This window comes from Dipodomys merriami, unplaced genomic scaffold, assembly GCF_024711535.1.
Source record: "Dipodomys merriami isolate MVZ:Mamm:240054 unplaced genomic scaffold, mDipMer1.0.p SCAF_7, whole genome shotgun sequence".
Taxonomy (NCBI): Eukaryota; Metazoa; Chordata; class Mammalia; order Rodentia; family Heteromyidae; genus Dipodomys; species Dipodomys merriami.
This window is the reverse complement of record NW_027206290.1, coordinates 37,391,346-37,679,703: the sequence shown is the minus strand read 5'-3', so window position 1 is coordinate 37,679,703 and position 288,358 is coordinate 37,391,346. Positions and strand designations below refer to the sequence as shown.

Sequence of the window (288,358 nt, the reverse complement as noted above, 5' to 3'; positions counted from 1 at the left end):
AAGGCTGAGATCTGAGGATCATAGTTTGAAGCCAGACTGAGTTTGAAAGTCTGTGAGACTCTGTCTTCAAATTAACAACAGAGAGAGAAAGAAAGATAAGGAAGGAAGGAAGCAAGCAAGCAAGCAAGCAAGGAAGACAAAAGAAAGAGAGAAAAAGACAGAAAGAGAAGGAAAGAAAGAAAAAGAAACAAAAAAGAAAGAGAGGGAAAGGGGGAGGGAGAGAAAGTGAGAGAGGGAAGGAAGAGGGAAGGAAGGAAGGAAGGAAGGAAGGAAGGAAGGAAGGAAGGAAGGAAGGAAGGAAGGAAGGAAGGAAAGCACAATCATCAAAGAAATTATCCTATCCCTTGCTTTCCTTATACTTACCTATACTTCTTTTGCCTAACACCTAATTTGTTACATGCCTCTAGTAGGCATCAACTCAGTGCATTTTTCTCTCTTCTGATATGCCTGGCATTGTCCCCAGAAGCTAGCAACTAGTATCTTAGAGATCTGCTTCCACCCTCAGGATACATCCTGAACAGCTGTGGGTGAAACTGTCCCAGCCCACCAGCAACTGTTCAAACAGCTGAAGGGAGCAGGGGGCGAGGGAAGGAGTTTCTGAGAACAGTGGTCCAGAAGGGTGTTACACACCTGGCACAGGATTCCTGGCTGAAACTCGGCCTCAACATGGGGGTCACATTGGTATGGCTTGAACACTAGTAGCAGGAGGCAGAAACCACCTGCCCACTCCTCCCCCCCCCCCCAATCCATGGGGCTTGAACTCAGGGCCTGGACACTGTCCCTGAGCTTTTTTTGCTCAAGGCACAGCTCTATTTCCAGTTTTTAGGTGGTTAGGAGATAAGGGTCTCACTGGCTTTCTTCCCAGGAGCTGGCTTCAAACCTCCATCCTCAGATCTCAGCTTTCTGAATAACTAAGATTACAAATGTAAGCTGTCAGCATCTTCCATAACATCAGCTCCTCTCTCCTGCACTGTGGAACTCTTAGGCAGTATAACATTTTGGGAGCCAGATTGTATTTGTCTGTCATTTTCAGACACTTGCTCACAGAAGAGGGCTGGTAAGCCTGTCCCTTTGTTCTGAAGAGCCAGAAGGCTCTTTGACCTCAGCTTCTAAGCAAACAAAGGACTTCTTGGTTGCCAGTAAGCTCAAAGTGCTCATTAAGCAAGAAGTTTTCTGGTCAGAGGTTGAAATGACATCATGCTTCCTCCTGGAATCCAGCTAGAGAACCAGTCATTCAATTTATAAAGCTGGCTTCCCTCTATTTGCCAGCTTTCAGGGTGTGCTGGCATTTCAAGAGCTTAGGGGAAAGAAGAGCCTGTTTGAACACAGGCTTTGAGAACATCTCTTAAACTCCCTCCACTTAATTCCTGGTAATATGCAAAGGCATCCCACTCCAAATTGTTGTGTCAGAGAACAGAGGGGCTCCTTACTGTTTCTGAATTTTTAAATTGGGTGTTTAACAAAATATGGCGATGGCAGATGGGTCTCTCTGGATAATACAACACTAGCCCTTCACACTCTCTAACAAAGAAACAAAAGTGACTTCTTTTTTTTTTTTTTTTTTTACACTATTCGCTACAATTTGCCACGGGGAAGAAAAAGGTATTGTCTTAAAGGTGTCCATTTAGGTGTCTCTAAGATAAAACCAAAGAAACCATGATTATCAAAGGATGATAATCCATGCCCTGTGGCCTTCTTTTCTTTTTCTTATTTAAAGACCACCGTAAGGCTCATTAAAACAACCACATCAGTAATGCTTTAAAATTTCCAAATCAATCTGTATAATTAGTTTTCCAAAGACTCTTTTCCAATAAGGAAAATCTGTACATGATATATCTATAACAAGAATTCCCAGATAATTTCACCAGAATATTAGATACAGTTAATAAAAACAAAAACAGGGAAAGCAAAACTCTTACACGATAAAGGGGTGTTTTGTGCAGCATTCTTCATTTTTGAAAATGTCTTCAAAACATACTTCATTTCAAACTAGTGAAATGATTCTAAAACACATAGAGACACACACTTTTTACAACTTACTAAGCTACTATTAAAAATGTTGACCTTATTGGTCCATGTATTACTTACAAATCACCATGAAATGTTTCTGTTATTCAAAAAGATGATTTCAAATGTGGAAATAAGTAAAAAAAAAACAGATAATTCTATAAGATTTTTTATCACGCTAAGGCCTATTTGATAAACCATATGATATAATAGGCTCTAACATTATTTCACAGTCCCAGATCTTTTCTAAATCTACAAAACTCGTTTATTTTCATAGAAAAATATTAAGTTGGAGTGTCATTTGTTCCTTTAAGTGATAATATAATGCTCAAAAATTATGATTTTGTTTATCAACTTTCCATTAATGTTAGAAGTACCTAAGATAATCACCCTTTAAGAAACAAAGTTCTGAAGCTGGGTGTAGTAGCACTTGACTATAATACCAGCACTAAGGAGGTTGCAGCAGGAGGATCACAAGTTCAAAGCCAAGCCAGTTGCTGGTGACTCATTTCTGTAAGCTTAGTTACTCAGGAGGATAAGATATGGAAAATCTCAGTTCAAAGCCAGCCTCCACAGAAAAGAATGTGGGAATCTTCTAATTAACAAGCAAAATACTGGACTGGAAGTATGATTGAAGTGATTGAGCACCAACTCTGAGCAAGAGTTTAAGGGTCCTGAGTTTAAGCTCTGGTATCAGTACACACACACACACACACACACACACACACACACACACACACACACACACACACGCGCGCGCGCGTAAAGTTCAAGTCTGGCCTGAATTGCATGACAAGAACCTGTCTTAATAAATACATAACCATATTACTGTAAAGTTATCATTGTTTCATCTATGATCAGTTGATCTCATTGCTTTTGGGCCTATGGTAAGTCAGTGCATCCTGGAAGGAGTTCACAGCAAAGCAAAACAACTCATCTTGGGCCTAGTATGAGAAAGAGAGGAAAAGGATGTCCCACTATCCCTTTCAAGGGCATCGTTGCAAGGAACTAATGATCTTCCAGTAGATAGACATGACCAGACCCAACTCTTAAAGGTTCCATTGCCTGCCAATGACATGAGATGAGATGGACCTTGGGTGGACATTCCAAATCCAAACAAGGAAAATGATTTAATGTAGCAATTTCATTTCAGCATGCTTTTTTTTCTACTGACTATGTACATTGAGGCAGCCTTGTTATTCTGCCAGTTCTTTCCTAAATGAACCAAATAAAATCTTGACACATGCTATCTATTTATACAAGAATTATCTTTTTAACTGTTTGAACATTATGCTTAGCTGCCCTACCAGAATTGAGCAGAATTTGAAATAGCAGAATGATCCCATTTTGAACACACAGGATCATCTTCGTTTGGGTGGATTGGAAGTAGATTCTAAGGCGAGACTTTGAGTGTAGCAGCTTATTTTGGAGGTGAATGAACTCCTGGAATGGAAGCGAGGAAGTAACACAAGCAATGGAGGGCTGCCAGCACAGGGTAGATTATGGAATTTAGTCTTACAGAGAAACTGCAGTTAACTAAATAAAACAGACTTGCTAAATTATTCCACCCAAAGAATGTAGAACTAGAGTCATTATACACCAATTGCTAAGTAGTCATTTTTTGAGGACTGCTTCTGGGTAGAATTAAGTTTCCAGCACTTCCGGACAGATTACTGGCAAGAGTTTTCAGTGCTTGAGCATGAATGCTTGGACATGAAGAGACAGAGACAAGTGGAAATAGGGGTGGAGGGGGCTACTGAAATGGTGTAATCCAAGCATGGCAGAATGTTCAGGACTTTTTCTAAAAATCAAACAAAGCAAAACATTTCTTTGTTGTATAAGAAATGTCATTCTCAAGGTACTAGAATGCAACTCAAATGCACCAACATTCCCTCAAAACAGTGAAACTCTTTATTTCTTATGACAAAACATTCTGAGAATTAAATAGATTCAATTTAGAAATTGTCTACAAGATTAATCAAATGCAAAATACTCATAGCATAATTCAAATGGTCATTTAAAGGAAATATCTCATTGTAGACAGATGAGGTATTGCTTTAATTTTTGTTTTTGTGCCAATATTGGGGCTTGAACTCATGGCCTAAACGCTGTCCCTTTTTCTACTGAAGGCTGGTGGTCTACCAGTTGAGACACAGCTACACTTCCAAGTTTTTGCTGATTAATTGGGGATAATAGTCTCATACACTTTTCTGCCCAAATGGCTTTGAACTGGGATACTCAGAACTCAGCCTCCTGAGTTGCTAGTATTAAAAGTATTAGCCACTGGTATCTGGCTCAGTTAAAGATTCTTGTATAATACATTTGCCATTAGAAGAATACTTATTAATTACATAAGATTTTAAATGATCTTTTGGCAATGAGTGAAGATTTCTGGTCATTATCCATCTTCTGTAAAGTATATTTAGAACGTTCTATAATTAAACAATGTTTTCCATAAAGTATTTTTTATAAATTACTTTTTAAAAAATTATTGATTTATGTGGCTTAAAAAAAAACTAGCAAATATTTTTACCTTGAAAAAGAACTTCTAGATACTGAAAAGGAAGCAGAAAGAGAAGAAGAAGAAATAAATAAAAGAAAAAGTAAAAGGAGAAGAAAAAGAGGAGGGCAAGGAGGAAAAAGGCAACAGTAAAAAGTAGACAAACAGTAAGAAGTAGAACAAGGAGGAGAAGGAAAAGGAGGAGGAGGAATAAGATGAGGAAGAGGAAGAGAAGGTAGAGAAAGAGGAAAAGGAAGCTGCAGGCCAGAGTTATTGTATTTTAGCTTATTTTATTTTATTTTTGGGGTCCCGTCGTGGGGCCTGAGCTCTGGGCCTGGGCACTGTCTCTCAGCTCTTCAGCTCAAGGCTAGCGCTCTACCACTTGAGCTACGGCCCCACTTCCGGCTTTTTTCTTTTTACTTTATGTGGTGCTGAGGAATCAAACCCAGGGCCTCATGCATGCAAGGCAAGCGCTCTACCACTGAGCCACCTTCCCAGCCCAGTTATTGTATTTTAAATCTTCTAAATTGCCTGATTGGTGGAAAACGCTATCGGGACCTCAGACGAGCTCCTGATTGGCTGGCTCAAAGAACAGGACTTGAGTTAATAGCTAGAGTTTATACAGTGTTGCACTAATCACAAGACAGGAATCTCCATATTAACCCTCCTTGCCATACCACAGTCACATTCACACAAATGTATGTGGCAAAGCAGTTACTCAGTCATCTTTGTAACTTTGTAGCTTTTCCCTTCAGTCTTGGCTTTGTCCCTAGGCATTTCTGAATGAGGATTCCACAGGAAGTCAAGAAACTCTCCTGTCAGCTGCAGGCCCCCAGGACAGCCTATCCTCTTCTCTTCCTGCTCAAATCCCACTCTTTTTCTTATGAGGAGCTGTCAATTGGCCCTCATCCCCTTCCCAGTCCTCACAGAGAAGTTCTTTTTTGTAAATTATGTTTTTATTCGCTTGAAGGAGTTGTACAAAGGAGTTTGTAAGTGTAACTCAGCCATCATCCCTTTCATCCTTCTCTCCTATCCCTCCCAACACAGTCTCTCCCCTCAATTTTCTTTTTTCATAGGCTATTCATTGAATATTATGACTGCCTTCTTCCTGACTTCCTCTTTTCATTCCTCTACCCCAGCCTCTTGAGCTCCCCCACCCATAACTTTCCAGTGCCAGTTTCCTGGCATTCCTTTTGTTGGACTGTGAGTTCATTTTTTTCTAAGGAATTACACTATTTGAATTCTCTGCAAATGGCATATTTCGGTTAATGCATGTGTGGGAGAAACTAATTCTTTATGTTTCTTTCAATAAGAGGGGCCGGTTGAGAAGAAGATCTCTACCATCTATTCCATGCATCACTCCCCTTCTTTCCCCTTCCCTCAACCTAGTCCTCTGCTGCCATAATTCTTCTCTCCTTCCTGAGTTACAAAACCGAATTTCCCTAGCGCATCAAGAATGCAGACATTTCCAGTTGTAAAGGTCAAAATACTTTCAACACATCTTTCAGTGGTGATTGCCTGCAGCTGGAATTTGCCAATCCTACCTGTATTCTAACACCTCTGATCACCAAGGCAACAAGAATACATGATGAAGAGATACTAGGCCGCTTGCCAGTTGGTTTGACTTCTGTTCTACTATCCTCTAACAAGCATCCTGATATAAATCAGGCACTATGATAACATGCTCGTCCTGAGATTGACATAATTTTCTCCCGTGCTTCTCACTATTATTACCTCAGTTCAGATCACCATCACACCGCCTTTACTTCAACAACCTTCAGTATTGCCCATCTCCCAATAATTCTCCATATCCTTGCTAAAATAAATATTTCAGCATTAATATCTGATTATGTCCCCCACATTTCTTTAAGTATTTTTAATACTTTCCCTTAGAACTTAAAGCCCAAACAGGGAAAAAAACTGACAAGCCCTTTTATGATCTACCTTCTGACAGCTTTGAGAGGGGTCATGCTATCCCTGGCCTCTCTGACATTCTCCGGAGATAGTCATACTTCCACCTATCACAGGACTACTTCCCCCGCCCCCGTCTTTTCCATTTGCTAATTCTCATTAGCCTTCAAAATCTCAGCTATCCCTAAGAAGCTTCCTCTGACTCCAAGTTGGTTCAGAGATCTTGCCTTAGAATCGAAAGTTATTTCCTGTAGGAGTATCTAATTGGTCCATGAGCACTCTTCCTCTTTGAGACCCATTTTCCCCCTTCCTCACAACCTGCCATTACTGCTCCCCAGAAGCCATCCAAGTAGAACAGGGTTGAATGGCTCACCAAGGAGGCTAAATAAACTCCCTTTTCTGGAAGTTTGACTTGGGACTTACAGTCAGTCACCTAGCCTCTGGGACAAATAAGCTCAGTAGCAAGCTCAGGGTAGTTATACTCATCTCTAGAGACAAAGAAACAGGACAATTTGTTGTTATTGTTTTCCCTTTCCAGGGTCTTGAACTCTGGGCCTGGGTGCTGTCCTGACCTCCTTTTTTTTTTTTTTTTTTTTTGTCCTGACCTCCTTTTGCTCAAGGCTAAAACGCTACCACATGAGCTACAGTGCCACTTGTGGCTTTTTCTGTGATTAATTGGAGATAAGAGTTTCATGGACTTTCCTGCCCGGGCTGGCTTCAAACTGCGATCCTCAGATCTCAGCCTCCTGAGTAGGTAGGATTACAGGCATGAACCACTTGCACCCAGCTCAGGGATAATTTCAGAAAGGAAGAATTCAGTCAAGTAACAGAGAAGTATTTAGGAGTGGCTTTCCAGTTCTTGGTTCCATCCCACTTAAATACTTAATTTTTTCCACTTTTTTTTTGTTTGTTTAAGAGATTAGATTTTTCCCCCTCAAAACCAGTGTTAACTAGATACATTTCTCCTGTGTTTTTATATCACGTGCCTCAGTTTTCAGTTTTTTCAATAGTCTGCATCCATTAGAAGTTGTAACTTCTCCTTAAAAGCAAATACCATGTTTTATTTGCATCTTTGTCTATGTTTGTTTATATAGATTGAGCTGGCTTTATATTCGCTATGAGGCTCATAATGGCCTCAGATACATGATCTTGCCTTAGCTTCTTGAATGCTGACATTATATGTGAATAATGTCATGACTGGCTTAAGACAATGTTTTTATTCACTGCTTCCATACTCCAAACAGTATTTAGTAGATCACAGGTATTAAAAAATGATTTGCTGAGTCAAGGTAGCAGCATTTAGTGTGCCAGGCACTATTATGTTAATGATTGTACTAACTCTCCTAACAACAGGTGATTACAGGTTTTAATATCTACTTTCTACTTCAGAGAGTTCCAAGACCACAGAGCTAGTAAATGTCCAACCTGGGATTCAGGTGTATAAAGTGTGGCCTCCTGCTGTAAGGCATTGAGCCTGACTGAGGTCTCACCATGCTTAACAGAAATCAGTTACAGAGGAAGTCCTTGACTAGCTGACAGAATTGTTTTCTATCTATTCTATGGTTTGGGTGATACCATTTGGTTCTTTATCTTCTGTGGCAATGTCTGATATCTCTATATTCCTCTTCTGTATTGTTTCACTTATCCTGGCAAAATGTTTCACCCCTCTAACTTCAATGAAAGGTTTTTGAAGGTAGAGACTACAACTAGGTACTCTTCTTGCAATTACCCTCACATTAATTAACATATGCTTTGATTTGCAAATAGTAGAAACCTCAAGGAAAACTAGGTCAGAACCTCAAGGAGTTTTATTAATTCTTGCACTGAAAAGTCCAAAGGTGAATCTGGTTTCAGGAAAGACTGAATTCATTATTCAACAATGCAATAAAGTCCCTGTTTCTTTTCTTCTCCCATCTCTTCCTTTTTCCTACAGGCTGCCCTTCCCCCCCAAAAAAAATCTGCCAAAAGAAACTCATACTCTTCTTCTATATTCATTTCTAGCAGAAAAGAGAAAACATACCTCTTTTAGTAGTCTTAGAAAATTCTTATTGTTTATTGTGTTTTCCTAAAGGATGTGCCAAATAATAAGTGAACCAATCTCTCTCTTTTTCTGTGTTTGTGTGGGTGTGAGGCGGGGAGGGGGAGAGAGGAATGGCTTACCCAAGTCACCTACTGGGTCACATGGAATGAGCATGAGAAACCACATGGTGTGTCTGAACCAAAATGGAGTGTTGAGAGGAGGGCCAGAGAACTTCAGCATTGGAAGAGACTTTGAAAGTTGACCCGTACATCTTATCCTATTAGAGTTTAAACTAGACATTTCTTTGGACAAGGTAGCCTTTCTGAATGTTGGCTTTGGGGTAGATTAAACCCCTTGGTTCAAGCTCATTGTTATTTCTCTTCTCCGTAGGACCTTTTCATGTTTGAACATCAGCCTCTTGCTTTCCTTCAGATGTTCCATGTAGCAAGCTTTCATGTTCTGCAACACCTGCTTATGGCTTGGAAGCCCCCTATGCTAACAATCCTCAAGCCCCTATAGAATGATCTTCTTCAATGCCCTGTGTGTGCTCCCATTGCTCCTGGCCAGGCTCTTGGAGGAGGAGGGAGAGCTGTATCTTGGTGCTGTGACCATAATGCCCTGCCTAAGGTTACTGACAGGCCTGCCACAAGTCAGGGCTGGCAAGAGCCCGGATTTCAGATACATATTTGTGAATATTTTTCCCTCTAATGGCTTTCTGCTTTCTGGAGGAAAGAGAAGAGATGACCACAGTTCTCTCTTTTTTGTTGGTACTCTGGAACAAACAGATGTCTTGCTGTTATAGAGAATAAGTCCATTTGTGGCTTTGGGAGTCATTTGCAGAGGGCAGGAGTGTAAACACATATTACTTAGATTCAAAGGCCCAACTTGGATCTCAATTTTCCTCTCAGAACTCCCATGAGCTTTTCCTTGGCTGCAATTACAGAGCAGGGAAAAGTGGAAACACAGAGCTAAGTGCAGTGCAGGGAAAGCAAAGTGCACCGGGAAAAGGCAAGCTCTCCTTGGTACTTCCAGGCCAATGTGATTGCCTATGAGACTCCTTTTCTAAACATGGAACCTAATTTTAGTCTCAGGACAAGAAAGAAAAGTGGGGTAGTGGGAGGGGTGGTGGCGGGTGGCTCATGCCTGTAATTCTAGCTACTTAGAAAGCTAAGATCTGAGGATCACAGTTTGAAGCCAGTCTAAGCAGGAACATTATCTCCAATTAACTACAAGAAAGAAAGAAAGAAAGAAAGAAAGAAAGAAAGAAAGAAAGAAAGAAAGAAAGAAAGAAAGAAAGAAAGAAAGAAAGGAAGGAAGGAAGGAAGGAAGGAAGGAAGGAAGAAAGGAAGGAAGGAAGAAAGAAAGGGAGAGAGAAAAGAAAGAAAGAAAGAAAGGGAGAGAGAAAGAAAGAAAGAAAGAAAGAGAAAGAGAGAAAGAAAGAAAGAAAGAAAGAAAGAAAGAAAGAAAGAAAGAAAGAAAGAAAGAAAGAAAGAAAGAAAGGAAGGAAGGAAGGAAGAAAGAAAGAAAGAAAGAAAGGGAGAGAGAAAGAAAGAAAGAGAAAGGAAGGAAGGAAGGAAGGAAGGAAGGAAGGAAGGAAGGAAGGAAGAATGGAAGGAAGAATGGAAGGAAGAGGGCTGGGAAGGTGGCTCAGTGGTAGAGCGCTTGCCTTGCATGCCTGAGGCCCTGGGTTTGATTCCTCAGCACCACATAAGCAAAAAGAAAAAAAACTGGAAGTGGCGCTGTGGCTCAAGTGGTAGAGTGCTAGTCTTGAGCTGAAGAGCTGAGGGACAGTGCCCAGGCCCAGAGTTCAGGCTCCATGACCGGACCCCCCCACCCCCAAAAAGAAAGAAAGAAAGAAAAGGAGACAAGGTGAATGAAACTTATCAGACTAAAGAAAGGATAAGAAGAGATTTGTTTTGCTTTGAAGCAGCCATATTATTTTATTTTTAAAAATCCAGTGTTAACTACTGAAGAAAACAAAGACAAGGTTCCAGTTTTAAAATTGAGTGTCAGAGAGCTGGACGACTCCTCCCATTTTACAGCATGGACAGAAACAGAATGGGCCTTCCTTCTTGATTCCAAGTATGTTCCATCTATTTGGGGTTTTTTTGTTTGTTTTTAGTTTGAAGGGGGAAAGTAAAGAATGGAACCCTAGTCAGCCTGTTGCTTATGACTCATAATCATCTTTCCCCACAGAAACAAAGGACAGGGCTCTGGATCGAGTCCTACTAGTCCAAGTGGCCAAATTTAGGTCCCTCCTCTTCTCAGTAGGAAGTCACATGGATTTCTGGGTTTATTGGTGATACCATTCTCATCAGCACAGATTTATTTGTTGGATTTCTCCTCCAAGAGGGCTGCATTTGCTGTCCTAGATACACCTATTTCTTCCTCTCTATCCTTTTGTTTCAAATGATCTGTCCTCAAAAAATCCTGTCAGCCCTCTGCAAGGAGGGGCTGATGTTTCCTAAGCATCCTGTGAGCTCCAGATGTAGAGCTGGATGCTTGATGTCCACCTCCATTTGGAATCATTCTCACCCTGATTTCATGGAAGAGGAAAGTTTTAGTTGTTTCAGTTGTTAGGCATAGAGTCAGCATTTTTTTTACTGAGCATGTACGTGGTCTCTCTCTCTCTGCCTCTCTCTCTCTCTCATTCTCTCCCATAGCAGCATGCATTACCTCATGCTTTTTTCTGTTTGCATTGTTTATTAACTGCACATTTACCATGCACAGTTGAAATGTGACTTGTAGTTCACCAAAGGTATCTGTAAATAGAAGAGGATAAGGAATGATTGAATGATTTGTATAATGTTTGTCTTCATTCAGGCTGCGATAACAAAACACCATGGACTAGGGAGATTTTAACAACAAACATTTATTTATCATGGTTCTAGAGGCTGGGAAGTCCAGAATACATAGTGTCTAGGGAAGGCCCACTTCCTGATTTGCCCACAGGTGTTTACTCATTCTCCTTCCTTCCTCCCTTCCTCCCTCCCTCCCTCCCTCCCTCCCTTCCTTCCTTCCTTCCTTCCTTCCTTCCTTCCTTCTTTCCTTCCTTCCTTCCTTCCTTCTGCCCTTCCTCTTTTATATTGACAGGGTCTTGCTATATGGCCTGTTCTGGCCCTTGAACTCATGATCCTTCTTCCTCAGTCTCCTGAATGCTGGAATTATAGGTATGTACTGCTACAACTGACTCTCATGCCTTCATGTCTCTTCCTATAAAGACACTATTCCCATTCTCAGGGGCTCCACCCTCATGGTCTACTTACCTCCCAAAGCCCTCATCTCCTAATAACATCATTTGGGGGGTTGAGATTCAACATATAAATTTTGTTTTTGTTTTTTTTTGGGGGGGTCCGGTTGTGGGGCTTGAACTCTGGGCCTGGACGCCGTCCCTCAGCTCTTCAGCTCAAGGCTAGTGCTCTACCACTTGAGCCACAGCACCACTTCCGACTTTTTTCTTTTCGCTTATGTGGTGCTGAGGAATCGAACCCAGGGCCTCAAGCATGCAAGGCAAACCCTCTACCACTGAGCCACCTTCCCAGCCCTCAACATATAAATTTTGGAGGAACATAAATAGCATATAGCAATGTCTAATGATATCAGATAACTCATTTCACGTTATTTATTTGTCTCCATAAAGCTTTTCTTTAAAGCCAATTTATTCTGTTTGAGATGCCAAAAACAAAGATAACAAATCTTGATAACTTTCACCTCTAATCTTCATATTCTCAATTATCACTTAAATAATAGAAACAGTTCACAAATCATTCTGCCCTGAAAACAAAAGTAAAAACAAAACCCTTGACCCTATATCAAAAAAGATGGGAGAGGGGTATGTCCATATGTGTAGTTACAAGCTTTAAATGAGTTACAAAGGGCTTCATCTTGACCTTTACTTCGGAGGTGGTATTATTACTCCATGTAGCAGTGGTGAAACCTTGAGTTTAGGAGACTTTGACTTGTTCAAGGACAATACTAGAAGAGGCCAACAGGCCAACAGAGGCCTAGTCAGGCCTATGTCTGTCTAAATATAAAATGATGCTTTGGGTCAAACCCTGTTCATATTGGTACTTCATTTCCACAGGTGTTGCTCATCATCCCCATCAGATGAAAGATGGTAGCTATTTACCTAGTTACATGCTTTTAATCCTAACTATCTAGGAGACTAAGATCTGAGGATCAAGGTATGAAGCTAGCCAGTCTCACAGGAAAGGCTGTGAGACTCTTAGCTCCAATTAACCACCCAAAAGCCAGAGCTGGAGCTGTGGCCCAAGTAGTAGAGCACCAGCCTTGAGCAAAATATCTAAAGGAATCACCCAGGCCATGAGTTCAAGGCTCAGTACCAACACACACACACAGAGACACAAAGATGAAAGATAATGATGTTTTGAAGATAAAAGAAAATAAAACAGATTATGACAAACTGCATATTTAAGATCAGAGATCAGAAAGTATAGCAAAACGTTTCCACATGTAAAACTATAAAATGGCTTTCTGAATAGCCTTTTACAAATAGTTTTGTGACATCGGTGACTGATAGAAAACACATTTACATAGGAACAGGCAGCAAGTTAATAATATGAATTTTAAATAGGCTTTTCTTTTTATCCTGACAGCTTAGAATTGTTTTATAAATTTTTTAGAAATGTTAATAGGTGTCTGACATGAACGATTAAAGGGAAACTATTTTGTATTGCAAAATGAATTAAGCATTAAAACGTCTCTACATAATTATGAGGAGAAGTAAAACTGCTAAAATTGGAATAATGAGTTGGGAAATTGCCACTTCAGGAAAGAAAAGGAAAGAAGTGGAAGTTATTCCTCCGCAAATAAAATGCTCTTTTTTTTTTTTTTAACTGAAATGCACCTGGAAAGCATGAAGTTAAACCTCAGGGCTAAGGCATTGAGAGGCAATGAATGCAGTAGCATTTTTAGAGTTAGTGCAGAGGAATGGAAAAGCATCTTGAATAGCCGCCATGCATCCTCTTTTCTTCCTCCTGCCTTGGTCCTAGCTTTACTCTTCCTTGCAGAACTTCCCTGTTCCCACATGTTTGATGGCCCCTTCATCACATATTTGAGGCTGCTTTCCAAAATTACCACCTCTTCATTGAAGGGCTTGGGAGTTATGGTCTGCCGCTGGAAAGTACTCGTGAAGGTGCATACGTGATTAATATCTTCAGCTATCAGAGAGAGAGAGAGAATAAAGTGAGCTGGAAAAAATCATTATAACACAGTAGTCTATTTTCTGTATAGAAATATCCCTGACACCAGGAACAGCATTCCAAAATTAGAATGAAAACAAAAAGCCCAGGTATTCATGGTTCATAGAAAAACATCTGGGAGTGGGATGCACTCCATCTATGGATCTAAGATTCTAGGGTTCATCCGCAGTTCTGAAATCACAGGGAGATGCTCATAAAGCTTCATTATCACAGGCAGCAGTTAGACAGGAACCATGAGGCTATGCAAAGAGAACCTAAAGTAGAGAATCGTTGGCTCAGTGTGTATGTGTGGAGAATCCTGTTCTCTCTCTCTCCCTCACTTTCCCTCTCTCTCTTCTCCTCTTCCTCTGTCTTTCCACTCCTTCCCCTCTTCCCACTCCTCTCTCCCTGCTTGCTTACATGCTTCAAACTGAGCTTACTAAAACTAGGCTTTGGGCTTCACATTCTTATAAAACACTTGCAATCACAGAAAATACCCTGCTGTGAATAGTCAGGAGATGACCTGGAGTGAATTGATACAGAGAAGGAAGGCCTGATGCTACTGGACTTGTCCTCTGTGTTATCTTGGAATGTGAGTCATTGCTACGTCCCTTTATACTTGGTTACAAATGAAAAGCAAGCTCTTGTCTCAACAAGTTAAAGTGGGCTACTTTGGCCTATTACCATGTTATTACAAGGTCACTGCGTTTTCAATTTTTCTCTCTCCTGCATCCCAGAGGTGGGACCTCATGGGTTTTTCTTAGGTGGCCAAAAGTGATTCTTGAAACATATCCTAATTCCTTCACAACTTTCAGGTCAGTCATTTCCCATAGCTGGTCCTGGAGAGGGGCCCTTAATACATTCTATTGTTACTACATTTCATGTCTCGCCAGAAATCTCTTTCAGTATAGCTGTGCAGACCTTCAGGTCACAGTCTGCATGGAAGTGAATTTTAATCAAATATTTGATAGAAAAAGAAACTGAGGTATTGCAGGACTGACAGTCTAAAGTAGTGTGGAGATCTGGAGAACATGGAGTTTCATTCTAATGAACTATATATGCCATGGTGTCTGACTGAGTGCAACTCCTCAGACTGACACTTTTGGCTGTCCTACTCCAAGGTACCTCACTGAAGATAAACGTAGTCCAAATTTGGGTAGATGATTGAACAAATTATGAAGACACAGGTAGTCTGCATCTTTTGTTTCTTTTCTTTTTTCTTTTTTCCTTTTTGTCAGTCATGGAGGCTTTAACTCAGGGCCTGGGTGCTGTCCCTGAGCTCTTTTGTTCAAGGCCAGTGTTCTACCACGTTGAGTACAGCTCTACTTCTGGTTTTTCAGTGCCTAATTGAAGATAAGAGTCTCAAAGGGACTTTTTTGCCTGGGTTGCCTTCAAACCTCGGTCCTCAGATCCCAGCTTCCTGAGTGGCTAGGATTACAGGTGTGAGCCACTGGTGCCAGGTTCTTCACACCTCTTTACTGCAGCTGTGTTTATTCCACTAAAAACCATATTCAGACTCTAAGTCATAGCGGACATTGGGAGAGAACAGATTTGGTATAATCCAGTAGAGGTACTTAGGATGCTATATATCAATTCTTTTGGGCCCATGAAAACAAGCCATGTCATAATCAATGGTGAAATGATAGGTTGGGTTTAACTTCTGTCTTATTTTCTCTTTTTACAATTTTCACAAAAAATGTATTTTTATGAAGAGAAAAAAAGACATTCACATTTTAAGAAGACCTACATGTAAGAGAACTCAAAAACTAGAGTGAACTCGGGTTTCTGAACATTATTGGGGGAAGAGAAATTATAGGGCTTATTTTGCTCACTTTGAGGCCAGATACAGAGAATTGAAAGAAAGTGAAATTTAGTCTTTCTGTGTTTAAAGGCTCATGTTTTCATTTCCTTCACCCAGAGATGTCAGTGACAAATAGACAAAGTACATTTTAACTGCCTGGATGGCTTGCCATGGCTCCAAATAGATGCAGCTGCCAAGTAGGCTCTCCTGCTGTTTAAAATCCCAGAACTACTTTGAAAACTCTGGGGGCTCTTGTTACTTAGCCTTTTGGGCACCAAGGGTGGTCCCTCTGGTGAGAGTGATGTTAACTGCCTGTAGAATTTTCTACCTGAACTCTGTACTGACTTTTCCTTTGCTAATGCATGGTTAACTGCTCTCTGCTGGCCCTTTTGTTCAAGCAGAACTCTCTCTCCCAGTCATGTCTCCTGGTCTGTTTCTCATCCCCCAACCCCCATCTCTAAATTCCCAGCATACTACAGCCAAGCCACATCTATCAAGTTGACAAGGAGGTCAAAGAGCCAAGCGTTTGATGGGGCTTAACCTAGGAAGTGGCTAAGTACTCATTCTGCAGTATGGATGGGTCTTGAGGGTACTAAGTTAAGTGAAATAAGCCAGACCCAGAAAGACAGATATGGCACATTCTCTCTCATTTCTGGAATCTAAAAAGGTTGTTTTCATAGAAGTAGTAGGAGAGTGGCCATCAGAGGCTAGAAAGGTGAAGGGATGGAGAGAGAGAGTACAGCCAGACAGGCAAGCCAACATACAGTCAGGACACAGAAGTTCTAGGGTTCTACAGCACCGTGGGGACACTCTAATCCCTCTGATTTAGTATCTATTTTAGAAAGAACTAAAAAAGAGTTCAAAGGCTCCCAATGTAAAGAGATGATAGATGGTTTAAGGTGATGGAATGCAAATTACCCCAATTTAATCAGTTAAATACAATACTGGCATTGAAATAGGACACTGTATTCCAAATTGACTGTGACAATTAGAAACATTTGTCTGGCACTGGTGGCTCATGCCTACTATCCTAATCACTTAGGAGACTGAAATCTGAGGATTACGCCCAGGTAGACAAATCCTGGAGACTTCCTTACTATTAACCAGAAAAATATGTCAGAACTGAAGGTGTGGCTTAAATGGTAAGCTCTAGCAATTAACTCAGAGAAAGTCAATTGAGAAGAGGAGGTCCAGTGTGGAGGTCCAGAGTTCACACACACACACACACACACACACACACACACACACACACACACACACACACACACACACACACACACACACACACCAACATTCCCTGGGGCATGGTTGTGTGTGCTTGTAATTCTAGCACTCAAGAGGCTGAGGCCTAAATTACATCGTGGTTTCTTATTTTTAAAGAACAAACACATTTTAAAAACTTTTGAATGACAGATCCTGAGACAACAATCTGTTCTGCCATTTACCTTGCTACAGGACTTCAACCAGATGAATTAGTCTCTGATTAAAGTTTTCCTTGCTTTTCTTTTTTTATGACGCCCTGTTTTTCTCTTCTTTGCTTCTACTTTTTCTTTTTGTTGTTGTTGGTGTTATTTGGTTGGTTGGTCCTGGGGATTCAACTCAAGATCTCATGTTTGCTAGGCAGATGTTTGATTATTTGAGCTGCACACGCAGGCCCCTTTTACTTTGAATATTTTTGAAGGAGGGTCTTGCTTTATGCCCAGACCGGCCTAGGTTGCCGTACTCCACTGTGGGCTCCCCTGTAGCTAGGACAAGAAGCATGTGCCAACCCATTGGTTGAGACAGAGGTTCACAAACTTCTTTTTGTCTGGGATGCCCTCGAACTGTGATCCAGATCTACATTTCCAAAGTAGGGCAAGTTAGGGCACCACATCTGGCACTTGGTTTATTTATTTGTTCTTTTTTTGTTTTTTCCTGAGGCAGAGTTTTATTGTGTAGCCCCGACTGGCCAAACATCAAACTTGTGATATTCCTGCCTTTGACTCTCAAGTGTAGAGAGACATTTTTCTACCATGTGAGGGGTTTGCATTTTTAAATGGAAATAATAAGACTTTTTTTTTTTAAAGGTTTGCCTCACATATTTTCAGCAAGGATAGAGATCATGTTTCTAGAACACTTAGCACAAAACTCAACACATTAAAAACCAAAACAATAGCTGTTATTATTACATGTTTGATACTTAGATTCTAGAGAAAGGGGCTGGTGCCATGGGATGGAAGAGTCCAGGAGATCACAGTCCTACTTGTTCAACTGAAAGCACTATGTAGTCCCAGCCAGACACAGATGATATATTCAAAGGGTGAATTAAAGAGACTTTAATCATGAGATTATTTACAGAGCTGGGATGTATGTGTGTGTGTGTGTGTGTGTGTGTGTGTGTGTGTGTGAGAGAGAGAGAGAGAGAGAGAGAGAGAGAGAGAGAGAGAGAGAGAGAGAGAGAGAGAGAGAGAGAGAGAGAGAATGAATCAGGTCTCTGTCACTGTGACAAAACACCAGAGAAAATAACCTTATAAGGAAGGAAGGTTCATTTTGGTTCACAGTTTGAGAAGTTTCAGTCTGTGGTTTCTTGAGTGTGGGGTGAGACAGAACATCAGAGTATGGAGCATGTATAAAGCAAAGCCACTCACCTCATGACAACCAGGAAGCAAATAGAGAAAGGAGCCAGGTCCCAATATTCTATTCAAGGCTAAGCCTTCAATGGCCCAAATCCCTCCAAGAAAGATCCCACCACTTGAAGGCTCACTATTTCACAGTCTGACCACCAAGTCTTCAGCAAAAGGGCCTCAGGAACACTTAAAAATCCAAACCACAACCCAAGTGCAGGGCTAAGGGAACCATGAAGGGTCAGCAAAGCATCCAGGGACTCACAGCTACAGGGAGTCATTCCCATCCACCATTCCCCTGCCTAAATGGAGCCAAGGTAGAGAATGATGTTACTAGAGTCTGTAAGAGCTGGATCCTTGGAAGAGAAGCCAGCCTATAGGAACTGTTGTAACGGGGCTGGGAAGGTGGCTCAGTGGTAGAGCGCTTGCCTTGCATGCCTGAGGCCCTGGGTTTGATTCCTCAGCACCACATAAGCAAAAAGAAAAAAGCCAGAAGTGGTGCTGTGGCTCAAGTGGTAGAGTGCTAGCCTTGAGCTGAAGAGCTGAGGGACAGCGCCCAGGCCCAGAGTTCAGGCCCAATGACCGGAACCCCCCCACCAAAAAAAAGGAACTGTTGTTACAGAGGCATTCAAGCAGGGGGCAGCAGCCTGGTCCTGTTCTAGATGACTCTATGTTCTATAGAACAGCAGCTTTAACACCAACCTATATTTAAAAAAAAACAATTTTTGTTTGCTAAATGATACAGGTTCAATAAAATTAATAGCTAGATTGGAAGTACGATTTCAAAGGAATTTGATTTTTTTGGGGGGGTCTGTTCATAGGGCCTGAACTCTGGGACTGGGCGCTATCCCTCAGCTCTTCAGCTCAAAGCTAGCGCTCTACCACTTGAGCCACAGTGCCACTTCTGGCCTTTTTATTTTTGTTTATATGGTCCTGAGGAATCGAACCCAGGGCCTCATGCATGCAAGGCAAGCGCTCTACCACTGAGCCACCTTCCCAGCCCCAGGAATTTGATTTTAAAAAGGAGGTTTTTTTATTTTTTATATTTTTATTATAATGGTGATGAACAGGAGGGTTACATATGTAAGGTAAGGAGTACATTTCTTTTTAAACAGTTACCCCCTCCCTCATTTTTTCCCTCTTACTCCTCCCTACTTCCTTCCCTCCCCCCAACATTTCCAATATAGTGTCAAAGGAGTATCCTTGTTGCATTAGTTCATCCTGTGTCCTGCTGTTTCTGTGATTCCATTTACCTTCCACGGATCAGATAAATTTTCTATACAGGACAAAGGGTACAGAAAACTAACACAGAATAAAAAATAGAAATAAGTGTATGCAGGGCATGATAAGAAACTTTTCCCCCCAATTCTTGTAGTTCATGTTGCTATGCTTTATTATATATGGTCCTATGCACTTATCAGTTGGGCTATTGAAATCCCCTGCTAAGAATATCATCTGCTTAACCCCATTGTGTATATATACTGTAAGGTATATTAAATAAGTAGGTTTCATTAGGTAGCCAATGAAGAGAACACCACGCGCTATTCAGGCGGGAGAAGAAGTCCTTCCTAAGGTCAGAGAGGAAGCATGTGACCAGAGTTGGCCCAGACTGTGACCTAGCAGGAGGGGAAGGAGACTGCTTCCAGGTCTGTCAGTTACCTAGGTAACAGATACTGGGCGGAGACTTAGCTAAGAGGGAGGGAGGTGTCCCTGTGCAGACCTTACATTCCAGCCTTTGGATAATTATGAAAAGGGTGAAGATTCTCTCTGGCTACTTCCTGCTGGCAAGGGGCATTGACATTAGGGGTAAAAGGCTGAGATGTGGTCCCCTCCCAGAGAAGGCAGCAGGCAGCAGCTGTCACTTGGTAGGCATGAGTCCTTAGATGAAGTCTGGAGAAATCTCATGAGGCATTGACAGACTGAAAAAAAATATTAGAGAGCAAATAAATGGCAAGAGGAAGGACTTGAGGCTGAAAATGTTGGTAGAAATGTCTCTATCTGGTGACTAAGTAGAGGAGAAGTCAGGTAACAAAGGCAAGAATGTAAATTCCTGTCCAGTTAATAGGTAGACAGGTATGGACATTAGATGAGCAAGCTTCTTACTTCTATTGACCTCCCAGTTCTGGTTAATTTTGAAGGGGCAGGCACAAAGTGGCTGATGTGACATCATCTCCTCTTACTCCTCTCCATGTTCCCTTGTTCCCCAGACTGGCTGAGTCTAGGTGCTCATTGCTGGGATGGCTTGTCCAGTTGGTATTCAAGGAGGATTGAACTCAAGGCCTGGGCACTGTTCCTTAGCCTGAGGTAGGCTAGCGCTCTACCTCATTGAGTTACAGTACCACTTGCAGTGTTTGCTGGTTAGTTAGAGATAAGAGTCTTGAGCCAAGCTTCCAGCCTGGCTCTTTGCAGGTTAGTAGGGAGATGGAGTCTTAGGGATTTTTCAGCCCGGGCTAGCTTTGAACTGCAATCTTTGCCACAAAAACGCTTTATTATTTCCAATTAAAGCAACAAGGAGATCCAACAGAATAAGTAGAGTTTACCTGGGCCTTATCAAGAATTGACCAAATATTCTGCAACGACAAAACTCATTAGATGTGATGAGAATCTTAGCACAGATATGCCCAACATTTTAGAACCATGTAGTCAGTACTAGGATACACAACACCAAACAAAAAGGCAAAACTCAAAACCTAAAATTTTTGACAACAATGTTTAGACATCTTTGCTAACAAAGCACATCAGATGGTCGAGCCTCAGTGTCCAGGGCCTGTGAAGAGTCAGCAACTTGTTAGCAAGACACATTAGAATAAATGGGTGGAGTAATATGCTTGGTGGAAGGTTAAGGGTCAGATGAGACCAAACCCTTAACCTACCATGTGGCCAAGATGGCGAACTCAAGATGGCGAATTTCTGAAAAAGTGCAAAGAAAACCTGAACAAATGGAAACTCTGACAATTTTCAAACTGAGAGTGGCTAGCCTTTGAGAGGGAACCTAGAGGGGGTCCCCGGGACCCAGCCTATGTAGCACTCTTCAGGGCACAAGCCAAAATGTTGTAGAAAAGAGAAAGGGACAGCTAGGGAAAGTTAGACATGATTGACAGAGAGCAAAGAGAGCCTGAAAGTCTACAGACTTCTGAGCATTTACCATTGCAGTGACAAAAACTGTCTACATCTGAGAATGGCATAAAAATGAGGCGCTCTGGCTTTCCAGGGAGCACAGGAGGCATTTCAAAGGGGTTTCATGGCTCAGGCTTTACTCGCAGCACTCCATTAAATGTGTAGGAGAGTCAATCTGGTGAGTGAAGGAGAGCCAACCAGGCAGAAGCAGCATGCTGACTTCCCCCAGGGCTCTCTGGAGAGAAATGGCCAAGCCCGCAAAACCAAGTGTCCTCGGCTCCAGAGGTGACTGGCTTTTCAGCTAAAGGCTGTAGGAGCTCTCTGGTGTGGTGCCACATCTGGACAGAGACTGAGCAACAGAGAACTGTAGAGAGTAGCTTCACTCACCAGAATAGAGAAGTGGTGTGGACGTGGATGTGAAGGCCAGCAATGGTATTGGTGAAAAGTCTTGCGTGGTGTTTCAAGGCAGTTTGGCTTGCAGAAAAGGGGTGGTTAGGAAATTCTAACATTTCCAACTCAAAAACCCTATTGAAGTCACAGCACCATATGTAAGGTATATTAAATAGGTAGGTTTCATTAGGTAGCCAATGAAGAGAACACCACTTGCTATTCAGGCAGGAGAAGTTTATTTACTGAACTGCTGCCCCTGGCATGCATGGTGGAGAAGCATGGCTGAAAAAGGAAATAGGCTAAAAAGGAAGTTATATAACAAAGTAATTCCAAAGTACACGTGGAGCAAAGGTTTAAATGAGAAGGAAATTTATCTATGTATCTATCTATTTTTGTGATGGTACTACTTATGGCTTAAACTCAGAGTCTGAACTTCTATGCTTGCAGCTAGCATTGTACCACTTAAGCCACAATCCCATCTCCAGCTTTTGCTGATTAATTAAGATAAGAGTCTCATGGATTTTCTTGCCTGAGCTGGCTTCAAACTGTGATCATCAGATCTCAGGCTCCTAAATAGACAGGATTAAGCCTTGCAGGAAGGAATAATTTGTAAAACAAAATAGGTGAATTTTTGCTCCAGAACTATGTGGCTCTGATTTATATAAATTATGTAAAACTTCTGTATATTTTCAAGCAGCCACGAGTCATATTAATAAGTAGATGAAAACTAGGAAATTAGCTGGGCTCACGCCTGTAATCCTAGCTACTCAGGAGGCTGAGATCTCAGGATCTCGGTTCAAAGCCAGCCCGGGCAGGAAAGTCCTTGAAACTCTTATCTCCAATAAACCACCAGAAAACTGGAAGTGGCACTGTGGCTCAAGTAGTAGAGCACTTGCCTTGAGCTGAGCTGAAGAGCTGAGGGACAGTGCCCAGGCCCAGAGTTCAGGCCCCAAGACCGACAAAAAAAGAAAGGAAAGAAAGAAAGAAAGAAAGAAAGAAAGAAAGAAAGAAAGAAAGAAAGAAAGAAAGAAAGAAAGAAAGAAAGAAAGAAAGAAAGGGAAGGAAGAAAGGGAAGGAAGGAAGAAAGGGAAGGAAGGAAGGAAGGAAGGAAAGCAAGCAAAGAAAGAAAGAAAGAAAAGAAAAGAAAAGAAAAGAAAAGAAATTGGAGAACAACCTTGACAATTAAGTTTATGAAAGATACAGGTGGACCCATTGCAACGAGATGTACAAGTCATTATGTCGAAAAATGAACTTTACAACTTTGGCAGAGGGGGGAAGGTGAGATGTAAAGAGATGAGAAGGGGAAACAAAGGAGGAGGCAACAATGCTTGATAAGAAATGTACTCATTACCTTGCCCATGTAATTGTAACCCCTGTGTATGGTATTTTCACAATAATAGATAGATAGATAGTTTAGATAGATAGATAGATAGATAGATAGATAGATAAATAGATAGATAGATAGATAGATAGATAGATAGATAGATAGATAGATAGATAGATAGATAGATAGATAGATAGATAGATAGATAGATAGATAGATAGATAGATAGGGGAAAAAAGAATTCTTAGTGAATTTGTTCAAACAATTTTGTCATTATGGAAAGATACAAGCCTGTCCATCTATGTTTCTGACATAGTGTGCTCACAACAAAGCACCACTAAAATTCCAGCATGGCAGGAAGGAGCAAAGACATGTTATCAAGTGTTTTTACCCCTCTGTTACAAGAGGGGTGTCCTTTCAGTGTCATAAAGCCAAAAATAAGTGAGATGAGCAACAACAACACAAGTTTTCTCAGTTGCCAAAGAAGTGAGATCCCAGCTGGTAAATCAACTTCTCAACCCAGATCTTCTTGGTTGGAGGATGGTATAAAGCAGATGCATACATAAATCCTTAAATTCTTTCAGGAAAAGTTATGATCCAAATTGGTGGTCTAAGTTTGGGAAATGAAGACTTTCCTGCCACAGGTGAACCTTTGGATATGGACTGACTTTAAGAATGATCTGAAAAGATGCTTCAATAAAGCAAGACCCAGTGACAACAGGGGTTATACCATAGGGGGAAGCACATACAAAAGAAACAAAAAAAAAATCACATAGTACATTTAAAACAACAGCAGCAAGAACAACAGAGAAAAAATTCTTGTGTCCATATCTTGGGGTTTATTTTGCTTAACATCATCTTATAGGTCATATGTACATAGCTTTTGACCTTTTCTGCTTGTCTGGTAAGATTATCCTAGATGTATACTAGTTATTGCAAATAAGGGAAACCATGGGACCTATGTTTCTTTGGGTCTGGCTTACTTCACTTCATATAATTTTTTCCAAGTCTTTCCATTTCCTAACAAATGGGGTGATGTCATTCTTGCTGATGGAGGCCTATAATTTGTATACATACATATATATGTATATGTAGATATACATATATATATATATATATATCACGTTTTCTTGATCCATTCATCTACTGAGGGACATCTGGGTTGTTTCTGTACCTTAGTTATGGTGAATAATGCTGTGATAAACATAGGTGTGCTGTAACTTTAATATGGCCTTGTGTGTGGTCATTTTGGTAAATGCCTGCATCTTGTATATTCATCTTTCTAATTTGGAGAGGGGAAGGGAAATAACAAAATGCTGAAACGAGGATACAGGTTGATCTATTGTAACAATGAGACGTACAAGACACTATATTGAAAATGATCTTTACGACTTCAGTAGGGAGGAGTTAGGGAGGTGTGAGGGGAAGGGACAGTAGGGAGAAAACAAAGGAAGGGGTAACAATGCTAGAGAGGAAATGTACTTATTACCTTACTTATGTAACTGTAACCCCTCTGTACAGTATCTTTACAACTAAACAACATTAAAAAAAAAAAAAAGCAAGACCCAAGCCAGGTGCCAGTGGCTCATTCCTATAATCCTAGCTACTCAGGAGGCTGAGATCTGAGGATCACGATTCAAAGCCTGCCCTGGCAAGAAATTCGTGAGAGTCTTATCTCCAATAAACCACTCGGAAAAACAGAAGTGGCTCTGTGGATCAAGTGGTAGAGCACTTGCCTTGAGCTAAATTGATGAGGGACAGTGCCCAGGTCCAGAGTTCAAGCCCCAAGACTGACAAAAAAAGAAAAGAAAGAAAGAAAGAAAGAAAGAAAGAAAGAAAGAAAGAAAGAAAGAAAGAAAGAAAGAAAGAAAGAAAGAAAGAAAGAAAGAGAAAGAAGGGAGGGAGGGAGGAATGGAGGGAGGGAGGGAGGGAGGGAGAGAGGAAGGAAGGAAAGAAAGAAAGAAAGAAAGAAAGAAAGAAAGAAAGAAAGAAAGAAAGAAAGAAAGAAAGAAAGAAAGAAAGAAAGAAAGATTGATTTATGGGAAAAGCAAATGGAACATGCTTGATGACTGGACTGATAATGAAGTTTAGAATAGAGGTGAGCTAAACAGGTATAGGAAAGAAGAGCCGGGCACAAGTGGCTCATGCCTGTAATCCTAGCTACTCAGGAGGCTGAGATCTGAGGATCACAGTTCAAAGCTAGCATGTGCAGGAAAGTCTGTGAGACTCTTATCTCCAATAAACTACCAGAAAACCAGAAGTGGTGCTGTGGCTCAAGTGGTAGAGTGCTGGCCTTGAGCTGAAGAGCTGAAGGACAGCACCCAAGCCCAGAGTTCAAATCCACAACCTACAAAAAAAAAAAAAAAAAAAAAAAAAAAGGAAAAAAAGGCATAAGAAAGAGGTAGCTGGACACTAATGGCTCACACCTGTAATTGTAGCTACTCAGGAGGCTGAGATCTGAGAATCATGGTTCAAAGCCAGCTGGGACAGGAAAGTCCATGAGTCTCTTATCTCCAATTAACCACCACAAAACCAGAAATGCCTTTTAGGCTCAAAGTGGTACAGTGTTACCCTTGAGTGAGAAAACTTGGGGATAGCACCCAGACCCTGAGTTCAAGCCCATGGCCAACAACAACAACAACACCAACAACAAAAGGAGACAATCTTCACAGTGGCTAAAAGCTAACAGAACCACAGAGCTATATTACAGCAGTGTATCCTGCGGCTACTCAAACAGTATAAAACAAGTCTATCCCTAAACAGCTGAGAACTAACATGACCAAGAGAATACTAGCTGTGCTTTGCTTCATTAATAATGACATCTTTTTGTCATTAGTTAGCCTTGCAAATTCCCTGCTTCTTCCATGCATCTTATATCAGGACACATCCAAAAGTCTATATAGAAACAAGAAAAGAAGCAAATCCTATCCTAGGAAAACCTTTTCCTGGAAAATCCCCTGCATTTTCCCTTACTTATACTTAACTCATGAATATTCCTCCCCTCTTTAAAAAGTTTGCCTATAGATGCTATCTATAAAGGCAATGCCTTTGTTTCTGGAGAAGCCTGCCCTAACTTCTTGACTAGATATTTTAGCCCTGCAATAAAACTTTCTCCAAATTCCTTGCTTTGATCTCTCTCTGGTGACCAGAAACTGGAAACATCCCATGGAGATCTCAATCTGCTCTCTATCTTTGAGACCTCCCCAGCCTTTACTCATGTTAACAGAATGGAAGCACTAGGCTGAGACTGAGAATTTTTTGAGATAAATGAATGTGATTTCAGGGCTTTCTAGAGCCTCTGTGGTTCAAGGATAGAATGACATGTGATTAATTTACTCATTCGTTAATTCATCCATTCAACGTTTGTCCTTATCTGTGCTAGCTAGCCAGGGTGCTAAAGACAGAACAAGGAAAACACAAGTTCTGTCCAGAAGGAGTGAAACAGAGAAGTTCTCTAAGCAGGATCAACAGCCAATCATAGCACAGCAGGTATGACAAGTTGTCTTGAGCAGACAGGCCTATCCTAGCCTGGGTGGGTAGGGAGAGTTTCCCATGGAGGAGAATCTTTGGGCCTAAAGGCTGAATTAGCTGGAGAGGCATAAGTGACAAAGTGGTGGGACGGCTAGAGAAAGCTCCATGGATTTAATGAACTCCTTGCATTGTAGTTCAGCATGGCCAAGTGGCGAGTGATGACAGTTGAGCCTGGAAGAGTAGACAGACAGTTCCTAACAGGCATTGTCAGTGTGAAGATGCTGAAAATGATGGCAGTCAAAGAACATGTCAGAGGAATGACATGATCAGATCTGAAATGTAAGAAGACCATGCTGGCATCAGGGGAGGGTGGGCACAGTGGCAGGAAGACCAGTAAGGAGGGTATCTCTACTATTTAACAGAGAAATGGTGCCCAGGGAGCATCAGGATGCCAGGGGGCATCCTGACACTTTTAGGAAAGGGTCTGACAGGATTGGACACTTGTTGAGATGTTGAGGGAGAGGAAGAACTCTAGCTTGTTCACTGGATAGCAGATAATGCCAGTCAGTAATTCAAGCCACAAAATGATAATTTACGGCGTACAGCAATACAGGGAAGAATTCTACAAAATTATTCTCTTTTGTTAATTTGGCACCGTTCCTAACACTGAAATCAGATTGTTAAACAGATTTCACTTTATTTAAGTGGGCCTCAGGGGAAAGGATCTTCTTATCTTATATGATTGGGAAATGAGGAATTAAACCAATTTAAGCAGGTTTTGTTACTTCAGAATTTATCAGTGTCTTTCATAGACTAGGCTCTTTACTCAACAGTTCTACATTCCACTGTATTCATTAAATGTATTACACACACACACACACACACATACCATCATCACCACTACCACCACCGCCACCATCACCACCACCACCAGCAGAATGCAAATTTCTATTTATATTTCCTGTAAAAGTGCTTCACAGAACAGTGATAACCACTGAGCCATACATAATCATTTATTCTCAAACTTATGTCTACACAAGATAGGTACAAAAACTGAAACTAGAAAAACATTAGGTGGAGGAGGGATTCTGAGATATGAACTTCAGTCTTTTTTTTTTTTTTGGGTCCGGTTGTGGGGCCTGAACTCTGGGCCTGGACGCTGTCCCTCAGCTCTTCAGCTCAAGGCTAGCACTCTACCACTTGAGCCACAGTGCCACTTCCGGCTTTTTGCTTATGTAGTGCTGAGGAATCGAACCCAGGGCCTCATGCATGCAAGGCAAGCACTCTACCACTGGGCCACCTTCCCAGCCCCTTAGATTTTGTTTTGTTTTGTTTTTGTTTTTTTTTTTGTCGGTCATGGGGCTTGAACTCTGGGCCTGGGCGCTGTCCCTCAGCTCTTCAGCTCAAGGCGAGCGCTCTACCACTTGAGCTACAGCGCCACTTCCATGAACTTCAGTCTTGCTTAGGCTGATATTCCAATGCTCAAGCTATGCCTCCAGCCCAAGACTAAAAATGCTAATACCAGTTTTATATCTTCAAATCAAATAATGAAACTATTTGGACTTGTATTTTGCACATGTACTTTTTCATTTTTCTAGTGATTTTATTTTTAGTAATCGTATGTGCTAAGTGTGCCATCTAGCAAAGGATTAACAGCTAAAAAGAAAATAGATTAAAACTTCACTATAAGGAGTTTGAAAGGCATCATCTAAAAAAAAATGCCAGCGTATACCCCTCAGATACTGGTTCACCTATTTTTAATTTTTAATTTATTCATTTATTCATTTTTAAGATGGGGTCTCACAGTTCTAGTCTAGCCTCAAACTCCCAATCTTCATTCCTTAGCCTCTCAAACCCTGGGATTACAGCTATGTGCTGTAAATGGCCACCCATTTTAAGTCATTTGAGGAACTTTAAAAATACACACATCTGGCCATAATCCAGATTATGATATAATTCATCTGGAGCATAGCCCTGCACTGGGAAAGATCCCTCAGTGATTCTGATGAGTTCCAAAGTTGAGAACCACCATGGCTAGAGGGAAAGCTAGGGTTCCAGGTGCTCTTGAATGAGAATCCAGGGTAGACATGGTGAATCCTGGCTGCACAAAGGAATCACCTAGGCCAATTAGGGCCCAATCTTTGTTGGTGGTTCCTGAGCACTGGTATTTTAATTTAAATGGTATTATATCATTTCTAAAGTAGCAAGGACAGAGAACCATAGGGTTAGGAAGACTAGTGGCTATAGATGACACAGTTAAAGTGGGGAAAACAATCTATTGCTTTGCCCAGGGTCTGGAATCAGAAGTAGCTCTTGGGATGTCAAAGCTTTTACCGTTTCTTGAGCCATAGAACCAGGCAGCATTGGTAAGGGTGCTGAGTTAGGGGAGTGGGGCGGGCGGACACTGGGCCTAACTACAAGGACAATCATGGAGATGCGTTACAAGAGTCACCAGAAGGAAGCAAAACCCCTGTGAGTTCCTGTAGCAGGCCTCTTCCAGCCTCTGGTTGATGCTGTCACTTTGGTAAGGCTGTGGCACTTATGATTCTTTCCCACTGAACCAACGTGATCCCTGCCTGAGAGGCAGGCTTTCTGAGGGGGAGAAGCTGGAGAAGCTGGGCTCTTTGTGTTGAGCAGCCGCTTTCATCCCGAAGCAGCTGCTTTCCAGTGCGCTCTCTCACTTCTAATGCGTCCTCTCAAAGAGTCCAGCTGTCCCCTTCCATCACACGATAAAAAGATGCCTTTTATTTGAGGACAGCACACAGGCCTTAGGACCTATGTCTACCAGGAACAAGCAAGAAAGGAAAAAGACAAACAGCAAAGACTGGTGTTGGTATTTGCTGCTATAAGTTGGGAGCAAATAATGACAGCTTTAATATATATATATATAGGTTCTTCTAGGAGAGAGATGGGGCAGGCCTGGAAGCACACTGTGGTTCTGCATGGAAGCATTTATTCTCACAACATAATTCTGGAACATTCTACTCTCTTGCCCGTGTGATTGCTATGGCTTGGATGTTAGTGCTCCCTCCTCCCAAACTTCTAGGTTAATGTGTGTCTTAGGACATAATGGGATGGCTAGGAGGTGCTGAGGGCATTTCCTCAGGAAAGAGATAAGTGCTTTCTGAAAAACGCCATGTCCCTTCCCCAAGGGAGAACACAGTGAGAAGGTGTCTTCTGTGGAGTCTAGAGAAAGGTCTCAGCGGACACAGACTCCACTGGGGTACTGAACCCCAACAACAGTGAGCAAGACATGCCTGTTATTCAGTCCCTCGTGCAAAAGAAATCAATTTCTGTTGCTTATAAATTATTTCCAAGTTCCCGGTTGTAGCACTGTCTGAGAGTTCTGATTCTAAGGCAATGGTCAAGGGTCTACCAAAGTAGAAGAGATTGATGTTGAGAATTGTGTTTTAAAGTACAATTTCATATGAACACTTTTAGCTTAAAAAATATGTCTTAAGGGGCTGGGAAGATGGCTCAGTGGTAGAGCACTTGCCTTGCATGCCTGAGGCCCTGGGTTCGATTCCTCAGCACCACATAAGCAAAAAGAAAAAAGCCAGAAGTGGCGCTGTGGCTCAAGTGGTAGAGCGCTAGCCTTGAGCTGAAGATCTGAGGGACAGCGCCCAGGCCCAGAGTTCAGGCCCCACAACCGCCTCCCCCGCCAAAAATATATATCTTAAGCATAGTTTGGGAGTAAAAAAAAAGAATGTCAAATTTTGGTTGGCGCAGAAAACATTTTGGCAATTTGGACACTGTGTAGGTGTGCTGTGTTCTCAACTGTCACGGTTGTAATTCCACTACTGTTGTGTTATACACTTTCTCTATTAAAAAAAAGAATTAAAAAGGTAAATAGTTATTATGTTCTAGGCATTATATTAGGCCAAGTCCACAATGAACAAGGCAGACTTGGTTATTGCTGCCTTGAAGTTTAAATGTAAATAGGGAACATACCTGTTAAATAAATGATTCATTACAATAGTACTAAGAGAACATACATGATCTTTTAAAAAATTTTTATTGTGAAAATACTGTACAGAGGGGTTACAATTACATGGGCAAGATAATGAGTACATTTCTTATCAAGCATTGTTGCCTCCTCCTTTGTTTCCCCTTCCCATCCTTTCCCATCTCCCCTCCACACCCCCTCCCACATGATCATTTTTATTTCCTTCTTTTTCCTTCAAAAACCAATTATTTATTTCCATCTCTCCTTCCCTCCCTCCCATGTTTCCTTCCCCCTTCCTTTCTTCCTTTCTCAAAAAACCATTCCACAGGGCCTAGTAAGGCAAAACAGCCTGAGTAGAGAACTCATGTCTGAGCAGGGATTACAGCTAGCACAAAAAGGGACAGAAGTTCAGCACAGCCAAGAGATACAGCAGGGCTGAGCAATTAAGTAAATATATTGAGGGTAATTTGGAGACCATTTTATCACAGGGAGGCATAAATATAGAAAGAAGAAATCCCTGAATGTTGAGTTAGAATTGGAGATACTGTCTTGAGTTCTTGGTTTTCAGTATATACAAACAGAAAATAGAATTGTAATTATTTAAGTGTGCATATACATACTTCCTAATGCTGTCAAGTGAAAGGGACTAGGAACAGTGGCGACCAATGACAGCACACATCTACTGACTGGGTCTTACACCATTGTCTGCCCTCTTCTATCCACTTTAAGGAAGTAGGGCTTATTGGAGAAATGGCTGCTCTAGGACTGAGGAAGGAAATGACAAGGTGAGCATGGAATACTTACAAAGGTATGAAGAATGATGCCCTCATCAAAGGACACAAAAGCTTAAAGGGCGCCCCCCCCCCCCGGCCAGAAGCCTACAATCCAAGCATCAAAATGAGTGCCAATAGTAATGAGTTATGATCTATGGAACTCAATTAAAAAAAAAAAAAACCATGAGTCAACACTGGCAGAAAGAAAAAGGAATTAGTAAGGGAGAAGAAAAAGTTCCACTTTACATAAAAAAGCCAACTAATAAATATAGAAGAAATGACAGAATTAGAAAATTACCATTTGGCATATGAGGAAACAGATCTAAAATACACTGGGACATGATAAATTATACAGGGCTTTAGGCATTCACACAGTGAGTTAGACCAAAGGAAGATATTCTTAGGAGCAGAACACAAAAGCACAATGCCTATGTGCATCTCATCATAAAAAGTAATATTTATTGAAATGAACTCCAGGAAATGCAAACAAGGGTTTCTATTTCCTTGTTGTTTTTGTTTTGTTTGTCCTTGGATCTGTCTTTGGGAGGGTAAGGGGGGGCATAGAACTGGAGGGACAAAGGTGAAGAAATGCAGCAGTAGTATTCTCAAGACACTATGTTGAAAATTAACTATATGACATTGTGGGGGTGGAGGGAGGGGTGATGGGAGGAAAAAACCAGAAGAAAGCAAGAAAAGGGGTGACAGTGTCCAAAAAGAAATGTACTCAATACCTGACTTATGTAACTGTAACCCCTCTATACATCACTCTTATAATAACAATTTTTAAACATTTTTAAAAGAAAATTACCATTTGAGCTTGGGGCATGCTTAAGTGGCAGAGTGCTTGCCTGGTAACCTTGAGTTCAAATTCCATAGTACAGAAAAGAAAGGCAGAAGGAAAACTGGAAGGAAGAATGGAAGGAAGGAAAAGAAAGTCACCATTTGCACCAGAAATTATAATGATTATTATCATAATGATAATTAATTAGGCAAGAAGCATCAATAGATCATGTAACTCAAGTATGAGGGGGGTAAGTAATAGGAATTTGCATAATAGTTTCAAATTATCTCTGGAGAAAATATTTACTAAATCTTGTGCTAGGCTTCGGCCCAGATGTCCATGTTCTATTCCTTAGATCCTGTGAACACTTTATGCTAATTAGCAAAATGAACTTCATGGGATAATTAAGTCAAAGATTTTGTGGTATGGAGAATATTGAGTTGTACCTGATAGAATTATAAAGGTCCTTATGTGTGAAATAGGGTAGCAAGAGAGTCCGTGAAGGAAATGAGAAAGTGGGAGCAAGGACCAGAGTCAAAGATTTGAAGATGCTATACTGCTAGGTTTGAAGGTAGAGAAAGAAAACCAAAGCTAAAGCATGAAAGTAGATTCTGCAAGCTGAAACCAGGGCTAAGATGTGACATGCATTAGCATTTGCCTACAAGCTCAAACGGAGGCAAGGAAACAAATTGTTTCTACAGCCCCCAGAAGGCATGCCTTGCCAGCACCCTGCCTGTCGTCCAGTGAGACCCATTCAGACTTCTGATCTTCAGAACTGTGAAATTTTATAGAAACAAAAAAGTGTGCCAAGTGCGAGTGGCTCATGCCTGTAACTCTAGCCACTGAGGAGGCTGAGTTCAGAGGTCTGTGTTTTGAAGTCAGCTCAAGCAGTAACGTCCTTGAGACTCTTATCTCCAATTAACCACCAAAAAGCCGGAAGTGAAGCTATGGCTCAAGTGGTAGAGCACTTACAGACACACAAGCTGGCTAAGGTGGCTTGCATTTGTAGATACTAGGAAGAATGAGATGGAGCAGACCAAGGTCTAAGGCTAGTCCAGGCAGAAAGTTTATGAGATCTCCCGCCATCTCATTCAGTAAATGTTAAGTTCCATGTCCAGTACCTCTCATCAGCTACACAGAAGCATAAGTAGGAAGATCAGAGTCCAGACCTGCCCTGCCATGCAACAGAGATCCTATTTAGAAATAACTAAAACAAATGAGTTACAAGGATGACTCAAGTGGCACAGTTCCTGCTTGGTAAGCTCAAGGAACTGAGCTCAAACCACAGTATCATTGCAAGTAAATAAATATAAATAAATATATCATTAAATAAATGAAAAGAAAAAAGAACAGACATACATGGATAATATATAATGAAGAGAGAGAACATCTGTTTTGTTTTAACCCTAAATATATAAACTGAGTTTTTTGAGACAACATCAAACAAACCCAAGTGGAGAGACATTCTATAAAATGATCCATAATTCTTGAAAGTTGTTAAAGCTACAAAAGCCAAGAAAGAGTGAGGAACGTCCTGAATTGGAAGACATTAAAATATGCATGGCAACTGGTAGAGCACATGATCTTGGGTGGAATCTTCTGCCATAAAGGAGATGCTAATTCACTGGGAGAAAGATTTAGGGGAATTCTCTGTGCTATTTTTGTAACTTTTCCATAGGGAACTATTTCAGGAAGAAAAGTTTAAATGGATGCGTGCTATGGCAAAATGTCTCATTTGAGCTGAGAGAGTGGGGGTGGGCGTAGCTGGGGACCCTTGAAGCAGGTGGCTCCAGACAAGATAGTATGTTTGAAGGATGGGAGGAGGAATAATGACTTGAGAACTTGCTTGATTCGACCAGTGAAGGCTTTGCTCCTAAACAGAAGTCAAGGACTGTTTGACTGAATGCTTTGTCTTGAGCTTGCTGTGCCTAATGCCACCTACTGGGTCCCCTGAAGATGCCACAGGATGCTGGACTAAGGCCATTTAAGAGCCATTTAGAAACGTGAGCAGCATTAAGTGTTAATTTTTGTGTTCATTGTTTATTGCATGATGAGAAAGAACTTTAATTTGTATCAACTGCGTTACCTTGAATGCAGAAGAAAATCATAAGGTCATAAAAGTCAAAAGAAAAAAAATCCACAAGGAAAAAACTGGGTGATATTATCCCCAAAGAAATATATTCATTACCTAACTTAAGTAACGGTAACCCCCCCTTGTACAATACCTTTACAATAACAATAAAAATAAAAATTAATTCTGAGCATCAGTGGCTCACGTCTGTAATCCTAGCTCCTCAGGAAGCTGAGATCTGAAGATCACAGTTTGAAATCAGACCAGGCAAGAAATTCTGTGAGATTTTTATCTACACTGAACTACCAAAAAAATCTGAAATGTAGCTGTAGCTCAAGTGGTAGAGCACTAGCCTTGAGCACTAAAGCAGAGACAGTGACCAGGCCTGGAGTTCAAGCCCCAGGACTGGCACAACAATAAATTATTAAAGATAAAATTTAAAAAATAAAGAATTCTCTTTCTACCAAACAGAATTAGTTTTATTTCATGATACAAAATGTTTATCAGTACATTAGTTGTACAAGGGGATGTTCCATTAGAACATTTCCACACATACATATAGTGTGCATATTCTCTATCACTCTCCCCTACCCCATTCTCCCCACTACAAAAAGAGATTGCTTTGCCCTATTTTCATACATGCAAATGACTTCAACAGTTTTTATCTTCTTTCCCCCAATGTGATGGTTTTAATTTGAAATGGCCAGCAGATGGCAGCAGGCAATCCAGTGAAAGGAAGGGAAAGGCAGGGAGGAAAGGCAGAGGCCTGATTGGCTGTTCTATTGCTCCTGTCAGGTAACCCAACCTTCTACTGTCCAACCCCACTTTTGGAAAATAATGGGGCAAGGAGGAAAAGGAAGGAGGCAGAAGTCTTCATTTTGTTTTGAAGAAAAATGCTTTTATTTCTTCCAATAATATAAGAGAAGCCATCACTTAGTGGGAGCTGAATTCAATGTCTCGAGAGTCCAAATGTCAAAAAAAAAAAAATGGAAAGGCATAACGTCGGCAAGTATTTATTACAAAGATAGTAAAAATAGAGATTTGGTTTTTTGACTTGTAAAATGGGGCTGGGGTTATGAGAATCAGATTTTCAGTTTACAAAATATAGTAAGTACTCAGGAAAAATTAAGTGCTATTCTTGTTACTTACTGAGCAATTACTATAAGGCCAGTAGCTCAGACCTAACACTGAGCCGTTTCATTTACATGTGTCTCATCATTTACTTATATGTACTTTATTGCTCCATGCTGGTGGCTCACACCTGTAATCCTAACTACCCAGGAGGCTGAAATCTGAGGATCACAGTTTGAAGGTAGCTTGGGTAGGTAAGTCCATAGGATTCTTATCTCCAATTTATCACCAAAAATCCAGATGTGGAGTTGTGACTCAAGAGGTAGAGTGCTATTCTTGAGCAAAAACACTACTGGACATTGCACAGGCCCACCAAACGCGTGCCCGCACACACACACACACACACACACACACACACACACACACACACACACACATGCTCTTTCTCTCTCACACACACATATACACATGCACACACACCATATATACTTTATTATTTCAATTTAAAAATAAGTCACTATCTTAAGTGAATTCAGGCATTTACTGGATGCCTGTTAGGGATACTGCATGCACTGTAGGGATGGGGCAGATAGAGTCCTCATTGTCCTGAAACTTACTGTCTAGCTGTGAGTCATGTCACCAGTCATGAACAGGGTCAGGTCTTGAATCTGGATATGATTAATTCTAAAGCTTTGCTTCCAACTGTTTTTCATAGTTTCTGAAACTAATTTTTACTGCCAGTAATTTTATATGTTACTGGTTTTCCTTTCAATCAGTTGAGGAGGGAATTAGTATCATCACCATTATATAAATGAGGTGATATGCAGTGATTTGCCCCAAGCTAATTTTTTAAGGAGTACTGAAGCCCATGTATTTGAAGCCCATGTTCTTTCTATGGCAACTCACTTAAGTTGCTTGCTAGGATCAGAAGAAATCTATCCAAGATAACCTTCGTTCTGTCCACAACTGACAATCAATCCAACATGTGCAGATCATGAAATTAAAAGGATATCTTGATCCAGTCACTGGGTTACACCAGTAATTCTAGCTACTTAGGAGCATGAGATCTGAGGGTTGAAGTACAAAGCCAGCCTAGACATTCAATATGAGAGACTCTTACCACTAGCTAACTAGCAAAAAGCCAATAGTAGAGGTATGGCTCAAGTGGTAAAATGCCAGCCTTGGGTGAGAAAGCCAAGAAAGACCACAAGCCCCTGAATTCAAGTCCCAGTACTGATGAAAAATCTATATCTATATCTATATATTTGTCTTAGTAATAACAATCCTTTGAGATCTTTGAATTCAGCTCTTTGAGCAACATTGCTTTGCACTTTTTTGAGAAAAGCCTTGGAGCAACTTTTTTTTTAAAAGAAAAAAAAAAGCCTGGAAGTGGCTCTGTAGCTCAAGTGGTAGAGCACTTGCCTTGAGCTGAAGAGCTGAGGGACAGCGCTCAGGCCCAGAGTTCAAGGCCCACGACCGACAAAAAAAAAAAAAAAAAGACTTCAGTAAGAAAAAAAAAAGCCTTAAAACTGGCTTAGAAAAAAGTAATTTATAGGTTAATGTATTTCATTGGCTGATAGAATACTACTCAGAATATTTCAGCTTTAGGAATGTGTTGATTAGAAACGTGGGGAGGGGGGATGGGGGGAGATGGGAGGGCAGGGATGGTAAGGGGAAACTAAGGAGGCAACAATGCTTGATAAGAAATGTACTCATTACCTTGCTCATGTAATTGTAACCCCTGTATATGTATTTTCACAATAAAAAAACTTATTAATTTTAAAAAAGAAATGTGTGTGTGTGTGTGTGTGTGTGTGTGTGTTTGATACCTTTCCTGTGTCCTGAACCCCTGTTTAGTAAGGATCTCTTCTCATAGTGACAAACTTACTGTAATAGCTTCAGTATCTACATCTGTAACTTCAAACTCAATAGAAAGAGAACTTCCAGGAGAGTTGTAATTAATTCTCTACCACATTCAAACAGAAGTCCTGGTGTGATAGCTTATTGAACAGAATGCCTCTATTTTCTGACAAAGTACCATCCCATCATGCATACTTTGCTTCTTCCTCCTTGCTAGTTCCTGCTTGCCGGCGGATAAAAAGCTTCAGGAAACAGTTGGTTTCGTTCCTGTATGCATGGAAATGATAAGCTTCAGAAGAAGCCTAGTTTTAGGAAATGGCTTGGTTTGAATAGATGAACACAATGCACCTAGATCTGTTATTTCCTGCTTGTTTGCAGCTGCAGATGAGGAAAAAATGGAATTTTCAAACACGGGGTAAGAGGTCGATTAACCTGACTTGGTTGGAAGGCCAGTATCATACTTAGGTACCCAATACCTGAATGTGGTTTCCATTGGCTATCTATTTTTTGAGTAGCTACTCCTGGGAATTCCTATTTCACTGGTTCTGATTCTCATAGCTCTAGATGGGCCCTAGACGAGCCATTCTCACTCCTGCCATTGAACCAATCATTTTGGCCAGAGAATTATGTTGATTCCTCACTATGGAGCTGAAGGCTGTCACCTTCCCCCATACCTGACAGTGTTCTTTAAACATAACTTGGGGTACTGATATTCCTTCTAGAAAGAGGAATGGCTTGTGGTTATTCCATGCTACCTACACCTACATTGTGGTGGAAGTGAACTATTTGTAGCATCTAGAGGACATTCTGGACTTTGCTGCTGTAACTCTGCCTTGTGGTCAAGCTCCTCTCTTGATCTCAGATATTCATTGCCCCTTCCAAACTCTCCCCACCTTTTTGGCCCACAAAATTCAAATCCTATCTTGTTATGGTCTGGATACATTGCCTTCTTCCTCTGAGAGTGGACATCTTTCTTTGTTTTTGTCTCTTCCCAATTTTGGTTGTATTTATGTCTTAATCATTCCTAAATTTTGAGTTTGATTTTTTTTTCTTTAAGACAGAATGTTTGTATGTAGCCTGACTGACTTCAAACTAGAGGTCCTCCTGTCTCAGTTTTCTTATTTAGTTGAGTTTGCAGGCTCAAGCCACTGTAACTTTATGTTAATGAAGATTATGAGAATCTACAAAGGAATTACCATATTCTGTAGCTTTAGTCAATAGCAAAGATGAATACGTCAATGAGTTGCCTAAAAGCAGAATCTATGGAGACCAAATGAATATAAATTTACTGTATTTGGAGGCAAATTGCATTTCTTTTTGAGACAGTCTTCCTGTGTAACCTAGTTTGACCACAGATTCAAATCATTCTATCTCAGCCTGTTGTGTTCTCGATTACAGACCTATGCCACCATATGGGCTATAAGATTGCTTTTCAGCAGTAAGCTGTCAACAGTAAGCCGGGCACCACTGGCTTGTGCCTGTACCCTAGCTACTCAGGAGGCTGAGATTTCAGGATTACAGTTCAAAGCCAGCTGGGACAGGAAAGTCCTTGAGACTCTTTCTCTCCAATTAAGCACCCAAAAGCCAGGAGTGGAGCATGACTCAAAGTGGTAGAGCTCTAGCTTTGAGAAAAAAATGTTTAGGGATAGGGCTCAGGCTCTACATGCAAACCCCAGGAATCACAGAGGTGGGGGAAGGGGAGAACAAAAAAAAAACACTAGCAATAGTATTCATAGCATATATTGAAATCCATACAGATAACAAGTCATCTTAAATGCTGTAGTATACCTCAGTACCTGGAAGTAAATCATTCTGAATGGGTATTCCACCTTGATTTGATACAATAGTAAATACATTTGTTTATTAATCTTTTGTGAACTTCTTGATACTTCTGATCAGCCTATATCTCCAGGACCAATTTCAGTCTTTGTGCTCCATAATATAAGAGTGAAGGAGTCAGAGTAATAATGATTGAGAACTGTAAGTTTATCCTCTTAGATTTTGTTTTTTTAGTGCTGATACTAGGGCATGAACTCAGGGCCTCATGCTCTTCCTTGGCCCTTTCACTTGATACTTTCTCTCTACTACTTGAGTCATACCTCCACTCTTGGCTTTCTGTTGGTCAATTAGAGATAAGAGTTTCACAGACCTTTCTACCTGGACTGACCTTGACTCATGATCCTCAAATCTCAGCCTCCTGAGTATCTAGGACTATAGATGTGAGCCACCAGCACCCAGCTCTTTTTAGATGTTTTGAGAAAGAACAAACAAAAAGGACCAACTACTACAATAAGTTCTATTGCAAGTCTTTGGGTTATACACTGAAAGAATACTAACACTGAAAGACTGGCCAGTGTGAACTGTGGCTAGTATTTAGCAGACATTCAAGTGGTATGGGAATGGACATGAAAATAGGTATGCCTAAGTTTACTATGCATGGAATCATAGATCCCAAAGCCTTACTAGGTTATACAGTCAGGCCGCTGATTTGTAAATTGGAAATGTGGAAAAGGTATAACAACAATGAGACACATTTTTACTGAGATACAGTAACAACGATAGTGATGCATTCTAGCAACAACAGCCATTACCAAGCTTGGGTCCAATGTGACCAGAAAATGGAACAATTGCTCAGACTCAAAAAAGAGCTGAAGGGGAGCTTACAGGAACTCTGGTTTGAACTTAACCATAGAGCCAAAGAACACAATACACCAAACTCTCTCTCTTTCCACTTTGTGCTCTCTAAGTGGCCAAACCCAATAAGAAGCCGTGGTTCAGAGACCCTACTGATGTCCCTCACACAGGTCAGAAATATACAATGAAAGGTGGAAGAAGCTGAAGGGGGACTTTACATAGCTAAGAAACAAATAGCAATATAAATCCTCCCCTTTTCGCATACATTTTTTGCGGGGGTGCTTGAAGTCCGGGCTTGGTTATTATTGTTCCTTAGCTTTTTGGCTCAAGGATGATAATCTACCACAGCCCCACTCCTGGCTTTTTGGTAATTAATTGGAGATAAGAGTCTCTCGTGGACTTTGCTGCCTAGGCTAGATTCACATTACAATTCTCAGATCTCAGCCTCTTGAATAAGTAGGATTAGTGGTGTCTGGTTTGCACCAAGAGGAGGCCAAGAGAAAGCATTGTCTAGTGCTTACTAGACAATGCAACAGGGTTCAAACCCCACTGTCACAAGAAAAGAAACAAAATGAAATGAAACAAACAAAAAACAAACGCCAAAGGAAGGGAGATGATGTGACAGAATTAGGGAGAATGTGTGTGTGTGTGTGTGTGTGTGTGTGTGTGTGTGTGTGTGTGTGTGTGTGTGTGTGTGTATCAGGGCCTGGGTGCTGTCCCTGAGCTCCGTTTGCTCAAGGATAGTACTCTACCACTTGAGCCACAGCTCCACTTTCAGCTTTTTGCTGGTTAATTGAAGATAAGAGTCTCACAAACTTTCCTGCCTGGGCTTTGAACTGTGAACCTCAGAGCTCAGCCTCTGGAGAAGCTAGGATAACAGGACACTGGTGCCCAGCTTAGAGAGCACTCTTTATGTCCCTTTGCCCTGTGTCAGACACTACAGCAGTGCAACAAAAGTCCCTAGGTTCTACTGAACACAGTGTGACAGTCATTGGTGTTGAATCTCTTTGTTTTAAAAGTAGTCATTTGCTAAAAGTTTAGCATCAAGTTAGAGAAGCCCAGCTACTAGCCCAGCTAGTAGCTTGCTGGTCTTTGTTTGATGTTAAAGCTTCATTGAAGAATGTGCCCAGGAACTCTCAGAATGTGAGATGAGGTTCTCTTACGCTGAGGAGGAAGAGTTATTTGGAATTAGGTCCCATCTTGATTCTGAGACTTAGAACAAATTGTTCACGTTGTTTGTTTGTTGATGTTGTTATTTCTGATTACTTGTTTGTTTTTAGAGATTGAGCCTATAGCCTCATGAAGGTGAGGTAAATGCTATATTTGCTACATCAACCTGAGCCCATTAGGGCAGGTTTTTATTAACCCTCTAATCTGTAATTACCTAGTTAGTAAAATAGAAATTTAAAATGCCTGGTTTATAAGAACTGCTCAAGGGAGAAACAAGACAAGGAGTATTAAGTTCTTCCTGTTAGTGTCAGGCACCTAATCTCATCAATAAATGATCGTTGGTTTTCATAGGAACTGGCTGAAGGGTTTCAGGGATCATAAAAAATTCTCACTGGTAAGTCTTGATAAATGTGTACGGGGTGGACAGAAAAGTCTCATAATAGCCATTTGTTGTTTGGGCTTCCAAGTATCTTTCTCTCCGGGGGCCATTCCTTCTATTCCCTACCCATGTGCCTTCACTATGACTGGTCCAACCTCAGGACCAGGCAGTGGTATGATACAGGCCACCAGGTCCTCATGGTGAAACATGGGTGCAACCAATTCATTATTACGTGAACGTGCATTTTAGAGCCTCCTCTCTTGCCACCCTTCCCCTCTCTTCCCACCTCCCAAGCTTGACAGGTGTGCCCTTCTTCACTCAGTTTTTCTGTTCAGATAGAGTCTCCGCTTGGGCAGACTTTTCTGCCCAACCTGTAGTCCCTCGGATTTCACCTCTTATTTGGGATAGCAGAAATATCACCAGGCCTAGCTACCAGTTGGTAAAAAGTCTTGTGAACTTTTCTGCTGGCGCAAATCTGGAACTGTTATCTATCCCCAATCTATGCCTCCTGAGTAGCTAGGATTTGGCTCCCAGCTAAGAAAATAATCAGAAAAGAGCTGCTCTTTAAATTGAGGCTATTGGTAGAACGGAACATCAGCATGTAATTAAGCCCTAGAATAAAGTCCTATCAGAAAAAAATAATAGTCAAAAGATGGCAAGAGAATCCTGGTGACATCATCTCAGCTCTGGAGCCAGATTCTGGTGAACATTTTTTTTGGAAAGGGCCAGATTGTAAATATTTGAAGTTTTACCAGGCATAGGGTCCTTCTGGAAAGACTCACGTGCAGTTGTGGCTTTAGAGCCACTTTAAAGAATAGATAGAAGAGGCCTATGTGGCTGTACACCAGTGAAACTTTGTTTATAAAAGCAGGTAATGGATCAGAGTTCACTAATTCCTGTCTTTGGTGTTGCCTAAAATCAGTTAAGTATGTCATGAAGTTCCTTTTTGTTTTAGGCTAGGTAAGTTAGATCTGTATCATTAAGTTGGAAAGACTCCTGGTAGAAACTTCTATTTGATAAAACATCCCCTTCATTAATCTGGTATGTGATAGATTGCCTAATGGTAGAGAAAATGGTCATTTCTCTTACCAAATAGAAACTTGTGGAATAAAAAAACAAAGAACAAAACCCAATAAAGTTGCTTTAAAAATGAATGGTAATTGCTATTTGGGGACACATGTTAAAGACACAGAAGTTGGATTTCCACCAGCATTTTCCTACTTGTCACAAAAGAAAAACAAGTCCTTTCATGAGTCTGCTTTAGAGAAAGCAGTCCAACAAGAAACTAAAGTGAATTATGGCAGACAAGATGATCCCAGAAGCTGTCATCCTCAGATATTTAAGAACCCTGTAGAGAAGTTCCTATAAAAAGAGGGAGGGAGATTATATGCAAGGTAGTCTGGGATCTTTAGAAAATACAGGCCCAAATGTTCCTGTCGAGAGAATTTATCATTCTTCTCAGGGGATGACTGCTGCACAAAGGATCTCATGTTCCTTGGACCAAAGCTGCCTGTTCTGTCCTTCCTAATTTCTTGTAGTTACTCAGTATTTCCTGGAATTAAGAGGACTTATTTGAAAACTGAGAATTGCAGTCCAGATCTGGGTTCTTGCTATCAAGATGCATATATTATATCTAAATATCTAGGAGATTCAGTGTTCACTGACCAACCATATAGGCTCGGCTTGGTCTGGTAAAGAACTTAACAGTAGAGAACATTTTTTTATGTAAAGACTGAAAGAATTTCAATCAGCTGCTAAATTGTAGTGTAGACTTTTAATGCACCTATTAGAAGAGCAAGATTAATGTGAGCTAGAAAATTGAGGAAGCCTCTTAGCAGGATGAGCATAATGATGTCCCAGGTGGAGAGAACTACTAAGACAAATACTTGGCACTATGGCTGTGCCTAGTAGTACATACTTGTAATCCCTACACTTAGGAGGCTAAGGCAAGAGAATCAAGCATTAGAGGCCAGTCTGAGCTTCATTGTGAGTGAGATTTTATCGCAAAAACAAAGACCTGGCAGTTTGGATGGGCATTGAATTTAAATAAGTAGTACGTATGAAGTTTCTTTGTGATTGACACTGGACTGAGTCCCAGGAATATGTGTACCTCTCTGACAAGAACTGGGCACTAGGCCTGGGATTTGGCCCAGTGGCAAAGCACTTGCCTATCAAGTGCAATGTCGTGGGTTCAATTCCAGTAACATTGTTGTTTTTAATGTACTATGTGATGTTTTTTGTTTCCTTCCCTCCATGGTATATCCCCTGTTGTCACTGTACTTGACTTTGGTACTCTGCATCTTGTATATACATTTGTCTAATTTGGGCAGGGGAAGAGGAATAACAAAACACCAAAACAAAGACACAGGAATAACAAAACACCAAAACAAAGACCCATTGCAACAATGATGCCTACAAGACTGTATACTGGAAATGAACTTGACAACCTCAGGGGCAAGATAGTGGGAGAACAATAAAGGAGGGGGTAACGATGCTCGACAAGAAATGTACTCATTGCCTTACTGATGTAACTGGAACCCCTCTCTATAGCATCTTTACAACAATAACAACAAAACAACCAAATACAGTTAAACAAAAGGACTGGGCTCTGTCCTGTGGCACTTACAACCTAACAGGCATTTCAAAGAATGCCAGCTTACGAGGAACAAATTGGCTTAAAATGAGCAATTTGCTAAATGAGAGAAAGGCAGGTCAGTAAGGTGGAGGAAGATGAACTGGGATTGCTTCAAGAAGAAACTTGGTATTTGTATCTGTGGAATCAGAAAGGATTGAGATAAGGGGAGATGGAGAAATAGAGGTCAACATGAATACAGGATGCAAAAAAGCTGAACTCAGGTCTTATGTTTTATCCTGTGTCTGTTTTTGTCTGAAACCCCAAGAGCCAGGATTGAGCATGGGGAAGCAACTGTTTCATAGGTTTCCCTTGCAAGAGGAGGAATTATGAGCCAAATTGACCTGGCCCTGCTGGGCTGTTGAGAACAAATCATGGACGGTGGTGGTGTCTTGTTAGTCTTTGCTCCCAAAGTTACTTCTCTGGTGTCTTCATAGCAACTCCAGCAGACATGAAAACTACACTACGAGGTTGACATCATTTCAAGAAGTTTTTTCAAAATATACTGTCCTATAATTATTTTAGTTTGTATATGTTGCATGTATTTTAGCTTGTATATATTTTATTTATATATTAGGTATTTTTTGATTTGTATATACACACCAACTAAAGTTTTTTTTTTATTGTAAAGATACTATACAGAGGGTTACAGTTACATGAGTGAGGTAATGAGTACACTTCCTCTTGAACATTGTTACCCCCTCCATTGTTTTCCCCCTATCATCCCTTCCCTTCCTACCTTCCCCGAGGTTCTTTTTTTTTTTTTTTTTTTTTGGTTGTGATTAAGTGATTACATAATTTCTGGAATTTCACAGTATTGTGGAATAATGATGCTCATTTAAAGTCACAAGTTCATTCTAACTTTCCTGGAGCAAATTGTCTATCACAGTCTATAACATATAACGGTGTTCACATGTTATACACCATACATGTGATCAGCAGCATGGGGATATTTAGTAGTGGTTCGACCAGATGAGTGGGAGTTCTTTGTTCTTAAGCCCTGTTAGTTTTGTCGTATCACCTAACATTTTGGATTTAGCATCCACTTATCAGGGAGACCATGTACCGTTTGTCTCTTTGCTCTTGGCTTACCTCGCTCAACATGATTCCTTCTAGCTCCATCCATTTCCCTGCAAATGCCATTATTTTGTCATTTCTAATGGCTGCATAATATTCCATTGTGTATAGATACCACAATTTTTGGATCCATTCATCTGTGGTGGGGCATCTGGGTTGTTTCCATATCCTAGCTATTGCAAACACTGCTGCAATAAACATGGAGGTGCATGTGTCCTTGTACATTGGTTCCTGTTGTTCAGGGTAGATGCCTAGAAGTGGTATGACTGGGTCATAAGGGAGGTCAATCTTTAGCTTTCTAAGGGCCCTCCAGAGTGCTTTCCAAAGTGGTTGTATAAGTGTACATTCCCACCAGCAGTGTAATAGGGTTCTTCTTTCTCCACATCCCCTCCAGCATTTGTCGTTGGCTGATTTGTGGATACCAACTAAAATTTTGAAGCCAGGAGGTGTGGTAGTACATGAGGCTACATAGCAAGCCTCTGTCTCATAAAACCAAAAACCTACCTGGCACAGTGGTTCTGCCTATGATCCTTTTTGGGAGGCAGTCTGGAGACATTCTATCTAAAAAAATAACTAAAGCAAACTGGGTTCCAAGGCTTATAACTGTAATGCTCAGGATGCTGAGATCAGGAGGAACTAGGCTTGAAACCATCATAGTAAAGAGAAATGATGAGACGCCCTTTCCAAAATGACCATCACAATGCTGTGGCTGGAGACATGGCTCAAGTCATAAATTGCCAGGCAAGCAAGTAAACAGAATGACTATGAAGCCCTGGATTCAAACCCTAGCACAAGCAACAGAATAAAAGAATAAAATATACAATAAGCAAAAATGGCTGGGGTTGTGGTTCATAGAACGCTTGCCTACCAAGTGTCCTGAGTTCAGACCCCAGTACCAAACAAAAACTTAAATGAGAAATCTTAAGAGGCCGGGTGCCAGTGGCTTACACCTGTAATCCTAACCACTCAGGAGGCTGAGATCTGAGGATCATGGTTCAAAGCCAGCCTGGGCAGAAAAGTCTGTAAGATTCTTATTCTCCGATAAACCACTAGAAAATCAGAAATGGCGTTGTGGCTCAAGAGGTAGAGCACTCACTTTGAGCTGAAGAGCGCAGGGACAGCGCCCAAGCCCAGAGTTCAAGCTCCACAACCAAAAAAAAAAAAATCTTAAGATTGCTGGAGAAGAAAATGAAGTCTTTGCTTGTAAGTACTGTGTTCTTGAGATTTGTACACAGAGTAAGTTCAGCAGTGCCACAGATAAAGACAAGACACTTGGAAGTGTTATGGAGGTGACACTTCCATGCTAGAGAAAGAGAAAAGGGTCATTTGGAAAACTTTGAAGATACAAATCATGTCACTTAATAAGAATTTCCATGGAATTGAGAAGCAAATATATGTATGCTTCCACCCAGGCATGTTTTACAAATTGAAAGGAACTCAAGAGCCAAGGGCTGTGATTCATGCCTGTTATCCTAGCTACTCAGCAGACAAAGGTTTTAGGATTATGGCTCTAAGCTAGTCCCGGCAGGGAAGACTCTTACCTCTTATTAACCACCAAGAGGCCCAAAGTAGAAGTGGAGATACAGCTCAAGTGGTAGAGTTCCAGCTTTGAGTGGAAAAAAAAGCTAAGGGACAATGCCCAGGCTCTGAGTTCAAGCTCCAGTACTGCCTCTTGCCTCCTCCACCCCGAAGAAACTCATGCTGGGTGACTTATACAAGGTTTCTAAACTCACCATGAGAACTGACTATTGTTTTATTATGCAGGGTTCAATGATACACAAAACATCCCACAGATGCATCCTGATCTCAGAGTCCTGGACAGGAAGAGAAGGGCTCTGAGAAATGCCATCTCTAAAAATCGGTACAGCCCAGCCCATGAAGTGGTTTTGGCCAAGGCAATGCTTGCAAAGCTTTTAGCTGTGGTTTTTTATATTAGGGGAATGTGTTTTCTCTGTCAAAGTTGTCTTAATTCTATCTGAACTTTTTGTCACCTGCCTGACTCATCCTTGGGGCCATTTGGTTTTGGAAACTTGACAGACGAGGGGCAATAAACCAACCTCTAGACACTTGCCATCTTACTGCAGTAGCACAGGAGTCCACGGCGAAGAACTCTAGAAGGGCACTGGGGGAAACAGTGTTTTACAAACAAAACGTGCATCACTATTAGTTGAAATTGGTACTGAAGCTCAAGTTCAATGAGACTAAAGGATTAAAATAATTAGATTACCAGATGATAATCAGGCTAAGCAATGCCAAGAATTGAAATAGGATTATATCTAGTGAAGCCTTTACTATAAATCCATGATTCAGACTTGGAATATACCTTTTCCCCACCCCCAGGAATAGCAATCAGGTTTCCAGAATAAACAAACTTTTAGTGATGAGTTGTGGCTACATCATCATATTAACTCTGGGTCTGATAGAAAGACCTTGACTAAAGTCACTGGGGAATATGAAAGAGATACTTAGTAACAAACATGTTGGTTTCATGGCAGAGAGAAGCTTGAAGTGTTCTAGAAGCTATTGAAACATTTTACCTGATTGCTTAATTTCAGGAAATCCTGACTCACTGCCCCTGTAGGATATAAGAAGCAAAAACGGGTCTCAGTTTACAATTCTTCAAGCCAGTCTGGAGCAGAGCAGAGATTTTTCCTGGTAGCAATATCTGTCTAGCATCCATTTTCATCTGTAAGTGTATTGTTTATGTATATGGTTGATATGCTTGGAGGGAAAACAAGGCCCCATAGAAGTTCTGGAAATACTTAAGACTATGAGTAATGTAACACCTCATGGCTTCACTCTGTGTGTGTGTGTGTGTGTGTGTGTGTGTGTGTGTGTGTGTGTGTGTGTGTGTTTCACTGGTGCGTGGCGTGGCTCTGGACAGAAGTGGAGTACCATCTTCAAATCTCCACCTGTCCACTTTGCCCTGGGGGAAAAAAAAGTCCTAGGAGTAACTCAATAAAAAAAAATGAGAATGAAGTTAAAAGCAGTTTGATAAACCAGAGTGCTAGTGTTGGATAATACAAGAAGTAGCCTGTTCCTGATAATATGACTGCAAATTTAACTATGTTTTCCTACTTAGTGTCTACAATAATGTGATGTATACATAACAGTTATTGTTAATTCTGTGTCACACAGGAGAGGAACATGACATAGAATAATTGCATAACTAAAGTCATGTAGTAAGTCAGCAAAGATGGAGTTATACCTAGACAGAAGGATCAATCTACCTCCCTCCTCTGCTTTCCTCTGCACCTATTTCAGCAGAGACAGTGCTTTTCAAATAGTTCTTTTTTTGGGGGGGGGGGCGTCCGGTTGTGGGGCCTGAACTCTGGGCCTGGGTGCTGTCCCTCAGCTCTTCAGCTCAAGGCTAGTGCTCTACCACTTGAGCCACAGCACCACTTCCAGCTTTTTTCTTTTTGCTTATGTGGTGCTGAGGAATCGAACCCAGGGCCTCAAGCATGCAAAGCAAGCGCTCTACCACTGAGCCACCTTTCCCAGCCCCTTCAAATAGTTCTATTGTCCATTCCTAACGGATAGCCTTGCCTCTTCCGTCCCTGAGAAAACTAATCCTTTCAACATTCCCCTTCTCCATCCCAATATGCCCAGGCTTGCCTCTTTTCTCCGGGCTCTCCCCCTTCTGTTTGAAGCCATGTCTCCCCATTCATGCATTTGATCCATTGCCTCTCGCCAACAGCTTCTTTTTCTTCACTGGAGTCTTCCCTTTGTAAGCACGTGTGTTTCTCTCTGGCCAAAATCCTAGTCTTTCCTGGTTTATTCAAATGTCTCCAAGCAATTGTCTCTGCTTCTTACCCCCATTTTCTGTTGAACTCATTTCTCCCTGAAAACCTCCCTGCTCCCTGAAACCTGGGATCTGGCAGTGATCATGGGGTGGATTTTGCTCTCTTCTGAAGTCATACATTGAAGTCCTAATTCTCAGTCCCTCATGATGTGACTGCCTTTAGAGGTAGGGCCTTTAAAGTTAAAATGAGATCACATGACCCAGCAAGGCCAGAGTCCTTACAAGAAGAGGCGATTTGAGCATGCATATGCACCCAGAAAGGAGTGGCCATATGGTAGCACAGGGTGTACAGACAACTGTGTCAAAGCCCTGTGAAGAGCCCTCAGAAGAAACCTCTCTGCCAATATTTGTTGAGGATCACCAAACATTTCTCTCACCCATGTTTTGTCTGCACATCAAGCACATATGGGAAAATCTACCCAAACAAATACCTGGGAAATCTCAGACTTCTTAAACTCAAATCCCAAAAGGAAAGCTTTCATTTTTTTCCTTAACAGGCTCTTTGCTCTCAGCTCTGAGTTTCCACATTTGTGAGTTGGTTAAGTCTTTCTTGATGTTTCCTTTTTTTTTTTTTTTGCCAATCGTGGGGCTTGAACTCGGCCTGGGCACTGACCCTGAGCCTCTCTGTGCTCAAGGCTAGCACTCTACCACTTGAGCTACAGCGCCACGTCTGGCTTTTTCTGTTTTTGTGGTGCTGAGGAATCAAACTCAGGGGTTCATGCATGCTAGGAAAGCACTCTACCACTAAGCCACATTCCCAGCCCCTCCTGTTCTTTTTTTTTATCCAAAGAGCTGGTGCAAACTGATTTGTGGGCTTCTTTTTTTGTTTGTTTATTTTTGTTTTTTTGGGTCCAGTCATGGGGCCTGAACTCTGGGCCAGGGCGCTGTCCCTCAGCTCTTCAGCTCAAGGCTAGCACTCTACCACTTGAACCACAGCGCCACTTCTGGCTTTTTTCTTTTTGCTTATGTGGTGCTTGAGGAATTGAACCCAGGGCCTCATGCATGCAAGGCAAGCGCTCTACCATTGAGCCACCTTCCCAGCCCTGGGCTTCTTTTTATTTTAATTTTATTTTATTGTTAAAATGCCGTACAGAGGGGTTACAGTTACATGAGTAAGGCAATGAGTGCATTACATTGTTACCCACCCTTTCCCTTCCTTGTTGTTGTCCCACTATCCCTTCCCTCCCCCACCTCCCACACTCCCTCCCCCTTCATTCCCCCCTTCCCGAAGTTGTGAAGTTCGTTTCCAATATACTGTCCTGTGGGTATCTTTGTTGTAATGGGTCATCCTGTGTCCTTCTTTCAGCGTTTTGTTATTCCCCTTCCTCTCCCCAGATTAGATATATGTATATACAAGATGCAGGGCACCAAAATCAAGTACAGTGACAACAGAGGATATGCCATAGGGGAAAGAACATACAGAGGAAACAACAACAACAACAAAAAATAAAATCAAATCACATGGTACATTTAAAACAATAACAATAAAGACAGACCTCTTGTGTTCATGTCTTGGGGTTCATTTCACTTAGCATCATCTTATTCATTTGTACATGGTTTTGAGCTTTTTAGCTTATCTGATAAGATTATCCTATATGTATACTAATTATTGCAAATAAGGGAAATTATGGGACCTAAATTTCTTTGGGACTGGGTAACTTAATATGATTTTTTCCAAGTCTTTCCATTTCCTAACAAATGGGGCAATGTGGTTCTTTCTGATGGAAGCATAGAATTCCATATATATATACACATATATATACATATATCACACATATATATCACATTTGCTTGATCCATTCATCTACTGAGGGGCATCTGGATTGGTTCTATATCTTAGCTATGGTGAATAATACTGCGATTAAACATAGTTGTTCTGGTAGCTTTGGAATGGCCTTGTTTGTGATCACTTGTGTAAATGCCCAAAAGTGGGATTGCTGGGTCATAAGGGAGCTCTATGTATAGTCTTTTAAGGAACCTCCATACTGCTTTCCAGAGTGGCTGAACAAGTTTACACTCCAACCAACAATGCAGTAAGAGTTCCCTTTTGGCCACATCCCCTCCAGCATCTGTCATTATTAGATTTTTTTTATTATAGCCATTCTAATTGGGGTAAGGTTGAATCTCAATGTTGTTTTGATTTACATTTCTTTTATGGCCAGAGAAGTTGAGCATGTCTTCATGTGTCTTCTGGCCATTTTTATTTTCTCCTCAGAGAAGTCTATCTTTAAGTCTTTAGCCCACTTATTAATAGGGCAGTTGATGCTTTGAGGATTTGTTTTTGGGTGACTTAAGTTTTTGAACTCTAAGTATATTTTAGATATGAGGCCTTTGTCTGTTGTATGGTGAGTGAAGATCTTTTCCCAGTCTGTGGGCTTTCTTTCTATTGATCTTGCTAGCTCTGCCCTTTGCTGTGAAGACAAATGGTTTTGTCCAACCTTTCTTTGATTTGTTGTGTTTCTGGGTCTCTATTAAGAAAATTTCATTCTGTGCCAAGGAGCCCTAGAGTTTCTCTGATTCCTCCCTGTATTGTTTTCAGGGTGTCTGCTTTTACTTTGAGGTCTTTGTTCCATTTGGAGTTGATTCTAAGCAGGGTGATAAATAAGGATCTAAATTCAATTTTCTACAGGTGTTTAACCAATTTCGCCAGCACCATTTACTGAAAAGACTGTCTTTCTTCCATTCCATTTTTTTTGTCTCCCTTATCAAAGATTAGGTGGCTATAGGTCTATGGGTTCATTTTGGGTCTTCGGTTCTACTCCATTGCTCTTCAGGTCTATTTTTGATTATTATTGCTTTGTAGTAGAGTTTGAAGTCTGGTATTGTTATTTCTCCAGCACTGTTCTTTCTGCTAAAGATTGTTTTTGCTATTCAGGGTCTTATATTGTTCCATATGCATTTTTGGGTTGCTTCTTCTCTTTCATTGACTAATGTGGTTGGGATATTGATGGATATTGTATTGAATTTGTAGATAGCCATTGGAAGTATTGCCATTTTCATGGTTAATCCTCCCAATCCAGGACCAAGGGAGGTTATTCTACTTCCTTAGTTCTGCTCTAATTTCCCTTTTCAGGCTTTTAAAGTTTTCATCATAGAGTTCCTTCACTTCTTTAGAAGTTTATTCCTAGGTATTTTATTTTTTGTGGGGCTATTACAAAAGGAGTTGCTTTCCTGATTTCAGCTGCGCTCTTCTCATTTTTGGCATTCAGGAAAGCCATTGATTTTTGGGGGTTAATTTGAAACTTTGCCAAAGTTTCAAATACGCTCCAGTAGCTTGGGAGTGGAGTTCGATGGCTTAGTGGTAAAGTGCTTGCCTAGCATGCATGAAGCCCTGGGTTTGATTCCTCAGTACCACATATACAGAAGAAGTCAGAAGTGGCACTGAAGCACAAGCAGTAAAGTGCTAGCCTTGAGCAACAGAAGCTCAGGGACAGCGCCCAGGCCTGAGTTCTAGCTCCAGGATTGGCAAAAAAAAAAAAAAAAAAAAAAGGGTCTTGTGGGCTTCTCTAAAACATGTCTAGCTTCCATTGAGTTTAGCAACACAATTAAACAGGTTCCACTATTTGAAAAATGTTAAGTCACACACTTTGACATTCTAATTTATTTTTATGTCTTTCTATGGGGGGGGTCATTGTGACATTCTATAGTACTATCTTATATGTTGATTAAATCCACCCCCCTCTGACATAATCCCATACCTATGTTCCCCTTCTTACAACAATTTCAACAAGTTTCATATAAGAAAATAAACCACTTTGATCACATTCATTCTCATTCACCCTCTCCCCTTCTCTAATATCTACTCCACTAACAGAGCCTGTTTTACTTTCCTGCAATTCATTTTGTTGTTTGTTTTTAGGGTGTATTAATCATAACAAGGGACATCACCACGGTATTTCAGAAATACATATATTGCATTTGATCAGTATAACTCTCTTCAAACTCGTGACTCTTGAGAAGGGAGAATTTTGGAACCCTCTTCTCTAGTATAGCCACGATCGGTAGCTGTCTCCTTTAGCTAGGACCCATATATATTCAGAGACTCTCCTCAAGTCTCTGTACTCATTTACCTGATTATAATCTAAAACCTTCAATATATATCCATAGTTCAGTTTTTGCTATTATTTTACCTCAGCCCCATCATTGCTTTCTTGGACTATTGTAGTAGTCTCAAAAGTAGTATACTTATAGTTCAACTGCAGCAGAACTTAAAGTACACATCTGACCAGCAAAAATATCAAGTGCTGAGATCCTTAGTAGTTAGATTCCTACAATTCAATTTTTTAAGCATAACCTGAATTTTTCTCCACCACAATTGCCTGTGGTGATTGTTAAAAATGTAGATTATGGCATCCCAGAAGTTCTGGGGCTGAGGCTCAGCCCATTTCTCTATATTTTTGTAGGTACTCTACTGCTGAACCAGAACTCTAGTCCAGCTTCCCTACCCCCCACCCCCTTTTATAATGGGGACATTGCTTGGACTTTAGCTGGGTTCACAGGTACATGCCACAACAAGCTTTTTCCACTGAAAGAGGACCTGGGCTGTCCTAGAACCATTATCCTCCTGATCTCAGCCTTCACTGTAAATGGAATGACAGGCACCAGCTCTTGGCGAAGGTCAGTCTTGTGTATTTGCTGAATCTGGCTGTGAAATGCAATCCTTCTTGAACTCAGTGGTTAGTTGTAGTAAGACATAAGTCACCAGTGTATAGTTAACTTTTATTTTAATTTTTGTTACTGGGGTTTGATATCAGGGCTTTCAATTCACTAGACAGGTCCATTACCACTTGAACCACACCTCCAGACTTCTTTGTTTTGTTTTTGATAGGGTTCTTGCTGACTTTGCTCAGGCTGGCCTCAAGTTTTCAGTATCCTTGCATTTGCCTTCTTAGTAGCTAAGATTGTAGGCATGAACTACAATATCTGGCTTGTAGTGACTTTCATTGGATATTATGGTGTGTGTGTGTGTGTGTATGTGTGTGTGTGTGTGTGTGTGTGTGTGTGTGTGTGTGCTAGTACTAGTTAGTGCTTGAACTCAGAACCTTACACTTTTGCCAGACTTTTTTCTACCAATGGATGCTACTCTACCACCTGAGCCACAACTCCAGGCCAGCTTTTTATGCTGTTTTATGGTGATAAAATTTTGTGGACTTTTCTGCCAAGACTCATTTTGAACTCAATCCTTCAGCCTCCTGAATAGCAAGGATTCTCAATCTGAAAATTCTAAAAGTGTGGAAATTCTAAAGAACTCTACATTTTGCCAATAAATGTTTTTCAAGGAATAAAGCTCAGGCTTTGTGTTTGTATTTTATTAAATATATTAAAATTTGAGTTGTAAAGATGCAAAGGGTCACTCCAAAAAGAATCCATCAAGAATGTAATTTCATTGTTATTTGTTCAGAAAGTGCACGTGATCTTAATGAGGGACTGTCTTATGCCAACAGCTGATCATCCATGGATGTAGAAGAAAAAAAATACTGAAAAGATCAAAATCAAAAGAAATCTGTCAACTCCAATTTATGGAACACTTTGAGAGCTTCCTCTGAAAAGAGCACTGGGAAGACAAGGCTTGAGTGCACTCAGAGGTCATGAGAAAAACCAACATGATGGCAAATAGGCAAAGCAAGGGGTTGAGGGACCCACACAGATGGCCCTGAGCAGAAAGTATGAGAAGCAGAGCAAATGTGCCATCCATTGTTGAAGTTTGAGGGAAAGAACACAAGGAAAGTCAATAAGACCATCCCCAGTGACTACTGCCCTCTCCTCCCCATCCTGACTTCCCTCTGCCATGTTCTAGGATCCTAGCAAAAGCCATTTCACAATGGAAACCTTAAGATGACGTTGGCCTTATTCTGTTACTAGTGATCGACTGAAAGTTCTGCAGAACAAATCCGGCCTCAGCTTTCGCAAATGCACCACTTAAGAACTGAGGTGTATTTCACAATTTTTTCCCCTAGTTTACAAACATCTATGTAATGTTAGACAGGACAAAAATACCTTGTTACATTGCGGACACTTTTACCTGTTCTAACAGACCAATAACTGTTGAAAGATGATATGATTGGACAAAAGGGATTTCGTCCAGAGCTAGTTTATATCACTCAGAAACGTTTTCACTTCTGTTTGCAAATCAATGACAAAACCTATTTTTGTGTCCTTTTGTTTTGCTCTTCTGCAAATTCCAAACATCATTGTTTACAAACAAAAGACTTTATTTTTTACATCTGTTACGTCTTTCCTTGAAAACAGAGTTAAGTGACTCATTTAATTAGCTTTGATAGTGTATCTTATGCACAGCCAAACATAAACACAACCTCATGTGTTAACAGCTAATGAAGAAAACAACCACCTTAGAAAAGGCACCGGCTGGGAGATTCTCAGAAGTCTGTCAGAATTCTGTTCAATATCATAGAACAGTAATTTCAGAACACAATTTGCACAGGGCTTACACCATGACTTAGGTTCATTTTTTTCTTGTAAATCTTTATAACTGAGGGTTGGTTGATCATTAATGCATGGAGTTTTGTAAAAGGTGATCTAGTCATTGTTCTCTGGAGAAACAGAATCAATAGAATCTGTCTACCTATATAAAAATCTAAGGATTTTTTTCTATTTTAAGTAAATTGGCTCATGTTAATTGTAGGGGGGAAAAAAACTCTGCCCTATTTGTAGTACAATATAGCTAACAGAAAGGTGGTTGTTGTACTGTAATCTTGAGTCAGGTATCTTGCAAGGAAGATTGAAGGCTAGAAACTCAGGCAGAGTTTCTGCGATTCAAAATTAAGGAAGAATTCCTTCCATCTAGGGAAACCTCTGTCTTTCTCTTATTAAGATCATCAAGTGATTGGGTAAGGTCTATTTACATTATGAAGTAATTTGCTTTTCTTTTTCTTTTTGTCAGTCATGGGATCTGAACTCTGGGCCTAAGTGCTGTCCCTCAGCTCTTCAGCTGTAGACTAGCACTCTACCACTTGAGCCTCAGCCCTACTTCCGGCTTTTTCTGCTTATGTGGTGCTGAGGAATCAAACCCAGGGCCTCATGCATGCAAGGCAAGCATTCTACCACTGAGCCACCTTCCCAGCCCCAGTAATTTGCTTTTCTTAAAACCTACTGATTATAACTATTAATTGTATATCTAAAAAGTACCTTCACAAGAATGGCTGGTGTTTGACCGAACAGATGGGTACTATAGCTTAGCCAAGATGATTAGAAAAGGGAATGCTAAGCTATTTACAATAAATCATTGTACTCATGAATATAATGATCATTTATACCAATTACAGATAAAGTGACCAGACAGATCTACAGAGTTAGTGGCCTGTACAGGGGAGAAAAAAGATGTCCTGCACCACAAGATCTGCTCAAAGACTGAAAGAGGCTTGTGTTAATTCACTAACTGTATTTGCAGTATCAGGCTGATGAAGTTGATACTCTCAAGGTGGAAATCAGGAAGGCAATTGCTTTTTCTTGTTTTTGGTGCCAGTCCTGGGGTTTGAATTCAGTGCCTGGGTGCTGCTCCCTGACTTTTTGTGCTCAAGGTCAGTGTTCTACTAGTTCTACTACTTTAAGCAACAACAGATCTATTTCTGGCTTTTGGGTGGTTAATTGGCATGTGCCATTGGTGCCTGGTTGCAAATTCTTATTTCTAGTTATAACATTAGAATCCCTAAGTGTGGGATTCTAAGTGCGGGAAGTACATGCTGAAATTAATAATTTCTCAGAAAAAAGTCCTTAAGGCAACACACACACACACACACACACACACACACACACACACACACACACACACACACACACACACACACACACACACACACACACACGCCACTCACTCAAATGCTTTGGGCTGTAGATGAAGCTGTGGTAAGTTTCATAACATGTCCTTCAATTTTCTTTTTGACACTTGATATGTCTCTCAAAGGCATTAAAGGGTTGGTCCTCAGTCTGTGGTACTACTGGGAGGTGACAGAATCTTTAGCAGGTGGAGTTTAGTGGAAGAATGTTAGGACATTGGAAGTATGCCTAGAAGGAATATTGGGAGGCTGGTCCTTTCCTATACCTATTTTTTAAATGTTTTAAATTTTAATTCTTTTGTTATTTTAAAGGTGATGTACAGAGGAGTTAACAGTTTTTCTTTTTGGATGTCACCCCTTCTCTCACTGTCTCCCGTTTTTTTCCTCTATGCACTTATTTTTGATTTGTTCTTCTATCAGCTTTGTGACATTGTTCCCCAGTGTGATGGTCTGTCTCATTACAGGTCCAAAAGCAACAGGCCAAGGAATCATGGACGGAAGCAACTGAAACTGAGTCAAAGTAAACACTCTCTTTAAGTTGATTATCTCAGGTATCGTCACAGCAACTGAAAGCTAAAACAGACGTCACGGGGTCTATTCTATTCCTTTCCTTTTGAATTTGAGTTTTGTGATTCTTTGACAAATAGCAGATTCCTGGACATTTCTGGGCCCAGGCCTTAAGAAATTAGCAGTTCCTCAAAAAATTAAATCCCCCAACAACAAATCCTCAAAGAAACAGCTGCCCAATAAATAAGTGGGCTAAAGAATTGAAGAGAAACTTCTCTGAAGAAGAAAGAAGGATGGCCAATAGACACATGAAATGCTCAACCTCCCTAGCCATAAAAGAAATGCAAATCAAAACAACATTGAGATACCACCTCACCCCAGTTAGAATGGCTATAATCAAGAACTCTAACAACAACAGATGCTGGAGGGGATGTGGAAAGAAGGGAACCTTACTTCATTGTTGGTGGGAGTGTAAACTTGTTCAACCACTTTGGAAAGTAGTATGGAGGTTCCTCAAAAGAATCCACATAGAGCTCCCCTATGACCCAGCAATCCCACTTTTGGGCATTTACCCAAATGTTTACAAACAAGACCACACTAAAGCTACCAGCACAACTATGTTTATTGCAGCATTATTTACCATAGCTAAGATCTGGAACCAACCCAGATGCCCCTCAGTAGATGAATGGATCAAGAAAATGTGGTATATATACACAATGGAATTCTATGCCTCCATCAGAAAGAATGACATTTCCCCATTTGTTAGGAAATGGAAAGGCTTGGAAAAAATTATATTAAGTGAAGTAAGCCAAGCCCAAAGAAACATAGGTCCCATGGTTTCCCTGACTTGCAATATCTAGTAAATGTATGAGTCAAGCAGAAAAGGTCAGATAATGTGATGTTAGGAAAATGAACCCTTAGATATGTATTTTAATGTTTTTTTCTCTCATGCATTTGTTTCTAGCGCATTTATGATTATTTCTTTGTTGCTTTGTATGTCCCTCCCCCACAGTATAACCCCTGCTTTCACTATATTTGATGTCGGTATAATTTGTGGAGGAGATGGGGAAAACAAGTCGTTTAAGGATACAGGTGGACCCATTGCATCTATGAGAAGTACAAGTTGTCATGTCGAAAACGAACTTTACAACTTTGGTGCGGGGAGGGGGGGGAGGGGGGATTGAGTGGAGGGGGGGGAGGCTGGGAAGGGATGGGAAGGGTAAACAAAGGAGGAGGCTGCAATGCTTGATAAGAAATGTACTCATTATCTTGCCCATGTAATTGTAACCCCTCTGTACAGTATGTTCACAAAAAATAAAAATAAAAATTTATAGTAATAAAAAAAGAAATTAGCAGTTCCCACTCTTAGGATGCTTATTTGGGAATCCAATCACTGATAGGGGGAAGCCCCAAGTGCCAATGGAAAGTATGACAACCACTCCTTGTTTTCCAAGCTTCCTCTCAAATGGATCTTCTAGTCCCAGTTAGTCCCAGTTGAGCTACTCTAGTTGGTAATTTGTAAATGCAGAGGTGAGTAGTTGTAAAGGAGCTCTTTCTATATTACATATCCATGACCAAAAGAAACATTCACCGCTTTAAAATATTAAGTGTTGGGGTGGTAATACAATAGAAATGTGGCTAGAAAAGGCTTGGCTAGAGTTAGACACTGTTCACAGGTGGAAAAATGTAGACATTGTACTAGAGGGCAGTGTCCAGGTGTTCAAGTTAGGAGGAAAGGAACAAGAAAATAACTAAATCCAGAACAGATTTCAAAATAGTGGGAAATGGGATGTGTAAATGGGCCATATAGATATTCATGATCTAGGATTCCAGATAAGAATCAGGAATTGGGTCAAATACTAGTTGAGGAGCTATTTTTGAGATTAGTGGGTGTGGTGGCAAATCCTGTAGTGGGGTCTTAGGAGGTCAGGGTAGGAGAATCACATGGGTCTGTGCAGTTCAAAACCAATGGAGGTAATACAGCAAGACTATTATAATAGCAACAACAAAAGATGGGGAAAGGAAGAATACACAAATATAGTGTGGACTAATAGGCACTTCCTTTTAGCTCACATAGCTAGTGAATATAAGGATTCTGAGTATATACAAACCAACCTTGAATCTTAATTTAAGAATTATGCTTAGGCTTGTCTTTAATTTTGTTCTTCAAAGAGAATTGGTGAGTAGTTAAAAATAGTGAATTAGGTATAAAGCTCCTAGAGAGGATATTTTTTTGGAAGTTAAAGCACTGGATAAACATTTATTTTCTTAAGTGACTAGTTGTTGATTGCCTATAAACTTCACAGTTGATCATACTGGATTTTGTTACTCCCTTAAAGGCTTAACAAATTTTTTTCTCCTGTTTTCAACATCAAGTCTTAAGATGATATGAACAGTATTCTTTAAAATTTTTTTTTGTCGTTCATTGGGCCTGAACTCTGGGCCTGGGTGCTGTCCCTCAGCTCTTCAGCTCAAGGCTAGCGCTCTACCACTTGAGCCACAGCGCCACTTCCATCCTTATGTGGTGTTGAGGAGTCAAACCCAGGGCCTCAGGCATGCAAGGTAAGCACTCTAACACTGAGCCACCTACCCAGCCCTGAACAGTATCCTTTTTACCTACTCTCCCAGCCTCATTTCATATTATTTTTTTTTCTCTGGCCTATTGGGTCCCAGACAAGTTGGCCTTCTTTTAGGTGTATGAAGATGCTTTCTCCTAGATCAGTGTGATTCCATGTGGTCTTCCTTGACTGGAAGACATTTCACTTCACTCTTTTCTCTTGAGAGCTTCTGTTTGCCTTTCAGCTAAGCTTCAAACTGAAGCGTAGATTCCTAAAATCATTTCTGTCTCCTTTGTGATTCTGTCCTAGTAACTTCAATTTTGTTTTTTACTATAACCGTAATTGTATACTTAGGCTTTTAAGCTGATCAAAGGTTGCCTTTCTGACTAGAATAGAGAGCAGAAAGGCAGGTAAATTTGAGAATCTAAAAATATCGAAGATTTAAATACCAGTCTGAAGAATCTTTAGTGGAAGGCCAAGTGCTTAATGCACTGAAGTGGCTCCTATTGGTAGGCTTGTAAAATGACTGTGCTCTTCATTAGAACAGAAACCTACAGCACACGCTGAAATCGGGGCCCTTAAGTTGCTAATCGCAATGCCATGAGTATGACCACTTTGAATAAATTTGGCAATTACTCAGAAAGTTAAGTGGGGGCTGTGGAGATATAGTTTGCATATACAAGTCCTTGGGTTTGTCTCCCAGCATGAGAAAAAAAAGTTGTACATAAAGGCATATAGTTGCATTACTCATAATAAAACTCTCCAAAATAGAAACCCAAATCTCTATCAAAAAATGGGGGGCTGGGCAGGGAAGGTGGCTCAGTGGTAGAGCGCTTGCCTTGCATGCCTGAGGTCCTGGGTTCGATTCCTCAGCACCACATAAGCAAAAAGAAAAAAGCCGAAGTGGCGCTGTGGCTCAAGTGGTAGAGCGCTAGCCTTGAGCTGAAGAGCTGAGGGACAGTGCCCAGGCCCAGAGTTCAGGTCCCACAACCGGACCCCCTCCAAAAAAAAGGGGGGGCTGACTATAAAAGGGACATTAAATCATAAAGAGACTAAGAACATTGAATGAAACCCTAAATACACTAGGTGAATCATGCTACACACATGGCTAGTAGGGTAGGTATGGGGACTGACCACTGATGGGCACAGAATTCCTTTTTGGAGGGATAAAACTGCATGTTGGAACATATTAAATAACTACTGAATTGTATACTCCAGTAGATGAATTTTATGATTTTTTTCCCCTCAAAACTTAAAAAGTTAGTTAACTCTTGTTACTCATGGTAGTTACTATGCCCTATGTTACTGGATTAATGGATACTGAACCATTACTCCCATAAAAAACATGGAGTTTGCTTCTGGGGACCTGTGGGTCCCTTCCCCGTCAACCTGTCTATGTATAATCTTGCTTCATGTATCTGTTTAGACTGCACTCTATTCATTCTACAAGTCTAGTCATTTTAAAGTAGCATTTCCAATAAAATATGCAAAAATGTGAAAAATAGACAATTAAAAGCTATGTCAATTTTTAAGTAGAAGGAATACTATGAAGCTATATGACATCGACACTACTTCCCATGTATTTGTAAATGTTTTCACTCTAGTTACTGACAACTTAATTTATGTGTGTTGGGAGATCAAACATACAGTCTTGTGTATGCTGGATAAGTGCTCTAACATGGAGCTACATCTCTGCCTTTAACTATTAAACATTTGCAGGATCTACCTTCAAAGGCTTTTCCTGTACTTCTTTCTTTTTAATTTTTAAAAGCTCTCAAGCCTTTAAACAATATACTTTAGTTTTTATTTGTGTTTTACTCATAAGAAGCCTTTGCTAAATTTAGAAATAAATTACTGGTTAAGTTATAAGTAATATAGTTTTGGCAAGGTGAGCAAAGTTTCAGTTATTAAATAGCTGTTATTTGTGGTGACTTTGAATAAGCTGAATCAAATGTCAGACTTTGGCTATAAAACAATACTTTTTGGATCAGTATTAATACTCTTGGTAATCAGTGCTTTTGTTTCTTTAAAAAGCTGTTCTTTGCTTGCAATTGGCAAAAACCACTCTGAATTAGCTGAGTAAATTGAACCTCCCAATTAAAAAATTGGGGCTTGGTAGATATCCTATTATTCATCAGCTTGAGAACTGGAAGATCTAAAATATGGTGGGGTTCTTCAGCTTCTTTGATCTCTCACAACAGCATGAATACAATAGTTTCAAGGCCTCTCTTTGCTAACACTCCATGTTAGATACTCATTTAACTGGCACTTTCTGCCGAGAAATCAGTCTAATTATTTTGTATGCCAATCGCAAAAGTTTTGAAGTCTTGTTCATCAATACCACTATTGTTCTGTATGTGGTGGCAACTCCATGATTTTTTTTTCCAATGTCCACACTGGCTTAATATCCCTTTTGTTCTGAAATAGCAATAGCCATTAGTGATCACTTTCATGTTAACCAGTTCTAGTTTTATCAACTATTTATGCCATGATCCAAAGTAGACTATAGTCTGCTTGACAGGATTTCTTATGCTATTTTAAAAAGCCAGTTTAGGCAGACAATATTCTCTTGCTACCCTTAAAAATGGACTAATTTTAAATATTATATGACATAAACTACTGGTAAAGACTAATAACCGATCTCTATTACCAACAATAGAATTTAGGGTAACTTTTAACTGGTTCAGCAATTTTTACATTTTGTTTAAAATAGAAAACCAAAAACTAGGCTGGGTGCCTGTGGCTCCTAACTACTCAGGAGGCTGAGATCTAAGTACTGCAGTACTGCCAGTTAGGCAGAAAAGTCCATGAAATTCTTATTTCCAATTAATTAGCAAAAAGCTGAAAGTGGAGCTGTGGCTCAGGAGATAGAGTGCCAGCCCTGAAAGGGTGCCTAAGCCTCGAGTTCAAGTCCCAAGATTGGCAATAAATAAATAAATAAATAGCTGAGATGAATGCAGCAATAACATTAACATTTTTAAACATGCGAAGACAAATTAGGATAACGTCAAATTCAAGACTTTTGACTGGTTTTATTTATATTTTGGTATTACAAGTGATCATTTTTAAAATGAACATTTTTCTATAAGAATATAAAGCACAAAAATTTGCCAAATATCTGATCTGCACAAATCCTTAAGAAAGGTTTTCTGTGTAGTCTTCATTGATGCAAATCTTTGTGTATGATCCACTCTTACTGCAGATCTCCAAGCTGTTTTCACAATAATAAGCTACCAAAGTTTTCTGCAGGACACTCATTACAATCTAAATAATATTTCTACTAAAAAGAAAGTGGTGGAATACAAAACACAAGAGGTTCCGAGGAGAAGGCAATCTGTTGAGGCTCAGTTGATCTTACTTGCTCTGTAGTTTTCTGTCATTATTGTTGAAAGAGCACATAGCATAGGAGGCATAGCATTGTCTTCATTAACTCTTCCTGATTTAGAATTCTGTTGTTGATTAAACTTGACCAATTATCAAACTATCCTTTGCATTTAATGACAAGCCTGTTACAAAGCATTTCATTAGTGGTATCAACAAATGCAAATGGACAGAAATTTAGAAAAAGTGGGTTCTGTGAAGCTTGCTCACTCCTCACATATTATAGGCTGTGCTGCCACCTCAACTTCTAACTAGAATGTTTAATGCCTCACAGTGAAAGGCTGATCAATGGAAGCATGCAGAACAACTTTCTGGATATTGTAATATTTCATTTGATAAGGCAACAAAATGATAGGACAGAATTTAAGCAAGATTTATATGCGCTCCAATTTTTCACTCAGAAATTCTTCCACACTATCTGTGTTCCATTTGAGGATGCTTAGCTCTTCAGCAATGTTCCCGTTGTCATCCAAAAGCTTCAGTACAGGATCTGAACCACGAACATACTGTATAAAAGAGGGACATGATCATTATTTTCTGCTGTGAAAGGGCATTGTTATTTTAAAAAATGTAAGAGCAATTAAAAATTTTTAGATGTAACATAATAATAGATCTGAAAGTCTTTTAAGAAAGAATTAAGTGGCATCATAAATGTGAGAAAAAATACTATTTCTTCTAAACAGAAAAGTATCTGCTGGTATCAAGACAGTTTATTTGGGATTTAAAGCTTATTATGAATGTACAAACTATTTTTTGCATACATGACTCATACTGAAGAGCTTAAAATTTGATAGTGGTGGTAAATGAATTCAAATAAGATAGAAGAATGGTATAAGAGAAATTGTGAAATAAGCCGTGCATAAAAACAATTAGATATAGAATCCTATGCTGGATTATAAGTTTCCTTTGGCTTAAGAAATGTAATGATGTTGTTATAATCAGTTTAGAATTAGGTGGAGTTCTTGAAATTTCAGATCCATTAGTTGGTTGGAATCGGTATTTATAGTTCTGTGAAATTCTAAATCTGGGAAAAAATGACAATAAAACCAATGCATTTATAATGTCACAAGATTAACTCTTTGATTTTAAGTGACTAAAACCTGATAACTAAGATATAGCTGTGTTGAGAAAGAGTACTTTCTTATATCTTCTTTCAGCAATTATGCTTCATGTGGTTTTTTTTTTTTCAAAATTCTGTGGATTATGGACTTGAGAGATGGAGAGAAGTTCTGATATCATTATCAACACTCAGTATATTCCCAATTTTGTGTGTGTGTGTGTGTGTGTGTGTGTGTGTGTGTGTGTGTGTGTGTGTGTGTGTGTGTGTGTGTGTGTGTGTGTGTGTGTGTGTGTGTGTGTGTGTGTGTGTGTGTGTGTGTGTGTGTGTGTGTGTGTGTGTGTGTGTGTGTGTGTGTGTGTGTGTGTGTGTGTGTGTGTGTGTGTTGGTGGTGGTGGTGGAACCCAGAGCCTTATGCACTGCAGGCAAGTATTGTACCATTGAGTTGTACTTCCAGTCCCAAAGAATAAAGTCTGCTCCATTCAAGACAATGAGAATAAAAATACAAGCTACAAGCAGACAATGGTGGCTCATGCCTGTAATCCTAGCTACTCAGAAGGCTGAGATCTGGAAGATCCAGAGAATGGAGGTTTCAAAGCTAGCTTGGGCAGAAAAGACTTTGAGACTGGGCTGGTACAAGTAGTGGAACACCAATCAATTACACAAATTAATCAAGTGTTAGGCCCTGAGTACAAACCTTCCTCCCTTCCAAAAAAAAGATAAGCTACAGATTGGCAGGAAAATCTCTGCAAAACAAACATCCAATAAAAGGATTCACATTAAACAGTCAATTCTTAAATTTTAGCAAAACCAAAATAACTTATTCCAAACAAAACAAAACAATCTAACCTAAAAAATCCAAATTAAAATGTGGGGAAAAAAAGCAAAAGTAAGACAGATGACAGCTAGGACTACATTAAGCTCAAAAAACTTATGTACAATTAAAGAAACAATGGACAGATTGAAAAAACAACCTGTAGAAGAAAATATTTCCAAGTCACACAGAGGTCAAACTATAAAACCCAGCAATTCATACTCCTAGGTATTTACCCTAAATTAAATGAAAACTTTTGTATACATAGAAATTATATAAAAAAGTGTTAACTGTTGGCCCAAACTACAAACTATAGAGTTATTCTTACATAGATGAATAGAAAAAAAAGAATCTGTGGTACAACAGAATATTGTTCAGCAATAAAAAGGAGCTATTGAAGCATAGAAAAGAAGCTCTCAGAACGTTACATGCACATTGATAAGTAAAAGAAGGCAATGTGAAAATACTATTATATGCACTCTACAAAAGGCAAAACCATAAAGCAAGAACAAGACAAGTGGCTGGCAGTGGTAGAGGAGACAGAGAGATAAATCTGAGAAGCAATCAAGATTTTTAGGACAGAGAAAATATTCTGCATGACAATGTTATTATGCAATTGGAAAAACTTCAGCCACACAAAAGAAAAACTGAACCTTAATACAAACTTACTGAATTCTAACAGGAAACTGAGGGTAAGGGTGGAGGTTAAATAGTATGGAAACTCCAGATTTTCTGTATACAAAGAACTGCTCTAAAAAAATCAAAGTTTATTTATGGATATTTATACTTATTTGTATTATATTTATCATACTAACTAATTTTTTGTGTGGGTCTTGAGGCTTGGAATTAGGGCCTGAGCGCTATCCAGAGTCTTTTTGCTTAAGCAGTTGAGCCACAGCTGTACTTCAATATTTTTATGGTAGTTAAAGGAGATAAGAGTCTCAGACTTTCCTGCCCAGGGTGGCTTAGAACCTTAATCCTCAGAGCTGAGCCTCCTGAGTATCTAGGATTACAAGTGTGAGCCACCAGTGTCCAGCTATCGTTTTTATCCTTATTTTACTTCAAAAAGTATCTGGAGAAGTTCCATTACAATAATCTTACCTTGATTTGTAGTCCACGGAACAGTTTGGGTTTATCACTTCTGACAAAAGCTTAAAGGAAAAAAAGATCCAAATTGTTATGTCAAAATCTCAGCCAGCTCAAAGATCAACACCAAAAATGGAAATAAACTTAAACCAAGTATTGTCTTATTCAAATAGGTAGAAAATAAATCTTTTGTGGCAGACTATATGTTTTAAGACTTTTTCAAATTAGTAAAAACACCAAATAGCTCAGCTATAAATGAAAATAGTCAAGACAACTTTACAAAGTAAAATATGAGGGAACAATTTAATAATATACTCCATGATACTGAGACCAGAACACTTAAACGATTAGAAGAGATAAATTTTTTTTCTTTTTTTTGGTCCGGTCATGGGGCCTGAACTCTGGGCCTGGATGCTGTCCCTCAGCTCTTCAGCTCAAGGCTAGCACTCTACTACTTGAGCCACAGCGCCACTTCCAGCTTTTTTTTTTTTTTTTTTTTTTTGCTTATGTGGTGCTGAGGAATCGAACCCAGGGCCTCATGCATGCAAGGCAAGCACTCTACCACTGAACCACCTTCCCAGCCTAGAGATAAATATTTTACATGTTTTGAATATGGTAAAGTTATTAATCAGAAAAAAGGAATGGGAAGGGATATATGTGTCTGATGTATACGTGAATTATTCAAAGAAAACTTTTGAGAAAACTATTGAGCTATTTGGGAATAACAGAAAACATAGGTATCAACATCGAATCATATTTAAATACATTTCACATAGAGTAAAACTTTAACACAAAAATATTGGTTATCTACTATATGTAAGACCGCATACATAGCTACATCAAACATATCAGTCCCTGACTTTATGAAATTTACAGTTTGATGAAGAGGCTAAACAAATAATTACACTTGTGATAAATGCTAAGAGAGGTTCAGAATACTCACTAAAGTTTGTAAAACAGATACCTAAAATGAATATGGGAAACAAAATTCTTCCCCTAAAAGAAATGCTTTATAGGTTTGCATAAAAATTGAAACTTTAGAGCAGCAATACCACCACTACCATAAACATGACCAACTGGTAAAAATTATCTCTAAATTGCAATGTATTAAGAGGTTCTTACAATAAAGAAAAAATACTGAAGATAGAAACATGTAATTAATAGAAAAAGGATCAATCAACAATTGAAATAAATGCTCAGGTACACTAATAATTATAATGGCAAAGAGCAAGATACATACAGATTTATTTTAGAGTAGAAAAAAAGAGGAAGCTGGGAGAGATTGTTTTTCCTAGGTTGAGTTGTGGAAAGAGGTCCAAACATCCTTCTAAAAGGGTACTTAGCAAGTGTTAAAATGTACTGTTTTAAGTTTGTTAGTATACTTATAGGATTCAATTTATATTGATAGATTATACTTTTAGATGATATGTTTAAGGTCTTCATAAAAATTCAGGTATTTGGAAGGCTGGGAATGAGTGCTTGCCTAGCATATATGAGGCCTTGGGTTTAATTCCTCAGTATCACATAAGCAGAAAAAGCTGCAAGTGGTGCTATGGCTCAAGTGGTAAGAGTGCTAGCCTTAAGCAAAAGGAGTTCAAGGATAGTGCCCGGGCCCTGAGGCCAAGCCCCAGGACTGGCCAAAAACAAAACAAAACAACAACAAAAAAACCTAGGTATTTGGAAATAATCTAAATGTGTGAAAAGGCTATTGGTAGGATGAACACATCAATTACTAAAAAAATGATACTGACCTATATTTATTCACAAAGTACAAACTGTTATGATGTATAGGTTATAGATTCTTTTTTCCCCTATGGGTATTGAAAAAATAGTACATACTTATTCCTAAATAATTTCATTTCTAAATGAAACAGCTCAGAAGCACTAACTAAAGTCCTAAACAGAAGGCTTTAACCTGGGGTATCGATAGGGGCAAATTTTAAAGGAGCATTTCCTTCTTTTTTTCATTGTTAATATTTGTGTCTTGTCAACTTTTCAATAATGATCATGTCTATCTGATCAAATTTAAAAAGTTTAGAACACATTAAAAAATTTTTTTTATTGTAAAGATATTATACAGGGGGTTACAGTTACATGAGCAAGGTAATGAGTATACTTCCTATTGAGCATTGTTACCCCCTCCATTGTTTTCCCCCTACCATCCCTTCCCTCCCTACCTTCCGCAAGGTTCTTTTTTTTTTTTTTAATTGTGATTAAGTGATTACATAATTTCCCAAATTTCACAGTATTGTGGAATAAAGATGCTCATTTAAAGTTACAAGTTCATTCTAACTTTCCTGGAGCAAATTGTCTATCACAGTCTATAACATATAACGGTGTACACATATATACCATACATGTGATCAGCAGCATGGGGATATTTAGTAGTGTAGAACACATTTTTTAAACATAACACATATAGCATTTTGTTTAGTATCTTATATTTCTGTGCTTTGAACACAGGGCCTGGTACTTGAGAGGCTGGTGTTGTTAGGCCATATTCCGAGCTAGAGACTTATTCTTCAAACTTAGAATTAGAAAACAAGTGTATTTACTGACTTTTCATTATGAAGGTAGGGTAAGTGAAATTTTCTTTTAAAGTTTTGAGGACTTGAAAGATACTAATTTCTCCCTGCAAAACTTAATTCAAAATAAAACTGTTATTCTGACTGATTAAAGTTACGTTTTCTATTTAATTTCATTCTGCAAGATTTGTTCAAATATTCTGCTCAATCAAGAACTTTCAAACAAGTTATTTTATGATATCCTACTGCATTTTAGACTGTTAGCTAACTCTCTATGCATGGACAAAACAGTATCCAACATACTTCCAAATGTGTCAATTTGTTTTTCCAATTACATTAAGAAACCACTCTGAAGAAAGATTATTCTTTTCTGTATCCAAAACAAAACTGTTAGCAGTTAGTAATTTTCATTTAACAGACTTTTAATAGGATGAAATGAGTGAACAAATTTAAAAGAAATATTAAGAGGAGTCCCTAACGACTGTTTCTCTCAGCTTTTAACTCTTTTCTGTTAGGCAGAGATCCATAAAGCATCCTCAATCTGAATCAGAATAATTGTTAGATACTTTGTATAGGCAAATCTCTTTTTACAAGCAGTAAATGAACTTTTTAAAAACAAATCTTTAATGACATCATATACACATGGCATTGGATCAGTTATCTGAGAATATGAGGAAACTATGTTCTTTAACTTCAATAAATAAAAAAAGAGTAAGAAACCTACAATTTCCTTAAAACAGATTTGTAAAAAAAAGAGGCAGAAGATGGTCATAAAGGCAATGACGGCAATGCAATCGGGGCAGGCTATAGCTGTGTGATAGAGCTTTGTTCAGAGTGTGACTAGTCCTGGGTTTGATTCCCAGAATCAAAGAAATTAAAAATTGCTAATTATTTGTATGCACAGCTGAAGGTCAAACTCAGCAGGGCTTCAGGCTTTCATACTAGAAAAACACTCTACCATTGACTATATTTTAGCACAAATGCTATTAATTTAATAATAAGTAATAAGTACCCTGGATTAAGAGAAGTAAGATTTACTGTACCTGAGTGACAAAAGGCAACAAAAATGCAACTAGAGAACTGAAAACTTAAGAACTGAATATCAAATGATGCCCTTTCTGCAACACAATCTCAAAGACCAAAAGGACTTTACGTCTTACCTTATCTTGATCTTAAAAACTGACATTTCTTTGGGCCTGGCTTACTTCACTTAATATAATTTTTTCCAAGTCTTTCCATTTCCTAACAAATGGGGAAATGTCATTCTTTCTGATGGAGGCATAGAATTCCATTGTGTATATATACCACATTTTCTTGATCCATTCATCTACTGAGGGGCATCTGGGTTGGTTCCAGATCTTAGCTATGGTAAATAATGCTGCAACAAACATAGTTGTGCTGGTAGGTTTAGTGTGGTCTTGTTTGTAAACATTTGGGTAAATGCCCAAAAGTGGGATTGCTGGGTCATAGGGGAGATCTATGTGAAGTCTTTTGAGGAACCTCCATACTGCTTTCCAAAGTGGTTGAACAAGTTTACATTCCCACCAACAATGAAGTAAGGTTCCTTTCTGTCCACATCCCCTCCAGCATCTGTTGTTGTTAGAGTTCTTGATTTTTGCCGTTCTAACTGGAGTGAGGTGATATCTCAATGTTGTTTTGATTTGCATTTCTTTTATGGCTAGGGATAATAGGTCCCATGGTTTCCCTTATTTGCAATATCTAGTATATGTATGAGTCAAGCAGAAAAGGTCAGATAATGTGATGTCAGGAAAATGAACCCTTAGATATGTATTTTAATGTTTTTTTCTTTCATGCATGTGTTTCTAATGCATCTATAAGATTATCTCTCTGTTGCTTTGTATGTCCCTCCCCCACAGTATAACCCCTGCTTTCACTATATTTGATGTCAGTATAACTTGTGGAGGAGATGGGGAAAAACCAGTTGTTTAAGGATACAGGTGGACCTGTTGCAACAATGAGAAGTACAAGTTGCCATGTCCAAAATGAGCTTTACAACGTCGGTGCGGTGGGGGGGGAAGGGGGGAAGGAGAAGGATGGGGATTGGGGGGGGAGGAGGGAGGCTGGGAAGTGATGTGAAGGGTAAACAAAGGAGGAGGCTGCAGTGCTTGGTAAGAAATGTACGCATTATCCTGCCCATGCAATTGTAACCCCTCTGTACAGTATGTTCACAAATAAAATAAAATTTAAAAAACAAACAAAAAAAAGAAAACCCCTCTCCAAACAGCAAAACAAACAAACAAACAAACAAACAAACAAAAAACTGACATTTCATAATAGTCAAACAACTGCCAAGGTTTTGAATGGAGAAAGTAAATGAAAAAAAATACAGCAAATATATATGCTAAGAGGGCTGGAGTACATGTGGCTCAGTAGTAAAACTCTTGCCTAGCAGGTGCAAAGCCCTGAGTTTGTTCTCTAGCACTTCAAAACCTAAACAAAACTATGCTAAAAAAGGCAACAGTATTCTTGGATCTTCACCAGTCAGGAAAAAAAAAAAAATGACAGTAATTAGTTGGGTGCCATTCATACCTGTTAATCCCAGCTACTTGAGAAGCAGATACTGTGAGAATTCAAAGTTAAGGTCAGTCCCCAGGGCAAAATTATCAATAGACCTCCATCTCAACCAAATGCTGGGCATATGAGTGTACAGCCACTCCAGCTATGCAGTAAGCATAAATATGTGGGCAGGGGTCCATGCTAAGCAGGACAAAAAACACAGAATAACAAAAGCAAAAAAGATTGTACAACATGTCAAGTGCATGACCCTGAGTTAAAAATTCCAGTACCATGGGAGAGAGGACAAATTTGAATGCAGTAATGATTTGAATCACCAGTATGAACATATATAACATGACAGTGTTATATGGGAAAATTCTCATGATGCTCTACAAAGGATAAGAAAAATCCAAATAGTGAATTTTTAAACACTTGACAAAAATTTGGTATTTTAATATACAGAGCTGCTTGTTGTAATCACATTTAATTATATTTCTTGTGCTCTACAGCTTCATGAATTGTCAATATACAAAGAGAAACTAATATTCGGATAAATGACACCTTTTCAAGATACATTTATTTTCCTTAGATTCTGAAGAAGAACCAAGATAGATTAGTGTTCGGAACATATGAAAAAAATAGCAATTACTGTAGAATTACTGTACAATTACAGTAGACACTGTTTCTATTTCAAAGTGATAAGCCAGATCTGTATAATACAGATTATACAGATGTATAATCTATAATCTTAGCACTGAAAAGGCTTAGGTAGGGAGAAGGCAGCCTTTTTTTGAGATCATGTCTCCAAAAAAACAAAGTGAGACACATATGAACAAGAATTTGAGCATACTTAAGCCAACTATTTTCCTGGTTTTGAAGGTAAATAAAATAAAATGTGCTCTGATGCAACTAATAGCTCACTGACTCTCATATTTGAATTGGTAACAAACCTATCTTACAAATATGGATTCTAGATTTCAAATACATTTCTAGTAGATTCTAGCTTATTATTGCTCTGGCTTTTCTTCTTGTACTTACATTGTCAAAGTGATAGTATTTGAAGGCTTATTTTGTTGAAGATGACCATTTTATTTGTAAAATACAAAGTTATATAAATATATTAGAACAATCAATCCAGTATTTTTTTCCAGTAATTTTTAATTTTTTAATGAAGGAAGTGCTGGGGATTAAACCTAGGACCTAACTGCTAAGTACACTTACTTCTATCACTGAACTAAACCCACAGCTTACACCATCCATTTCCTGCCAAACATCTATTTACATACCTCTACTTTGGCATAAACATCATAAAAACTAGGTGTTATAATCACCAGAACAACACACACTCATGTATGATAAAGTATTTGCTTGAAACAAGAATTTACTTTCTTTATATATTGTTCATTCACTGATTCCTGATTTTAAGAAAACTCATTCTAATTGTTAGTAAATAAAGTATCACAGCCAGAGATTTTGCTATCTAATTAGATATACTATCATTAGTCTACAGTAGCACTGTCCAATAGAAATTTCTGCATTAACGTCAATATTCTATCTCTGATCTGTTTGATATAATGTACTGAGCATTGAAATATTGCAATTCACTGAGGAACTGAGTGGGTTAAATAGCCAGTGGTTGGCTAGATAACTGGACAATTGAGGCCTAAAGCACAAGATTCATCTTTCATTTAACAATCATGAAAACTTGTCAATTTTCTTTTATGCCATTATGGGTAGAAAACAATATATCTGAATTCACAAATGTGTCCAATGAAAACTAAAACCCCTACAAATTGGACAAAGATGGCGTCATACTATGTAGGCCATGTAGTAACAAAAATCACAGAAAACTGTAATATTGATGTTTCACTTTATTATTACATTATCCTTCTAACTTTAGTCTTTTTTTTTTTTTTGGGTCCGGTTGTGGGCCTGAACTCTGGGTCTGGGCGCTGTCCCGCAGCTCTTCAGCTCAAGGCTAGCGCTCTACCACTTGAGCCACAGCGCCACTTCCGGCTTTTTTTCCTGCTTATGTGGTGCTGAGGAATCGAACCCAGGGCCTCATGCATGCAAGGCAAGTGCTCTACCACCAAGCCACCTTCTCAGCCCTGTTTTTTTCACTATGGTTTAATTATCCCTAATATAGCTTAGATATTCAAAAGGAATGATAGAGTAAGTAACCACAAGATGGAATAAGTTTTATTCTCTGAAAATAAGAAGAATGGCAGTATTTTTTCTTCTCTGTCAGTTGTGGTAATTGAACTCCGGGCCTGCGGGCTGTCTGAGCTCTTTTGAACTCCGGGCCTGGGTGCTGTCTCTGAGCTCTTTTGCTGGCACTCTACTACTTTGAGTTACAGCTCCACTTTTCTGGTGGTTAATTGGAGGTATGAGTCTCATAGACTTAGTTTAATTAAAGCCTGCCCAGGCTGGCTTTGAACCGTGATTCTGAGCGCTCAGGCTCTTGAGTAGCTAGGATTATAGGCATGAGCCACAATCATCAGGCTTATTTTAGTACTTCTCAATGATAATCAGTTCAGAAATTTTGAAAGAAATCAGACCCATCACTATTTCTAGGAAATGAGCTTATGACTGTCAATTATAAAGGCAAATTTGTACTTCAAAATGATACAGATTTATCACGTATTAAATGTTTCATTCAGGTTTTCCCTTAGGATTCTTATTTTGTCACTTATACTACCCCTAAGAGCTAAGTTTTATTGTCTATATGGCTGAGGAGAACCTCCTGACTTAACGTTCAGGGACATGTTAGAGCTAACCTTTAACACACATATCAATCCTAGTGCTTGCTCTATAAGCAGGGATTGGATAATAAGTGTATGTCTTGAAGTTAAAGAAAAATGTTTGAATTACTTATTTCCAAGAATCACATACAGTGAAAATAGAAATGAAAAGGGACAAAACAGACCTACATCTATATATGACACATCTTTGATTACATCACATGTAGTCCTACAATGTAATATACTGAATATTGATTTTAAGATTTGATTATAAAAGCTTATAGCAAATATGATTAAGACTGTGAATAGCCATATACTTAGTTCTTATTGATTAAAAAAGTACATGTCAATCATAATAAAATGTCATTCATATCCATCCCCACCATTTCATACAATTATTTCATTTAATAATAGAGCACAACAAACACATGTGAAATCTTAACTTTGCATTCGTGTATTAAAAAGCTTAAAATAAGAAAATTTATTGTTGTAAATTGCTTTGTTTTTGGATCTGGGCTAAGAAATATGATCTTTATCAACACTGGAGTTGCTTAACATAGATGTAACATGGAGGAGGCAGGAGGATTTAAGTTCAAAACTACTGTAAGCTACATAGTGAGACTCTATTCCCCACCCAAACAAATTAAAAAAAAAAAAAGCAAGAAAGAAATCTATGTTACCACAGACATAAAATCTGGTTTCATAAATAGGATGGCTTTTTGCAGCATCAATGAAAACTAAGTCACAGAAGATTATTAATAAAACAATTCAGTCAAATATGATGACACATGGCTATAACTCCTGCATTTAGAAGCTGAGGCAGGAGGATTCTAATATGCTAGGATATACACTGGTATTGTTAAAAATAAAAACAACCAAAGTAACCTAACAGCACTTAAAAAAACAAAAAAAAAATACAAATCAGTAAATATAATCAGTATGGTATAAGGTAATTGACAAAACTTTGGCAACTGCTGTGTTATTTAATATTCAGATCCAATGGTAAACATTGCTTTTCTAATGACAGAACCTGCAATTCTCTTAGTAAAAGCACAGAATAGGAATAAGACTAATCATGTTGTCATTTGAAGAACTAATATAAAAGACCGATACAAGTTGCTGTATTTTAGCCAGGTTGTTGGGTCTAACTGGCCCCATCTTTGCCCCGTGGTGGATAGGGAATTGGGTTTAACTGGTTCCACCTTGTCTTCATGATGGAGGAAGGTGCAGTCCCATCTCCTAGGTGACGGGCGCATGCCTGTGGGACTTGGATGATAGATTACTGGACGGTTCAGTCCAGTGCCCTGAACTCTGGAGTTTCCTGTGACCCTGGCCCAGGACCTGACCCTATTTAGATGCAGACATGTTTAGCGCCAGGACACCAAGCCTCTTGTGTCTGTCTCCTGTCTCATGTCCCCTGGCTCTCCTCCAGTCACCATAGCATCCGATTTCAGCTCTCCATATCTGGTTTGTTAGTTAGTATTGTTTTTTTCTGCTTTCTTAGTTTTCTAAGTGTTAAGTGTATTAGAAGGGCTGCAGGCCTTTGAAACAGGAGTCTGCCTGCAGACACTGGCTTTCTAATAAAGACTCCAGATTCAATCTTTCAAAATGTGGCTTCTCTGTTTAGGTGTCTGAGATAAAGGGGGACAGGATCAGAGTAAGAATGTTTACCCATAGCAGAAGTATAAATTAAATCTGTGCTACATTAGAATATGTACTTATTCTAACAAATATATTTAACTAGATGTGTCTCTTTGAGGCTCACTTAAAAATGACAAGTTAAACTACTGAATTTCATACTTCTGTGTCAAAATAAGCATTATTTTATTATAAGCAAATCTAAGTCAGCAATAAAAGGCATGTGCTCACACAGGAAATTTGTATGACATGTGGAATCCCCCCATAATCATTTACCATTAGTAAATAATGTAAGAAACATTTGAAAATAAGCCAATATCAAAACAAAATAAAGTATATAAATAGAATAATTATGTATTTAAATAAAAAGCTTCACTATTGTGAGTTCAGTATCATAAAACTTATCTTCAAGTGCATACAAAGACAAAATATTTAAAAAGCCTTTTTTTTTTTTTGTCGGTCGTGGGGTTTGAACTCTGGGCCTGGGCGCTGTCCCTCAGCTCTTCAGCTCAAGGCGAGCGCTCTACCACTTGAGCTACAGTGCCACTTCCGGTTTTCTGGTGGTTTATTGGAGATAGGAGTCTCACGGTCTCTCCTGCCCGGGCTGGCTTTGAACCGCGATCCTCAGATCTCAGCCTCCTGAGTAGCTAGGCGTGAGCCACCAGCGCCCGGCTAAAAAGCCTTTTTGAATAGGTAAGCTCACCATTGTTTGATGTTTGCCTGAAGAATACAGTTACAATGATCCTTTAACATATTTATCATTAAATTCTTGTGAAGATATACATATTATGACTCTTTTGTGTACCCAAATTATATGGTAATCAATTCTATTCTAACTTCATGCAGTTTTTCATAAATCTAGTCACATTTAAAATATACTAGAATGGTGTGTTATATAAAGGAATTACATTTACATCTGCTAAAAGAAGAGCTGTCATAAAAGTTACTTGGCAACAGAATCTCCTTTTAAGAAAATAACCACTTCATTTGTTGTATTTTAAATCTACATTTTATATACTGTAAAAAACAAACGAACAAAATTCATATGTTGTTAAGAAAGTCTAATTCTAAAACTTATTTTTGTGAGTATTTAATGAAATCATTCTTGTATAATGGTGACTTTAAAATGATTCAATAGTTTGCTACATACCTTGGACTTGAGGGAACCTCCCCAATTTTCATCCACAGACTTCAAGAATAGCTCCTGCATAAAGCTACAAGAGGAAAACCAGGAATTATAAAACTGGTATAAATTTATGTGGGCTGTGTAGAGAGTATCTGCCTAGCATTTGGGAGGCACTGAATTTCACTTCCAGAAATAGCATAAAAAAAAAAAGGGCAGTGTTAACCTTACAGTTAAACAGATACACAGATCCCCTTCCCCACCCCAAAAGTCAGAGTTCAGTAAGACTATAATTCCAGTCCCTAACAGAAGAGGAAATGGATGAGCTATAAAAGGAATATTCCTTTTCTGTGATTTCAGTTACCCATGGCCAACAGGGGACTGGAAATATTAAATAGAAAATTAGTAAAATAAGTAATTCATTAAGTTTTAAATTAAGCACTATTCCTAATAGTGTGGTAAAATTTTACTCCATCCTGTCCAGGAAATGAAATCATCCCTTTTGTCTAGTATATTCATACTTTATATATTCCCTGCCAATTAGTCACTTAGTTGTTGTCTAAAAAGATGGACACAGGGCTTCTGTTTAAGTAACCCTTATTTTATTAATCATGACCCCAAAGTGCAAAAGAAATGGTAGATATAAAAGTCAATACACTGTTATACTTGTTCAACTGGGAGTTAAGAAGGGAGATTCTTACTGGACATTAAATACTTCATGAAGTATTTTTTGTCTGCCCAAAAAGATGGAAGAAAAGCAAATCTCACAGGAAATAGTATTTAAAGATATTACGGGAAAACCACTAAAATGTCATTATAAAGGACTAAAATATATTTTTCTTTAATGAAATTTAGATTCAGTGGTAAACATTGCATTTGCAATCATAAAACCTACAATTCTCTTAGTAAAAGCTTAGAAAAACTTAAATGCAAATATTTATTGCAATAAACCCAATAGCAAATACCACTTTTTTTGATAGCAACAAAAGCCTGCCCATTCTTTTTATGGAATAATGTGATGCTAAGAGAATGCTAGTGAATTTTAAGAACTTAACACATTTGCTTGATTTCTTCTTAGTTTTTAGTTATATGGTCCAGAAGTTTAAAAAAAATGGAATTTTACCTTTAGCATTCTAAGATAGAATCTATTTAATAAAACAAACCCCTCACATATACTATGAATGCTTATTTAAAATATTTTTTGAAAATGCACAAAAACACAAAACAGAAATTTCTAAAATACCAATTGACTACCTCAGAGTATTAGAAATATGTATAATAGCTCAGATGTAATCTTCTCTAGAAAAACCGGTTGATTTTGATTTTTAGGGTTCTCTTCTCTGCCTCTCTCTCTTTTTAAATAGGGGTTAAGTACTGAAATTTGGGCCTTGAACTAGGGCAGACAGGTGCTCTGTCAGTTCAGCCACACTTCTCAGCCTCCTGTAGTTTTAATTAGGGACTATCTCAGTAAACTTTCATAGAACTGTTCTTATGCTTTTTATACATAATTTACTCATATCATATATACTTTAAAAATATTGTAAGATGAACAAAACAAAAAGTTGCATAACTAGAAGTTGCATAACATTACTGAAGTGACATTTTAACAGCATTAATTTGTGATCCTAATTGCTATTTTGCTTATGAATTTCTATTTATTATTATGTTTTTGTACCTGCACCAAGACTTGAACTCAGGGCCTTGTGCTCTCACTTTAATTTTCTGCTCTAAATCCAGTGAATCTAAATTTTCTTCTCCAAATTCAGCTTTTTGTTAGTTAACTAGAGCTAAGAGTTTCTTGGGTGTGTCTGCTGAAGTTGGCTTCAAGTCATGATCCTCAGATCTCAGCCTCCTGAGTAGCTAGGATTACAGGTATGAGCCTCCAGTACCTGGTGGAATTTATAGTTTTTAATAGGAAAATATTTGCTTCATGGCAAATAAATAATTTGAGTTGGTTATAATTATAGTCAACTTTAAATGCCTTAATTGGTTATAATTATAGTCAACTTTAAAAGTCTTAAGGAACTTAACAGATTATGTTTCAGTTGTGTGCATGAACTCACTTTCCTATAGCTAGCAGAAGGCACTATGGCGGCACTATTCAGGGCTATCATGCATTGTTCTGTAATTAGGTAACCACTCCAAAATTTCTCATACCACAAATTTACATGCCATGCTACTTAAAAATAACAGCAATCCTCTAGGTCATGAAGTATGAAAAGAGTAAAAGAAACTGGTTAAAATTCCTTGACTTTTAACCTAGCAACTTTTACTTTTTATAGTGAACAAAACATAAAAATAGCTTGGCACAGGTGGCTGACGCCTGTAATCCTAGCTACTCAGAAGGCTGAGATATCAGAATTGCGGTTCAAAGCCAGGCCAGGCAGGAAAGGCCATGAGACTCTTATCTCCAATAAATTACCAGAAAACCCGAAATGGCGCTGTGGCTCAAGTGGTAGAGCACTAGCCTTGAGCTAAAGAGCTTAGGGACAGTGCCCTGCCAGAGTTCAAGCCCCAACGACTGACAAAAAAAACAACAAAACAAAACTACACACAAAAATATTATGCTTTTAAGCCAAGACCTTGTGGCTCATTTCTATAGTCCTAGCTACTCTGGCATAAAGATCCCTAGATCTCAAATTCAAGGTCAGACTAGGAAGAAAGGGTTCCATCTCCAAAATAACCAGGAAAAAAAAAAAAGTGCTGCTGCATGTCTTAAGTGGCAGAATGGCAGCCTAGCAAGCTCAAGGGCCTGAGTTCAACATAGGGATGACCAAAAAGCAAGAACAAAAATGAAAAAACCCAAACAAGTTAACTTTCAAGAAGGGTAATATATTAATAGAAAAAGCTAAAAAGAAAAAAAAAGAAGCAAGTAATTTCTCAGAACAAGCTGGCAGTACCTTTTTGTACGCATTAAGCTGTATTTGTGTTGGACATGGTGGCTTGCTCATGCCTCTATCCTAGGAGGCTGGGGTAGGAGGACTGGAAGTTTCAGAAAATCAAGAGCTACAAAAGGAGACAGTGTCTCAAAACCAACCAACCAATAAACAAAAAGAATCTAGGCATTAATAGTTCATTATTGCATTAGGATTATACTAGCCCAAATAATTTAAAATAAGTGGACATTTTAACTACTGCTAGAATGTATAGAATCTATGAATGTATGGAAACATTCTATACATTTCATGTAATTTACCATGATTTTGGAACAATGCATTCCTTTTCTTATAGGTAGATTTCTCTAATAGCAAATCACTATTGGAATACAAATTTCTCTCCTGAGGAATTTCCCTATCTGAAGAATCTCCACTTTCTGGAGATACTGGATAATTTTGTTGTAACTAAAGCCAACTAATTTCTACAAATAGGCTCAGATTCACAGACAAAAAGTTAATCAAGGCTTTCTGGGGGATTCTTAGGCAGGTGTTCAACTGCTGAGGCATGCCTCCAGCCCTTCAGTGGTTTTTCATCATCTAGCTATACTCCAAAATAATTTTTAAACAAAATGCTTTTTTTGGGGTCAGTCCTGGGGCCTGAACTCTGGGCATGGGCACTGTCCCTGAGCTCTTCAGCTCAAGGCTAGAGCTCTACCACTTGAGCCACAGCGCCACTTCCAGCTTTTTTTTTCTGCTTATGTGGTGCTGAGGAATCAAACCCAGGGCCTCATGCATGCAAGGCCAGTGCTCTACCACTGAGCCACCTTCCCAGCCCCTTAAACAAAATACTTTTTAAGCCACACACACACACTTTTTAAAAATAATTTTTATTGTGATTAAGTTATTACATAAATTTCACAATATTGTGAAAGTGATACTTAAAGTCACAAACAAATTATAACCTTCATGAGGCAAACTGTTATTATCGTGGTCTATGAAGTTTGTGAATTCTATGAGCTTTGACAATACAACTATTTCTTCTATATTGGGTGGTATGTTAATTTCTTTCCTTTTGTGTTAGCTGTTCCTTCTGGTGCTGGTCCTGGGATTTGAACTTAAGAGCCTTCCTGCTGTTTTGAGCTTTAGTGGTTAAAGCTAGTGTCCTACCACTTGAGCTACAGCAATACTTCTTGCTCAGTGTGTGTGTGTGTGTGTGTGTGTGTGTGTGTGTGTGTGTGTGTGTGTGTGTGTGTGTGTGTGTGTGTGTGTGTGTGTGTGTGTGTGTGTGTGTGTGTGTGTGGGAGGGGGGCGCTAATCAGAGATAAGAGCTGCACGGACTTTTCTGCCAGGCCTGGCTTTGAACTCTGATCCTCTGGTCTTAGCATACTGAATAGCTAGGATTACAGGCATAAATCACTGGTACCTGACCAACAAATACTTTGAATTTTAAAAAAAGTTGTATTTGTTAACTTGCTATCATGATCATAACACTAATTCCATGGCAAATCTTTAAATCTGGTCTAAGTCTTAAATAATCTGCTACTTTCCAAATACAGACACTTAATATATTTAACTATGGCTTTAAAGAAACAAGACAATGATGAAACCTTGTGAACTTATTATACAACTTGGATCAAATTAAGTATTAAAATTTCGTATAACATGGTATAGCAAAAGAGCTCAAGTTAAATACATACATGAACCAATCTGGCTTTTCCATTTACAAGCTGCATACCTCTTTAGACATGTCATTATTTGGGCTCCCATTTACTGTCATTATTTGGGCTCCCATTTACTGTTTGATAAATAACTAACAATGGCTATTTCTATAGTACTTTCTTTCATATTATAGTTAATTAGATTTGTATATATGAAATCCACTTTAATACACAGTTAATCGTTTGCTATGTAGGACTATTCAGGGTTATCATTCATGGGTATAATAGAATAGCCAGTCTAAATTTTCTCAGGCTTTCAAATTCCTATTATCTTACAGCAATGCTCTCAACTGACAGTCTCCTAGAATTTCCTGGGAAGTTTTGAAAATTACGAAACCCTGGAAACTATGTAGATCAGTATCAGTAGTAATTATTACTATTACTTTTTAAGTTTCCCAACTGACTTTAATATGTAGCTAGAGATAGGAAATATGGCCTTCTATATTCTGTATTAATAAGGCAAAAATTGCAAAATGGTATAACAAAGGGATTTCTGGTCAACAGACTAACCACACTGATTCTAAAATGTAAACCAAAACCAAAACAAAACAGTAACAACAACTAAAAAGAAGTAAACCAAGTAGGTATCAATAAAGCAAGGCAGAAGTTGCGTTATGTTTTTCTGGCTTTATGAAGTGTGGCTTGTAGCCATACAGTCTTATTTTATAAATGCTCCACTTGAAATAAAAATGACCCTTTAATTAAACTTGGATTTTATTCTCCCAAATTAATAGTTTTGTTCATATTATGATAACTGTAAAAATCAGTTTACTATAACTATTAACATGATTGTGAATATATAAAATAATTATGAATAAAATGCTGCTTGCCTGGATGAAAAGCAAAAATTTTAACCGAACAGAATTCAGAGCTGAGAAATAACTATGTTTTTTAATAGATGCACTGAAGACTTCTTTTAGTATGATGATGTAATTTAAAAATAAGAATGTGACTGGGGAGTATCTCAGTGTTACAGTACAATAAAAACCCTCAACTCAAACAAACAACAAAAACTTTAATTCACTGTTTATTCTTGAATCTCCTGGTATTAAAAAAATTAACTATATTTAATTTTTTAAGCTCTAATTACATGTGTACAAATAATGAAGGCACTACATTTTTTTTGTGATCTAATACAAACTTTTTGTCAAGATTTCTGGGAAGGTAGCAGAATAGTGACAGGGAAAAAAAAATCAGAGCTTCCACTCATCAGTTAGAGGTGAAGGGCTTTACCAGAAACATCCAGCTCAAGAGAAGAAACTAGACAAATTATAAGCAGAGATTAGTGCTAATCAAGAAATATCAAATTTTAAGCTTTTAAGAGGAGAAAAAGCAAACAAAAATCTTACTTAAATGATTGAGGATCTATGGCTGAGTCGTCACTGAAGACGGGTCACTGGTTTTCTTCCTCCTCTTCTTTTTATATTGTTCCTGATACCCACATAGCCACCACACCAGTGGAGGGAAACAAATCCAGTTTCAGATCTGAGGGCTTGGAAGCTTTGAAAAGGACAGAAATAGTGGCAAGACGGTAGCCATCATTCTCTGAGGGCTCCGGCTACACAAACTGCTCTAAACCACAGAAAAGGTGCTCCTAGTGAGAAATTCAGGAAGAAGACCAAGTGGATTTCTACCATGGATGAGGGACCTACTTCTGAATCCCACATGCTAGAACTAGTGCTGAATCTCCTTCCAATTCCAGAAACATGACTAGTGAGAGAGCAGTTCCCACCCAGGTCCCACACTAGCAAAGGCAGGGCTGTGGAACCTCATTTCAAATCCAGAATCTACCCCACAGCAGTGGGTGAGTGAATGGCTTTCACTCAGGGCCCCATATAAGCAGGGTCTAGGACTAGTAGCCTTTATTTATTTATTTATTTTTTTTGGTCGGTCATGGGGCTTGAACTCTGGGCCTGGGCGCTGTCCCTCAGCTCTTCAGCTCAAGGCGAGCGCTCTACCACTTGAGCTACAGCGCCCGGCTTGACTAGTAGCCTTTAATACGCACACAGATCCAAACAAAACAATCCTGGAGACTTCAACATACCACTGACACCAATGGATGTATCTATCATCCAGTCAAAAACTCAGCATAGATCTAATAGACATCTATAGAATATTTCACCTACAAGATGAGAATGTGCATGAAACATATCCTTCTTAGCAGCCCATGGAACATTCTCCAAAACAGACCTTATCCTAGGTTATATAGCAAGTTTGATCAATTTTAAGAGAACTGAAATTTCCCTGTATCTTGTCAATTCATAATGGAATAAAATTGGAGCTTAACAGTTAAAAGTAACCACAGAAAATATTCAAACTCATGGAGACTGAACAACACATTGCTAAATGATCAGTGGGTTACTGAAGTCAGAAGAAGAGAAATCCCAAAGTTCCTAGAATCCAATATAGTAAGCAAACAACATAAGAGAGCTTTTAAGAAACAGCCAAGTCAGCAGAAAGAGGCTATGATGCCAACATCAATAAATTAGAAACACTTCAAATTAATATTCTGATGCATTTCAAGCTCCTAGATAAACAAGAAAAAGCCAAACTCAAAATTAATAGATAGGAAGAAATGATCACTAGATCAGAAATAAATGAAATAGGAGTCTACAAGAAGCTGGGTGCTGGTGGCTCATGCCTATAATCCTAGCTACTCAGGAGGCTGAGATCTGAGGATCGTGGTTCAAAGCCAGCTTGGGGAGGAAAGGCGGTGACTCTTATCTCCAATTAATCACCAGAAAACCAGAAGTGGAGCTGTGGCTCAAATGGTAGAGAGCTGGCCTTGAGCTGAAGAGCTGAGAGACAGCATCCAGGCCCAGAGTTCAAGCCCGGGACTTACAAAAAAAGTCTACAAGAACCAAAGATGTTTCTTTGAAACAATGAACAAAATTGGTGAGTCCTTAATAAACTTGACCAAAAGAAACTACCCAAAGAAATAAAATCAGAGATGAAAAGGGAAAATAACAAGAGATATAAGTAAAATTCATATTTTAAGGAAATGCTTTGTAAACCTTTATGCAAACAAATTAGAAAATAAAGTAGAAGTGTATGCATTCCTAGAAAACATCATATACCAAAACAGAACCAAGACCATATTATCAGCATAAACAGCTCTATAACAAATAATGAAATGGGAATAAAAGACTTCCCAACAAAGTAAAGTCCAGATCCAGATGGTTTCACAGTTGAATTCTGTAAAACCTTTAAAATATACCAATTCTTCCATGAACTAGAAAGGGTGGGGTTACTACCAAATTCTTTATAAAGCCTTTGTTATACTTATCCCCAACTAGACAGTGACTCAATAAAAAATACAACACAGAAACCAAAGACACACACAAAAAATCATGTGATCATATGAATAGATGCCAAAAATTATTTGAAAATATCTAATATCCCTTTATAATAAAAGTTCCAGAGAAGCTAGAAATAGAACATTTCTCAACATAATAAAGGCTGTTTATGATAAACCTACAGCCAACATCATCCTAACTGGTGAAAAATGAAAACAATTTCCTGTGAAATCAGAAACTAGACAAGGGTATCTACTTTCTCCAGTCTTCTTCAATGCAGTGGAATTCCTAACTAGAGCAAAAAGGCAAGAGAACAAATGGATCCAAATAGAGAAGGAAGAATTAAAACGATTCCTATTTACAGCTGACATTTTCCTATATCTAAAGGACCCTAGATACCCCACTCCCAAGTTTCTAAAGTTGATAAGTAACTTTGGTAAACTGGCAGGTTATAAAAATTCACAAAAATCAATGGCTTTTCTGTATATCAATGAGAAGATTGAGAGTGAACTCAGGAACGCAACTCCATTTGTTATATTCTCAAAAATAAAATAAAATACCTAGGAACCAACCTAATCAAAGAGGTAAAGGGTTTTTACAACACTACAAAATTCTGAAGAAAGAAGGTGAAGGACACTGCAGATGTAAAGAGCTTGTGTTCCTGAATTGGCAGAATATCATGAAAATGGCAATACTGGTAAGATAATCTACAAATTCAATCAAAATACTAATGTTATTCTTCACTGAATAAACAATCCAAAAGTCATAGGGAATCACAATTCTGGGCAAAAAAGTAGTGCTGTAGGTATAACAATGCTAGACTTCAAACTTTACTACAGAGCTAAAGTAACAAAAACAGCTTGTGAAGTAAGCCAGGCCCAAAGAAACATAGGTCCCATGGTTTCCCTTATTTGTAATATCTAGTATATGTATGAGTCAAGCGGAAAAGGTCAGATAATGTGATGTCAGGAAAATGAACCCTTAGATGTGTATTTTAATGTTTTTTTCTTTCATGCATGTGTTTCTAACGCATTTATAAGATTATCTCTTTGTTGCTTTGTATGTCCCTCCCCCACAGTATAACCCCTGCTTTCACTATATTTGATGTCAGTATAACTTGTGGAGGAGATGGGGAAAAACCAGTTGTTTAAGGATACAGGTGGACTTGTTGCAACAATGAGAAGTACAAGTTGTCATGTCCAAAACTAGCTTTACAACGTCGGTGCAGGGGGGGGGGCGGGGAGGGAGGAAGGGGGGGAAGGAGAAGGATTGGGATTGGGGGGGAGGGGGGAGGCTGGGAAGGGATGTGAAGGGTAAACAAAGGAGGAGGCTGCAATGCTTGGTAAGAAATGTACACATTATCCTGCCCACGTAATTGTAACTCCTCTGTACAGTATGTTCACAAATAAAATAAAATTAAATTAAAAAAAAAAACAGCTTGATACCAGCACAAAAACAGGCCACAGTCCCAACAGAAGACCCAAATATGAACCTATAGATCTTCAGACATCTATAATAAGAGAGTCAAAAACATTGGAGGAGAAAAAGATAACCTTTGCAACAAATGGTGTTGGAAAACTTATCTACATGAAGAAAACTTAAACTGGATCTCTACGTGTCACCATGTACTAATGCCAATTTAAAATGGATTGAAGATCTTAGTGTAAGATCTGAAACCATAAAAGTACTACAAGGAGTAGGAAAAACATTAGAAGTTCTCAGCATAGGCAGAAACTTTCTGACTTTCAGGAAATCAAAGAAAATAACAAATGAGATTGTATCTAAGAAAGTAAGAAGTTCCTGCACAGTAAAGGACATAGTTAACAAGGTAAAAAGAAGGCTTACAGAATGGGAGAAAATCAATGGCCATATATCCACAATATATAAGGAGGTCAAGAAACTAAACCCTCAAAGAATCAACAACCAATTAATAAATGGCATATAAGTTAACAGAGACTTGAAAATGGCCACATAAATGTTCACCATTTCTGGCTATAAAAGAAATGAAAATCAAAATAATACTGAGATTCTATATCATGCAGTTAGAAGGCCATTACCAAAAATGCAAAACAACAGATACTGGTGTAGATGGGGAAGAAAAAGAATTCTAATACAGTATGGGTAAGGATGTACATTTGTTCAACTACTCTGAAAAGCTATTTGGAGATTCTTCAAAGAGCTAAACATAGAACTACTGTAAGATTCAACAATACCAAAACTTGGGGCATTTATTCAGGGTAAAGTCAAGTCACTTGTACAACCATGTTCATCACTATAGTATTCAACATAGCCAAGAAATAGTGCATAGATGCTCCTCAATGGACAAATGGATCAAGAAAATGTGGTATATATACACAATGGATTTTTATTCATCCATTAGAGAAAAAATGATATTACATCATTTGCAAAGAAATAAATAGGTGGACCTAGAAAATTTAGATTAAGTGAAATATGTCAAGCTCAGAGAGACAAAGGATATAGAAGCTAGATCTAATTTATAAATATTAAATTAAATACATATGGTTGTATGCAAGTATATACGCACACATATATAAACATATTAACTGAAATGTGGTATTTAAATGGTGTAATTTCTTAGAAAAATGAATTCAAAGTCCAACAAAATGAATACCAGAAAACTGGCCACAATATGGGGGGGTCAGCGGAGGAGGGCAGATGAATGAAGGTGGGGAAGAACACAGTCATAATATCCAATGCATATTCCATGAAACTAAAAAAAGGGAAGGGAGGGGTAGGGAGTGATGGAGGAGAATAAAGTCGTGATATAGATTAAGATGCAATGTACCTATAGACTTATTTGCTGAATAGTAACTCCTTTGTAGAACTACTTAAAGATACTGAAACTATAATAAAAACATTTAATATTTAAGTTACAAAGCAGATTTTCTTATAACGTATAAGCAAACTATATGTTAGCACTTTCATGCCCATTCTGATTGGATTTTTCTTTACAAATCAACAGATATAGCTGAGAAGTAGTAGCTCATGCATGTAATCCTACTCAGGAGGCCAGTCCAGTTAGGCAAGTCCATGAAACTCTTATCTCCTCCAATTGATCAGAACAAAGCCAAAAGTGGAGGTGTGGCTCAAGGGGCGCACCAGCCTTGACCAAAAATGCTAAGTGATAGTGCTCAGGCCTACCCCAGTACCAGGATAGACATTAAAAAATAAAAACAAAAGCAAGCAAATAATGGATACATATTGAAGGTTAGGGAAATAAATTTTCTTATAATTTTAGCAAAACAGGCTGACAAAGATACTTCACCAATATTACTCTCTTTGAGTTGAATTCATTTTTGGGTGCTTCCTAGTAGAATTTTTGAAAATCCTGAAGTAGTGAATTTGTGTGAAAGGAAGATAATTTAGTTTAAACTTTATTGTACTATACTATTGAAGTGCTTGTATCTTTAAATCCTTCAAGACTGGGAAGTTAACATTTTCCTTAATTGAAATCAGGCGCTAAGGAAGGCAAGAATACCTGGGGAGAATCTTTCCATAAAGATAAAAATCAATATTCTACTAAAAACCAAATTGAAAATATACAGAAATAAAATAAAATGAAGCAAAGATGTTTCTTTGCATTGTCTTTACAATGTCCCATTGCATTCTACATCAGAAAACTCTACCTTTATGAAACTTATGGGGAGAAAATGAACTGGATTTCTTTTGATATCATGATGAGTAGGATTTGTATATACACTTAATAGAATCCCAACTACCACCTCCAATCCATCCAAACTTTAGCTTGACACATGAATGATGTAGGCCCATCATTTGGAACAATATCTTCAATTCTACTCAGGAAATTTACACAAAAAAGGAAATAATCTGAGAAATGAGAACATGAGAAAATAGATACAAATGACTTTTAACCTTGATTTTTTTTTTTGGGGGGGGGGGTCAGTTGTGGGGCCTGAACTCTGGGCCTGGGTACTGTCCCTTAGCTATTCAGCTCAAGGCCAGCGCTCTACCACTTGAACCACTGCACCACTTCCAGCCCTTTTTTTCTGTTTATGTGGTGTGGAGGAATCGAACTCAGGGCCTCATGCATGCAAGGCAAGCACTCTACCACTAAGCCACCTTCCCAGGCCTTAACCTTGGTATTTTAGGGAACAATTTTTCAATAAAACCAGCTTACCTCTTAGTAGTAATGTATTTTAGAAAATGGCAAGCTAGGAAGATGGCGGAGGAGAAGCTGAAGTCTAAGTAAGCTCTCGCATAGAAAGCAGTTTTAGAGTTCCAGTGAACAGTTCTAAGTGAGAGAATTACACTAAGTGTGCCATCACAGGACAGAGAGCTAGGCCAGAGAAGGAAACCCAGGCAAGGAGACACTTCTGAGCCCTTGCCAGCAGCCGCGGCGGCGGCGGCAGCTGTGGCGGTGGCGGGCAAGCGCAGGCGCCATACCTGAGCAACAGAGAGTGCGGGACGAAGGAGCCAGATGCAGCGGGTGAGCGGATTCTACTCAACACCAGCAAGAACCGACAAGGAGCAGACATCTTCATCCTGCAGTTCGCAGACCAGAGACGACCCAGGAACTAAGACTCGGCGTGAGTAGAGGCCTGACGTCCTCACTCCTTCTCAGGGAGCAGAGGAGGGAAGGCCACCCTCCCCCCCAGCACCGGTGATCTCCATCTTGGATACCGACAAAGCTCGGAGGAGCTGCTAGCTCCAACCCAGGCCTTGGAATAAAACGAGTCATTTAGCAGTCACAAGAACTTAACGGCAGCGTGATCTGCCAGATTCAGCTCCACCCAGGGAAAAATCACCCAGCTCGGGCGCCAGCCCGAGGAGTGGGTTTCTTCACTGGGTAATCATAGCCAGAGGCTGCCCCTCCCTCTAGCAGCCTGGACAAGCAATTGAAAATCAGTAAACAGAAACCCTGAGAATGGCTCCAGGCTGGGCTCTGTGAGGTTTTCACAAACCAGCCCCGGAAAAGCTACCAGAACCTAGCCTCATCACTGCATCCCCCTCTTTTGTGATACTCAAAGCAGATCTGTCTCCCAATGAACTAGCCTGGGAGGAGGATCACCAAATCCTGGGTAAAGCAGAGCATTTTAAAACTGCCTGTTCGAACAAACTGACTTAAGAAACCAACCAAGCCACAGGACCACAAGCAGACCAGAGACTCCAACAAGAGGCTGGTTACGGACACAAGGGAGATACAGGATTTTTCCCACTCCTCCCCCCCCCAAAAAAAAATCAAAGAAGTTTTTTGTTTTTGTTTTTTTTTTCTCGTTTTTCTCTTCTTCTTCGTCTTTTTTTTTTTTTTTTTTTAGTTTTTATTTTTGGTACCTTATATAAAATTTTTTTTTCTTTTCTAAAACTTTTTTCAATCTTTAATCTTTGCCTTTTTTGATAAAAAAATTGTTTTCCAGAAACTTTCTTTTCCTCTTATAATTTTTATTTTGGGGATACGGGAGTGTGCGTTTTTGCTTTCTTTTTTGGTCTTCTTTCACCCATAGTTGACTATTAGACCCTATCCCCCATTGTGTACACACTTAATCCACAAATTTATTACTCAAGTCAGAACCTCTAAGACTTAAATTCCTTAATAGCAGTACTACTACCCTTTTACACCTATATAATATTTTAAGCATTTTTATTTTTAAGCTTTTCACATCTCCTTTATATCCCTCCCCTTCTCTCAATAAATTCATGTTCTTATCTAAATAGATTGTTATCGAATCTACATAATTTTATTAATTTCTACCTTTCTATTTTTTCTGGTCTCTTTTCTTTTCCCATTCCCTTTTTTTTTTTATCTCTCTCTACTTTCATCCTACCCAACCTATTTCCTGCTTTGAGATTAAGACTTAGTTAACACTCCCTGAGCCTCCCCACATCAATCTATTCCTATTTTTTTACCCACATCTCTCCCTAACCCTAATAATTTCTGGTCTTCCAAATTCTTCTTTGCGGTTTGTAACCCATTAACGTATAGTTGTTTGATGTTGAATAGATGTATTGGTTGAACTAGATTGTATCTGTAGACTATTGACTGTGCAAATTCAGACTTGGGTTGATGCTTGCCTTAAGATAGTGTTCTAGCACAAAACTGGTGCTTTTTCATCTCAAATGGGCAGAGTAAGCCGGAAAAACACAAGAAAAATGGCAAATCCGGGTATCTCAATTCCCAATCCCGATAATCAGGGGGATAGAACAGATAATGAATAATCCAGAGGAGAATTCCCAAATAGCTCTACAAACACTGCTGGCAAACATGATAAATCAAAAGATTGAAAGCATACAAAAGTCTCTGTATGAGCGTGATAGGCAGAGAGAGGAGGCATTCCAAAAGTTTATACAGGAATATCATAAGCGTGAGGAAGCTACTCAAAAGCTGATACAGGATTTGCATGAGCAGCTTAAGAATACTCAAAGAGAAAGGCAGGAATGGCATGAACAGGCTGAGAACACTCAAAGAGAACTACAGGAATCCCATGAACGGGAGGAAGCTAATCAAAGAGTAATACAGGAATGGAGAAAGCAGGAAGAGAATACACAAAGATCACTAAAAGCATTCATGGAATCCATTAACAAAGAGCTGAAGGAAGTCAGGGAGACCACAAAGGGAATGCTGAATGGAACCCAACAGAAGGAATGGGAGTCCAAGGAAACCATAACCAATCAACTAAGTGATCTGAGAATAAACACTGAACATCAAATTAAACAAGTAAAGAAGTTCATACAAGATCTAAAACAAAGCTTCAACAAAGAACTTGAAGCCATCAAAGCTGACCAATTAGAAGGAAAAGAGATAAAAAACAAAGTAGAAAGTCTTGACAGCAGATTAGACCATGCAGAAGATCGAATCTCAGGGATTGAAGACAGCCTAGATATTATAGAGAAAGAACATACAACCATCCAAGACAAGTCCAAGAAATATGATAGATTTATCCAACACTTGGAAGACACCATCAGAAGGCCTAATCTAAGGATAATGGGTGTAGAGGAGCACCTAGAAACAGAAGTTAATGGCCTAGGAAATTTGTTTAACAGGATCCTAGCAGAGAACTTCCCAAACATGCAAAAAGATAGGCCTATTCAGATACAAGAAGCTTTTAGAACTCCAAACAGACCAGACCAGAATAGGACATCCCACCTTCACATTATAATCCACACAGGATCAACCCAGACCAAGGAAAAGATCCTTAAAGCTGTCAAGGAGAAAAGATTAATCACCTATAAAGGAAAACCAATTAGAATCACCTCAGATTTCTCAGCAGAGACAATCAAAGCAAGAAGAGCCTGGAATGATGTATGCCATGCCCTAAAAACAAACAACTATCAACCAAGAATACTGTACCCAGCTAAACTCTCCTTCATAACTGAAGGCCAAATAAAAACCTTCCATAGCAAAGAAAAATTGAAACAATACATCTCCACCAAACCAGCCCTACAAAAGATTCTTAAAGATGTCCTACACATAGAAAACCAACAAGACCACAATAAAGGTCAAGAAACTGCACCCAAACTGAGAATCCAAGAACCATAGGAAGAACCCAGTTTTCGCAACCCCCAAGAAGGTGGATAACATGGCAGGAACTCCGAAATACCTCTCAGTCTTTTCTCTTAACGTTAACTGACTGAACTCTCCAATTAAACGACATAGACTGTCTAGTTGGATTAAAAAACAAGACCCTTCTATCTGCTGCCTTCAGTAGTCACATCTTGCCCGCAAAAACAAACACATTTTCAATGTTAAAGGTTGGAACAAAATCTACCAAGCAAACGGCCCCCATAAACAGGTGGGAGTTGCAATCCTAATATCAGATAAAATAGACTTCAAATTAAAATTCGTGAGAAGAGATAAAGAAGGTCGCTACATACTAATTAGGGGCTTTCAGGAGGATATTACAATTCTAAATATCTACTCGCCAAACAATGGAGCACCCAAATTTATCCAAGAAACACTACTTTCCCTCAAATTCCATATAACTCCAAAGACATTAATTGTTGGGGATTTTAACACACCACTCTCCCCACTAGATAGATCAACTGGGCAAAAACTCAACAGAGAAACTACAGATCTAAACAGCTGCATAGATCAACTAGATTTAACAGATATCTACCGAACATTTCACCCAGCAGCATCAGAATACACGTTTTTCTCAGCAGCACATGGAAAATTTTCTAAAATAGACCACATTTTAGGCCACAAAGCAAACTTGTCCAAATTCAGAAACATTGAAGTTATACCTTGCATTCTCTCTGACCACAAGGGAATAAAATTAGAACTCAACACCAAAGCCACCAAAGAAAGTCTGGTATCACCTGGAGGCTGAACAACACACTGCTGAATAACGAGTGGGTCATGGAAGAGATTAGAAAGGAAATTCAAATGTTCATGCTATTCAACAAAAATGAACACACAAATTACCAGCTCCTCTGGGACACAGCAAAAGCAGTACTCAGAGGCAAGTTTATAGCTCTGAGCTCCTACATCAACAGATTGGAGAGATCTGAAACCAACAATTTAATGACACATCTAAACCTCCTTGAAAAAGAGCAGCAAGATAAACCCCAATCCAGTAGAAGGAAAGAAATAATTAAAATTAAATCAGAATTAAATGAATTAGAATCCAAAAAAACTATAGAAAGAATCAACAAAACAAAGAGTTGGTTCTTCGAAAAAATTAACAAAATTGACAGACCCTTAGCAAATCTTATCAGAAAAAGAACACACCCAAATAAATAAACTCAAAGATGAGAATGGAAACATCACCATGGAAACAACCAAGATTCAAAACATTATAAGGGAATACTTCTCAAAACTTTATGCTAATAAGTTTGAGAACCTGACAGAAATGGACCTTTTCCTAGCAAATATTGACATGCCAAAACTAAACCAAGATGAGTTAAACCAGCTTAACAGGCCCATATCAAGCGTTGAAATAGAAACAGCAATAAGAGACCTTCCAGCTAAGAAAAGTCCAGGACCAGATGGTTTAACAGCGGAATTCTACAAGACCTTCAAAGCAGAGCTCACACCAATACTCCTCCAACTCTTCAATGAAATTGAAAGAGAAAGTTCACTCCCGAACACATTCTATGAAGCCATCATAACCCTCATCCCAAAACCAGGCAGGGACTCATCAAAGAAAGAGAACTATAGACCCATTTCTTTGATGAACATTGATGCAAAACTTCTCAACAAAATTTTGGCCAATCGACTTCAACAATTCATCCAAAAAATCATACACCATGATCAAACAGGATTCATTTCAGGGATGCAAAGCTGGTTCAATATATGCAAATCAATTAATATTATTCATCACATCAACAGGAGCAAGAATAAGAACCACATGGTTATCTCAATAGATGCAGAAAAAGCATTTGACAAGATCCAATACCCCTTTATGATGAAGGTTTTGGAAAAATTAGGAATCCATGGAACATTCCTCAATACAATAAAGGCTGTATATGACAAACCTACAGCCAGCATTATACTTAATGGTGAAAAACTAAAGCCATTTCCTCTTAACTCAGGAACAAGACAAGGATGTCCACTCTCTCCACTTCTCTTCAATCTAGTATTAGAATGCCTAGCTACAGCAATGAGAAGATGCAGACATAAAGGGGATCCGAATAGGGAAAGAAGAAATAAAACTCTCCCTCTTTGCAGACGACATGATCTTGTATTTAAAGAATCCCATAGACTCCACTCCCAAATTACTCAAGCTGATTCAAAACTTTGGCAAAGTAGCAGGGTATAAAATTAACCCCCCAAAATCAATGGCTTTTCTGTATGCCAACAATGAGAAAAGTGTGGCTGAAATTAGGAAAGCAACTCCATTTGTAATAGCCCCACAAAAAAAAAATACCTAGGAATTAACTTAACTAAAGAAGTGAAGGACCTCTATGATGAAAACTTTAAAATCTTGAAAAAGGAAATCAACACAGAACTTAAAAAATGGCAAAACCTCCAACGCTCCTGGATTGGAAAGATTAACATCGTGAAAATGGCAATACTTCCCAAGGCTATCTACAAATTCAACGCGATACCTATCAAAATTCCAACCTCATTCTTCAAGGAAATAGAAGAGGCAAACCAAAAAATCATATGGAACAATAAAAGACCCTGAATAGCAAAAACGCTCCTCAATGGAAAGAACACTGCTGGAGGAATATCAATACCAAATTTCAAACTCTACTATAAACAGCTTGGTATTGGCATAAGAACAGACCTCAGGACCAATGGAATAGAATTGAAAACCCAGAAATGAACCTACAGACCTATAGCCATCTAATCTTCGATAAGGGAGCTAAAACAATAGAATGGAACAAAGACAGCCTCTTCAGTAAATGGTGCTGGCAAAATTGGTTTACTACTTGTAGAAAACTAAAGCTAGATCCTTATGTATCACCCTACACCAGAATCAACTCCAAATGGATCAAAGACCTCAGAGTCAAAGCAGACACTCTGAAAACATTACAGGATGGAATAGGAGAAACCCTAGGTCTCCTTGGCTCAGGCTGAAATTTTCTGAATAGAGGCCCGGAAACACAACAAATCAAAGAAAGGTTGGACAAATGGGATTGCATAAAGTTGCAGAGCTTCTGCATGGCAAAGGACATAGCTAGCAAGATCAATAGAAAGCCCACAGATTGGGAGAAGATCTTTACTAGCCATACAACGGACAAGGGTCTCATATCTAAAATATACTTGGAACTCAAAAAATTAAATCCCCCAACAACAAATCCTCAAAGAAACAACTGCCCAATAAACAAGTGGGCGAAAGACTTAAAGAGAAACTTCTCTGAAGAAGAAAGAAGGATGGCCAATAGACACATGAAGAAATGCTCAACATCCCTAGCTATAAAAGAAATGCAAATCAAAACAACATTGAGATACCACCTCACTCCAGTTAGAATGGCAAAAATCAAGAACTCTAACAACAGATGCTGGAGGGGATGTGGACAGAAGGGAACCTTACTGCATTGTTGGTGGGAATGTAAACTTGTTCAACCACTTTGGAAAGCAGTATGGAGGTTCCTCAAAAGACTCCACATAGAACTCCCCTATGACCCAGCAATCCCACTTTTGGGCATTTACCCAAATGTTTACAAACAAGACCACACTAAAGCTACCAGCACAACTATGTTTATTGCAGCATTATTTACCATAGCTAAGATCTGGAACCAACCCAGATGCCCCTCAGTAGATGAATGGATCAAGAAAATGTGGTATATATACACAATGGAATTCTATGCCTCCATCAGAAAGAATGACATTGCCCCATTTGTTAGGAAATGGAAAGACTTGGAAAAAATTATATTAAGTGAAGTAAGCCAGGCCCAAAGAAACATAGGCCCCATGGTTTTCCTTATTTGCAATAGCTAGTATATGTATGAGTCAAGTGGAAAAGGTCAGATAATGTGATGTTAGGAAAATGAACCCTTAGATAAGTATTTTAATGCTTTTTTTCTTTCATGCATGTGTTTCTAACGCATTTATAAGATTATTTCTTTGTTGCTTTGTATGTCCCTCCCCCACAGTATAACCCCTGCTTTCACTATATTTGATGTCAGTATAACTTGTGGAGGAGATGGGGAAAAACCAGTTGTTTAAGGATACAGGTGGACCTGTTGCAACAATGAGAAGTACAAGTTGTCATGTCCAAAATGAGCTTTACAACGTTGGTGCGGGGGCGGGGGGGGGAGGAGGATTGGGATTGGGGGGGAGGGGGGAGGCTGGGAAGGGATGTGAAGGGTAAACAGAGAAGGAGGCTGCAATGCTTGGTAAGAAATATATGCATTATCCTGCCCATGTATTTGTAACCCCTCTGTATAGTATGTTCACAAATAAAATAAAGAAAGAAAGAAAGAGAAAAAAAAGAAAAAAAGAAAATGGCAAGCTATTCACTGTATCAAATGCAATAAAAGAGGTCTTTTTGTTTCCAATTTCTTGAAAAATACAACTTACATTTCTGTTAACTTGAAAAAATGAGATCTGAGCTAATATGGCACATTGTGTGCAAAAAAAAGAGGCATTAATATCATCTTTTTTGTTTTGTTTTGTGCTGGTACTGGAGCTTGAACTCAGGGCCTGGGCAATGTCCCAGACCTTCTGTGCTCATGGCTAGAGCTGCTCTACCACTCTGAGCCACAACAATATTTCTATCTTTTTAGTAGTAAGTTGGTGACAGACTTTCCTGCCCTGGCTAGCTCTGAACTTCTATCCTCTCTGATCACACAAGCTACCAACCTGACTACCATTCTTTAAGAAAATCACAAGATATACCAAATCAAAGAGATCTACTGATTCCTTCTGTTTTCTTTTTACTTCTTTTAGTGGTAACCTTCTTCATATTAGGTAAATATATTTTTTTGGGACTAATAAGCATACAATATATTACAAACTATATGATGGCAGGTTCAAATCTCTAGAGGGAGATTTCATTACATAGTTCTTACATTCCTAGAGGAGAGTGACTTTTGGCTTACTCTGGCATTCCTGGAGCCCATTTTGAGAAAAATATTTAATATATAAATGAACCACTTATTTTTTTCCTCTGAGGCAGCTATCACTAGGAAATGTAATTTTAAGGCAGCCCGAATCACTTCCTTTAAAGTATTGTAATATGTGAATGTTTTAATATACTTAGAAGCTGATCTTAACTGTCATATAAATGACATTAATTAAAAATAAACTTAAATATTTTCTGTTTATATAAATAGCTGTAACAAACATTAAAATATTATACAAATACATTCATTTATAGTTACACACTAGCTGTATGACCTTTTGTCTGCTTAATACTCAATAATGATACTGACCTACTATGAGAATTATATGTTCATCAACTTGAATTGGTTGGAATGGTGCTTTCATATATTAAATATTTCATATATTAAATATATTTCATATATTAAATATTTATGCCACTAATACTGCTAATTCTAGGTGATATTTATGTCAACTTCCAACTGTTATCAAACATTACTCATCTAAGCTTCCTTTGTAAAGAATGTTTCAAGTTATAATTAGAATATCTTTAAAGATACGTATACATCAGTTCATGTATTGATGTTATAGACAACACTAAAGGAAAGCTATTTTAGGAAAAGTGTGAAATTTCTTTAGTCACTCCAATTTCACGCCCAGTAAGCTAAATTTCCATTTTATCCTCCTGTGTTTTATACAGCAGTAGCATTCTGTCTCTGACAGGTTCAAGCTAAAACTTTGCCAATGTCTTGAATAATGCTGTTTAAGCTGACTTCTATATTACTCTGAAATTGGCTCCAGAATTTCCATGTAAATTGAAAGTCAATGAGTATTTTGATGCCTCTTTATCAAAATAAAGAAAGATTATGGGGGAAAGATCGAAGATGGTGTACTAAAGATAGGAAAATATCAGACTTCTGTTTGCTCAATCAGAAACACAAAACTGTAATGGGAAAATTCAGCTCTGAAGTGGACAGCAGGCAAAGTGAAGCAGTCAGAGACTAGTACCAATCAAGAAACTATCAAAACTTACATCTCTGAAAGTGGACAAAAAGCAACATAAAACAATACCTTGTCCAACTAACCTGGTCTTGAAGTAGCCCCAGCTATAACCCATAACATGGCATGGATCAGCTCTTAATGTAGCCTTTGTCTTTTGAGAATCATGGTTTTCCTTGGACCCACACCCAGCATTGATCTCTGCTTTGGGCAGCCCAATCTCAACACAGACCTGCACTTGGAGCAACCTGCTTAAGCAGCCTGCCAAAGCCCACAGCCCAGTGTAAAACAAAAGTACTTCTGTATAAGAAACCCCAGAAGGAGACCACCCCAACATTGATCACAGTGAGTCACAAGCTAACCACCCTCAGGTGACAGACCAGCAAGAAGGGCAGGGGAGAAAACAAGCCCTAGGATCTAAAGCAGGCACAGGACATAAGAAGAGGGGGAAGGAGTAGAAACAAGATACCTCATGGGATTTGGGGAAAGTGAGGATTTAACCTCCAGCTGACTGCATCACAGACTGGTGCTTGGGGGAGCCGTAACAAAGGACAAAGATTTGTGCTTGAAATTCCAACACTGCACTGTCTCAGCCCACACCAGGCAAGAGATAATTCTTCCTCCAGCTGACTGAATCAGAGATTGGTCCTTGAGTGAGCCGCCAACAAGGGGCTCCTCAGAGACCACACTAGTCTCAGCCCATGGTAACTGAGGATTTATTTAGCTCCCTGTCTGCCTAAGTCAAAGAAGAGTGAGGATAAGGCTTCCCAGTGAGCCCCATACCAAAATGGTAGGAACGGATTCCATCAGGAATCCAGGGAGGGATGGAAGGGCGGTGTTCAGCTCCCAGTGCTAAGTGAGGGGATGCCTCCATCTCAACAGGGATAGGGTCAAATGGTATTCCAAACCTGAGTCTCACCCTAGAGCTCAGTCCTCAGGGCTGAGTGTTGGGCTAGCCCATCCAGCAGAGGTCCAAGCCAGAGTCCCACCCCTGAGCTCAGCTCCTAGCGCTATGCGAGATAGAAACCTCGCAAAATAACCAATCAGAAGACAGAGAAATAAAAACTGAAGTGAAAGCCTCTCCAGCAGAAAAGATTTACATGGAAGACAGTCTTAGAACTTGAACACAGAATAGATATAATAGTAGAGGTAATGATGCAAAAAAAGAAATCCAAGCAACAAGAAATGTGTTTGTAAGAACTTCAGGCTGGGAAGGTGGCTCAGTGATAGAGTGCTTGCCTTGCATGCATGAGGCCCTGGGTTTGATTCCTCAGCACCACATAAGCAGAAAAAAAAAGGGCTGGAAGTGGCCCTGTGGCAAGTGGTAGAGTGCTAACCTTGAGCTGAACAGCTGAGGGACAGTGCCCAGGCCCAGAGGTCAGGTATCCCAACTGACAAAAAAAAAAAAACCAAAACAACAAAAAGGTAAAAAGAACTTCAGAAGAGCTAATTTGTGGCTGTTAGGTATTTAGGAAGATAAGCAGGTAATTAAGGGTACAGCCCATCCAGGTAAACTTTAGAACACCTAACAGACCAGACCAGAAAAGAACCTTCAAACCACTGCACTGTGATTCAAACTGGTTCAGTAGAAATCAAGGAGAGGATAAAGTTGTCAGAGAGAAAAGACTAATAAAGGAAAAGACCTAATAAAGGAAAACCAGTTAGAATGACTACTGATTTTTTAGCTGAAACCTGAACAGCAACGAGGGCTTGCATATACCAAGCACTGGACACGAACAACTACCAACCAAGAATACTGTATGCAGCCAAACTTTTGTGCACAACTGAAGAGTAAACAAAAACAATTTATTGCCACCAAACCAGCACTACAGAAGACATTTGAAGATGTACTACATATAGAAAACCAACATGAACAAGAAATAGGCAAAGAAAACAGACCAGAAGAGATGAGTAGATATAGGAAGACAAGAGACACAAACCCTAAAACGAGTTGTAATATGATAGGAGCTATCACATACTTCTAAGTTCATAACTTCTTAATATCAATGGGTTCAATTCTCCAGTCAAAAGATAGGGTGGCTGGGTGAATTAAAGGGCAAGACTCATCTATCTGCTGCCCAAAGAGACATATCTAACTGAAAAAAAAACAAGTATCTAGTGAAGGGGAAAGGCTAGAACAAAGTTTTCGAGCAAACAACCCTCAAAAATAGGCCAAAGTAGCAATACTAATTTCAGAGAAAACAGACTTCAAATTAAAATTAGTAAGGAGAGATGGAGAAGGACATACATATTAATAAAGGGATCTTTCCCTTAGAAGGACCTAACAATTCTCAATTATCTGGGCACCAAATACTAGAGCTCCCAATTTCATCAAATAAATAATACTGGGCCTAAAAACACACTTAGATCCAGATACATTGATAGCTGGTGAGTTCAACACATCACTGTCACTTTTGGATAGCATCCAGGCAAAAAGTTATCCAAGAAACATCAAAGCTAAATCAATGCATTGACTAGACAGACCTGACATCTACAGAATCTTTCACGCAGCAGCATCAAACTATACATTCTTCTTGGCAGCCCAGGGAACTTTCTCCAAAATAGACCATATCCTCAGTCACAAAGCTTGCAAATTCAAGAAAACAAACTGCTCCTTGTATCTTGTCAGACCACAATGGAATAAAGTTAGAGCTCAATAACAAAAGATTTCATAGAGAAAATACTCAAATGAACAATACATTGCTGAATGGTCAATAGGTTATCAAAAAGATAAAGGAAATTCAAACGTCTCTGGAATTCAATATAAACGAACACAAAATACCAGCTCCTCTGAGAACTAGCAAAGGCAATACGCTGAAGAATGTTTATAGCTATGAGTGCCTACACATCAGCAAATTAGAGAAATCTCAAATCAATACTATAACAATATACCTTAAAGAAAAACAAGAACAAGACAAGCCTAGAAAAAAAGGAACAAGACAAATCTGAAACCAGTAGATGGAAAGAAATAACAAAAATTAGATAAGAAATAAATGAATCAGAGACTAAAAAAGAAACTATGAAAGATTCAACAAAACAGTTGATTCTTTGAAAAAATGAACAAAATTGAGAGGCCCCTAGTAAATTTGAGAAGAGAATCCACCCAAATAAATAATATCAGAGGTGAAAAAGGATATATCACAACAGATGCAAGCAGAACTCAAGTATTATAAGGGAATATTTTATAAGTCTCTAGGCCAATAAACTGGAGAATCTGGTAGAAATGGATACATTCTTAGATCATCAATAAACCTAAACTGAACCAAGATATAAACCAGTTAAATAGACCCATAACACACAATTAAATTGAAATAGCAATAAAAAACCTCCCATCCAAGAAAATCCCAGGACCTGGTGAGTTTACAGCTGAATTGTGTAAGTCTTTAAAGGAGAACAGCAATATTCCTTGAACTCTTCAATGAAACAGAAAAGAAGGGATCATTACCAAACTCATTCTATAAAGCTAGCATTACACTCATTCCCAAAATACACAGGGACATCTCTAAAAAAGAGAATAGACCTATCTCTTTGAAGAAAACAGGTGCAAACTTCTCAATACAATTCTAGCTAACCGAATTCATCAACAAAAATCATACAGTATGATTTATTGGGATGCAATGCTGGTTCAACATATGTAAATCAATAAATGTAATACAATACATCAAAAGAAGTAAGGACAAGAACCACACAATCTCAAATAAATGCAGAAAAGCTTTTGACAAGATCTAATACCCTTTTATGATAAAAGCTCTGGAGAAGCTAGGAATACATGGAACATTCTTCAATATAATAGAAGCTATGTTGACAAACCTAGAGCCAACATTATAGTTAATTGTGAAAAACAAACAATTCTCTCTAAAATCAGAAACTGAACTGTATATTGGGAGCTGTTATGTCCATGGTAAATTTAGATAATTTGAAACAAGTTAATAAGGGAATCCTGTTATTAAGAGTGTTGATAGATACAAAACAGACCTTCAGAAAGTAAGCTGGGTATTGCATTGACCTAATGCAACTTAGAGATAATCTGTGAAGCAAGTATTATTACCAAGTTTTTTAAGAGCACAGGAAAAATACTGCCAACATTTAGAAGCTTGGGATTCTACAACGAAACTGGTTTTTCATATCTAACTGCCATATTAATTTGGGCAGATTATGTACTAATTTATTCTCCTATGATAGGGATGGAAGTATTTACATTATCAGCTCCTTGTAAAGATTAAACAAATAGTATAGGCAAAATATTTAGCACATAATAGTGTAACATAAACAATCATATGCAAGGCAAAGTAATTATGACAAAATAAAGAATTTGGAGTAATCTGTTTACAGCCACAAAGAAGGTAAGCAACAAAGGGGAAATGAAAATTCAGTTATCTCAAGAAGTTATAAAAAGACAAGAGATAAACTTCTACAGCAGTATGCATATGTCAATACTGTATTATCTCTGTATTGCCTCTGGTTGGCATGGAATGCATATTAATCTCAAGGCAGGTTACAAAAGAAAAACAATAATGCAACTATATAAAGCTGAAAAATTAAAATTAATCCAAGTACAAAGTGGGATGGAAAGAAGAGTCAGTCCTCAAAATATATAAACCTAGACTGTCTGACACAATTTATATCTGAAGTAATTGCAAATAGTACAAGTTTTCATATTACTAGTTCTATAACCATAAGATAATTCCTCTTTGATTCAGGAGTTGAAAAATAGAATGGAAAATTTTGTTTTCAGTTTTTATCATTGGCAAATATACCATGTTGTAACAGTCTTACCTATTTTCTTTTACTATACTTTGCCAACAGCAATAACAGTTTTTTTAGTTTTCAATATTTTGTTTTTTTTAAATCACCAATCAGATACATACTTCTACCACTGTCATCACCACAGAAGCAAATATAGTTACCTATTATCTATAGGATGGGCACAATTCTAAGCAGTGTAAATGTGATTAATTCCATTCATCCTTAAAACCACCCTATGAGATAACTATTTTTGTAATTTATAGATAAGGATACAGACAAAGCAATCAAATGACTTATCCAAGAATACCACTGAATATCTGAATTGGGTCAGTGTCTTCATTGGTAAAGTCTCTTCTTGATTCAGTCAAGACACAAGGAAGAACAAATTGTCTTGAAGGTAAAAGAAACAAATGGTACAAGAACCTTGATGAGTCTGGGTCCAAAAAACAAAAACCAACCAAAAATCCCAGAACAGGCACTAACTATATACTGCATTACTTACAATTATATATCAACAGTTTGGAAAGAAATACTGTACAGATTAAATTGAACACTACTTCAAATTTAAATGTACTGTGAATCTAAACAGAGGCTTGTCCAACATGCCATATTTTTATGTTTCCATTAACATTTCCAACTATTCTTCTGTTTTAGTTCCATCCAAATTAATATGGTTTCACTGAACTTTCACCACAAAACTAGAGTATGAAAGAGTAATGAAAAATATGGCACCGAGTGCCAGTAGCTAATGTCTGTAATCCTAGCTACTCAAGAAGCTGAGATCTAAGGAGCATGGTTCAAAGCCAACTGGGTCAGGAAAATCTCTGAGACTCTTATCTCCAATTAACCACCAAAAAACCAGAGTGGTGCTATGGCTCAAGTGGTAAAGTACTAGCCTTGAACTGAAGAGCTGAGGACAGCACCCAGGCCCAGAGTTCAAGTCCTACGACTGACAAAAAAAGAAAGAAAAAAAAAAAAGAAAAAAAATGGTACCAGGTAAAAACAGCTCTTATATGCAGGTGGTTTATAGTTTGGGCAGATTTTGTATAAGGCAAAAGGTAAAATCTTTCAATTTACCTTCACGTACAAGGGAGAGTATGTGAAATAAGTGTTTATTATTAAATACCTCTTTTTCTCACCAAAAAAGACAGAAGGGAGTCATATTAAATGCATTAAATTCTATATTTTAAATATATTTAAAGTCATTTTAAAAAAACTTACTGCTTAGATTTCATTTACATGCACAAGCTTAGATTTCATTTACATGCACAAGGACTAATTAACATATATAGAAATTTAAGTATAAAATACATTACTGGTATGTGTGAATCAATAGAGTGGAAAATAGGTTAAGACTGAAAGCTAGAGTTTGGGGAACACTGGGAATTTGAGGTTCATCATACTGAGGAATCGTTCAATTCTGACTGGGCTGAATATAGTAGCACATTATTTGAGTATGCAATATACCATTTTGACCAAGAACTGTATAAAAAGTTCTGAGTATATTACACAGCCCAGGTGATGTAGAGAAGCTTTAGGACAGTCCTGAAATATGGAAAGTTGTGTTTAACTGCCATGCATTTTGAGCATTCATGGCTTTTGCTTAATGGAGTTCTCCTGGAACAACATACACATAGATACTATTGGTACTTCAAAAGCTTCCCCACCTGTTCAGCCATATAAGGGCCGCAAAATCACCTGGTCCATGATGGGACACAGAAATATATGATTCTTGTTGGCTGCTTGGCTTCTTGTTGCCTGTAATGATAAATTTTATATGGCCTGGCGATGCTGTTATAAACATCCATGTAGAAAAGGTTCCCATCTCTGATTTAGAGCAATAAAAATGATCTTGTCACTGGAACTAAACATTAACCATGAAAAATTATCAATAGTGTTTGAAAGCTTTACGGGCTTTAACTCCTCAAACATTTTGAAATGTACAAGTCGTAGAGAATTAAAAGGAAACTTTACAGAGAGATGTTAAATTTTTTTCTCCCTTGAAAGAGGAATCCCCTAAGCCTCTTTCATTTGTTCTTTATTTCTGGAGACTGAATTAGGGGCAAGTGCCCTTAATTTAACTAGGCAAGTGCTTTTCATGGAGCTGCACCACTAGTACCTAAGACAAGTTTACTTGGATAGCACACCCGATCTTTTCAAGCTACTTTAGAATTTTAAAAAATATAAAACAAACAAAAAAAACCTGGGCAAATTCACTATAATTCAAAACAGCAGGTTTTATAGGGCAAAACTACCCATCTTTTACTCAGTTTTCAGAAGATGAAGTTAGGCATCTAGAATTATGAACAACAGGTGTGTTAATATTCATTAACTAGATTGTTATAATTTATTGTCTATAATTATGTACCAGGTAGTATATATTTGCATCAATCTCAGATTTCTTCATAAAACTAGTTTCCTCGTATAATGGCAAATGTATCTAATTAATTATCCTTTGTCTTCATTTGGCCAGAGTTAAGGAAGTCTGGAGAAGGGCAGGATCATATGTAATAGTCGTTCTGCTTCCTTACTGCTAGACAACCACTGCAGAACCCATTCCTGGTGACAGACTGACCTAGTGGGCAGGACAAAAACAACCAGCTGAGGTTTTTAAAAACCGTGAAAGCAAGAGATAACTTCTTTGCATGCGTACATGTATGTGCATGTGTGTGCCAGTACTCAGGCCCTCTTGATCTGGCTGAGGTTTTTTTCTCACTATTAGCAGTCTACCAGTTGAGCTACACCACCAATTCTGGCTTCTTGCTTCCTAACTAAGAGAGTCTCATGATTTCTCTGCCCCATCTGGCTCCTAACTGTGATCATCAAATCTCAACCTTCTGAGTAGCTAGGCTTATAGGCATGAACCACTAGTGTTAGGCTCAGAGATTTCTTTATACTTAAGTTGAAAAAAACTTACATTTTTTTTCGATCAACGGAACCATCTAATGGAAGAGGACTAACAGAAAATAGTACCTTTTTGGTTTCAAATTGTGCTTCCTCCTGACAGCATCCTCTGCAGTCAGGATCCAGCTGAAGGAGGCTGAATTGTCCAAGTAGATCACAAGAGCTGCAGAGCAGGTTGCTAGAGAAGCCTAACTCTCTGCATGCCTCTGATGAGAACTCTGCCCCCAAAGCAGACACCTGAAAACAAAAATGAGCAATAAAGCACAACTCTGTAAGATTTTCAAAAACAATTCTAACACACTGGTGATGAACTATGTAGTTTCATTTGGAGACAAATTCTAAAGTTTTTTTTTTTTTTTGGTTGGTCATGGGGATTGAACTCTGGGCTTGGGTGTTGTCCCTGCATTCTTCAGCTCAAGGTGAACGCTCTACCGCTTGAGCCACAGCGACACGTCTGGATTTCTAGTGGTTTTATTGAAGATAAGTGAATCTCGATCCTCAGATCTCAGCCTCCTGAGTAGCTAGGATTACAGGCGTGAGCCACTGGTGCCCGGCTCTAAAGTATTTTTGAACTCTATAATCTTACATTAGTCTTTGGTTAATAGGGTCTTAGCCTTTCCTGTTCAAGGCTAATGCTTTACCACGTAAGCCACAGCTTTATTTCTGACTTTTAGCTGGTTAGAAATAAGAATCTCAGACTTTTCTTCCACAGCTGCATTTTTGACTTTTGTTGGGTAGAGATAAGAATCTCAGACTTTTCTGCTCCAGCAGGATTCAAACCATAACCAACCTCCTGAGCAGGTTAGGTAGAATTACAAGTGTGAGCAACTGGTGTCTGACAAGCTTTTTGTAAAAAATATGACATCATTTAGTTTAGTGAATGGATTAACTAAAAACATGTATTATATACCTTTTATCACTCAGTTTAAAAAGGAATTTCCTAATAAGAAAAATTAATTCCCATTTCATTTTAAGGACTTAGTACCAGATTTTATGGCCTACAGATTAACATCAACTTGGTGTAGATATATCCCGCAGGGGAAGGGTAGGAAAAGGAATGGGATTGGGGAAGATAGAACATACCAGAAATCAAACTTTTGGTTTTAGGCACTAGTTCAATCCATTTATATGATGTATAATCTTAGGCTATCCTCTCTAAGCCATAATTTCTTTATTAATAAAGCAAGGAACAATAGTTTCTACATAAACCAGATGCTGAAATGATTAAATGATGTCTGAAATCAATCTGAATGATTGACAAAAGGCTTCCAAAAACATTAGCCAGGCACTGATGGCTCAGGACTATAGTCCTAGATACTTGGGAGGCTGAAATCTGAGGATCACAATTCATATTCAGCTCAGGCAGAAAAGTCTATGAATTCTTATCTCCAACTAACCAGCAAAAATTCACAAGGGAGGTGTGGTTCCAGTGACAAGAGTACTAGCCTTGAGCTGAAAAAAGATAAGGGATAGCAAGAGACCCTGAGTTCAGGCTCTGATTACCAGCACAGAAAATAAAAATACAACAAACCCCAAACCATTACCTTTCCTCCTTTATCCATTCTTCTTTCCCTTCTCAGTGAACAAGGTTTATCTTTATTTGCTGAACGTCAGTCCTCTATCTGCTTTTGATTCTATCATTTCTATATTTCAGGGATTTAATTTCACTGTATATTCTTATTATGTATTCAAGTCCTATGGTTTTAATTGCTCTTGCTGATTGCCATTTTGCAATAGTTTCTCATCTACCGTTTCACTAAATTTGCTAAAAGATGTCAAATGAAAGGGCATCGAAACCTGCTATAGGTTTGCCCTCGGTTTCTTGTTTTGTCTTCTGTGCATTTCTCTCTCTCTCTCTCTCTTTCGTCGGTCAGTCATGGGGCTTTAACTCTGGGCCTGCGTGCTGTCCCTCAGCAATTCATCTCAAGGCTACCACTTGAGCCACAGCACCGCTTCGGGTTTTCTGGTGGTTTACTGGAGACAAGAGTCTCACGGGCTTTCTTGCCTGGGCTGGCTTTGAACCATGATCCTCACATCTCAGCCTCCTGATTAGCTACATTACAGGCATGAGCCACCAGCGCCCAGCTCTGTGCATCTCTTAAATGTGGTTGTTTCCAATAGTTCTTATTTTTACTCTTTTTGATTTACTTACTTTCTGTAGGAAATACTAGCTATGGCCCTTACTGAAAGCTCTAAAGTCTTTTTTGTTGAGTAGGAAGCTTTCAAAGACAATAGCCTACTTGATTCTGACTTATATATTGCACATGTATTACAAATTCAAAATCTCCTTATACTGAAACTTAGCCTTCTCCCTTAAATCTAGCCCTCCTAATGTATTTAGTATCTTAAAAAAAATAGCATCGTTTCTGTGACCACCTAGTCTCCCACATACTCTCTTTACTATCCTCACAACTAATTATATTTAATATATTCTCACAATTCTGCCCATTAACGAGCTCTCAAACCTTTGTTCCTCAGTGGCTTAAGTAATCCCTGCTGCCATCATTTCTCATTACTTCTCCTCCAATCCCCACCACCTTCTAGATATAAGGATCTTGAAGTTAAAAACTACCACCACCAAAACCTCTTACTCCTCATACCATTCTCACTAGGATTCTTTTAATCACTTTTTCTACCTGTTATTCCTATTTATTTCTAAGAACCTAATGAGTGCCTTTATTCTAGGAAGCCTTCTCTAAAGGATTCAGATCTCACTTTTAGCCATAGTACTTTTAGTCTCTGAAAAATTGGTGGATAATTACCCCAAACTGCCACTTGTAATACTGTGACATATGAATCTAGAGCTTTCTGACTCTCCAATCATACTGTGAACTCTTCAGTTTCATGAGGAAATGGTATTATTTTTAGGCAGTTCTTTCATTGTGTTGCAGATTCAAGATTTTGAATCAAAGAATATCCAGACATATGTTTAAGCAACCTCACAAATAAAATTCAAATGCTAAATATATAAGTTCAAAACTATGTTACACCTAGTATCATTTTATTGCCCCAAATAACTAAACAGCATGTAAATATGCACATTAATGCCAAATACTAAATTTCAAAATAATTAGCCATTCTTATATGAGATTCTCAAGTAAAGGTCTTGACTGATAACAATTTCACTTTCTCTATTTGAAACTAGAATTAACTAACAGAATCATTCCATACTTTTCCATGCATTGTTTTACTTCACTCTAGAAATTTAACCTTCTCCTGCAATTCTGAACAAATCTCAAACTGAATACAGATGAGTTCAGAGAATGAACTCTAACATAAAGTATACCAGAAACACAGTCCAGATATTTTGCTAAGAGCTTGGCATTATTCCCTAACTGAAATGAACAGGTCCTTATCAAATCTCACATGGAAGATGATTCCCCAAGAGCAGTGTTGATATATGTGGGCATGTGTGTGTGGTATTGGGGGTCCTCATGAGTACACTAAGCAATTTTTTATAAGAATGGATGAGCTAGTTGCAGCTGTCTCTTTTTCATGCTGTCTCTTCCACTTCTACTTTTTATCTTGAGTTGAAACATCATAAGGCCCTCTCCAGAGGTAGTTGTTCTAATCGGACTTCTCAGATTTTGGAATGTAAGCTGAAATGTCTTGACCTGGTCTCAACTATTGTGTTATAGCAACAAGAAAAAAAAAGGCTAAAACAACCTCTAAACACTGTTACTACCACATTGTACACAACATCCATGATGCCTCACTGTTCTACCTATCACTAACAAAAACCGCTTGCAATTGAAATGTCATCCTTTGTTTAGAAGACAGAACAAGATATGAACCTATGAAGAAATGGGAGGGAAATGGATTGTCTCAGAATTCTAACTGAGGAAATATTATATATGATCTGAAAGGATTGAATGCCACTTAGTTCTGAGGAGTTTTAATAAATAGCTCTCTTAGGTTAAAAAAAATCTTTAGGTTGTCTAAAGACTCAAGAGAATGAATGAACAAAGTATGAGTTAATTCTTGATGACAGGTTTCCTTTTTCCCTCCCTCCTTTTCTTTTTTATAACAAGTGCTAGATGGAGACTGAGTCCAGGACCCAAGGTTTGCCAGGCAACTAACTGTTCTACTCTTGAGCTACTTCTAGCCCTTTGTTTCTATATTTAATTTTTAAGATGGGACCTTGTTTACTTTTGTTTAAATTGGTCTCAAACTCAAGATCCTTGTACTTTTACCTCCTGAGTAGGTGGGAATACAGACAGAATTAACATATCCTACAACTGTGAAATCCATGTATGTTTTTTTTTCTTAATTTGTTTTTTCCATCAGTTCTCTATACTTCTTTTTATGTTCATTTTTTTCTCTTTATTGGGAACCCTTCTAATTACAGACAAGATGGGAATAAATAAAAAATAAGTGTTAGAGTAGTTAAAATAGTTCAATAAGGATAAATGTCTAGCCTCTTTTGTTGTCAGCCTCCTGGCGAGAAGTGTGTGTTAGGACCCCAAATCTCTGGTTAGAGAGAGCTGAAACAATTCCCTATTGTTTGGCTGCCATCTTACTTCCTTATGTCTAGATTTTTTTTTTTTTTTTTTTTTTGTCAGCCATGGGGCTTGAACTCTGGATCTGGGCACTGTCCCTTAGCTCTTCAGCTCAAGGCTAGAGCTCTACCATTTGAGCCACAGCGCCATTTCCAGAAGCAATTTATATAGTGAGTGTTCTAAAGCAACTGCAGTGATCTTGATGGGAGATAGCATGAAACAAGACAAAGGAGTAGGAGGCCATTAATACCTTAGTGGGACTTAAATGAACAAATATAAGTGAGGCACAATGAAAAAAACTAAAGGAAAATTATCTTTAGTAACACTCTAATTGTCATGGGGCAATGTAAAATATATAGTACAAATTATAATACACTATACACAGGAGAAATTACATCTGACTTAAGGTATGCATTCTAAACACTTCACAGAAAATACAAGAAAATTAAGGACAAGAGTAAATTATTTGCCTTATAGTCAGTTACTGTTCTAAGTAACATCACAAATTTAATGGGCAGAGTTTGGTAGAGGTGTGTAGAATGTTTGTACATAAGCAAAATAGTAGTTGTAGCTAGGATTTAATTTGATGGGTTATTATTTTGTTAAGATGCTCTGATCTGTGGAGTCACATTTACAAGTAAATGGATAAGCTGATTCCTATCATAGCATGTAACATCTGGACTTTAACCTCTCTTCTTCCCACAACTCTCAAACATACCTAAAACTGGAATCACTGACATGTAACAGAGCTATATGAAGTAAATTGTAACAGACTGTTTATAGTAGTTTACAAATAGTACTTCTATAATGTCAGATCATTGCTTGTGGATCCTTAACTCATCTATCAAATATCTTAGGTGACCAGGTATTATAATATGTCACTAGAGAGAAAACAGTAATCAGGAACCGTGACCTGGTTCTCCTTATAGAAAGATCCAATTAACTTAGTGAGAGAATGCAACTTGCAGCAAATTGTAAAAGAATGTTTAAAGAACTTGAAAGTAAAACTACTGATCACCAATGTAGTACAGAGCCTCCTAATACCTAGGCTAGTGAGAAGTTTTCTTGAAGGAAGGTGAGAGAGTAAGTAGGTAAGTTGAAGACACATATTGATGGAAGAGTAGGAGAGGATAGGAAGCAGTTGCTAGGTAATACACACTCCATGGTCTGGTGAGAGATAACAGTATATGAAATAAACAAGCGACTCCAGTTTTCCATTTCTACCTTTTTGTTCTCCTAGTAGAGCAAATATTGGGAAATAAGCCTAGACAAGGAAGTGCCTTGTTAAAGAACATTCAGGACAGACTCTACCTTAAAAGCAAGAGGAAAAGTATCAATTATGATAGATTTTAGAAAGAACAGTCTCAATGTAAGGTAGAGATTTGATTGGAAAGGGAGAAAATAAAAGAAACTAGTTAGCAAAACTCTATGGTAATCTCAGGCCAGTTAAGATACTGGCCTGAACTTAAAAGTACTTCAAGTGGAAAAGTATATAAGGAAAGGAAGGAGTCAGAGATGCCTTTCAAGTTTCTGACTTGGGATTCTGTGAATGTCCCTGTTCAATGGCCATGAATTCCCCCTATCCTGGCACACACACTTCCTTACATTGTGACCCTGTCATTCCTTCCATGTAGAAAGGGAGTCTATTCACTCATCTTTGAAACATGGACATAGCTTGTGACTTGCTTTGACAAGTACTACTTGATGGAAATGACACAGGTAATTTTCAAGGCAAGACCACAAAGCTTAACCTTGTTAAATTTTTGCTTTCCTGAAGCACTGTCCCAAGACTATTGTGAAGTCTGTAGTCTACTGAAAGTGAGAATTCACAAGAAGAACTACATGGTCAGAGCTACCAACTATAAATGATGATTCTCTTATACTTTGCAATTCAGCTGACTAGTTCCAAAGTGTTTAAAGGAGGCCAGAGAAATAGGAGCAACGCTCCCCTGACACACAGAAGGGTGAAAAAAACAAAACTTTTAAGCCACTAAATTATTTTTTTTATTGGGGAGGAAGGTCTATACAGTAACACCAACTTTCAAAGAGTCAAATTAGGGAAAGGCAGCTTGTTAGGGGAGCGATATCCCAGTAATTTCCAGATTTACCAAGTCCCTGAACAACACAACTACATTGGGATATTCATTAGAGACTAAAAAGAAACTGAATTTTGGGCAAGTAGCCAAAAATAAAAAAGGGATACTTTGAAAACTCCTTCAGACATGATTGCACAGGACTTTTAAGTCCTAACTCCTCCAAACCTTCGATGTATCCATTAAAGTCAAGTCGTGTGGGGAGAAAACTTTTCTGCCATCTCAGCAAAGAATGAAAGAATGAAGCTGGCGCGCAGTGCCTCACATGTTACCATTCACACAGCACAGGAGTTCGTACGTGGACTACAAACTCCTTGTAAGTTAACTTTAGGGAGGGAGGGGAGTCGATTTTCCTGTTTCAAAGATTAAGAGCACAGGGATGTGTTAACGGAGAAAATCGAAATAAAACCAACCAACCAGGAAGGGGGCTAAAAGAACACAGGAATTGCTCGAATGGACCAAAAGCGTGAGGATTTTTTCCTTTAAGATGCAGAGGCCTTGTAGGGATGGGCGCAGGGTGTCTTTCTGCCCAATTTAAAAGAAACCTCCACTCCCTTTCCAGCTTCATGGCCCCAACCCCGCCCCGCCGTGGTGATGAGGGCCGTGCAAGCGACCAGGTCCGCAGACGGACAGACCCTCAAGCCCGAACTACAGCCACGTCGCCCGGCGGCCAGGGCCCGGCCCCTCCCAGGCCCCCCCTCCCCCCGGTGCGGCTCCCACGCGGGACGCCATCTGCCGGCCTCCTCCTGTCCGGGCCTCCGGGTGACCGACACTCACCGCCTGAAGCACAGTCGCCAACAACAACCGCAACCCACACGCCGGCCCGAGCCACCCGCCCTGCCCGGCCGCCATCGCTCTCAACTATCGTCAACCTCGGGGATGCGCCGAGGACCCCAGAGCTAAGGGGTGTCCCTTCCAGAGCCTGACTCGAAACAGGACGCCAAAGGCCGCTGCCATCGACTAGGTTATTCAGGAGAGACACACATTAACCAACGGAATGTAAGAACTTCGGGGTGACGGGATGCAAAAACAGTCGTCTGGGGCTTTCAATTACTCAAATCAGGCACTGTCCTAAATTCCCCATTCTTGCGCTGGCTTGAACTCCTTCCTTTCATTCACGACATTTCGTCAGGCAGCCACGAAACCCCGCCTCCTCCAGTTTCAGCCCTGCCTCTTTCTCTAATTTGAGCCAATCGCATGTCGCTTTGGTTGAGCCCGGTGGAAAAGGAACCCAACCGTAAACCGAACTCTGAACGGAACGCCTGGGGTTTTTGCAACCAATGAGCAGCACCGACTCGGAGAGGGGGGGGTGGAGCCTGTGGTTGCCGAGCAGCGTACGTAGATGCGCGCGCGTGGTGGCCGCGGGGGATGGGAAAGGGGCGGGGCCGAGGGCGGCGCAGCCGCAGCCGCAGCGCTGGTGGAGGGGCGCGCGTCCGCCAGCCGTGGAAGGTGGGAAGGCAGCCGGCGAGGAAGGCGGGCGGGCCGTCGGACGTACTGGGGTCGAGAACTGAAGCAGTTGAGGCAGCCGACGGAGTCCGGCATCCTCCTCCTCGCGCTGTGTTTGCTGCGCGGGCTCTTGAAGGAGTGGGTGGCAGCTGAGTCGGCCGGGCAGAAGCGGACGCCGGCGGGGTCGGTGCTGGCGCCTGGGGGCGGGGGACCGGAGAGGCGAGAAGGGGGGTCGCTGCGGCGGTGCGCTGCCCGGCGCGTCCTCCTCGCCCCTCTCCCGGCTCGGCGGGCCCGGGGCCCCGCTGCCCGCCTCCCCCCCCCCCCCGCGGTATGTCTTGATCCCGAGCGGCGGGTTTCATGGGGCTCCTCAGGATTATGATGCCGCCCAAGTTGCAGCTGCTGGCGGTGGTGGCCTTCGTGGTGGCGATGCTCTTCCTGGAGAACCAGATCCAGAAACTGGAGGAGTCCCAGTCGAAGCTAGGTGAGGGGCTGAGTGGTTTTTGGATGGGACCGGGTCCGGGAAGAGTGGGCGTTCGTGTCCCGTGGGGTCTGGTTCCAGGGGAGGGGGGGGTGGCTGAGGTTGGCGCTGGGGGAGCATCTAGAGCGCGCGCTCCGGCTCCCGGCCGGGTCGAGCCCCGGGCGGCGTTCGCAGCCCGCCGGGTCACGGGCCCGAGGTGGCAAGGGTCGCCCCCGACGTAGCCGTTCCGTGGGGAGGGGAGGGGGAAAGCGCGAACTCTGGAGAGCTAGCTGGTGCTTCTGGACTCCTCCAGAAAGCCGTGAGAGAAAGGCTCGACGAGCCCCAGCTCGCGTGTTCCCGGAGCATTCCAAAGGGGGAGCTCGGCGGGGGTCAGGGAGGGAGGGGGGGCGGTATTCGAACTCGAGGTCTGGACACCTTGGGTAGAGAATTTCGCGGGGGGGGGGGGGGTTGGCGGGAAGGTGAACGGTGGAAAGGATGCCCGGGAATTGGTTGGAGATGCCGGGAAGGCTGGGGAGCGAGAGGAGGAACTGCACTTGCATTTATTATTAACTGGAGTTGGGCTCTTGCGTTGAGGGGGGGTGAGGGGGAAGGACCTTACCGGCTGGCGGTGGTGCTGGGCTGGGCAGGTGGGACTGGGGAGCCAGGGGAAAGCTTTCCCGGAACGGCGAGGCATCCGGGATCGAAATGCCTTCTCAGTGGTTAATGTGGGTTTCAGAATCGGGTTGTGTCTGCGCGCTGCTTCGCGGCCGTGTTTGTAGTAGTGAATTTAAAAGAGGAAGGCACACACTGAGACGAGGGGTTTCTAGTGAGATGACGTTTGCAGCAGCAAAAACACTGTACGGAGAGGTAGCCATATGGCCAAGTACCTTAAGCAGTTAACCATGTCTCAATGAGGGAAGGGATCTGAGAGGCAAAGAGTTGGAGTGTGACATTGTGAAAACCCACAAGAAGGCACAAACAGCAAGGGTGTTCGGAGTTAGTGGAGAACTTGGGCCTTTAGCATGGTGCAGATGAAGACGTGAAGTTTCAGAGTTGACAGTAATGCATTTTGATTTAAAATGTTCACGATCCTTAGGAATCTGCCCAAGAGGTTGTAATGTGAGTATGGAAACGTCATGTGTTTTCTGCAAACAGGTTCACCTCACCATCATCTTCAACACCTTTTGAAAAGCAAGCAAAAGAAAAAGTACCTTTAGCAGCGTGGAGAAGAGCTAGTTGTTGCTGTAGATGCATTGTTATTTAAGTAGAGTAGCTGATGAGCTGTAGTTTTTTAGGCATTGAGGAAAGCTTTGGAAACATTGTATTAAAGAACACCCAAAGAGAAACTAAAGATACTCTCAATTCTCAGTTCTAAAGTAAACTTTGAAGAGCTCTCAATTTATTTATTATAAACATTTATTTATTAATATTCATTTAATGATGAACTTGGATGTTGAACAAAATGCTTTTTCATTTGGAACCATTTATGCAGTATTGGATCATTTTCTAGCCTCTATGATCAAGCTTTACAAGAAGAAAGTGATTCATCTTAAAAGTTGCAAGTAACTTAAAATAAAAATTTGTAATTTTTATTGTATTGCTATTTATATTTCTCTAGAATTAGTTTCTTAGATTCATTATAGTAGGTTGAAATGACTTAAATTGTTTCGTCCCTAACATTTTTTTCCCCTGTAGTACTTGCAAGTGATTTTCATAGACACAACTTGAATAATTTTATAAAGTAGTTATCTAAAGACATACAATGCCACAGGTTGAATGAACATAATGGATGGGAGTGTGGCTTAGTGGTGAAGTGCTTGCTTAGCATGCAGGAAGCCCCGGGTTCAATTCCTCATCACCACATCAACAGGAAAATCCAGAAGTAGTGCTGTGGCTCAAGTGGTAGAGTGCTAGCCTTGAGCAAAAGAAGCTCAGGGACAGTGCCCAGGCCCTGAGTTCAAGCTCAAGGACTGGCAAAAAAAAAAAAAAAAATATATATATATATATATATATATATATGAAAGAAAATTCCATTGGGACTATTAAGAATCAAAACAAATAGTTACATAAAAAACAGTAAATATGCATCAAAATAATTCTGAAAAATAATTCAGGACCAGTTGTGGGGGTGATTGCCATAATCCTAGTTCTCAGGTGTTAAAGCAGGATGACCATGGTGTGTTCAAGGCCAGCCGCGGAATACATATCAAAAAGCTGTCTCAAAACAAAAAAGTCCTAAAAAAAAGAACTCAAGTGCAAAATACCTATAAATGTTTTACATCTGAAGGTACAAGCAAAATGACAAAATATATAGCTTTATATCAATTCAGTCTTTAATTTTTTTTCTTAAGATGGGGAGTGGTAAATTATGGTGGGATGGAATTGGGTCTTGTATTCTTTGGGCTGGCCCATAATTCCTAGCCTGGAGTGATGTTTCTACAGTAACTACAGGTGAGTTCTAATGAAAAGGGACATTGCCCATTAGTAATTTGACCCCTTAGTAAAGAAAGGCAGAAGGCATGTTTTGATAACCAGAATCTTTTCACTAGATTCTTCTAATCTGTGATATTTTTATTCAGTCTTCCAAGCATGCAATAAAAAGCTCTGTTTGTAGAAATAAGATATTGAGATTATAATTTTCCCAAGACCTTATTACTTAATAAGTACCACAGCCAAGGCTGGAATCAGGTATGTCTGATTTCAAGTGGAAGGCTCCTTAAATTATGCCACTCTGACTGAGATTTTTATATTGACCTGACATGAAGATTTCTGTTTGAATAGAATTTTTAAGTAGTAATACCAAAAAATGAGTATCATTTTGAGAAAATTCATTTCCTATCACAAATTGGTTTAGTGTAATGTCTCCCCTTGTTAATATCCATACAATGAGCAAAATTATATTATTCAAAGAAATGACTGAAATAGCTTATTTTGGCTAACAGAGAAGAAAATTTTTGATTGTTTTCTATAAGTGTAAAATTATAAAGTTAAGTATTTTTGTTTGGCCTTAAGAAAGAAGTATTGAACATTTTGTCATTAAAGGTTGCTTTTGTTGCTTTTTGGTTTTCTGCTATAGTGGATTACAGAGGACTGTATTGTCTGATAATGTCTTTAATGCACCTTGATTAAGACATTAGAAGACAAAAGTATATTCATAGTGAGACCTGTAATTGAAGTAGGTACATTCATTGGCCATTTGAGAAATTAATAATATAGATAAGAGTGTCTAAAAACTCCAACATTAGTTTCCTGTTACATAAATTCTCTCTTCCCCTCTTCTCCTCTCTGCTTTTGAGCTGGTATTGAGGCTTGAACTTAGGTCCTGGAACTCCTGCTCATAGCTAGCACTCTACCATTTGAGCCACACTTTCAGTTCTGGATTTTTGCTGGTGAACTGGAGACAAGTCTGTTAATTTATTGATTAATTTTTAATTAACTTATTAAAATTATTTTTATTAATTTATTGTTTTTACTCATTGCATTTGCTGTTCTTATTTATTATGGTTGTACTGGGGCTTGAATTCAGATCCTGGGTGTTTGCTGTCCCTTAGCTATTTTACTCAAGGCTGGTGCTGTTCCACTTGAGCCACCCCTCTGCGTCTGGCTTTCTACTGGTTAAATGAGGATAAGAATCTCATGGACTTTTGTACCCCAGCCTGCTTTGACTCACAGTCCTCAGATCTCAGCTTCCTCTGAGTAGCTAGGATTGTAGATGTGAGCCACCAGCACTTGGCGATGAGTCTCTTGGGTTTGTTTGTCCAGCTGTCTTTGTCTTTTTGTTTTCTTTTTTGTTCAAGACACATATGAGATTGCGTTATACATATTTTTCTGATATTTTCTTTTTTGCATTTAATATCATAGGCATCTTTCTAGTAGATATAAATTTGATTCATTCTAATAGCAGTAAAGAAGTCTAAATTATGCATGTACCACAAAATGTAAACCATTGTGATAGAAATAGAAATTTAGTTTGTGTTCAGACACCCTCAGCTCTTACCACCCATCTTTTTAAAGTTATTTATCTTTCTTGGTAAAGTTATTTATCTTTCTTGGTATAAAACCATACTTAAAGGTCTGTTTAGCTCCTTATGCGTTGATACCATTTTTCACTAAGACCTTTCTATATGTGGGATTGCTGGGACAAAGGATTCATAATTTTATGATTTAGTAGATTTGAAAATCTTTTACTGTCTAGGTTTTTTTTTTCTAAAGGTTAGAGTAATCTGCACTGCCAGCATACATTCAGGAACAGTGGGAACTCTCAGCTTTTAACTTTTGCCACTCTGAAATTGTGAAATATGTTGCTAAATGAATTCATATTTCCTTAGTTTCTAGTTAGGTTATATTTGTTCACATTTACTGCTTTAAACTTGTTAATTCATTTTCTATTTTTATATTAGGTATTTTATTGATTTTTAGTTGCTTGTATTTTTAAAAGGTTAAAGTTAATAGTTTATCTAATATATATAAATATATATATACACACTATCTTTCTCCATGTTTCTTATTTGTCTCTTATTTATGACATGTCTTGCTTGTACAGAAGGTTTAAAATTTATACAGATTTATGAACTGAGGCCAGGAAGTTTCATATGTTGCTTAAGACTTTCCTGAATGAAGAGTACATATATTCTCTATATTTAATATTTTGATTTATTTTATATATTTATAAAGCTCTATAAATCATGCATATATTTATAGACATTTATTGTAATTTATTTCCTGGAATACTCACTTATGACAAAGAGTATATTAGAAAACAATCCATCTTTTCTCTTTATCGTAATTATTTTCTTTATATATTGTTTTCATATGTTCTTTGATTTTATAGTGATTGTATTCACTAACCAGAGATTCTTTTTAAAGTTTATTTTATTATCTTTAAGTAGCTGTACAAAAGGTTTCAATTCAACATGTCAGTTTATTAAGTACAATGCATCTTAATCAATGTTACTCCTTCATTCTCTCCTATTTATCCCAGATCCACCCACTCTATCATGTTAACCTTGTTCCATTTTCACATACATATGTTGTTATTATGACTGTATTCACATACCATTCCTCTTTCCATTTTTCTGCCTCTTCCTCCTGAGCTTACCTCCCTCAAATAAAACATATTTTGCACATTTTGGCTTCCTTAACCAGAGAGAGATTTTTTTTTTTGTGCTTCAAGAGCCCATTTAGATAGTTTTCCAGCCAGTCATAAATACTTTGAAATTATATGCACATATTTCATCAGATTTGTGGAAGAATATGTGATTCTCTTAATGGTTAAAAAAAATCTCTCTCTCTCTATATATAAACAGATACAGAGTACAGTTTGAAGGTCCCTAGTTGAAAAATCTTCAATCTGATACACTGTCAAATCAAGTTTTTTTTTTTGTGCAGTTGTAGGATGTATGAATAAAATAATTCTGCTGTGATTTCATGATGGTTATTTTCAAAATAAACCCACTAAAAGTATTACATAGAATTACATTTGGGTTATATGTATAAGGTATATGTGAAACAGTTTTGTGTTTAGATTTGGGTTCCATTTTCAAGATAACTTTCATGTGAACATTTCTAAATCACACACACACACACACACACACACACATACACACTCTCTCTCTCTCTCTCTCTCTCTCTCTCTCTCTCTCTCTCTCTCTCTCTCTCTCTCTCAAATTTGAGAGACTTGTAGTTCTAGGAAGCTCCCACCATGATGTACTTCTGCTTTACTACAACTCCTCAAGCAATGGAGCCAGCTGATCACTGACTGGACCAAAGTCTTTCCTCCCTTGGTTATCTCAATTTTTTTCCCTTTCTCTCAGCAATGAAAAGCTGACTAAAATTGGGATTTGTTGGAAACTTTTTAAGAGTTCTCTGTTTATAGACTTTATTACATTTAGACATTTAGGTCCATTATTTTTTTCAACTAGTTTTGCTGTGCTCTTTTCTCAGTTAGGAACTCAAATTATGCACATACTAAGCCAGATGGAATTGTACCACACGTCAGTGATGCTCTATTCAGTTTTTTTTGTAGTCTTTCAAATTTATGTATTATTTTGAATAACTTTTGTGGATATGTCTTCAATTTACTAATACTTTTACTCTATAGTATGTAACTGTAGAATAGTGGAGTAGCGCTGAGTTCAAACCCCAGGACAGGCAAAAATAAATAAATAAAACACATTCAGTGTATTAACAAAAAAACAATACCCTACCCTCCATTTCAACAACTTGATTGGCTCTTAAAAAAATTATCTCCTAGTTTTGTTCTTACTTGCTTTTTATTGAAAACGGAAGATTGTTATGATATTTCTTTTGATTTCCTTCTCTATTAATCTCATCATCTATGTCATTTCTGATTTGCTTTTCTGTTCATTATGGACCAAATTTTTCTTCTTCTTCTTCTTTTTTTTTTTTTTTTTTTTTTTTTTTACAAATTACCAAGACAATTTTTAACTGAGTGCCAAACATTGTGAATTTTATCCTGTTCATTCTGAATATTTTCCTATTCCTACTACAGATTCTTAAGCTATGTTTTGTGACATGTACATGTTATGTAGAACCAGTTGGAATCCTTTGAGATTACTTTTAATTTTGTTAAAGTGGATTATAGTAGCTTTTACTCTTGGACTGATTTTGCTTTATTATAGAGACAGCACCTTTATGGTTTCTTTCAAAGGTTTCTGCCCAGTTCCCTGTATATTACGATTTTTCTTTTCATTTTGGCTGATGGGAACACTGGTTGAGTGAATCTGAAAGAATCTGAAAGAATAATTCACCTACACCTTTTGAACCATCTTTTGAGGCCTTGATTCCCTGATTGGGCTCTGCTAAAAATTCTCTTTGAAGCTCCATCCTTCTCTGGAATCTGCCCAGCAAACTTAACTATCTTGTTCCATCCCCCAACATCTGATTCTAGGTCCTTAATTCAGTGAGCCTGTTGAACTCCTGAATTAAACTGAGCTCTTCTTGTGTGTATTGTAGCCTGGAAACTCTCTTCAGGGGTCATAGAACCCACCTCATTTTCTGAGTGATTATCATTCTGCACTAATTTGTCGTTTAATATCTAATGTCTTAAATCTGTTATATGCTTATCCATTCTGTTTTATTTTGGGTCCGGTTGTGGGCCTGGACTCTGAGCCTGGGCGCTGCCCCTCAGCTCTTCAGCTCGAGACTAGTGCTCTACCACTTGAGCCACAGCGCCACTTACGGCTTGTTTTTTGCTTATGGGTGCTGAGGAATCGAACCCAGGGCCTCAAGCATGCAAGGCAAGCGCTCTACCACTGAGCCACCTTCCCAGCCCTCCATTCTGTTTTAGTTAGTGTAACTGTCCCTGTTACTCTGTCTTGCTTGGATGAATCTTTGTGTTTCCAAGTTTACTTAAATAAAAGAAGTAAACTTGGGCCACTTACTATATTTTACAACTGAAAACAGTAGCTGGGTGCATGTGGCTGACACCTGTAACCCTAGCTGCTTAGGAGGCTGAGATCTGAGGATCATGGTTCTATGTCAGCCTGGGCAAAAAAGTCTGTGAGACTCTTATCTCCAATAAACTACTCTGAAAAAGCTGGCAGTGGTGCTGTGGCCCAAGTGGTAGGGCACTAGCCTTGAACACAAAGGGGCTCAGGGACAGTACCCCAGACGCTGAGTTCAAGCCCCAGGATGGGCAATAAATAAATAGTACTATAAATTGAAGGAACAAGTCATAATTTAGGTTTCTCCATTTCTTCATAATCTTTACCTTGGTTTTGAGCTCAATCCCTTTGTTAGTTGACAACTAAAAGTTAGAGGCAAGGCTTATTTAGTATAGCTGGATCTCTTTCTTTCCCCATGATTATTTCAAGTGAACTTAGGTTAATTCTTTTAAGTGCTACCAATTTTATTCTGACTTTAAGAAACCAAGTTTTATTATATTCATTTAGATGCAGCAGAGGCTTAGGCTCTTAATCTTAGACTCTTTCAGACTTGCCAGTGAAGCATTTGGCTCCCAGAAATGGTTTCTGCTTTTCCTGTAAAAATGTGATTATTGAGCTAATTGATCCATCCTTGCTAGGTGTGGATGAATGGATAGTGCTCTTTAGAGACTTCTTTTTTCTTTTTTTTTTTTTTTGATTGTGATTAAGTGATTACTTAATTTCCGGAAATTCACAGTATTGTGGAATAATGATGCTCATTTAAAGTCACACGTTCATTCTAACTTTCCTGGAGCAAATTGTCTATCACAGTCTGTAATATATAACGGTGTTCATATGTTATATACCATACACGTGATCAGCAGCATGGGGATATTTAGTAGTGGTTCAACCAGATGAGTGGGAGTTCTTTGTTTCTTAAGTCCTGTTAGTTTTGTCATATCACCTAACATTTTGGATTTATCATCCGCTTATCAGGGAGACCATGTACTGTTTGTCTCTTCGTTCTTGGCTTACCTCGCTCAACATGATTCCTTCTAGCTCCATCCATTTCCCTGCAAATGCCATTATTTTGTCATTTCTAATGGCTGCATAATATTCCATTGTGTATAGATACCACAATTTTTGGATCCATTCATCTGTGGTGGGGCATCTAGGTTGTTTCCATATCCTAGCTATTGTGAACAGTGCTGCAATAAACATGGAGGTGCACGTGTCCTTGTATATTGGTTCCTGTTGTTCAGGGTAGATGCCTAGAAGTGGTATGACTGGGTCGTAAGGGAGGTCAATCTTTAGCTTTCTAAGGACCCTCCAGACTGCTTTCCAAAGTGGTTGTATGAGTGTACATTCCCACCAGCAGTGTAATAGCGTTCCTCGTTCTCCACATCCCCTCCAGCATTTGTCGTTGGCTGATTTGTGGATGTGGGACATTCTGACTGGGGTAAGGTGGTATCTCATGGTTGTCTTTATTTGCATTTCCTTCACCACCAGGGATGATGAACATTTCCTCATGTGTTTCTTTGCCATTTTTATTTCTTCATTTGAGAAGTCCCTCTTTAGTTCCCTTGCCCATTTAGTAATTGGTTTGTTAGGTTTGGGAGGGATTAGTTTCTTGAGTTCCCTGTATATACAGGATGTTAACCCCTTGTCTGATATATTGCTGGTAAATATTTTTTCCCAATTAGTTGGTTGTCTTTCTAGCTTGGTTGCGATAGCTTTATCTGTGCAGAAGCTTTTTATTTTAAGGTAGTCCCATTTGTCGAGTCTCTCTCCAATTTGTTGTGACCCTGGGACTCTGTTCAGGAAGTTCCTTCCTGTGCCTATTAGTTCAAGTGTCTCTCCTACTCTGTCCTGCAGTAGTTTCAGAGATTCAGGTTTAATGTTAAGGTCTTTAATCCATTTTGAGTTGATGTTGGTGCATGGTGATAGGCTGGGGTCCACTTTTAGTTTTCTGCATGTGGCTGTCCAGTTTTCCCAGCACCAGCGGTTGAAGAGGCTGTGTTTCTTCCATTGTATGTCTTTGGCTCCTTTGTCGAATATCAGCTGGCTGTAGGCCTGTGGATTTATTTCTGGATCTTCTATTCTGTTCCATTGGTCTTCGGGTCTGTTTTTGTGCCAGTACCATGCTGTCTTTGTTATTATAGCTCTGTAGTAGAGTTTGAAGTTCGGCATGGATAGCCCTCCCATATTGTCTTTATCCCCTAGAATTGTTTTGGCTATTCTAGGTCTTTTGTTGTTCCATATGAATTTTTGGACTGTTTTCTGTATTTCAGAGATGTACGTCATTGGGATTTTAATAGGAATTGCGTTGAATTTGTATATTAGTTTTGGAAGTATTACCATCTTTACTATATTAAGTCGGCCTATCCAGGAGCATGGGAGGTCTTTCCATTTCCTAGTGTCTTCTGCAATTTCTTTCTTTAACTTTTTATAGTTCTCATTAAATAGTTCTTTTACATCTTTGGTTAGGTTAATTCCTAAATATTTTATTTTTCGGGAGGTTATTGTGAATGGGGTTGCTCCCTTTATTTCCCTCTCTTCCTGTACGTTATCAGTGTATAGGAAGGCAACTGATTTTTGTGGGTTTATTTTGTATCTTGCTATTTTGCCAAAGTGATTTATGATTTCTAAGAGTTTGGGGATGGAGTCTTTGGGATCTTGGAGGTATAGTATCATGTCGTCTGCAAAAAGGGATAGTTTAACTTCTTCTTTTCCTATGCGGATCCCTTTAATGTCTTTTTCTTGCCTTATTGCCCTGGCTAAGGGTTCTAGGACTATATTGAAGAGGAGTGGAGACAGTGGGCATCCTTGCCTTGTTCCTGATTTTAGGAGAATTGGTTGTAGCTTTTCCCCATTAAGTATAATATTGGCTATTGGTCTGTCATAAATGGCTTTTATTGTTTTTAGAAATGTTCCTTCTATTCCTATTTTTTCCAGAGCTTTTAGCATGAATGAATGTTGAATTTTGTCAAAGGCCTTTTCTGCATCTGTAGCGATAATCATGTGATTCTTGACCTTGGCTCTGTTGATATGTTGGATTACATTTATTGACTTACGTATGTTAAACCATCCCTGTGTCTCTGGGATGAAGCCTACCTGGTCATAGTGAATTATTTTTTTTATGTGTTTCTGGATTCTGTTAGCTAGAATCTTGTTAAGGATCTTTGCATCTGTGTTCATCAAGGAGATTGGCCTGTAATTCTCCTTTTTGGTTGGGTCTTTGCCTGGTTTGGGGATGAGTGTGATATTGGCTTCGTAGAATGAGTTTGGGATAGCTCCTTCCTTCTCTGTTTCTCTGAAGAGCTTGAGGAGTATGGGTATTAGTTCTTGTTTGAAGGTCTTATAGAATTCTGCTGTGAATCCATCTGGTCCTGGGCTTTTTTTTGTTGGAAGACTTTTGATAGCTTCCTGTATCTCATTATAGGATATTGGCTTATTTAATTGGTTAACTTCTTCTTTGCTCAGTTTGGGCAACTTGTATTTCTCTAAAAATGCATCCATTTCTGCCCGATTTTCTTCCTTTAGAGAGTATAGCTTTTGAAAGTAGTCTGTTAGAATTGTTTGGATATCTTGGGTACGTGTGGTGATGTTTCCCGTGGCATCCCTAATCCTATTAATATGGGTTTCCTCTCTTCTTTTTTTAATTAATCTAGCCAATGGGCCATCAATTTTGTTTATTTTTTCAAAGAACCAGCTTTTTGTTTGGTTTATTTTGGTTATGGTTTTCTGATTTTCTAATTGGTTAATCTCTGCTTTTAATTTGGTTATCTGGCTTCTTCTAGTAGCTTTAGGTCCCATTTTTTCCTGTTTTTCTAGCTGTTTTAATTGCAACATGAGATTATTTACTTGGTCTGTCTCCATTCTCTTGATGTGGGCACTGAGGGCAATAAATTTGCCCCTCAGGACTGCTTTTGCTGTGTCCCACAAGTTTCTTTGTGAGGTGTTTTCATTTTCATTGAGTTGTAGGAAATGCTTTATTTCTTCTCTGATCTCTTCTGTTATCCAGGCATTGTTAAGGAGTGTGCTGTTCAATTTCCATGTATTGGAGAAATTTCTGCGGTATGCTTTGTTATTGAGAGCTAGCTTGATTCCACTGTGGTCAGATAGGATACAGGGGATTATGTCGATCCCTTTGTATTTGCTTAAGTTCCTTGCATGAACTATGATATGGTCTATTTTGGAGAAAGTTCCGTGAGCTGCTGAGAAGAATGTGTACTGTGTTGTTTTAGGGTGAAATACTCGGTAGATGTCAGTTAATTCCGCTTGCAGTATGGCCTCTCTTAATTCGGTAGCTTCTTTGCCAATCCTCTGGTTGGTAGACCTGTCCTTTGGTGAGAGTGGTGTGTTAAAGTCTCCTAGTATTATCGTATTGGGATCTATTTTATTCTGTAAGTTTGAGAGCATTTGTTTGACATATCTGGGTGCACCAATATTTGGGGCATATAAGTTGATGATGGTTATATCCTCCTCTTGGATTGTTCCCTTTATTAATATGTAGTGTCCGTCCTTGTCTTTCTGTACTGATTTTAATGAAAAGTTTATTTTGTCAGATATCAGGATAGCTACACCTGCTTTCTTACTGGGGGCGTTTGATTGGTAGATCCTTTTCCACCCCTTCACTCTGAGTTTGTTTGTATGTTTGGCTGAGAGGTGGGTCTCCTGAAGGCAACAGATGGATGGGTCTTGTTTTCTTATCCAGTCCTCAGTTCGTTTTCTTTTAATTGGCGAATTCAGCCCATTTATATTAAGAGAAAGTATAGAGAGATGCATTGTTGTCCCTGCCATTCTGTTTTCCTAAGTTTTTCTTTTTTCCTTTCCTCCTGTGCTTGCTCAGTTAGACTTTGAGTAACGCCTGTTTGGGGCAGGCCCCAGTTCCTGGCTGCTTTCTTCAGGTTGTGTCCCCCCTCTTAGAATTCTTTGTAATGCTGGCTTAATGTTTATGTATTCATTTAGTTTTTCTTTGCTATTAAAAGTTTTCAGTTCTCCATCAAATGTGAATGCTAGCTTTGCCGGGTAGATCAGTCTGGGTTGGCAGTTATTGGCTCTCAGGGCTCGTATGGTGCTTTCCCAGGCTTTTCTTGCATTCATTGTTTGTGTGGAGAGATCTGCAGTAATTCTTATTTTTTTCCCATTGTAGTATAGCTCCTTCTTCATTTTTGCTGCATGCAGGATTGTTTCCTTATTATTCAGATCTATCATTTTTACTATAATGTGTCTAGAAGTGTTTCTCCTGGGGTCTTGCTTGTTGGGTGTTCGATAAGCTTTTGTGATGTAGTTAAGATGGTCGTTTTTGAGGTGGGGAAAATTTTCATTGATTATATTGTTAAATAGGTGGTGCATTCCCTTGCTCTGGAATTCCTCACCTTCGTCCACTCCAATTATGCGAAGGTTAAATTTTTTAGCATTATCTGCTTGCTCTTGAATATCCCTTTGGTTTAATTTGAGTAATTTTTCCATATCTGTCACTTTTTGGTCCAGTTGGTGTATTCTGTCTTCTGTATCTGACACTCGACCTTCCATTTGAGACTTCTTTTCTGTTGTATTTTTACAATATCCTTATTCCAAGCTAAATGATGGCAATAGTAGTGAGGGATGGTTGGTCCTTGTGCTAATATAACCAGTATTTTGCAGAAAGTGCATGTAGTTATTATCATTCTCAGGTGTCCAAATCTGTGATATGGATAGGTGTGATTCTTCTCTGTATGACTCTGGAGTAGCCAAGATTATGGGTGAGTGCCACCATGCTTGGCCATAATGACTTTGGAGTCCCATTAGATTTTAGTTGGGAAAGGGGAATTCTGTTGGAAACACCTTAAAAATGTGCTCATTGTGGTTATGGATTTGAGGTTAAGTCACTATTTAGGTGTACACTAACTCTAGGTATATTTATTTCTAATTATGTTATGATAGATTTGGGCTTAATGTTAGAAACATTGGCTTGTTGATAATCCAGTTTGCTGCTATGTATTTTCTATAGTTGGTAACAAAACAGTCTAAGAAATAGGCTGATATTCTAGTTTAACATTTTTCTGCTAAATTGCTTAGGAAGTTTTTGTATCACAATCTGCATGGCTTCTTTTTCAACAATGAGTTCTGCAGCAAGTACCCAAGTGCAGAATTACTATTGTGTTTTCAAAATAATGCCAATAAGTGTTTTAGTTAATAATAACTTTAAAATGAGGCATTTAAAAATTAGCTCTGTAACATAAACATCATAATAAAAGTCTTACAGTGATGAATTTTTGCTTAGTAAAGAAGCTACACATGTCTGTTGTTCTGTTAGTTTCCAAGATGCAATGTAAACATTTCAATGTCTTAAATATTCATTCAGTAGCAAAAATACTCTTAATTTCAATATAGGCAGGTAAGGTGAAGCATGGCGTAAGATTGGGTAATCACCTTAAAATAAAATTGACAGTTCTAGTTGTTGTGATATGTACCTACCCTAGTGATGGGGAGGCAGAGATGAAGATGGTGAGTTTAAGGCCCTCAGGGCTAGATCGTGAGTCATTGTTCCAACAAATTTTATTTATGCCAAACTGATTATTCAGCGGCAATTTTGATGCTACCATTCTTCATCAACTGATTTTGAAATTTAAAGTTATTCTATATTTTGATATTAAGAAACTTTTTGTAATTGCCAGTGTGTTAAATTTCAGTGTGGTTTCAGTGCTCTTTAAAATAAAACATACTCAACTCTTTCATAAAATGTTGGATATACACTCAGCAAAAAACTAAATTAGTTAACTCATTTTATCAGTTGAAGAGCTAATTAGAAAGTCTTGAGTTTCAGGGTAGATGATGGTTACTTCTGTAATTCCCAGCTACTTGGGAAGAAGAGGCAAGAGGATCAGCGTTTAAAAGGGAGACCCTATGGATTAACTAAAGCAAAACAAATTGGAGGGGTGGTTCAAGTGGCAGAGCACTAGTTGGAGCCCTTGAATTCACATTAGTACTATGCAGAAAGGTGGGTTAGGCTCACTTGGCATGATCTTGAGGCATATTTAAATAGTTTCTTCATTTTCCTAAACAGGACAGAATAAAATCATTTACCATTATTTCTGGGACTTTTTTTTTTTTTTTTAATCTTTGAAGGTTAAAAGAAAAAAAAAAGCAAACAAATATGTGGTGGTAGTTTAGTGTCTTCGAGTAGTTTTCACAGCAAGGAAGTTTAGAGCTGTTTGTGAACTTCTCCCCTGATCCTAGGACTTGGTAGTATCATTTAGGAATGATCCTGTCTGGGATAGTTAATAGATGAAATGTTACTGCATGCCCTTTTTCTTTTGTCCTAGGTTGGAATTTAGGATTAATTAATTCTGTAGCTATTTATAGTATAGTCTTCCTCATGACTTCAAGTTCCAGAGTTTTCCATTCTGACTTCTCTTTTATCTTGTTTTTGCCTGTCTTCACCTTTTGCCATTGGGCCTATTATGTACAAATGACACTTGCAACAGACAATAATAAACTGACAAATACTTATTATGTAGCAAGCCTATTCTGTTTTATATTATGATTTCATTTAATATAAATAATGCTTTTCTTTAAAGTTGCCATAAAGATAAATGAACTTCAGATTAGATAATGTGAAAATGCTTAAAAACACTATTGTTGCTTGCGGTTGTTGTGCTGCTGTAGACTGGATGAATGCCCATGTAGGAGTAGCACGTGCACAGGGTTCAGATAAATCAAATGGTACTACATGAGGTTCAGAACTGACACTCAGGTGACCTGTTCTCTAATGAAAAGAGTAATAATCACTGGCAATTCTGTGACTTGTTTCTAAAGATAGTAATGATTGGTTTTCATATAATTTCCTAGAAAATACTTGTTTTTATTTTTAACATTACTGAATGTTCATTCCTACTAATCCTTGCTAACCTGACAGTTAAGTATAGACATTTTGAGCTGTGATGGGAATTATACATATGCGCACATATATATATATATATATATATACATATATATATAGCTTCTTAATTGTTAGCATCAATAATAGCCAAATTAGTGAAGAAAGAAAGAACCCAAACCTGTTTCTCCATTTTTGAAAAGTTGTATGTGCTAATTTTTTTATGTTGTCAGTTTTCCCATGATGATTCACTGTCATATTCCCAAATGCAGAATAATATACAAGTATGTTCCACAGCCTTTATTTTGATTTAGGAAGTTCAGCTTTTCTTAACTTTTTTTAAACCTCATTACTGCATATTGAGTACAAAATTGAGGATAACAGAATTAGGAAACAATAATGAAGCTCTTATATGTGACCTAACCTTACTCCATTCTTATGTGAAATACAGCATTCTTTAGGTGAAAATGATGTCTTAATTTTTATTTCTGATTCAGTTTTCTTCTTCTTCCTCCTCCTCTTCTTCTTCTTCTTCATTGTTTTTTGCCAGTCATGGGGCTTGAGCTCAGGACTTGGGTACTGTCCCTGAGCTTCTTTTGCTCAAGGCTAGCACTCTGCCATTTGAGCCACAATACCACTTCCGGCTTTTTCTGTTTGTGTGGTATTGAAGAATCGAACCCAGGGCTTCATGCATGCTAGGCAAGCACTTTACCACTAAGCCACCTTCCCAGCCTTTATTTCTGTTTCAAAAGCTTAAGCATATGCTAGTCTAACTTTGGAGAATTACCTTCTCAAATAAAGTGACCCTATAATTTTTTAGTAGATGAAGTTTATTTTAAATATATAATTGTATAGGAGTATAGGTAGTTTGCTTTGCTTTTCTATTTAAACAATGTCTTAAGACATCTTAGGACATTTTCTTATATACTGCATTGCCAGTTTAACTTGAAAACTTTCAGTCCATTGTCCAACCAAATATGCAAGATTATGTATCCTTAAATAAATGAACAATTTTTCATGTACCAAAATTATACTAAATACTAATACTGGCACTTAGGGTAAATGTAAAAAATGAAGCAGAGAATGAAAGAAGAGGCTTTTTAAGCTTCAAAATAAGTGATAAGTGTGGGCCATTTTCGAAAAATGACCAGTTAGTGGGAAATAATGTTTCTGTGGGAAAATAATGTTTCTGTCTTCAAACAGAAAATCCTCTGAAAGACAATGCTAAGTACAATGAACCCCATGACATGTACACACGAGGATTTTTTTTACTCATTCCTTATTGTCCATAGTGTACTACATACAATTTTGCAGAACAAAATGAATTATATGCACTGCTAGTGAAATCAACAACTGCCAAAATCTTGCCTAGTATATTAATTACTTCTGCATAACCATTACTAAAATGCTTGAGAGCACGACTTAAGGAAGCATTCATTCCATGATTTCAGAGATTTTTGGTTTGTAGGCCTTGGCGTAGCCTAGGTCTATGATGAGGTAGAATATCACAGTGGCGGGAGCCTGTGGGGTAGGAGGCTCTTCGGCTCATGGAGAACAGCAAGCTGAGTGAGATAAAGGACAAGACTGGGCCCAAGTATAAATTTCAAAGGCATGGCTCTAGTAACCTACTTGCTAAAGTTTCCACTACCTTCCCAAATACTGTCATTATTTGGGGACAAGCATTCCAAACATGAACTTGTGGGGAACATTTCATATTTATCATCATTTGGTGATATAAATATTTCTGAATAAAGTGATACAGAAAAATCGTAGAACTTTTAAGGTAGAGTTATGGTCAGATATACTGATTTATGGTTTGTAAAATTTATTTAATAAAGTATATTACCCTTCCATTTCTTGTTCTGTTTTAGCAATGTTACTAATAGAATGTAAGCAAGATAATCATTAAAACGTATGCACTGTAACAAATGGAGCTCTTTTCAGAGGAAGAGACAGAGGCAGTTAAAGTACAATTGTTTTGCCTAGACTACTATGATAAACCTGATTTCCTCAAAAGCTAGGTATAGCTCTAAAAAAAGATAGCATTATTATGGTGTGCTAATAAAATAATAGGACAAAGTATAGTACTATATATAGTACAACTATTTCTTCATGTATAAATTTCTTGAGGTTACTACTTATAAATAGTTGTTAGCTAGGTACCAGTAGTCTTAGCTACTAATAAGACTGAGTTCTGAGGATCCTGGTTTGAAGAGAGCCGGGCCTTCAAAATCTATCTCTCGTTAACCACCAAAAAGCCAGAAGTGGAGCTGTGGCTTAAGTGGTAGAGCACTAGCCTTCAGTGAAAAAAATCCAAGGGATAGTGCCCAAGTCCTGAATTCAAACCGTAGCATTGGCATAAAAACAGTTATTAAAATTTATTATTTTGAAATTCCTTACTGGTTTTAAAACCTTTTAAACTACACTAAATCATTTTTGTAGGCCATAGTTGACTAGTAATTAAAATTTTAAATTGTAAGAATAACTATAGAACATTTTGAAAAAACAAAAGTTAACCTTTATTATCTGATATGATCAGAAAAGTAGTATTCTTGGCAAATTCTTTCATATGGATTCCTTGGAGTGATTTTTATATGCTTAGTTACAAACTCTTTTTTCTGTTTATGCTGCTTTTTGATGTCATGGATCTGTGATTTGTGCTTCTCAATTTTAGAAATTTTAGAAATTTTGTATTTACAAGTAGTACTTTAAGTATTTCTCCAATTCATTTCTCTTTGTTCTGATATTCTCATTATCCGTACTTATACTTTTAGTAGTTGACATGTCATTTTTGTGTATTCTGTTTTACTTTTGTAAATATTTGTCTTCAGTTTGAGAAAAGTCTATTGATGTATCTTCAGACTTGATGTTTTCTTTTTCCTTTTTTTCTGCTCTGTCCACTGATGAATCCATCAAAGATATTATTCAATTCTTGTTCTATGTTAATAATTTTTGTTGTTTTCTCTGCATTCTTATGCTTTCCTTGTCTCTGCTTGCATTATTCATCCTAAGTTTTACTTGTTACCTACCTTCTTCCATTAGAGTTTTTAACATATAAACCATACATTAAAAATTCTTGGTGTGATGTTTCCAAAATATCTGTTTAGTTTTTGATGCTTTTGTTTTTCATACCATTTGTTTTGGCTTTTAGCATGCCTCTGTTTGTTAATAGCTGTATGTGGCATCAAATGGATGTGGTGTACTGTAGTGTGAGATTTTAGGTTTTGGCCAGCTGTAAGTTTGTGTTGACTATTGTAGCTTTGAAGTCAGAGGTTAAAATATCCTCAGCTTTATTTGTTTTAGTTCTTCTGTCTTTAGGTTTCTCTAATGACTTTTCCCCCCCCTAAATAGTCTGAGTCTTATTCTTTAAGTTGTAACTCTCTTTATTATTACAGAAGTTTGTTAACATGAGGGGAGGGAGAAGTATTCTCTAATCCTGCAATTGGGTCTATGAGCCTATATTTTTGGACTGTGACTTTCATAAGTGCTTTTTAGCTTCTCCAAATGCTAATCCTCAACATATAGATAAGATAAGAAAGCTACAGGGTGCTGGAGTTTGCTATTTCCCTTCCTGCAAATGAGTCTTTGAGGGCAAGCCTTTGTTTTTGAGAACAGAGTTCTTTGGAACATTTCAAAGTACCTACATTTTTCCCCCCTTTGTTGGAAACATGGTGAACTTTTCTCAGATCCTGGGAATGTGAAGTGCAAATTGTCAGATTTTTTTATTACATTTTTAAATTTTATTTCATTAAAAATTATCTTCAAATAGTTGTATAAGGTAGTGTATAAGATGTATAATGGACATGGTAACGTTCATTTGTATGTACAGCTCATACTGATCTATCATCCCTTCCATTATTCTTCCCCTTCCCTTCCCTACCCATCTCATCAAGTTTCCTAGTCCATTTTTACATATGTACATTGAATATTATGAATAGTATTTGCCAACCATACCTCTTTCCATTTGTTGTTATTTTTGACTCATTCTTCACTGTGTCTGGAATTTAACTTAGTTGGCATAAATTCAGGTACTAGGAAGTAAGATTCCTATAGGAAATGCTTTGAGTGAAAATAACCTGCTTCAAGAATTCTGGCACTAGGAAAAAGACTTATTACCTAGATGAAGACTGTCTCCCAGGTCTCTTACTTAGGGTCCATAGCTAAGTCTACATTTCTCTATTTCCTGCTTTCTTTTCATCTTTTCTATGAGTCTGCTAAGGGCAAGGGGGAGCCAGATCAATTTTTTTCTCTTCAGTTTTGGCCAAAATGGTGAATAGTCTTCTGTAGAAATGGATGTGGCTATGTTTATGGGTAGGGGTATGAGGCCGATAGTGTAGGGTTCATGGATGCCAGGACAAAGGCAGAACATACTTTCTATGGTGTCTAGGGCCACTTGCAAGGCTCTCTCATGAGTTTGCCTACAAAATCTGCTCCTGTCTCTCAAAGGAATATGCAGGGCCACTAGAGACTACCAAAAGATGCTGATGAAGGTGCTGGTGCCAAATAGGTGACGTGTTTATCAGGCAAAGCAGAGCCTTCATCCAGTGCACATGTGTGGGGAACAAGGATGGTGACTGTTCAATGATCTTTGTTCCTAAAATGCCCAGAACTGGAATCAAGAGTGCCTAGACTCTATATAGAGCATGCTGTTCACAATCATCCTGGGGCCTCTGACAAACCTGGACATACACATCTGTTACAAAAGCTCCACCTGTCAACTTGTCCATCAGTTTATGCTAAACAAAGAACTACCCAAACTCAACCCAGTGACCCACCTGCTGCTTTGTAAGTTATTAGTCCTTCCTTTTACTCTTCAACTTTTTCATTCTTTCCACAGCTGATTTTTTTTTAATTCTTTCTCTCCTTGACAGCACTTGTTTTTGAAGTCAAGACTCCCTGTGTAGCTTTTGGATTACCCAGCTGCCCAGTTATTAAAAGCAACGTGTTTGGGCATGCATACTTGTAATTCTAGCTACTCTGGAGGGGGAGACAAGAGGAACTTGAAATTCGAGGCCAGCCAAGGCAAAGTTAGAGAGGTCTTATCTCAGAAACATACAAACAAAATGCTGGAGACTGGTTCAATTGATAGAATGCTTCCCTAACTTGCTATAGGATTGGGTTCAATCCCTAGTACTACCAAACCAAAGGAAAAACCAGTGGATAAACATTCATGTCATCTAACTTCCCTTTTTGGCTATGATGGGAGAATTAGTAGAATAAGTAAGTAAACCAGTGATTGTTGGCAAGTGTTCAGATACTTCTTCTTTTATGTCATTCACATTGGCACAGGTCATTAATTCCTTTTGAGAAAATTTTTCTCACACACCATCTCTTTGAAAATAAGGATTTGAGGTAGTGTGGCTAGCCAATTAGTGTCTACCCCACAGAGGTGTTGAGGTGTTGGCTGGATTAATTGGGCCTTAGTCCAGGAAATGATAAAACAGTACAAATGCAATCTATTATTACATTTTTTGGGGAAAAACAAAACAAAACAAAAACTGGTAGAAAAAAATTCTTTAAGGGAGAAAGAAGACTTGAGTTTCTGGTAAGATCTTTCATTCTGAATACCAATTAGTACTTGAGCATATGTAAAACTGGTGTTTTTTTTTTTTTTTTGTAAAAACAGTTGTGAAATATTTGTGGAAAATAAACTTCAATTTAAATTTCTTGGCATTATAAATGTGTAGGAAGGTCTCTTGATGGTTTGCTTCAGACTGTGAGTTGATGATTGATAATGATGAACCATTTTCATCATCATTTGGACTTAAAAAATGAACAGGAATTTAATATAACAGAGGCATATATTTTTCAAATTTGGCGAAAAGCAAAGAAAACTTATCCTTATACTATCATTTTGTGTCAATGTTTGCTCCAGGCATTCGTATTTTTCTCTCAAGCATGAGCTCCCCAGTGTTTTTTGCTATGTAGTTGGGGCCTGCTTTAAACTCCCTGCCCTGCTTGCCTCGGCCTTTTAGTGATAAAGATGACAGGTGTACCATCTTGTCTGGCCTCTTATGTCTTTAGAGGCAAAACTAAATCTTTCTCAGGCAGATAACATTCTTAAAGTTTTTCTTCCATGTGATGCCGTTTTTGTTAAGGACAAGAGTTAAATGTAAAAGCTTCATCTTACACTTACTTCGTGTTAATGAAGAGTTGGAGGTAGTCAAAATAATTTGTTATAAAAACATATTTTCATTCCTCCCTAGTTCTTGTAGCTTACTTCTGTTTTCCAAACAATCTGTTTTAAGTTTACTTCTATAGTGGGGAAATTGATTGATATGGGCAGAAGGGATCAGGACCAGAAAAAAAGTTACTGTATGTTGTCGGACAAACAAAAACTGCTGAGGTTACTTAACTTTCTTTACTTTGTTCTGTGTTTGCGTTGGTGTTTCTACTTTGTGAAATTCTGTATGGTTAGATCTTAGAGCAGTGTTTTTCAACCTTCCTTATACATTTGGTCCATAGTAGAACGTTTTTAAAAATGCTGCTGCCACAGTATTTCTGCTCTTCCTTTGACTAAATTTCTTTTTGTTAGCATGGAACTTTCTCCAGTCTGGAGGAATGGTTGGTGGATTGAGAGACAGACAAATAAATTGTACCTTTTTCCTCTCAATTATGTACTTACCATAAGCCTGCATACCTACCATGCAGCTTTTTAAATATTGTTTCCTACATTTGTAATGTAACATAGATACTTGAAATCTCCTTTAACATTTAGCATTGAACCCAGTTTGCTCCCTTTCCCTTCAGATATCCACAATATGGATTTCATCTTTTCCAGAAGAAATATTTTTAGGGATCGAATTAGTCTCTTAAAGTAATAAATCAAAATTGAGTGAAACTTGAGAGGAAAATGCTATGAGCAGAAACTTAATACCCAACTGAGAGGTTACTAGTAGTTATAAAACCAGTTCTGCATCTGGATTCCCCCCTCTCCCCCCACTATTTGAATGCTTTACACTGATTGCATAAAGACTTTTCTGTTTAAAAAAAAAGTGCAAATGCTTACAAACCTAGCTGTAAGGGGACACAAAGGATTAATTCGGCTTTGTAAAAATTTACTAATGTGTGTTGAAATGTGATTATGGCTTGTTGACAAGGAACCATTGGATGAACAGAATTGAGTGTTTATGGAACTGGCTTGTTGGCAGGCACAATTAACACTTCCAGCATCACTAAAACCAGCCAGCTTTTTAATCTGTTGTAAAGATTGTCAAATCAGAGATCAATCTCTTTAAATTTTAGATAATGAATAGAATTCATTTTAACTTTAATTTACAGTTATTGATTGAATTATCCTCATTCTTTCTCCTTTTCTGTTTGGTTTAGACAAAAGGGCTGAAATGTTTCCAAAGGAGGCAGAAGATAGCATGAGCATTTTTACAATTGTAAAATATAAGAAATTATTTTAAGATAAATAAACTTTTGGGGAGCTTGTTGAGCACTGTTTGGCTGTATATTTGTGGCAAATTGAGAGAAAGATTTTCCTCATTTCAGATTGAGTAACTCTTGTCTCTCATAAGGTCTGGATATAAAATGTATCCTAGAAGTTAATGCTTTTAATGCTTAGTTCTCAACTAGCAGTACTGTTTTGAGAGGTTGTAGATTCTTTGGAAAATATAACCCTACTGGAGAGAGAAGGTCACTAGGAGTGTGCTTTTGAAGGTCACAGTGATTCTGGGTCTTCTTTCTCTATGCTTTTTACCTGCTATGAAGTTAGCACTACCTTCTCTTAGCACCCCCATCTCCTTAAAAAGAAATAAAAATTCACAATTAGGTTCTGTTCCCTCTTGCATCTAGAAAGATGCCCCCAAAGTAGCTTCCTTTCTGAGCTCTAATTTAGTCAGTGATCCTTAATATTTCCCTGTCTTGTGAGAGTTTGCCTTGGCATCAAGGTTCTATCCTTAACACTGAGGTGTGGGTTGGGGAAATCTTTATTTCTTAAGCTTCAAAACTAGGAGTTATTCATGATTTTTTTTTAGTATAAAATCGGTTACTAAATTTTGCATTATATCTGTCTCCTCAAAAGGCTTGCTTCTTAAGACTTACTTTTCATAGCAAGCATGACTTGTTCAAGAGATGTCACATGTCTTTTAAATAATTTTCATGGCTGACCATTAAGATCTAAAACTAAATGTTGAAATATGGAATTAAAGGTTGAGGGGTTATTAATATTTGAAAAAAATTACTGGCGTTAGATCCTCTAATAGAATTTAAAAAGTTTGAAATTTGTACTTATTGTGAAGTTGTATTATTCAATGGTATATTGTGCCACTGAATAGTAATGTCTTTTAAATGTCTAATACTGCACTACGCAATTTTTTCTTGAGGAAAAACTGGGTTCTTCATTGAGGAAAGAAGAGCAAACTTAATGCTTATCTTAACCAGCAAATGGGCAAGTAGGATCCTCCAGCCACTGACACTGAGAGGATTTGACCCCAACGAAGTATAAGTTTTGATATAAAAATTTAACCAAGGATTTTGTAAGTCACTTTGAGGCACTTAATGTGTTATTTTCTACAAAGCCAACACTTAATATCTCTTAGCCCTAGTAGTATGTTACCCTTTGGGAACCACCTCAAAGCTACAAGAATCTGTCTGAAAAGATAAGGTTCTCTTGAAGGGAAATAGACTTTTTCCCCCCCTATTTTGCTTTTTTTTTTTTTTTTTAATTTGTGCTCCAGAATCTCTCCTAGCCCTACCCATCCCATCAAGTTGACTGACTCACACATATACATTCAATATTAAAACTGTTTTTTTGCCCACTCTTCCTCTCTTCATTGCCTGCCTTTGATATACACATTTCAGCTTCCTGATATTCCTTTTATTAGACTATAAGTTGTTCATAGGATTTAACAACATTGGACTCCTTGAAAAGGGGAATTAAATTGGATAATGGTCTCAGGAATTGACAGGAATTTGGCAGGGAAAAAAGCAAAATTAGAGTATGAAAATGGAGGCATATGTTGTATATTTAACATAAGACGTGAAATGAGGGTATTGTTAGGATATAGTGAAGGGACACAGAACAAATCAGGAAACTCAATTCCAGGTTGTTTAGTAATGTTGTCTACCATTTATTGAGTACTTATTACATTTCCAATCTCATTGGCCCTTCATAAAATCTCATTTAATTTTACATGTAATAGTCTTGTGTAGCAGATACTCTCTGAAAAAGCTGTGTTGAAAAAGGTTAAAATAGGTAAGACTTAAATAAAAGACTTAAAATTGGTAAGACTTAAAAGAGCTAATAAATTAAATTTTGATCAACATGTCTTTTAAAAGATTCGAGGGGAGAGGTGGGATTGGGAAGTCTGGGGAAGAATGTTGAAAGGGATTTGATCAAGATGCATTGTAATCCTTTATTCAACTACTTAAAGATAATAAAAATATAATTAAACCTATACTGCCATTATTGGCTCCCTTTGTCTTAAGTTTGGTGAAGGGTGTTCTGCTTCACTGAAATTTCTTTTTGTATATTTGAGTTTCTTTATGCCAGAGCTATACATCTTGATCCTTTGCTTTCTGACCCTCTTTTTTTTTTTTTAGCCCCCAAACATCCTCTGTATTGTTTTAGTTTTAGCAAATATTTCAGTATCCCAGCAAGGTCTAGGTACTGTGTACCTGACTGTATAGATATGAAAAGTTACATCTGTATTCAGTGTTGTTTGCCAGGTGCTTTCGTTTTTATTCACTCCTCTCACCAAACTGTGCCTTTTGAGGAAAGGAGACAGGATAGACTAAGGTGACAAGATAAAGTAAACAGGATAAACACAGTCTTCCCAAGAGCTTGAATACCATGTGCTGCCAAGGTTTTGTAGAAGGCAGAATATGCACAAAAAGACACCCCCCAGAAGACGATCATAGGGGGCATAGGAGTTTGTGCATTTTAAAGTATTATTACTAACTTTTTAAAATTGAAGTTGTAAATTTAATATATTGACATTTTTGCAGATTATACTATCTCAGGGAATAAGGGTCTGATTTTATGAGTCTCAGTGGTTATGCTTAGCCTTTAATGCTTCATTAAAAAATCTCTTTTGGGGAGAGAGGTATCTCACTATATATCTTTTAATGTTAGAATATTAAAATACAAAATATGCCAGTTTTCTCTGAGAAGATTTTTATGTGTTGGCTATTTTAAAGTATGTTTTTCATTTTTATATATTAATAATGAAAATTTCAAAATGTCATTTAAATTAGACCTCTATTTTCCTGTTGACCATAAGAGAGAGAGAGAGAGAGAGAGAGAGAGAGAGAGAGAGAGAGAGAGAGAGAGAGTGTGTGTGTGTGTGTGTGTGTGTGTGTGTGTGTGTGTGTGTGTGTGTGTGTGTATTGAACTCAGGCAAGCACTCTGCTACTTGACCCAAACCCAGGCCCTTTGCACTTTAGTGGTTTGGGTAATTTTTTTCTTTGGCAGGCCTAAATGTGGTCCTCCCACTTCTATCTTCCTAGTAGGAGGGATTTCTACTTCCATCTCCCTAGTAAATGGGATTACAGGAATGAAATACCAAATGAATCCTTGTAGTTAATTTTTCACTTGAAAAATTTATCACTTGGTCCAGGCACAGTATATTTACTTTTAAACTCTGGTGATATTAGAAATACAGTCTTCCCTATGAAATTTACTTTTAATTGGAATTGCAAAAAGGTTATTCCTGCATTAAAGTTTAGTAATAGGCTATTAATACCCTTCAGCTGCAAATTTTTCTATAACATTAAAATTATTAATGATGTATAGACTATATTAACATTTTTTGTGGTCTTAGTTTTTGTTTGGGGACCTATGCTACAATTAGGTTGAGGAAGTGGCTCTGTGGCTCAAGTGGTAGAGTGCTTGCATTGAGATGAAGAGCTGAGGGACAGCGCCCAGGCCCAGAGTTCAAACCCCATGACCAAAAAAACCCAACCAATTATGCGGATATGTCACTATGAAGTATTTCTCAAAAAGGTTGAAATTAGAGGGTCATTGCCAGTCGTAAATGAAAATATACCTGAAATACGTGCTATAAAGTGTGACTTAGGGATAATTTATGAGCTAATAGGTGCTACATGTGAGAATTCCTTATTCAAAATGCTCTCAACCAGAAGTGTTTGTGTTTCAGATTTTGGAATATTTGCATGTGTGTAAAGAGGTATCTTGGGGATGGAACTTGAAACACAAAATTCACTGACAAGGTAATTTTATGCAGTAATTTTTGCTGTGCCTGCATTTTGACTGTAGTCTTGGCAATACTTAAAAATTTCAGATTTTGGGGAGAGTTTGGATTTTCAAGTTAGGAATCTTCAACCCTAGAAAGTTGGTGTTTGTATTGTAAGTACAGATGCTCCTCCATTGTATCCATTGGATTTTCATTCACATACTCAGCCTGTCCTTGTGTTGAAAACATTGGGGAAAAAATCCTCTCCTCATCCTATTAAAAATTCAGTGTAGCAACTTTCTGCATAGCATTTATATTGTATGCAGCATTTTAAGTAATACAGAGATTCCTTAAAGTGTACAGGAGAAGCCAGGTGCTGGTGGCTCATACTTACAGTCCTATCTGAGGATGGCAGTTTGAAGTCAGCCCAGATAGGAAAGTCTATGAGACTTTTATCTTCGGTTAACCACCAAAAATACAGAAGTGGAGCTGTGGCTTACGTGGTAGAGAGGTAATCTTGAGCAAAAAGGCTCAGACACAGTGCCCAGGTCCTGAGCTCATGCCACAGTACTGACACAGAAAACAAAAGCAGAGTATACAGGTAGATATGTATGGGTTATATCTAAATGTTATGCCATTTTATATAAGGGACTTGAGCACCTGTAGGTTTGGGTAACTGAGGGCTACCTCAATCCCATCTTGCTCAAATATTGATGAATGATTATATTCAGGTGAAAAAGTATCCTAAAAAATGAGAATGGATATTTTAAGCTTATCTTATCTGATATAATACCTACTAGCCATGTGGTTACTTAAAGTAAATGCAAATTTGTATGCATTGACACTACTGGCCACATTTTAAGGGCACAGTGGCAATTTTTTTTAGCTTTTGCAGAAAGATATATTGGGAAGTATTGTTCTAATTACTGCTGTTCAGGTTTCTTCCAATTATTAGATCTCTTACAGAATTTTAAAAGAATCCCATATTAAAAGGTAGTAACTTTCATATGCTTTCCTCAAGAGAGTTAGTATTCACTCTTCTTAATCTTTCCCATGGACTCTTTATCTTTTAGCACCATCATTGGAAAATGGGCAGTTATTCTTTCAAATCAACTAATAAACATAAAAAGAATTATAGATGGCAAATTCATAAGTAGAATAAGCATTGCAGACATATTTCACTGAGAGATTATGCTGAAAGATTGGGACAGAATTTAGCAAAATATGACCAGTTTAAATGATGAAGCTTCATAGTAACATTATGGGAGAAAAATGTTTCTTGATATAATAGATTTTACTCATGCAGTACTTCTGATTTTTTTAAATGCCTTTTACAGGATTTATTATTTCATTGAATTTTTTAGGATTTAAAAAATAAACTGACAAATTACACCTAGGGGGGGTTTCATTGTTACATTTCTGCACGTTTACACTGTATTCCAATCAGTATTACCCCCCCATCACCTTTTCTCCCTCTTTCACCTTCCCAGAACAATATCAGCAAATTTTCTTGTTCTATTTATAGTTGCAGAACATCTGTTTTGACCATATTTATTCTGTATCCAAATGTATTTCAAAACTATTTACCTTTTATTTTTCTTTTGGGCTTCCTCTTTTCCCATCTCTTCCTAAGCAATCCCATATGTATAATTATGTAAATCGATACATATAAGTATATGTAAGTATAAGCTGGGAGGAGGGCACAGTATCAGTGGAAAGCAGGTGAAAAAATACAGCAGAGGGTAACAGGTGATACTAAGCAAAAGGAAAGAAATGTATGTATTACCCGATTTGGAAGAAATAGTTTTGTTAAAGTTCGAAGAGTTCATAAGCTTTAAGATGATGATTATCATTGTGAAGGTTAAAATGTGTTTGTGATGTGACTTTAAGTATGATTATGCTACAGTATTGTGAAATTTATGTAGTCAATCTCAATAAAGAACTCTATGGAGAAAAATAAGTATAAGCTTGTCTATGAATTTGTATATCTTTTAGATCTAAAATCCACATATGAGTGAAAAACAATATATTTTGTTTTTTGAATCTGGCTTGTCTTGAGCTCAGTATGATACCCTCCAATTGCATCCATTTCCCTGCAAATGACATAATTTCATATTTCTTTATGGTTGTGTAGTATCAATAATCTCTTCATATCTTCTTTATTCATTTATCTCTTCTTGGCTGATTCCATCATTTGGCTGCAATTAACACAATTATATAGGTTTCTTTAAAAAAATCTTTAGTTGTATAAAGGAGGTCCCATTTAACAAAGCAATTTATAAATACAATGTGTCTTTATCAGTGTTACCCTCATCAACATTCTTTCTGTTATATACTCTCTTTTTCTAATATATGCACAATCGTGGTATTGTAGGGTCATAAGAAAGGTCTATTTTCAGTCTTTTAAGGAACCTCCATACTGATTTTCACAGTGATTACACTAACTAGTTTACATTCTTACCAAAAGCTTATGAGGGTTGCCCCACCCACTCCCCTCCCCCATCTGCATCCAGCAATTTGTTTCTTGGTAACTGCCAGTATAACTGGGATGAGGTGGAATCTGTGTGTGTGTGTGTGTGTGTGTGTGTGTGTGTGTGTGTGTGTGTGTGAGTGTGTGTGTGTGTGTGTGTGTACGCGTGTGCGGGTGTGCACATGTTGGTACAATGCAACTGTGATAGTCACAAGACAATATGTTGGAAACAATCTGTACAACTGGGGGGAGGGTGGGAGACAGGGAAAGTGGGGGAAAATGAGGGATGGGGTAACAAGTTTGACAAGAAATTTACTTATTACCTTATGTAACTGTAACCCCTCTGTATACATCACCTTGATAGTAAAAAAGTAAAATAAAGAACAATAAATGCTAGAAAATGATTACGAAAACGGTAGTTTCTATTTCTATGGGGAAGGACAAACATGACAAAACAATTGAAATGTTTCTAGGAGTACTTGCAGAATTTTAATTCTCACTGGGATTGGTTATACAGGGGCTCATTTTATAAATTTTTAAGTATACAGTTTTTCTTCACATATATTATTTAATTGATGTGAGATTCATATAATAGTATATAAGTAGTCATTTTAAAGTGTACTAGCTCGTGTGTTTATATATGCAAACAGCAGCTAGTTCTAGTGTTGTGATTTTTCTACTTCATCTCATATAAACACCGCACGTCAACTCCCCATGACCATCCCTCAAATCCTGTAGTAAATTGAATCCTGTTTTTGGTCTCTGTGCATCTGACTATTCCCAGAGCTAAATGTGGTGGCCCAGTAATCCCAGCACTTAAATGGCTGAGGTAGAATTGTGAGTTTGAAGCCATCCTGGAAACATAGTGATACTGTCTCAAAAACATGAAAGGTTCAACAATATGAATTTCCGAGTTCATCACTAAAGTAATAAACTCCATCATTTTGATTAAAAACAAGAATCTGTTCTTCACTGTGGATCAATTATTGCACATTAGTTTTTTTATATTGTATTTTTATATTTTTATATTGTACTACCTTTTAACTCTTTTCTAAAGTTACTCCATATTGTGACTTTCAGAGCTACCTTTCAAGATGAACACTTTTTGTATTTTACCTGGAATTGTCTTTGAAGGTGAAGGTCCAAGCTTCTTTGGGGATTTAATCTGGCTGCTTGTAACTCAAATTGTAGTCTCCTTGTCCATTGAGTATTTTCTGTTTTTCGTTTTTTAATGCCAGTACTTTTCTAACTTTTCCTGGTTCTTTCTTCCTTGGGGCTCACTGTTCTTGCTAGCTTATCTCCTCTTAATTATTTACCAGTCATTAGTTCCCACTTTAGGCATGGCATTTCTCCCAGAATATTTGAATCTCAGTGGGCCCCTTCTCTGAGAAAAGCTCCATACTTAGTACCTTGTTTTCTCAAATTTAGCTTTCCAGAATAGTTCCCTGCTGCCCTCTTCTGGCTGAGACATTAGATTGTCATTGAGCAAATTTTAATTTTTAGTCTTTAGAATTCCACTAATAACTAGGGTAGACCAATCCAATGGTTCTTAAGTCTTGCTGCATACTTAGAGGAATACACACACACACACACACACACACACACACACACACACACACACACACACACACACACACACACACACACACACACACACACACACACACACACACACACACACACACACACACACACACTTCTAATGATGTGTACCTCATTTGAAGATTCTAATTGACCTATAGGTAAGAAAGGGAAGCTGATATTGGTATTTTTAAAAACCTCCTTGGATGATTAAAAAAAACAAAAACAAAAAACCTACCAGTTATTAAATTTTAACTATTGGAATAGATGACCTTTAGACTCCTGTAGGGCTTGTACTACTTGCTCTCCACTTGGTTCTTTATTGTTCATTATTTATTTCCACTTCAGGCATGATGTTTTTTTTTTTGGTACTTCTCCACTGACACCTACTAGAATTGTAAAAGTCAGAAATATGGGGAACTTCTTCTTAAATTGGAGTCTCTTAATTTTATGAAATATTCTGTCCCCTTCTATGTTTTAATCTGACATTCATAAAGTATTCATACTATTTTTGTTGATTAGAAACCCAATAGAAAACAGCTTTTCTACATGAAATTTTTGAGTTTATTATTTGCCTGATGATCACACTTTCAGACCAGCATGGACAAAAAGTTAGTGAGACTCCATCTCAGCAAACAAATTAGGTGGTGGTGGTTCACACTTGTAATCCTAGCTACATAGGAGGTATAAGTTGGAGGATTGTAGTCCCAGGCCAACTTGAGCAAAAACTGTGAGACTCGGGGCTGGGAAGGTGGCTCAGTGGTAGAGTGCTTGCCTTGCATGCATGAGGCCCTGGGTTCGATTCCTCAGCACCACATAAGCGGAAAAAGCTGGAAGTGATGCTGTGGCTCAAGTGGTAGAGTACTATCCTTGAGCTGAAGAGCTGAGGGACAGCACCCAGGCCCAGAGTTCAGGCCCCACGACTGGCAAAACAACAACAACAACAGCAACAAAAAACAAACTGTGAGACTCTGCCTGAAAAAACAAAAACAAAAAATGTTTCATGTCCATTACCTGTTTTCTGTCTTTAAAAATGTGTTTTCTTTTTTATTTATTATTATTTTCTATTGTAAAGTGATATACAGAGGGTTATAGTTACATAAGTAAGGTGATGAGTACATTTCTTACCCCCTCCCTCATTTTCTCCAACTTTCCCTCCCCCTTGACTCCTCTCCTGCCCAAGTTGTAAAGTTCATTTTCCATCATAGTGTCTTGTGAGTATCACTGTTGCATTGGTTCACCCTTTTCTTAAGAATACTATTGTTGCCAGGTGCAGTGGCTTAAGTCTATAATTCTGGCTATTCTGGAGGCTGAGATCTGAGGATCCTGATTCAAAACCAGCCCTTACAGGAAAGTTCATGAGACTCTTACCTCTAATTAACCACCAAAAACCTGGAAATGGAGGTGGCTCAAGTGGTAGAGTGCCGTCCTTGTGTGGAAAACGCTAGAAGACAGAGCCCAGGTCCTGAGTTCAAGCCCCAATACTGGCATACAAAAAATATACCATTGTTAGTATTATTTTTAATGTTTTAACCCATGCTACAAATCTCTTACTGAAGTTTAGTTCATATCATGTACAAATACAATAGGATACATTTTATTACTTAGAAATACAGGATTAGGACTGTAATGTATAAGAAGGTCATTTGAACAAAGACGAGAAGAGTAGTAAGTTGTGTTGGTTTGTTTCTTAAGCATGCCCTTTTAAAATTTGTCTAATTGATTTCATTTCTTAAAGGAACTGTTTGGCACTCTGGAAAACAATACTAAACCAGTTAATATTTAAAACATTTGTTAAATTTATTGCTGTATTGGAAAGTTGAAGGAGGGTTTTTTTTTGAGTGGCATATAAAGTAGTTCATTAATATATAACCAGCTCATTAGTATGTAACCAGTTCATTATACTAATAAACTGTTTGTTTCATGTGAGATTTACTTATTTTGATGTAGACTTTGCATGATGTACTAAGAAAATATGTGTACTTGTATACATTTGTATACCAACAATGTGATAGAATTGTTCAAGTTCTGAACAATGTGTGTTGAGATGTAGTTTTAAGATTATTTCTTCAATCTTTGGATTATTAATTTCTTCAGTTTTTAAAGCATATGTGGTTTTTCTAACTTCCCTTTTCTATGTACTATTCATATATCTTTGCTTTTCTTGTTTATTTTTAAAATAAATAATGTATGGGAGGGCGAAACTTGGGAAAGGGAAGGAAGGGGTCACATTGTCCAAAAAAGAAACTACTCATTACCTGACATAATTGTGAAATGGTAATACCTTAATGTGTAATACCTTAAGAAAAACAATAAAATTATATTAAAAATAACCATGTTGCTAAGTTTTAAATTTAAGATAACGAAATTCACATATTTGGGGCTAGAGATTAGCTAAGGGTAGAGTGATTGTATACAGAAAATGGATTCTGTGGTTTGCACCAATATGGATAGAATTGGAGGTCTCTTTAAGCAAAATAATTCACACATAGAAAGTAGCATATATTTTTACTCATATATTGACTCTAATGAAGTCCTTGTATGCTTTTGATCAAAAATTAGTAGGAATTTTAGGTGAAGAGTCCAGAACTTCATATTGAAATCTTCATTCTTAAAAGAAAAAATACAAAAGTATTCTGATCTTAGAAGCTATGCAAATGAATATTTCTCACAGTGTGGTTTTTGTGTTTTGAAATAGCTCTAAGTTTCTGCATGGCTCACTTGTTACATCATTCATTGACGACTGTCAGTTTGCCTCATCCTGTATTATCTTATATAGAAAATGCTCAATAAATTTCAGTATGATTTAAATTCAACAAAATATAACCATGTAGGGTTTCATCATAGGATTGGTTAAGTGCATTAATTATTTCAAGATTATGAATTATGTCTGATATTTAGAAACTATTAAAAGATGTCTTTTAAAAACTTTTTATTTTGAACTACTTTAAATATTAAAACAACCAATCATTTGAAGAAGAGCTAACAATAGTTTTTTCAACTCATTCAATAAATACATAGAGGAAGAAATTTTCCTGAAGGCATTGTTCTAGGCTAGCATTACTCTGATGAGAACACAAGGTCATAGCAACAACAGCAAAATGACCAGCTGTAGAAAATCTTGATAAAATACATACCTGATAAAAAAATGGTATCAACAATTTGATGGTAGCTACAATTTGAAATATTGAAATAGCAAATGCAGATGAGGATATGAAGTATTAGAAATTCTTTCATTGTTGGTGTGAATTGAAATGTGTATGCTGAAACATTGTACTTTTGTGTTTATTGGAGCAGGATTCACAACACATAAGAAGGGATACAGTCTCCTACCATCATGATGAATAGGTAAAAGAAATGTAATATTTATCTAATGGAATATTATTTAGTCATAAAAGGGATGAAAACCTGCAATTTGTATCAACATAGATTGAACTGGAGATTGCTATGTTAAGTAAAAGAAGCCATGCATAGAAAGTACTTTGTGCTCACACTCATACTTGAAAACTCACAGAGTTTATCTTGTAGTAGCTGAGAGTAGAATGGTAATTATCAGAACTTAAGGAGAATAAGGGGACAGGAGGTGGAGAAAAGTTGATCAGTAGTTATGTGACAGAGAGATACCAGAAGGTCTGGTGTACTATGCTACGGTAGGGTTACAATAGCTAACAGCAGTGAATTCAAAAAGCCAGAAAAAAGTATATTAGAGATTTTCACCATAAATGATGTTTGAGGAGACAGACATGTTTAACCTAATTTAAAGATTGCACAATACATAGATATAGTCCAACATCACATTACTCCATTAGTACATACAATTTTGATGTTTTTGTATATTAGTTTAAAATTAGAAAGGGAGATAGAGATTGGGAGGATTGTGGTTTAAAGGTAGCCCCAGCAAAAATGTTCATGAGACTTATCCTGACCAATAGTTCAGTCAGTGTGTACGTGAGTCAACCCAGCTGTGTGAGAAGCTGAGATAGGGAGGGGCCAGTTCAAGGCCTGACAAAGAAAGTTTGTGGGGTCCCCTCCTCATCCCCTTCTTATATTGTGTAGAGTGAACTACTTTGGGCCCTTTGAGAACATTTTATTCTTTGCTGTTCACATAAGAACTTGCCAGGGTCTGACAAACTTTGGGTAATCTGTAGTTAAATTGGCCTACCCATGTATATTTATGTAAGTCTTACATTTAATTCATTCTCTTCCAAATACTTATGGATTTTTGTCACAGAAGTAAGTTTTGTATGTATATTTTTGTGTATGTTTTAAAATCATGTTGATTTCCATGCGAGTTAAAAGTCATGTTTGGTGGAAAGATTAGTGTTTTCAAATTCTAGCATGTATCTTTTCCTTTTTTAAAGCTCTGTTTTGGTGGAGGCAAAGGAAGGAGTACAGTACTATAGTTCTTAGAGTACCAATTGGCCAAATAAAAAAGGCAGCTTAAATTTTAGCTTCTCTGAAATAAAGCAGGTTGGTAGCTCTTCCCCTAGAAAGATAAAGACAAAAGAGAGAAAAAACAAATCATGATATATTGTTGTTGTAATATTAGTAATAGATTTAAACAAATTCTGAATGTAAGCATAGCATGATGATACCTACCTGTAATCCCAGCACTCAAGAGGGGAGAATCATTAGTTCAAGACCTATCTAAAGTACGCAAGGACACCTGTCTCAAAAAGAAAAAAATGTTTATATAACCTCTAAATCAGACTCCTCAAAGCCAAGCATTTTGATGCACATGCCATTATTAGTGTTTAAAAAATCTTTGTCAGGGGCTGGGAAGGTGGCTCAGTGGTAGAGCACTTGCCTTGCATGCTCGAGGCCCTGGGTTCGATTCCTCAGCACCACATAAGCAAAAAAGCCGGAAGTGGCGCTGTGGCTCAAGTGGTAGAGCACTAGCCTTGAGCTGAAGAGCTGAGGGACAGTGCCCAGGCCCCACGACCGGACCCCCCCCCCAAAAAAAAAAAATCTTTGTGATTGAGACCTTACCAGTCATAGTAGCAGCTGTTTTAAGACTACATTTATATTTAAATAAGAAAAACTGATCTGTTTAGAATGGTTAAAGTTGTTACCATGGTAAAGCTATCTCATCTTTCTTTGCCATTGAAATTATCTATGTGTCTGCTTATTCCCAGGATGGTGGAGGGTGCACTATTCCATTGGAAAACTTTTCCTTAGGACAGATCCTGAATGCTTTTTAATAGGATGTGAGTTAGAGAGACTAAAGCTTTCTGAAACCTTTGTATTTTGCTAGATATAATTAGAATTGATTCTTCCCAATTAAAAACAGGCATGATAAAGCTAGATCATTTTTAAAGAAGAAAAATATGAGCCTAATTTAGCAGTGCTTTTGACAAATTGAATAAATATCATATTCAAATTGTGTACTATGAAAATAATTTTCTTTTATTTGAATGAGTCTACTATTTACATAAGACCTTAAATTGATCCTGTCTATAAAATTGAATATTCATGTGAAAGTAACATGCCTAGTGATTCATGCTGCTCATTTTTGCTTTTCTATTTATTCTCTTTGAAAAGGTGGCATCCTAATCTGGTTTATACAAGTTAGGTGTTTGGTTTTTTTTTCTTCAACAGAATCTCATTATGTTGTTTAGGCTGCCCTCAAATTCCAGATACTGCTGCTTCAGTCTCCTGGGTACTGGGATCATAGGCATGTGTACTTGCCTAGTTAGTATAAGTAATTTGTAAAGACTAGATCCACATTAACTTTATTTATATTGCAACTATAGGAATAATAACAATTCAGTCCTTGCCAGTTTCATGATAGTGGTTACTAACCCAAACTAAAACCTTTTTTTTTTCTTATTTTTAAACTTGATTTTGCTGTCAGAAAATGTAAAACTACAAGAGATAATCTTCTCATTGGAATTTTCTTTCTTTAGAAATCTTTTAATTGGGAGACTTTTTTGAGTTATGACTGTCATTTACCTCATTTTGTATGCCTTTAATTATTAATGTATACATTGAACTATGTGCAGTGTCTTTGTATATTGTAAGACTAACAGACAAGTCTGATTAATTTGATCTACTTTGTATCATATTGTCTTGGCAGCTTTATTTAGATGTAGTATAGTTTTGTAATGTCATATCCTGAAATAATGCAGCTATTGTGGTGACATTTACAGAGACAGAATTGTGATTCCTTGGTCATTTGAGCTTGTGAAAAATCACCTAAAAATATCAAAACAGTTTATACTTAAAATAAAGAATACCAGCTTGATACTTAAACAGCCTTTCAAATAGGAAAGACCTTTGAATATCAATCCTTCTGAAAGGCAGTTTCATAAGAATTTGTTAAGCCTCATTATTCTATTCTATTGATTATTTGGCAATGGTTTATGGTTAATTACTTGAGAGAATTGAGTATATTAACTAACACTTCCTGGGCAGATGCTTTACCACTAAGCTACATTCCATACCCTATTTTCTGTTTGGGGGTGGGGGGAGGCTAGAAATGTGGAAAGTGGAGAATATCAGATTTTGTGATGTTAATATACATATAAAAATCTTTGAGAGGACTGGGAAGTTGGCTCAGTGGTAGAGCACTTGCCTTGCATACCTGAGGCCCTGGGTTCGATTCCTCAGCACCACATAAGCAAAAAGAAAAAAGCCGGAAGTGGTGCTGTGGCTCAAGTGGTAGAGCGCTAGCCTTGAGCTGAAGAGCTGAGGGACAGCGACCAGGCCCAGAGTTCAGGCCCCACGACCAGACCCAAAAAAATAAAAAAATCTTCGAGAACTCAAATCTTAGAAAACCTAAAGCTTTAATATGATTTGGGAATTTTTAAGAATTTGTGAACTATTACATACCATGCATATTTGAGTCACTTAAAGATTCGGCAGTGTCACTAGGTAGAACACATTCAAACATATCTGTACTAATTAGAAAATGATCTGGCAATCTCACACTGGGTGTATATATATCTAAAGGAAATAAAATCATTATGCCAAAGATATAACATTCACTCCATGTTTGTTTAGTTCTGGTTCTTGGGCTTGAACTGAGGCCTGGACACTGTCCCTGAGCTTTTTTACCCAATACTGTTTGGTAGTGAATTGGAGATAAAGAGTCTCACATCCCACAGTCTTTCCTTCTTGGGCTGCTTGAATCAGGATCCTCATATCTCAGCCTCTGTGTAGGATTACAGGTTTGAGCTACCAGCATCTGGCTTGCGCTTGTGTTTACTATTCACAGTAGCTAAGATATGAAATCAATCAAGGTGTCCATCAGGTGATGAATGGATAAAGAAAATGTGGTACATGGTTAAATATTTTTAGCAATAAAAATACCATTATATTAGTGTATGGATTTATATTACATTATGGTAAATGAATTACAATGGGTACAGAAAGACAAATAACTATGTTCTTGGTTATTTGTGGAAACTTACATAATTGAACTCATAGAAGAGAGAACAGTAATCACTACAGACTGAGAAGTGTTAGGAAGAAGGCAATGGAAAGAGGCTAGATAACGGACACCAAAACGCAAATCGCAGGAATTAGTTCTGGTGTGGAGTAGTTTAGAACAAGTTATGATACATTTCAAAATAGCATGAAAAAAGTACAAAAGTGTTTGATACGTGGAAGTGATTCATGTTGAAGAGATGAAAATAAATGTTTTTGTACTTTAATCAATGCATATTGTATACATATATGCTATGCTTCACAAATATATAAAACTATGAACTGTATGAAAACTACATGATAAGCAAATGAATCTACTAGAAAAAATTTACTTTAAAACAGACTAGTAGAATTTTTTGTTATTTTTTTTTCAGAAAGGCAGTTTTTGATTCTCTTTTCTAGGTCTAGAATCCAGTTTTGAAATACATCTATATATGGCCATGAGTCAGATTCCAAATTATATCCAATATATCTATTGTGCTTAAATGTTTAATAAATCTGTGATTGTATAGTATGTTGAAGAAGATGCAAACGTCAAGAATATGTATATAGAACCTGTGGTTCAAAGCTCTCCTGGCAAGAAAGCTTGAGAGCTCTGATCTCTATTTAACCACCAGAAAACTGGAAGTGGAACTTTGGTTGAAAGTGGTAGAGCAGCCGGGTGCCAGTGGCTCACACCTGTAATCCTAGCTACTCAGGAGGCTGAGATCTGAGGATCACGGTTCAAAGCCAGCCCAGGCAGGAAAGTCCATGAGATTCTTATCTCCAATAAACCATCAGAAAACTGGAAGTGGAGCTGTGGCTCAAGTGGTAGAGTACTTACCTTGAGCTGAAGAGCTAAGGGACAGCGCCCAGGCACAGAGTTCAAGCCCCACGATCGACCAAAAAATAATAATAATAAAAAAAGAAGTGGTAGAGCCCTAGTCTTGAGCAAAACAGCTCAGGGACAGTGCTTAGGCCCTAAGTTCTATTCCCACGACTGAAGAAAAGAAAACAAAAAAAGAAAAATATATATTTATAGTAAATCTAGCTGAATAATTACAAAATATAATAGACATAGATTTCTCTCTCCATGAGACAGTGATTCCCTACTTGTCCCTCTCCTCAGCCTCAGGTAACCACAGCCATCATGGAAATCCACAGTTCTCTAGGTTTGTCATGTAAGTAGGAGTGGATCATGCAATATTTGCATTTTTGTTTCTGATTCTTTTTACTTGGCACAAAGTGTCAAATTTTCATCTGTGTTATAGCATTTATCAGAATGTCATTACTTCTGAAGCCTGAACAATATTGGGTTTACCACATTTTGTTTATCATGTAGGTGATGTTATCATTGACAAGAAAATGAGGCCCAGTAATGTTACATCGTTTTCCAAAGTCACAGTTATATATGTTTGACGTTTAAAAATTATTAATAAGGAACTGGAGATGTGGCTCAAATGATAGAGCACCAGTCATATTGAAAAAGCAGAGTGAAAATGGGAGGCCCAGCATTCACTTAATATTGGCACAAAACTCATTAAAAAAAAAAAGTAGTTATCAAGAAACTAAGTGTGGAAGTGTGGCTCAGGTGGTAAAACACTGAGATACTACTGTGTTTATTCCCCAATACCAGTAAAAAAAAAAAAAATTCAAATTTCCAGAAAGTCCTAGAAATGTATGCTTTTGTAGGATTTTGATGTCTGATTCAAAAGTATAAAAATTTGTTGACCTAACTTGGCTACCATTGAATTCATTTTGTCATTGCAGCATTTTCTAGAAAGAAGCTCTTCTCAAAAGGGCTTCCCCTAAATGGAATTAGAGGAAATGGAGATACAATGACTAATTAGGGCTTAAATATATGAGTTTAATAAAAAGAAGGTGAATGAGAGAGTTTGAGGATATACTTAGCTTAATCCTATTTTTATAGGAGTTAAGTAGTTCATTTGAAATGTTCTAAGAGGTATAGTGTTACCATGCCATTTCTTACACATAATAGTTTATTTGAATGTTTTTTTTTAGAAAAGTGTCATGTTAGCATTTACAGGAAATTAAAAAATAATATCTCTGTCTTAAATATTGGTATTCTTTCTCCTGTTGTACTCATTAAATATTCATATTCATTAATTACCTGTTAAATGGATTTTAACCTTTTTTTAAGTGTGGGTATTGATTGATCATTGAAAGATAGGCATAGAGACAGTCTCCTTTACCCTTAACCTTTGTCTGCTAATCAGTTGTAAATTGGCATTTTGGTTTATAAGTCAGGTTCTTCTGTGTGTGTTTAATGTGAATTTCTTAAGATTTTTCTGAACCTATAAAGCCGATCTTTATTCAATTTTAAGCCAGTTTTGTTTTAACTTTATTGTGCTTTAGGTGAAAGAGTTAGAATTTGTTAATTTATTCTATACTGTGGCTCCTGGTATTTGTAGCCAATTAACTTCTGGAAGCATGTAAATTTAAAACAGAATAATCCCAATTATGACTTTGGTTAATTGATCTTTGGAATGGAGTTGAGATGAAATTTCCTGAAGAAAAATCAACATTCTATTTATCTGACAAAATACTGGCAAGAGAACAAATATCACTCTCATCAGTTTTGGAAGGTTTTATCAGAAAGGAAGGCATATTTTCAAGGAATAAAGCTTCTGATTTTTTTTTTTAATGGGAAATAGAAATGTGTTTCTCATTAGATGGGTGCTGGTGGCTCACTCCTGTGGCTGAGGCTGAGGTCTGAGGATTGTGGTTCAAAGTCAGCCTGGGCAGGAAAGGCCATGAGACTCTTCAATTAACCACCAGAAAACTGGAAGTGGCACTGTGGCTCAAGTGGTAGAGCGTTCGCCTTGAGCTGAAGAGCTGAAGAACAGAGTTCAGGCCCCACGACTAACCCCCCCCCCCCAAAAAAAATGTTTCTCACAATTCAGGAGGTTGGGAAGTCCAAAAATCAAGGATATCCATTCTCTGCTTCCATGAGGATGCCCTTTTGTGGTGTTATTTGGAAGAAGGCAGAAAGGCAAAATCCTTTGTTTAAACCCACATATCAGCAGTTCACTTGGGAGGAAAGTCTCACCTTTTGATACTATTACATTGGCCTTAGGTTTCTATATAACTTTTGAGGGAGCACAAATGTACAAACACAGCAGAGACCTTTCCTGCCTGTACTTCTCAACCCAGGCATTTCCTTGTGCCCTGCTCCCCAGAGGCCCTGGCCCCCTTTGGGAAGCTCAGCCTACTGTGGGAAGAATACTGGAGGAAGCTTTCTAAGGAGAAACAGGTTTTCAGACTTTCTCAGGGAATCAAGGTTAATATAAAGGCAGGCCCTCCTGGCTTGTTTAGGGAATTGATCAGAACTCTGAATAACCAGTTGTGAGTTGAAGTAAAGAGCCGGGCTGTTTTTGTTTTCTGTACGTTTTGTCTTGCATACAAGTTTATTTGTTTGGGGGAGGGTAAGGGAGAAAATGGAAATGGTGGGACCAAAGGTGAACAAATGCAGCGGTGATACTCACTAGATACTATGTTGAAAATGAACTATACTGTTTGTGAATAGGCATGGGAGGGACAAACTGAGAGACAACTAGGGAAGAGGTACATTATTCAAAAAGAAATGTACTCATACCTGACTTGCGTAACTTTAAACCCTGTGTATATCACCTTTATAATAACAATTTAAAAATGTGTTTACACACACACACACACACACACACACACACACACACGAAGAGCAGGACTTGGCTGTGACAGTTTTGGAAAGCTCAGTTTTTAATGATAGTCACTGCTCCTTGTTTCACCTTCTACTTTAATAATGCTACTTTCAGTTTTGAGCTACAGCAACCATACAAAGGAAATCAAGCATTTCTATTTATTAGAAAGTAAGAATGGATACTAGGATGTAAGAATGGATACTTGTTTTATGCATTATTTTTGTTCAGTTTTAGGAAATGCACAAATCATTCTTTTATAAAATCACCTGAAGTTTATGAGCTTTTCCATGTTAAGATGATGGATACCTGTTTGTAATATATTAATGAATTTGCTTCATTTCTTTAAAAAATATCTAACCCTCCAGATTTTCCAGACCTGTACTGATTTCTTAGAATCAAGGATTATTTTCTCTGGTATATTTGCCAACCATTGTTTTCTTTAAAATATTTTATTAAAAGTGGTTTCCTTAAATATGTGGCCTTCTGCCTCAGCCTACTGTCTCATTCTACTAGAGCAATTGTTTTTTAATTCCTTCATGCAATTTCTAATGCCTAGAACATGCTTATCATGCTAAGACATTATACATTCTCAATAAGGATAAAAGAATGTTAATGGAATGTTAAAGGAATAAGTATATATTCTTGAAGTGCTTTGATTTTCAAGAATTGCAAAGACTCTGCCACTCCCTATTTCCAAACTCTGGAGACAGCCTTGTCAATAAAATTTACATTGAATTTGGTTATTAATTTCAAATATAGCTTACAAGATTGGTGTGTGTGTGTGTGTGTGTGTGTGTGTGTGTGTGTGTGCTGGAGGAAATATTTTAAACTTTGTTTCTGTGTTGTAGTCATGCTAGGTATATCTAAATATTTCAGGGTAGGATGGAATAACTTTTCAATCTTTGCACACAGCTAATCACTAGTATTATGTATGGTTTTTCTGATCATTTATGGAAGTTGACATGACTTGTCCAAAACTATGATAGAGCTGTCGAACATAAATCCCAAAAGGTTTTTCAAAAGACCATTATTAGATACAGATATTTTAAAAAATTGTTTGCTTTCTCTGACATAAAAATAAGTAATACCAACTTTGATTTTATAAAGTAAACAATACCAACTCTCACATTTTGGCAGATATATGAAGTGAACTGTTTATTATTTATTCAAACTAGATAAAAGTGGAACTTGTTTATTTCTGTTTTCTGTTTTATGCACATTTCAGAGATTAAGAGTGAATGTTAGTGAAAAAAATCATTCTCTTATAGCTTCTTAGTAACTGATGAAAGGTTAGTGATTACTTAGAAAGTAATCAACAAAATTAGAGGATTTTGTTCATATAACAATTTAAAATGTTTTGTTCCCTATTAACATGGATAGTTGAGTTGGTTAGAAGATATCATTAGTTTTATCTCCTTTGTGTCTTATTCAGATTCCTTCAGCTCTTTGCTTGCTAGGAAGTCTGTAGTTGAGGGAGCACTCTTTTATCCTGCTTATTATCTTAATTGTTGCTTGTGATGTATATAATGTTGTCTGTGTAAGCCAGAGAATTAAAGATCTGAAACAAGTTTATTACAAATCTTTCCAAACCAACACACAGACCAAATAAATAAGCATTCGGCACCAACAATTACTAATAGTAGAAAAAAGGAACGAGCACTAACTGTTTGTTGTTTTCATGGATAGAAAATACTAACTTCAAGGATGTTTCTTTTATAAATGTGACTAACGGTGATCATCTTGTTAAGAAAACTTGACCTACAATTTGATTGCCAGGCATAGTTATCAAGATTCCTTTGAGGGGTCATGGTGAAGCTTAGGAATTCATGCAATAAATATTTCACAATTAATAGTCCTACTTCATATTATTTGAAGACCGTAAAATAACCGTATTCTGTTGTGCCAGTTAGACATTTTATTTTCTTGTTTTCATGTATTCCTTTTTCCATTCATTTGTGCAGAGTTGGGGATCAAGCCCAGGATTTTGTGGGTGGTAGACAAGTACTCTCAGTCATTGTACTATATACCCAGACCTTTGATGGACATTTTCAAGCAAAAGTTGAGACTACACAGAACAGATGCTGTTGATACTTATAACTAAATGGGCCTGTTTGCATCTGCATGTAAATCTTTCCTGGCATTTCTTATTTCCTTCCTTCCTATGTGGTTTGATAAGAGCCCTAGACTCACTAGTCAGATGCTGTACTGCTGAGTTTTTTGCTCAGGCGTATGTCTGGATCTAGATCCTCTTTTGTCTGCTTCCTGCCATAGCTGAGATGACAAGTGTGTGCCATCATACCCAGGTTTTTCCATTGTTACAGTGTCTTGTGAACTTTGCTTTGCTTTGCCTAGCCTGACACCATAGTTCTCGCAATCTCAGCCCCTCAATCTCAGCCTCCCATGTAGCTGGGATGATAGGTACCTGCCCCTGTGCTCAGCTATTGTTTGAGATGGGGGTCTTGTGGACATTTGACCAGGCTGGCTTTGAATTGCTCTTCTGATCTCATTACAAGTGTGAGCTACCTTGTCTGGACTTACTTTTTCTCAAGTACTAGGGTTTGTGCTTGCTACATAGGCACTCTGCCAGTTGAGCCACATCCCAGCATGTCTTTCTTTTTTTCTTAGAACATTTTCATGTTACTAAATGAGCTACTGAGTCTATAAAGATTGTTAATTCAGATTTTCAGGATGAAAAGTCAGTTCCCATACTGATCCTAATATAAGCTGTCCATCTGGTACCTACCTCTTGCATTGGGGTGAAATTCTAAGAGAAGGTCAAACACATTCCTTTTAAGGTCGTATCAGGAAGATTGAAAATAAGATTTAAACAGTCTTTTCTAAATCTTCTGAGGACCTGAGATTAGAAGCACATTGGATAGTGCAGTATTGGTAGGAGCCTTCCATGTGATTGTATTTAGAACATTTTTTTCTCTATTACTGCTAGTATGGGAAGAAACAAATGCAGTGTAGTTACAAAGCAGCATCTCTGAATACCAGAAAATAAATGTACACAGATCTCAGTGATTGTTTAGATTCTGCTTTTTTTGCTCTGTATACAGTAAGCCGTTTTGCCTCAGTTTTGACCATGCACAGTAGCAGGAAAAATAAATAATTTTTTTAATTAAAGAAATTTCAGAAAGAAAGGTTTAAATTCCTTTGAGTACTTTCCACAGTTCTGTTGCAAGAATCATGTCAGTCTCAAGTAACTGCCTTTTTATATTGTGGGATCTGCTGAGTATTTTCTTGTCCTTAATTTCATGAAAATATAATTCCCCAAAGCAAATTGTATCTAAAAAGCAAGAAAAGCTAATTATGGTAATCTTTCTAAGCCCCCCCAAAGGGCACTTAATGTCCTTAATTTAAGTCACAAAATACAAATTTTATATGTGTTAAACAGCAATATAGTAGAAACTTAGCAGCATCATGGGAATATGTATCAGGCATCCACAGTATGTGCGATAAGGATTGAGAAATGGGATATAGTTTTTGGTGAGTAGGCTTTTATAATCTTGTGACAGTAATGTTGCCTACTTCATACAGTTTCAAGTTATATATGCGCAGACATTTTATATATATTGTACAGGTAAATTTGGATAATTTTGGAGTACTGAACTATGCATCCTGAACATTCTCAGCTTTTCCTCAAAAGCAGTGTCCACAGGTGTACTGTAGTATCTGCTTTTAGTGGACAGACTTTTTTGTTGTTTTAACTCTGACGGTTTTTATTCCAAGGTTGTAAGTGGCTTCTCAGTTGTCTACCGATCAAGAAGACATCCTTTTTTTAAAGAATCTGATTTGTTCTGCTACTTCCCTGATTTTATTCCTTTTACTTTCATCATATTCTCCCATCTGCATTTACCTCAGGATTTTTTTGTATTTTAATCCAGTTATTGGATTGGTCACAATTCTCTTGTAGGTGACAGATTCAAAATGACATAGATCCTTTGTCTTAAGGACACTTGTAGTTCAATATTTTTGTACCACAAATATATTTTACCTCTCATTTTGCATTAAAAAAAGTCTTCTCTTTTCTTTGCAGGTATTTAACTCTCATATACAGTGGGTCACTTTCACCACTGAAGATTTGTTTATATCCATGTCAGATAAAATCCATGTTAATAGTTCTTTTTTAAAAAATTAGGGCAAGAGTTGTAAATTTTCTTTGCCAGCCCTGGGGTGTGAATTCAAGACCTGGGAACCGTCCCTGAGCTTACATGAATCCTGCTTACATTCATGGGCTAGTGCCTCTTAAAAAAATCAATAGGAAAAAGACATCTAATATACGGTTCACATCGTTTAATAACTTCTATAATAAAATGAAGACCCTAAAAAACAGTTGAGCCTGTTTTATTTGATGAAGTAGAGATGTTGTGGATAAAGAAAAAGTTCTGAACTGAGTATAATAAGCTAGAGACATTTACCAAAACTTGTTGGTTCCGATTCCTCTTGCTGTCCCTAGGTCTATGGAGATAAAGGGCCACCTTTCCTTCATGTACACCACTCAGCTGAAAGTTGGCAAAGTGAAATTTCCATGTTCTTAGCAACTCAGGTTTGACTTCCTGAGGCCCTCAACTCCTAGTCACTGTGCCCTGAATGTCAGCAGCCCAGCTCCCAGTTACTCTTTGTGGCTCCCGCAAAGCTGAAAGCAATAGTTTTTGTCAACTGTCTGGAACTCTTCCCACAGCTGGGTATTAACAGCTTTTCACCTACCGCAGTTTCTGCTCTCTGTAGTTATTCACCTTTAACAATCTATGCTTCCAGCTGCTCTAAGGAACTTCCCAGCTCTTTTGCAGCTGCTAGATATGCTTGGGACTTGTGAATTCTAGTGTTTGCTCTTTGTGCAACCAGCTCAGCAACCAGCTCAGCAAAATATAAGTAGGCAATAAAACTACTTGAATGAGGTTTTATTGAGGCCTGTGTTGCAGTGTGAAGGGCTGTGTGTTTCAGTACAGCCAAGTCAGAATCTGTAAGGATGACAGCAGTTGTCCCAACATTCATTCTCTGCCCAACTTGGGGCAGTACCCAGGAGAGTTGTCCCTCAAATGTAGCTGATGAGGGTGAGAGGAGGACTGCTTCTATTGATAGCCATGCATGTGCATTTGTGGTCTCTTTCCTGCTAACCAGGCTACCTGCAATGGATGGAAGAGGTCATTTTCAATGAGACATCCTACAATGTAGATGGAGATGACCTCATTAGGTCATCTGAAGTTGTCTACAAGTGGAGTCTCCCAGAGTCATCACAGGGCATCTAGAGCAACTATGACTGAAGCAGAATCTTTTGAAAGGGAAGTAAAGTAGTAGTCTCTGGAACATTGTTGTTGGCTCCTAGCAGCAATAGCAGCTGAAGATGTTCCTATTAAGGAAAGAAATATCACTGGGCATGCAGAGCCCGAGCAAAGTCTCTTCTGGGCAACCTTTACTGGAGCAGTGTATCTTTGAACAGCTATGGGAAGTTTAAAGCAACCAGGACTGTCAAACAGCTCTTAGGATCACCAAAAAAGCAACTGCCTGATTGATGGCTCCCATGGCTTCTGTGGAAGTAGCAAGGTTGACATTAAAAGTTGCCACCTCCTCTAATAGTACTAAATGAGCAGTGGCAATATATCTCATAGTCCAACCAGAGTGAGGGTAGGGTTTAGGAGGATGACAGTAATTTCTCTCCCTCCAGTCTGCCCATTGTGGAACAGTTGTCATTATACTTGGGAGGATTTGACAGTTCTTCAATCAAACAGCCTGCTCACCCTTATTAACTTATGATAGCTTAAATCATTTAAAACGAAGACAAAATCTTGAGAAATGCTTGTAATGAAGATGCAACATGAAATTAATATAGTTATCCAGTAAACTAGTTATTAACTTACAAAAATTCTCCCCAAAATTTTACATCTCATTATGGAAAGTCAAGACTCACGAATCTGTCCCACAAGGAGAGTGCCTCTTATATAAGAAAGAGTCTTATGATCTATGTTAGGGAGATCAGCCTATCTTTACTGTGTGTGCTGTTTCTCAAATTCCTTTAGGGTAAACATTCTGTATGTCAGATGTCATATTTTCTACTGGCTTTCATTTCAAAAGCCTTTAATTCCTCTTTGATAACATGCTATTTGTAAAACTTAAAAGCCTAAAAATAAAGAAAATGGGGAAGGTGCCTATGTATCTATGTCATGTACTCATCTCTACTATGTCAAAAACATTTCCCTTTGCAAAAATCACATTGTTCTTTGAGACTCTAATTTATATGTCTTCTGGAGCATACTGCTTTAAAATTTTGTTGCCTTTACTTAGATACTTTAAAAATTGATTAGGTACCTCCTTCTTAGGGATAAATTATGCCTTATTATATCTTAAGAGTACTCAAAAATGCCATATTGATAATTAACAATTTATAGATGTAATGATAGAGAAAGCATGTTTTGAAAAAGTATTATTCACATTTCTGTGTGAATTGTGTTACATCCAAAGCATCATTTCATATTTATATAAATTCATGTTTACCAAATCATGCCAAAAGGGAAGCTCAATATAATCATTTTATAGTTATATAATATATTCAATATGATTGCATTTTCTCTTGATGCAATTTAAGTTGGTGTTTATATAGATATACAAGAATGTTCTACAGATAATGCAGTTTTATACATTTTTTTTGGATGCCCTTGTGAGTTCACGTGTAGGATCTAGCAGTCTAATGAAGTTCTTCTTTACTATTTGTGGCAACAAAAGTTTCTGTAAGGACGTGGTTTACCAGGTCCCATAGTGAAACCCTGAAAACAACTGCTATTTGAATGTTGGCGAATTCTAGAATATAAGCTTACGTAAGTAAATACCTTGGGTGGTATGTGCATGTATACAAATGTGTTGACTGAAATACAATAGATTCCGGGGAGAACTCAAACTGTATAATTTCTTAGAAAGGCAGAATCATATTTCAACAACATAAACATGAGGAAATGGGTACTTGAAAGGGATGGGATGAAGGAAAAGGGTGTAGAAGAATGAAGAGAAGCAGCTGGGGAAAATTCAGTAAAAACAATTTGTTAGAGAAGGGTTGGGTTAGGAGAGATGGGTGAGGATGTTGAAAGTGTGACATTTATCAGGATGCATTGTACTCATAAACTGCTTTGTTAAATAGCAACTCTTTTGTACAGGTATTTAAAGATGATAAATATTTTTAAAAGGAGTGGTAGATGAGATTAAACCTTGCTAATCTCCATCCCTTTTTGAAGATTCAGTTTCTTTAAAAAAAAAAATCTATACCAAGAACTACCACCAGACCTGAGTCTTGGAAAGAGTTGAACATCAGGTCATTTCTCCTCCCTCTTGGACTCATGTCTGCCAGGGAGAGAAACTGATTCACAGGAAAAAAGGCAGTGACAGAAAAACTACATTTCTTACCATATCCATTGGTTGCTTAATGAGGGGTGGTGAGGCTGTGATAAATGAACAAAAATGAGAGAACAAACAATGACTTTCCAGACCTGAAATGTATTTGGCAGCAAAGTTCAGACTCCTTATTTTAAAGTTTGCCCTCAAATAGCTAGCTAGTATGTATTTCCCAAAGATACCAACCTGAAACTAGCTACCGCTGAAAGTTATAGATGGACTATGGAAACTACAATTCAGCATCTGTACTTGGTGGAAAATATTATGGAGCGAGAGAAGGAGGGTGGCTGCAAGAACTGTGACCCATCTGAGAGGATTGACCCGCCAAGGTGATCCATGAGAGGATTGAACCCCAAGGGTGAGCCATCTGAGGGGATTGACCCATCAAGGGTGATCCATCTGACGGGATTGACCCGCCAAGGTGACCCATCTGAGGGGATTGACACTCCAAGGGTGATCCATGTGAGAGGATTGACGCGCCAAGGATGACCCATCTGAGGGGATTGACCCACCAAGGTGATCCAGCTGAGGGGATTGACAACAGGGTGATCCAGCTGAGGGGATTGACACTCCAAGGGTGATCCATCTGAGGGGATTGACCTGCCAAGGTGATCCATCTGAGGGGATTGACACTCCAAGGGTGACTCATCTGAGGGGATTGACCTGCCAAGGGTGACCCATTTGAGGGGATTGACCCATCAAGGGTGATCCATCTGGGAGGATTGACACGCCTAGGGTGACCCATCTGAGGGGATAGACACACCAAGGGTAACCCTCCTTCTGAGGGGATTGACCCGCCAACGGTGATCCATCTCAGGGGATTGACACCCCAGGGTGATCCATCTGAGGGGATAGACACACCAGGGCAATCCATCTGAGGGGATTGACAAGCCAAGGGTGATCCATCTGAGAGGATTGACCCGAAAAGGGTTCTAGGAGTAGGAAGCAAAGGGACACCAGACCAGGATGCGGTCATTCTGCTCAGGTGAACTGAAGAATTCACCAATGCTTGTGATTCTCAAAACATGAAAACTGGTAAGAGCGTTTCTCCTTATTGTCTTGCTCTTCCTTATCTATAGTTTCTGGTGTGTCACAGCCACTCAGTAAATTACATGAAGGAAACAATGTGACCCTGGCGCATTCATTGAAGACTGTCTCCTAGTTTGCTATTTAGAATTCAGAAGAGCCATGGGGAAAGCTTTCCAGGGTTTTGATGCCCTAATAGGAAGTAGTTTCTCACAGAATGAAAATTAAAAGGAACTCCTAATCAGGAAGTCAGCTGGGATTCTCAGCTTTGTGGGTAGAAGGAAATGGCCCAAAAAGAAAGAAACAAAGAGAAGAAATGTCCTAAAGGGCTCATTTGGTCAATAAATGCCTTTCATTTCTGATATCTGAGCATAAAGACCAGAAAACCTGGAAAATGTCTTCGATCAACATTCCCAACCTTGAAGCTCAACAGGAATTTTAGTGACAGTCTGAGTTGAATACAGTTTTAAAACCAACCATATGTGTATTGTCAATCTTCCTCACCTCACTCTAACCATAAGGCTGAGATCATAGCCCATGTTGACTATAACTGCCCTAAAGTTGGGCTTGGGGTATGAAATCCTCTCTATATCCAGGAGCTACCCAGAGTATAATTACTCCCATGAGCCCTTTGCTCTGTGACCCAGCTCCCCTGCTCCTGGCAAAACATCATCCAGGTCTCCTGACATCCAGGTCCTCACTGGGATGTGGAGGTCACAGCAGGGTAACAAATAGCACAGGCTAACAAATAGCAGACTTTATTACCAGGATTGGGGCACAAGGGCAGGTTCCTCCAGCCTCAGCTTAGACTTGCTGCTCAGGGAGAATTTGTCATAGGCTCAGAAAAGGAAAAACAAAACCAGATTGAAGGAAATGCAAATCTGTGCCATACAAATTAGAATGTGGGCCTAAGAGGCCCCTTAAGAGATATAAGATGGTAATTTTAGGATGAATAAAAAGTTTACAGACTAGGAAACAGACCTGTAACTTGTTAGTTATAACCAAAGTTTTTGGCTGAGCCTGTAGATAGTGTTGAACTCATGGACAGCAGTTTCAAAGTGTCCCTTGGGGCCTTCTTTCCCCAGCTCCAGGAAGCCTTAAGCTATGGTGGGAGGGTCCACCTCAGCTCTATTACCACTCCCCTGAGTATAGTACAGGATGACCAGCTTCGTGTTTTATTTCCTTGTATAATAATTCCCTGGTAACATAAAACATGACATAAAATGTAAGGGAAAGGATTAGATTTGGTCACTTGGAATTGAGCTGTTAGAAATTTTATTTTGGGGGCTGGGAAGGTGGCTCAGTGGTAGAGTGCTTGCCTTGCATGCCTGAGGCCCTGGGTTTGATTCCTCAGCACCACATAAGCAAAAAGAAAAAAGCCAGAAGTGGCGCTGTGGCTCAAGTGGTAGAGCGCTAGCCTTGAGCTGAAGAGCTGAGGGACAGCGCCCAGGCTCAGAGTTCATGCCCCACGACTGGAACCCCCCGCCCCCCCCCAAAAAAAGAAATTTTATTTTGTCTAAGAGACAAAGAGTCAGGGGAAATCCCACCTTTTGTTTATTGATTTAAGGTATTCCTTTAATATCTATTGGAGCAATATATTGCCTGAATAATTATGCTAGATAAATTCTAGGATAAAATACTAAATAGTCTAGAAATCATTGTGCTCTATTAGAGTTTACTTTCTCTTGAGAAACAGCAAAATAATAGAGGTTTATTTCCTATAATAGTACTGTGAAGGAAACAATGGAGGGCAGAGTTGATGGTGACTGGAGGAGCTGTTTTAGGTTTACTGAACAAGGAAGCTCACTGAAAAGGAGAGGAGAAGAGAAGAGGGCACCAGTGGTATCTTCTCACTTGAAATAGTAGGCTAAATTGCTAGATGACTTTTCATGGAAATCAATGGAACGTTGGATAAAATATATTTTAAATGTTTTAACAACAATTCTTGAAAAGATACCCACTTTTTCCCCAATAGCCTAAAACAGAAACTAAAGGGAGATGGTTTAATGCAGAAAAGAACAGGAAAATAAAATTCAAGAGATTTTTTAAAAGAAGTAACATAAACATGGTCCCAGACTAGCTTTCATACATGACAGATATGTTTAACCTGTGGATGACTCAATCTATAGTATCCCCCAAATGAAATGTAAGTCTGTATACAGATGAGGCACATTATTCTAGGCTTTCATGGAAACCATATAAATATATTTTCAAGCAAGTAGTCAAAAGCTACAAAATAACAATAGACAACCAAATAAAAACCAGCAAGGACAGATAGCAGAGTCAGAGAACTCTGACAAATAGTCAAAAACAAGTAGTCAAAAGTAGAACAATTAGTAGAACAAGAAAGTCAAAAGCTAGTAAATAACAAATAGCCAGATAGCCAAATAAGAACCAGCAAGGACAGATAGCGGAGTCAAAGCACTCCATAGAAATTTCAGACATAGAAATTATAGACATTACTAGACAGATTTGAAATGATGTAAACTGACACTTTTTCTTTGAAGAAAATATCTGCAGTGATCCTAAGCAACATAGCAGATTTGGGAACCAGACAAAATTTTGAGAGATTAAAACCCACAATAACTGAAAGTTTGAGCCCTTTGGTTTTTTGCCTGTGGTGAGTAGTTTGTATCAGATGATCCTGTTACAAAGTTAAGAGTTGGGCCTTGTTTATTAAACAGCTCTATGAAAGCTCTTTGGAAAGCTACCACTGCAGGCTTAACTTGAAGGACTCTGATTCTTGAGGAAAAGGAAGCTCAAGAAGTGATCCCCATGTTTTTTGGGGGGGGCTTTTAAGTTGAGGGAATTTCCCAATTATCTGTGCTAAATGGAGCTCAAGAAGAAATCAGTAGTTTTATGTGGCTAGAGAAGGAACTTGAGGCCACATCTTGAGGGAGAAAGAACTGTAGAAAATTGAAATTTTGTATATAAATTCTCAAGTATAGTAAAATTATAGGCTCATAACAAATTTCAGTAACCTTTGGGGAATACAGATAAAAGTTTCAGTTCATCAAAAACATCTCAAAAGTATGTATTTCCCAGATATGTTCACCTGTATGTGATTACTTTCTTCATAGAAGCTAAAGATGAAAGAGAATCTATTAAAGAAATACAGTACTAGGCCAAGAATTGTCATCTTTTGTTTTACAGATATATGAAAGTGTTAGAATGTGTTCCAAATGCAAATGTTTGAGTTTTCAGAGGTTGAGGAATGGAAGTAAATGTGCTCTGGGTCCATTATCAGAAGGAAGCAATGCAAGGTCCTTAATGTGGCTCAGGAGGTAAAATGTTAAGAGAAGTCAAGGATATCCTTGTGTTGGTTTATACATAATTCTTCTAAGCTTTCCCTTGCATTCTTTCTTTCATATACAAGTCACCTTTAAATGGTTAGGGAAATTTGATGTAAGTACTAAAATATCCTCGGGAATGACCAGTATACTTAATGCATGACCAAATTCATTCAGCATCCACAGAAGCTTTAGAGCACTCTGAAGCATGTTTTTAACAGGTCAGTGAATTCTCTTCAGATGTGTTGCTGAGAATTATTTGTAAAGTACCTTCTCAAACATGTTCTCTAAGTCAATAAGTACACTGCACTAGAAAGTTTTCAGGCAATAAATAGAGCAAAACACTGAACAAAAACATTGTTGTCTCAAGTAAAATAATGTCTGTTTTTGTTATTGCTCAGAGTAGTTTTTCTATAAAAGCACCAGTCATTCTTTTTCGCTTTGTGAGTACTATTAATTTTAGGTTTCTAGTGAGAAAGACTTTATTAGGTTTGTTAGATTTTATTAGGAATTTGATATACAGATAATTTATTATTGTTTTTTTAAAAGGTCAGTGCCCTTTCTAACAATTTACCCTTTCAAGTTTACAGCATCATCTACTGAATTTTTCAGTGAAATTCACTAATGTAATATTTTGCCACCTCTTTACCAAAATCTTCAGTCCAATGTTTAGAAATTCTTCTAAAACCTTGCTACACAGATGGATTCATGAAGTAACATTTTATAGTTTTACTTGGGAGATAATTAGAAATGCAGATTCTTGAGCCATACCCAAGACTTAAAGACTAGTAAGACTTGCAAATACACACATACATATATATATATATATATATATATATGTATGTATATATTTTTTTTATTTTTTTGGTGGTACTAAGGTTTGAACTCAGGGCCTTGTGTTTGCTAGGCTGACTCTACTGCTTCAGCCATGCCTCCAGCTCTCATATCTACCTTTTGATAAACTCAAATGGTTCATATATACATTCAAAGATTTGGGAATCTTTGATCTAGAGACCTAAAAGCCCATTTCCTGTTGCTGTTATTGGATCTCTTAACCCTTAAAGGGAAAGAGTCTTCTCCTTTAGAAATTATACAAATGTCCCAAAAAAACATAGGTCCCATGGTTTCCCTTATTTGCAATAACTAGTATATGTCTGAGACAAGCAGAAAAGGTCAGATAAGTTGATGTTAGGTGAAATGAACCCCAAGATAAGTATTCAAATGTTTTTTCTTTCATGCGATTGTTTCTAACATATTTATAAGATGATTTCTTTGTTGCTTTGTATGTCCCTCCCCCACGGTATAACCCCTGCTTTCACTGTATTTGATGTTGGTATAAGTTGTGGAGGGGAAGGGGAAAAACAAATCGTTTAACTAGGGATACATGTGGACCCGTTGCAACAATGAGATGTACAAGTTGTTATGTCGAAAATGAACTTTACAACTTTGGCCGGGGGTGAGGGGGGGAAGTTGGGGGGGAGGGGAGAGTGGGAGATGGGAAGGGATGGGAAGGGGACCAATGTACTCATTATCTTGCCCATGTAATTGTAACCCCTCTATATGGTATTTTCACAATTAAAAAACCAACAACAAAAAAAAAACAACAACAAAAGAAATTACACAAATGTAATCAAAGATGAAGAGATTGTTAAAGCTTTCAAGTAATCTAGAGGCTCATGTGATAGGTACTTGTTAGAAAATATTTTTTCTTGCTGATTTTATCATGTCAGTTGTTAATACCCCTCTTTTGGTTTAGCTAACCTAGTTTCACATCCTCAGCTTTCAGCTTTTGCTACAGACTTTTTAAAGCCAATAGCACTAACCTCTCCCTCTTGGGCTCATACATTTATGACATTCCTCAGGCCCCAAATAGAATATATCATCATCCATTTTGGACTATGTCCATTTTCTCCCCATTCCAACTTCCTTTTGTTAATCTTATATTAACTGCTTTAGGCTTAGTAAAGTCTCATTTTCCAAGAGTCTTAAATGTTTTTCTAGCATGCAGTGATTTTTCTCTTCTTTTACTCCTCATCCATTTTCATGTCTTCTATAGAAGATGGCAGTGGGATTCATGTCTTTAACACCTGCTCTATTTCCTTACTATTTCTACTTCCATTTCTAGTAATAATTTACGATAGTAAGATATATCTTTGGAATGCTTCTTTTCTAATTAAACTATTACTTTAAACTATTAAGTTAATGACAAGTATACCACCGTGTAGTTTGATTATAAGTGATCATTTTGTATTTGTATTTTATAATAGACTGTTTTGCTGTATTGAAACATAGCAAAACACATTTTAACATATTTTTCACTCATGAAGAAACAAAAGCTAAGGGAAACCCCCCAACAACAGAACAGTTTTTGTATAGGAGATAATGCCCTTACCTGTAGCTGCATAAAAAGTGAAATTGGCATTTATATTTGATGGTGTAAGATGTAAACATAGTAGAGACAGGCACTTATTACTTACATGGTACAGGTTGGCCTGGGCCTTGCTGTGGAGCCCAAACTAGCTTTGGACTCCTTAGCCTCCCAATTGTGGGTATTACAGATACTTAATACCACATCAGGCCACAGGTTGATATTTCTAAAGATTTCATTAAATTACCCAAATTAAATTAATGTTAACTTTAAAAATATCTATACACAATTTTAAAACTGAGAAGTGTTAAGAATCCTAGCCTCTGTTTTGTAGTAACAGAAACCAAGATAACAGTTACATACCCTTGTCTATTTTTTGCCAAGCAGTCTACACAGTGTATCTCTCAGCTTTTGATTTTTATTCTAAATGCTAAAAGTTTAAAGAGGTGGAAAGTTTCCAAGTTATGTTCTCCAATTTGGAATAAAAGATTAGCACTAAGATTAAATGGTATTTGGTCATGTGCTAGTATTCACTGCATATGAATATCTTTTTAAATGTTTTTTATTGTGAAAATACTGAACAGAGTGGTTACAGTTTGCATATGAATATCTTTAACACAAAGGATTTCATTTTCCAAAAATGGATCCAAAAAACCTATGAAGGCTTCCTAAATTTCACTAAATGCACATTTTCTGTAAGGCATGACAAACATTTACCATTACTGGTTTTGTGTGCTTATTTCTATAGCACAGTGGGAGCATACTCAATTTTGTACTTGGGAAAGTACTACTTTGTTTGCTGGATTATAACTACGGGAGCAATTTTAACAAATTTATCCACATTTTCTGTCAAAGAGTGGTTAAACATTCTTATCATTTTAGAGATACTTAAAATCCACCCACTCAGACAGAATTAGTATTTGCAGCATTAGTTTCCAGAGTACGTTTTTATGTTCACCAAATACCAAAAGTCTCTTCTTAGTGTGAGGGACAACCTGTGTTTTTGTTTTTTTTCCCCTAATGTTTCAAACCCTGGTAATAGAAAATGTAAATGAAGAGTTAGGTCAAGCACAGTGGTTCACACCTGTAGTCCTAGCTCTCCAGGCTGAGGTGAGGAATGCCAGCTTGAGGCCAAGTTAGGCATATAAAAAGACCATGTGTCAAATTTTTTTTAAAAAATGAAAGTTTAAAGAAGTAACTTAAAAGGGAAAGTTAGAGTAAAAAATATTTGAAAACTATTTTAGTAAATACTAGTGTTTTTGGAAGCAGTGAAAAGAGTGAGGCTTTGAAGTTTCTGTACACAAGCATTGTTTATCTTTTTGAACTAAGTTTCTTGTCTCCGTATAATTTCTGGGTTAAATACTCTTCGTGTTGCCATGTAATTTCTGAGTTAACTATTGTTTATGGTATAAGATTCCATATGTCTTTGGGGAAAAACATTTCTTCTAGTGGTTGTTTGCTTTGTGTCTTTTTATGTGGACTCCATGGGAAGGAGGTAATTGAAAAGCTAAATTTAATATTAACTTCAAATACTTTCAATTGGCTAAAAAGATCCCAAATAATTTTTCTCTGAAAATTAAGAGGAAAAAAATCTTTTGCAACTGTAGAGCTTACAGTTAAAGAATAAAATGTAAAATATAAAGTGAACATTAAAAACAAAGTGAAGTAGTGGCTTAGGCTGTAATCCTACCTATTTAGTAGGCTAAACCCTGGAGGATGGTGGGTTAATGCCCCAAGGGGAAAAAAACAGAAAAGTAAGACTCCATCTCCAATCAGCTCACAGAATGCCAGACTGGAGCGGTGGCTAAAAGCCAGCCAGAGGCTAGTGTGAGGCCCTGAGTTCAAACTCTGGTACCTGTACAAAGACAAGCAAACAAAAGGGAAGGAGAGAAAGAACAACCAGAAAGATAATAAAGAAGTTTAAAAATAAAGTGTAATCCAAGTGATCATTCTAGAAAAGGCTTATTGTATCAATTTCTTTTATAATTATTAACAGCATTTGCTTCTAAGTGATTAACAAAAACTTTGTATGTAGATACTGTTGGTTTAACACTTGCGCCACACCTTTAGTTTTGTAGCCACTTATCGAGACTGAAAAATAAAGCTCATGGTTTTCATTACTTCTATAGTTTATTTTTTCCCTCAGATTTTTTTCCTTTCCTTGACCTTTCAACAAAATAAATATCAATTTTTTTTCTACAGAATATTTTGTATCGTCTATTTTTGGTCACTGACAAGCCTGAAAAATGCTTGTTTGATTCCGGTTTGGAGTGTTGGGGGATCATCTGGAAGTTACTTCAATTTTTAGAATGTAGCCAGCGGCAGTGGCTTTTCAACTTTTTAGCAATGAAACGTGTTCATTAAGTCTTTGATAATAGAAGCTTAGCATATACAAATGTAAGGTATATGAGCTTACTATTCTTGAAAAGTAGAGGTAGTATTTCAGTTCAGGTTTTATCTATTTCTATGCAAGGAGCAAGTGTTACACGGCCAAACCCTGTGGGTTGTATGGACCCCAATCCATAGAATGGTTCTTCAGCAATTAATATAAAGTGTAGAAGAGCCTTTGAAAAGGAGAAGCATAGTTTATTCCCTCATGATTTTTAATAAAATCCTTAGTTTGATTATAATTTCTTTTTTTATAAAGTAGCACTATAAAATTAAATGCTTAAGTTACTTTCATCTGTTTTGACACTGCACTTCAGAGAATATAGTGTGTTTGCCTTAGAACAAAAGTAGATTTTTCTGCCAAGTGCTGGTGGCTCACACCTGTAACCCTAGCTCCCAAGGAGGCTGAGATCTGAGGAATGTGGTTCAAAGCCAGCTCAGGAAAAAAAGTCCATGAGACTCTTATCTCCAGTTAACTACCAAAAAACCAGAAATGAAGCTGTAGCCAGCTGCGAACATAAAAGCTCAAAGACAGAACCTAGGCCCTCACTACTGACACACACAAAAAATTTTTTTAAGGTTTTTAAAAATGCTGTCTGATACTATTACCTTTATGTACAATCAAATCTGTAATTTTTTTTAGTTATCAGCTAACCTTTTGTGTTTTTTTAGCAATAGGTTTCTCAGTATATAGTTAAGGAAAATGTTTGCTTATGTCATCAAACAATTCTTGAATCCATTTTATTGTCAACTTATAGATTAAAAATATTTATTGAATATAATTTATACATAATTAACTTTAACATTTGAATTATTAGTATTTATTAAAAAGATGTTTATCAGAGCAGCCAGTAAATACTTTTTATAATCATAAAATAAATATGTACTTTATATTAGAGTCATTGACATCTAAAGAATGACAAAATAAAATTTTATGTGCCAGTGTAAGTGTTCCCTGAAGTAATTCATTGTAGGTAGCTTGATGAGTGAATGTAAGAGAAAAATATCCTAGCAATACTGGTAATGGGTTCATGGTGAAAACTAAAATTGCTTGAGACCTATATATATTTTAAAATTAAAATTACTTTAGACCTATGAGTTATGCCATGGCATATACCTACAATCTTAGTTACTCAGGAGACTAAGATCCAAAGGGTCATTGCTTAAAGCCAACCCTGGGCAGAAATATCCGAAAGACTCCATATCTCCCAGTAAGGTCACTGTTTTGTTTGTTTTCCTGTACTGAGGATTGGACTCAGGGCCTGGTTACTGTCCCTTTTCTAGGCTCATGAAGTCTTTTAACTTGAGCCAAAGCTCAATTTCTGGCTTTTGGCTGGTTAACTGAATTAGAAGAAGCCTAGCTACTCAGGAGGCTGACATAAGAAAAGCAACCAAAGCCCACTGCTTGGCAAGTTCAGGTTTTATAGTTTGTCAGTTTCTGACAGTTTTTCAGATATAGAGCCTATCAAGTTTTTTTAAACAAAATTATATTGATAAGCATTTTGATAGGATTGTAAATAACAGTGAACATGAAAAAAATTACCAGCAAAATGTCAGGCTGAAGGCATGGCTCAGCTGGTAGAATAACAGCCTAGCAGGCACTCAGCTTTGAGTTCAAATTCCAGTCCATGAAAAGAATAAAAAACCAAATATTTAGAGTTACCATGAAATTTAGAAGACACATAGTTCACCCCTTCAGTTAGTTTAGAAATCCATTCCATATTGTTTTAGATAGATCAGTATTAGTCCTCTATCTAAAATACTTAGAAATAGTAATATTAATAAAAGACAGTCATACTTTATTGCTAATTATTCTTATTGAGAATAATTAGTTGAATAAAAGAACCTCCTGCTTTCTTAGTGTGATCCTCTGGAGTTAATGTTGTAAATATAATCTAATCTGATTACAAAGGATGCCAGTAGACAAATTTAAAGATCGTTATCTTGTTCTTCCAGTAAGCTTTTCCCTCTTTGCATCAATATCTCTTGAAGTTGATATATTTGCTATAAGTGTCAAATTAGAAGGATTAAAAGTATTTTAATATGAATTCTTTGCCTACTTTGCTACAAAAGTTTCATGTGTGTATGTTGGTTTTGTTGTTTTCACTTGAACTTTTCATGTTTTTATCTTTATAGTTTGGAACTACTTCAGGGTGCCTGAACCTGTAATTTCCCTAAATGTTTACAGAAGTCTTATCTGGATAGCTTTAAAAAATAGTTTAATTGTTCAATTAATTGTACAAATTAATGAGTTTTATTGTGACATTTCCATAAGTGCCTATATCATGCTTTCATAATTTCATCTTTTATGGCTAATTAAAACTCCAGTCTTTTTTTTTTTTAATTTTAATCCATGCATCTTTTGCTGGGCATGTAGGCTGATTACTTATCTTAACTATTCCAGTATGCAAGCCTGCATACCTTGCATACAATATACATATATATATATTTGTATATTTAAAAATTAAAAATTATTCTAAAATCATTTAAGAATATAGTAAGATTGTAAAGCCATTGAAATTAGTAATGAAAGACAAAATTGGGTGGTATTACATTCATGAATTAAATAGATGTCAATGACAAGGTGCCACAGGCAAAATAGTAACACTGCATTCTTCATTATGTAGCAATGATAGATTCAGTGATTAAAGATTAAATGCCTGTTTACTTGTGGTAGTGTTTATTAGTAAAATACAGACAACCAAGGGAGGGGGAAATCTGGGAAGCTGAATAGTAGCTAAAAAAGAACAATCTTAAAAACATAGTAACATAAGGAGAAGCTTAATTATGGTGTTAAATACATTTGCTTCTGATGTTTCCAAGCCCACTGTACATGACCAAGATTGCATGTTGTTAAGGCTTTTACATTATAAACCATTACTTACTGGATAAGTTAATATTCAGATGGTTTCTGTAGTATTTCTCATTTACTAGATGAACTGATATGCTTCTTTGAAAAATAATTAGTAAAAGACCTCACATGCCAGTTACCATTCTCTAACCATGTTGCTAAATTTCAGTGACATTGAAAGGATTTGTTACTAAATTTCAGTGACATTGAAAGGATTCTTCACTGTGGAATAACTTTTTACTGACTTTTTTTTTTTCTCAGAGTGAGTATAACTATTGTAGAAAAAAGTGGATTTCATTTAATTCTGTGAGCATTAGAGATTTCATTACCTTTGCTAGTACTTTGTCCATGTAAATATCCTCAGAAATGATCTTATTAAGTATATTATTGAACGAAGAATCTAGTTTTAGAAACAGGTCACTTTTGTGTTAAAAAGTAGGATTTTCCTAACATTTTAAATGTTTAATAGAACAGGAGATAATCCTTCCTTCCCTCCCTTCCTCCCTCCCTCCCTTCTTTCTTCTTCCCTCCCTCCCTTCCTTCTTTCCTTCCTTTTCCTTGATGCCGGTATTGGGGCTTGAAATCAGTGCTTGGTACTCTTTGCTCTACCAAGTAAGCTAAACCTCCACTTTTTGCTGGTTAATTGGAGATAAAAGTCTCTCAGATTTGTTTACCCTGGCTGGCTTTGAACCTTAATCGTCATATCTTAGCCTCCTGAGTACATAAGATTACAGGCATAAGCCCTGGTGCTCAGCCAAATGCCAGATGGGATAATTCCTGGTACATTCTGTTAGAAAGACAAATTCTATATAATTTTGTTTTGTTATGAAATCCTTGAAATAAAACTGACAGGTTTGTAGTAGGCCATTTAGTATCCCAATGAGATTGAAGGAAATGCTTACTTCTTTGCTTTTTGGGGTATGCTTTCCATTTCTTTAAAATTAACTACTTATATCTAGGGGATAGTGGTAAATTAATGAAAAATTTCAACATTGATGTGACCCCCTCAGGTATTTTTTGTTGACAAGACATTCTAGAGAAGATACTAAATAATGCTGTAAGCCACAGGAGTTCCCTATTACAGCCCAACCCACATGTGCAGGGAACCCTTAAATACCCTTAAATAAAAGAGACATCCTCATAAATAATGTTTAGTAGTCTAGGGGACCTAGTTTGTATATATAAATAAAGCCTGCTAACTGAATGATGAGGGCTATTACCACAAAATTGTTTTTTTTTTTAAAGGAGCACTCCAGGAGTTCTTTGTACAAACGCTTAATAGCCAAATGAGTATAGATGTTAATTAATTAGAATAGTCATGTTAAGCTGAAAAGTTTGAATATAATGAAATCATTTCTTTACACTGATTCATTCTACTTCAAAGATAACTCATGCAATGAACATTCTAAGAACAATTTAAATCAGTTTGGTCAATTCTCTTTAATATTAGCATACTATGATTGATCTAAAATTGATTCCTAAACATTTATCATGTAAGATACTAGTTTAATCCTTCCATTCACAATCCATTTGTCTTCTAGCAGCTTCTGAGTTAAAGCCAAGTCATTATTAATATTGTTATGTAACTATTCTAGTCGTTTCATTCTGTGATTATTGGTACTTCTTTTTCCTTTCTTTTCTTAGAATATGCACTGAGTGAAATAGTCTTGTGAAAGGGAAGGCATTTTAGGATCATGCTTTTAACCTAAGTGGGGTATTGTACAGTGGAATAGAAAGAAAGGTTAGATTCTTTCTTAACAATAACATAAGAGCTTGTAATCAATAAATTCTATGTGTATTTTATCTAAATAACCTCCTAATCTCTTAACTTCAGTCCTACTTTAGAAACCATTGGAAGTTATTTAGAAACTCAGATTTATCAACTTTTCTGAGACTACTTCGAGCTTTTTTTTTTGTTAGTTTCTATAGTACACTTTCATACATGTACTTCTTTAGATACTCATTAATATGAAATCTTAACCAATACATATGTGTATATGCATTTTTGAAATCTACTGTTAGATTTTGTGGTCCTTGGCTTCCTAACACAAAGAAAAACATTTGTCAAGTATTTAATGTGTAGATTAATTCTACAAATTAAAGCCACAGTTTCTATAGTTATTAGTTTTGCCTTTTAAGTATTATTCAAAATGTATAGTAGTATATAGAAAGAGTTACACTGATGTCTGTGCCCAACTAGCATAACGGGACTGGTAAAAATGTGATGTTCTGAAGAAACCACATCTTTCCACTTTCATTTTCTGGTCAGTTTTTGTTTCACCTTAAAATAGTTGATACTCCTCTGACATCTCCAGGAAAGCACAGATTTACAATAAGCTTTTCTACTCCATAAGAAATGGCTTTATAATATTTTAAGCAGTATATTTTAATCTAATAATATGGTTTATCATATATGGACAGGTGATGTATTTCTCAATACCTATATCCTATCACACTATTTTAAATACAATAATGCAGTTAATTCCTCTTTAGATTCATGTTTGTGACTTTTCTGTATATTTTTATGCATCCATTAAAAAGACTGTCCATAAATACAACTGTTTGTCTTTGTTTTCAGTAAATTACAATAAACAAATCATTCTGCCTTTTAATCTTATTTGCAAAATTAGATAAAAATTGCATCTTTAGATTGTAGCATGTAGCAACTTAAAAAGGTACCAAGGAGAAAAACTAAAATTGTAATACAAATGATTACTTTTGTCAGACAGCTTGAATATTGCTTTAGGTCTAGAATTTCTTAAAATGACTTAAATAGATTAGCTTCTGTTGAAATCTCAGAGAAGCCATGTCTAGCTTTCCTGAATTCTTCCCTATATATTCAACATGTGGAATGACCAACATATCTTACATGGATATCTGCCTCATTATTTTCCTTTTTCCATCCATGCTCTTAGTACAAAATGATATATGACATGTTGAAGTATATATGCCATTAGTAAATGGCTCATATTTGGAATTTGATAATTACATTGTGTCTTGAACTTAAACAGGAATGAAGACTGATTACTTGTGTTTGACAAGACATTTATATACTATAATATTTGGAAGTATAACTGTTGAGAAAAAATGGCATGAATACTTATTTAATTGCATTTTCTCTACCATCAGTTTTTCAGAAACTTCAATAGCATTCAAGTGAATTTCCTAAATTTAGCAGCAAGTAACCTTTTAGTCCAGTTTATAAATTAAGGCTTTGGCATGCCTTTTTAAAGGGGCTGTGCTTAGCATGCAGGAGGTCCTGTGAGCAATCCCCAACATCAAATAATAATAATGCAGGAAGTAAGTGAATTTTTTAAGAATTTAAAAGATTTGGAACAGGCCTAATGACTTTCTGTTTTGCTGACTGTGTTGCTGAAGAACCTTTAGCAGCTCCTGTTATGGGAAAAATCCCTCTTGGACAATATTTTAAAATATTAAAATCTAGGTTTTGATTCTTTAGCTAACCCAATACAAAAGTCAGAATGCCTTAGAGATTAGAAAAGTACTGTGTACAGTATTACTAGTTTCCATCCATCTGGCTGTTGGTTGCTCTGTCTTATACAGTATGTGTTTACCTTCCCTTATTTCCTTAGATTATATATACAGTAAGTGATTATTGATATGTAACTTTGGAAGATTATAGAGGGAAAAAAAAGATCAGATTGATCATATTAAATGTAATCTTGGACCTGAGAGTGACATCTTAGGAAATAGGAGCACTGGCCTTGCCATATTCCTTAAGATTCCTGAAATACAACTAGACCAGCACATGTGAAGACTGAAATGGACTTATTTTATATAGATACTATGCTAGATATCTATCTATTTGTCTGTCTTTCTATCTATCTCTGTCTATCCAATTATATAATCATATGTTATAATTCAGTTGTATTGTTTGTAATATTGGGTCTTACTCTTATCATAGACCAGGGAGCATTAATTCTAAATTGTGATAGTAAACAACCCCAGAATTTCAGTAGCTCACTTATTTTATATTGTGTGTACACTACTTAACAGATCTGCTGTAGCTATGTTGTATGCCCTTTGCATTCTGAGTCCTAGGCTGAAGGAGAAGGAAAAACAGGGAGGCAGAACTTGTATGACTCCAATAGCTTTTGCTTGGAATTAGCACATGGTGTCACCAGGGGCCAGTTGGGCTTTGAGGAGATGCCGAGAGAGAGAAGACCTCAACCCCACAATTTTTATCATCCATGAATAAAAAGAATTTGGGGACAAGACACGAGATCAAGTAAAGACTAGGAGTGTTATTCAAGAAGCAAACAAAAGACAAAGATACCTCTCATAGGCAAATATGGGCATATAAAGGACAGAGTGAGTTGATATAACATGAAAGGAGACAGACAGACAGACACACACACACACACACACACACACACACACACACACACACAAATTAATAATTGGATTTTCTCCTTAGAATTAGACACAAGTCATTAACAAAGATTTGTTGCCTTTATGAACAAGGAACTTTAGGATCTGGGATGTGAAATTACAAAATAATTAGATGGTCTGTGGAATGACAGAATGATAACCTTTTTTCCTTAGTGAATATCATGTAACTAGTGTTACTTTAACTACTTTTCATGAGGAGGTTTGATACAATATATATGTATTATATTACAATGGTGAAATGTTCAGTAAATAAAATGCTAATCAAACTAAAAAAATGTACTAAATAGGTATTACCTTAAGTACTATCATTAAGTATTACCTTTACTGTTTAGTAAACAAAATATAATTAACATTTTATGTGTGTCACCAACAACATTAGATAGTTGAGATACCTGGGTCAGAATAGTGGAATTTATAGATTACATTAGAAATTAGCAAGATACAAATATTTTATATGGGTATTGGTAAATTTGATAGTATATAATCAAAATTCCTTACAATATTAGCCTCTTTATAGTGTGCATCTGTATTCATTGCCTCAGTGAAGATAAAATGATTTATTTTCATGAAAACAAAGATACACAGTTATGTTTGACAGTTTTAAAAATCGATGCATAAGAATATACAGAAAACTTCCTTCCTTCTTCAATTTCTCCTTCTGGCAGCTAGTGCTTGAACTCAGGCCTCACTTGCCATTTTTGCCCACAGCTGGCACTCTACCACTTGAGCTACAACTCCAGTCCACCTGTTTTTCTCTTAATGAGAAAATTCATGACAGTAGTTAAATGTTATGTTATCCAGCTGGAAGACAAATTATATTGGTTCCTGTATGGCTGTCATATTGGTGTTTTTGTGGGGAAAGAGGGACTAAAACTTCCTATTTCATCCTCTTAACTCATGTCATACCAACACTATACTGTAATCCTATACACAGGGGACACTAATGAAACACTTAATATTTGCCAGACCCTGGACTAGAAACTATAGATGTACTTGGTGTTTATAAGGACTTGTAATAGCTTGAGGACACACATATAAGGAGTCCATACATATAAAATGTGGTTTCTTTTAATTTAGATAGCAACATTACTTTAATGTAATGCCTGGAGCAAGAGTACCTTCAATGAAGTGAGAGTTCTGCTGAATTTTAAAGATTAAGTAGGAAGGTCATTCACAAAGAGGGAACAATATTTAGAATGGAGGGAATCATGTAAGTCTGTTCAGGGGCTAGAGAGAAATGTACTAAGAAGATGACAACAGGGACAGAAAACGGAGTGTAATTTGGGCAAAGATTACTGAAAGATTCATTTGCCAAGTCAAGGAATTCAGATTTTTACCTTGTGGTAAAGTAAGGAGACTCAGTCTATACTTCTAGATAATTGGCCCTTGATTTCCCCTGATTGTTACCCTAGATGGTTTGTTTTTATTTAACACTTCTATTAGTGTTATTAAGTGTCCTCCTTTGATTTTCCTTGCTTATATAGGACACTTTTTTTAATTTTTTTTTTTATTGTAAAGATATTGTACAGAGGGGTTACAGTTACATGAGTAAGGTAATGAGTCCATTTCCTATTGGGCATTGTTACCCCCTCCTTTGTTTTTCCCCTAACATCCCTTACCCCCTCCCAAAGTTGTAAAGTTCATTTTCAACCCTAGTTCAACATAGTGTCTTATACATCTCATTGTTACAATGTATGACAGTTTTGTTGGGTGTAATTCCTCACACCTTATATGGTTTTTCCTATATAAAGCTTTGTGTTAGCTGCATTCAGGGCTGGTCTTCTAAACAGGAGTCCACCAGCAGTTCCCCTGCTCACCAATAGACTCCCTATTCGGCTTTTAAGTGGAGGCTTCTCTTTATTGGGAATGAGTTTCCTTACAACAGTAGCTTTGAGAAATTTGTTGTTGTTCTCATTTGATTTTGAAATAGCATAAAAATCAACTATCTTTTAAAGGAATTACTCTTATCTACCTTGTAGAATATGTAAAACAGTACTTATTCAGGAAAATTAGCTGGACAATTCAAATACGAGATGAAAAAGGAAGGGACACTGTACAGTACTATGTAGCTAGAAAGATAGGGCTTGACAAAGATTTCTGGGATGAAGACAAGAATTGCTAACCAAAATGAAAGTAGAAAATAAGAGAGTTGAAGGTACCTTATAGGCCATTACAAACTCCTGGAGGCAGGAAAATGGAGGTTCATAAAAAGGTAGCAAATTCACAAGTAGATGCATTAGAAAATGAAAACCTCAAATTTCTGTTCACTTGCTATCATTAAGTTTTATAGAGATCTTCAAAATGAAGGAATAATTAACTTACTAAGTATCTAAACTTTGTGCTAGCTAACCTCAAAAACATTTGTTTTTCTGTAATGCTACTTTGTCTGGCTCTGCTATTACAAACTTCCTACAAGATACCTGTGTTTTTCCTCACAACATTATTAAATCCAAGACAATTGATAACATGAAATAAAAGTCTCCAAATTACCCCAAAAGGTTTTGAAAAATTCATTCCTTAGTTATAATTAAAGATACATTTTTCTGCAAACATTTTAACTAACACACTATCAGTTTACCTAGAAAACTGCCATTGACACTATGTACTCAGGAAAATAGGAAAAATAGTTATAGATACTTTTCTTTCTCTGCTCTCTCCCTTACCAGCTGCATATATTGAACAAATTCCTAAACTTCTCCAGGACACATTTCCTTGCCTATAAGATAAGGATAAATATGTTACCTACCTTGTATGATTGTCATTTACAGTTTTTAAGGAAAACTTATGTAATGTAGTGTCCTGATAGAGTTCAAGTGAGATTAAAAAACTACTGTGTCTGGAAAAGAACATTTTGTTTAGTGCAGCAGTGATAGTCGATTAATCTAAAATTTTTCCAAACTTCCAATTCCTTCCTTCCTTTCCTTCTTCCCTCCATCCCTCCTTCACTCCCTTCCTCTATCCCTGCCATCTCTTTCTTCCCTCCTTTCTTCCTTTTTTTTTTTTTTTTGCATAAAAATACTCCTGTTAACAATGAATACTAAATCATTTGGGAAGTAAGAGAAAGATCTTGAGCTTTCTTCTTGTGGAATGAACATGCCATCAACTCCATTCTTTTGTTCAGTTATTGTTTATCTTTTTATTCTACTAAAAGTTTGGTCCCAGTATTCTTTTTTATTTATTTTTTATTGTCAAGGTGATGTACAGAGGGGTTACAGTTACATAAGTAAGGTAATCTGTACATTTCTTGTCAAACTTGTTTACCCCTTCCCTCATTTTTATCCTACTTTCCCTTCCTTCAACCCCCATGAAAATTGTCCAGATCATTTCTCACATATTATCTTGTGTATATCACTGTTGCACTGGTCCCCCTTTTGTCCTTTGTCTCACTATTTTGTCGTTCCCCTTCCCTTCCCTAGTTCAGATAAACATATATACAATACGAGGGTACTAAAATCAAATACAGTGAAAACAGGGATATACCATAGGGGGAAGAACATACAAAAGGAACAAGAAATCACATTAAAAAAAAAAAAAACAACCTTGTGTGTATGAAATCACATTAAAAAAAAAAAAAACAACCTTGTGTGTATGTCTTGGAGATCAGTTTGCTTAGCATCATCTTATATGGTCATATGTACAGAGCTATGGAGCTATTCTGCTCACTGCTAGGATTATCCTAGGTGTATACTAGTTATTACAAATAAGAGAGACCATGGGACCTGTTTCTTTGGATCTGACTTACTTCACTTAATATGATTTTTTCCAAGTCTTTCCATTTCCTTATGAATGGGCTGGTGTCATTCTTTCTGATGGAAGTATAGAATTCCATTTTGTGTGTGTGTGTGTGTGTGTGTGTGTGTGTGTGTGTGTGTGTGTGTCTATATATATATATACATATATACATATATATGTATGTATACACACACACACACACTGGAATTCTATATTTCACATTTTCCATTCATGTACTGAGGGGAATCTGGGTTGGTTCTATATCTTAGCTATGGTGGATAATGCTGCCATAAACAAAGTTGTGCTGGTAGCTTTAGTGTGGCCTTGTTTGTGATCATTTGGATAAATGCCCAGAAGTGGGATAGCTGGTTCATTGGGGAATTCTATGTGTAGTCTTTTTTTGGGGGGGGTCAGTTGTGAGCCTGAACTCTGGGCTTGGGTGTTGTCCTTCAGCTCCTCAGCTGAAGGCTAGCACTCTACCACTTGAATCACAGCGCCACTTGCAGCTTTTTCTGCTTATGTGGTGCTGAGGAATTGAACCCAGGGCCTCATGCATGCAAGGCAAACACTCTACCACTGAGCCACCTTCCCAACCCTATGTGTAGTCTTTTGAGTAACCTCCATACTACTATCCAGAGTGGTTGAATAAGTTTACACTTGCATCAACAATGCAGTAGGGTTCCCTTTTGGCCACATCCCCTCCAGCATCTGTTGCTATTAGATTTCTTGATTATAGCCATTCTATCTGGGATGAGGTGGAATCTCAATGTTGTTCTGATTTGCATTTCTTTTATGGCCAGAGAGGTTGAGCATGTCTTCATGTGTCTATTGGCCATTCTTCTTTCCTCTTCAAAGAAGTCTCTCTTTAAGTCTTTAGCCCACTTATTAATGAGGCAGTTGTTTCTTTGAGGATTTGTTTTGGGGCAATTTAATTTTTTTGAGTTCCAAGTATATTTTAGATAGGAGGCCCTTGTCTGATGTATGACTAGTGAAGATCTTCTCCCAATCTGTGGGCTTTCTATTGATCTTGCTAGCTATGTCCTTTGCCATGCAGAAGCTCTACAGTTTTAATGTAATCCCATTTGTACAACCTGATTTTGATTTGTTGTGTTTCTGGGTCTTCATTTAAAAATTTTCAGCCTGTGCCAAGGAGTCCTAGAGTTTCTCTTATTCCTTCCTGTAATGTTTTCAGGGTGTCTGCTTTTACCTCCAGGTCTTGGATCCATTTGGAGTTGATTCTGGTGCAGGAGGCTATATAAAGATCTTAGTTTTCTACAGGTGTAGAAACAGCAACATTTACTGAAGAGGCTGTCTTTCTTCCATCCTATTTTTTGGCTCCTTTGTTGAAGATTAGGTGGCTGTAGGTCTATGGGTTCATATTGGGGTCTTCAGTTCTATTTCATTACCCTTCAGGTCTGTTCTTGTGCCAGCACCAAGCTGTTTTGATTACTATAGCTTTGTAATAGTTTGAATTTTGGCATTGATATTCCTCCCACACTGTTCTTTCTGCTAAGTATTGTTTTTACTATTCAGGGTCTTTTATTGTTCCATATGAATTTTTGGGTTGCTTCTTCTCTTTCATTGAAGAATGAGGTTGGGATATTGATGGGTATTGCATTGAATTTGTAGATAGCCTTTGGCAGAATTGCCATTTTCATGATTTTAATCCCCCCAATCCAGGAGCATGGGAGCTTTTTCCACTTCCTTAGTTCTGCTTTAATTTCCTTTTTGAGATTTTTAAAATTTTTATCATAGAGGTCCTTCACTTCTTTAGAAGTTTATTCCTAGGTATTTTATTTTTTGTGGGGCTGTTTCAAAAGGCGTTCCTTCATTGGTTTCAGTCTTGCTCTTTTCATTATTGGCATACAGAAAGACCATTGAATTTTGAGGGTTAATTTTATACCCTGCTACTTTGCCAAAGTTTTGGATCACCTCAGGTAACTTGGGAGTGGAGTCCATGGGGTTCTTTAGATACAAGATGATGTTGTCTGCAAAGAGGGAGAATTTGATTTTATCTTTCCCTATTTGGATCCCCTTTATGTTTGCATCTTGTCTTATTTCCCTAGCTAGGCATTCTAATACTAAATTGAAGAGGAGTGGAGAGAGCAGACATCCTTGTCTCATTCCTGAATTTAGAGGAAATTGGCCCCAGTATTAATACGACCTGAAAGGTTTGCATCTATAAACAGAGTATCCTTTCCTTTTATTTTTCAATACATTCATCAATAATAGAAGTAGTACATTGAATATTGTTACTTTGTAGGGCAGCCATAATTCTTAGAACAAACAGCATAATTCAAATCTTAACATTGCACCCAGTACCCCTATAAGGATAGACAGGAATTTTTCTTTTTTGGTCACCCTGGAGTCCCAAACCAGATGTAGTTTGTCAAAATGACAGATTTAGGTCTGAAGTATGTACCTTGAGGAATTGATACTGTAATTTTCTTCTTTATGCATAATTTTGGAGATGAAGGAAGCATACCAGTGGCATATGAATTTGTCATCTTTTCTAGTGGCTGAATAAACTTGAAATGTACTTAGTAACAAAGTTATCAAATTGTTCCTTCAATGTGTGATCAATGCCTTCATTTGTACTTGATTCTTCTCACCATTGAGAAAATAAGTTTTGAAGTACTTTTAGGCTTTTCAGATTACCAGTAATGTTTCTGTGGTTTTTGTTTTTTGTTTTTTTCTTCATTTCAGGGTCATCTCCCTAACAGATACTCCTTTATTAATACTTGTTTCTAAGTTAAAGATATTCCCGCCACTATTAAACTTTATTTTGCATATAAAATTTTGCAACAGAAGTATCTTCATTTGTTTTTTTTAATTTCAATTTTATTGTGAAGGTGATATACAGAGGGGTTAGTTACAAAGGTCAGGTAATGAGCATACTTCTTTTTGAACAATGTCACCCTCTCCGTCATTTTCTTCCAGTTTTTCTTCTTCTGACCCCCCAAGTTGTATAGTTCATTTCCAATATAACTTCTAGTGAGTATCATTGCTAAATTGGTTCACCCTTTGTCCCACTATTTCTGTGCTTCCCCTTCCCCTCCCCAAATCAGATAAACTTATATATAAGACAAAGGATACAAAATAAAAAACAGTGACCAAAGAGAATAAACTGAAAGGAAAACAAAAAACAATAAAGAGTACAATAAAAAACCTCATTTCCAATTTTTGGAGTTCATTTTAAGTATCATTTTCAATTTAAGTTTTACTTTGAAGGTGATATAGAGAGGGGTTACCATTACATAATTAAGGTAATGAGTTCATTTCTTTTTGAACAGTGTCACCCCCCACCCCGCTCATTTTATGCACATAGCTATTGAGCCCTTGTGATCCTCTCCTAAGAATATTCTCCTTTGTTCTCATTGTGTAAATGTTTAGAGTGCTGTTTAGAGTGCATGTCCAAGTGTAATTATTTGTCTTTTACTATCCATTATATTTACTTACAGATTTATAGACACATTCTAGTTACTACAAATGAGGGAAACAGTGTGGCCCATGTTTCTTTGGGTCTGGCTTACTTTGCTTAATATAATTTTTTCCAAGTCTCCATTTCCTGACAAATGGGCCAATGTCATTCTTTCTGATGGAAGCATAGAATTCCATTGGTGTAAGTTTTATATGTTAGGTGTGATCTAGAGGGACATTTAGAAAGAAATGTGTAGCATGACTTACTCTTAAAATTTATGTTGCTGAGTGATGCAGTTTTGAATGTTTAATGTAGACTTGAAAATTAAAGCTAATGGAAAATAACTTTTTTCCCCTTCAATGAAAATGAAATATATTTTTCTTATTATATCTTCATTTAACTCTGAGTTCAAAGTCAAATGTTTGAACACATTATGGATAGACTGAGTTGAAAAGAGAATAGTATAGCTTCAAGGAATCTTAGTTTTTCTTCAGTGACACTTAATCTTGAGATTATTTCTCAAGCGGCAATCTTGAGACCTGGATGGGAAGACCTAGGGAGGAAAGTCTAGTGTGGCTGTTTCCAAATCAGCTATTATCAGTGATTTTGTCCCTCTTCTCTCCTCCCAGTCTTCACACCTTTTAGCAGAATTCCTTTTCAAATACAAATTTATAGAAATATTGTGTAACAATTACATTGTTAATTTTAGCTAATATTTAGGCTTATACACAATTGGTTAAAAATAGTATTAATGAAGAATGGCATTGCCCCATTTGTTAGGAAATGGAAAGGCTTGGGAAAAATTATATTAAGTGAAGTAAGCCAGGCCCAAAGAAACATAGGTCCCATGGTTTCCCTTGTTTGCAATTACTAGTATATATCTGAGACAAGCAGAAACGATCAGGTAAGTTGGTTAGGCGAAATAAACCCCAAGAGAAGGACTCAAATTTTTTTCTTTCTTGCTTTTTCTAACATATTTATACGATATTTCTTTGTTGCTTTGTATGTCCCTCCCTCACGGTATAACCCCTGTTTTCACTGTATTCGATGTTGGTATAATTTGTGGAAGGGAAGGGAAAAAACAAATTGTTTAACTAGGGATACAGGTGGACCCATTGCAACAGTGAGATATACAAGACATGTCAAAAAACGAACTTTACAACTTTGGCACGGGGTGGAGGTAGTGGGGTTTGGGGGGGTGGGGGGGTAGAGATGGGAAGGGATGGGAAGGGGAAACAGAGGAGGAGGCAACAATGCTTGATAAGAAATGTACTCATTACCTTGCTCAAGTAATTGTAACCCCTCTGTATGGTATTTTCACAATAAAAAATAGTATTAATGTATTATAGAAGTAGAGTTGGTTTAGTTGGTTTATAGTGGTTGCAGCATCTTTTTCATACATAAAACAATGAACAGTTACTGGTGTACATATTGAGAACTTTTTTTAAAATCTTACCTTTGCTCCAACTGATTCTTAATAAACAAAGATCATAATTTAAAAAAAACAACAATGAACAGGAATGTTGTGACTAAATGCATGCTGGTATCTGGCTGTAGTTCTATCTTTTATTCATTGGGCTCACAATCTTCTTCAAACTATTGATTCTCTAGGCCTCCTGAGTTTTGTGTACTTTTTCTTTTTTTCCTGAACTGCTTCTTATTTATAGCCCCTTCTGTTAGGCTGTCTTCACTTTTACTTTTCTTTGTGCCAGTCTTGGGGCTTGAACTTACGGCCTCGGCACTGTCCTCAAAGCTAGCTTTCTACCATTTGGTCTACAGCTTCACTTGCAGCTTTTTAGTTTTCCTGCCTGAGTTGGGCTTTGAACCACAATTCTCTGATTTCAACTTCCTGAGTAGATAGGTCGAGCTCACCAATGCATTCTTCTCTTTACTTTTATTTAAAAAATAATGCCCTTTATTTATCATCACAGTGGTGAATGGCTTAACTATAGAAAGCTTTTAGAAATGTGAAGTTAGATTAAATGTTGCTGGCAAAATTGGTTAAACACCTGTAGAAAACTAGTTAGATCTTTATATAGCATCCTGCACCAGAATCAACTCCAAATGGATCCAAGACCTGGAGGTAAAAGCAGACACCCTGAAAACATTACAGGAAGGAATAAGAGAAACTCTAAGACTCCTTGGCACAGGCTGAAATTTTTTAAATGAAGACCCAGAAACACAACAAATCAAAATCAGGTTGTACAAATGGGATTACATTAAAACTGTAGAGCTTCTGCATGGCAAAGGACATAGCTAGCAAGATCAGTAGAAAGCCCACAGATTGGGAAAAGATCTTCACTAGTCATACATCAGACAAGGGCCTCCTATCTAAAATATACTTGGAACTCAAAAAAATTAAATTGCCCCAAAACAAATCCTCAAAGAAACAACTGCCCCATTAATAAGTGGGCTAAAGACTTAAAGAGAGACTTCTTTGAAGAGGAAAGAAGAATGGCCAATAGACACATGAAGACATGCTCAACCTCTCTGGCCATAAAAGAAATGCAAATCAGAACAACACTGAGATTCCACCTCATCCCAGGTAGAATGGCTATAATCAAGAAATCTAATAGCAACAGATGCTGGAGGGGATGTGGCCAAAAGGGTACAACAAAATGGTAAGACAAAGGACGAAGGGAGAACCTATATAACAGTGATAATCACAAGACTAAGTGTTGGAAATGATCTGTACAACTTGTTGGGAGACAAATTTGTGGGGAGGGAAAGAGGGAGAAAAAGGAGGGAATGGGGTAACCAGTTAGACAAGAAATGTAATCACTGTGTTGTGTAACTGTAACCCCTCTGTACATCACATTGCCAATAAGATTTTTAAAAAGAAATGTGAAATTAATTGATTTCATCTTTGTAAGAACTTAGAAGGGCAGTCATGTGACATAGCCTCTGCAGTCAGAAGACATAGACATGGCATGTGTGAGACTACTATTATAACATTACTTTTACAGCAAATATTTTAAGGGAAGACTGTACTCTAAAATAGTAATAAATAGAGCAAAGCAAATATATAAACTAGTAACATCATTTATTGTCAGTACCAAATATTATGTAGTATGTCTCATTACATTTATACAACTGGCAGTGCAGTAGGTTTATGTACATCATCACTACAAACACAGGAAGCTATCATGTGGCTAGGCAATAGGAATTACTAAGCTGCATAATACTTTATGACACCACTCTTGTATATTTAGCCCATCACTGAAACATTTTATCACAGTAATTACTTATTAGGAACTTTACATTTCTTTTTTATTAGAGTGGTTATTAGGTGTTCTTATTCAAATTCTTTGAGGTGTGTAACACAAGATTTTTTTCATAGGAATCTACACCATCTTAAATTGTAAACATCTATATCTAAGCCTAAATGTAGAATGGCTCTGGTTTATGAAGGCTTTTTGAATTCACTTTATCCTCTCTCACTTCTTGCCTTACACTAACCTGCCTCCGTAGCATTTCAGGGAAATCCCTGAGGCTCTGTGTATAGCTTGGTAACATTGCCTCTAACCAACTGGTAAATCATCCTCTGCTCCAGATCTTCTTTTTGGATACATTTGAGTTACTGTAAGAATATATACTGGGATCAAGGCAACTTGCTATTCTGTAGTATTTCTGAACTTGATATCCGACTTTCACACTTGCCATCATTTTTGAAAAAAACTGGAAGAATCAGCTCTATGAATTTATTTAAGTGCTAGAAAACTATTGTTGAAGATGTGGAAGTGGCGCTGTAGCTCAAGTGGTAGAACGCTCGCCTTGAGCTGAAAAGCTGAGGGACAGTGCTCAGGCCCAGAGTTCAAGCCCCACAACCTACAAAAAAAAAAAAAAAAGAAAGAAAGAAAGAAAAAATGCTGATGTAGTTCAATGGGAACAAGTGTACCTTGCTTTAAGGAAGTGGTATGGTTTTTGTTTTTATGATGAAAATATCTACAAAAATGAATTCATCTTTGCTCTGTGTGTTTGAATGCTTCATATTTATAGCATGTTTATATTTTTGTTGACCTTTAAAGTCAAATGGCTGATTTCTTTTCCCTTACCTCAAGCTTTTCTTCTTAGCAGTCTTATAGCAGACATCTTTTAGATACGAACTTAGTCTTTGGAATACAGAAAATGTACACAAACATTCAGTGCCTAACACACAACAGCTAGAGGCAGAGAGACTCATTAGTAGACAGGATAAATGTCAAGGGTCTGTTTTGGGGATAAGGAATCAAAGTTGTTACATTTCTGCTTTAGTAAGAAAAGCATTCTGGAGCTGTAATCTCAAGAGTACTTGAGAATAAATTGATAGGGAAAAGAAAGAGGGAGTAGTTCTTTGTAAACCAGGTTTTCATTTATGTATCAGATTATTTTTTACTAAATTACTAAATTTTTGGCATTTTCATTTTGGAAAAAATATATTTTTAAAATTTATTGTTTAAAATTAACATTTTTACCTCTTTCAACTTATTAACGAAGTAATGTGGTTCATTTGTTAATGAAATATACCAGATAGTTTTAATTAGTAAACTATCCCATTGTTCTGAGGGCAAACTTGCTTTAGCTTTTATTTATTAAACATTTGACTTAATTTGCTAATATTTTACTAAGGATTTTTGTGTGTATGCCCATCCTGAGGCTCGAACTGATGACCTGGGTACTATTCCTGAAGTTATTTTGGTCAAAGCTCTCTATCACTTGAGCACAGCTCCACTTCTGGCATTTTTGGTAGTTTATTGGAGATAAGAGTCTCTTGGACTTTCTCGCTTGACCTAGTCTTCGAGCCCTGATCCTCAGATCTCAGCCTCTTGAGTAGCTAGAATTACAGGATGAGCAATTGGCTATTGGCTAGGGTTTTCATAACTGTATTAAAGTTTATCTGCAGATATGATTACATTATTGTATTAAATGTGCCTGTTTTGTATTTGAAGTTAGTATAACATATTAAATTGTTTATAAAGTAGCATTTTTCTGCCTTCTCTGATTTGACTTTTTTTGAGAACTTTTGCAAACCATCTTGATTGCTTTTGGAAACAGGAAATGAGTTGCTATAGGATGGTGGAAATTTTTGACCATCACTTTAACAATATTATTTTTTCCAGTTTTCTGTTTATTTAGGGGCTCAATTTTTATAACATTTTTCTGGGAATTTGTTTATTTGGCAAATAAAGAAATTTAAAATGTCTTAAGATAATGGAATTTAGGAAACTGGTTGGTTGGTCTGGAGATGAAAATTTAGGCTTCAACATGGGAGAAAGGAGGTTTTTAAGCCAAAGCAATAAAGTGAAGAGCAGAAGGAACCAAGAAAAAAGGGGTGTAGAGAAGCTCACTCCTCTTTGTTGCCATTTTCTTTACATTTCCCATAACTCAGTTTTTCTACTTACAAGACAAGAATAAGTGTGCTAAATATTAGCCAATTATGCCTAGCAAGTGCTACCAGTTTGCTTGTTCTCACAAGAGTAAACGTGTTAAGAACAGTTATTTGTTAAAGAAACTAGGTATGAGGAGCCATTTCTTTTGCTGGTACTGTTGTATTTTTGCATATGTATAGTTGTGAAGGTGAGACAATTTTGTCCCTTTTTTTCTGGTTTATTAGCTTATGTTTCAGAGGGAAATTAGGTTCTATCCTCCCCAACGAAGGTGTTTTAAATATGAATGAATGTCTTTTTCAGTCCTACGTATGAGTTTTTACTGCTATTTTTATAAATTCTTTAGAGTTCTTTTTACTTCTTAGTAGTCTTATTATTCTAATGAACTATTCAGGCAATAATCCCTTTCCCTTACATGTATAAATTGTTATGTAATTTCAATTCCTGACTGGACTGAAAATGCATGGAGCTGGATACTGGTGACTCTTCCCTGTAATCTTAGCTACTAAAGAAGTTGAAACTTAAGGATGACAGTTCCAAGAAAGCCAGGGCATGAAAGTCCATCAGACTCTTATCTCCAGTTAACCAGCAAAAATTGGAAGTGGAGCAGTGGCTCAAGTGGTAGAGCACTAGCTTTGAGCAAAAAAGCTCAGGGAAAGTGCCCATACCTAAGGCAAAGCCCCAGCACTAGCACATGTGTGTGTACACATACACACACACACACACACACAGTTAGTCTTACGTAAATTATTAAATTGCAACCCTTTTGTTTTTTATTCAAAAGATTAAAGGCTATAGATAAGTAGTGAGTCCATGCTTAGTATCATGGGATACTCTAAGCTAATTCCCTAAAAAATATTTATTTTGTGTTCATGAGTCTGAAATATATGTCATAGTAGTATCATTTTATCCCCCCAGTTCTAGGGCTTGAACTCAGGGCTTGAGCATTTCCCTGAGATTTTGTGCTCAAGGCTAGTGCTCTACCACTTGAACCACATCTCCACTTCTAGTAGTCAGTTTTGATAAATGTATAATGTATAAATGTATAATGTATAAAAGTAAAAATGTATAATTTAGAACCTTCAATTTTAGGTGGGTATATCAATGATATAATTTTATTTTTGATATAATAGGTTAGATTTCCATTTACTAGTAAAGAAATCCTTGTTTATTAATTTTATGGCGTACATTGGAGATATCCTCACCCCATTTTCTATGTAAATGTTAAGGCTGTAAAGTTCAAAGCATATTCTTTAATACTCTTGAATCTTTTCTTTTCTTCTCTCTTCTTTTCCATTCTTTCTCCTGGTAATACTGGTGTTTGAACTCAGAGCTTCAGTCTTGATAAGCAGGTGCTCTACTGCTTGAGACACTCTCCCAGCCCTTCGTGTTTTTGTTATTTTTCAAATAAGGTCTGATTTTTTGCTTGAGTCAGTCCTGCCTGTGATACTGTTTATACTTTCCCCAGAGCTGTGATGATAGATGTGTGCCATCATACCTAGCTTTCTATTGGTTTAGTTGGGATTTCTTGAACTTTTTGCCTGTGTTGGCCTCAAACTGCACTTGGCTTCCTGAGTAGCTAGGATTACAAGTGTGAGCCACCTTGCCTTGCTTGATCTTGGAAATTTCTAGACAATTAGGTTTTACGTTAAATAGAATGTACATTCTTTAGTTAGCTAAAACTAGTATGTGTAGTCAGAGCAGTGGAAAACTTAGTGGTAGCATGGGAGGTCTAGTGGTCTAACATGGGAGGCATTAAGTTTGATCTGTGCATTGTAACACTGTGCTTGTTGGACATGCTTTTCAAATCTGTCCTCCCAATCCTGCTCCATCACTTTGTAACTGTTTTTGTAAAGCATCGTTTTTATATTCTTTTTTCAAGAGTTGCAGTACCTTAAATTGAAGGCATTTATGTTCTGTGTCATATTACCATCACTTTAACTTACTAGATAGTATTTTGTTTTTAGTTGGTTGCAAATGTTGATTTTTTTTCTTTTTCAGTTTGCAAAACTATATGACAGGAAATCTGTAGCTAAATGCCACTTTATGATTTCCATCTGTTCAAGTACAATAGTGTTTATGGCATAGTCCAGATTGCAGTGTCATAGAAATATCCTATTATAGCAGATAGAATTTAAAATGATCATTGTACATTCTAATGAGAAAATATTTTTAAACAAGTACTTCACTTAATTTCAAAGTAGAGTAACTGAATGCTACAATTTGACGACAGCATCTGTTCTTCTGAGTGTGTTTATGCTGTCAACAATAAAAAAACCTTTCTCTAACTCCCATAGAAACCTATTGGTTTGTTTTTATTGGAACCAACAATGGAAACCAAGCAAGAAGAAATTACTGCAAAAGTAGTGTGAATAACCTTTAATTCTTTGATTAGCATACATGTTTTTCTATTATTTTGTGTGATGTGACTTCAGGGTAGGACTAGAAATGTTGCTTTGGTTTTTTTTTAAATCAGGTAACAGTATAATTTTTGCTAAATTCTAAAAAAAAAGGTTCACTTTGGGGGGTTTAATACTTAGACTTGAACTCTGGACCTTAAGCTTTCACTCAGCTTTGTTTACTTCATCTCATGACTATTGCTCTACCACTTGAGCCACTCTGCTACTTCTGGCTTTTTGCTGGTTTATTAAGAAAAAATAGTCTGTCAGACTATTTATCTTTCAGATAATTTGTCTGTAGCAGATGGCTTCAGACCTTAGTTATCAGGCCTCAGTTATTAGGGCTCCTGCCTAGCTATAATTAAAGGTATGAGACACTGGCAGTCTTTGAGGTCTTCCTTCCTTCTTTCCTTCCTTCCTTCCTTCCTTCCTTCCTTCCTTCCTTCCTTCCTTCCTTCCTTCCTTCCTTCCTCCTCCCTCCCTCCCTCCCTCCCTCCCTCCCTTCCTTCCTTCCTTTCTTCCGTCTTTCTTTCCTGTCTTTCTTTCTCCTTTTTTTTCTGGTCCTGAGGCTTGAATGCTTAAGCTCAAGGGTCTGGTCCTTGTTCTGGAGCTTTTTTTGCTCAAGGCTAGCACTCTACCACTTGAGCCACAGCTGAGTTTTTTTGGTAGTTATTTGGAGTTAACAGTCTCACGGGCTTCCTGTGCAAGCTGGTTTTAACTGTGATTCACAGGTCTCAGCCTCCTGAGTAACACATGAGGTTCATATGTTTAAGAAAACAGTTCCCTTTATTACAAACAACTGATCATTTCAAATCTTGCTTACTCTGAACTTGAGGGTTGAAAATGTAAGTAAAAATGGTCCCTGAGTGTAGTAAAGTATTGGTAATCCCAAGGTCTTGATTGAAACAATATACATATGCCTCTGTGACACTCATGCAGGTATGTCTTTAAATCTCACATCTGATCAAATGCTATTACTTTTTACTTCCTACTCTTGTGTATGCAGTGCTGGATGAAGTGGGAAAAGCAACATTTGACCCTATCACAGCACTACTAAAGTCAGCTCACAAAGTAACACTGCTTCCTGAATTGCAAAGATTTTTCTAGAGAGTTCTTAATTCAGTCTTTTTCAGAGCTTCTTTATTTCAGGTCTATACTAGTTAGCTAGAGCTGCCATAACAAAATACCACAGACCAGGTGGCTTATATGCTTTACAATTTATGCTATCATAATCCTGGAAGCCAAGAGCCAGAATCCAGGTATTTCTTCTGAAGCCTTTGTCCTTGATTAGAAGGTGTAGTCTCTGTCTTTACATGGTCTCTAGCCAGTAGTTATCTATATTCAGCCCTTGACAATATTACTTTTATACAAGAGGTGATACTGAGATCCGTCAGTTCTATTTTTCAACCAAAATTTTGTTGTTTTTATGCCAAATTTGAAAGTGATATTCCGCTTCACATGTATGATACAAGATCACAGAATAATCAGAAGGTAGCAGTTTTATGCTTTGATATAATTTTTGTATATAGAGGGACCAGGTATACTGTTTAGTCAAAGGATTCTCAAAATTCCTTTGAGAGATTAAAAAGGGCAATTAGTAAAATAATTGAAGTCAGTAGGTATATAAACAGATTTATTTATTTATTGTTGGGCTGGGGATCAATTCCAGAGCCTTGTGCATAATGTACTCCTGAGATACAAACCTAGCCCAACAAATTATTTTAATCTGAAAAAATATAGTATAGGTGGGGAAAATGTGGATGCTTTTATTTATATACAATAATTTCTTCACATAAAAATTAAAATGCAAGTTGATCCTTAATAAGGTGCCTTCCTTATCTATGTATCAACAAAGCCCTCTTCATTGGTAAGATTTTGAAATTTGCCAACACAGTTTTCATGTTTATGCATAAACAGACCTCATTTTTACAAGAGAGTACAGTCAGTTCTGCTGTGATTCAGCATATGTTTCATTACAAAATCACTATGTTAGGCAAAATTGTTCAATAAAGCACAGGATTGTGAGCACTGAAAGCATAGAAAAAGCTAATAGGTTTTGTAGCACAGTTATATACAAGGTATGTGGATAAATACCTGAGTTCTGCAATGAGTTGGTACTTCACCTTGAAAGACCTGAAATTTGCTTCTGAAAGTGAGCCTTGAAGAGTTTTACTGTCTTAATTACTGTCAAGTGGTAGAGAGGTTAACTAAAACAGGATGGAGGCATTAGGTGTGAATGGATGTGGCTCATGACAGGCAGTAAGCTGAGGTGAGGGCTTAGGGTGTGGGTATTTGCATATTTCTACTACTTTCATTTTAGCTAGGTATAGTTTTCTGCATTTATCAAAATTTGTTATGAATAATGCCAAGCATAAACACAAAATCTGTGCTGTACTCATGGTTCTAGTATGTCATTTACATTGTAATAAATTCACATTTCAAAGTCAGTGTTGTAGCAGAACTGATTAAAAATTGGCCTAGATTTTATGGAGTTATTTGTGATGATTATGTGTTGCCTATATATGTATGTGTTATTATATAAATATACACATATAGGGGCTGGGAAGGTAGCTCAGCGGTAGAGGCTTGCCTTGCATGCATGAGGCTCTGGGTTCCATTCCTCAGCACCACATAAGCAGAAAAAGCCGGAAGTGGCACTGTGGCTCAAATGGTAGAGTGCTAGCCTTGAGCTGAAGAGCTGAGGCACAGCACCCAGGACCAGAGTTCAGGCCCCATGACTGATAAAAATAAAAATAAGATAAAATAAAATAAAAAATATAAGCATATACCTACAAATTGTAGTTATCCTAAAGATAAATCACTTGTTAAATAAGTTATGGCTCATGCCATAGTTAGGAAAAATACCATACTATTATTGATGACAGTCACTTATATAAACTGATATATGGTGTTTTCCATGTTTTTTTAAAAAAGCAGGGTTTCCCTGTTGTCACTTGTATTTGATTATGGTGCCCTGCATCTTGTATACATATTTTTCTAATTTGGGGAGCAGAAGGGAAATAACAAAATGCTGGAACAAGGATACAGGTTGTCCCATTCATTGTAACAATGAGACGTACAAGACACAATGTTGAGCAAACTTTTAAACTTCGAGGGTGGAGGGGGCAGGGAGGGCAGGGAGGAGTTGGGGAGATGGGGAGGAAGGGATAGTAGGGGAAAAACAAAGGAGGGGGTAACCATGCTCTATAGAAATTGTACTCATTACCTTACTCATGTAACTGTAACCCCTCTGTACAGTATCTTTACAATAAAAAATATTTTTATGCAGGGCACCAGTGGCTCACACCTGTCATCCTAGCTATTCAGGAGGCTGAGATCTGAGGATCGTGGTTCAAAGCCAGCCCAGGCAGGAAAGTCTGTGAGACTCTTATCTCCAATAAACCACTAGAAAGCCAGAAGTGGCACTGTGGCTCAAGGGGTAGAGTGCTTGCTTTGAGCTGAAGAGCTCAGGGTCAGCGCCCAGGCCCAGAGTTCAAGCCCCACGGCCGACCAAAAAAATAAAATAAAAATAAAAAATTTTTAAAAAGCAGGGTTTAGAGTAGTGGTGTATGATAGGCTATCATTGGCACTATAAGTTAAGTTTGTAATCAGCCTTCTTCTCCATGTATTCTGGACTTGTAGATTCCACCACCTATGGGCCAAGACTTTGGAAGCAGAGCTGTGGCTCATTAGCCTTGAGTATAAAGGCCAGGTGAGAATGTGAGGCCCTGAGTGTAAGCCCCAGTACCAGGACAAAATCAATCAATAAAAATAGAAAGCTAAGTAAGTGCTGGTGGCTCACACTGATCATCCAGCTATGCAGGAGGCTGAAATCTAAGATTTGTTGTTTGAAGCCAGCTTTGGTAAGAGAGTCCCTGCGACTCTTATTTCCAGTTAACCAATGGAAGGCTGAAACTAAAGGTGTGGTTCAAGAGGTAGAGTGCCAGCCTTGAACAAAAAAGCTAAGGGATAGCACCCAGGTCCTGAGTTCAAGCCCTAGTACAAAACAAACAAGCTAACAAAAATAAAAATTATTTCTGTACTAAACATATGTAATTTTTTTCTTGTTTTTATTACCTAATGATATAGTTAATTGACTATATACCATTTATATTATACTGTGTATTATATTACAGGAGATTGTGCACAGCTTGTATGCAAATACCATACCCTTTATATAGGGGAATTGAATGAACACAAATGTTGGTATCAGTGAGGGGAAAACAGTGTAATACCCCATGGATACTGAAATAGGACTATGCGCAGAATAGAAAGATGAAACACTTGCTAGCATCTCCACAGTGCCAGGCTTTGAGTTCCATGACAACAGATGTATGTCTTATTTGTCTTCTCTCCTGACAAGGTAGCACAGTGCCTAGCTTGTATCAGGCACACAATATATACAAAATAGGATAAATGAATGTGCTTCCACATCTTATCTCTAAGAAAATTTGAAATGCAAACAAACACGGAACTGAGGAGGGTTGAGTGAGTATTCATTGTATTTCTGGAGAGCAGAGAGTATTTGTATATACTTATTAGAAAATTGTTTTCCTTATTTGCAATAACTACTATATATCTGAGACAAGCAGAAAAGGTCAGATAAGATGATGTTAAGCAAAATGAACCCCAAGATAAGGATATAAGTGGTTTTTTCTTTCTTGCTATTGTTTCTAATGTATTTATAAGGTACCACATGATTTTTTTTTTGCTTTGTATGTCCCTCCTCCACAGTATAACCCCTGTTTTCACTGTATTTGATGTTGGTATAATTTGGGGAGAGAAGGGAAGAAATTGTTTAAATAGGGATACAGGTTGACCCATTGCAGCAGTGAAATGTACAAGAGCTATGTGGAAAAACAATTCAGGTGTGGGGGTGGGGAGGGGGTTGGGAGGATATACTTGTGGAGATGGGAGGGAAGGGGGATGGTAGGGGAAAAACAAAGGAGGAGGCAGCAATGCTTGATAAGAAATGTACTCATGACATTGCTCATGTGATTGTAACCCCTCTGTACAGTATTTCACAATAAAAATCTTTAAAAAGAAAGAATTCTGTTTCCTGTGTTTTGATTTAAATATGTCCTTTGAGTAATGCCACTGGAACATATGCATAATTGGTAACTGAAAAGAAATTGGAGAAAGGGATAACAAGACAAAGAGCAGACATGTTAAGTTGTTAATAGTTGAAGTTTTATCATTAGGAAGCAGTGATAAAATTTAAAAATAAGGAAGGTACAGGGAGACAGATTTCTGCGTCAGGAAATTTTCAGAATTCCCACGAAGATATGGTAACCACTATTAACAATTAAAAGAACAGTATCCTGGAAGTTTTGGTAGTAGTGCAACATTTCTATCAGATGAATGTAATGCAAGGTTAGGGAATTGGTAAAATGGAATGATTAGAAGTAACTTCTTAGAATTAGGTTTGAGAGCTGCACACCTGGGCAAGCGATTTTTTAGTTTCCTTAACTATGAAGTGAGAATAATATACATTATAGTATTACTCTGAGGATTAAGAAATTATAAATTATGAGCCAGTTATAGTGGCACACATCTGTAGTCCAGCCATATGGAGATAGAGGTAGAGGGTCAGATCATGATTTGGAGATCAGCCTGGGATACATAGTGAGACACTGTTTGAAAAAAAATCCCCTCAATAAATACTTTAAATGTTGCAGTTGTAATAAGAATGTTTTCAGGGGGCTGGGAAGGTGGCTCAGTGGTAGAGCACTTGCCTTGCATGCCTGAGGCCCTGGGTTAGATTCCCCAGCACCACATAAACAAAAAGAAAAAAGCCGAAAGTGGCTCTATGGCTCAAGTGGTAGAGCACTAGCCTTGAGCTGAAGAGCTGAGGGGCAGCACCCAGGCCCAGAGTTCAGGCCCCATGACCGAACCCCCCCCCCCAAAAAAAAAAAAAAAAAAAACGTTTTTAGGAAGTGGCGCTGTAGCTCAAGTGGTAGAGCGCTCGCCTTGAGCTGAAGAGCTGAGGGACAGCATCCAGGCCCAGAGTTCAAGCCCCATGACCTACAAAAAAAAAAAAAAAAAAAAAAAAGAATGTTTTCTTTTTTTTTTGAGCTGTGCGCTGGTGACTCATGCCTATAATCCTAGCTGTCAGGAGGCTGAGATCTGAGGAGGAAGTAGAAAGCCAGCCCCAGAAGACAGATCTGAGAGACTCTTAACAGTCCTCTGCTCTACTGACTGATCTGTGGAAGGACTCTCAAATGTGGGAGACTCTTACTTCCAATTAGCCAGTGAAAAGGTGGAAGCAGAGGTTTGGCCAAGTAAGAGTATGAGGACCTGAGTTAAAGCCTCTTTACCAGAACACATACAAAAACAAAAGCAAAAAACAAACAAAAAAAATTGATAGTAGGTTTTATAGTTTAGTTTCCATTTTAAGCTGGTATAGTTTTTATTTACCTATTATTTTAAGTAAGTATACTAATAAATATCTATGCTTGAATTATATCATAACTAAAATGTAGTTTTGAATTGTGAAAAAATTTTAGTAGGTGCCCCTACAATGTTTGTCTTAATAATTAAAGGTTATATTTTGAGTTAAATAGGTACAAATGTCACAGTAAAGATGGCTGACGTTCAGACAATAAAGTAGTCAATGTGGACTTTAATAAGGGATATAATATAGAAAATTGGTTTCGACTTTGGAAGGTTGATGAACAAAATAAGAGCACCTAAGTAGATGAGGGCCAGTAACTTCTGAAAGCAGCTGCTCCTGGAACTGGAGAGATGGAGGATCAGGGGTGGCAGAAATGGACTCTGGGACCTGAGGAGATGTTACATTGTCTGAATGGTGTTGCTACCAGTAAAGAATTATGAGGAAGCAGGGTTTGCTGCCACAAGAAAAGTGTTGCTGCTGATGTTTTTGACAGGTTTCAAGCAGAGAACACATTTGTCATACTTTCCAGTGTCCTTTTTGGTGGAACCTACTAGCAAGCCAGGTGGCAGATGAGAAGTTTAGTTGACAGATACTCAGCCCAGGATCACAGAGTACAGATAGGTGAAAATGGAGGTAGGACACAACAGCTTGAGAAATGTATAAGAGGACTTCTGATAGTATATATTAATAATTAACATATATCGTTTTCATGTAGAAAATTTTTATTTTGAAGGTTTTTCCTCTCCAGAAGAGATTAGCTATATTTATATATTTTTTTCTGTTAATGATTTAAGATGTGTTTCTTTCAGAAAGGATGACTTAATTCACAAAGAATTCCACGTAATTTACTTTTCTCTTCCTATCTGACCACTCTTGAATTTTTTATGAGTACCTAGGAAACCTTTTATATTGTATGTGATTGTTTTTCTGGATTTAAGATTTGCAAAATGTAACAAAAGCTAAATCTGAAATATTTTTTGAAGTCACAGGTTTTTTATTTGATTAAAATTATTACTGTGATTTTTTGCTTTCTTGAAGCTACAGTACGGTGGATTTGTGGATAAGGTTGTATCTGTGTTTAGAAGATACTGCATTTAAAAAAGATACCTTCTTATCATCCTACAAAAGTAACCAAACTGACCACATTTGCATTTTTGATTAAGTATAGTTTGGCATTTTTCAGATACGGATATTCACAGCAAATGTGCTTTTTTTTTTTTTTTTTTTTTGTAATGACTACAAGCATCAATTTATTTGTTACATAGTTCCCAATGAAGTAACTTCCCAGGGATGTTGTTTATTGGTCTATGCTCTCACTGAGATATGTTTATGGGTTCTAATTAGGCATACATTCAGTAGCATGTACATAACATCTATAAAAATATGGTAGTATTTAGATGGTTTGTATTACCCACAGCATTGTAGCAATTTAGTAAGTGTCCTAATACTTTTAAAGTATTTGGTAAGGTTGGGTTTTATACTCTTAAAACAAATATGCTAAATATTCTACAAAATTATTAAAACCTTACAGTTGTTTACAGGATTTATTGCATAAAGGATAGCTAACTAAAAGTCAGAAAACATATTGGCAAAGCTTCTTAGTTCTATCATATGGGTTTAAATGATCTTCCCAGACTTCGTGGGCATTTCAGGGGTAGTTTAAGGACATAGTAGTTTTTTAAAATTATATTTATATTTTTATTTATTTATATTTTATTTCTATTCTTAAGTAGTTGTACAAAACAGTAGGCTAGGGCTGGGAAGGTGGCTCAGTTGTAGAGTGCTTGCCTCACATGCATGAGGCCCTGGGTTCTATTCCTTGCACCACATAAGCAGAAAAAGTTGGAGGTGGCACTGTAGTTTAAATGGTAGAGCCCTAGCCTTGAGCTGGAGAGCTGAGGGACAGTGCCCAGGCCCAGAGTTCAGGCCCAATGACTGACAAAAAAAAAAAAAAAAGTAGGCTAGAACATCCTTACATATTTTAATTAGCATCAGTTAGTTTTATAGGGGATTTCATTTTGACATGTTCATATATGCATACAGTGTACCTTAATCAAACTTACCCCCTTGGTCATTTCCTCTAGTAAAATAATCTTAAACATAAGATTTCAGGTATTACTCTGGGAGATTACATCTGAGGGATAGATGTTAAAAAGTAAGTGTAATAATCTAAATTGAAATGAGACAATACCAATGTCCAGTTCTAGATCTGTTGGGCCTAAAGAAAACAATGAAGATATTGAGGATAAATATCAGAAAATTGTTGAGTAAAATTTAATGGGAACCATTCATTAGTATGTGGATTTAATAGTGAAACTTAACATCAACTTGTATTTTTAATTTATATGGATTACAGTTACCTTTCCAGAGTCTATGTATATTATAATTATATATCTATACTCACAGTGTATATAATAGACTGAACTATGTAGAAATATTTTTCTCCTCCCATCTTCCCTATAAGTAAGCTACCACGTGAAGTCTATTTGTTGCAGGATTTGTAAAGAGTACACCAGGTAATAGTAGAAAGCCAGAAGGGAAGGTACCACCTGAGTTCAGATTCCCTCTTCAGATCAGGGTATATCACCTTTTTAATTAACTGGTTTCTTAATTGGCTTATTTGCAATAGGCATTTTGTTTTTTATGATTAGAATATCTAGTTAGGTAAATTCTATTTTCTACGAGCTTTTTTTTTTGCTATTTTTTACATGAACCTGTCATTATTTGCCATGCATTGAATATACTGTAAAAATTTTTAAAGTAAATTACAAACTGCAACTTCATATATTTAAACAGTACATATATATCCTGTGTTGACCATACATATTCACACACTTGTTAATTCTTCATTGGGGAGAATAGTGACTTATTTATGAAGGGATTTTTGAGACCTTGTATTTGAATGGCATAGGCCATAACTGAGTTATTGCCATTCTTTTCAAACTGGAGTGTTAGGATTATATGAAAAGACTAGTATAAAAAACAGGAGAGCTGATATTTCTAAAGTTGACTGTTACATTTTTTTTATTAGTTTCATGCTGAAAATAAATTTTCTCTAAAAAGTATAGAGTGTGGGGGCTTGTTTTTAATCTCTACTGAAACATGGTTCTATTTTATACAGTGATAGCAAAACAAAATTTTCCCTGATGTTCTATTCTTCATTTAAAATAAATGGATGTCCTCAGTTTGGACAGCAGAAATAAACCTTCCCATATGTTATTTTTAGACTGAATTTATAGTTGGTCTTCCATCCATTGTATTAATTATCCGGAGCCAATTTTGGTCCAGAGGTTAAATGGAACATTGCAGAAACAAAGAATTCTAAAGTTTAACTTATTACAATATATTGTTATAGTTTTTCCTATTTTATTACGATATTATTTGTCATAATGCTGTTATACTGTGCCTGGTTTATAAGTGAAGATACTGTGACATGTGAATGTAAAGGAAAAGCAATGTAGCACCTCATATGGTATCAGGAATTATGCTTGCCTGACATCATACAGGGTCTCCTGTGTAATCACACATGGGAAACTTAGTTGTTTTCATTTGGGTTTTGTTTCTGTAGTGGTGAGATGATGATGAACAAAAATGTCCATGAAAACAGCTTGACGCAAATGATAAGCAATCCATGAGGGTCTGGATCACATTTTCTACTGAGATTGTTACATAAATTCTTTGACATCTAACATGAAATTGTGTAGTATGCGTGTGCTTTGCATTTTGGTTTATACCTGCTCCTTGGCCTCTCTCTATTTTGTCTTTAAATATGGGCATGTATTGGATTAAAGTTGTTTTTATTATTTTAGGTATTTTTCCATAACTAAAACGATGCTACATAGTTTTGCCTCACTATTCTTAAAGAATATTTGCATTTTGTCACTGCTTAGCTCACTAACTCTTTTTTATTTTCTGTCTAATCAGATCTTAAAGTAGCTATCAAGACCTTCTATAAACTTACTCATTCTTTTTGTCCACTGGCATTTGAAAACAAATACTCCAAGACTCATTGAATCTAAGAGGGTATTTGTTTGATATCTTTAACATACCATATTTGTTAGCACACCTTATTTTTTTTTGCCAGTGGTGGGGCCTGAACTCTGGGCCTGGGCGCTGTCCCTCAGCTCTTCAGCTCAAGGCTAGCGCTCTACCACTTGAGCCACAGCCCCACTTCTGGCTTTTTCTGCTTATGTGGTGCTCAGTGCCCCGGCCCAGAGTTCAGGCCCCATGACCGGACCCCCCCAAAAAAAATAATAATCTTGTTTTCATTTTGTGATAATCTTGAAAAGTACATGCACACTTGGTTTCAGTCACATAGCAGTGATCTTGTCTGAGAGTTTATTGGCTGAGCATATTTGAAAAGTAATTTGAAAACTTTCACAATGGCATTTTTAACATACTTTTACAATTGCGTGTTACGCAAGTGGCACAAAAATTCAACTGGAGAAAATGTTAAGCATATTAAGTCATCACACCGAACACATGATAGGCTTCCTAAACTCAGTAGAATTTGCCCTATTGAGCAGCAACATTATCTGGTCACTAAGAGAAGCTGGCATCAGGTAGTTTGGCTTTAAATTATATTGCTATTATAGGTAGATCAGTATTTAAACATATCTTGAGTTTCTCAGACTGATTATCTCTTATGTAAGAGATTCAGGAAGAAATCCTTATGAAAGGAGACATCCCTCTGTGTAGTGGAGGTAAAAGGATGCACAAAAGAAGCACAGGACAGGAAGGTGATGTTAAGAGAATGTGGCAGAGTTTATCCTAAGAAACTGCAGTTAGAAAAGGTGAGGAAACGTATTCAAAGGTCTACAAATGGGGAAGGTTTAAAGGCAGTGTCTTGCTCAGTGCAATTGAGTCCAACTTTGTAATAGCCATACTACTTCTTGGTTTCATGCCCAGAAGAAAAGTAATTCCATAAAAGTGAAATTAAATTAATGCAATTTTCTTTTCAAGTGCTTAAGAACCAAAGTGCTCCAGCAGTTAGTTACAGGTCCTCATTTCAGGCTAGAGATGTGGCTCAAGGGACAGAACAGAGTGTCTACCTACAATTGAGAGACCCTGACTTCAAACCCCAATACTGTTTAAAAAAAAAAAAAAAGCATACAGGTGGAATGAAACCAGTGCTAATTGCCATTTCTCCATCTAAGTTTTTGCCAGTCTCAGGGAGAATTACAAAGCCCTTATTTAACTAACACATTGGTGTGATTGACTGGGATGTGCTGCTTAACTGTTACATGGTGATCATTAAGTCAAGACAGAGAAGTCTATTTGGCTCTCATATTCACAGCATCTTTTCAAATTGGGGGAAAATACCATTCCAATTGATATTAAAACGCTAGAGTTAATTTGCTACTACAGTAATCCCCCTTAGCCAAGGATTTGCTTTCCTAGGTTTTAATTAACTTCAGTTATCTTATTCCAAAAATATTAAATAGAAAATTCCAGAAGTAAACAATTTATGAGTTTTAATTTGGCCTAGTTCTGAGTCTACAGCCCTCCATCCATTGCCCCCCCCCCCCTCCTTGGCCCAACTACACACACACTTCAGTATGAATCACATTTGCTGTACGCTCTGCCTACTCAGGAGTGAATTGGAAGCCAACTGTATTATTCTATCTCTTTACCTGATACTGAAGTGCTTTTGCTTACTGTTGCCCCAAAGTGCAGTAGTCAGTAGTGATTCTGTTGCTCTATGTTTTAATCAATAACTAAACATTAATTCTGTAAACAGCTTAATTCCTATCCAAAGGACATGAATGAACTGAAAATACCAGCTTTATGAGAAAATTTTGACTATGACAGAAAAACATTTTACATTGATTATATAATGTGAAACTTTGAGTTTATAAACTTTCAGGTTTGAAAATAGTGTTGCTACTGGGAGTTGGCATATTGGCACACACCTGTAATCCTAGCTACTTGGAAGTCAAGGCAGAAAGATCTTGAGTTTGGAAACTTCCTGGACCAAACCAAAGTAAAAGTACTGGTTGTATAGCTCAAATGGACTCTGGGTACAATATCCAGTATTGCCAAGAAAATATGTACGTATTGAGTGAATATAATGTGTCCTGGAATTATATGTCAGGCCCTTTCCCTACCCTGTGTAATTTTCTTTGTTAAAGGTAAACAATTTAGTTGAAAGTGCATTCTAAACCTTGCACTAACTTTCTAAACAAATTTTCTTTCTTTCCACATATTATAGACTTCCTGTTATTATAGCTAACTTACAGATTATTACAGGAAATTATTTGTTCTAATGATCTCAATTCTTTCTTAATTCATTATTTTCAAAATAAGTGGGGTCTTTTAACCATGGTCTTGCCTATTATTTATCTCTTTTGAGTTCTGTTTCTAACTAAACCACATTTTGCTTTTTTCTGCTTTTAATTGCTTTTTGTTTATTTTGTTGTTATTGTTGTTTTGTTTTCTTTTGAGACAGTCTCACTCTGTAGCCTAAGCTGACTTGGAACTCACTATAGAGCCCAGGCTAACCTTGAACTTTTGATCCTCCTGCTAGTGCTGCTCCTTTTAATTACATTTTAAAAATGAGCCATTTGCAATAGGAAGTGTACTCATTACCTTACTCATGTAACTGTAACCCTCTGTATAGTATCTTTACAATAAAAAAATGAGCCATTTGAAGACAGATCCAATAACAGATGTTATTAAAAAGCATAAAAAGTATATATATATAAGTATATATATATAAGTATATATATATAAGTATATATAATATATATAATATATATAATATATATACTTGTAGTTAAGATCTTTAACCATCTGTATTGCTGTCTTCTGTAAAAATCCCTGTTCTTCCTTTCATCTAACTTACTGCCCATCATTTTTTTTTCTAATCCAAGTTAGTGTTTTATAGTCCCATTGTCATCATAACAGGCCTTTGGACTGAATAAGACTGATAATGAATGTCATTTACATGTTATAATAACTTGTTAGAGCTAAAGTCTGTATTTATGAATTACTATGGATGGTTTCAGGATGTACATAGTAGAATAATAAAATAGATCCCTGCATTCATTAAGCTACTCCAGTTCATGTCTGACTATATTTTATCTTTTCTGTTTCTCTTTGTATTTTAGGTATACCTTTATTAGTGGTTTCTTTTTTACACAAAGGATGGGGGCAGGGAGAGTCATTCAGATGAATAATGTTGCATATTTAAAAGGTTTTTATGACCTTATTTTCCAGAATAAACATTTCACTCTGCTTCTATAATGATGGTTAGAGAAATTAACCTAGCCTTAGGAGATATAATGGTTGGTGAGGGGCAGTGGAGGAGATGGGCCATCTCCTTAGCCCAGCAAGTGAGTTCAAAGGTTAATACTCTGACCACTAATTTATACCACCAAGTTGAGTTGCTTTGTTTTTTTCCTCATCTAGGCTATGTCAGAAAATTTAAATGAAAGGAGATAGCAGCTAGTTATACTATAGAAAACAGAACATTTTGTGTCTGTCTTCTTAATAAGCCAGTAGAAACACTCTAGAAACACTGATTCTCAAAGTATTCCTGGACTATTCTATTTCCATCACCTGAAAACTTGATAGGAACATTGTTAGGCTCTGAACTAGTAGCTAGGGAGGAGGCAGCGATCTCTATCACATACCTCCTCGAAAGAATTCTAATTTTGAGGAGCTCTGTTCTAGAATATAGTACATATCAAACTCTAGTGAAATAAGTTTTCAGCATTTCACACAGATACTGTTATTAGATTTTTTAGATAATGATATCCAGGCCCAGCTGGAATTAAGTCCTATTATCTTGTATCTTCTTCTACTTAATGAATGGAACATTAAGTGCCATTGTAAAAGTATAAAAATAATTCAGCTTTTTTAGAAAATGCTGACATTTTTTCTTGATTTTGAAAGTGCTGTATTTCAACAATGCACATGTGCACACATTTTTCTAGTAGTACTAGAGTTTAAACTGAGAGCCTCCTTTCTAGAACAATATTCTATTATTTGAGCCATGTTTCCACCCCTGCTTTTTGCTGGTTATTTTGGAGATGGAGTCTAGCACACTTTTTTGCCCAGGCTGGCCTCAAACTGTAGTCCTTCTGTCTAGGATTACAGATGTGAGCCACTGGCACTCAGCTTAAAGCATGTTTTAATGGTGGTTTGTATTTCTAAGAATTGAGGAAACTTCAGAATCTTCCTCCACCATAGATGTGCATGAACTCAGATTTACATTAATGGCCTGTTTCTCCTTTGGTCTTGAGTCCATATGATTTGCACATTGCCTTTCTAATATTTCTGGAAATCTTCTAGATTTTGTCTCTTGTTTTTAAGAAAGAAAAAGCATATTCCCTTCTGTCTCCAATCATCTGTTTGGTCACCTGTTTGCCCACAGGGAACTATTTGTAAATTAAATGTCATCTCTGCTGCTGCCCCCAGAGCAAAAGTCCGTTAAGTACAATAGCCCTCACACTGCTGAGACTGACACTCTGTTGTATGTAAAAATGGAGTTCCTATAAATACTGTGAGTGATGTAATAAATACTATGAGCCTACTTTATTGGGCTTCTGAAGAGATGGATAACTGTATGCCAATTACTTATGCATAGTCTTTATTTCTACTTTATTTCTACTTTATTTCAACTGTGCACACAGAATTAAGTTTCTCTTATGGCTCTTGAACTGTTGTGCTTTCTTGACTCTGTCTTTCCATTTCTGTTAGCTGTGTGTAAAACCTTGGCAGTCTTGAGGGACAGTGGTACACAGTTGCAAGAAGAAAGACATCCAATACCCCCATATTACTGCATTTGCCAATAAGAATCACTCACATTGGTACCAGAACAATAACCAACTTCAAGTAGAGTACTAGCTATCATGAAATCCTTTCTTCTGCCCCAATTCTTCCTTCCCTAGTTTCTCAATGTCAATGAATAGCACCATCCTCTTTCAGTTAAGCTTAGGAACCAGACAGTAACCTATAATTCATGTTCCCTTCCCTACAAAGCCATTTCTGTTTAAGAATGTCCTTCATCAAACAAATTAACTTTGTTGAATCTTGACTATCTGGTATAGATCTTCTTTATGTTTTCTCCCCAACTGGAGCATACATGAAGCACATTGAAGTTACACCAAAGTCTAGTGGCCATCTTAACTCCTTATGTGATTTCATTACAAGCTCGCACGTCACCTTTTTCATGGAATGGTATTTTTAATTTGAAAGAACAACCAACTGAAAAAAGTGCATTTATTCATGCTTTGGGTAATTGGCAGATATTTTCTCAAAAATGAACAAAATATATGGTACTCAAAATACCTGAGAGGACAATTTAGGAGAAGGCTTTGTGGCTTATGAGTTTAGAAGCCCATAATTGCTTGGCTCCACTGATTATGGATCCATGGTGAGGCTGTTTATCTGATAGCAGACAGGAAACAGAGAGGGAGGAGGAAAAGAGAGAGAATATAAGAAGCAACCAGACTAAGACATCCCCCAGTAACATCACCCCCAGTGATGTTCTTCCAGTTAGGCCACACTCCCTCAAACCTACACCACCTTCCACAATAATGCCACCAACTTGGGACCTGTTCAATCTGGGGACCTGTGGAAGATAGGACATATTTAAACCATAACATGAGCTTGTAACTTTAAAGAAAATGACTTAAATACTGACTGCCAATTGTAATAATTTAAAATATTTTGTATCTGCTGCTATGAGTGTGACAGCTTCCTTAGCTGTAAAAAAGATGTTCCTGATTAGATTTGCTGATCTGCATAACTCAACTAATAAGTATTCTTCAGATGCCAATGCAAAGTAGATCAGTGAAACAATGTATATCCATTAATACGCCTATAAAAATGAATATTCATTAATATAGTTCCATACCACATTCCCACTGACATTTAAGAAATTAATGCATGTTAAATATTAGTAAAAAAGAATACTCCTGCTTAAATAAAAAGACTACTAAAATACTTATTTTCCTATAACATCTGTCTGAATCAATTTTCTTCATAGTTTTCAAGCCAAATAGTAGATAGTAATATTTTGAATAGAGAAGCTAGAATGAGAATACAGTTCTTTTCTATTTCTCCAGACATCAAGAAGGTAACAGGCATCATTTTTTGGAAGATAATTTTTCATAAAAAATTGTCGTGCTGATACTTTTGATTGTTTTTAATAAGTTAATGTTTTGTTCTCAATTTCAATTTCTAATGTACTGATAGCTATAACCCATATGAACAAAAGTTTGGAGGACCTTACCTTTTTTGTGTGTGTTTGCCAGTTCTGGGGCTTTAGCTCAGGACCTGGGGCTCTATATTTGAGCTTTTTTGCTCACGGCTAGCACCACAGTTCCACTTCCAGCTTCTAAGAGTCCAGATTTTCATGCATGGACTGACTTTGGATTGCTATCCTCAGATTTCAGTGTCTCTCAAGTAACTAGGATTACAGGAATGAGATGACAGCACCTATCTGTCCCTGAGTTTTTGTGCTCAGGGCTAAATATGTGAGCCACAGCTCTACTTCTGGCTTTTGTTGATGATTAATTGCGGTAAAAGTCTCATGGACATTTCTGCTTGGGCTTTGAATCACAATCCTCAGATCTCAGCCTTCTGAGTAGCAGGATTACACATGTGAACCTGTCTGAGGATCTTAATTTTTAAATATATAAAAGAAGTTCTGGGGGCTGGGAAGGTGGCTCAGTGGTAGAGTGCTTGCCTGGCATGCATGAGGCCCTAGGTTTGATTCCCCAGCACTACATAAGCAGAAAAAGCCAGAAGTGGCACTGTGGCTCAAGGTAGAGTGCTCTCCTTAAGCTGAAGAGCTGAGGGACAGTGCCTAGGCCCAGAGTTTAGGCCCTATGACCGACAAGAAAAAAATAATAATAATAATTTTTTTTTAAAAAGAAGTTCTGAAGTCAGGCCCTGGTGGCTTACGCCTTTAATTTTTATAGTATCCTAAGTGATAAATTCTTTTTCTCAAGATAGATAAAGATACATCACTGAATAAACTAAAACAGAATAAGATTCTGCTTCTTAGTTGTCATTGACCTGCTTTGTCTTTATTGGTACTTTTTCTTACTTTGTGACCTTGAATGAATGGAACTCTCAGAAATTAATGTGTATTGTTAAAACAGAAGTAACATTCTGGCTTTACAGACTTTCCCTGGTTTTAGCTATTACTAGTGCAAAAGTCCTTGCCATTATTACCTTTTCTAGGTCTTCTTTAACTTCCTGTCTTTACCAAGTATGTGAAAAACTTTCTTGTTGCTAGCCACAGACTATTTAGCCTTCTGCAGTAATCACACAGATGCTTCCTCGCTTTCAGATGCTTCAAGATATTTATATCCTTTTCAAGAATTCATTGTGGGTCAGGATGCATCTAGCTCATTTTTATTCTACATGTACTCTAGTTTTTAGTGTGAGCATGAAATGTTGTGTAATATATATCCATTCCTGTGTGATTAAATACAAATTTCTTAAGAAATATTTCTTCCTGTGATTTAGAACAGTGATTACTGAATATCAGGAATAAAGGGTTTGGTATCAGATTACAGTTCGAATTCTGACTTTGTTCTTAACAATGTGGTAATCTCCCTCAGTCTCACTTAATACAATATTATCATAAAATTATTATAGGAATGAAATGAATTAATGCACGTTTAAACATGTAGCACTGTACATGGCTCACAAAGGGCCAAAGAAGTGGGAGGAGATGCTATTTTGATAATTAATTTATCAGCCTAACCTAAAGGTTTTATAGATGTTTTTGGAGCTACTTCACATTATTGTCAAATAATTTTATAACCATTGTAGTGTTGTATTCATTGCCACTAATCAAGATTTCATGCTTTCCCCCATTAGCCCTGTCCAATTTTGAAAAACAGTTCCCTCATCTAGAGGCTTAGTTATGAGGTGTATTTTCCAGACACTTTGCAAACGATTTGTTCTCATGGCACTTATTTAGTGTTGTTCAAGATGAAAGTTGAAAATAGGAACGATTCATTTGAAAAGGTTAATATAAAAGGATGAAAGATGGTTTGAGATGCTTTGGTGAAGATTAGTTGGACTCCCCATTTTGTACCAATTTTCATTTCAAGTTATTGAAATGAATGAACTGAAGTGAATGACATAAGTAAATACAGTTTTTATTTTTTGGCAGCCCTGTGGAATGAACGCAGGACATCATTCATGCTAGGCAAGCATTCCGCCCCTTGAGCCATGCTCCACTCTAGCACCTATTTTTTTAACTGCAGTACATTTTAAATAAAAATATGCGTATAATTTACATAGATATGGTACCGGCCTTATTAACAAGGGCTGAAAAAGTGGGGAAAGGTGAATGATTAGATATGTGTAAAGAATCTTTGCCTAGAAATGCTATCCCTTTGACTGGCAAATCTGACCTTTCTCTTACACCTGTGTTTTATTGGATGCAATAAAATTATACCAGGTGGACATTTTTCTGAACTACGATTTGGGACAGGTTTCATTTTATAATTAATAATAAATCTCATATCTATACTTTAATCATACAGTTAGAGAAAAACTTAGGCCTTATGTGGGATTTACCTATTCTGAATTGTTTTATTTTCCACTTTTATCCACTTAGATGTGTTTTTTAAAATTTCTTTTGATACTTAGTTTTTTTGAGTTTTTCTTTGTTTCCTACGGCCTTTTTCTGGATTTCCATGGAGCATTTTTAATATGTATTTTGATTTATCTAAAGTGCTTTTGAGTTTAACCTATGCATATTCTATCATGTAAATTTCATTATGGAAATATTATGTCATTTTACTGGTATCATTTTACTAAGTCAAGTGAAGGATATGCAACTTTTCTCTGTCCCTTTATTCTCCATTTACAGCATAATTGGATTATGTGGAGATGTTTACTTTGTTTACATGTAGATTGATCTCATACAGCATTATTTGAACATATATTTGAAAGGCTCAGGAAGGAAAGGAAATTTTGTTGATTATATTGATATTTTTACTCTTCCCACTGTTTTTGTTTTCCTTTCTAGTGTTTTTAGATACTTTTTTAATCTTTTTTCTTTTTTTTTTTTTTTAAGATCTTTCTTTAGCCAGCCAGGTGTTGTGGGCTTACGCCTATATCCTACCTACTTATGAGGCCCATGACAACCCTGGGCAGAAAAATCCATGAAATTCCATCTTTAAAATAACAAGTCACAAAGCTAGGTTTGAGTTGTATCTCAAGTGGTGGAGTGCCAGCCAAACAGCAAGCCAAGAAACTACCGGACCTTGAATTCAAACCTCATAGTGATAAAAGAGAGAGAAAGGAAGAGAGAGACCACTTTAAAAATATTTTTTCATATGAGAGTTATTTCCCCCTTCAGTACTGGAAACTGTTGTCTTTAGGTATAGTGTTCTAGTTATAGCTTCCTGTGTCTCTTGCCAAATGTGTAAGTTTATAGCTGTAATTCCTTTGAGAACTTTTTCCACCTTGCCCTCTTTCTCTCTCTTCCTAAGACTTCCTGACACTAATTTTAGAGCTTTCATTATAACCCACAGTTCCCTGAAGCTTTCTTTGTTGTTGTATTTTTTTCTTTTTTCAGTTTAGTTTCTCTACTTGTGTTCAATTGAGTAATTTCTTTTGTCTTCTCGTTCACTAAAGTTTTCTCCAGACTTTCCATTCTGCTATTGAACTCATTCACCAAGCTTTTTATTTCAGTTATTGTATTTCTGAGTTCTAAAATTTCTGCTTGGTTCTTCATACCTTCTGTCTCTTTACTGTTGAGTCCTTCTATTTTCTCCTTTGGTTCATAATTTTCTCATTTGGTTCATAATAGCTCATAAAGTTTGGGAATGTTTTAGTATAACTGCTTTAATTTTTTAATTTATTACTAGCAGTATTAGTATTAGTATTATGTAGTTGGTTGGTACAGTGCTTCTTGGTCAGTGTCACCCCCTTCTTTAAATTTTTAATAATTTTAATAATTCTTTGAACTGAATACAGTGGCTTAGACCTGTTACACATGTGTTGAAGATTGGGGAGATCACAGTTTGAGGCCAGTCTGGGGAGAAAAGTTAGCAAGAATTCCCATTTCATCAATAAATTGTGTGAGATAGAATGCCCTGGTGTAAGAAGAAAGATCATACTCCAAAACCAGCCCAGACAAAAACATAGGAAAAACCACAAAGCCTACCCCAAAATAAGAAAAAACCATGGACTGGGAAGGTGGCTCAGTGGTAGAGTGCTCACCTTGCATGCATGAGGCCCTGGGTTTGATTCTTCCCCCACATAAGCAGAAAAAGTCAGAAGTGGCGCTATGGCTCAAGTGGTAGAGCACTAGCCTAGAGCTGAAGAGGTGAGGGACAGCGGCCAGGCCCAGAGTTCCGGCCCCATGACTGGCAAAAAAAAGAAAAAGAAAAAGAAAAAAACAACAAAAAATACCTGAGGGAGTAGTTCAAATGGTAGAATATCTCCCTGTAAAGTGTAAAGCCCTGAGCTTATACTCTAATTCTACCACGAAAAATGAAAGAAAGAAAGGAAGGAAGGAAGGGAGGGAAGAAGGGAGGGAAAGGAAAGGAAGGAAGAAAGAAAAAAGGAAGGAAAGAAGGAAAAGAAAAAATTTTCCTTGATAGCTGGATGCCATATTAGTGCTGTCATTCTTGATTATCTTTATTGAATTTAAGATTCTCCTGCTTTTTGGCATAATGAGGTGTTTTTTTTTTCTTTTTGTGAAAACTGAGCATTTTGTATTATGTTTTAAGTCTGTTATTTAAGTTTTCTGTTTCAGCTGACTTTCTCAAATACATTCTGGCAAGAGAAAGGGATGCTGCTTTGTAATTGCCATATGGAAGGCTATCATCTTTTTTAAAAAGCTGATCCACATAACCATAACTTTTAAGTTTTAATTCTCAAGTAGGCATCCTTTGTTGACCACCTAGAAACCACATTTACCAGTGTTCAGAGTCCATCCTTCAGCCTGCAGATAAAAATTTGTTTTGTCAGTTCCACCTAGTGGATGAATTCAAGAGAGTGACTCAGGCTAATGAGTGTTGTATGTAATCAGACAACTAATTTATTTAATTCAGCAATTATAAAATATTACCTCCATAAGGATCAGATTGTGCTTAGTGAGCACATTGTAAGTAGGTGTTGCTTAAAAAATTCAGTTAAAAAGACTGAGAACATTTTTCTTTTACTGCAACTTGTTATTTCCCACTTCCCATTTTATGGGAAAGAAATTATACCTCAATGCATTATTTGGAAGCATACACAGCTCAAGACTTATTCCCAGAAAATGAGAACAAGCCACCTGAATGCTGATTTGATACCAAGCCCTTTGGACTCAGTTTATCTAGCACTACAGTAAAAATACTTGCTGGGAAGTCCTGACTAGGCAAGTTGCTCAGTTTATCTAGCACTACAGTAAGAATACTTGCTGGGAAGTCCTGACTAGGCAAGTTGATATGTCAAGGCACCCTCACCATGGACAATTATTGGATGGGCACTGCTGGTTTCCTCTTTGATTTAGCTTGGTTTTTGATCTTGTAGTTGATCTCTTTTTTCTGTATACATATCAGTGCCTTTAGGCAGGGTACTAACAAGCCATACCACAAGAATATTTAATGTACGGTCATGGACTTCCCTGCTATGGTTGGGATGTAGGAGGAAACTCTGAAATGCACATGCCATCCTTTCTGGAGAAAGAGCCACTGTTCAAAGATCATTAGGAAGGTGGGGAGAGGGGTAGTGCGTATTTTTGTTTTACTCTATTGTACATACGTATTTTAGTCTCTGTAAATCACCTTGACTTTTTTATCTGATAGAATCTTAATATTGTTGTTGCAGTTTCTATATTTTTCCTTTAATTATAGATATTAGGATTTGGGACATTTGTTCTTAATATTCTTTTGTCTGTCTTAGTTTGATATGTAGCAGTTTTAGTATTTGAGGGCAAGGCAACCCCCCCCACCCTTGGTTGTGGGCTTACTCTGGGCTTGGGTGCTGTCCCTGCGCTCTTCAGTCACAGCACCACTTCTGGTTTTCTAGTGGTTTATTGGAGATAAGAGTCTCATGGACTTTCCTGCCTGAACTGACTTTGAACCGTGATGCTCAGATCTCAGCCTCCTGAGTAGCTAGGATTACAGGCGTGAGCCACTGGCACCCAGCAGGGCAAAGCAATTTATTGTTCTTTTTCCTTTGTTGTTTTTTTTTTAATCCCTCCAGTGCTAAAATGTTACCCACAATGCAGAAGTATTATATATTATCAGTTCTATTTTTGTTATTCTGTAGTCTGATATATATGTGTATGGATACATATAAATTTATATATATATATATATATATTCTTACAACTTTATTGCTGTGTAGAGCTTGGTCTAATGAAAATTTTATATTTATGCTTAATAAATGAGGCCTGTATGGCAAACCCAATGCAAAATGCAAGTACAGATCAGTATTGCTATTATTAAAGTTCTTTTGAAATATTTGACTTTGTTGCTAACCTGCCATGTGGAAAAACTCGTCAGGTTAAGTACCCTACAAAGGTGCTGTATCTAATAAACCTTCCTCCGTGACTTAGGAGAGTCTTATTCTATATACATCCTACATTCTATATGTATAGAATATGGCCAACTATAAATGCTGTTACTAGTTTTAAGTGTTGTCATAGAAAAAAGAACCATAATTTACCATCAGTAGTAGTAATGTTATCAACTACATGAAATTTTTTAAGTATTACTAGCAAAAGTTACTCTTTTCCATACTATTTTTATCTTTTTATGTAGTGTTTGGCCTTACCTGCTGTTAGTAATTGTCTTGTATAGTTAAAGTATACACACTTAAAAAATAGAAAATGCATAAAGGTATGTTATTTAGATGAAAAACATAGTGGTTCCAGCATCTGTACATTTTCATAGTTAAAGACATTTTTAAGTTGTGTAAAATACAGTTTCATATAATTTAATATGCATAAAGAATCACTTAAAAATAAACATTCATTTCATGGCCCAGCTAGTTTTATATCTTACATGATTAAAATATATATAGACCTAACAACTTTTTCTAAAGCATGATTTTTATTAAATTCTTTGCTGATTTTTAAGGCTGTTATGTAGATACAACTTTACAAGTTGATGGAGATTGCAGTTTACTACCATATGTCTGCTGTAGATAAAACAGATACCTGTTTATGAGGTAACCTGGAGAATCTGAGAACTGGTTTCCTTTGGAAATGAGTCATTTCAAAATACTAGGGAGAGTAAATTCAGCATTGTTGGATGGTGACTTTTAAAGGCAATTTCACACATGTCAGGCTGCTAGGGGAAACTTCACACTGGCAGCACTCAAGTGTTAATAGAACTGTTTCAAATCCCCTAGGGACAAAAGGGTTGTAGTCATAACAATACCCTAATAGTTTTGAAGTGTGATACAAATGAGTTTGAGATTTCATGGAAGATAAGAATGCTGAGTAAGATTGTTGAATAAAATAATATTCAGATACTCTCAATAAATATTTGTTGAATTTAAGATAACATCTAGATTCTGTGTGGGGCTCAATGCTTTGAATCCATATTACCTTGATTCATAAGATCAATAAACTGAATTGAAGTTAATCTTTGGTTCCTAGGATTGTTTAGACTTAAATATTTCCTAGCACCTTTTATAGATATGTCTGTTTAGCCTCTTTCATGAGGTGTCTTATTCTGTCTTCCTTTTTTTGTTTTGCCAGTCCTGGGGGTTGAACTCAGGGCCTGGGCACTGTCCCTGAGCCTCTCTCTGCTCAAGGCTAGCGTTTTACCACTTGAGCTATTGCCGCTTCTGGCTTTTTCTGCTTATGTGGTACTGAGGAATTGAACCCCAGGGCTTCATGAATGCTAGGCAAGCACTCTACCACTAAGCCACATTCCCAACCCCTATCTTCCTGTTAAGAATTGATTTTTCCTAAGATTCTGTCCTAGACTTTGCATGCTGGATGTTGTAGATCATTGTCCCTCCCTGCTATCTGTCTTCTATGATGATTGTTCTCAACTCTCAACATCATGCACTTGGGTACTTACATAATATCTGGATATCCCATCTAGTCCCTGATGTGTGCAGTACAAAGTTCATTTCTCTGTTTATTTCTATATCCATACCTTGTGCATCTGTGTACACATATAACACATACAGATATCTATCATATGTGCTCTCCTGTTTTGGAAAGCACACTGTTAGTAGGTAGCGGTCCAGGACTTACAATTCAAGTCTTCTTCCTCACCTCAAAGTGTACTCTTTCAATACAGCATAATAACCAAATCTTCTGAACCAAATTTACAATATGTATTCTGACATTATTTGAGGCCTGATCTTGTAATTATCCTGTTATTGTTGTTTCATGATGCTTATTAAATTGTCAGAATTATAGGATGGAGACAGGGATAATATAAAATCACAGGATAAATATAGTAAGATATATGCAATATGAGATACACATATAGGGGCTGGGAAGGTGGCTCAGTGGTAAAGCACTTACTTTGCATGCATGAGGCCCTGGTTCAGTTCCTCAGCACCACATAAGCAGAAAAAGCCAGAAGTGGCGCTGTGGATCAAGTGGTGGAATGCTAGCTTTGAGCTGAAGAGTTGAGGGACAGCACCCAGGCCCAGAGTTCAGGCCCCATGACCGACAAAAAAAAAAAAAAAAGATACACATATATTAAAATGATCTACATTAATCAGGAAGATAATTTCCTGGGAGGTGGTAATTGAATTGTAACATGTATGTTGAGGAGTTAAAGGACTTAGATTAGGGGAGAAGGAAAAGTGTCCAAGGCAAATAAGACATCTTATACAAAGATATGAGATACAGTACATTCCACATGTGTGAACAACTACCTTGCCCAAAGAAATGTACAGTCTAATTAGAGATACTTTCCTTCATTGTTTCCTTCTACTCCTTTCTCCCTTTCTTACTTCCTTATTCCAAATACACCACACATATACACACACACACACACACACACACATCTGAAAAAAAATTGAAGTTGATGCTTACATTAAATACAAAATAGTAAAAAGCAAAATATAACTGCTTTTGGAATGACAATAGGTAGTAATTGAGATTAGAGGAGACAAGAGTATTAATATGTTCATTTCTTAAATGAATATAACTAGAACTTAACTATAATGTAGTACTCTTTAGAGACCTAAAGTCATAATAGTATTTATAGTTGTTGTTCTTATAAATTTTGATAAGCCAGAGGTAACTAGATTCTATATAATGCATTTCAAAACTTTTGCTTACATTAGAAGTGATTTCAGTGCATTTTTTACTGTAAAGTTCATTATTCCATGTAGTCTCTCCTTGTGTGTTTGAGAATTAAATCAAGATGTAGAAATTCTATTAGAATGCAAAATGGCTTTATTTTTGTTGTTGTTGCATTTGAACTCAGGGCTTCGTGCCTGTTGGACTGTCACTGTACCATGGATCCAGGCCTTCCATCCTGTTTCTTCACTGGTTGTTTTTAAGATAGACTCTCATAGTCCACATACATTAAAAATTCCCATACTGGCCTATGCCAGTACATCCTGCTTTACTCTATGGAGATGGCATTCCATGGACTTTTCTGTTTGGGCTGGCCTGGAATCATGAGCCTCCTAATTTCATTCTCCCACATAGCTTTGGATGATAGGTATACATTACCCCACAACCAGCCATTGACTGACACGGGGTGGGGGTGGGGAGTGGTGTCTTGTGAACTTTTCTCCTCAAGCTGGCACCTTGAGCTTTGATCTTCATCAAATTCTAGATTCTAGATGTAGATTATAGACATGAGCCACTGGTACCCAAATTAAAATGACTCTTGAACTGCACTGAAGTATTCTCTTTGGTCTTTGCTGTTCTGTATTTAGTGACTGTTCGTCGTTCTTGATATACATTTGTTTTATTTTTCAAAAGTAATTCTGAAACTTTGGCTATCATAACATTTCTTCAACTGTTATTACCCAGTTTTTTATGTGAAGATTCTATACTGGGTTAAAAACTTTATTAGAATAAACAAGATTTATCCTCTTAAAATGTCAGCCTATTTTATTTCTCTATGTTTTGGTTCTTTGCTTTTGATTCTTGTTTTCTTTGTTTTTGTTCTTCTTATTACTATAGTCCAAAGTTCAGCAGTCTACTTCTTATGATGTCATTTAAAACTTAAGTCATGTCTCTTTCTTTACAGAAAGGGCAATTGCAAGACATGAAGTCCGAGAAATTGAGCAGCGACATACAATGGATGGACCTCGACAAGATACAGTGTTAGATGAAGAAGATGACATGGTGATCATTTATAACAGAGTTCCCAAAACCGCTAGCACCTCATTTACCAATATCGCATATGACCTGTGTGCAAAGAATAAATACCATGTTCTTCACATCAACACTACAAAAAATAATCCAGTGATGTCATTGCAAGATCAGGTAATCAGTCATCATCTTTTAGGGAATGTTGGATGTTTTCTCATAGTTGGTCAGGTTTTGTATCTCCAAGGATATGTGTGCTGACCCTAATCAATTGTCAGCCTCTTAGAGGAAAGGACCCATCAACTTTTGTATAATTTTATAGGCTTTATGGTATTTGATAAATTTTCTTTTTGTTGTTGTTGTTGTTGGTCGTGGGGCCTGAACTCTGGGACTGGGTTCTGTCTCTCAGCTCTTTAGCTCAAGTCTAGCGCTCTACCACTTGAGCCACAGCACCACTACCAGCTTTTTCTGCTTATGTGGTGCTGAGATATCGAACCCAGGGCCTTGTGCATGCCAGGCAAGCGCTCTACCACTGAGCCACCTTCCCAGCCCTGATAAATTTTCTTGCATGTAGTGAGTATATAGTTAAATACTTGTGATATTAAGAAATTAATGATTAACTTCCACCTTTGCAGAAACATAGATGTTCTGAAATATGAAATATTTTGGCAAGATGCCCTACAATGAAAACTTACCTGTATGGCTTCAAATTAGTATAAAGAACTATTATTGAATACTTGTACTCAATTTTGTGATTAGCGTCCTAAATCTCATGTCTTTAGTAGTTTATATGAATACTAACTTTAACCTCCTGGAGAATAAAGAGGGTGGCTTATATCTTTAACATAATCTTGTCTTTTAAATCATCAAGGAATTTTAGATAAACAGATGGATGCATAAACTGTATGAAGTAGTTTGGAAACAAATAGAAGAAATGATTTTAGGCATCTAGTTTACTTATCTCGGTAGTAGCAATAGCATACACGCCCCTCCCTGGAGTTCTAACCATAATTATAAATAAGTTTTCTTAAATGTCAGAAGGAATGGGAAATTGATCCCATAAAAGGGAAGTAGTTTAAAGTACTATTTAGGATTAAATGCCATATTTAAGTAGTCTTATTAGGAAGATATATGTGGTGTATATTTAGGTGGTTATTTATCAGCTTGAAAGCAGCTGACCTTGTTTTATTGTTACAAAATTGACTCTTTCTGACTGTTAAGCATAGCTATACTCCCTACACTGAAGCAAGAGAATAACATTGATATCTGAGGTTAAGGTTGGTTCTTGCTAGGAGCTATTTTTGAAGGCAAGTGGTATATGGCATATCATCTGCCATATAATTTTGGGCTTTCTGAAAGAACCACCATTAAATTTTTTTTGTAGAAACAAAAATATACATCTGTCAGCCAAACTAAATAATTCTGTAAATTAGAAAAAAATAGGTGAGCTTTTTGTTATTGTTCAGCTAAATGGGTCATAAAAAAAACTAGTCATTATTCAACAGTGTGTATCTCAAGGGCACACATTCTAAATACTGTTTGTACAATATGCAGTAGGTTTTAAATCTGCTAACATTACTCTTCACATATACTCAGAGTATATCTTAGTTTAAAAGGAATATATCTTAATGCTCACATAATAATTTGATTTCCTCAGCAATATTTTTAGAAGAATAAGATTAACCTGTTTGTTTAATTTTAGTTATTTTGTATCCAACCTTACAAAGCTTTCTAGCAGCTACAAGATGATGCCAACCATTTTTTTCATGAAATCTGTAGAAGCATACCACATATAACATTTATAGGCATCACATAGTACATTTTCCTTGTTGCATTTGGATGAGATAAAACTTCATTTTTTCTTTCAATGGCTGGTTAGTTTCATGTAGGAAAGAAGAGAAGCATAAATGCCACCTTTAAAACATTGGATATATATAATGAGCAACACTGAAAACATACTTGTATAGAGCAGAGTAAAGGAGTAGTCTTTATCATGAACTGACATACTCCCAAATGTCAGCCAGCAGTTCAAAACCTGGTCTTAATTAGGAATTTCTTACATAATAAATATTCTCCAATGTGTTCTCTGTGTACAATTCACTGGTCTCTTACACCACAGCAGTTTTTCAAAACAAGTCATATTTAATGTTTCCCTTTCTTCTTTAGGAAAGGGAAATTTCATCTATATGTAAACTTTTAAAAATTGTACCATACTTCACTGAAAATATTTTTCAAATATCCCCGAGACCCAGCTTATGTACTGTGCTTTTATTCTAACACTGTGTTTTTCTTGTGCCCTACACTATGCTCAGCTGATTACATAGGGATCAAATGATCAATTTTGCTTTTTTTTCTTGTCTTATACTTTCTGATTCATATCTGATTCACTTGACACTTAAGAGAGAAGAAACAAATCTACCGTTCTACTCTATTCAAATCCTGACATGTCAACTGTAGCAGTTCATCCTGCTCCACATTTGCTTTTAGCCCCAGCTTTTTGCTAGACATAATTTGTACAAACTATACTAGATTGTACAAAACTGCTTAGTTTTCTCAAATGTTTACAGGCAAGCCTGGTACCAGTGGCTCATTCCTATAATTGTAGCTACTCATAAGGCTGAGATCTAAAGATCACAGTTTGAAACCAGCCCAGGGAGGAAAGTCTGTAAGACTCCCATCTAAACTTAACCAGCAGAAAGCTGGAAGTAAAGCTGTGGCTCAAAGTGCTAACTTTGAAGAAAATAAGTGCAGGCCCTGTGTTCTAGCCCCAGGGGGCATGCGCACTGGCACACGCACATGCACATGCACACATGCACACACACACACACACACACACACACACACACACACACACACAGTTTAGAGGCAAAGTCCAAATATCTTTAATTGGCTATAAAAAAAACTATTCAGTATAATAATAACAATGCCATCTTTAAAAATACTTGTCAACTTTGCCGTCAAGGTTTTTCTTTGTTTATTGAATATATAACATATACAGAGATGGTATTGCATTCTTTGCAGAAATACAGAAGAATAAAGAGCTTATTTATATTAGAACCTAAAACACATGTAAGGAACTGCAAGGACAATTAAAAGAAAACATTCATTTATGGTACTCTCACTAAAATATTTAACAAAAATTGTTTCTAACCAGAATGTTTTTCTGCACCTAATCCTAAGGAAACAAAAAAATTCATATGGTAGAACATTCTCTAGAGCAATGATTGTTATTTCTGCTAAAGTATCAGTGTTAGAATAATCAAAAACAGGGAGAAGAGGAGGGCTCAGGTGGTAGAGTATATCAGCTACCTAGCAAATGTGAGGCCATAAATTTAAATTACCGCCAGAAAAAAAGTCATTCAGCTTTTCTAGTTGAAGATAGAGTTTGCTCCACCATCATGGAAGTACCTTTACCTTAGATAACATTTTGTTATTAAAATCACTATGCCAAATAGATATGACTAGTAACATCTTTTATAGCCTTTTAAATTTTCTATTAAAACATAACTAGGCTTTTCCTCCACATAGGATGACATAATATTATGTATATATTACATATTACTTTAGACAATACTTGAGATGAGTTGCTCTAAGGTCCTGGATGGAGTTAATAATTGAATTTTTTTTAAAGCTTCCACTTGGTGCCAAACTAATGCTATTGGTCCTTAAACAACAGTTTGAGTAGCAGTGATCTAGGGTATGAGTCTTAATGACAATATGCAAAAATGATCATTTTAGAGGCTGGGAAGGTGGCTCAGTGGTAGAGCACTTGCCTTGCATGCCTGAGGCCCTGGGTTCGATTCCTCAGCATCACATAAGCAAAAAGAAAAAAGCCGGAAGTGGCGCTGTGGCTCAAGTGGTAGAGCACTAGCCTTGAGCTGAAGAGCTGAGGGACAGCGCCCAGGCCCAGAGTTCAGGTCCACGACCAGACCAAAAAAAAAAAAATGAACAATTTAGTCTCAGGAAAATTTACTCATATCCCTACTTCCTTTACAAAATCCTTACCTAGGCTGACAGGCACTTTTGAATCCATCCCTCATCACACTTGCCTTTTAGTTCACTGAATATATCTCAAGGCTTCTGCACTTAGAATAATACTTCTCCTAGTTTCTCCCTTAGTTGTCTTCATGGTGTCTCTTCTGTTTCAGATTATGTGACATTATATAGTAAATACCTCTTCCAAAGTATTAGAGCCATAATACTTTCTCTCCTAGCATTAATCGGTTTATAAAAGTATCTTACATATTGTTTTGATTCTGATCTGCTTTTCCACAATAATACTCCAAGCTTATTAAGGGTAGGTACTTTGTCTTTCTTGTTCACCACTACAATTCATTGTGACTGAGACATAGCAGATACTCCATACATTTTTGTTAAATAAACCATGAACGAATGAACAAATGGTTCAACTTCTATTCTGATAAAAAAAAAAAAGTTTTTAGTGAGCATGACACCATGATACAATTACTGGCAGAATGAATTCTCCTCATCTCCTCCTCTCTGGTTTAGTCTCATAAAGTATTGATGGCTATCAAAGAAATGTTTACTTTAAGTAAATACACAAATAGGAGAGATATGTAATAACTACTCAATTGTAATTGTCACTCAATAGGTAGAAATTATAAAGTTGGAATTTGGCCAGGGTACTGAAGAAGATATTATTACGTTTTTAGGTACTAAAAACAAATTTGTTCATGATCACAGATCATCAGAATGCTGTTTAATTTATTAAGAATATAGGTCTAGAGCTGGGAAGGTAGCTCAGTGGTAGAGTGCTTGCCTTGCATGCATGAGGCCTTGGGTTCGATTCCTCAGCACCACATACACTGAAAAAAAAACAGCCAGAAGTGGCACTGTGGCTTAAGTGGTAGGGCGCTAGCCTTGAAGTGGAGAGCTGAGGGACAGCGCCCAGGCCCAGAATTCAGGCCCCAAAACCGGACCCCCTTCTCTCCCCAAAAAAATGTAGGCCTAAATATTAATATTAGTGAGATGGTACTTTCTTAGCTTTTCCTTACAGTAATGGTTCAGGTCTGATTCAACAAGCAAATAAGTCACAACACCACTACCTAGATTTTTTTTGTATGCTCCCTGGAGGTATATTCTGATTACTTGCTATCCTGCCTCCACTTGAGTCATAAACTCTGACAAAAATCAGTGTAGGATGTGCTCCAGGCTAGCTATACAAGCATTTTTTTTTCATGTACTCTGTCTAACTGTAACTTCTAAACCATCCTTCTTGGTAACATATTACAATTAGAGCATGAAAATTCTCTTTGAATAAAATCACTATGGTAGCTTTATTTCTTCTCTGTAAGCCAGTTTTCAGTCTCCTGAACTTCATTTGATACTGTTAGGTTTTTCTTCTTTTTTGCCTATCTCTTTCCCCTTCATTAATGACAAAGGAAGTCAGTAAGAATCCATAAAGTCAGAGGAAATTTGCTCACCTAATCTCCATTTCCTCTTCCTACTCCTCTACTTCCCAGAGCCTTGTAGTGAAGGTCTTGGCATAATGCCCTCATACAGAGGAATACAGGAAGAAAACAACCTGAAAGACAAAAGTAAGTGATGCAGTAGTACATGGAGGAGGGCCTAGGACTAGATTGTTGAAAGGGGAAAATGGAGGTGAAACAGTGGAGAGTGGGAAGTTTTTAGAGAATTAAAAGGATAAATAGCTGGGCACTGGTGGCTCATGCCTGTAATCCTAGCTACTCAGGAAGCTGAGATCTGAAGATGGTGGTTCAAACGAGCTTGGATAGGAAAGTTGGTGAGACTCTTATCTCCAGTTAACCACCAGAAAACCAGAAATGGCACTGTGCCTCAGAGTTGTTAGAGTGCTAGCCTTGAGCAAAAGAGCTCAGGGACACACCCAGACCAATGATCAACAATAACAACAATAACAAAAGAATAAATATTAGATAATCATGTATAATATTATTATATATAATACATTAATACTTGGTAGAACATACATTTTTGAAATGTTATTTTTCAAAAGAGGCTGCTTATCATTATTTGGAGAACAGCTTGTAAGAAAATGTGGAATTTCCCTGGTATGTAAATGGCACTTCCCAGATTAGTGTGAATCACCACTTTACTATATTGACACCATTTGTTTAGCACTTTCTTTCTTCACCATGAAGAAAGATAAACTTCAGCCAGCATCTTTTAATTTGTTGCAAATTGTAATTCAGTCACTTTATTAATGAGACCTTCACACTTTGTCTTAGTTACTTGTTGATGAGATGGAAGAACAAAATATATATGTATATGTCTTGAATATCAGTGTAGATTGGATCTTAACTATGCTCTACAGGCCAGTGTGCTGGAAGCTTTGTCTTCAGGGAGGTACTGTTGAGAACTGCAAGAAGCTTTAAGAAATTGACCTAATGTGTCCTTGATGAGCATTTGGAACTGGTCCCTTTTCTTTCCTTTTTACTCCTGTGTTCTCTGGTGACGAAGCCAATTGGTTTGCTGTGGCACACACTCCTGTTATCATGTGCTACCTCGACACAGGCCCCCAAATAATGGCACTGTTAATCAGTGATAGAGTTGAGAGAATTCAAAAGTAATAATTCACTTGAATTTGTCTCAGATGTTACGCATTGAGGAAATAAAGCTCAGTGTCTTACATATATACTTAACTTGCTCTCTTGGTTCTAATTAGTCTACTCAGCAACCTCTGACTAGGTCAAGGATCATTGTTGGAATGGTTGTCCATGTCCAGAAGGGGGCAGTGATCAGAGTGGATTGGAAGTTGAGGTCAGATCAGGGTAATGAGTAAATTCACAAAGAAAGAAACAAGAGAGTAAGGTCAAGAAAGTGGGAGATTTGGGAGGTGGATGGTTTATTTAAGGTATGTGCTTATTTTGGGGTTCTGTTTCTTTATCTATAAAATAAGCTGTATAGCTTAGCCTTGGTCCCTTTCATCAGATATTGTGGCAGTTTATGACATTATCCAAATTGAGGGGGGGGGAGTGAAATGTTGAATTTCAGTATGTCTTTAGTATAGGGGTAGCTTTGCTCAAGAGCATCTGTAGACCCCAGGCCTTTTTTGAAAAGATCACAGAAACAAGCTAGCCCCTGTGCCCATACCTGCTGAAGCCTGGCTCCTCAGTATGGTGTATGGACTCACAGCCATCCTCTGAGGCCTTGTTGGAATTAGGGTTTCAGGCTTTATGCTAGACAGCTGCATCACAATCTGCATTTGAAGGATCCTAGTTTATTTGAACATTCAAATTTGAGAAGGGCTCATTGCCTGTAATCCTGGCTACCCAGGTTGCTGAGATCTGAGGATTGCAGTTTGAAGCCAGCCTGTGCAGGAAAGTCTGTGAAAAAGCCAGAAGTAGAGCTATGGCTCAAGTGGCAGAGCACCAACCTTGAATGAAAAGCTAAGGGACAGTGTCTAGGCCCTGGGTTCAAGCCTCATTACCAGCACACAAATTAGGTAGATAGACAGACAAACCTAGACAGGCAGATAGATCAATCTGTAGCAGTCTAGGTATTAACATCTTTCTGAGTTCTTCACCTTACATTGAAGGGCAAACATTAGTGAAAAGCCATTCATCTTCAGGATGGTTTGGTTTTAATATTGACCATCCTTAGGAAGGTTGGGGGACAGTTTATACCTGACTCTCATTTTTGCCAGTTTTTTTTACCACAGTAGATTCTGCATGTGCACTGTGGTCTTCCCTAACATGTGGCTTACACAGAAACAGTTTCTCAAATATATATTTAGTTTTTCCTTATTTTTCCCTCATACCCTACCACATTCAATATCCACATTAAATCTCAGCTTTAGAAAACACCTGAATTGCTAACTATGTCTTAAAATGCCTTTAATCAGAGTCTCTCACCCCTTGTTCTCTTTGCTTTCTATTTCCCTCTTATTTTTGACTGAAATGCTGGAGTTTCTATAGAACCTAAGGCTTAGATAAAGCCATTGACCTTTAAGTAGCAGTTATGAGGACTTTTCATGTTCAACATGGAGATGGTTTTAAAGATGCAGATTTTGGATTACTTACTTTCTGTTTTGATTTGCCATTTCATAACTCCATTCTATCTGGTGCCTCATACAAAAAAAGTGATTAAGAAAGAACATGAGAATGTCCAATCACACATTTATATGCAGTCCTTACCATTTATCTTACTTTCTCTCATTTGCATATCATTGTATGCTTCCCATTAAAAGCAAATTCTCCAAGAACCTTCTTTTTCTTTTTTTCTCTTTTTTTTTTTTTTTTGCCCTTTCACATTCTCTCAAACAGCATCTGCTGTTTCCCTCCCTTACCCTAGCAATAGGTCTTTTCTAGAAAGCAGTCATTTTTACTTACTATTAACTAGATGACACTAATCCATTATGAAGTGCTCCAGAATAGCTCCACATGACTTAACTCTGTTCTAAAATGTAAATGAAAGATTGAAAAATAGTTAGACATATGTAATTGAGGAAACTATCACAGTTTACACCTGCTATCAGTATAATGTAGAGTGGTGGGTCTCACCATCCCCACTCCCTGTACTGGATCTAGTATCCAGAAGAGATTCCTCACCATCTGCTGTGTATCATGCAGAGATTTACTTACAGAAATCCTCTCTATTCCATATCCTTTGAGAAACTATGTGTTGTTGCTTGCTGACTGGCAGTATTTACATTTATCAACTTCTATATTAACCATTTCTTTGAAAATAATTGAGATAAGGATGGAGTTGTGGTCCAAAGTGGTAGAGCACTTGTCTAGCAAGCAGAAGGCCCTGGGTTCAAACCTCAATACTACAAAAGGGGAAAAAAAGAAAGCTATATCTTTCTGCTACTGACAATTTGTATGCATTCAATTTCAGCAAATTAGGAAGTATTTAGTTACTGCTTAATTTTTTATTTGGAACTATATCTAACTTTATTAGTTTTATTAGTAAGATTATGATATCTGCTCTTAACTCTACTGATAGCCCTCTTCTTTAATCATTTTGGTGGTAATACTGGTTTTATTGGTTGAATTGAATAATAATGAGTTTTTAACCATTTCTTTTTTTCTTGTTATCATTAAGGAGTTGTAAAAAGGAATTACAATTCCTTAAGTACAGTCCTTCTTGGACATTATCACCCTTGCCTTCACTTTGTCCCATTTTCTCTCTCCCATATGTATAGTTCATTTTTTCCATAATGTATATTGAATACCATGACTGCATTTGTGCATCCTTCTTCCTTCCATTCCTGTTACCCTCCTTTTTGCTCCACTAAGCAGACAAAAATACCACCAACAATACAACAAGAAATGAGTTTTTGACTACCTTGCTTCTGAGAAGAAAACCTTTCCTACTTAGAATGTTTCCTGTGCTGTGTGTGGGGGGGGGGGGCGGTAGGAGGTAAATATATACCACCCCTATTCTTCTTCCATCCATGTCACTGCACTTACTTGGCAGTGCTATAAATGGCTGCATTGTGCACTTTGATTTTCAAAGTTGTTATTTTTCTGAATGCAGTATTAGTAGTTCTTTCTGTGATGAATTAGTAGTTATGGGTTACAGTACACTTTCCTCTAAGCCAGACCTGTGTCTCCAGCTCAGTAACTGCCAAAGCAGCGTGACTGCTTTTAAGTTCCTAAATGGAAAGTACTTTGTGGTGAAATTTCTTTCTGTAAATTGAACTTAAATAATGAGAGTATTCTCTTCTTTTAGGTGCGCTTTGTAAAGAATATAACTTCGTGGAAAGAGATGAAACCAGGCTTTTATCATGGACATATTTCTTACTTGGATTTTGCAAAGTAAGTTATATACAAAATGACACAGTAAATATGTCTTAATATCACAGCAATCTCAAAAAGAAATAAGTTCATTAATTGTTTTGATTTAAAATAAAAACTGACTTGTGTTTGCCCCTTTTAGAGCAGTAATTTAAATATTCCTTCCAGTCTTTTACTGCCCTCTAGTGTTCATAAATTGACAGTTCTTGTTTTAATTAATAGAAATTCAAGTGAGGTTAAATTTACTGTATTTTTTAGTCATCATTATTATATGTATGTTTCATATACAACCAGAGGAACACTATTCCAGTGAGAACTCAAGTTTTAATGTAATTGATTTCATTATGATTTCCCACATCACACTGAGAGACAACTAAGAACTCTTACTTGATTATTTGAACATATTATATCTATTTCTCTGCTGAGACTTAGTAAAGGTTACACTGTGCCTTGGTCTGCTTTGGTTTAGCTTTAAAGTTATGAAGTATTAGGGAGAGTTTTTTTAAGATTAATAATTTTCTTTTGTATTTAAATTTGAATGTAAGTGCCATTAAGTCTTCTATCCCATTTTGTTGAAGTGTGGAATCAGAATATAACTATCATATTTTCCTCAAGGAAAGTTAAAGGTTATGTATACATGCAATATTCAGGCATTGTGTGACCCCTGTCTGCAGTCTGTGCCACATTAAATACTAGTCAGAAAATGACTAGTGCTAGCATGAGTCTAGTGAATCTATCTGAGCTTGCTTTATAGAACATGCAGTAAACCTCACACTCAAACAGTCTCCTCATGATATTCTGCAATAAATTTAGAAACACCAAAAAATGTTACTCTTAGACATGTGCACTCAATTTTTAAATTAGCAGTCATGATTTAGAGGAATATCTCTTCATATACTTGTCAGCTTTAAGAGGAACAATGTATAAAAACCTAAAAAGAAAGTGGTAATCTTGCTTTCAGTTTAACATCTTAAAGTTGAAAATATAAATAATAGAATGAAATACTAATTCAGACTAATAGTAAATCTTAATGTCTTTTGAAATTATATTATTAAGAACAAATCACAGATACTGTCTACATAAAATTATTTTTGGGGGGGGCGGGGGTCCAGTCGTGGGGCCTGAACTCTGGGCCTGGGTGCTGTCCCTCAGCTCTTCAGCTCAAGGCTAGCGCTCTACCATTTGAGCCACAGCACCACTTCCAGCTTTTTTTCTTTTTGCTTATGTGGTGCTGAGGAATCGAACCCAGGGCCTCAGGCATGCAAGGCAAGCGCTCTACCACTGAGCCACCTTCTCAGCCCCCTACATAAAATTATATGCTACATAAAATTTTATTTATTTATTTTTTGGTCAGCCGTGGGGCCTGATATCTGGGCCTGGGCACTGTCCCATAGCTCTTCAGCTCAAGGCTAGTGCTCTACCACTTGAGCTATAGCACCGCTTCTGGCTTTTTTCTGCTTATGTGGTGCTGAAGAATCAAACCCAGGGCCTCATGCATGCAAGGCAAGCACTCTACCACTGAGCCACCTTCCCAGCCCTATACTTCTATTTTTAATTCTTCTCATTGTACTCAAGATCTTTCCATAAAATGGTAGTTTTAAATTTAGATCTATATTTTTCTATAAATAATTCATACTGCAATATTGAAAACATTTTATAGGCAGCTTTAAAATAAACTAATTATTTTTTTCTTTACACAGGCATTGAACCAATTTCATAAGTGTAATTGATATGCATATTTCCCTCAGGGCTGCATTATCCTTGAATTGAATGTTTGTTACCCTTTCACCTAAATGATTTCTTTTTTTCTCCGCACACAGTTTGGCTTCTAACACTTTGGATTTCCATTATTAAAATTATATATTGAGTGCTTTTGCTTTTGGCAAAATTTTATACTTAGAACAAAGCTCTGATATTTGCAGAAGTACTTATACTTGAAAAGTATAAAGCTTTATGAAAAGAATCTTACTTATTAAACACTGACATGAATGTTTAAAGGTAAGAATATTTTCATAGTGGGGTTTATGTTATTAGAAATGAAAAAATTGTGAAATTTTTAATAGACTTACAAATTTTTTAAAAATGTATACAAAATCACTGTATACAATCAGGTAGATGTAACTAGTGTCTTTTTAATATGTTTAACATACCAAGTATCAGCAAGAAAGAGGAAAGAAACACCACTTTACTAATTTTTAAAATAGTATTTTTTTGAGGGGGAGCAGGTATTTGAGTGCGATTCAGGGCCTCATGCTTACTAGGCTGGCACTGCATTACCATATCTCTTACCCTGGCTTTTTGCTATTTATTTTGCATATGGGATCTAGTGAACTTTTCTGCCTGGGCTGACCTCAAACCTCTATTCTCCTTATCACCTCCTCTATAACTAGGATTACAAGTATGAATTACTGAGTTCATTCTCCCACAGAATGGCTTTTATAAGTGGTTAATTAACAATAATCTACCCATCCTAATTACATTAATATTCGATAAGGAGGACACTATGGCTAGCACTGATGATAAAGCCATGAGTAGCAGAAAAACAGTTCCTACCCTAATGGAGCTTCTACTGATAACTTGAGTGACAGTGTTATATATTTGCATCTTACTGTTTTCCTCAGGAAACTTTAATGCTGTTGGAGAGAAAAGATTTGCAGGTGAAACAGTAAAAGACTAAGCTAAGAGTTGAATTGCTCAATTGCAATAGCTTCTAGATATAGGAGGTTAAAAATGAAAACAGATGTCACTGTGTGACATAGTGATCAGGAGGAGAAGCCATAAGATTTCACATTGTAAGATTTCAGTCTTTCCAAAACTGTAGCCAGTGGTCTTTTAAAATAAGTTAGGAGGTGAAATTTCTCTGTGTAAATACTCCAATGCCTTCCTTCCTAAATCCCCATTAAGATAAATTCTTAAAATGGTCTACAGGCTCATCTGAGCCTACTGTACCTCTACACTCATCCTATTACTATTCTACACTCATCCTGTTACTATCCTGAGACTGCAGTCAAAGAGATGCTGCTATTCCTCGAACATCTGGTACTTGGAAGAAATCTTGCATCCTAGAACACTGTCTCCCAGACAGTGGCTCCTTCCTCATTACATATCATTGCTGATGCCTTCCTAAAAGTTGTTTTCTCTCTCTTACTATTCTGCTACATTCCATTCTGTTTCACTGCATTTTTCTTGTAATACATCTTTCTGTTTGCTTACCCCACATATTGAGACTATTAAGCATGCACCCCATGCCTGAACTCTTTCCTTTATTACACCAACTAAACTAAGATTGTCAATATTATTTATCTTTTAAAATTTTTTAATTTTACTTGATTTTTTTCCAGCCTCTATTTTCTTCATTTCTGTTCAAATTTGTTATTCCTTTCCTTCTAAATTTGGTTTGGTTTGTTCTTGCTTTTCAAGTTTACTAAATAACCATCAGGTTATTTTAAGGGTTTTTTTGGGGGTGGGTGGGTTTTGTGTGTGTGTGCCTGTGTGCCTGTGTGTGTGTGTGTGTGTGTGTGTGTGTGTGTGTGTGTTTTATGTAGGCACTTTGTTTATGTAGAGATGGCTATGAGAGTTGTGAACTTCTCTCTGGTAGTACTGCTTTTGCTATATTTAATAGGTTTTGATAGATGGGCTTTTTTATTTTCTTCTTGATTTTGTTTGAGATAATAGTGTTTAATTTACATACATTTGTGTAATTTGTCTTGTTGATTTCTAGTTTCATTTCATTGAAGTTAGAGAAGATACATGCTTTAACCATGATGTGTTAAATTGGTTAAGATTTGTTTTGTATCCAAATTAGTGACTATCCTGGACAGAGTTTCTAATAGAAAAGGTATCTATTCTGTAGCTGTTCAAATATTCTGTAAACATCTGCTAGCTCCATTTCTGCAATTAGATTTAACTCCACCAGTTATTTGTTGATTTGCATTGTCTTGGATGACCTCTATTGATAAAAGTAAGGTGTTGTATTTGAGTCTGTCAGTCCTTTCAGGTCTAGTAATGTTGGCTTTATATATTTAGGTGCTTCAAAATTGGTTGTGTATATATTTATATAATTGTCTCCTGTTGGATTTATTATTTTATCATTATATTGTGACATTCTCTGTCCCTTACCGTCTATTTTAACTTTTGTTTTCTATTTGCATGATTTATCTTTTGTGGGTATCCCTTAGTCTATGTGAGTTTCTTGTAGGCAGCATATCATTGAGTCTATTTTTATTATCTATTCACTCAGACCATATCTTTTAATTGGGATATTTAATCCATCTACATTTAATCCATCTACAGTTAGTGTTAGCACTGGTAAGTAAACACATAATCCTGCCATTTTGCTAATGACATTGATAAGTAAAAACATGCTTCTGTAATTTTGATTGTTTTGTTTCTTTCCTCCTCTCTTGTCATTCATCTGTCTGACTTTGAGGTTTCCTGTATTAATAAAGGTTTGGTTTTCTTCTCTTTATCTTTTGTGTATCTTCTGTACTAGTGAGTTTGTACTTTTACATGTTTTCACGATCAACATTATACTTTCATTTCTAATGCAGGGACTTCCATAAGCATTCTTATCTGATGGTGATGAATTCTTCTGGATGTTGTATTTTATTTTATTTTATTTATTTATCTTTTCTGTTGTTGCTGTTGGTTGTGGGGCTTGACTTCTGGGCCTGGGCACTGTCCCTGAGCTCTTCAGCTCAAGGTGAGCTCTTGACCACTTGAGCCACAGCACCACTTCCAGTTTTGGGTGGTTAAGTGGAGATAAGAGTCTCACAGACATTCTTGGCCGGACTGGATTTGAACCACAGTCCTCAGATCTCAGCCTCCTAAGTAGACAGGATTATAGGCATGAGCCACCAGCTCCCAGCTTGTTGTATGTTATTTATTTGTTCGTTTGTTTGTTTATTTTGGCAGTACTGGGGTGAACTCAGCTTCGTGTTCAGTAGGCAGATGCATTAACATCTGAGCCATTAGTAGCCCTTTTTGCTATATTTACTTTTCAGGTAGGGTTTCACCTTTTATGCCAGGCCACTCTAACCACCAGCTTTTCTGGTGGTAGGGCTAGCCATGAAATGTTAACCTCCTGGTTTCCATCTGAGCCATCTCACCTGGAATCTTTTATTTCTTAACAACTTTTCTGAGCATAATATTCTTGCTTGTTGGATCTTTTTCTGTATTTCTTTCAGGATTTAGAATATTTACTCCATTTTCTCCTAGCCTAGAAGTCTGCTATTATTTTAATGGAGGTTCCTTTTATGTGTCTTTATATTTTGGTCTTATTGTTTTTACAATTTCAGTGGGGTTTTTTCTTCCAATAATTTGACTATACTATGCCTGACTATACTATCTGTTAGTTAAATTTATTAGAAATCTTTTCTGTCTCTTCCTGAACTTGTTTAGAAAGTTTTCACTATTTATTTCACTAAAAAGGTTTTCTATGACTTTCCCCTTCTCTTCTGGAATACTCAAACTGCAAAAATGCAAAATGCTCACTTACTGTAGTCTTATGAATCTTAAAGACTTCCTAAATTCATATATTTGTTAGTTCTTCTGATTAGATTGTTTCAGAAGACTTTCATACAATTGCAGAAAGTCTTTGAGTGAGTATGTGTGTGTGTTTGGTTTAAACTCAGCCTTGTGCTTGCTAGGCAGGTGCTCTGCTCCTGACCTATACCTTTGGCTCATTTTCACACTGGTTGAAAAAAGGTTTTAGTTTTTCCGTATTCCTTCTATTTTTATACATGATATTTTGCAGAGATGATAGGCACACACCACTGTACTCATCCTCTTACTTTCAGATGGAGTCTCCAGAATTATCTTGCCCATTGTGGCTTGAATCTAAGTCCCCCAATCTCAGCCTCCTAAGTAGCTGGGATTATTAGGTAGGACTAAGAGCTACCATACCCAGCTCAAGTTCAGAAATTCTACCAGTTGATCTAGTTGGTGTTAAAACTCTCAACCAGATTTTTTATTTTTGTTGAGTTTTAAGCTCCAAATGTTTTATTTGGTTTTTATGATTTCTCTTGACTGAATTGCCCATTCATGTCATGAATTGTCTTCCTGATTTCATTATTTTTATTCATTATTTATTTTTAATTTTTCAGTTTTCCTTTATCAGTTTCTTTTCCCCCGGGATTTCAGGCTTCCTATGTCTGTGTCAATATTTATGAATCTGAAAGATCATTTTCTTCTACTGGTTGCATAGGATAGCTCTCATAGTTAAAAGCAAACCTGGTGTTATATCCTAGAATATCTATTTGATGGGAGGTATTGGCATTGGTTTTAGTATTCCTGCAATAGCTTCAATTGTAATCAGCATTGGTGGTGCCTGTGGATGGCTCACAGGTCTCAGCCGCAGAGGCTATAGGATTGCACTGCCAAATAGGATACAGCTGGCAATTCTGGGCATAGTTACCCATCTGCAAGTTGAGGATTCCTGTCAGTTTCCACAGATTGTATAGAGGGAAGGCCTCTCTGGCATGCCTGTGCAGACAAGGCAGAACTGGTGTGACAGCACAGGCATGTACTTGCCAGTGTTGGAGGGCCACTTGAAGACCAGGCCACAGAGTGGACCCAGATGGAATACCTGTCAATGTCCAAGGGCTGCAGAGGTCACTTCACAAGGCCTCTAGGAGTGTCCTGCTTAGGTGGGCTGTTGGTCAGCATCTCAGGGTCTCCCTTTATTATACTTTGAAGGACAAGTTGCTGAGAATCTGACTTCCAAATACTTGTGCAAGTAGGGCAGGTCCACTCAGGACAGGCTGTGTGGCTGCTTCCCAGGTTCATGAGTGGATATTCACCATAATTTTTAAAAATAATAATTTTTAAAATGTTGATTTCACCATTTTAGTTTTATTTTTATTTCAGATTCGGTGTGAAGAAGAAGCCAATTTACATTAATGTCATAAGGGATCCTATTGAGAGACTAGTTTCATACTATTACTTTCTGAGATTTGGTGATGACTATAGGCCAGGATTAAGGAGAAGAAAACAAGGAGACAAAAAGGTAATATTTCAGTTTTAAGATTCTCCTAGAGACAGTTGTTTAATAAAAGTTTTTATTAAACAATGTGCTTTAAATTTTTTCTGTTGATTGTAAATGTACTGCTTGCTTATTGTGGAAATTTTGAAAAGAGCCCCCAAATATATGGAAACAAAAACAACAAATATAGTTGATAGCTTGTAGGATCCAAAATTTTTGAATTTTTAAAATTTTTTCTTTTAGGACTGAATGTCTGTTTTGTTATAGCTCTGTTAACAAACAGAAACCATTGCAATTCCTCCGCATTAGTGTGATGTATTTTCATGTTATTTTGGTTCTCTTGGTCTTAATGTCAGTTTATATTTCTGTATAGTTTATGACTACTTTTTTTTAAAGTTTTATTTTATTGTAAAGATGCTGTACAGAGGGGTTACGGTTACATGAATAAGGTAACAATTACATTTCTTGTTGAACATTGTTACCCCTCCTTTGTTTTTTCCTACTATCCCTTCCCTCCCCCACTCCCCATCCCCAAAGTTGTAACATTCATTTCCAACATAGTGTCTTGTGAGCATCATTGTTGCAATGGGTCATCCTGTATCATTGTTTCAGTTTTTTTTAATTCCCTTCCCCTCTCCAAATTAGATAAATGTATACACAAGATGCAGGGTACCAAAATCAAATACAGTGACAACAGTGGATATACCATAGGGGGAAGAACATACAAAAGAAACAAAAAAAAAATCTCATAGTACATTAAAAACAACAACAACAAAGAAAAACCTCTTGAGTCCATATATTGGGGTTCATTTCACTTAGCATCATCTTGTATGGTCTCATGTACATAGCTTTTGAGCTTTTCTGCTCAACTGATAAGATTATCCTAGACATATACTAATTGTTGCAAATAAGGGAAACTATGGGACCTATATTTCTTTGGGTCTGGCTTACTTCACTTAACATTATTTTTTTTCCAGAACTTTCCATTTCTTAACAAATAGGGTGATATCATTCTTGATGAAAGCATAGAATTCCTATATACATACATATATATATATATATATATATATATATATATATATATATATATATATATATACATACCACATTTTCTTGGTCCAAGGAGAGAGTTATGGTTTGTATTAGGTTTGGATTTGGTAGGATACAAATGGTGAAGGCTATTGTCCTGCACTTCAGAGCTTCACTGGAATTGTTTTTCTAAGAACAACTCTGATTTTTTCTTTTGGAGTACCTTTGTGGGATCTTATTGATCACAAAGTCATGTAAAACAAGGAGAGACCATCTGGCATGATGGGACCATCAGGCTTTCCCTGCCTGACTCCCCCCCTCACCTACCCTGGTGCTTCACCACGTGCAACATGCGTGTGTTGTTCCTCATATTTTCAATGTTTTTCCCTTCATTCTGGAAAAATCTTTGTTGACCTTTAAGGTCAAGCTCCAAGTGGCCTTTTCCTTGAGGTCATTTGCCCCTAGGGAGTCACATCCCTTTCAAGATTCCCCAATGCTCCATTAAAATCTCTGCTATTAAGCATTTACTTTGCAGTACTTGGGCTATTGATATGTTGCTTCCAAAAGCATGGTGAACTTCCTCAAGCATGTGTTTCACTCACCTTAAAGTTCCTAGTATTCACCACAGTGTCTGTGTGTCTAGAAGAGCATAACAAATGGCTCGGCATTTGAGACGGAAAGTGTTATACAGTAGGGTGCTAGGTACTTACTAAATGATGATAACCAACATCCAACGGTTAAATTCTTTTCTGTTAGAGTTTTCATGTTTACCACATGAGATAATAGTGGATTTTGTTTTCCTTTTTTATGTTTTCAAAAAATTGCTGTATCCTTCCTTAAGCTCAAAACTTTAAGCAGAAAGTACTGGTCCAAATATAAATAACTGTCCAAATATCTCTATATCTCTGTCTCTGTCCATCTATCTCTTATTAACTTTGTTTCCTAAAATGGTTTTCATTATGGAGATTGTGTAAGATTTTATATATACATACAAACATATATATCCCTTTTTTAGCTCTATCACTTATACTGTTATTCAGTATCCTTTGCTCAAAGGAACAATTGTGTTGTTTAGGAAGAGATGTCATATAGGTTCCTCCATCCATCTTCCTGTGTAGTTTGGGGATTAAACACTAAAATACTTGATAATTAATCAAATACACAATTATTTTTGTGTACCAAATGAATGTTTTAAGTTATTATGGGTGTTTTTTTTCTGTTAGCTCACACAATTCAGTGAAGTAGTTGTTGATACTGACCTCATTTTACAAGTAAGGAAACTGAGATTCAGAAAAGTGAACAGCCTAATGACATACAACTAGTAAATGTCGGAGCTGGAATTTAATCCTAACCTCTGCCATTCCAGTCTTTAGTCTTAGCCCCTCATGTTTCACACAACTGAGTGCTAGTGGCTCACTCCTGAGTGGCTTCCTCAGGAACTGGGACTTGGAAGATTATGGTTCACAGCTAGCCCTGGCAGAAAAGTCTGTGAGACTCCATCTCCAATTAGCCAGCAAAAATCCAATTAATTACCAGCACCCATCAAGAGTGACATCATTTTATATTTTTGTAAAACCTTTTAGTATCTATCTTAACATAGACAGCCTCATTTTCATTATCTTTTTGTCAGCTCAGCCTGTTCTATAATGAAAATCTAGCTTCATTCAGATATGTCATTGGAAAAGAGACTGCTGTACAGTCTTTTCAGAAAGCTGTGGATGTTCTTCAGATGAAAACCTGAGAAGTTTCCTAGTTGTAATGTAGAACCTAAGACCATAATAGTGAACTTTATACTGTTAGTAAAATCCATTGAGGTGTTGTGCTTTATCATTTGAATTGATCTTTTAAGCCAAGCGTACTTTTGAAACATCATATATTGGTCCTCTGAAGCATATTGGTTTTTTGACTTATATGGACCTTCCAGATGTTTATGTATTTGCTGTACATCATCAAAAATGTACATATTAATACCACAGAGCTCATTAAAGTTTTCTAAAATTGTATTTTTTGCTTAAAAGTTAAACTTTTATAATTGGCTATACCATAGGATTTTTTTAACCTCTGTCATTTTGAGCCAGGTAATTTTTTATCATAGGGAACTGCCTATAGAAGGAGGGTTTTACATAGGTTGCTGGCCTGTACTGCAGCCCCACACCTCATTTATAAGAACATATCTCACAACATTGTTGAATGCCATCTAGGGGCAAAACAGCTCACACTTGAGAACCAGTTTTCTCATCAACTCTGTAAGCTGTTTTCTTTCAAGTGAGAAGTATAGTTTATTCATTAAAAAAAAAAAAATCCCCAACTACCCAGGGTAGAAAAGCCATAGTTTGTCTCTTAATTGTTCATCAGCATAGCTCTTGCTGTGACTTTAAAAATGTTAAGGACCTATAATTCCCATCTGTCACGCAATTTCAGTTATTAGTTTTTTTTTTTAAAGTTTACCATTGAAATATCGGGGAGGAGAGGTTCATGCTGAAATAGTAAATTTAATATGTGTGTGTTCTAAGTAAAAATCCAAAGAGAATCAGTTTACATTTATTAAGAGGTATTTACTGACTCCTACCCCAAATTGAAAGAATTTTGGTAGGAGAGAGCAATATGCCATGGGAAAAAAAAAAAAAACTTGAAAAGGTCTTAAAAGAGGAAAATAAGTTTTATCTCAAAAAGGAGAGAATTGAAAACTGCCATAGTTTGTCCATGGGGAGATCATTGGGGGCCGCAGAGAAAGGAGTTTAAGTATAATCTGAAGGGGTAAGGAGCAACTGAGAGGGAGTAGGGGAGTGAGCAAGTAAGCAGCACAGCTGACACCTACTCCGCAGAGAAGTTTGACTTCGAAAGGAACCAAAAACATCAGGAAATGTGTTTCTTAGATGACAGACATGTCGACAGGTATTTGGGCAAATCCACATCAAGAAAGTGAAATGGCTTAAGAAACTTAAAAAAAAAAAAAAAAGACTTGATGGAGCAGGATCTCAGAAGGGAGTGGGAAGTGTGTATTCAGAGATAGAAGGAAATAGCTCTTATAGATGGGAGCAGAAGGAGCTACAGATGCAGATATGCTTGTATCTAAGGAGAAAATCAAGGGAGCATACTGGTAGCTTTGGTTATCTATATAAAATAGAAAGCAAAGGCTGGGAATGTAGCCTAGTGGTAGGGTGCTTGCCTAGCATGCATGAAGCTCTGGGTTCGATTCCTCAGTACCACATACACAGAAAAAGCCAAAATAGCACTGTGGCTCAAGTGGCAGAGTGTTAGCCTTGAGAAAAAGAAGCTCAGGGACAGCACCCAGGCCCTGAGTTCAATCCCCAAGACTGCCAAAAAGAAAAAAGAAAAAAAAAGCAAGGTCATTTCCAGAAAATGAGTTCAATCAAGCATCAAATTGTGTTTAATATTTTTTGATCTTTAATTAAATATCCAGACTAACAGTTTTGATATTTCATGGTTTTAAAAATCATTTGTATATAGTTCATAATAAACTACTTTTTCTTAGCACACATGGTTTTAAATGACTAGGTTGATCTTATCTTTCTTTTTATTTCTCAAGTATATTGAACTGGGTCTGTGAAAGAGTCTGGAGTGTTTTTGTTGATTTAAATTGTTTCCTTTTTGTTTTAAGGATTGACATTTTGAAGAAAAAAAGTTATTCCTTTATAGAAAAATTCTTTTTCTGTAACATGACCGCTAATACAGTGATAAAGAGATGGCTAAGTGGAAGTAAGCAAGAATGTGTTCAGCTGGGCACTGGTGGCTCAAACCTGTAATCCTAGCTACTCAGGAGGCTGAGATCTGAAGATGGCAATTCAAAGCCCTCCCGTGCAGGAAAATCCAAGAGACTCTTACCTCTAATGAAGCACTAGAAAAGCTCAGGGACAGCACTCAGGCCCTCAGTTCAAGCCCCAGGACTGGCAAAAATAAAAATAAAAAGTTTTGGTTACCAGTCACTTGTGTTAGTCTTTGATGGCCTGATTACAAGCCCTAGTGAGATGTTACTTTGCAGTGTTTCAACTGAACTAAGAGCTCAGTGACTTGAGCATAACTTATAGTATATAGTAAAGGTAGGATCCATTTGTCTTATTTTTTTCTTTCTCACTAGAAAATAGTTGGTTTACTTTTCATTAAATATTTGTGTAGAAATGGGGAAATTCCCGTTATGCTAAGATTTACCTTTTTTAAAATTATTTATAGGGTTTATTTTAATTGTTGCTGTTTTTTGTATCTTCCCTGCTTCTGGTCGTATTCGAGTTCTTTTAATTAACAGGAAAAAGACTCTTCTTCAAAGTTAATAATCTGTAAGGAAGGCAAAACACAAACTATTTTCTACTTCTGTATTTTCCAATAATTTTTTTTTTTTGGGTCCGGTTGTGGGGTCTGAACTCTGGGCCTGGGCGCTGTCCCTCAGCTCTTCAGCTCAAGGCTAGCACTCTACCACTTGAGCCACAGCACCACTTCTGGCTTTTTTCTTTTTGCTTATGTGGTGCTGAGGAATCGAACCCAGGGCCTCAGGCATGCAAGGCAAGCGCTCTACCACTGAGCCACCTTCCCAGCCCCAATAAAATATTTGGTGATTAATTCAAGTAAATGTTGTTAAGCTGCTAAAAAAAAAAACCTAAATAGTTAAAATAAGATTCTTTGTCTCACACATAGCTATCTCTAGAGATTCAGGCTCTTGGCAGCTTTGTGCCCCACTATGTTTTAGGAACCTAAGTTCCTTGCATACTGCCACTCTGCCCTTCTTTGGCAGTTATGCTTGCCACCTCTAGGTTCTAGCCTAGGGGAAGAAAGTAGAGGGCAGGCATTTTGTTGTAAGCAAATGACTCAGAAGTTGCCTCTGTCACTTCTCCCTCTAGTCCTCTAGCAGAAGCTTAGTCATATGACCATATTCAACTCACTGCAAGAGAGGCTAACTCTGACCTGTAGAAGAAAGGAAGAATAGACTTGGGAAGTAACTTCTAGTCTGTCAAATAGAGTTTGAAGATTAAAAAACTATTGTCCAAAACTAGATTTGAAGGCTTTCTAAATTTTTGTTGCTTGAAGTAATAAAACACTTCAAGACTACAGGAATTAAGATTATGCTAGTTAGTGAATTTGAGTTAAAATGGCTGTCTTGGATGTTCGATTTATTTTTAGTTTAGTTTTAATCCAAGTCGTATGCATTTTGATACCCTATATGTATACATATAACTTTATGGGAACTGTTAATATTGCAGCCTCTCTTGATTATGCTAGCTTCTTATATTTTAAAGCAAAACCTGTTTAAATATCTTTGAATGTCATACATAGAATCACATGCACACGTGAAATGGTTGTAGAAATTATGGGTTTATCCATATTCACTTTGGTAACTTAGCCCTCTTCCGTCTTATACTCAGATAGAGGCATAAGGCAGTAAAGGACCTCTACTGAGCTGGAGATGACATTTCCATGAGCTAGGGCCTGTTAGAAATTGGATAGACAGCAGTCAGAAGCCTTGGGATCTATCATCATTCAGTTCATTGAGCCAAGGACTTCATGGAAATTGGAACATGATAGAGAGAGATATATAGGAGTGGGGTTTTTTAATGTACTTGCTGGCATAAATGATAAAACCACTTTTTTAGAAAAATGGCTTGGGGTAGGGAATATAAATCAGGCCATCTAGAAAAAAACTCAGAAGTGATGTAATGGCCATTTCAATGGCCATTACAGTCTTGAGTGTATTCAGTCTTGACTGTAACCTTAAAAACACAGCAAGCAAATTTGAGAGAACTCTTAAAGGACTGTCAAAATGCTTCATGAAGAAAATAAAAACCCATTACTTTGTCTTCATTTCCACTGAACTATGTTTTTCATACTCACGTAAGTCCCCAAAGTGCACTCTTTCCAGTAGCAGTTTATAAATATTTTGTGCAAACAATTTATATTGCATTATACTATGTGCTGTGGAAAACACATGCACATTATATGACGTTATCAACTGTACCATAGTTAAGGAGATAACACACATTAAAAATACATGAACCTGGTTATAGAGATAATCATGTAGATAGATAGATAGGTAGATAGATAGGTAGGTAGATAGATAGATAGATAGATAGATAGATAGATAGATAGATAGATAGATAGATAGATAGATAGATAGATAGATAGGCATGCATATCTAGAACCTAAGAGCTGGTTGTTAGAAGGCAATATAAAATTAATAACCTGAAAGGAAATAAAAGTGATTTTATGCCAGAGTAGTCACTGGAAAGATTATAAAGGTTATATATATTATATCTTCCTATAACCTAAACTGGTAGGTAGATCTACCAGAGGAAGAAAATTTAGGAAGAAAATGTAGTCAGCAAAGGCATAGGGAATTGGAATTGCACATAGCAGAGGTTAATCTGGTAGAGAGAGAAGTTATGCATAGAGATTAGACAAGATATTGAGGTCAAATTCTGAAGCATTCATGAAAGGAAAGATAAAGAGTTTGGATTTTTTTTAACATATTCAAAGCGGTAGAAGGTTTCTGGGTAGAAGTTAGTGACTACTAAGGCTAATCTAGTAAGTGCACAAATTTGCCAGAATGAAGATATTGAGAAATCCTCATGAAAATAAGGATTGAGAAAGTGTAACTGCACTGGAAAGACAGTGCTCAGGGATTCAAGGTGAGGAAGAAAATGGAAAAGATTAAGAACTGTTTTGGAATCTGAGTTGCAAGGGACAATGTAATCAGAAATTTCCAATACAAAGTGCACTGGGAATGAAAATTAAAAATACACAGTATATGCCTGGCTCAAGTGGTTTGACAGCTGCATAGCAAGTAGGAGGTTCTGAGTTAAAACCCCAGTACACTCTTCTTCCTAAAAATACAAAGTAGATTTTAAAAAAATAAGATAGTTATGGTTGGGCAAAGACACCATAGCTAAGAAAAATTAATGACTACTTGGTAGAAGGACCTTAATATGCTTCATCAAAGATAAGGATAATTCATTCAGAAAGATATAGAAGACCCAACAAAAGTCAAAAGCAGGGGAAGTATTCAAAGAAATAGAAAATAGTTTATTAGTAGCAAAGCTTTTTCACAAAGAAGAGGATGGGACGAAATGCTGTGAGGGTCAAGGAGACGAGAACCAAGAAAACATTGTATTTGACCATTAGAAAGGAAAGGTGGAGAGAGATGCAGATATAAAGGCATTTACAAAATGCATACTCTGACCCAGTCACTGTGATACATTCAGTCCTTACGTAAGGGTATACCCTCTTTTTAAACTGAGGTACTAACATAAAATTTAAGTGTCCCAGTGTTACCATGAATCTCTTCACTGTTTCTTAGTATAAGCATCTGTAAAGGAATGAACAAATAAGCTGTAGGCTGTATGTGAATGTTGCCAGAATCAAGAGAATCATTCTACTGTAGCCTAATCTATGCCATTTCTAAGGAATTTGTTGTCTTCATTCTCAGATTTTTGGTTAAACAGGCCCTCTGAGTTTATTTAACCTTACAGATTAGAAAAGTACTGGTGGAAGCAATGAAGACTTGCTTGCTTGACACGTGTTCTTTCTTTTCTCCCACAACTTACCTCTTTCCAGAAGTAACAGATGGTAAGCTTGTGATTTCCCATAGCACCATCCAGCCTCCCAGGTTTGTTCTCCAGTATCTCTGTAGCATCTCAAATAATTTCCTTTGGTGAAAAAATATATATAAGAATTCAGTTTCATACAGGTGGACCTGTTGCAACAATGAGAAGTACAAGTTGTAATGTCCAAAACGAGCTTTACAACGTCGTGCGGGGGGCGGGGGGGGGGGGGCGGGGGAGGGGAAGAATTGGGATTGGGATTGGGATTGGGAGGGGGAGGCTGGGAAGGGATGTGAACGGTAAACAAAGGAGGAGACTGCAATGCTTGGTAAGAAATGTACGCATTATCCTGCCCATGTAATTGTAACCCCTCTGTACAGTATGTTCACAAATAAAATAAAATTAAATTAAAAAAAAAAAGTTTCAAAGCCAGCCTGGGCAGAAAAGTTTATGAGACTTTTATCTCCAACTAAGCACCAAAAAGACAAAACTGGAGCTGAACCTCAAGCAGTAGAGCAACAGCCCTGAGTGAAAAAGATAAGGCCATCAGTTCAAACTTTAGTACTAGCACAAAAATAAATAATCAAATAAATAAATAAACAATATAAAAAAAGAATTCAGTTTCAAAGACAACTTGTGAAGAATTCTTATCTACAGTGGCATAAAACAAAGTTGTGAGAAGAATCTGTGTTTAACTTTCCTCAGTATCTCAAGTCTGCTTTTGTAACCTGCCTGTTCCTTTTATTGTTTAACTTTCTCCTACCTGCTCCCACTCAAGTATTTAGTAACACAGGATATTAGGAAACTTCATAGGAGAAACATGGATCTATGACTCAACCGGTACTCCTTTTTCTTTCTTCCAGACCTTTGATGAATGTGTGGCTGAGGGTGGCTCTGACTGTGCTCCGGAGAAGCTCTGGCTGCAAATCCCATTCTTCTGTGGCCACAGTTCCGAATGCTGGTAGGGAGATAAAGCTAGCATAAATTGGTTTATCTTCCTTCTTTTCTCTGTATTCAACCTTACAAGTATAAATGTGTTAGTCAAGGTATAGATAGTGAAAAACCAGCAAAGCGCAACTTGTAATTGACTATTTTTAATTAACTAATATTACCTTTAAATTTATTTAAAAGATTCCTCATAGCTGAGTTCTGGTGGCTCACAGCTATACTAGCTATTCAGGAGGCTAAGATCTGAGTATCACGGTTCAAAGCCAGTCTGGGCAGAAAAAGTCTGTGAAACTCTTATCTCTAATAACCTACTCAGAACAGCTGGAAGTGGCATTGTGGCTTAAGTGATGCAACACTAGCCTTGAGCACAAAGAGGCTCAGGGATAGCGCCCAGGCCCTGAGTTCAAACCCTAGGACCAACAAAAAAATAAAAATAAAATGAAAGATTCCTCATATAAATTATCTTCACAGTGTTTTCTCAGATGGTGGTTTTGTTATTTGTTTATTTATAGGTTTATTAGGACACAACCAGATATATTTGTTCACTTATTATCTATGGCTGCTTTCATGCTACAACAACAGAATTGAGCAATTGTGATGTAAATCATGTAGCCTGCAAATAAAATATTCAGTGGCCCTTTATATTAAAAAAAAAAAAAGTCTGCCAAGCCCTTCTTTTAAAAGAATATTGCTCTGCTGGGCATTTCTGAGGAGATTTCAATTGGAAAGGAAATTTAGTATGTTTAATATATTTCATACTACAGAATTGGGGGGGTTGGAGTCCTCAGAAATCCATTAATTCATTTTCTCTTCTCATTCTATCTCCCCGCCCCCTTTTTTTTCTAATAGCTTAGAAAACATGGAAAGGTAAAATCACCAGCTCAGGTGATCACACTGCTGCTACTTAAAAGGGAGAGCAGAATTAGAGTTAAAGAATGGTTAGAGGCCAGGTGCCAGTGGCTCATGCCTGTAATCCTAGCTACTCAGGAGGCTGAGATCTGAGGATCACGGTTCAAAGCCAGCCCAGGCAGGAAAGTCCGTGAGACTCTTATCTCCAATAAACCACCAGAAAACTGGAAGTAGCACTGTGACTCAAGTGATAGAGCACTCGCCTTGAGCTGAAGAGCTGAGGGACAGCACCCAGTCCAGAGCCCTATGACCAACAAAAAAAAAAAAAAAAAAAAGAAAAGAAATTGTTAGTGCTCAGCTGGGCACTGGTGGCCTGGCTTATACTCCTAGCTACTCAGGTCAAGAGGCTGAGATCTGAGGATCATGGTTCAAAGCCAGATGTAGCAGGAAAGTCCATGAGACTCATCTCCAGAAGTAGAGCTGTGGCTCAAATGTTAGAGTGCTAACAAAAAAGCTCAGGAACAGGGGTTAGGAACTGAGTTCAAGCCCAAGGGCTAGCACCAAGAAAAAAAAAAGAAGAGAAGAGGAGGAGAGGAATGTTAATGCTCAGACCCCAACGTATAGTCTAACTAGGGCAAAAATTTAAACAAATATAAATAAGAGATTCTTAGTAGAGTTATGTCTTATTTCCTTTCTATTCTCAGAAACTTTAGGAAACACTAAACTCACCAAAAATGAAAGAAGTCTTTTTTTTTTGGGTCCAGTCATGGGGCCTGAACTCTGGGCCTGGGCGCTGTCCCTCAGCTCTTCAGCTCAAGGCTAGTGCTCTACCACTTGAGCCACAGCACCACTTCCAGCTTTTTTCTTTTTGCTTATGTGGTGCTGAGGAATCGAACCCAGGGCCTCATGCATGCAAGGCAAGCGCTCTTCCACTGAGCCACCTTCCCAGCCCAATGAAAGAAGTCTTAACCAATCATAAATTAAGCATTAAACACAATGTTTAGACTCATTAAAGAGCTCATTAAATGAATAATGTTTAGAGTTGTTACAAAAAATAAATTTACATTAAATCAGATGGGAGGAATATATGTTGTATATATGTTCATATCAAAAGTCCTTCAGTCATCTGAATTAGCACTGCATTTAGGAAAAACGGGATATGGAGGCAAAGGAAATTAAAAACAGGTGTGCTTCCCAAAGGAGGTTAATAAAAGGCCATTAAGTCTTTGGATGTGCATGTGTTTTATCTATTTTCTTCATAATGTATGGCATCAGAAGCACTAGAAATACTTAACAGATTTCACAGCCAGGTTTTTAATTCCTTTTCTTTCAGGAATGTGGGGAGCAGGTGGGCTATGGATCAAGCCAAGTATAACTTAATTAATGAATACTTCCTGGTGGGAGTTACTGAAGAGCTTGAAGATTTTATCATGTTGCTGGAGGCAGCTTTGCCCCGGTTTTTCAGGGGTGCAACAGAACTCTATCGTACAGGTATTTAAATGAGTGGTTTCTTTTTAAAACTGTCCTTACCTTTTTATCTTTGTTCAAAACTAGAAAAACAGGTGATTTGAGGTTTGTTTGATAAAGTATAGCCAATAGGTTCAGAAAGGCAGGTGTACAACATCTGTTTCTTCTCACCGTGCAGTCCTAAAACCACTTTAACTAAAGTATTTGTATGCCCTAGTTTCTATATTATTCTAGCAAGTACAATTTAGAAATTAGAATTAAGATTGGCAGTAGATATTTCATCATATTTTTAAAAATAAACTGCATCAAGTTTTTATAAATACATTGTAAGAAGTAACAGCCTACACTTTACTGAGTGGTGATCTTTATATTTACTCGGTTTTTTTTTTATTTTGTTAAGTCTTTTATGGGTTTACATTGGAAAGGAATCAATCACAGTTCTAGTATTATTAGGTCTCTAGATTGGGCTCAAGTTATACTAGTATAAGACAATTGCATTACCCATCTCAGTATGTTAACTGGAAACCATTTCTTTAAATAAAGAGGCATCAATCTTTTGTGTATTTTCTAAGAATTATTTACCTTTTCTCTCTTTTCCTTTGTAAGTAGGAAAGAAATCTCATCTTAGGAAAACCACAGAGAAGAAACTCCCCACTAAACAAACCATTGCAAAACTGCAGCAATCTGACATTTGGAAAATGGAGAACGAGTTCTACGAATTTGCACTAGAGCAGTTCCAGTTCATCAGAGCCCATGCTGTGCGAGAAAAAGATGGAGACCTCTACATCCTCGCACAGAACTTTTTCTATGAAAAGATTTACCCTAAATCAAACTGAGAATAGGTGTGGCTGTAAGATTTTTGAACTAGAATGTTGATGCTATCTTGACTTCACCCTCAGCTTCTTTACCACCTGAATTGCTGTTAGAAGGATAAAACAGTTGTTTTAAGTTGTGTTAGGAAACAGTAACATCAAAGATCGCATACTGGCCAGGTATGCCAGTGCTGTATGAAATGTAAGTTTCAGGCATTTTTTTTTTCTGTTAAAAATTTTGGTCATAGTTTTAACCTCCTATTTGGATGGAGGAGGTGTTTACATCACTTGAAATAAACATGACATAGGGTCTAATCAGAAGTCGAAATACAATTTTAGGGATAGTTCTGGTATTTTGCTTTTGACAAATCCTTTTTTAAGCTAACCATGAATGAAGATGAGTCCATTGGCCATTTCTGTCCATTGGCCATTTCCACTCTCACTGGAGGTCTGAGTTCTACACCTCTACTGAATAGTGGCAGTGTGTGATTTGTTCGAATTTGTGTCAGTCATGTCTCATGAAACTTATTACAATGTTGGATCATGTTTACTAAGAAATTTTTCTGCTGTAGTTGGATTTGCCCATATTTATGTAGATGGTTTTTTATGATCATTAGTGTTTAAAATCAAGTTAAACCATGAATAATACTATAAAAAATATAAAGAGTTGAAACAGTATTTCTCATTTCTGTCTCCCCACTGTCTAATATTGGGAAGATATTGCTAAGAATGATGGCATTATGTGAGGTTCTAATTAAGACCTCTTCGCATTACTATCAAAAAAGTAAGTTTCGTATTTGTTTTTCCATAGGTGATTTGTAAAGCAGTAGACTGAGCTATCAGTCCATATTATGACTCCATTAGTGAGCTGTGGTAGGGTTTTCCTACTTCTGTACTTTTACCTGTAGACTATTTTTAACTAAGGTGCTTTATAATGTGTTTTAAAGCATTGCATTTACAAACAACAAAAAAAGAGAAACTGCTGTAAATATTGCATATTTTATGTATTTGGACCAAAAGGTTTAAGTAATTAGACAAAAGTGGTTTTCCACCCATTTTATTATGTCGACAGAGTCATCAGACCCGCTGTTCTTGCATTTCTTATTTAACTTTATGGTTAAGACATCACTGAAATGACCTTTAGTAACCTTACAAGTTAGAGTATATTATTCATAATTCGAGGCAGTAGCTACAGTGGAAAGAGTACGCGACAAGAGTGAAAACACATTGATTTCTGGTTCTGTCTCTGTACCTTTCAGCTGTGTGATCTTGGGCAAGTACTTAACCTCTCTTTGCCCCAATTTACTCACCTTGAAATAAGGATAATAATACCCGCTGCACCTACCTCACAGGGCTGTTGTGAGGACTGAGATGGCATGTGAAAGCACTTTGAAAACTTTAAAGTGGTAAATAAATGTAAGGTATTATTATGAAACCATCTTTAACATATAGTTTTATAGCATTCATTTTTTAACTGTTAAAAGGAAGAAGTCTGCTTTTGAGCTTTGTGACAAAAAAAGTTTATCTTGATATAAATGTGTTTTATAAATATCCTCTCAGTGTTTTATCTTCAGTGTTTCAACAACTATTGAAATATGAAACACCTGTGAACTCTCAAAGATTCAAGCAGCTGCTTGAGTTCAGGAGGTTCCCTGGAAACAGACTTCATTAGCTGAGTAGGAGCAGAAAATCCTTATTCACATTTGAAAGATGTGTTTTGATTTTACTTTATATTACCATTCAGAAATGGTAGCTATTTTCTATCTATGGTTTTTTAGAGTATGTTTGGCAGACTTTAGTTTTCCTGTTCATTCTTTACCTTCTTCCTCTTGGAGTAACAGATAAAGAATTTTAGAAACAATTTTCTAAAAGAATGTTGTTTATGTTTATGTCAAGTAAAATTTCTAAACAAGGATTCACCAAACTAAGCATTTTAGGCAGAACTCCTTATAGGTTACTAACTAGGGGCAGAAGGGGGAAATACCAGGAAACAGTTTATAAACATTAATGAAGACAGACTAAAGAAAGGACAGAATCACTTTAGCACTAAGAACATGAAAATATTGAGACACAATTAGGCATACTTTTCTTATTTGTTATTCCTTTATTTTTCCCATTTTTTTCTTAGTTAGCTTTTTGAAGTATTTACTAAAAACACACAAATTGCTTTCTTGTCCAGAAGTAAAGCATCACTTCAAGGAGTGGGTGTTTGACATTTCCTTTCTGTGGTACAAACCCCAGCTTATTCTTGGAGTACATAATGAACCTTCTTGAGGTGCATTAACTCTTAGCTAGAATGGTACTCACTACACTAGGTCAGAGGGGTCATAAACTTTACTTTAGTAAAGGACCAGAGAGTAAATCTTTTAGGTCTCTGTCGTAGCCACGCAGCTCCATTACTGTTGGTAGTGTTGGGAGCATCTATAAGCTATACAGAAACAAACCTGATAATGTTCCAATAAGATTTTTATTTACAAAAATAGATGACAGATCAGATGTAGATCCTAGACTACCAGTGCCGCACTAGAGAGACCTTTATTTGTGGAAAAATCATGTTTGGATGTGTACTCTCATTTTCTGAAAGAATTTAGAGGCTTCCAAAAAGCTCCTAACTTATATCCAAAGAATTGTTTTCAGATTCATGTAGTTTCTCCCCCAGATTTTGAAGCTTTTATGTAGGTATGTATTTTTGTCTTTGCCAGTTAAGAATTGGGACATTTATTTTATCTCTTAGGGTGCAGTAGAAATGTCCTTTTTGGAGCTTGAGAAAGGAGTGTATATGATTATAAAAGTCTAGTCCAGAACAGCCTAGAGTCTGAGTCCTCGTAATATATGACTTTTTATGATCAATTCAATGAATAGAATCACTGATGTAGTATCAGTTTTTTTAAGTGGCAAATGTGGTTTCTCTTTTCTTAGCCTTTGTGTTTTTTCAATATTTTGACCATAGAGAGATTTTCTTTTTTCTTTTTTTAATAATACAAAAATTAATTAACCACTTTGAATTTTAAAGATGTCATCTGTGTATCAGTATTTCTATTTCCTAAAAAGTATCTTTGTTCAACTTGTATCAACTCCTATTTTTTAATTGCTGTGAAAATAGCAACTGTTGATCTATTATTGTGACTGTTTTAAAAATGTAATAGGGAAGATACATTTTGGTTTTACTTAGCTTTAATCTGTCATGTATCATTAAATGTATGTGATAGCAACACTTAAAATATTGTAAGGGAATTACTTTTCTGTCACTCATAGGCATTTGTACAGTTTTGTGACAACAAACTGGCTACATCTTAATTCCTGATGATTGGACTGAAAATCAGAGAACTGAAACTTACATTCAACTTTTTAAATTTTATTTTCTATCCTCAAAGTACAACTGATGCCTATAATTTGAAATGTTATTGTTCTCTTTATACATCCTATTGGATATTCCTAAAATTGTTAGTGCCATCAGTGATTTACCAAACAGTATTTTGATACTGCAGATGATTTGCTCATTGTATTTGCCTAGTCAGAAAAAAAAATAGTTTGTAGACAATGATTCTTTTTTAATAAAATGAAATAAAATTCTGAAAGCACTAGAGAATTCAACTAAAGGCTGGTTCCCAAATGCATAGCTGGTATTTTAATTTGTTTAAATTATACTTAGAGAACATCTGTGTAAATCATCTTGCTGGATTTTCCCATTGGTCATTGTCAAACATGTATGGTCTTCAAATCCTTTATTGTGAGAAACACCTGGTACTGTAACCTTTTATGAAGTTTGTCTTTAAGTGGTCCGTGTACTTCTGTTTTTCTGTTTTAAAAGTTTGCCTCTTCCTAAATGCTATTTACTTTGAGAGGAAGGGAGGCTCTGGTAAGTGCTGCATCCACATACCTGCTGTGTCCACACAGTTGCCATGTGGTGCCAGCTGAACTGCTCACAGGCAGTCTTCTGAGGGGAAAGGCAGCCCGGTTTCCAATGCACAGCCAACTGAGCTCCTCCGGGGTGAAGCTTGCTTTTATGATTTCCTGAAATGGGAATTTTAGGAACTAAAATAAGTGGTCCTTTAGTTAGATGTATCCTATAATTTAAGTTCATGCAGCTTTGTGACCTTTGTAGTACTATTTGTAAAATGGCCTTGATGGTGGTAATCTCTTTAAAATACATTACTGGTAAGCCTATGAGAAGTCTTGGTGCAATCTATCTGGTTGTTTTTAGACAGATTTTGTAGCTTTCTATCAAGAGGTATATGAGCATCTCTAAAGCAGTGTTGGATGTAACCTAGAGAAACACGGATTGTCTATTTCAACTTTTATTTAATAGACAGTGATTCAGTGCCTTTTCCTCCTCCCAATCCTGTTGGAAGATGCTCATTACTTTCTGTCTTTTTCTCTTTTTCTTTATCTCCTTATCCTGCCCTCTCTTATCTTCCAGTTGATTCATTTATGCAAGACTGTTTCCAATTTGAAACCATTTTGTCTCATCTGTTGGAGAGATAATAATCAGTCCTTTTCCTCAACACTCTGCCAGCTTTCTGTTGTTCAAGTGTTTCAGTTGACTACCTGATGCAAAAACTACAAAATAAACACTCAATGGGAAAGGGGGAAATGGCTTGGTGTCCTGTCTTAATATTTTCTTCTGTAGCTTTGCTACTAACAGACATTTTTCCAAGCTGACTCAAGTATTCAACATCATAATCTTAACTCAATATCAATATTGGTTTGCCAAGATTTTATAGCTTATCTGTGCTGAGAAGTTAGCCAGACTGAAATGCTCCCACTGCTTTTGCTTATATTTAAGTATTGGTATTGAAATTTCAGATAGGAAATGTCTAAGGTACATTTAGGCATGCCCTTAACTAGAAGAAAATACAATGGGGAAAGGGCTATTAAAATGAAAATGAGTGTGTGATCATTTTTACATTATGTAATATGCTTAATAGAAATACCAGATATTTTTTAGTATATAGTACATTGAATAAAATACCAGCTCAGTGATGAATTTTCTAAACAGAGGAGTTGATCTGTACCCACAGAAGCCGAACACTATATGCTTTGGGAGTTAGGTGGGCCTAGGTTTCACAGCATGACATTAATAAAGGAGGTAGTAGGATTGCTATAAAGGTATTCATAGATACAAAGTGCTGGCCCAGTGCAAAGTAAAAACCCATAGCTTTTATAAGATACATTGAAATACATCATTAGAGGCTGAGGTCTTAGTTATGTAACCTCATAAAGGATACTCTTGTAAGCTGGGTGTCAGTGGGTCATGTCTATAATTCTAGCTACTCAAGAGGCTGAGATCTGAGGATTGTAATTTAAAGCCAGCTCAGGCAGGAAAGCCCATGAGACCTCCAATTAACTAACAAAAAGTTAGAAGTGGAACTGTGACTCAAAGTGTTAAGAGCACTAGACTTGATGAGCACAAAAGCATACGGACAGTGCCCAGGTCCTTAGTTTCAGGCCTAGGACTGACAAAAATCTTTAAAAATGCTTCTTTTTGCTTTTTGAGTAAAGCTACTGGGGCATGAACTTAGGGCTTGGATGTTATTCCTTAGCTTTTTTTCACTCAAGGTTGGCATTCTACCACGTGAGCCACAGCTCTACTTCTGGCTTTTTGGTAGTTAATTGGAGATAAGATTCTCACAGGGGCTGGGAAGGTGGCTCAGTGGTAGAGCACTTGCCTCGCATGCATGAGGCCCTGGGTTCGATTCCTCAGCACCACATAAGCAAAAAAGAAAAAAAGCCGGAAGTGGCGCTGTGGCTCAAGTGGTAGAGCGCTAGCCTTGAGCTGAAGAGCTAAGGGACAGCGCCCAGGCCCAGAGTTCAGGCCCCACGACCGGACCCCCCCCCCCAAAAAAAAAAAAGATTCTCACAGACTCCGCTGCCTAGGCTAGCTTCTGACCACGATCCTCAGAGCTCATCTCCTGAGTAGCTAGGATTACAAGCATGAGCCACAAGTACCCAGCTGTTTTTGGTTTTGGGGGTTATTTTGGCGGAGGGGGTAGTGGGGGGAGTTAAAATAGATGTTCCTGAAATGATCCCCAAGAGTTAGCTAGGCTTCCCCACACACACACCATCTTTATCTCTGTGTTTATTCAAAACTAAAAGACCAATTGGCTACTGTGCCTTTCTAAAAGACATTTATTTCTATGGTACAGGGATTAAACAAAATGAGGCAAGTGTTCTAGCACTGAGCAACATCTCTAGCCCTCAATAAGTGTTGCTATCCTTGCTTTCTTTTTTTTTTTTTTTTTTAACCTTGAACACCAAGGCCTCTGGTTTTTTTGACCTCTGATATTTCCCTAGCATCCTGTATATGGCCTCTTGTTTCTCCAGGGATCCTTTACCTTTTGCGTGTTCTCAGAGCTGAGCAGCTAGAGATCACTGTTGAAAGATGAGGAGATCTACAGTTGGCCCAGGAACAGGCAGTTTGTAGATTAGATCATTGACTGTGGTGTGCAAATAATTTTTTCTGACCTTGAACAGATTTACCCTAAAGGCCTTAGCTGTAAAGTAGAACTAACAATAATTGCAGCACTCTTGAGAATTACATGAGATTAGTACTTAACTGCCTTTTGCATAGTAAGCAACAAAGAAGTACTGACATGACCAAAAAAAAAAAAAAAGATGAAGATTGAAAATGATGAAGTATTGATTTGAACATACTATTGAGGTTGGTGACCCCTCATTCATTAACATGAGCTAAACTTGGCTTCTGTTAGGACAAGATGGGTAAAGAGGCATGAGGCCATGGGTTTTGTCACCAGCACTGCACACATTCGTCCACACACATCTTTCTTGGTTAATTTCATAACCCCACCCTACAACCCAGAATTTTAACACAATACATTTCATCTGAGTGTTAATTTGGACATCGCAGCAGCCATCAACTTCTAAATGAAATTAGGGTTCAAAACCAGCCTAGGCAGACAAGTCCACAAGACTCCATTGCCAAAATAATCAACCAAAAGCTGGATTGACGGTGTGGGTCAAGTAGTCAAGAGTGAATAGCTGCAGTATATTTTTCTGGGTATCCAAGCTCAGCAGTAATTACATTGAAGTGGGCTCAGCCTTCCTAAAAATGGCTAGCCAGGAATAAGTGACACTTTATTCAAACAGAAATAACCAAAGACTTGTTTTCCCTTGAAAAGTAGTTTACAGTTCTCCAGAGGATTAGGAAATTGGCTCCCTTAGCATAGCATATCAAGCCAATCTGATCAGACATAGCCCATAAACAGTGCAAAGGCAAGCTACAAATTCCTCCACAGACATACGTAAGCAATTGTGGCTGTTAAATTCGCTTCTCTTTTATGCTTTCTTTGTTTCATGTTGCTGCATCTATCTAACACTAGACAAAAAACAATGAAAAATTAGGGCAGTCTTTGCTTCTCCATCTCTATCATACCATTGGCTTCTTATTTGATCATTTAAACTCTGCTCCAAACACAGATGGAATTAGATGCCCTTCCTGCTGCGGGCAGTCAGAAGCCTGTAATGTTTGATATGGATCTTCAAGGTGGACAAGAGGAGATTAGATTGGTCTCTCTGGGACCAACACAATTCATTTTGTAAGAAAGTTATACTCAAGGCCCCAGGATTGCCAAGAGCAAAAAGGAAGCAGTTCAGCCTCCTCTTATCAAGATCCACAGTTGGTTCCACATTAAGCAGTGTAGTGCCGCATGGTAAAAGGATTTGAATAATGAATTGGATCAGAAGCCAAGAAGGAGGTTCCTGCCACCCATGATTAGAATGTAAATTTCATGTGTTACAGCTTTATTACCATTTCCTGCTGCCATGTATCACCAGGACTGAGATCTGCAGTGTGGAGGAAGTTGCTGTTTTTCCTGATGGAAAGGTTTTTTTTTTTTTCTTTCCCCGCCCCCCCCCCCCTATATATTCACACATATTTATGGAACTATGTTCTGGAAACTGTAATATCAACTCTGCACTTTGAGTTTTAACCTTTATAACAATCCCCATATTTAATTCTTCACGATTGTCTGGAACTGTATTATTTTACAAGGTGCTTTCACATATATCCTTGCATCCTCTTCTTATGTGGAAGATGTATTATCCTCATTATATAATTGAAATAGCTCTACTAGTAAATGGGAGGTGATTCCTCAATTCCCTGTGCTTCTACCATGGGTCTCCCTCTGAAGTTATCAGAGGCTCTAGTATAGACTGAACACTGGAAGTCTTGACCCTAGTTCTGCTTCTGGACCAGCACCATCAGAATCAGCTGGGAACCTTTGAATAGGGCCTAGCAATCTGTATGTGAATAAGATGGTGGTTCTTGCCCAGGCTACAGATCAAGAACCACTGGACAAGAGTATAGTTCCTAGATGAGTTGACTGAAATCTAGCAGAGTATAGCCTATCTGGTTAGCCATCTGAGACTTCTCATGCCAGAAATGACAAGCTAGAACTTAAACTCTGGTTTGTCTGGCTCTATATTGAGCTGTCTTCAAGATCACAGTCTATCTTACAAATTCCAGGCCTTTCAATTCCTTTCTAAAATATTTGGAGGAGGAAACAAGCTCTTCTAGAGTAAGGCACAAATAAATTCTACCCTTTTTAGTGAATTGTTTCTATGTGAGCCAACATTGGGTAGCAATGCAGGAAAGTAGATCTCGGTAATAGCTATTAGGACACGGAGGGAAAGTCACACATCCAGAAAAAAATGAAAAAATGGAGGGCCCAAAATGGCCACTCAGAGTAAGCACGTTCATCTAGACCTGTGGTGGCTATGGTTCTAGTGTTCCTAGTGTGTGTGTGTGTGTGTGTGTGTGTGTGTGTGTGTGTGTGTGTGTGTGTGTGTGTGTGTGTGTGTGTGTGTGTGTGTGTGTGTGTGTGTGTGTGTGTGTGTGTGTGTCCATTCTGGTATCTGAACTCAGGGCATGGGTACTGTCCCTAAGCTTTTATGCTCAACTAGTGCTCTGCTATTTGAGCCACAGCTCCACTTACAGCTTTTTTGGTGCTTAGTTGGAGATAAGAGTCACAAACTTTCCTGCCCAGGCTGCCTTCCAACCTTGAGCCTTAGATCTCAGTCTCCTGAGTACCTAAGATTACAGGCACGAATACTGAACACCGAAACAACTACTGTTTTATTAGGATAGATTTAATGGCAAGAGGGATAAGTTGCCTTGTCTTGGCAATATCTATGGAGCTATAGGTTGACATTTTGTGGACTACCTAAAGCTAACTGGAATCCTTGCTGGTGCACTCCACAGCAGTATTTCTCAACTGAGAGTTTCAGCCTGTAGCCATCTATGGAGGCTTCCAGCCCTGTGGCTTATATACAGATACCCACGTGTTTCTCATGAATTTCACCTGCATTTTACCTCTTCGAAGTAAGGGCTCACTCCAAGGCTTAGTCAAAGCTCCAGGGTTATCTATCAGGGAGCTGGGAACCATCCAAACATGAGTGTTGTTAGGCTCCCTCTACATTCTCTGAGATGTGCAGAGGAGCTGCCTGAACCTGAGCCTGCAGGTGCAATGCATCCCTTCTTGAAAGAGGAAAACTGTCACCCACGCATAGATCCCTTCCTATGAGCTGATAGTTAGAGGAATGTGCTGTGGGTGTACCTGGGGACCTCAGTTGAAGAAGGAAGGTCTTGGAGATTAAGAGGAACACTAAGCAGAAAGGTTCATTGAGAAAGACAGCTAAAACTTCCACATGGGAGTGACTCAGAAAGCCAGAGTCATATTGATGACATTTTCTGGGGATTTTTAAGTACTTCATTGGGGCAGATTGTGCAGGCCCTTGGATATAATGCTCTAATTGGTAGGTTTCTTTTCCTTTCCATAGAAGGACAGTATCCAAAGTTTTGACTTGTCCCTATATTTGTCTTCTGTCTTTATTCAACATGTGTTCCTGCTCTTGTGTTGGACATTATCTCTCCAGCTCTGTACTTTATCTCTCCATTTTCTATTTCCCCATCTGCTTAGGCAGGATGCCAGAAGCTTTCTGCCACTGCAGTCCTGACATAAGCATAGGGGCCCTGACACCTCCAGAGTCCCTGTTTCCCTATCTGCCTATTGTTCCATGGATTCCCATCATTGGCACTGTACCAAGTGCCTTGCCTTTCCTATCTCATTCTCCACCATCAGAAAAAGGTCCAGCCTCTAGCCTTCTTTTACAAATGAGGGGACTGAGACTTGCATAGGTCTCTCAGCCACACAGCGTCAAAGTGCTGGAGGCAGGAACCAAATCCAGGTCTGACTGCAAATTGTCCACTCTTAACCATTGTGATGGACATGCTGGGACAGCTAAGACAGGCAGGGGGATGGCTTGTTTTGAAAGTCTTGACGCATGTCTTTTTCAGCCCCACAGGGCTTGGCAACAGAAGTGGGATCTGGGGCTGGGATGCTCACCCATGTGAGCTACAGCTGTGGTTGTAGCTCAGCCATGGCCTCCAACGGCAAGGACTGGAGTTAGAAAGGAGCAAACGGAGGCCATTTTGTTTCTTGTACTGCTTTCTGTGGAGTCTCTTTTTTTCTAACTTTGTACATTCTTCTCAGGTCAGTAACTGATAGAGTCTAAAGAGTTACTAGACTTCCAGGTGCAGTGCTGGAGACCTCTCTATACATGACTCAATATGCCTGGAGTGAGTGCAGGTCAAGTCTGAGTCACAGATTCCTGGGGGCAGCCAGAGCATCCTATGAGTTCCCCCAGCATGCTCTGGGTTTTATAATCTTCTACGTGCAAAGCTTGCTTTTGTACAATAGTCTCCATGACAGGAGGTGATCCAGACTTGTCTGGGGATGTAGAAGGTACTGAGTAGCTGGGAACTCCATGGAGCAGACGCAGCCCAGACCCAACATGGGCGCCCAGCAGTGTGCTTGTCTCCAAGCATCCCTGCACCCTGCCAGCTATCCCTATCATGTGTCCCTCTCCACATACTCAAGGGCCTTTCTGCAAAGAGGAGTGGGAAGAAATCCATAACAAAGCCACCTAACCTTCCCAGGTTGGGAGGGCAGAGCAGAATCTTACAGGGCATACAAGACCAGAAGCTAGAGAAATAAGTCCTCTGCTTTGAGGGTACCCAGTGTAAGAAATGAGAGGTGAATGACCAGTATGGACTCCAGGCTTTACTGGAGGACAGATCTGCCAGGGGGGCAGTCATGTGGGTCACACAGGGTTACATTACGTGGGTTGTGTGAATTCATGGGGAGAGTCAGTTCCAAGAAGAGATGTTAGGAAGGTGTTACATGGACTAAAGGAATTGGGAAGGAAGTTAACCCAACTGGGGCAGGAATTAACACATTACCAGGAAACTTAACAGATTTTGGTAAACAGATGGGGACACAGGGTGGGGACTTAATCGGTAGTCTGACTCCAAGACCTTAGACCCAGGTGTCCACCAACAGGGTAGATGACACAGTGACAAGAACATAGCAGAGCTTCCTACCTCCGAGATTTCTCTTCATAATTTCATGGCACCTGCTCTGAGCTCCCCAGAGGCCCTGAATCTGGTTGTGTTCCTGTGACTACCCTTCAAATTCCTTTGTGTTTAGGGAAATTTCCACGTCCCTCCTCTAGCTAGCAGATCTGATCCATCTGAGTCACACTGAACCTCCCATTTACTCAGGCCTCTGAAGTCCGGGTGGCCCAGGCCTCACGCCAAACCCACTACTTCTAACAGCAGTCCTATTATGATGGCTTTTATACTTAAATTTCCTTTCTTCCGCAAGCCTCCCAGATCTTTAACAAATTCAAGAATTATGCTGCAAGACAAGAATCTGAAGGAAAATATCTACTTTATTTTAATTCTACTCCTTTCGTGGCCTTGCACAGTTGTTTTGAAGGATGGATTAATAAAGATTTATAAACTTGGGTTGGGTAGATGGGTGAGGTACCCTTCAGGCCCCACCTACTTTCACCATCTCCTCTTTCTAATAATCAGAAGAAGAGATCAAGTCCATCGTAAGGATGTTTGCCTCTCTACCTGTCAGAGGATGCTGGTCAAGCAAATGCATGCTAAGGCCAAGTTCTTGTTCACTTAGAACAGACAAGAACAGATGCCTGGAAGGATAACTTGGGCTTGTAAGGTAATACCTTTTGGCCACACACCTCAATCATCAGTGCCTAATTTCAGCTTGCCAGGATAAATATAGTTCATAGGCTACTCCACGGTGCCTGTCACTGAAAGATAAGGAAGTGTGGGGACAGGCGGTCTGAGCTGGCCAGGACTGGTCCTTTCAAGGGTCTGGACACCTTGTTTTATGTGGCTATCTAGCTCTGACTTAGAGGAAAGAATACTATCTCAGTACACGTTAAACAACCCCAATCTGAAAAGCTGAAATCTAAAATCCCCCTAAATCCACATTTGGGGAGCATAGACATGACACCACAAGTTGAAACTTCTACACCTCACTTCATGAGATGAGTTGCAGTCAGAATTTAGAAAGGAGTTCCATATCTATGTGCACACATTCTAAACAAACAAGCAAGCAAACAAACAAAGGCTCAACCTGTATCCAAATTTGATCTCCTGACTCAAATTGCCCATTCATTTTGATGACAACAAACGGTTCGTGTCATTTCTACCTCAGAAAGTGCCATTGGCTTTTCACCATTATAACAAGGAGTCTCTCAGCTCCTTTACAAAAGCAATCTTTGGGTCAGTCTCTCACTCTCTTCTCAGTCTTGTTTACCACCTTAGCTCTCCTATGGCCTGGGCATACCTGACCCATACCTGACCTTTGCCAAGACATCTTTGTTTTGCCATGTTTTCTCTCAGTTCCCTATGGAATCTTTCTTAGCAGTCAGGGCTGGCTCAAAAGGCATCTCTTTGGGACATTTTCTTTGATCTCGAAAGTCAGAATCTTGTTAGTTCTTCTGTTACTACAATCACAAAGTCTCCTGCTTGTGTCTATGTTCAATAGCAGTGACGTGTAAAGTGAATGCCTTTAGAATGAAACAGACTTGAATTAGGTCCTTCTTTTCTCATTTACCTGCCATGTGACTTTTGGGAAATCACTAATTCATTTCCTTCTCTTATAGAAAGTAAAACCTAATGGACTGGGCCCTATAGTGTATACCTGTAACCTTAGCCACTTGGGAGGCAGAGACCAGAAAGGTTAAGGTTTGAGGCCAACTGGGAAAAGGGCAAAAATGACATCCCATTCAACCAACAAGCATGGTGGTGTGCATCTGTCATGAAGCATAGGTAGTGGCATCATGATTCAAAGCTATCCTGGCTGAAAACTAAAACAAAACAAAACAAAACAAAAAGACAGAGGGGCAAGGCTCAAGTGGGTAGAACACTTTAGCAAGCTTGAAGCTGTGAGTTCTAACCTCAGTACTTCCAAATGAAACAACAGAAGTAAAGCCAAGTCTTATTTGACCTTAATGTGCACAGATTGTATAAAGTCACATCTCTAAGATTCTAGAGAGAATAAAACCATTATGGGTGAGCTAAATCTTGTAATCCCACCCAAATCCCCTACATGCCACACCCATCAGGGCCTATGAAAGCCATCTTGGGGTACCCCCATCCAACCCCAAGCCCTTAATGTTCCTCAATTTCTCTATTAGAGCTGAGGTGCCAAACAGAAGTAAAAAGAACATTATGGGCTTTAAACAAAACTCCCAGGACAAAGTCTATTGTTAATTGGAAAATAAATAGCTCTCCCAGTACCTTCTTTCAAGAGGCCCCCCTGCCATGCAGGTTGGAAGACAGTTACACCTCCTTTGAGGATAATAATGACTACCCAGACTCCTTCAGAAGAACATGAGGAAGATGAATGAGACAGTACACCTGGCAACTCTTTGAGGTCTTATGAGGAAGATACCTTGAAATAGAGAATACAGGTGTGCTCTGCTGTGACTTGAGAATTTGGTGGATTTTATGAAAATCTGAACCTACAAAACAGGCACATTAAGGGGTGAAAATTAGCATCACAAACAGCCTCTTGGCTAAACAAAAAGAATCACAGCAGGATCCCTTTAAATAGCCAGCTCCCCTGGTGCATTTAAAATATGACTCAATTTGCAAAGAATTTGATTTACATATACCCAGTTAGGAACCCATCTACTACAGAAGGAGAAGCACATATGGTTTTTAAAGCATTTTTTTTAAATAATAAAGATCGATAACTGTGGGATTTAAAAAATACAAACTATTTCTTTCTTCTCATCATCTTTAATCTTCCAGCTCTGAAAAGTGCACGGCTGCCGCTGTGGAGGTTGGGGCGTGGCCCTCAGAAGCTCATCTCTAGAAACTGGCAGGCAAAAAGGGCTGGCCTGGCTTACAGCTGATGCCTGATTGAAATAAATAAATTAATAACTGACTTGAGATCACTGCAGAACACAATGTGGTACCATTAATTGGGTTAAAGCATTTCCAACTTAACATAAGTTTTTTTTTTTTTTTTTTAAATCATTAGATAGTGAATCTCTGATGTCTGAAAAGGTCTGACCCTGAAAAGAAACCATATATAGCTGCTACAGAAGCCACTAGAAATGAGCAACCCCCCCCCAAGAAACAAGAAGTTACAAGTCTCTCCTTCCATAGTCAGAGGTCCTGCCAACCGTCTACAAGTGCCTGGCTCAAGACCGTCTTCTTGCCTCCTTCCTCACACCCTGAAGAGCCCTTAACTGTTTTGCTGAGTTGAAGATCAGATCTTTCTTGGAGCAGGCCAAGCATGTGCTCCACGCACTCCGCCATCTTTAACCTTAGAAGCTTCTCAGTAGAGCAGGCCCAAGCTGGGGAACAGGAAAATAAGTTGTCTTTTTGATTTTCACATGAAACTGAACATAGTACTTCCTGATCTATAATTAGAAATGACCAAAGAACTTCTTTATCTCAACTGATAGGGTAAGGTATAGAGCGGCCTGAGAAACACCAGCCCACAGCGTGAGAATGGAACTAATGAATGTCCCCTTCCTTTCTTCCTCATCCTTTTGTTAGGTCTGCCCAGGAAAATGGCAAATAATTGAGAGAGAGAGAGAGAGAGAGAGAGAGAGAGAGAGAGAGAGAGAGAGACAGAGACAGAGACAGAGACAGAGACAGAGACAGAGACAGAGACAGAGACAGAGAGAGACAGAGAGAGACAGAGAGAGACAGAGAGAGGCAGAGAGAGACCAAGAGACAGAGAGACAGAGAGACAGAGACAGACAGGAAGAATGAGGAGGAGGAGGAGGAAGGAGAAGGAGAAGAAGAAGAAGAAGAAGAAGAAGAAGAAGAAGAAGAAGAAGAAGAAGAAGGAGAAGGAGAAGGAGAAGGAGAAGGAGAAGGAGAAGGAGAAGGAGAAGGAGAAGGAGAAGGAGAAGGAGAAGGAGAAGGAGAAGGAGAAGAAGGAGAAGGAGAAGGAGAAGGAGAAGGAGAAGGAGAAGGAGAAGAAGGAGAGGAAGAGGAAGAGGAAGAGGAAGAGGAAGAAGAAGAAGAAGAAGAAGAAGAAGAAGAAGAAGAAGAAGAAGAAGAAGAAGAAGAAGAAGAAGAAGAAGAAGAAGAAGAGGAGGAGGAGGAGGAGGAGGAGTAGGAGGAGGAGCAGGAGGAGGAGCAGGAGGAGGAGAAAGAGGAGCAGGAGGAGGAGGAGCAGGAGGAGGAGGAGCAGGAGGAGGAAGAGGAGAAGCTGGAGGAGAAAAAGGAGGAGGAAGAGGAGCAGGAAGAGGAGGAAGAAGAGGAAGAAGGAAGAGGAGGAGGAGGAGGAAGAAGAGGAGGAGGAAGAGGAAGAAGAGGAGGAGGAGGAAGGAACAGGAGGAGGAAGAGGAGCAGGAGGAGGAGGAGGAGATTGAACTCAACAACACAAGGAAAGTTTCTAGAGGAGATGGTTGGGAGGCTTATGGGACAGGAGAGATAGGAGACAGACAGAAAGACAAGCAAGAAGAGCCTGAACGTTTAGAACTTCTGAATATTTACAATTATGTTAGAAACTGTGGCAATAAAAATAAGGTGTCTGGGCTTTATGGAGTTGTTTAGAGGGTGTCTGGGGATGATGTAGAAGGGAGAAGGCCCTGAGGACATAGAAAGCAGATGGGAGTCACTTACCAATGTAGACAGTAGACGGTGTGGTAAATGCATGGCCAGCAGTGGTAAAGGTGAGTACGCCAGAATGGAGCTCCTTTGACAGTTCAGGCCCATGGAGGGGTGGTCAGGGTACAAATTAAGCCTCAGAAAAAGAAGAGGAAGGAATCCTCCTCTTGTTGATACCCTAATATGAGGTTAGGGCCTAAAAGGAGACTGGCATACATTCGTTCTGGCAGAAAAGAGATTATTAGAGGTACCTGAACTGCTGGCCCACAGGAGGTGTAGCTGTGTAGAGAGAGACTGGGGTGTATGTAGGCAGAGGGCAGGCAGGGAGGAGTAGCCACGCCAGATTTGGATGTGACCTCAGAGCCTGGGAACTTCCCTCAGTCAGAAGGAGGCGTGACCAGGGCTGCCCAGGATGTGACCTCAGAGGAAGGGGAAGTGACTTTCCAACCTGGAGGACCTCCCACTGCCCCTGGGCTATGCAGGTGTTGGGCGGAGACTTTTAGGGAAGGACAGGTGCAGACCCTCATGGAAAGCAAAGGGGGGAGGGGAGTGTACCTGCAGAAGGGGCCATTTTCCCAGATGGACCTGTCACCGGACAGAGGTGAGGTTTAGTGAAGTTCCCCTTTAAATACAGGTCCTTAACCCTCAGTGAATAAGAATTTCTGGACAACTCACAATGGTAAGAAAACTTGGTAGAGCTTTATTGAGTTAGTAAGCAAGCAGATGGGCAGAAAAAACAGGGACAAAAGAGTAGGGGCACACTCTAAAGGAATGTGGGTGCTCTCATAGGAAGAGACACTCTGGCTCCTTGGCTGGTAGGGTATTTCTATGGTAAAGTTATGCAAATCTGGGCTCTTTTTGCTCCATCCACATGGGCTGTTATTCTCTGGGTTTCCAGGTGAAATGCATCCTACCATAAAACAGAGCCTTATCCCTGAGACAAGGCCTTTTATCTGCTATCTGCTGTTAGGTTTTTAAAAAGAGATAGCCAAGTAAGAACTGCACCACACACGTGGTATTCAGGTAAGGGGTAGGTTTATTCATCGTTCCGGCTGGCACCAGGCCATCTTGGTCCTCCACATGGTGGGAAAAGGCCTGGGAAAGAGAGAGCTGGGAGAGAGAGAAAGAGAGAGAGCTGGGGAAAAGAGCTAAGAGAGAGCTAGAAAAGAGAGAAGAGCTAGAAAGGAGCAGGGGGGGGGGCGTCTGGGAAAGGTGGGAAAGAGAGAGCTAGGAAAGAAGAGAGCTGGGAAAGAGAGGAGAAAGAGCTAGAAAAGAGCAGAGAGAGAGCTAGAAAAGAGAGAAACTAGCTAGAAAAGAGAAGAGCAGAGAGAGGGATCTGGGCCTGCGCTAGGCCTTATCTAGGGTATGGGCGGAGAACGGTGTGGCCACATCAAATTCAGATGTGACCTCTTCCAGGTGTGCCAGTTGCCTAGGTAACACAGGTACTAGGTGGAGGCTTTGCTGCAAGGAGGGTGAAGTCTGCTAGCCATCCAGGAGCCGACCTTACATCTGCTGGGCTATTTTTGGGGTGGGTGGGTGGGTATCCTGACTGTTGTTCATCCTTGGGTGGGTGAGAAATGCATCCCTCAAGAAAGAATGCATTTAGTTGCCCCTCTTTGAAGCAAAGACAGCATTTCTAAGTTTCTAGATATGTATTTCTGAGTTGCCTACACCAGGCCTGAGTTTTCTTAAGTTAACCTGCTTCATTTCCCCCAAATGATGTTTGTTCCCTTAATCGTATGGGAAGTTCATAAGGGAAGTATATGAAGGAATATCGACTCTAGTTAGTGTTTAGCTGTGTACCTCATTTTCCCCAGTCTATCCGGCTTCAGACCTAACACCTTCCTCCTTTCTCTTTCCTCTCCATTCTGGCCTTCAGCTCTTGGGCTCAAGTAATCCACCTGCCTCAGAGTCCTAAGTAGCTGGAACTATAGGTGCATTTCACAAGGCTTGGCAGTGGTTTCCGCTTATACCCTGCATCCTACTTGTTAAAGATACTGGTTGTGCTATTACTACAACCATCCTCATAGTTTGTATTTTAATAGAGTCCAATGAATATTCAGGCAAATGAACACTACTATTACTAAAGCTTTGGCCCATAGCAATAGGGATAAACTAGAGACTGAAGTTACTAAATGTTCTCTTCAAAGAACAACAACAAAAAAAAGACCAAGAGAGAAGAGTTGCATAAAACAGTCATGATTACACAGTTATTTGCTTATGAACATCCATCATCATTCATATCTCACCCAGTTCATAAAGTCCTTTTGTGGCTCAGTCTCCTAACTACCAACTGTAAGCTATAATTAACATCTGACAGGACAATGAAAACTGTGCAAATCTATTTCACAATCAAGTTTTACAAATTGTAAAAGATGGAGAAGTTTCATAGTACTGAGGACAGTGAAATCAGAGAACTGTTCAAATTGTATCATGATGCAAAAATTTTTGGGTGGTAGAGATGTGCCAGGTAAAAATGAGAAAAAAAAGTATAAAAAAGTTGTCAGAGCTAGTGACCCTAGAAGAAGGTCAGAAATAAAAATATATGTATCAAATGATTAAGAAAAGCCTTTAGAGAAATTCATAAATTTGAATACTTTGGTGCAAATGTTCCTTTATGTGATTGGTTATAAAAGTCAAATACAAAACAAAAGATGTAGTGCCATCACTTTGTACAATCACCTTGATAAAATGTTCCAAGCAGAGAAATTAACTCACCCATCCAAGAAATGAACATGAAGTACAGCAGAAGTAAGATTTTAATGGCTCTGGCAGTCATGTAAGATTGGCTGTCTGGTGAGCAAAGTCCCTCAAAACAGGAGAAACATTTTATCCTACTAGTGTGCAGGTCCCTTTCCCGATTCTTCATTGGCTGAGTACTATGAGGTGTACAATCTTCCCAGATGTCACCCAGGTTTTATTATTTTTATTGGGTATTATTAACATATGCACCTCTGGAGATTAGTTGAAGTTTAGAAGCAGGCTTTGGTTGTCTCCATTCCCGGACTCCCCTCATTCTCTTGGGGTGAAGAGGCAGTTTGGAATATTTGCTTTTTGGTACATACAGTTTTTACTTTTTTGTTTTGCTGTGGTCCATACTTCCCCTTGAGAGTTGGCCCTTTTCTAATGCCTGGAATGCTAAGGTTGCCGCTATGAACTCAGAATCAGGTCAGCTGGTGTTGTACAGTGAGAAAATAGAGAAGCCACATTTTGAGAGATCGAATTGGGAGTCTTTATTAGAACACTGGCAGTCCTGTCTCAAAGATCTGCAGCCTAGAACAGAGCTAGCACATGGCTTTTAAAGACAAAAACCACATGCTTGGGGTGGAGACCCAGCCTTAACAGCCTTAACGTAAGTGTTATACATAAAACAAAGCAAGCTAGATGAGCATACTCATTTCTAATAAAAGTGTCAGACATAGGCAGAGCAGACTATGCAGGGGGACAATAAAGGGCAATCAGAACCCCAATTATTTAGAGGGAGCAGGAGCTTCCTGGAGCTCAACAACTCATGACATTTTTTTCAATCCAAAGAATGCCCTCTATCACTTCTAGAGTTCTCAGAAAGACCCCATCTTCTATTAACTTTTATTAAGATGCCAAGATGGTATTACTTAGCTCCACTATCCACATTTCAATAGCTAGCTTTGAAAATGGACCACCAATCGTTATTTCCTACAAAAGCAGATGACTTATTGTTTGCTCTGATTTAAGAATTAATGCAAGCCGGGTGCCTGTGGCTCATGCCTGTCATCCTAGCTACTCAGGAGGCTGAGATCTGAGGATTGCGGTTTAAAGCCAGCACGGGCAGGAAAGTCTGTGAAACTCTTATCTCCAATAAACCACCAGAAAACTGTAAATGGCACTGTAGTTCAAGTGGTAGAGCGCTAGCCTTGAGCTGAAGAGCTGAGGGACAGCACTCAGGCCCAATGACTGACCCCCCCAAAACAAAAAAAAAAAGAAATGCATGTTTTAAATATAATATAAATATCATTAAGTATAAGATTTAACAGTTTAATTGTATAATTTGAAGTTTTGAATTTTTTTTTCCAAGTTCCAGCCCCAATAAAAACATTCCCCACTTCTATTGAATATAAGATTGTCTCTTGTAAATGACTTCCTGTTAAGTGTCTTCCTAGAATTAAGTAAGGAAGAGTTTCTTCTAAAATTCCAGTCTAAACTATATTCTGTGTGTTTGGATGGCTAGGTAGCTTTACAGAGGGAGAAGCTTGACATATCTGCATGACAAGAGAGTCACAAAGGAAATCTCTAGAACAAAGGAAACCTCTGCTTCAAAGACAAGTTTACGTCCCCTGAATTTGTTATTGCCATTATTTGCATTTCTCTCCCCACAGTGTTTCACAGTGAAATACCAGTCAATTGTCAACCCTACTCCTTACCCTTTGTCCTGTGCCCCTCCCTCTACCTGGACTTAGCTGCAGGACCTATGAGTAGAGGGGGCTAATTCAACACCCAGAAGCTGAGATTCTCATTGAAGCTGAAGCCAACACTGACGCTGAGGCCTGAGCTGCTCTCACCATGCCTAGAGAATGTGGAGTCTTCACTGGGACCTTCCAATCTTTTCTAGGGTAGAGTGGAAGGGGCTGTAGCCCAAGTGTCTATAGATTCCATCTCCCTCCATTAGTCACTCAAGTGTCCTATGAAGAAAGCCCTTGGGAAAGAGGTTTGTCTACTAGCTACAGTTCAGTGACCATCTTTTTGCTCTTTTATCTCAAATGTACACTTCCTATAAACCCTCAGCTCACTTTGGATGGCATGGACCACATTTCCTTTCTTCCTTGTAATGGAATGAAGTAGAGGGATTTTTTTTTCATTTGCTTACTGCAAATCAGAGAATGTTCTACTGTTGTAAGGCAAGAAAACAGAGAAGCCACATTTTGAGAGATCGAATCAGGAGTCTATTAGAAGGCCAGCAATCGTAGGCAGACTCATCCCAAAGACCTTCAGCCACACAAATACACTTAACACTGTCAGAAAACAGCCATGAGAGCCAGAGAGGAAAGAAAGAGCAACAATACTAACAAACCAGATTGGCTCCAGTGGAGAACTGAAGTGGAAAGCCATGTTGACTGGAAGAGAGCCAGGAGACAGAACAATAGCAGACAGAAGACATGTGGGATGGTGTACCCATGCCTGAGTCGGTCCAGGTTTAAATAGGGACAGGTCAGGAAACAAGGTCACCAGGAGCTTGAGAGTTCACAACTCAAAACTGGCAGGTCCAGTTTGTTAGAACCAAGAAAAATAAGAAAAGAGTGAAAATTCAATGTAGCTAGCAGAAATAGGTCAAAATATTTAACGCAGGACCTCTTTGTAGAGAGAAACTCCAGATTAATTATTAAAAGGAAATTCTCAGAGGTAGAGACTCAGAGTAAATTAGGGAGTTGAACAAGTTAAGTGTGGTAAATGACAGTGAAACTCAGAAAAAATCCAGGAAACCTGGAAGGTGGTTTGATTTGGGGTGTGATAAGGAAGACATTTGGAATGTGTTCTGGTAAATGTCAGCTAAACCTTTATCAGGAATGAAACAAAGGGGGAACCTGGAATGTGGTTTTCGCTTGGATTGAAAATTTGATTGGATTGACAATTGTTACTTGCAATTACTAACTGCTGGTTCTGCTTCTGTATACCTTCTTGCTATCACATACACTGCCACCTGCCTGTGGCTTGCTTGTTCCTTACAAACCCTGCTCTAAGAGAGCTTGGCTGCTGTTCTTCACTATCCCACTAGTAGAGAGCAGTCGCTGCACAGCTACTAAAGATTCCTAGCCCGATTGAATGTTGGTGACTCCTTTTGCTGATCATGGTTTGGAGTCCTACCTGCTCCAAGAAGTTGGGATACTTCACAGTAACCTATTGTCCAAGTCCCTGGCCTTGCCTCTAGGAATTCAGGCATGCCTATCACTTGGGAGGTGGAGCATCCCTGCTTCTACCTTGAAGATAAGATGGTGCCAGTTAAACCCAATACCCTATCATCCACCACGTGGCCAATATGGTGCCAGTTAGATTCAGCATCCCTATTTCACTACAATCAAAAGGGCATGCTACATATGACCAACTTTATGATGGCCTTCATGTGGAGTTTCACTATAGGAGGGTTTGGGGGATGAGAATCCCCACTAAAAGAAGGACAATCCTTGATTCAATTCCACACTAACCTTCCAAATCAAAGACACCTTGGAATCCTCAATAAAAAGGCATTTTGAGGAATTTAATATGAAAGGAAGCCCAAAACCTGAAAAGGCAACAAAAGTCTGTCGGTTCAGGATGAATAGAAAGGAAAAGGGGAAGACTCCGGGCTGGCTCAAGTGGTAGAGTGCCTGCATAGCAACTGTAAGGCTGTGAGTTCAAATCCCAATATTGCCAGAAAAGAAAAGAGGAGTTGAGAGCAAAGAGGCTCAAAATGGTATAACTTGCCTATGTGAATTTACACCTTCTAGACTAAGCTGGTGAACCTGGTTTAACTTTTCCTAAATAAGTAGTCATTTCACCTGGCAAGTTTAATTTTGTTAACCCTGGTTTTTCTCTAAATGTGGAGGCAATAAATTTATTATGGCTTTAATATTACCTCAATATTGGATGTCTCTCATTGTATACGATCCTGGTAAGGTTCTCACATCATATCTTGATCTGATGTGTGCAATATGCTGTGAGCCTAGTTTTCCTGGCATGTGTTTGTGTGTTCTTGATTTAATCTGCTAAGTTCTTATGTACTCATCTCTAATTTGCATAAATTAGTTCTTGAGCTGTCTTTCCCAAGGTTTGTGCTTGACAGTTAATTGTTAGTTTGTATAATAAGATATAGATTCATTCCCTTCAGCGTTAACATTCACAATGGAGTAAACTTCAATTGTATGAAATAGAGTTACTCAGGGTATAGCACAGCCTAGAAGCTACTGTTCTATATAATATGGAGTAACTTTGCAGCAGTACACCACCTGATCTCCACAGTGGCTTAATATCATAGGTATGTACGCATGCATGTGTGGAGAAGGTGTATGGTCTAGGTGTGTAATGTCCCATCCTTAATTATGACTCCAGTGCAAGTACAGAGCTGGTGCTTTCTTGATCACTTCTGTGCACCTTTACTACTTCTGTGGAGGCCGCGCCCATATCTCCATTGCTTCAGGAAATTTGTGGGCTAAGACAATCTCTAGATCAAAGTATACCAGATAGTTTCTACCTCTTCTGCCTCTGCCCAGGTCAGGGCTCCTGTCCTCATGGCATCTACAAAATGGCAGTGGTGGCCTTCTCTTGTTCATTCTTTTGTTTTATGTTATTGCCCAATCTGGGCCTTGAACTCAGGGTCTTGATCTCTTGTTCAGCTTATAAGCTTGATTATAGCTGGTGTTCTACCATTTAATCCATGCTTCCAGTCTTGCATTTTTTGCTAGTTAATTGGAGATAGAATCTCTTGACCTTTTCAGACCAGGCTGGCTTTGAACTGTGATCCTTAGATCTCAGTTCCTAAGTAACTATGATGACAGGTGAGGCACTGATGCCTAGCCTTTTTGCTTCTTCATTCTTGCATCTCTTTAGTGGTTCTCTCATTTTCCTCTGTCTCTAAAGAGGCAGCATTGATGGATGCCACTATGGAGTCCTCTCATTTTTCTTCCTCTTCTACCTCCAATTTAGTTTGGGGACTTGATGTCATCTCTGAATGAGAGATAACATCATTTCATCTTTTCTTTTCTTTTCTTTCTTTCTTTCTTTCTTTCTTTCTTTCTTTCTTTCTTTCTTTCTTTCTTTCTTTCTTTCTTTCTTTCTTTCTCTTTCGCTCGCTTATTTATTTATTTTTGTCAAGGGGCTTGAAATCAGGGCCTGGGCACTCTTCCTAGGCTCTTTCCCTCAAGGCTAGCACTCTACCACTTTGAGCCACAACATTACTTCCGGTTTTCTGGTGGTTTATTGGAGATAAGAGTATCACAGACTTTCCTGCCTGGGCTGGCTTTGAACCATGATCCTCAGATCTCAGCCACTTAAGTAGCTAGGATTATAGTTGTGAGCCACCAGCACCTGGCTTCATTTAAATCTTCAACAAAACTTTTTTTTTTCTCCTTTAAATCTTCAACAAAACTTTTTTTCTTTCAGACAAGGTCATGCTTTATAACCTAAACTAGACTTGAACTTGCAATCCTGAGTGCTGGCATTACCAGCACCTGGCTGTAGGACTTTCCTATAAAATCCAAACATTTGGCAATTTGGGGCTCTAGTTCCATCAACAGAAGTACCTCATGTCCACTGCCACATGTGAGAGAATCACAATGCAACAGACACCAAGAATATGTCAGCATATTGTCTCCATATACAACAAATGGGTATAAGATGCTGTCTTCCACTAGTCAAAGATAAAGTCTGGCTGGGAAAAGCAGAGACTGTGCTCTATAAAACCATAATTACAGTCATTGAGACTTAGAATACTCTATTCTGCTGCAAGCTTAAATTTACCAGTCAATTTCCTTGGCCTAACTCAAAAGGTAGTTACTGTCTTCCTTTTGTAAGTACGTATGGTCATTTGGCATCTTTAGCTTTCTGTGAACATTTGTCTGGAAAACAGCCTCAGCTGGTTGTGCATAGTTAAGTTTATTCAACATATAAATCTCTTAAAACCCATGCACTTAAATATTTGTGGTCATGTGGGATATTATCAGTGTCAGGATGGCAGGGTTGAAGGCATTTGGGGTCAGCCTACTTTCTTTAAATCTTCTCCCAACATTTTAGGTTTGGCAAAACTTGCGTTGTGTTTTGCCAAATCCCTGTGCCTATAATTTGTAAACCCCTGTGTATTTTCAAGGAAATGTAGTCCATATGTTTCTGATTGATTTATACTTAACTCATCTAAATGTTGTTTTGTTAGTGTTATTTGATGTCCAAAGAGCCTCAGAGCCTGTTTATGTCTGTCTTAGCTGCCTTTTTCTCCCTTGAGACACAGGAAGATCTGTTTTCCAAAAGTATAAATGAATTTGAATGCTGTACTACCCATAACCCCCAACATCCCCACATTTGGATCTGACTTGGGTTGAATTTGAAATAAAGATCTAAGGAGGCTGCACGGGGCTTTGAAGTTGACCAAACACCACCCTACAACGTCACTGAGAGGAGTCAGAGCCCAAGGCCTCCCTGCTGGGTGAGGACTGTGACCAAGAGCACCAGTGAAGATACACAGCCCCCAGCTAACTTCGCAGTATGATCCCTCCCTCATGACCCTGCTTCTCAGCCACAACTAGCCAACAACTCTGTCTCAAGCATCCCTCCCCTTAGGACTCTGTCACCCAAACTTCTTCAAGAAGAGTTGATGGAATGTGTTTTCCACAATGAATGACGGTGATCAGTCCTCTTGCTAGATCTTAGGTAATAATCCGGCAGAGCAGAAATATATTCTTTGTAAATTAATTAGTTTATTTTTGTGCTGGTATTAGGGCTTGAATTCAGGGACTGGGTGCTGTCTCTTGGCTTTTAACTCAAGGCTGAAACTCTTTTACTTGAATCACAGCTCTACTTCTGGCTTCTTGGTGGTTAATTAGAGATTAAAAAAAAAAAATCTTACGGACTTTCTTGCTTGGGCTGGCCTTGAACCATAATCCTTAGATCTAAGTCTCCAGAGTAGCTAGAATTATAGATGTGAGCCCTAGCAGGGTAGTGGTTTTGAAACAAAAGAAATCCTGTTAGTGTTCCATACCACTGAACCTTAATTTTAAACAGTCTGTATTTACTTTGCAAATGAATCCCCCAATTACCAACCCGCAAGCATTTCAGGTCACTTCTAGTCAGGGTGTACTTGGCAGTAGGAGGAAGGCAGCAGTGAGTGTAAGGGCGTGGCTTGAGTTTGATGACCTTCCATAGTTTAGGGCAGAACTGAGAAGATAACTAAGAATGGGAATAATCTCACGCCATTGTTACGATTCATAATGGCAGGAAATGCCATTCGTTTTGGAGGCAGTACTTTGATGGGCATTGGTTGTGTTCAAGCAAACTTTATTTAGCATCAAGCTGTTTGAGACAAAAATGAGCTAAGTGGGTCTGTAACATGACTGTACATGACAGTATGCAGTATTTGGAGACCAATCTGAGACATTTCTGTCTTTTTATGGACCCCCAAATGTATTAAAGGACCAAGATGCTAGGTAGAGCAGATGGTTTCAAAATATTTAATAGGGGAAAATAGAGTGGGCCCCAAAATGTGGGAGCAAGTTAGGAGGTCAGGACAAATATAGCTAGGGCTCCCTGTCTACAGGGTTTAAGTTATTGCTTCCATACTGTAATTCTCTTCTGCTCCCCTTAAGCTTTCAGAAGATCTTGATCAATTCTAGCAGTTAGGCCTTGATTATTTTTTGGGGACCAAGGAAAAGACATGTGTCTGTACTATGTAGAGTCTTTAGTGACTGGAAGAGATAGAGGAGACTTGGAGCACTGTGGCATGTGGCGAAAGAGCTGATTTCTGAGTGTAGATGCAGGCCTGCGACTGTTCAGAGGCTTCTGGAATGGGAAGGGCAGTCTTACATCACCTTCGCTTCAAGCAGTCGGCTGAGATGGGAGCCTAGGACAGCCATGTGGTGTTAGGGAAGAGTGGGGCCTTGAGGAAGGGAGAGCTTGGAGACCTGGGTCTTTGACACAGAGCACCAGTGGTGCTGTCATAAATTTCTCTGAGCTGGGGTTCTGTTCAGGAGACAGGCAGGCTACTCTTCCATAGCCAACCAAGCCAATGGCCTCTTGTATCTCTAGAAAGCATCCAGTGTGGCTCCTGGATTGGGTCACATCTCTTTCCCGTGGGTACTGTTTCCTCTGAATATGCGTTCCTATGAAGCTATCAACCTGCACTGAGGGCTGAGGCTGGCAGAACCCCATGTTTCCTTTAAGGGGCACTCTATGGAGAGAGTTCTTCCTCAGCCTAGCATCAGAGCTAATCCAACATATCCCAAGGCCTAGTTTTATTCTGTCGTTCATTTTTGAGTTGTGACTTTTTGGAATTGTGGTTAAAATGCACATTGCATAAGATTTACCATGTTAACCATTTTCACATGTGCACTTCGAGGGCCTTCCACGCACTGACACAGCCTGCACGCCTCTCTTCCCAGACAAGAAACCCATCCAATGGTCCTGACCCTCCCCTTCTCACAGCAGCAGCACCACCACCACCACCACCACCACTCACCTTTGGGCTCAGAATTTGCCTATTCAAGGCTCCTTGGATAGGTGGGATCATACAGTATGTGTCCTTTATTATGATGGACTTATTTCATGGCCTTGCTGGCTTTTATCTTACAGCCACTGAATTTTTGCTAGAGCATCAGCTGTTCCCCTCCCCCAAGGTTTTGTTTTGTACTGGCAGCTAGGAAATAATGCCAAGTCCATGCCTGATCCAAAATAAACATATGTGCTAGAAGTTGTTGTTACAGCCAGATCCTTTTCTCTATTCTCTCTCTACAGCCTTGAGTTTTCTTTTAATTTCTAAGTACCAGTCATTTCTCATATGGCTTTTTCTAACAGACATTATTATAAGGCATCTCTGAAACGCTTTGTAATAAAGGAAAATCTACAAACAAGAGCCAGGCATGGAGTCTCACACCTAGCTGCTTGGGAGGCTGAGATGTGGGGATCATGATTGGAAACCAGCCTAGGAAGGCAAGTCTGGGAGACTCTTAACTCCAATTAACCATCAAAAAGCTGGAAGTGAAAGTATGGCTTAAGTGGTAGAGCAAATAAGCCAAGTAAGAGTGCTAGGTCCTGAGTTTAACACCTAGTATCAACATATCAACATTCGTGTACACACGCGCACGCACACACACACACACACCCCTAGTGTGTCTCTGGCATGATTCTATACCTTGCTGTAAACACAGTGGCTCTTCAGGGACTCCATTCAACTCTTGCTCTCAAAAGTGCTCTTGTATGGATATAGAGGTAGTGGAACTTTTGAGTATGGACTGGGGCCAAGGTTAGAGACATACCCCTGTATGTCTTGAACCAGCAGGTCCCTAGGTCTCCTCTTCTTCCTCCTCCTCCTCCTTCTGCTTCTGCTGCTTCTTTGTGTTGTAACTGGGGCTTGAACTCAGTGTCTCATGTCTGGCTTTTTATCTCAAAGCTGCTGCTCTACCACTTGAACCACAGCTCCACTTCTGGCTTTTTGCTGGTTAACTGGAGATATGAGCTTCATGGACTTGTCTGCCCAGGCAAGCTTTGGTCTACAATCCTCAGATATCAGCCTCCTGTCTAGATAGGATTACAGTTACAAGCCACTGGCAACTAGCTCTAGGCTTCTTATTTAACAGTAGCACTCTCATGAATCCATTTCTTTTTGCTGAACATCTTAAGCCAGCTCATCTTCAGAAGCCAGGGCTGGGTGAAGTTTGCAGCTGGACCTTAGGGTGGTTGTCATTTTTGTTGTGGTGGTGGTGGTCGGTCATGGGGCTTGCATTCTGGGCCTGGGCTCTGTCCCTGAGCTCTTCAGCTCAAGGCCACTGTTCTACCACTTGAGCCACAGCGCCACTTCTGGTGTTCTAGTAGTTAATTGGAAATAAGAGTCTCACGGCCTTTCCTGGCTTTGAACTTCTATCCTCAGATCTCAGCCTCCTGAGTAGCTAGGATTACTGGTAGAGCCACCAGTGCCTGGCAGGTGGTTCTCTGAATTACCTTTCCTATGAGTTAAACTCTCTCATGCCACTCTGTCATCAGTCAAGGAAGACTGGCCCATGCCTGTCAGTACAATGAGCTTTAGGCAGGTCATAGTCTCTCTGAGACTATGTTATTACTGTAACTAGGGAGGAGATCAATGCTTATTACCATATCCATGAGTACATGGAATCAGCTCACCTACATCAATTTTGTGTTTGTTTGTCTAATTAAAAAAATCTATCTGTCTGTTTGTCTATCTTACACATAGTGCTAAAGGATCTTGAAAAGATTTCAAAGCTACAGATTCCCAAACCAAGCTGCACAAGCTCCTGTAGAGCTTTTGATGGCATTTAAAATGGAGGCTGAACAATCTTAGTCTTTTTGAGGGGGTGACACTGGAGGTTGAACTCAGGGCCTTGCATTTGCTAGGCAAGTGCTCTACCACTTGAGCCACAAGATCAGTTCTTTTTGTTTTAAGGTTATTTTTACTATTTTATTTTATTTGTCAGTTGTGAGGCTTGAACTCTGGACCTGGGCACTGTCCCTGAGCTCTTCAGCTTAATGTGAGCACTCTACCACTTAAACCATAGCACCACTTCTAGTTTTCTGGTGGTTAATTGGAGATAAGAGTCTCACGCACTTTCCTGCCCAGGCTGGCTTTGATCCTCAGTTCTCAGCCTCCTGTGTAGCTACAATTACAGGCATCAGCCACCAGCGCCCAGTGGTTATTTTTATTTTTATGACAGTGCTCTACATTTGTTGTTGTTGTTTGTAATTGGCCTCATATCCAGATCCTCCTATGGTCTCTCAGGTAGTTGGGGCCACAGATGAATGCCACAAAGCTTAGTTTTGTTGCTTGGCATGAGGGATCTCACTAACTTCTTTCCTGAGCTGGCCTCATCATCGTTGCTTCCTCAGTATCTGGATTACAGATTTGAGCCACTGGGCATGGATTAGGGTACTCTTTTACCTGGTGCTTTGGGTGTTTGAGTTAGCCTTGGTCTAGCCACTTTTTTCTGCTCTAAGACAAGAATGTTATCCTGCAGGTGACAATGCATCCTGTGTTTAGAGATTTTAATGAGCAACACTCCACACACCACTGTGGGGTCTACCCTGTCTCATAGCTATTAGTTGTTCCCTTTCCCTTTGCAAAGGTTTTAAATGGCCTGTGGTTGCCATGTAGTTAGTTTCCCTTGTCTCCAGTCTGGTTGCCACCCTTGGCCTCTCCTCTAGGAGGTGGGATCTGTCATCTGTTTCTTCTTGAATTTCTATGCGACTAGTTTGTTGGATTTTTAACTCCAACTCTCCATTCTTTCTCTACACTTTCTCCCGTCTGGAGTTTGGGTTTATTTTTCTTCCTGCCTAACTACTTCTAATATACTAAGTCAATAAACAGATTCTCTGTGGTTACATATGGCAAACAGCTGAAATTTACAGTCGAGAGTAAAATTTCCTCATTTGGGGGGGGGGGGAACCAACAAAACCATCATTTCACAGATTTAAAAACTGGTCATTCTGATCTCCAGGGCACATAAAAAGTGTTTTATAACCTTCCACAAAAGCTTATGCCTTGATTAAATCTTTATTATGAATTATTAATTAAACCAAGGAAATGTGGAGGCCTAAACCTTTACTTAAATTTGCTCCAGATTGAGACACAAACCAAAGGCGGCAAGAAACCCTGAAGGGGAGGTTTAATGATGAGCAACACATATAAAACTATCTGAGCTCTTTCATCTGCCACAGGCTCCAAACCAGCCATGTAAATGAACCCACGTGCCTACGCCAGAACGGAGGTTGGCAATGGGCCTGGAAGAAATGGGACTCCTCGGCGGCTCTCTCCCTGTTTCTGTATTTGGGCTTCAGGGAGTCTTGTTGCCTACAGGGACCCACGTGGTTATCCACTTTGTACAGTCACAAGGAGGCAGGGATGGGAAGCAGCCCAGTGGCAAAGGAGGCTGAGGCCTTGGAAACAGCCAGAGGTCAGGAGCAGTGGGAACTGCTCTCAGAGCCAAGTAGTTGCTTTAACTGAGGCTATCCAGTAGGCAAGGGGAACTGGTGCTGATACCCAGCTCATGGGCTCCTGACCACGCCTTCCTCCCTACTGCAGGGCTGTGTGACTCTTATGCCTGACTGGACCAAGGCTGTGTGGCCTTGCTCAGGGGCTGAAAGTACATGCAGCAGTGGGGAGGCAAGGGTCTGTCTTTTTTCCTGTAAAGGGCATTTTTTCCAACCAAGAGATGCCGTGGATAACAAGATGATCAAAATGCTGCCTTTAGCCAAGTGTCCATGACTCACACCTGTAATCTACTCAGGAGGCTGAGATCTGATGATCAAGGTTCCAGGTTACCTATAAGAGTCTGTGAGGCTCTTATTTCCAAGTAACCATTAAAAAGCCAGAAGTGGAGATACAGCTCAAGTAGCAGAATGCCAGACTTGAGCAAAAAAAAGAACAAGTAAGAGTTCTAGACCCTGAGTTTAAACCCCAGTATCAGCAACTAAATAAATACATATAAAATGTTGCCTTTAAAGTGTTTATGGGAACTCTAGGAAGCAGACAGACAAGCAGAGCGCTACAAGAAGGTGGTGGCAAATGCTGGTCATGCAATTCCTGATGGGGTTGGGTGGTAGGAAACCAGGGAAGCCTTCTTGAAGATTGTTGTAAGGTGAATCATCCCAGAAGCCACATTTTAAAATATAGAACATTGGAGTCTTAATTGTAAAGTTAACAGGCTGCAGGCTGCCAGTTGTTACAAAGGCCTGCAGCATGCAACTACACATAACACAGCTAGGAAACATGCTAAAGAGGAAAGAAATAACAAGAACAATACCAGCAAGCCAATTCAGCTCCAATGGAGAGCTGAATTGGGATACCATGATGACTGGAGATGAGCCAGGAGACAGGACACAGGACACGATCACAGAGACATAGCATCCTGGCGACTAGGCTGGTCCAGTCCTAAATAGGTTGGCACAAGGGGCTGATCCTCAGGAAATTCCCAGTCCCGGGCACTGGACTGACAGATTCAGGAACCTATCAGCCAAGTACCTGCCCCTGCCTCCAGGGGTCTGGGCATGCCCATCACCTGGGAGGCAGGTGATGGGCAGGGGGTTTTCTTCCCCCAGCGTGAAGATAAGATGCCAGACCCTACATTCTACCATGTGGCCAATATGGCGCTGACCAGACCTGACCTCCTTATTTCAGGCTGATCTACGTGGAGATGAGTACTAGTTTCCAAAGGCCCACATATTAAAGGCTTAGTTTAGTTCCCTACTTGGCATTATCAGAGGTGGTGGGAACTTTAAGAGTTGGGGCTTAGTGGGAGGCCTTTAGGTCATTGGGGAAGTACTGTCAAAATGGACTCCATCTCCTCCTCCTCCTCCTCTTCCTCCTCCTCCTCCTCCTCCTCCTTCTTTTCTCTCTCTCTCTCTCTCTCTCTCTCTCTCTCTCTCTCTCTCTCTCGTTAGTTCACTCACTCTCTCTGTCTCCCTCCCCCCTCTCCTTCTTCCTGCCTCTCTTTGTCATGATGAGCTACCATAAGCCCAAAGCAACAGAGCCAGGCAATCATGGAGAGGCTTTCAAAATTGTGAGCCAAAATAACCCTTTTTTTCTTTGTAAGTTAATCATCTTTGGTATGTATTATAGAAACAAGAAGCTTAGTAACACAATGAGTCTTGACAAGTGAGGAACGGGAGACAGAGTGTGAACGGTGGGAAGATGCTGAAAGCTCTTGGGATGGTAAGATTGGGGAAAGGAGGATGAAGAACTGGTTGATCCAGTGAACAGGAAGAGCTTTTAGAGAAGATGTGGAGGCCTCATGGGACTCTCTAGCACACGTGTTTATAGTTTAAGACATTTTCAAGCATGAGCAACTATGCAGATGTGAGTGAAGAAGTCCATTCCTTCTCCCCACTAGATGAGACTTGGAGTTTGGGATGATACCAAGTTTCCAGCACAGCACTAGACACTGCCAAGCTCCTGTGCTGGCTTATTCCTGTGCTGCATGAAAGACATATATCAAGGCATGAGTGGCAGCACATACTTGTAATCCTAGAAGTTGGGAGGCTTAACAGGAGAATCACGAGTTTAAGGCCAGCCTGAGCTTCATAATGAGACACAAACAAACATCAGAACTCCCATATACCTTTGTTCCTCCCTCCCTCCCTCCCTCCCTCCCTCCCTCCCTCCCTCCCTCCTTCCCTCCTCCCTACCTTCCTTCCTTCCTTCCTTCCTTCCTTCCTTCCTTCCTTCCTTCCTTCCTTCCTTCCTTCCTTCCTTCCTTCCATTTCTCTTGGTGGTACTGAAGTTTGACGTTGGGGCCAGGTGCTTACAAGCACTCTAATACTTGAGCCACACCACCACCCCTTTTTGCTTTTAGTAGGGCGGGCCTTCCATTTTTTGCTCAAGGCTAGCCTTGGACTGCTATCTTCCTATAGGTGCTTCCTGCATAGCTGCAAGTACTCGAGGAGCACTTCTATATCCGATATGTCTTTGTATAATATTCAAAAGAGAACTCACAAATGTAAGATGAAGTGTTATGATCTGACTCTTTGGCCCTGGGAAGCCCTCCTGGTTGTTTGCCTGCTTCTGCGTGGACTTCTCATTGTGGTGTTGTTGAGCAAGAAGCTGATATCCCCTGATCAATTACTTGAGAGGAGGAAAGGAAAAGGGAGCTCTCCACGTGCCTAAGTAAGCCAGCCTTGCTGCTGCCCAACTATCTTTGGAAGTTCCTTGGCTTTGCCTGGGGTGTGTAGGATTCCTTTGGAAACTGTGTGGCTCTGTTGGCTCTTATTCATATTGCCTTCAGTGCTCATGGAAAGTGACATGTCGACCACAGAGCTTCCTAACATGACCTCACATAAATAAGTCTGCCTGATATGAACCCTGTAAAGATAAGGGGAATGGTAGGAAGAATGGAAGGATGTCCTCTCCTTTCTAGTATCTGACATAAACCACAGCATAGTAGGAAGGCAGAAAACAGCCATTGGCATGGGGTCAGAAGAAGGGCTTCGATAGGGGTGGAGCGAAAGTCCTTCCCATTGCTTCGATGTGAAGCTGGCGGAGAGGGAAGTGGGGAGTGGAGGGGCGGCTCTGAAGGGTAAGGCTGACTTGGTGAGCATCAGGCTTTGTAGGTAGTAGATCCCATAAAGCCATCAGCACTTTGCACCCACTCACTCAATCTGCCAGCACCTCATTAATTCCTATGGTGAGGCAGCAGGGGGCTAGGAAGTGACAATGCTGCCACGCTGACCTCAGCCCCAACCAAAGAAAATGGGTGTCCTTTCCTTACTCATCTACCAAGAGTGACGGTTTATTTTGAACTCAGGACCTGAAACGTTTGCTTGGCTCTTTTGCTCAAGGCTGTCACTACCACGTTAGCTAGCTCTCCACTTCTGGCTTTTTGCTGGTTAATTGGAGATAAGAGCCTTATGGATTTGTTTGCTGAGGCAGGTTTTGAACAAGGTTTCTCCTATCTCCACCTTCTGAGTAGCTCGGAATACAGGTGTGAGCTACTGACATTGCTTACTTTCAGTCTGTTGGGGGGGGAACCCTAAAAAACAAAAACACAAACAAAAATCCAACCCTCTCTTGAAAAAATGCAATGCCAGTGCTTGATCTTAGTTATCGTCTGTTTTGTTGAACCAATTGCTTCAGAGCTGGAGAGTGAAGGAGGAATGTTTTTAAAGCTGGCAATTGCTCAGTACTCAACCCCCAGTGATCTTGTTTGCAGAGTATCCCCATTAAACCCAATCAGAATAATTTGGAAGCAGAAAAGTCTACCAGTGGGAGGGCAGAGGTGAGGAGGAAAAGATGGGCAATAAATGGCTTAGAGAAGCCATTTATTTATCTTTAAGGTTTCTTGGTAGAGGATTAGAACGCAAGGCCTTATACATGAAAGGGACCTAACTTTGAGCTACTTGCCTAGAGATGCTTCAATTCTTTTTGAAGTTGGGTAGATAAAGAGTATGTGCTTCAACCTAAGAAAAATGCTTACTTAGCCTCCTGATTGGGCTGGTTCATGGCGTGAGGGTCTAATTTGTGCTTCTTAGCTGACCTACAGTAAGGAGGGCAAGGGAGATGGCTAGGAAATGAGAAGCATAGGTGTGGTGGTGGTAGAGAAACAAGGAGCTGAAGAAGAGTGTGCGGTAAGGGAAATGGCATTTCTGTAAAAATCTCTGGCTTCTTCTTAGCTGTGAGGGTTCCCTGCTGGTTTGATTCAGGCTATACAATCGATCTAGAGTCTCTGAGATTATTTAGTTTGAGCTACTGATTATAGCATTGAGATAACTGAGCTGGTCCAGAGAATTTTTCACTTGATCTTGGTCACATGGTAAGTTTTCAGCCCAGCAGGATTAGAAAGCCTCTGAGCTATGGAATGTGGTCCTACCTTTCCCGGGCAAGTTTACAGTTCCATTTGCTTGTCCCTATTGGTTGAGGAACAACCCAGGAGTAGGCAGAGACCTCAGAGTTAGATGACCAAGGGCAGGATGACCTTGCTTCTGGTCAGGTGACTTGTCAGAGGACTTAAGACAAGCAATACCCCTCTCAGCTCCCTGCACGGCTGTCTCCTCTCTGCCTTCTTTCAGAGGTGGCCGTTACTGAACTGCACGACCCTGGAAGGGGAGATAAACTGCCTCAGATAGGAAGGTTTTATCTTTGGGGTTATTGCACGTGTGCTGGCCTCTTTCATCTCCTTCTATCCAGATCTGAAGGGGTAGCTAGATAAACAGTTGGCTGCACCAGTTCAGTATTTATCACGTCTAAACAATTGTCAGAAGGCAATTATCCCTGGGGAGGCCCGAGGCTCCAGATAAGCAGGGTCCCGCAGTCTAGTTTCTTTCCGCTGGGTGGACTCCATTGAGGTCACTCCCTGCCTGGGGACATTTTCTCCTCTTTTCCTGCTATCTTATATTTTAAAGGGGATTTGATGTTCCAACACATTTGTTTTGGTGTTCTTTTGCCCATAGCTGAAAATAAAATCCAATGGCTTTTATAGGTGGATAAATCCTTTTTAAAGGCCCTTTTGTTATCACCACAGGGTTTGTGAGCACTAAAACCAGGTTTTAAGGGACCAGTGAAACCTTAGAATCACAGCTCGCTGTATCTGGAAAGAACCAAGTGACCAGATGCATACAAGCCCCTTCCTGCTATAGATGGAGAAGCTACAGCACCGAAGAACTGTGTCTCTCCAACACTCCTTCCCCCATACATACTAGAGATGGAAACCAGGGCCTTCTAAGTGCTCATTTGAGTTACACCCCTAGTATTTTCATTTCTAGATTTTTGTTTGTTTTGTTTTCGCTTTTGAGATAGAATCTTGCTAACTTTGCTGGGGTTGGCCTTGCACTTTTCTTCTCTTGATTCTACTTCCTGGGATTACTGGTGTGAATTACTATGCCTGGAGAGGGGCTGTGTATATCAGCAGAAATGCTGGTCAGCTGGGTGCCAGTGGCTCATGCCTGTAATCCTAGCTACTCAGAACACTGAGATCTGAGGATTGTGGCTCCAAGCCAGCCATGGTAGAAAAGTCTGTGAGACTCTTCAATTTAGCAGCAAAAAAGCCAGAAGTGGATGTGTGGCTCAAGTGGTTGAGCACCAGCCTTGAGTGAAAAAGCTAAGGAAGAGTGCTCTGGTGCCTCAGTACTGGCAGGAAATGAGTGGGGGTGGGGGGTGGGGGGGGGAGGAAGGTGAGAATGCTTGTTAAAGTTGGGCAGATGTAAGTTTGAAGCTTAATGTGGCTGATGACCTGCTGTTTGGTCTTCAGCCATCTCCTGGAGCTCCTGCTCCCCTATCATCAAAAATAATCATCTGCACATCCAGCTTTGTGGCAAGAGGTAACCTGTCCCTCTTGTGAACAAGGCCACATAGATAAGTAGCAGAATCCATGTCACACGTTAATATTCTGGCTCCCAGATTTTTATTCTTTCCATCATCCCATGGAATCTTCTCAGGAGGTCTTTAATTTACCATTACATAGGAAGTAAAGATTCTTCTTCTTTGTCCCATCCGGAGTTCTAGTTCAGTATTTCTCACACACCAGTACCTCCAGATGGTCTGAGGCTCAGTGCTGCTGGGGGGAACTCATGTTTATACGATGACAGCATCTATATTTTTTTCGGGATGAATTAATAATCGACTTGCCATTGTATTTAGGAAAAACCAGACATCACCTCATAGAGAGGGAGCGTCATTTCTTCCATTTGTTTTGGCCGATTTTCTCTGTAGGCTTGGTGGCAGCTGGGAGAGAGGGCTGGGCTGCTTTGGGGGAGGGAGGGGGGCGGAACTGTATTATTGGATCACCATCAGGAACCCCCTAGGACGAAGGCCCACGGGAGCCTCTGGCCAGAGGGCTGAGGTCCCAGGAACTGGCCTCTGCCTGTCCTTGCGGCCTTTGCCAGGGCGTCGTCTTCGCGTTGGACACTAGGTGGCGCTCCAGGAGCATCCTGGCGGCTGGAGGCGCGGCCGGGACGGGAGGAGTCCTCTGCGCCACGCCGGGGGTGGGGTGGGGAGGGGGGCTTCTCGGGCTGGTCACCCGGCTCGGGGTTCCGGCCAGCGCCCTCCCACCCGAAGAGGGGGAAAAGGCGCCCTGATTGTCCTTAGCGTCCACGCTGGCGTTCTCCACACCAAAGGGCTGAACTGTGCGTCATTCTGCATCTGCGCAAAGGTTTTGGGGTGCAAACCCTCCCTGCCGCCCTAGCTTTCCATTTGTAAGAGGTTGGGGGGCCACGGAGGTTGGGCCCGCGTGCACGTCCCTGGGGGCTGGCGGGGAAAGCAGCCGCGTGGGGACCGCGGGGAAGGAGGGGCCCCTGCGTCCCGGCCCGCGCGCGGGGTCTCCAGCCCTGCGCCCCGCGCGCCCTGCGCGTCTCCCCGACTCAGGACGCGCAGGGGATCCTCGTGGCTCTTCAAACCGCAAGTTTACCCACTGCAGAGTCACCCCTGGGGGCTCGTCCCCTTGGATCCCCGCACCACCCAGGCCCAGGGCTCCGGGCCGCCTCCTGGCTCGGATCTGCGGTGAGTCCCTGAGCCGGGTGCTTCTGGGAGGCCGCCCCCGGGGGCGCCGCGCGTGGGCCTGGCAGCGTGGGCCCTCCCGCAGCTCTCTTCGCCTCCACCAGTCTGCAGAATGAGGCTCTCAGCCAAGGCTGGTCTCACTCCTGTCTGCCTCGGACTGTAAGCACGAGCAAAGTACTCTCTCCCCGTTTTGCCACCGCCATCCGAATTGAAAGGGAGTTTGGGAACGAAGTCAGTGTCCTCTTCCCCCAAAGTTGCCTCTCCTCTGTGTGACCCCCAAGGAATTGATCCATACTGCTGTTCCCCGGAAATACAAACCCTGGGAAGTAGATGGAGGTCCCAATGTGATCTTTGGCTGGGAGGCCAATGAGATGGGGCGGGGAGGGGAGGGGGGGGGAAGAGAGGGAGAAGGAGAGGAAGGGAGGGGAAGGGGGAGAGATCCAATATCCTGATGGCCATACATGTCTGAGTCCTACCCCTTCCCCTTGGGACCTAGAACTGTGTGGAAGGTTCTTAGACCTCGAGCCTCAGTTTCTGGTGCCTCCTTCACAGGAGGATTGTAAAGCAAGATACAAAGCACTGTCTTGGCAACCAAAAAGGGCCCAGTAAATGGGAGCTGTTACTGTCGATTCTGAGCCTCTACTTCTGGCACCTGTTTTCCCCCTCTTGGTTGGGATTCGGAGACATTTTTTTTCTTTGAGCTGTTGCTGTTTTCCTTCATTTTATGGCCCTTTCTCTTGCTGCAGTGAGAAGAAAGGAAGGCGATTGGCTGATGGTCTTTTAGGGTTCTCC

General features: G+C 38.2%; 2 protein-coding genes across 3 annotated transcripts; one reads left to right on the top strand and one right to left on the bottom strand.

Moving 5' to 3' along the window:
* Positions 1–62,411: 62,411 nt before the first annotated feature.
* Selenof (selenoprotein F) lies at positions 62,412–112,766 on the bottom strand. The gene is made up of 5 exons (XM_070006354.1): positions 112,659–112,766; positions 105,359–105,526; positions 76,309–76,372; positions 65,753–65,802; positions 62,412–63,286 (listed from the first exon to the last, which is right to left on the bottom strand). The coding sequence occupies exons 1-5, from the start codon at positions 112,731–112,733 to the stop codon at positions 63,155–63,157; spliced, it is 489 nt and encodes a 162-aa protein (XP_069862455.1). The 5' UTR covers positions 112,734–112,766; the 3' UTR covers positions 62,412–63,154.
* A 543-nt stretch (positions 112,767–113,309) lies between these two features.
* Hs2st1 (heparan sulfate 2-O-sulfotransferase 1) lies at positions 113,310–254,550 on the top strand. Of its 2 annotated transcripts, none has more exons than XM_070006353.1 (7): positions 113,310–113,808; positions 220,521–220,759; positions 230,258–230,343; positions 237,190–237,328; positions 246,744–246,841; positions 249,011–249,168; positions 249,754–254,550. In XM_070006353.1, exons 1-7 carry the CDS (start codon positions 113,685–113,687, stop codon positions 249,978–249,980), a joined length of 1,071 nt encoding a protein of 356 aa, XP_069862454.1. In that variant the 5' UTR covers positions 113,310–113,684; the 3' UTR covers positions 249,981–254,550. The 2 variants fall into 2 exon arrangements, with proteins under 2 accessions (XP_069862454.1, XP_069862452.1); XM_070006351.1 differs by having other exon boundaries at positions 249,751–254,550.
* Positions 254,551–288,358: the final 33,808 nt, after the last annotated feature.

Bases quoted from the DNA above. Each gene is read 5' to 3' on its own strand.
- Hs2st1 (XM_070006351.1), top strand. From the start codon at position 113,685: ATGGGGCTCCTCAGGATTATGATGCCGCCCAAGTTGCAGCTGCTGGCG. The intron at 113,809-220,520 runs GTGAGGGGCTGA...CTTTCTTTACAG, and splicing joins GGAGTCCCAGTCGAAGCTAG to AAAGGGCAATTGCAAGACAT. The intron at 246,842-249,010 runs GTAGGGAGATAA...CTTTTCTTTCAG, and splicing joins GGCCACAGTTCCGAATGCTG to GAATGTGGGGAGCAGGTGGG.